At 41.9% G+C, this 284248-nt stretch overlaps 22 protein-coding genes and 1 pseudogene across 38 annotated transcripts in view; 11 read left to right on the top strand and 12 right to left on the bottom strand.

Moving 5' to 3' along the window:
* LOC106596852 (equistatin-like) overlaps positions 1–1957 on the bottom strand; it is a 2448-nt gene extending 491 nt beyond the window's left edge. The window contains exons 1-2 of the mRNA XM_014188106.2: positions 1862–1957; positions 498–561 (exon numbers count right to left, since the gene is read on the bottom strand). Of these exons, the coding sequence (XP_014043581.1) occupies positions 498–549 (52 nt within the window). The 5' untranslated portion in view covers positions 550–561; positions 1862–1957. The remainder of the gene's footprint in view (positions 1–497; positions 562–1861) is intronic.
* A 2939-nt stretch (positions 1958–4896) lies between these two features.
* LOC106591678 (ladderlectin) lies at positions 4897–8006 on the bottom strand. Of its 3 annotated transcripts, none has more exons than XM_045701685.1 (6): positions 7913–8006; positions 6833–6897; positions 6602–6702; positions 6022–6198; positions 5216–5324; positions 4897–5070 (listed from the first exon to the last, which is right to left on the bottom strand). In XM_045701685.1, the coding sequence occupies exons 2-6, from the start codon at positions 6888–6890 to the stop codon at positions 4979–4981; spliced, it is 537 nt and encodes a 178-aa protein (XP_045557641.1). In that variant the 5' UTR covers positions 6891–6897; positions 7913–8006; the 3' UTR covers positions 4897–4978. The 3 variants fall into 3 exon arrangements, with proteins under 3 accessions (XP_045557641.1, XP_045557643.1, XP_045557642.1); XM_045701687.1 differs by having other exon boundaries at positions 6833–6841; positions 7913–7961; XM_045701686.1 differs by lacking the exon at positions 6833–6897 and having other exon boundaries at positions 7913–7971.
* Positions 8007–12701: 4695 nt separating this feature from the next.
* On the top strand, positions 12702–14515 carry LOC123728774 (saxiphilin-like). The gene is made up of 5 exons (XM_045701696.1): positions 12702–12748; positions 13304–13368; positions 13969–14100; positions 14303–14390; positions 14466–14515. Exons 2-5 carry the CDS (start codon positions 13317–13319, stop codon positions 14476–14478), a joined length of 285 nt encoding a protein of 94 aa, XP_045557652.1. The 5' UTR covers positions 12702–12748; positions 13304–13316; the 3' UTR covers positions 14479–14515.
* An 11320-nt stretch (positions 14516–25835) lies between these two features.
* LOC106593834 (saxiphilin-like) lies at positions 25836–27793 on the top strand. 2 transcript variants are annotated; one of them, XM_014185224.2, is made up of 5 exons: positions 25836–25959; positions 26459–26523; positions 27155–27286; positions 27489–27576; positions 27652–27793. In XM_014185224.2, the coding sequence occupies exons 2-5, from the start codon at positions 26472–26474 to the stop codon at positions 27662–27664; spliced, it is 285 nt and encodes a 94-aa protein (XP_014040699.1). In that variant the 5' UTR covers positions 25836–25959; positions 26459–26471; the 3' UTR covers positions 27665–27793. The 2 variants fall into 2 exon arrangements, 1 of the variants encoding a protein (XP_014040699.1); XR_006760562.1 differs by lacking the exon at positions 27489–27576 and having other exon boundaries at positions 25845–25959.
* Positions 27794–37021: 9228 nt separating this feature from the next.
* Positions 37022–39013, top strand: LOC123723721 (saxiphilin-like). The gene is made up of 5 exons (XM_045701695.1): positions 37022–37119; positions 37683–37747; positions 38380–38511; positions 38714–38801; positions 38877–39013. The coding sequence occupies exons 2-5, from the start codon at positions 37696–37698 to the stop codon at positions 38887–38889; spliced, it is 285 nt and encodes a 94-aa protein (XP_045557651.1). The 5' UTR covers positions 37022–37119; positions 37683–37695; the 3' UTR covers positions 38890–39013.
* Positions 39014–44198: 5185 nt separating this feature from the next.
* Positions 44199–48865, top strand: LOC106595554 (equistatin-like). 3 transcript variants are annotated; one of them, XM_045701705.1, is made up of 5 exons: positions 44199–44287; positions 46864–46927; positions 47603–47725; positions 47817–47912; positions 48632–48865. In XM_045701705.1, exons 2-4 carry the CDS (start codon positions 46876–46878, stop codon positions 47894–47896), a joined length of 255 nt encoding a protein of 84 aa, XP_045557661.1. In that variant the 5' UTR covers positions 44199–44287; positions 46864–46875; the 3' UTR covers positions 47897–47912; positions 48632–48865. The 3 variants fall into 3 exon arrangements, with proteins under 3 accessions (XP_045557661.1, XP_045557659.1, XP_045557660.1); XM_045701703.1 differs by lacking the exon at positions 48632–48865 and adding an exon at positions 48040–48107; XM_045701704.1 differs by lacking the exons at positions 44199–44287; positions 48632–48865 and adding exons at positions 45504–45563; positions 48040–48107.
* A 3067-nt stretch (positions 48866–51932) lies between these two features.
* Positions 51933–54973, bottom strand: LOC123728773 (ladderlectin-like). The gene is made up of 6 exons (XM_045701681.1): positions 54921–54973; positions 53739–53806; positions 53520–53620; positions 52966–53148; positions 52454–52562; positions 51933–52315 (listed from the first exon to the last, which is right to left on the bottom strand). The coding sequence occupies exons 2-6, from the start codon at positions 53794–53796 to the stop codon at positions 52224–52226; spliced, it is 543 nt and encodes a 180-aa protein (XP_045557637.1). The 5' UTR covers positions 53797–53806; positions 54921–54973; the 3' UTR covers positions 51933–52223.
* A 22677-nt stretch (positions 54974–77650) lies between these two features.
* Positions 77651–117728, top strand: LOC106578179 (ladderlectin-like). The gene is made up of 6 exons (XM_045701691.1): positions 77651–77712; positions 78733–78797; positions 78928–79028; positions 116389–116565; positions 117247–117355; positions 117503–117728. Exons 2-6 carry the CDS (start codon positions 78740–78742, stop codon positions 117592–117594), a joined length of 537 nt encoding a protein of 178 aa, XP_045557647.1. The 5' UTR covers positions 77651–77712; positions 78733–78739; the 3' UTR covers positions 117595–117728.
* Positions 83533–86848, bottom strand: LOC106593335 (equistatin-like). 2 transcript variants are annotated; one of them, XM_045701699.1, is made up of 5 exons: positions 86753–86848; positions 85389–85452; positions 84591–84713; positions 84406–84501; positions 83533–83710 (listed from the first exon to the last, which is right to left on the bottom strand). In XM_045701699.1, exons 2-4 carry the CDS (start codon positions 85438–85440, stop codon positions 84422–84424), a joined length of 255 nt encoding a protein of 84 aa, XP_045557655.1. In that variant the 5' UTR covers positions 85441–85452; positions 86753–86848; the 3' UTR covers positions 83533–83710; positions 84406–84421. The 2 variants fall into 2 exon arrangements, with proteins under 2 accessions (XP_045557655.1, XP_014040141.1); XM_014184666.2 differs by having other exon boundaries at positions 83533–84279.
* Positions 89786–92896, bottom strand: LOC106593334 (ladderlectin-like). Of its 3 annotated transcripts, none has more exons than XM_045701688.1 (6): positions 92803–92896; positions 91721–91785; positions 91490–91590; positions 90910–91086; positions 90105–90213; positions 89786–89959 (listed from the first exon to the last, which is right to left on the bottom strand). In XM_045701688.1, the coding sequence occupies exons 2-6, from the start codon at positions 91776–91778 to the stop codon at positions 89868–89870; spliced, it is 537 nt and encodes a 178-aa protein (XP_045557644.1). In that variant the 5' UTR covers positions 91779–91785; positions 92803–92896; the 3' UTR covers positions 89786–89867. The 3 variants fall into 3 exon arrangements, with proteins under 3 accessions (XP_045557644.1, XP_045557646.1, XP_045557645.1); XM_045701690.1 differs by having other exon boundaries at positions 91721–91729; positions 92803–92851; XM_045701689.1 differs by lacking the exon at positions 91721–91785 and having other exon boundaries at positions 92803–92861.
* LOC123728775 (saxiphilin-like) lies at positions 97472–99405 on the top strand (annotated as a pseudogene).
* LOC106578176 (saxiphilin-like) lies at positions 110759–112685 on the top strand. Its single transcript, XM_045701697.1, has 5 exons — positions 110759–110896; positions 111398–111462; positions 112052–112183; positions 112386–112473; positions 112549–112685. Exons 2-5 carry the CDS (start codon positions 111411–111413, stop codon positions 112559–112561), a joined length of 285 nt encoding a protein of 94 aa, XP_045557653.1. The 5' UTR covers positions 110759–110896; positions 111398–111410; the 3' UTR covers positions 112562–112685.
* A 2759-nt stretch (positions 117729–120487) lies between the features above and the next one.
* On the bottom strand, positions 120488–125064 carry LOC123728776 (equistatin-like). Of its 3 annotated transcripts, none has more exons than XM_045701702.1 (5): positions 124972–125064; positions 122344–122407; positions 121546–121668; positions 121361–121456; positions 120488–120665 (listed from the first exon to the last, which is right to left on the bottom strand). In XM_045701702.1, the coding sequence occupies exons 2-4, from the start codon at positions 122393–122395 to the stop codon at positions 121377–121379; spliced, it is 255 nt and encodes an 84-aa protein (XP_045557658.1). In that variant the 5' UTR covers positions 122396–122407; positions 124972–125064; the 3' UTR covers positions 120488–120665; positions 121361–121376. The 3 variants fall into 3 exon arrangements, with proteins under 3 accessions (XP_045557658.1, XP_045557657.1, XP_045557656.1); XM_045701701.1 differs by lacking the exon at positions 120488–120665 and adding an exon at positions 121169–121234; XM_045701700.1 differs by lacking the exons at positions 120488–120665; positions 124972–125064 and adding exons at positions 121169–121234; positions 123704–123732.
* Positions 125065–134044: 8980 nt separating this feature from the next.
* On the bottom strand, positions 134045–136021 carry LOC106597483 (saxiphilin-like). The gene is made up of 5 exons (XM_045701698.1): positions 135922–136021; positions 135306–135370; positions 134547–134678; positions 134257–134344; positions 134045–134181 (listed from the first exon to the last, which is right to left on the bottom strand). The coding sequence occupies exons 2-5, from the start codon at positions 135355–135357 to the stop codon at positions 134169–134171; spliced, it is 285 nt and encodes a 94-aa protein (XP_045557654.1). The 5' UTR covers positions 135358–135370; positions 135922–136021; the 3' UTR covers positions 134045–134168.
* A 7492-nt stretch (positions 136022–143513) lies between these two features.
* Positions 143514–166181, top strand: LOC106578171 (equistatin). 3 transcript variants are annotated; one of them, XM_014156801.1, is made up of 5 exons: positions 143514–143641; positions 144153–144213; positions 144866–144997; positions 145250–145337; positions 145414–145559. In XM_014156801.1, the coding sequence occupies exons 2-5, from the start codon at positions 144162–144164 to the stop codon at positions 145427–145429; spliced, it is 288 nt and encodes a 95-aa protein (XP_014012276.1). In that variant the 5' UTR covers positions 143514–143641; positions 144153–144161; the 3' UTR covers positions 145430–145559. The 3 variants fall into 3 exon arrangements, with proteins under 3 accessions (XP_014012276.1, XP_045557649.1, XP_045557648.1); XM_045701693.1 differs by lacking the exons at positions 144153–144213; positions 144866–144997; positions 145250–145337; positions 145414–145559 and adding exons at positions 165136–165199; positions 165869–165991; positions 166081–166169 and having other exon boundaries at positions 143623–143641; XM_045701692.1 differs by lacking the exons at positions 143514–143641; positions 144153–144213; positions 144866–144997; positions 145250–145337; positions 145414–145559 and adding exons at positions 163740–163835; positions 165136–165199; positions 165869–165991; positions 166081–166181.
* On the bottom strand, positions 151080–153029 carry LOC106578172 (saxiphilin). The gene is made up of 5 exons (XM_045701694.1): positions 152941–153029; positions 152314–152378; positions 151582–151713; positions 151292–151379; positions 151080–151216 (listed from the first exon to the last, which is right to left on the bottom strand). The coding sequence occupies exons 2-5, from the start codon at positions 152363–152365 to the stop codon at positions 151204–151206; spliced, it is 285 nt and encodes a 94-aa protein (XP_045557650.1). The 5' UTR covers positions 152366–152378; positions 152941–153029; the 3' UTR covers positions 151080–151203.
* Positions 157683–160799, top strand: LOC106597551 (ladderlectin). Of its 3 annotated transcripts, none has more exons than XM_014188719.2 (6): positions 157683–157776; positions 158795–158859; positions 158990–159090; positions 159494–159670; positions 160367–160478; positions 160626–160799. In XM_014188719.2, the coding sequence occupies exons 2-6, from the start codon at positions 158802–158804 to the stop codon at positions 160715–160717; spliced, it is 540 nt and encodes a 179-aa protein (XP_014044194.1). In that variant the 5' UTR covers positions 157683–157776; positions 158795–158801; the 3' UTR covers positions 160718–160799. The 3 variants fall into 3 exon arrangements, with proteins under 3 accessions (XP_014044194.1, XP_045557639.1, XP_045557640.1); XM_045701684.1 differs by having other exon boundaries at positions 157723–157776; positions 158851–158859; XM_045701683.1 differs by lacking the exon at positions 158795–158859 and having other exon boundaries at positions 157715–157776.
* Positions 166182–169821: 3640 nt separating the features above from the next.
* On the bottom strand, positions 169822–174449 carry LOC106591012 (ladderlectin-like). The gene is made up of 4 exons (XM_045700618.1): positions 174427–174449; positions 170984–171158; positions 170195–170303; positions 169822–170047 (listed from the first exon to the last, which is right to left on the bottom strand). Exons 1-4 carry the CDS (start codon positions 174447–174449, stop codon positions 169956–169958), a joined length of 399 nt encoding a protein of 132 aa, XP_045556574.1. The 3' UTR covers positions 169822–169955.
* Positions 174450–174831: 382 nt separating this feature from the next.
* Positions 174832–176803, bottom strand: LOC106578175 (saxiphilin-like). Its single transcript, XM_014156808.2, has 5 exons — positions 176700–176803; positions 176083–176147; positions 175333–175464; positions 175043–175130; positions 174832–174967 (listed from the first exon to the last, which is right to left on the bottom strand). The coding sequence occupies exons 2-5, from the start codon at positions 176132–176134 to the stop codon at positions 174955–174957; spliced, it is 285 nt and encodes a 94-aa protein (XP_014012283.1). The 5' UTR covers positions 176135–176147; positions 176700–176803; the 3' UTR covers positions 174832–174954.
* Positions 176804–205465: 28662 nt separating this feature from the next.
* LOC106578174 (tripartite motif-containing protein 2) lies at positions 205466–232477 on the top strand. 2 transcript variants are annotated; one of them, XM_014156806.2, is made up of 15 exons: positions 205466–205653; positions 211902–212241; positions 212459–212610; positions 212924–213104; positions 213302–213458; positions 214578–214680; positions 215346–215484; positions 215747–215926; positions 216829–217027; positions 218003–218106; positions 218203–218370; positions 223108–223276; positions 223572–223642; positions 226452–226592; positions 229447–232475. In XM_014156806.2, exons 2-15 carry the CDS (start codon positions 212140–212142, stop codon positions 229597–229599), a joined length of 2019 nt encoding a protein of 672 aa, XP_014012281.1. In that variant the 5' UTR covers positions 205466–205653; positions 211902–212139; the 3' UTR covers positions 229600–232475. The 2 variants fall into 2 exon arrangements, with proteins under 2 accessions (XP_014012281.1, XP_014012282.1); XM_014156807.2 differs by lacking the exons at positions 205466–205653; positions 211902–212241 and having other exon boundaries at positions 212934–213104; positions 229447–232477.
* Positions 232478–243745: 11268 nt separating this feature from the next.
* Positions 243746–245617, bottom strand: LOC123728675 (saxiphilin-like). The gene is made up of 4 exons (XM_045700619.1): positions 245491–245617; positions 245187–245273; positions 243947–244078; positions 243746–243843 (listed from the first exon to the last, which is right to left on the bottom strand). Exons 1-4 carry the CDS (start codon positions 245615–245617, stop codon positions 243746–243748), a joined length of 444 nt encoding a protein of 147 aa, XP_045556575.1.
* Positions 245618–248027: 2410 nt separating this feature from the next.
* On the bottom strand, positions 248028–250479 carry LOC106578180 (saxiphilin-like). The gene is made up of 4 exons (XM_045700620.1): positions 250177–250479; positions 249848–249934; positions 248229–248360; positions 248028–248125 (listed from the first exon to the last, which is right to left on the bottom strand). Exons 1-4 carry the CDS (start codon positions 250364–250366, stop codon positions 248028–248030), a joined length of 507 nt encoding a protein of 168 aa, XP_045556576.1. The 5' UTR covers positions 250367–250479.
* A 25134-nt stretch (positions 250480–275613) lies between these two features.
* Positions 275614–278768, top strand: LOC106591423 (piggyBac transposable element-derived protein 4-like). Of its 2 annotated transcripts, none has more exons than XM_045701679.1 (2): positions 275614–275881; positions 276617–278768. In XM_045701679.1, exons 1-2 carry the CDS (start codon positions 275700–275702, stop codon positions 277677–277679), a joined length of 1245 nt encoding a protein of 414 aa, XP_045557635.1. In that variant the 5' UTR covers positions 275614–275699; the 3' UTR covers positions 277680–278768. Both variants share the same exon structure in this region, with proteins under 2 accessions (XP_045557635.1, XP_045557636.1).
* Positions 278769–284248: the final 5480 nt, after the last annotated feature.

Consider the following 284248-nt stretch of genomic DNA (forward strand, 5'->3'; position numbering starts at 1 on the left):
TAAAAGCCCTGTGCAGTCAATTCTGTTTCTGTGTTCCATATAACAGCTGATGATACTAAGACTGGAAATTGTATCAGTGTTATTTCCTGATAGTTGCTAAACAAACCTATCGTAAATCCAGTTGAATGATCAAACCATTCATATCAGTATACCTCAGTCCAGCATCTAGACGCCAATATACATCTCTGGAAGTAGAGGAGTGGCAGGTAGCCTAGCAGTTAGAGAGTTGGGCCAGTAGGTCAAGTCAGTGAGCTGACAAGTTCATATATCCGTCTATGTTCCCTTCAGCAAGGCACAACCTTCATTTCTCCAGTGTCAAGGTTGATAATGGCTGACCCCTCATAGGGTGTCCCATGGAGAACCGGTTATGAATATTAACGCATTTCCAATTCACACCTGCGTATTAATACCTACATGTGTGTGAAGTAGGACAGAGCAACACCAACTAATGTTTATATTAAAATGTGGTGAGTAGGTGTGAGCTACGTCACTCTTACCTCCCAGAGCAAAAGCTGTGCTGACAAGCACAATGATGGTCAATATCGCCATGGTGATAGTCTCCTGAGAGAGAGACCAAGAGCGAGATTAGTTGAGCATTTTAAATCTGGAATGGCTGTGGGTACTAGAGGAGAGGTTAAGGAAACCCACTGTTACTGTCAAAACTTAATCAACTGCCAAAGCAGAATTTTCTAAACCCAGTACTGAGGACCCCAAGAACCAAGTACGGGCAACACGGTGCTACTAGTCTTCTGCCAAAACGCATGTATCATTTCTTCAACCACACAATAGATTAGCCTGGCACACAGGAATATGCATCCTTCCCAAATGGCTCCTCACTCCTTATGTAGTGAACTACCTTTGATGAGGGCCTACAATGCACTACATAGGGAATGGGAAGCATTATAGATATTGTCAGAGACTACCCATTTACTGCAAAGGTACGGATAAGTCTATGCTCTTAAATTCAGGGGGCCGCTCCACAAAATGGCACAACTATATAGTGCACTACTTTTGACAAGGGCCACATAACATTAAGGTAGAATTTGAGATGCAGATCGTCTATTAAATAACGATGCACTCTCACAAAGGATTCACTGGGTGTCTCTGAGTTACGGTCTACTTCTTCCAACAGGACCTGTCACAGGTGTGACTAGTTGCCTCATTAACCCAATGAGCGGTCCCGTTGTCGGGCCGTTAGTTAGTGGTGTAAAGAACTTATTTAAAAATACTTTAAAGTAGTACTTAAGTCATTTTTTGGGTGTCTCTTTACTATTTATATTTTTGACAACTTTCACTTTACATTATTTTCAATGAGGTACCTGCTAGCAGCATGGGTCCCACCTCTGAAGAGCCATCCATAATGCACTAGATGGTTCTAGTAAGTCACCATTTACAGCACTGATCAATAACTAAATCTAGTTTATACACTACCCATCCAAATATGGCTGCCAATGTTTCGTTCTGGCTTTGCACATCCATGTTTCCTCTACTTCCGTTCTGGCCCAGCACGGTGCCCATATGGTGAGGTGGATTGGCTAGATAACTGAGTACAACATGGAATCCATTTTTGATTTGAAAGTAAAAATAGCATTTCATCGTTTCTAGTTCACTGAGACGCAGTGCAAATGGCAACCAATCAGAACAGTCTACAGGATTATAGATGTAAGACACATTCTGCTAGCAGGTAACATCATTGTATCTTGTCTCATCTCACAAGCTGTAACAATTTCCTTACACTTAAATTAAAGGTTTAATACTGGACTAGCAACACCATAACAATACACAAGTTAGGATGAACAGGATATTATGCCACAATGCAGGAAATGAAAATCATAGAGCCGTTTCAATAGCAGGAACTTACTTTAGCCAACCAACAAAAGGCCCAATAAAGCAACGGGGACACCACAAACTCTGAACAACCCCAGACAAAACAAGCTGCTTATATACCAAAGGAATGGAAGAGGAATTGGTGATTAGCAGAGTGAGTTCAGGTGTGGTGAGTTAGCAGGAGAGGGGCGTGTCCAGAGGGTAATTGGGAGTTTGTGGAATTAGCATTATCCTTCAAAACAAGTGCAGGGCCACATATTCACTATGGGCTCTGGTCAAAAGTAGTGCACTTCATAGGCAATTGAGGGCTATTCGAGATACGGTCACATACAGTATTAGATGAACAGATGTTGAAATCTCACTTTCTGAAATCCTGCCTGTGAGTTGAGTACTAAGTCTCCCTCCTCTCCTTTTTAAGGACCCGTCCAGTCAGACTCCTCCCTCTTTTTTTCTCAATCTATCTCTCATCCTTCAAACCTCTGCATACTTTCTGTCCAGCCCAACACCTGCTGGACCTGTCCAACATCTACCGGTTTGACAGGGTTGGGGTCAATTCAAAGTGAAGGTATTCAACTTTTGTAACACATTCATGTGTTGCATATTGGGTCACAATATGGTTATGAAGATACTTAATTCTACCTAATTGAAGCTGAGGAAGATGTAGTCTGAAGTTCATTATAATGTCTTGGAAACACAATGACATTTCAGAATGAGATAAATAATGAGCAGGAAAACCTTTTGTCATCATTGTGATGTCAGCAGATAGACTTTAGATGCAACTTTAACTATAAGCTCTGGAATGTTACATTCATTTTAATTAACTGCCAACCCTGCTGTCTGTCTTATTGACCTTTTGCCCCAGAATGTTGGGCATCTGATCGTAGAGCTCCAATGAATAGCACTGTCGTCAAGTGTCAACACCTTGGACAAGCTCATGTTTAAAACACATGAAATCCATTGAGATGATTACAAAAAGGTAGAGTTTTCATTGAAAAACAAATAGTTTAAAATGGCTAAATATTTCAACAGTGCACCAGGGATACTTGCTACTGTGATTCCTGAAATGCAGAGTCTGTTGGGTATTTTTTCAAATACGAAATTATTATTTTGTTTGCTGGCTCAGCTGGTTAGCGAGCTCTGTCTCATTGACAACCCAATGTTGCTGATGGCCAGCTATCTATCCTGTTAAAATAACTTGTTTTGTTAGCTAGGTCATGTTAGCTAGGTAAGTTAGCCATGTTATGAACACAAGTCTCATCTGCTGTCGACATAAGGATTCCATTTGAGAGCACTAGCTAGTTAGCTCCAAAAGTGGTTGGTAACTTTTGGCTGCATGCTGACAGTGCATTCAGAGCCATTCATTTATATAAATCGACTTGTATTTTTTTCCAGAGTTTCCTGCTCTTTGCATTAACAAGATATTAATTTCCAACATCTTTCAGACCCTTGAAAAAAAAAAAATAAGAAAAAAAAAGATGACCGGCACAGCCTGCCCCACCACTCCCAATGATTCTCAACTAGCGGTGGCTAATGTTAGCAGACGTTTGTAGTACGTTTTTACATAATCGTAGTGCAAAAGTATTGTGCAAGAAATACCACAATCTCAGTGTGATTTAATTTCAAACAGTCTGCAAGATGAGAGGTGATAGATCAATGTCTTAAGGCTAAAGTATTGGAAGAGAGATAGGACCAACAGCATTCCTTTGTGAGGAGGAGAGAAGGTGGGAGAAGGTGAATAGCTAGCGTGCCTCTCTTTCACCAAACCTTGTCATCAAGGTGACTTTTTGTATTTCTGGAAGAACAGGACAATGGAATAGATGGATGAGTTGTGTCCCAAATAGAACCCTGTTCCCTATATAGTGGACTAGTTGTGACCCTATAGGCCCTGGTTAAAAGCAGTGTACTATGTAGGGAATATCTTGCAATAGGATTATTGTGAAAGATGGTTCCTATTGTACCCCTGTAGCAAAATATGTTGTCTTAAAAGGTTAATTTAAAGGGATGTTCAGTATTTCACATCAGTCATGTGTTGCCGTTTAAGAAAGTATCACCTTTAAGGTAATGTAAAGGAGCTAATTTCAACTGCACTGTCCCTCCAAATTCACAGTAGATGGTAAGGGCGAAACCTCTGCTTCAGGCCAGCTCCTTGTAGTCTTTACAAACATTTAGCAGCTTGATCTATATTTGGTCCAACCGCAAGGACACAAGTCTTCTTCTAGAATTGAATCTGTAAGGAGAAGTTACATACGGCTTTAAAGGCCAGTGTACAAATCACAGCTACAATGTTATTTGAAGATCAGTCAGTCACCTATTCTACATTAAAAATACAGAATGAGTCAAGAAAAGTGGACTCTTTCTTGCATCTCCTAGAGCAAAGGCAGCACTGAGAATCAGAAGCCTAGTTCCCAAATGTAGAAATGCCCTGCAGCTTTGGCTATTGACAAATCTGTCAGAATGCAGGCATTATGGTTGAACCATATTCAATTCTGGGTCTTTTATTGTCCAACAAAAATAAAAGCACAATACAAAAGGCTGGCAGGTAAGGCTTAGTGGCTTGTAACACCAGTAGGTAAGGTGAAATGGCCATCAGGAAAGGCTGTGATAACATGTGGTGCTGGATGGAATACACCACATTAACATACGACTGACCAGTAAGTTACACCACAGCCCAATATTAGACCTATTAAATGGCTGTAAAATAGTCATGTTTGAGAAATTGAAGTAATAGGATTTTTAAGGTTTTGAAAATCGCGCCACAGGATAGCAGTGGCTGTTACGTAGGTGGGACGAATTCGTCCCGCCTAGCCTAGAGAGGTTAACACACAACTTAAGAAAAATTCATAATCAAAATAACTTCATGACAGGTTAAACATGTCTTTTCAACCGTCAGTATCCTAAACATATTGCGGCATTTTGCAGGTCTACATTAACATATAGTTAAGTCCTGGTGGCGCAGTCAAGCATGGCACTTGCAACATTGGGGTTGTGGGTTTGAGTCCCACAGGGGACCAGTAAGAGAAAGTACTAACTACAACGTATCATTCATGTTCAATAACTCATGAGACAAAATAGTGAACACGTTTTATTGGCTGTAAACAAATCCTCAACAAAGTATTGAGGATGCAGACACTACGGAATAGCATTGCTGCTTTTAATGTATAGTCTGGCGAAGCGGCAGGAGTCTCAGGGAGCACACCGAGGGCAAGCTCCTTCCACATAAAGCATTGTTCCAGCGCTTTTGACCTGAAGACGAAACACAGAACCAAAATATTCAGCTGTACACAGACACACAACAGTAGGAAAGTCTACATGAGTCAATTGTTAAATGAACTGGGAATAAAGTTTCTTTTGATGACTGGATCAATGAATGACACTGGGATTACTGTACCTCCAAAGTTGATATGAATACAGGCCTCTCTGGCACCAGCATCAGGCCTTCCTTTTGCCCAGTTCTGGTGATCAAAGTCGGAGCCATCGCTCCAGAACCACCGCCTGTCCTGAGGGGGGGAAAGTGGGATTTCAGAATACAAACTAAAATGTAGTCCTTCCTCTACCACCTGAAACAACAAAACAGTTAAAGCTACCACTACTTCAAAACCCTCCGACTGGGACTGTTGCTTGTGTAACGAACAACGTGGAGCCTAATCCTCACATCCGCAATCATCCCAATGCATTTCAAAGACCACACACGTTTACAAGAAGACTGTCTGGAATAGATCACATTTATACTTAACTAGAACCGTTTCACATGTGTATAAAAACCTCCTACTGAAGTTGACAGTTAAATGTAATTTAGTAGATTCTCTCATCTAGAAGGACTTACAGGATCAATTAGGTTAAGGGCGTTGCTCAAGGGCACGTCAGATTTCACGGAGTGAGCTCTGGGATTCAAACTAGCAGCCTTGCCTTTATTGGACCCATGGTCTTAACGGCTAGGCTACCTAAGTACTCTTGATATTTTATGTGGATCCCATTACAGTAGCTGTTAACAAGCAGCAGCTAGTCTTCCTGGAGTCCACACAAAATAGCATTACACAACTCAGATAGAACTACGAAAAATAATTATAGGTGCCTACATGCCACACCTCACGTTTATTTTTTTAATCCAGGTCTGCGCTTCACTTGAGCAATATGAGATGGAACGGAGTTCCTTGCAGTAATGGCTCTATATAACACTGTGCTTAATGGTCCCACCTTCACAGAATAAAATCCGCCAATCCAGGTAGGAGGGAAACCAACAGTCTTGACCAAGACCAACGCTTGTAGAAACTCATCCTCCTCGGAGCTGTGCACAGATGACAGGTTTGCTCCAAGGTACTTCACAACGTTGGGTACAGACACCAGTTTATCACCAAGGGACACACAGTTCCGCTAGAGAAGAAAGTATTTATTTAACTAGGCAAGTCAATTAAAAAATATTACCTACAGTAACAGCCAAGCAGTAGATGGGAACAAAGACATTTCATGTATTAGCCAGTGTTGCTGAGAATTTGTCTTCTGGACTTGACCATCACAACTAATTAACCTTTTAAAAACATTATCTTAAAGATATTAGTTCACCTCCGTCTTAAACCATGTCCTGTGGGTTCTAGTATACAGGAGGCACGACTCCACATTAAATATGTATAGAAAATTCCCATCTTAAAGGGAAGTTCAGTATTTCACATCAGTCATGTGTTGCCATTTAAGAAAGTATTACCGTTAAGGTAATGTCAAAGAGCTAATTTCAACTGCACTTCCACTTTAAATTCACACTAGATGGTAAGGGTTATACCTCTGCTTCAGGCCAGCTCCTTGTAGTCTTTACAAACATTAAGCAGCGTGATCCATATTTGGTCCAACCGGAAGGACACAAGTCTTCTTCTAGAATTGAATCTGTACGGAGAAGTTACATGTGGCTTTAAAGGCCAGTGTACAAATCACAGCTACAATATTATTTGTAGATCAGTCAGTCACCTATGCTACAAGAAAAATACAGAATGAGTCAAGAAGAGTGGACTCTTACTTGCATCTCCTAGAGCAAAGGCAGCACTGAGAATCAGAAGACTAGTCAACATGGTCATGGAGTCTCTTGAGCGAAACAAAGAGTGAAGCCATCAAAACCAGATTCAACTCCACATACAGTAGATTAGAACAGGAATATGTCTGCTTTTCTAAATGCCATCCTATTCCCTAAGCAGGGCTGAGGAGAATATCTGGGCAGGTATTTCTCTCCACTCATACAGGAGTAATAGAGGCCTAGATCCCAAATGTAGAAATGCCCTGCAGCTTTGGCTATTGAACCATATTCAATTCTGGTTCTTTTATTATCCAACAAAAAATAAAAGCATAATATTAAAGGCTGGCAGATAAGGCTTAGTGGCTTATAACACCAGTAGGTAAGGTGAAATGGCCATCAGGAAAGGCTGTGATAACATGTGGTGCTGGATCGAATACTCCACATTACCATACGACTGACCAGTAAGCTACACCACAGCCCAATATTATACCAATTAATGAATCAAGGTATAAGGTCATTCCATAGCAACAGCTTGCTAGACATGGTTCTATGAGGTACCTGCTAGCAGCATGGGTCCCACCTCTGAAGAGCCATCCATAATACATTACATGGTTCTGATAAGTCACCATTTACAGCACTGATCAATAACTAAATCAAATTTATACACTACCCATCCAAATTTGGCTGCCTATGTTGCGTTCTGGCTTTGCACATCCATGTTTCTTCTATTTCCAATATGGCCCTGCATGGTGCCCATATGGTGAGGTGGATTAGCTAGACAGCTGAGCACAACATGAAATCCATTTAAGGTTTTGATGGGGGGGGGTGAAAGTAAAAACAGCATTTCAGTTTGTTGTTCACTGAGACGCAGTGCAAAAGGCAACCGAGCAGAACAGTCTACAGGATTATAGATGTAAGACTCATTCTGCTAGCAGGTACCATCATTGGACCATGTCTCATCTCACAAGCTGTAACAAGTCCCTTACAGTTAAATTAAAGGTCTAATACTGGGCTAGGACGAACAGGACATTATGCCACAACGCAGGAAATTAAAACCCTATACATTTTTCAATAGCAGGAACTTACTTTAGCCAAACAACAACAGACCAATAAAGGAACTGGGACACCACAACTACTGAACAAACCCAGGTAGAACAAGCTGCTTTTATACCAAAGGAATGGAAGAGGAATTGGTGATTAGCAGAGAGAGTTCAGGTGTGGTGAGTTAGCAGGAGAGGGGCGTGTCCAGAGGGTAATTGGGAGTTTGTGGAATTAGCATTATCCTTCAAAACAAATGCAGGGCCACATATTCACTACGGGCTCTGGTCAAAAGTAGTGCACTTCATAGGCAATTGAGGGCTATTTGGGATACTGTCACATACAGTATTAGATGAACAGACGTTGAAATCTCACCTTCTGAAATCCTGCCTGTGAGTTGAGTTCTAACTCTTGTGGTGGATGAATCAGAATTAGTTGGGTAACAGATAATTAAGATGTTTCATTAGTATAATATGCTTATGTGAGATACTGTTGCACATTTCCCTTAGCTGGGGCTCAGTCACTTGGGGCCCAGAGAGGGGAGAGGTCAGACTTGTTTTTTACATGTCTCTGTTGCTATGCAGAATATCAGCAAGAGAGGAGGACAGAATGAAACATTGTCTTCATATGTGAATGTGTCTTTACCTATTCTTAAACCATGTGAAGGGATGGCGTGATTAATGGGGAACCAATTATTTGTCTCCACATTGTCTGGGCGCAAGTCACTCCCCTCAGTGAGCTTGTCCAGGAGTGGGAACAAGAGGTGTTTTACTGAGGATGGGCCTCTATGAGATAGCACTGACAGAGGAGATTTATGGTATATTTTGATAAGAATGCCTAGAAAGCATTCCAGACGACATGAGCTAATGGTTTTGTACTATACCGTACCAGGGAGGGACAGTTCTAGGAAGACCAGACACTCGTCTATATAATAAACACTGTTGAGATAGCAGTTGCTGTCTGCTGTGTTTTATAGATGTATTTTCATACAAAACTTAAACTTTGTGAACTGTTCCTAAGATTTGTGGTTCGTCAATGTACGTTGAAGAGGTGGTTCTTGGGTATAAAATATCTCAGTAGCCATTGTGTTGGGACCTTCCTGGTTCATTCGAGAGAGTGCATTATTGAAGGTGAAAGTACTTTTGCAAAAGTATCTTAATTATTAAATATGTAGTTTAACTGAGACTGGTGTGTTTGTACCTCCCCTCATTTGGTAATGCAGAAATTAGACACCACACTCTCCCTTTGGCTGAAATTGAGTTCTACCTCTACCTCCTCTCCTTTTTATGGACAGATCGAGTCAGACCCCTCCCTCTCGAGTTATGTGAGGAGTTTGGTGGAGATGGCGGAAGCAAAAGTGTCATTTGAAGTTGAAAGTATGTTGAGTACAGTTAGCGAGAAAGATGAGTGGACAACAGTAAAGTCCAAGAATGGAACAAAAAGGGGGTTCAAATTGTTGTGGAAAATGAGTCTGATTAATCGTTGTTTGTTGGGGTACGTGATGTTATCACGTAACTATAAATATTCAATCCTTTAATTATAAAAGCAAAGTGTTTTATTTTGACTTTTATTATGCCCACTGCATGCATTTTTTTATAATCAAATATAAAAATAGTTTTTTTTCAGGACAAGGATTATTGTGACTTTCAAGAATGCCTGAATTGCTTCACCTTGCTTTTCTGGTAGGCTCGATGCAAGTTTCACCATACAATTATTTCAGACATACAATGCAAGTTCCACCATGGCACGGACCATGATGATACATTGGCACAGACCATGGCGGTACGTTGGCACAGACCGCTTGTTTATTCCACACTCTAGGTATGTTTTTTTTTTTTGGGGGGGGGTGAAGTTATTACGTCCAGTTGTTTTTATCGACACAAGACAGTTCAACAGAATCTCACTGTAGCAGGCAATTGTCACATCTTTTTTCTATGCAAACTTTCTAAATGTCGACAAAATGTTTAAAGCTGAAGGTCTGGAGGAGGGAGAGTGAAAGTAGGACCAGGGTTTGTGTTGTTAGGAGAGGAGGAGGGGAGAGAGGTATGGGAGAGGGGAGGAGAGGAGTAGGGGAGAGAGGTATATGAGAGTGGAGAGGTTAGGGGAGGAGAGGAGGAGGGAAGAGAGGTATATGAGAGAGGAGAGGTTAGGTGAGAAGAAGAGAGGAGGAAAGATGACCGGTCAAGGTGTTATTAAAGGGATATTGTGAGATTTTGGTCTATTTAGCCCTCTTTCTTTAGTTTGAAGGACGTTTTTTAATTAACTACTGTAGCTTCAGCACAATTGCTAGCTATGAGAGCAGATCCCAAAGACTTCTAGTCATTGCGCTGACGCTAGTTAGTGATCACTGGAAAAACTACCTTCAAAGTCCTTCAAATTGCATGCAGAGACAAAATCTGACTGGGAAAGAAGAAAAAGGTTTTAATTGCCAAAATATTGCACTATCCCTTTAAGGAGGAAATAGCACCGGTTCCAATCCAAGTGCCATTTATCAAACTCCAGGCAGTGCTATGGTCAGATGACATGAAAATAGAGCTCTTTAGTTATGAACATCAGCGGTGGTTTCGGTGTGGAAAAACAGAAGCACGTGCAGTGAAGTACCTCATACCTACAGTAAAATATGGTTCTGCATCTTTAACGTTTATGAAGCTATTTTGCTTCCACTGGTTCTGTGGCCCTTTTTAAGCTCAATGGCATCATAAACTTTACCAAGTACCAGGACATTATAGCCCAAAAAACGAGTTCTCTCTGCCAGGATGCTGACGTTGACCGCAAGTGGATATTCTAGCAAGACAATAACCCCAAGCACACATCAAAATCCACAATTAAATGGATAATTGACCACATGTTGCAATGTCCTGCTTTTTAAATTTTTACCCACCTATCAATAGGTGCCCTTCGTTGCAAGGCATTGGAAAACTCCCTGGTCTTTGAGGTTGAATCAGTGTTTGAAATGCATTGCTCCACTGAGGGATCTTACAGATAATTATATGTGTGGGGTACAGAGATGAGGTAGTCATTCAAACATCATGTCAAACATTATTATTGAACTCAGAGTGAGTCCATGCAACTTATAATGTGACTTGATAAGAAAATCTTTACTCCTGAACTTGTTTAGGTTTGCCGTAACAAAGAGGTTGAATACTTATTGACTCAAGACTTTTCAGCATTTCATTTTTCTTTTATTATCAAGCTGCATTTTTTTGGTGAAAATTATTTTCCCCAAATGAGAAACTCAGTTGCGGCAAATGTATTCCAGTTGGGCTCTACACATTGTAAAGGGGATTAATGTGCTTAATTTTTAAGAAGTTATTTGGCCACTTTAGTTGTGACACAAACCTTATCAAAACATATGAGGAGGCAGGGTAGCCTAGTGGTTAGAGCGTTGGACTAGTAACTGAAAGGTTGCAAGATCGAATCCCCGAGCTGACAAGGTACAAATCTGTTGTTCTCCCCCTGAACAAGGCAGTTAACTTCTCTGGAGAACACACTATTCAACAGCCAGTGAAATGCAATAATCTCATAATTTCATTTTCTCAAACAATAAACTATTTTACACCATTTTAAAGGTAAACTTCTCGTTAATCTAACCACATTGTCCGATTTCAAAAAGTCTTTACGGCGAAAGCATAAAATTAGATTATGTTAGGACATAAACTTCACAAGAAAAACAACACAGCCATTTTGAAAGCAAGTATGCATCACAAATGTGATTTTGGATCACACTATTCCACTACATGAACCTTTCTGATCCTAGACCCATTAAAACCTCACGACAACTCCACTACTTGGCTCTATCTGATCCTAGATCAATTAAAACCTCACCACTATTCCACTACATTACCCTTTCTGATCCTAGACCCATTAAAACCTCACCACTATTCCACTACTTGGCCCTATCTTATCCTACAGCAGGCCGGCAGCCTGGGAGAACGGGACACTATCGTTCATCACACCTTATAACTGTTCTGCTGTAAAATCTCATAACCCAAGGAGTTCTCTGCAGCTGCCACCACAACATACATTTTCGGTGATTTATGTTCCATTTCTGTGGTACAGTTGATAACCATGGCTATGAATGCTAAGAAACCAACCTTACTGAAACACATGTTATTCCTATCACTCTCTATTGGCAACGGCATACTCACATCTCTGGATCCCTCGAAACTGGACCCATCTTCCTCTACAACTCTCTTCACTGCCTATGAAGACTCCTTCATTGAAAATGACTCAAGTAAAAGTGAAAGTCACCCCGTAAAATATTACTTGAGAAAAGGTCTAAAAGTATTAGGTTTTAAATATACTGAAGTATCAAAAATAAAAGTATAAATCATTTCAAATTCCTTATACTAAGCAAACCAGACGGCACCATTTTCTTGCTGTTTTTAATTTAATTACGGATAGCCAGTGGCACACTCCAACACTCAGACATCATTTACAAAGAAAGCATTTGTGTTTAGGGAGTTTGGCAGTATGGATGACCAGGGATGTTCTCTTGATAAGTGTGTGAATTGGACCATTTTTCTGTTCTGCTAATCATTCAAAATATAACGAGTACTTTTGGGTGTCAGGGAAAATGTACGGAGTAAAAAGTACATTATTTTCTTTAGGAATGTAGTGATGTGAAAGTTGTCAAAAACATAAATAGTACAGTAAAGATACCCCCAAAAAACGAATTATTAGTACTTTAAAGTATTTTTACTTAAGTACTTTATACCACTGGCTAATGGTGTACATCGGGATCTCTCGTTGGGTTAATGAGGCAACTAGTCACACCTGTGACTGGTCCTTTAAAATGAGAGGTGGAAGAGGTAGACCATAACTCACAGACAACAGAGAGAGAGAGCACACACACCCAGTGAATTCCTTGGAAGAGTGCAGAAGGTCAGATTGTGTCATTATTTAATAGAGTCTCTGCATCTCAAATGGCACCTTAATCTTATGTGTCCCTGGTCAAATGTAGTGCACTATATAGGGTGCCATTTTGTGGAGTGACCGCCCTGCATTTAAGAGCATAGACTAATAGTTACCTTTGCAGTAAATGGGTAGTCTATGACTAGATCTAGGCTGCTTCCCAATCCCTATGTAGTGCATTATGGGCCCTCGTCAAAGATGGTTCACTACATAAGAAATGAGGAGCCATCTGAAGGATACATATTCCTGTGTGCCAGGCTTATCTATTGTATGCGGTTGAAGAGATGATACCTGAGTTTTGGCAGGAGACTAGTAGCACCGTGTTGCCAATACTCGGTTCTTGGGGTCCTCAGGACTGGATTTAGGAAAGGCTGCCTTAGCAGTTGCTTAAGTGTTGTAATTAACACAGGGTTTCCTTAACCTCTCCTCTAGTTCCACCAGCCATTCCACTGACTTGGAATATTCCAGTACTATCACAGCTGATTAAAATTCTCAACTAATCCTCTCTCTCTCTCTCTCTCTCAGGAGACCTATCATCATGGCGACATTGACCATCATTCTGCTTGTCAGCACGGTTTTTGCTCTGGGAGGTAGGAGTTACATACCTCACACCTGCATTTTAATAAACATTAGTGGGTGTTGCTCTGTCCTATTTTACACATGCAGGTGTGACTTGGAAATGTTTTCATAACCGGTTCTCCATGGGACACCCTCTGACACTGGAATAATCAAGGTTGTGCCTTGCTGAAGGGAACATAGATGGATATATGAACTACTGGCCTAACGGCAAGGCTACCTGCCACTCCTCTAGTTCCAGAGATGTATATCGGTGTCTAGATGCTGGACTGAGGTGTTCTGATATGATTGGTTTAATCATTCAACTGTATGTATGACTGGCTTGTCTAGCAAGTATCAGTGTCACTTCTTGATAGAATTTACCCCCACTTTTACAGTCTTTTTTTTTTTCATCAGCAGTTATACAATATGATACAAACACAGGAACTGAATTGACTGTGGGCCCTTTAAACAAGTAGCAGAATTTCCATTTTTAGCCAGGAAGTCCCTAGGTTGCATCTGAAATGGAACTCTATTCCGTATAAACTACTTCTGAGTAGGGTCCCACACGGGAGGCAACCCAAGCTTACAGAATGTTATGTCTACGTTACAATGTATGTTACCTGTGTGTCCAGATGCTATGAAACGACCCAAGACCCCTTGTGAGCGTGTTAGAGATGCTGTGATAAATGGCCCGCCTGGAGTCTACGTCCCCACGTGTGACTGCCAGGGAGAATACACCCCTGAGCAACACTGGGGATCTACAGGTTAATGCTCACCCAGTCTTGTACAGCTAACCTTGTGGGGACACACAATTCAGTCCCATTTAAAATCCTATTTCCCCTACCCTTAACACAAAAACCGTACCTTAATTCTAACCTTAACCCCCTTGGAAATAGCATTTGACCTCATGGGGACTAACAAAATAAGACTTATGCAACAGCTTTTTAACATGTCCACTTCTGGTAGGTTCCTCTTGGTGTGTTACCAGAACTGGACAAAAGATCCCGGGTACTGAGACTCCACCAGGCACTGCTTCTGTCAAATGTGCATGCAGGTACACTCATTCACTAAATGTTCATTCTTTGCAGCTTGTTCTGAGTGTTAATATTTGTTTTTTGTTTAATTATAGTGGCGCTCGCTGATGAGAGGCATTGGAACCAAGACGTTGAGAAGACTTTGCAAAAACATTGGAATTACTTTGATGCTTGTCTTTACAGTACTATGGGCGTTGATTCACATTCTATATGAATAAATCCAGAGCTAAAATTGTTGCTTCACTTCCTTTATTGTTGGTGTTATATGCTGAACCAGTCCATTTCTGGGAAATGGAAGGAATAAGGCTATGGTGACCGTATTACCACCACACCTGTGGTCATGAAGGCAGTCAATTCCATGTGACTGGGCTTTTCCAAGCTATGCTGATGGTCATAAGTAGCCTACTATACTTGATAACTGCCTGGTACTCAGCACTTTATTGCCCTCTAATCACTGACATCAATGCAAATGTAATTGCAAATCAACTATTGGTCACATGCAGGTTATTAGCAGATGTTGTGGGTGTAGCAAAATGCTTGCGCTTCTAGCTCCGACAGCGCAGTAATATCTAACAAATTACACAACGTGTATACACTTAAGTAGGAATGAATTAAGACTATAAACCTATGGAAGAAGTTACAGTATATACATATGAGATGAGGAATGGCAGATATGTAAATACTTTTGACGTGGCCAGTGATTCCTAGCCGCTTCCTATAGGTAGCAGCCTCTAAAGTGCTAGTGATGGCCTTGCGAGAGTAGCTATTAAGTCTCTCGGTTCTGGCTTTGATGCACCTGTACTGACTGCCTTCTAGATGATAGCGGGGTGAACAGGCAGTGGCTCGGGAGGTTGTCCTTGATCTTTTGGCCTGCCGGTGACATTGGGTGTTGTAAGTTTCCTGGAGGGGGGATAATTTGTAATTCCTTGGCCAGACCGCACCACCCTCTGACGAGCGTTGGCGGCAATACAGCCTGACAGGATGCTTTCAACTGCATCTGCAATGTGTGGGTTTTAGGTGACAAGCCAAATTTCTTTATCCACAAGGTTGACGAGGCTCTGTTGTGCCTTCACCACACTGTGTGGGTGGTTCATTTGTCTGTCAGTGAGGTGTACGCCAAGGAACTTGAAGCTTTCCACCTTCTCCACTGTGGTCCCATCAATGTAGATAAGGGGGTGCACCCTCTGCTGTTTCCTGAAGTGCACGATCATCTCCTTTTGTTGACATTGAGTGAGAGGTTGTTTCCCAGGCACTACACTCCCAGAGCCGCCCTCCCTGTAGGCTGTCTCATCGTTGGTAATCAAGCCTTTTAGTGTTGTCTGCAAACTTGTGTTGGAGGCGTGCTTGGCCACGCGGTCATGGGTGAAAAGGGAGTACAGGAGGGGATGAGCACTCACCCTTGTGGGACCGCAGTGTTGAGAATCAGCGGAGTGGAGGTGATGTTTCCTACCTTCACCACCTGGGGGCGGCCTGTAAGTAAGTCCAAGACCCAGTTGCACAGGGTGAGGTTCAGGGCCTCGAGCGTAATGATTATTAAATGCGGTGGTTGGTGCGACTGCTACCATCTATCCACGGTTTCTGGTTAGGGTATTGAATAGTACGAAGCACAGGCACTTCCTGTTTGAGTTTTTGTCTATAGGACAGGAGGAGCAAGATGGAGTCGTGGTCAGATTTGCCGAAAGGAGGGCGGGGGAGGGCCTTGTAAGCATCCCGGAAGTTTAAATAGCAATGGTCGACTGTATTAGCAGCGCCAGTAGGACAGTCAATATGTTGATAGAATTTCGGCAGCGTAGTCTTCAGATTTGCTTTGTTAAAGTCCCCAGCTACAATAAATGCAGCCTCAGGATATGTGGTTTCCAGTTTACATAAAGTCCAATCAAGTTCTTTTGAGGGCCGTCGAGGTTTCGGCTTGAGGGGGGATGGAAACGGACGTGGCGATGACGGAGGAGAATTCTCTTGGGAGATAATATGGTTGGCAATTAATTGTGATGTATTCTAGGTCGGGTGAACAAAATGACTTGAGTTCCTGTATGTTCCTAGAATTACACCATGAGTCATTAATCATGAAACACGCCCTTCTGCTTCCCCGAGAGTTGTTTATTCCTGTCTGCGCGATGTACTGAGAATCCTGCTGGCTTTACTGACTCCGACAGAGTATCGCGAGAGAGCCATGTTTCCGTGAAACAAAGTATGTTACAGGCCCCGATGTTTCTCTGGAAAGAAATCCTTGCTCTAAGCTCATCAACTTTGTTAACCAAAGACTGAACATTAGCGAGTAATATACTCGGAAGCGGTGGGTGGTGTGCCCTCCTCCTAAGTCGAACCAGCAGGCCGCCTCGAGTGCCTCTCCTCCACCGGTGACGTTGTGGGTCGGCCTCTGGAATAAATTAAATTGCTCTGGGGAGAGTGAACAAAGGATCTGCTCCAGGGAAGTCGTATTCCTGGTCGTAATGTTGCTAGTTCTGCTGAGTTACCGCCGCTCTAATATCCTATAGTTCTTCCCGGCTGTACGTAATGACACAAAACATTTCCTGAACTAATAATGTCAAAAATAGTACACAAAGAAACAAAATACTGCAAAGTTTTCTAAGAGCTAGTTGTGAATCTGTCATCTGTCGGCATTTTATTTTTATTCGTTTTTTTATTGAATACTCAAAACATACAATATACTTGCAGTGAAGCCGCTCAACAACTACATCATACCAGTCATCCACAGATTCCCATTCAGAGCGACACACAGAAGCATCCAGGGTCAATGCTCTGCTCAAGGGCATGTTGGCCGATCTACCACCAGGCCAAAAAACGTGAACCCGACCCCTCCAAGATCCCCCCCACATTCCCCCAATAGCTGTCCCTCAACCATTGGAGACCCCTCCCACAGTACCCCCAGGATGAGAAAAATAAATAAAAAATACAATTAATTCCACTCACCACCCCCAAGAACCCCCCAATGCACCAACAACCAAGAGAATGAAAGAGAAAAAAGGAAAAGACAGAAGAAAACAGCAAACAACAATGCAAATATAAAACAAAGGGCATCAAGGACAACTAAAATTGTAACAGCAATTCCAACTATATATGTTTGTGTGCATGTCTGGCACTATTACATCTATGTGTGTGTTATTATATGTGTTTATTTGAATGAGAGTGTGTGTGTATGCATGTGTACAAACACCTGCACGGCATCAGCCTCAGCAAACCGGCATTAGTTGTAAAAACACTGCCACTTAGTGTCATTCAAATGTACTTTTTATTAAGTTTTATGCAGAATTTTTTTATTTTTTACTTGTTTCTTAGAATGATGGTCAATCTCTCACACAGCAACTCCACACCCACTTGTCTCCAATTCCACATACCAACCCTCAGCCCATCCCATCTATCTCTGTTGGCCACCCACTTCGGGTTTCTACGCAACACATATCTTTCAACTATGCTGTGATGTTTAACGTACAATTTCAATCTATTTAATCGAATAGATTCCACAGATTGCGAGTTGAAGATAAATACTTTTACTAAGAGTGTTAGCATGTTAGTAATTGACTGACCTGGTCTCTCCAGATCTCCTAACAGTACTATATCTAGGGTCAATTTTAGATCAATGCTATGCATTTTCAGCCATTCCTGAACCTGAACCCAGAAACAGGCTACCTGAGGGCAATACCAAAATAAATGGTCTATTGATGCTGTATCCTCACAACAAAATCTGCAGAGCTTCGATGATTTTATGCCCCAAATATTCAACATTTTGTTGGTAGCAAGACTTCTATATAATAATTTCTGCTGAAAAGCACATAGTCTTGAATCATGCGTTGTTTTATATATCAACTCATACGCCCTGTACCATGGAATAGGTACATCATAAATCTCTTCCCAACTATTTTGCAATCTGTATGGCACAGTTGTCAACATCCTGGTCCTCTAATGAAACTGGTATACTTTCCTATTTATGCTATTTTTATTCCTCCGCAAGTTTTGATCCTTTATGTTGGGCAGACAGACCAGTTCCCTACCTCCTCCTGCTGCCACCTGCCTCCTCCTTTTTTGGAGTAATGCTGTAATCAATTGGTTGTACTCTTGGATTGAGCAGACCTTTCCTTACAATTCTGATAACTCCATGAAGGACATAACTATACCATTCCAATTTACAATATCATTTAAGAACAAAATACCCTTTTCAAACATCTTTCCCATAAATACAGGTATTTTATCAACCAGCACAGTTGAGTTCAGCCATAATGTGTTGTAATATTTGTTGTATCTTTTCAGGGGATGAAATTGAAATTGTAGCCAGCTCTGCAATGCTTGTTTGAAAAAGAGAGCTACTTTGAAAAAGTATCATTTTCAATTCATATTTCGCTAATATGATTTCAAAAAATAATCATCAGGAGTGGGCAGCGCAATAAGTAAGTGAGTAAACTGACATATGACTAAGGAGTTAATCAGGGCCATTTTTTCATAAATAGACGTATTTACCTCTCCATGGTTGCAGGATCTTGTCTATTTTTACAAGTTTTCTATTGAAATTCATTGTGTAGAGCTTATTTTTATCTTTTGTGATATGAATACCGGAATACCGAGTACGTCTACTTCACCATCATCCCATTTTATAGGTAAACATGCAGGGTAATGTAAAAGTTGTATTTTTTAAGGATCCAATACGTAATATTGAACACTTATCATAATTAGGTTTTAGTCCAGAGAGTACAGAAAAGTTATCTAGATCTTCAATGAGACAATGCAGGGATCTAGCTTGCGGACTTAATTTAAAAGTTGAGTCATTGGCATACATTTTTTTTTATTTTACCTTTATTTAACTAGAACAAATTCTTATTTTCAATGATGGCCTAGGAACAGTGGGTTAACTGCCTGTTCAGAACAACAGATTTGTACCTCGTCAGCTCGGGGATTTGAACTTGCAACCTTTCGGTTACTAGTCCAATGCTCTAACCACTAGGCTACCCTTCCACCCCATACATGGACAGCATTTGTTTTAAACCTTGGATATCTAATCCTCTAATGCTGTTATTGGATCTGATTTTCATTGCTAGCATTTCGATGGCCATAACGAATAGATATGGTGACAGCAGACACCCTTGTTTAACTCTTCTTGACATTGCAAAACTCTCTGAGAAGTAGCTGTTATTTACTATTTTACACCTGGGGTTGCTATACATTATTTTCACCTATTTCATAAGAGAATTACCGAAATTAAAAAAAAAGCAGGCATTTATAAATGAAATCCAGTCTTACTTTATCAAATGCCTTTTCAAAATCCGCTATAAATACTATTCCTGGCTTCTTATATGTTTCATGATGTTCTATTATTTCTAGTAGTTGTCGTATATTATATCCAATGTATCGTCCATGTCAAAAACCTGTCATTAAACCCTTTTAATTTTGATTGCTTTGCATTTTGCTAGTATTTAAGCATCACAACATTGAAGTGTAAGGGGCCTCCAGTTTTTTAGATAGACTGGGTCTTTATATTTGCCATCTGGGTCTTGTTTTAATAATAGAGAAATCAGACCTTCCTGCTGAGTACCTGACAGACTACCATTTCTGTAGGAGAAGCTAAAACAATCTAACAATGGAGCTTTTAGTATATCAATGTAACGGCTGTCTACGGAAGAAGTGGACCAAAATGCGGCGGAGTTAGGGTTGTCATTTTTAATGTTACGAACACCATACAATTCACAAAACAACAAAACTGACAGCCAACACAGTCCTGTCAGGTGCAACAACAGTGACAAGAACAATTACCCACCCCACACAACGGAAACGTAGGCAACTTATGTGTGACTCCCAATCAACCACAACCCTCTACAGCTGTGCTTGATTGGAAGTCACACGGCCAAAATTAAATGAAACAATAAAACACTCACTCCCTTCTGCCACGTCCTGACCCAACTACACCCTCTACTGGTCAAGACGTGACAATCAAGAAATACCTGATATACCTCTACCGGTATGCCATCAAGCCCTGGGGTTTTTCCAGACTGAAAGGATTTAAGTCTCAAAAAGTTATTCCTCTGTAATTTGGCCTTCACACTGATCTTTCTGTACATTTGTTAATTTTCCATTTGTTATATTATTTGGAAAGAATTCCTTACCATAATCTTCATTCAGTGGGAAAGGATGAGACGGAAAAGTGAACATCTGCCTAAAATAATTACCTTCCTCTTTTAAAAGATAATTCGGAGAATCATAGACGACTCCGTCTTCAGTAACGAGTTTCTGCAAATTATTTTTGTTAGCGTTCCTGTATTGGAGATTCAGGAAGAACTTGGTGCATTTTTCTCCATATTCCATCCAGTTTGCTTTATTTTTGTAATAGATTACATTAGATCGTTCTTGAATAAGTTCCTCAAGTTCTTTTTGTTTTTCCTCTAACTTATTTTGTATCTCTGCAGTATCATTTTTATTGCTATCTACCTGTACTATTAGTTCATGGATTTCCCTTGTTAGTCTTGTCTCTTTAGCCAGAAACTGTTTTTTTAATGTGTTGTGGTCCCCAGCATCAAGATATGTGTCGTCCCAAGTCCTCCTGGCCGTGCTGAAGCTCCAGTTTCAACTGTTCTGCCTGCGGCTATGGAGCCTTGACCTGTTCACCGCACGTGCTACCTGTCCCAGACCTGCTGTTTTCAACTCTCTAGAGACAGCAGGAGCGATAGAGATACTCGGAATGATCGGCTATGAAAAGCCAACTGACATTTACTGACTTGTTGACCTGTTGCACCCTCGACAACCACTGGGATTATTATTATTTGACCCTGCTGGTCATCTATGAACATTTGAACATCTTTGCCATGTTCTGTTATAATCTCCACCCGGCACAGCCAGAAGAGGACTGGCCACCCCTCATAGCCTGGTTCCTCTCTAGGTTTCTTCCTTGGTTCTGGCCTTTCTAGGGAGTTGTTCCTATCCACCGTGCTTCTACACCTGCATTGCTTGCTGTTTGGGGTTTTAGACTGGGTTTCTGTACATCACTTTGTGGCATCAGCTGATGTAAGAAGGGTTTTAAAAATACATTTGATTGATTTGATTGATTGCAAGTGATGCACAATCCAGCTACGCTCTGAAGACGCAAGTCTACATGGGCTGAGATGCAAGTTTACGTGGACTGAGTTATAACGTGTGGGCTGTGTCCTGTTCTGGAGAGTGAATTCATGACATTTTGTGACACAAAATAGGGGAGGGTATAAAAGAATGGGGAAATGGATAGAAAAAAAACTGAAAACAAAAATTGCCCTACCAACTAACCATACACACATTAAAACATCACCACTATTCCACTACCTGACCCTGTCTGAACATAGACCCATTAAAACCTCACTACTATTCCACTACCTGAACCTATCTGACTATAGACCCATTAAAACCTCCCACTATTCCACTACTTGACCCTATCTGACCTTAGACCCGTTGTATATAATGCCATACAACTCTCCTTCCGTGGTCTCCAACTGCTCCTAAATACAAGTAAAACTAAATGCATGTTCTTCAACCGATCGCTGCCTGCACCTGCCCGCCTGTCCAGCATCACTTCTCTGGACGGTTCTGACTTAGAATTTGTGGACAACTACAAATACCTAGGTGTCTGGTTAGACTGTAAACTCTCCTTCCAGACTCACATCAATAATCTCCAATCCAAAGTTAAATCCAGAATTGGCTTCCTATTTCGCAACAAAGCATCCTTCACTCATGCTGCCAAACATACCCTCGTAAAACTGACCATCCTACCAATCCTCGACTTCGGCGATGTCATTTACAAAATAGCCTCCAATACCCTACTCAACAAGCTGGATGCAGTCTATCACAGTGCCATCCGTTTTGTCACCAAAGCCCCATATACTACCCACCACTGCGACCTGTACGCTCTCGTTGGCTGGCCTTCGCTTCATAATCGTCGCCAAACACATTGGCTCCAGGTCATCTACAAGACCCTGCTAGGTAAAGTCCCCCCTTATCTCCGCTCACTGGTCACCATAGCAGCACCCACCTGTAGCACGCGCTCCAGCAGGTATATCTCTCTGGTCACCCCTAAAGCCAACTCCTCCTTTGGTCGTCTCTCCTTCCAGTTCTCTGCTGCCAATGACTGGAACGAACTACAAAAATCTCTGAAACTGGAAACACTTATCTCCCTCACTAGCTTTAAGCACCAGCTATCAGAGCAGGTCCCAGGTCACTGCACCTGTACATAGCCCATCTATAATTTAGCCCAAACTACTACCTCTTCCCCTACTGTTTTTATTTATTTTATTTATTTTGCTCCTTTGCACCATATTATTTATATTTTAACTTTGAACTTTCTTCAAATAACAAATCTACCATTCCAGTGTTTTACTTGCTATACTTTATTTACTTTGCCACCATGGCCTTTTTTGCCCTTACCTCCCTTATCTCACATCATTTGCTCACATTGTATATAGTCTTATTTTTTTCTACTGTATCATTGATTGTATGTTGTTTTACTCCATGTGTAACTCTGTGTTTTTGTATGTTGTCGAACTGCTTTGCTTTATCTTGGCCAGGTCGCAATTGTAAATGAGAGCTTGTTCTCAACTTGCCTACCTGGTTAAATAAAGGTGAAATAAAATAAAAAATAAAAATAACCTCACCACTACTCCACTACTTGACCCTATCTGATACTAGACCCATTATAAACTCACCACTATTCCACTACATGACACTATCTGATACTAGACCCATTATACAGTGGGGGGAAAAAGTATTTGATCCCCTGCTGATTTTGTACGTTTGCCCACTGATGAAGAAAGGATCAGTCTATAATTTTAATGGTAGGTTTATTTGAACAGCGAGAGACAGAATAACAACAAAAATATCCAGAAAAACGCATGTCAAAAATGTTATAAATTGATTTGCATTTTAATGAGGGAAATAAGTATTTGACCACCCTCTCAATCAGAAAGATTTCTGAGCTTCCAGGTGTCTTTTATACAGGTAACGAGCTGAGATTAGGAGCACACTCTTAAATGGAGTGCTCCTAACCGCAGCTTGTTACCTGTAAAAAAGACACCTGTCCACAGAAGCAATCAATCAATCAGATTCCAAACTCTCCACCATGGCCAAGACCAAAGAGCTCTCCAAGGATGTCAGGGACAAGATTGTAGACCTACACAAGGCTGGAATGGGCTACAAGACCATCGCCAAGCAGCTTGGTGAGAAGGTGACAACATTTGTTGCGATTATTCGCAAATGGAAGAAACACAAAAGAACTGTCAATATCCCTATGCCTGGAGTTCCATGCAAGATCTCACCTCGTGGGGTTGCAATGATCATGAGAACGGTGAGGAATCAGCCCAGAACTACAAGGGAGGATCTTGTCAATGATCTCAAGGCAGCTGGGACCATAGTCACCAAGAAAACAATTGGTAACACACTACGCCGTGAAGGACTGAAATCCTGCAGCGCCCGCAAGGTCCCCCTGCTCAAGAATACATATACATGCCGGTCTGAAGTTTGCCAATGAACATCTGAATGATTCAGAGGACAACTGGTGAAAGTGTTGTGGTCAGATGAGACCAAAATGGAGCTCTTTGGCATCAACTCAACTCGCCGTGTTTGGAGGAGGAGGAATGCTGCCTATGACCCCAAGAACACCATCTCCACCGTCAAACATGGAGGTGGAAACATTATGCTTTGGGGGTGTTTTTCTGCTAAGGGGACAGGACAACTTCACCGCAACAAAGGGACGATGGACGGGGCCATGTACCATCAAATCTTGGGTGAGAACATCCTTCCCTCAGCCAGGGCATTGAAAATGGGTCGTGGATGGGTATTCCAGCATGACAATGACCCAAAACACACGGCCAAGGCAACAAAGGAGTGGCTCAAGAAGAAGCACATTAATGTCCTGAAGTGGCCTAGCCAGTCTCCAGACCTTAATCCCATAGAAAATCTGTGGAGGGAGCTGAAGGTTCGAGTTGCCAAACGTCAGCCTCGAAACCTTAATGACTTGGAGAAGATCTGCAAAGAGGAGTGGGACAAAATCCATCCTGAGATGTGTGCAAACCTGGTGGCCAACTACAAGAAACATCTGACCTCTGTGATTGCCAACAAGGGTTTTGCCACCAAGTACTAAGTCATGTTTTGCAGAGGGGTCAAATACTTATTTCCCTCATTAAAATACAAATAATTTTATAACATTTTTGACATGCGTTTTTCTGGATTTTTTTGTTGTTATTCTGTCTCTCACTGTTCAAATAAACCTACCATTAAAATTCTAGACTGGTCATTTCTTTGTAAGTGGGCAAACGTACAAAATCAGCAGGGGATCAAATACTTTTTTCCCCCACTGTAAACTCACCACTATTCCACGACATGACCCTATCTGATACTAGACCCATTATAACCTCACCACTATTCCACTACTTGGCCCTATCTGATTCTAGACCCATTAAAACCTCACCACTATTCCACTACTTGGCTCTATCTGATTCTAGACCCATTAAAACCTCACCACTATTCCACTACATGACCCTATCTGGTCCTAGACCCATTATAACCTCACCAGTATTCCACTACTTGGGTCTATCTTATCCTACAGCAGGCCGGCAGCCTGGGAGAACGGGACACTATCGTTCATCAAACCTTGTAACACTTCTGCTGTAAAATCTCATAACCCAACGAGTTCTCTGCAGCTACAACCACAACATCTATTTTCAGTGATTTATGTTCCATTTCTGTGGTACAGTTGATCACCATGGCTATGAATGCTAAGAAACCAACCTTACTGAAACACATGTTATTCCTATCACTCTCTATTGGCAATGGCATACTCACAGGGAGCCTCTCAGGATCCCTCGATACTGGAGCCATCTTCCTCTACTACTCTCTTCACTGCCTATGAAGATACCTTCAAAGAAAATGACTCAAGTAAAAGCGAAAGTCACCCAATAAAATATTACTTGAGTAAAGGTTTAAAATTATTCGGTTTTAAATATACTGAAGTATCAACATTAAATGTAATTCATCAATTATACTTAAGTATCAATGCAAAAGTATAAATCATTTCAAATTCCTTACATTAAGCAAACCAGACCGCACCATTTTCTTGTTTTTTTTTAAATATAATTACGGAAAGCCAGGGGCATACTCCAACACTCATTCACAATTTACAAACAAAGCATTTGTGTTTAGTGAGTCTGACAGGTCAGAGGCAGCAGGGATGACCATGGACATTCTATTGATAAGTGCGTGAATTGGACCATTTTTCTGTCCTGCTAATCATTCAAAATGTAACGAGTACTTTTGGCTGTCAGGGAAAATGTATGGAGTAAAAAGTACATTATTTTCTTTAGGAATGTAGTTAAGTGAAAGTTGTCAAAAATATAAATAGTAAGGTAAAGATACCCCCAAAAAACGACTTAAGTACTACTTTAAAGTATTTCTACTTAAGTTGTTTACACCACCGGCTAATGGCCCGACATCGGGATCTCTCGTTGGGTTAATGAGGCAACTAGTCACACCTGTGACAGGTCCTTTAAAATGAGAGGTAGAAGAGGTAGACCATAACTCACAGACAACAAAGAGAGAGACTCCCAGTGAATCCTTGGAAGAGTGTAGAAGGTGAGATTGTGTCATTATTTAATAGACTATCTGCATCTCAAATGGCACCTTAATCTTATGTGGCCCTGGTCAAATGTAGTGCACTATATAGGGTGCCATTTTGTGGAGTGACCCCCTGCATTTAAGAGCATAGCCTAATAGGTACCTTTGCAGTAAATGGGTTGTCAAAGATGGTTCACTACATAAGAAATGAGGGGCCATTTGTGAAGAATACATATTCCTGTGTGCCAGGCTTATCTATTGTATGTGGTTGAAGAGCTGATACCTGAGTTTTGGCAGAAGACTAGTAGCACCGTGTTGCCAATACTCGGTTCTTGGGGTCCTCAGGACTGGATTTAGGAAAGGCTGCCTTAGCAGTTGCTTAAGTGTTATAATTAACAGAGGGTTTCCTTAACCTCTCCTCTAGTTCCACCAGCCATTCCACTGACTTGGAATATTCCAGTACTATCACAGCTGATTAAAATTCTCAACTAATCCTCTCTCTCTCTCTCTCTCTCAGGAGACCTATCATCATGGCGACATTGACCATCATTCTGCTTGTCAGCACGGTTTTTGCTCTGGGAGGTAGGAGTTACATACCTCACACCTGCATTTTAATAAACATTAGTGGGTGTTGCTCTGCCCTATTTCACACATGCAGGTGTGACTTGGAAATGTTTTCATAACCGGTTCTCCATGGGACACCCTCTGACACTGGAATAATCAAGGTTGTGCCTTGCTGAAGGGAACATGGATGGATATATCAACTTGTCAGTACACTGATATGAACTACTGGCCCAACGCTCTAACGGCAAGGCTACCTGCCACTCCTCTAGTTCCAGAGATGTATATCGGTGTCTAGATGCTGGACTGAGGTGTTCTGATATGATTGGTTTAATCATTCAACTGTATGTATGACTGGCTTGTCTAGCAAGTATCCGTGTCACTTCTTGATAGAATTTCCCCCCACTTTTACAGTCTTTTTTTTTGTTCATCAGCAGTTATACAATATGATACAAACACAGGAACTGAATTGACTGTGGGCCCTTTAAACAAGTAGCAGAATTTCCATTTTTAGCCAGGAAGTCCCTAGGTTGCATCTGAAATGGAACTCTATTCCGTATAAACTACTTCTGAGTAGGGTCCCACACGGGAGGCAACCCAAGCTTCCAGAATGTTATGTCTACGTTACAATGTATGTTACCTGTGTGTCCAGATGCTATGAAACGACCCAAGACCCCTTGTGAGCGTGCTAGAGATGCTGTGATAAATGGCCCGCCTGGAGTCTACGTCCCCACGTGTGACTGCCAGGGAGAATACACCCCTGAGCAACACTGGGGATCTACAGGTTAATGCTCACCCAGTCTTGTACAGCTAACCTTGTGGGGACACACAATTCAGTCCCATTTAAAATCCTATTTCCCCTACCCTTAACACAAAAACCGTACTGTAATTCTAACCTTAACCCCCTTGGAAATAGCATTTGACCTCATGGGGACTAACAAAATAAGACTTATGCAACAGCTTTTTAACATGTCCACTTCTGGTAGGTTCCTCTTGGTGTGTTACCAGAACTGGACAAAAGATCCTGGGTACTGAGACTCCACCAGGCACTGCTTCTGTCAAATGTGCATGCAGGTACACTCATTCACTAAATGTTCATTCTTTGCAGCTTGTTCTGAGTGTTAATATTTGTTTTTTGTTTAATTATAGTGGCGCTCGCTGATGAGAGGCATTGGAACCAAGACGTTGAGAAGACTTTGCAAAAACATTGGAATTACTTTGATGCTTGTCTTTACAGTACTATGGGTGTTGATTCACATTCTATATGAATAAATCCAGAGCTAAAATTGTTGCTTCACTTGCTTTATTGTTGGTGTTATATGCTGAACCAGTCCATTTCTGGGAAATGGAAGGAATAAGGCTATGGTGACCGTATTATCACCACACCTGTGGTCATGAAGGCAGTCAATTCCATGTGACTGGGCTTTTCCAAGCTATGCTGATGGTCATAAGTAGCCTACTATACTTGATAACTGCCTGGTACTCAGCACTTTATTGCCCTCTAATCACTGACATCAATGCAAATGTAATTGCAAATCAACTATTGGTCACATGCAGGTTATTAGCAGATGTTGTGGGTGTAGCAAAATGCTTGCGCTTCTAGCTCCGACAGCGCAGTAATATCTAACAAATTACACAACGTGTATACACTTAAGTAGGAATGAATTAAGACTATAAACCTATGGAAGAAGTTACAGTATATACATATGAGATGAGGAATGGCAGATCTGTAAATACTTTTGACGTGGCCAGTGATTCCTAGCCGCTTCCTATAGGCAGCAGCCTCTAAAGTGCTAGTGATGGCCTTGCGAGAGTAGCTATTAAGTCTCTCGGTTCTGGCTTTGATGCACCTGTACTGACTGCCTTCTAGATGATAGCGGGGTGAACATGCAGTTGCTCGGGAGGTTGTCCTTGATCTTTTTGGCCTGCCGGTGACATTGGGTGCTGTAGGTTTCCTGGAGGGGGGATAATTTGCCCCCGGTAATTCCTTGGCCAGACCGCACCACCCTCTGACGAGCGTTGGCGGCAATACAGCCTGACAGGATGCTTTCAACTGCATCTGCAATGTGTGGGTTTTAGGTGACAAGCCAAATTTCTTTAGCCACAAGGTTGACGAGGCTCTGTTGTGCCTTACCACACTGTGTGGGTGGTTCATTTGTCTGTCAGTGACGTGTACGCCAAGGAACTTGAAGCTTTCCACCTTCCCCACTGTGGTCCCGTCAATGTAGATAAGGGGGTGCACCCTCTGCTGTTTCCTGAAGTGCACGATCATCTCCTTTTGTTGACATTGAGTGAGAGGTTGTTTCCCAGGCACTACACTCCCAGAGCCGCCCTCCCTGTAGGCTGTCTCATCATTGGTAATCAAGCCTTTTAGTGTTGTCTGCAAACTTGTGTTGGAGGCGTGCTTGGCCACGCGGTCATGGGTGAAAAGGGAGTACAGGAGGGGATGAGCACTCACCCTTGTGCGACCGCAGTGTTGAGAATCAGCGGAGTGGAGGTGATGTTTCCTACCTTCAGCACCTGGGGGCGGCCTGTAACTAAGTCCAAGACCCAGTTGCACAGGGCGTGGTTCAGGTCCTCGAGCTTAACCAACACAAAAATATCCTGTGGCGTTCTGCATTAGCATCGAACTGCCCCCGCGATGTGCAACTTTTCAGGGAAGTTAGAAACCAATACACACAGGCAGTTATAAACGCCAAGGCTAGCTTTTTCAAACAGAAATTTGCTTCCTGCAACTCAAACTCTAAAAAGTTCTGGGACATTGTAAAGTCCATGGAGAATAAGAACACCTCCTCTCAACTGCCCACTGCACTGAGGATAGGAAACTCTGTCACCACCGATAAGCCCACTATAATTGAGAATATCTATCATATCTTTCAACTATGCTGTGATGTTTAACGTACAATTTCAATCTATTTAATCGAATAGATTCCACAGATTGCGAGTTGAAGATAAATAATTTTACTAAGAGTATTAGTATGTTAGTAATTGACTGACCTGGTCTCTCCAGATCTCCTAACAGTACTATATCTAGGGTCAATTTTAGATCAATGCTATGCATTTTCAGCCATTCCTGAACCTGAACCCAGAAACAGGCTACCTGAGGGCAATACCAAAATAAATGGTCTATTGATTCTGTATCCTCACAACAAAATCTGCAGAGCTTCGATGATTTTATGCCCAAAATATTCAACATTTTGTTGGTAGCAAGACTTCTATATAATAATTTCTGCTGAAAAGCACAAAGTCTTGAATCATGCGTTGTTTTATATATCAACTCATACGCCCTGTACCATGGAATAGGTACATCATAAATCTCTTCCCAACTATTTTGCAATCTGTATGGCACAGTTGTCAACATCCTGGTCCTCTAATGAAACTGGTATACTTTCCTATTTATGCTATTTTTATTCCTCCGCAAGGTTTGATCCTTTATGTTGGGCAGACAGACCAGTTCCCTACCTCCTCCTGCTGCCACCTGCCTCCTCCTTTTTTGGAGTAATGCTGTAATCAATTGGTTGTACTCTTGGATTGAGCAGACCTTTCCTTACAATTCTGATAACTCCATGAAGGACATAACTATACCATTCCAATTTACAATATCATTTAAGAACAAAATACCCTTTTCAAACATCTTTCCCATAAATACAGGTATTTTATCAACCAGCACAGTTGAGTTCAGCCATAATGTGTTGTAATATTTGTTGTATCTTTTCAGGGGATGAAATTGAAATTGTAGCCAGCTCTGCAATGCTTGTTTGAAAAAGAGAGCTACTTTGAAAAAAATATCATTTTCAATTCATTGAAAATGAGACATGGCAATCTGCACAAAGGCAAAATGGCCATTTTTAAACAATGGATTTGCTTTTCTTAGTAATCTACTTGAGGACCATTTAGGGTTCAAATAAAACTTTTGAATGAGTGAAGCTTTTAGAGAGAGGTTTAGTGCTTTTATGTTCAATAATCGCAACCCACCCAATTCATATTCAATATATAGATATGCACGTTTTATTTTGTCTGGTTAATGCGTCCCAGATAAAGCAAAATATATTTTGCTAATATGATTTCAAAAAATAATCATCAGGAGTGGGCAGCGCAATAAGTGAGTAAACTGACATATGACTAAGGAGTTAATCAGGGCCATTTTTTCATAAATAGACGTATTTACCTCTCCATGGTTGCAGGATCTTGTCTATTTTTACAAGTTTTCTATTGAAATTCATTGTGTAGAGCTTATTTTTATCTTTTGTGATATGAATACCGGAATACCGAGTACGTCTACTTCACCATCAGCCCATTTTATAGGTAAACATGCAGGGTAATGTAAAAGTTGTATTTTTTAAGGATCCAATACGTAATATTGAACACTTATCATAATTAGGTTTTAGTCCAGAGAGTACAGAAAAGTTATCTAGATCTTCAATGAGACAATGCAGGGATCTAGCTTGCGGACTTAATTTAAAAGTTGAGTCATTGGCATACATTTTTTTTTATTTTACCTTTATTTAACTAGGCAAGTCAGTTAAGAACAAATTCTTATTTTCAATGACGGCCTAGGAACAGTGGGTTAACTGCCTGTTCAGAACAACAGATTTGTACCTCGTCAGCTCGGGGATTTGAACTTGCAACCTTTCGGTTACTAGTCCAATGCTCTAACCACTAGGCTACCCTTCCACCCCATACATGGACAGCCTTTGTTTTAAACCTTGGATATCTAATCCTCTAATGCTGTTATTGGATCTGATTTTCATTGCTAGCATTTCGATGGCCATAACGAATAGATATGGTGACAGCAGACACCCTTGTTTAACTCTTCTTGACATTGCAAAACTCTCTGAGAAGTAGCTGTTATTTACTATTTTACACCTGGGGTTGCTATACATTATTTTCACCTATTTCATAAGAGAATTACCGAAATTAAAAAAAACAGGCATTTATAAATGAAATCCAGTCTTACTTTATCAAATGCCTTTTCAAAATCCGCTATAAATACTATTCCTGGCTTCTTATATGTTTCATGATGTTCTATTATTTCTAGTAGTTGTCGTATATTATATCCAATGTATCGTCCATGTCAAAAACCTGTCATTAAACCCTTTTAATTTTGATTGCTTTGCATTTTGCTAGTATTTAAGCATCACAACATTGAAGTGTAAGGGGCCTCCAGTTTTTTAGATAGACTGGGTCTTTATATTTGCCATCTGGGTCTTGTTTTAATAATAGAGAAATCAGACCTTCCTGCTGAGTACCTGACAGACTACCATTTCTGTAGGAGAAGCTAAAACAATCTAACAATGGAGCTTTTAGTATATCAATGTAACGGCTGTCTACGGAAGAAGTGGACCAAAATGCGGCGGAGTTAGGGTTGTCATTTTTAATGTTACGAACACCATACAATTCACAAAACAACAAAACTGACAGCCAACACAGTCCTGTCAGGTGCAACAACAGTGACAAGAACAATTACCCACCCCACACAACGGAAACGTAGGCAACTTATGTGTGACTCCCAATCAACCACAACCCTCTACAGCTGTGCTTGATTGGAAGTCACACGGCCAAAATTAAATGAAACAATAAAACACTCACTCCCTTCTGCCACGTCCTGACCCAACTACACCCTCTACTGGTCAGGACGTGACAATCAAGAAATACCTGATATACCTCTACCGGTATGCCATCAAGCCCTGGGGTTTTTCCAGACTGAAAGGATTTAAGTCTCAAAAAGTTATTCCTCTGTAATTTGGCCTTCGCACTGATCTTTCTGTACATTTGTTAATTTTCCATTTGTTATATTATTTGGAAATAATTCCTTACCATAATCTTCATTCAGTGGGAAAGGATGAGACGGAAAAGTGAACATCTGCCTAAAATAATTACCTTCCTCTTTTAAAAGATAATTCGGAGAATCATAGATGACTCCGTCTTCAGTAACGAGTTTCTGCAAATTCTTTTTGTTAGCGTTCCTGTATTGGAGATTCAGGAAGAACTTGGTGCATTTTTCTCCATATTCCATCCAGTTTGCTTTATTTTTGTAATAGATTACATTAGATCGTTCTTGAATAAGTTCCTCAAGTTCTTTTTGTTTTTCCTCTAACTTATTTTGTATCTCTGCAGTATCATTTTTATTGCTATCTACCTGTACTATTAGTTCATGGATTTCCCTTGTTAGTCTTGTCTCTTTAGCCAGAAACTGTTTTTTTAATGTGTTGTGGTCCCCAGCATCAAGATATGTGTCGTCCCAAGTCCTCCTGGCCGTGCTGAAGCTCCAGTTTCAACTGTTCTGCCTGCGGCTATGGAGCCTTGACCTGTTCACCGCACGTGCTACCTGTCCCAGACCTGCTGTTTTCAACTCTCTAGAGACAGCAGGAGCGATAGAGATACTCGGAATGATCGGCTATGAAAAGCCAACTGACATTTACTGACTTGTTGACCTGTTGCACCCTCGACAACCACTGTGATTATTATTATTTGACCCTGCTGGTCATCTATGAACATTTGAACATCTTGGCCATGTTCTGTTATAATCTCCACCCGGCACAGCCAGAAGAGGACTGGCCACCCCTCATAGCCTGGTTCCTCTCTAGGTTTCTTCCTTGGTTCTGGCCTTTCTAGGGAGTTGTTCCTATCCACCGTGCTTCTACACCTGCATTGCTTGCTGTTTGGGGTTTTAGACTGGGTTTCTGTACATCACTTTGTGGCATCAGCTGATGTAAGAAGGGTTTTAAAAATACATTTGATTGATTTGATTGATTGCAAGTGATGCACAATCCAGCTACGCTCTGAAGACGCAAGTCTACATGGGCTGAGATGCAAGTTTACGTGGACTGAGTTATAACGTGTGGGCTGTGTCCTGTTCTGGAGAGTGAATTCATGACATTTTGTGACACAAAATAGGGGAGGGTATAAAAGAATGGGGAAATGGATAGAAAAAAAACTGAAAACAAAAATTGCCCTACCAAATAACCATACACACATTAAAACATCACCACTATTCCACTACCTGACCCTGTCTGAACATAGACCCATTAAAACCTCACTACTATTCCACTACCTGAACCTATCTGACTATAGACCCATTAAAACCTCCCACTATTCCACTACTTGACCCTATCTGACCTTAGACCCGTTATATATAATGCCATACAACTCTCCTTCCGTGGTCTCCAACTGCTCCTAAATACAAGTAAAACTAAATGCATGTTCTTCAACCGATCGCTGCCTGCACCTGCTCGCCTGTCCAGCATCACTTCTCTGGACGGTTCTGACTTAGAATTTGTGGACAACTACAAATACCTAGGTGTCTGGTTAGACTGTAAACTCTCCTTCCAGACTCACATCAATAATCTCCAATCCAAAGTTAAATCCAGAATTGGCTTCCTATTTCGCAACAAAGCATCCTTCACTCATGCTGCCAAACATACCCTCGTAAAACTGACCATCCTACCAATCCTCGACTTCGGCGATGTCATTTACAAAATAGCCTCCAATACCCTACTCAACAAGCTGGATGCAGTCTATCACAGTGCCATCCGTTTTGTCACCAAAGCCCCATATACTACCCACCACTGCGACCTGTACGCTATCGTTGGCAGGCCTTCGCTTCATAATCGTCGCCAAACACATTGGCTCCAGGTCATCTACAAGACCCTGCTAGGTAAAGTCCCCCCTTATCTCCGCTCACTGGTCACCATAGCAGCACCCACCTGTAGCACGCGCTCCAGCAGGTATATCTCTCTGGTCACCCCTAAAGCCAACTCCTCCTTTGGTCGTCTCTCCTTCCAGTTCTCTGCTGCCAATGACTGGAACGAACTACAAAAATCTCTGAAACTGGAAACACTTATCTCCCTCACTAGCTTTAAGCACCAGCTATCAGAGCAGGTCCCAGGTCACTGCACCTGTACATAGCCCATCTATAATTTAGCCCAAACTACTACCTCTTCCCCTACTGTTTTTATTTATTTTATTTATTTTGCTCGTTTGCACCATATTATTTATATTTTAACTTTGAACTTTCTTCAAATAACAAATCTACCATTCCAGTGTTTTACTTGCTATACTTTATTTACTTTGCCACCATGGCCTTTTTTGACCATGGCCAAGACCATGGCCAAGACCAAAGAGCTCTCCAAGGATGTCAGGGACAAGATTGTAGACCTACACAAGGCTGGAATGGGCTACAAGACCATCGCCAAGCAGCTTGGTGAGAAGGTGACAACATTTGTTGCGATTATTCGCAAATGGAAGAAACACAAAAGAACTGTCAATATCCCTATGCCTGGAGTTCCATGCAAGATCTCACCTCGTGGGGTTGCAATGATCATGAGAACGGTGAGGAATCAGCCCAGAACTACACGGGAGGATCTTGTCAATGATCTCAAGGCAGCTGGGACCATAGTCACCAAGAAAACAATTGGTAACACACTACGCCGTGAAGGACTGAAATCCTGCAGCGCCCGCAAGGTCCCCCTGCTCAAGAATACATATACATGCCGGTCTGAAGTTTGCCAATGAACATCTGAATGATTCAGAGGACAACTGGTGAAAGTGTTGTGGTCAGATGAGACCAAAATGGAGCTCTTTGGCATCAACTCAACTCGCCGTGTTTGGAGGAGGAGGAATGCTGCCTATGACCCCAAGAACACCATCTCCACCGTCAAACATGGAGGTGGAAACATTATGCTTTGGGGGTGTTTTTCTGCTAAGGGGACAGGACAACTTCACCACAACAAAGGGACGATGGACGGGGCCATGTACCATCAAATCTTGGGTGAGAACATCCTTCCCTCAGCCAGGGCATTGAAAATGGGTCGTGGATGGGTATTCCAGCATGACAATGACCCAAAACACACGGCCAAGGCAACAAAGGAGTGGCTCAAGAAGAAGCACATTAATGTCCTGAAGTGGCCTAGCCAGTCTCCAGACCTTAATCCCATAGAAAATCTGTGGAGGGAGCTGAAGGTTCGAGTTGCCAAACGTCAGCCTCGAAACCTTAATGACTTGGAGAAGATCTGCAAAGAGGAGTGGGACAAAATCCATCCTGAGATGTGTGCAAACCTGGTGGCCAACTACAAGAAACATCTGACCTCTGTGATTGCCAACAAGGGTTTTGCCACCAAGTACTAAGTCATGTTTTGCAGAGGGGTCAAATACTTATTTCCCTCATTAAAATACAAATAATTTTATAACATTTTTGACATGCGTTTTTCTGGATTTTTTGTTGTTATTCTGTCTCTCACTGTTCAAATAAACCTACCATTAAAATTCTAGACTGGTCATTTCTTTGTAAGTGGGCAAACGTACAAAATCAGCAGGGGATCAAATACTTTTTTCCCCCACTGTAAACTCACCACTATTCCACGACATGACCCTATCTGATACTAGACCCATTATAACCTCACCACTATTCCACTACTTGGCCCTATCTGATTCTAGACCCATTAAAACCTCACCACTATTCCACTACTTGGCTCTATCTGATTCTAGACCCATTAAAACCTCACCACTATTCCACTACATGACCCTATCTGGTCCTAGACCCATTATAACCTCACCAGTATTCCACTACTTGGGTCTATCTTATCCTACAGCAGGCCGGCAGCCTGGGAGAACGGGACACTATCGTTCATCAAACCTTGTAACACTTCTGCTGTAAAATCTCATAACCCAACGAGTTCTCTGCAGCTACAACCACAACATCTATTTTCAGTGATTTATGTTCCATTTCTGTGGTACAGTTGATCACCATGGCTATGAATGCTAAGAAACCAACCTTACTGAAACACATGTTATTCCTATCACTCTCTATTGGCAATGGCATACTCACAGGGGGCCTCTCAGGATCCCTCGATACTGGAGCCATCTTCCTCTACTACTCTCTTTACTGCCTATGAAGATACCTTCAAAGAAAATGACTCAAGTAAAAGCGAAAGTCACCCAGTAAAATATTACTTGAGTAAAGGTTTAAAATTATTCGGTTTTAAATATACTGAAGTATCAACATTAAATGTAATTCATCAATTATACTTAAGTATCAATGCAAAAGTATAAATCATTTCAAATTCCTTACATTAAGCAAACTAGACCGCACCATTTTCTTGTTTTTTTTTAAATATAATTACGGAAAGCCAGGGGCATACTCCAACACTCATTCACAATTTACAAACAAAGCATTTGTGTTTAGTGAGTCTGACAGGTCAGAGGCAGCAGGGATGACCATGGACATTCTATTGATAAGTGCGTGAATTGGACCATTTTTCTGTCCTGCTAATCATTCAAAATGTAACGAGTACTTTTGGCTGTCAGGGAAAATGTATGGAGTAAAAAGTACATTATTTTCTTTAGGAATGTAGTTAAGTGAAAGTTGTCAAAAATATAAATAGTAAGGTAAAGATACCCCCAAAAAATGACTTAAGTACTACTTTAAAGTATTTCTACTTAAGTTGTTTACACCACCGGCTAATGGCCCGACATCGGGATCTCTCGTTGGGTTAATGAGGCAACTAGTCACACCTGTGACAGGTCCTTTAAAATGAGAGGTAGAAGAGGTAGACCATAACTCACAGACAACAGAGAGAGAGAGACACACCCAGTGAATTCCTTGGAAGAGTGCAGAAGGTCAGATTGTGTCATTATTTAATAGAGTCTCTGCATCTCAAATGGCACCTTAATCTTATGTGTCCCTGGTCAAATGTAGTGCACTATATAGGGTGCCATTTTGTGGAGTGACCCCCCTGCATTTAAGAGCATAGACTAATAGTTACCTTTGCAGTAAATGGGTAGTCTATGACTAGATCTAGGCTGCTTCCCAATCACTATGTAGTGCATTATGGGCCCTCGTCAAAGATGGTTCACTACATAAGAAATGAGGAGCCATCTGTGAAGGATACATATTCCTGTGTGCCAGGCTTATCTATTGTATGCGGTTGAAGAGATGATACCTGAGTTTTGGCAGGAGACTAGTAGCACCGTGTTGCCAATACACGGTTCTTGGGGTCCTCAGGACTGGATTTAGGAAAGGCTGCCTTAGCAGTTGCTTAAGTGTTGTAATTAACAGAGTGTTTCCTTAACCTCTCCTCTAGTTCCACCAGCCATTCCACTGACTTGGAATATTCCAGTACTATCACAGCTGATTAAAATTCTCAACTAATCCTCTCTCTCTCTCTCTCTCTCTCTCTCAGGAGACCTATCATCATGGCGACATTGACCATCATTCTGCTTGTCAGCACGGTTTTTGCTCTGGGAGGTAGGAGTTACATACCTCACACCTGCATTTTAATAAACATTAGTGGGTGTTGCTCTGCCCTATTTCACACATGCAGGTGTGACTTGGAAATGTTTTCATAACCGGTTCTCCATGGGACACCCTCTGACACTGGAATAATCAAGGTTGTGCCTTGCTGAAGGGAACATGGATGGATATATCAACTTGTCAGTACACTGATATGAACTACTGGCCCAACGCTCTAACGGCAAGGCTACCTGCCACTCCTCTAGTTCCAGAGATGTATATCGGTGTCTAGATGCTGGACTGAGGTGTTCTGATATGATTGGTTTAATCATTCAACTGTATGTATGACTGGCTTGTCTAGCAAGTATCAGTGTCACTTCTTGATAGAATTTACCCCCACTTTTACAGTCTTTTTTTTTTTCATCAGCAGTTATACAATATGATACAAACACAGAAACTGAATTGACTGTGTGGGCCCTTCAAACAAGTAGCAGAATTTCCATTTTTAGCCAGGAAGTCCCTAGGTTGCATCTGAAATGGAACTCTATTCCGTATAAACTACTTCTGAGTAGGGTCCCACACGGGAGGCAACCCAAGCTTCCAGAATGTTATGTCTACGTTACAATGTATGTTACCTGTGTGTCCAGATGCTATGAAACGACCCAAGACCCCTTGTGAGCGTGCTAGAGATGCTGTGATAAATGGCCCGCCTGGAGTCTACGTCCCCACGTGTGACTGCCAGGGAGAATACACCCCTGAGCAACACTGGGGATCTACAGGTTAATGCTCACCCAGTCTTGTACAGCTAACCTTGTGGGGACACACAATTCAGTCCCATTTAAAATCCTATTTCCCCTACCCTTAACACAAAAACCGTACTGTAATTCTAACCTTAACCCCCTTGGAAATAGCAGTTGACCTCATGGGGACTAACAAAATAAGACTTATGCAACAGCTTTTTAACATGTCTACTTCTGGTAGGTTCCTCTTGGTGTGTTACCAGAACTGGACAAAAGATCCCGGGTACTGAGACTCCACCAGGCACTGCTTCTGTCAAATGTGCATGCAGGTACACTCATTCACTAAATGTTCATTCTTTGCAGCTTGTTCTGAGTGTTAATATTTGTTTTTTGTTTAATTATAGTGGAGCTCGCTGATGAGAGGCATTGGAACCAAGACGTTGAGAAGACTTTGCAAAAACATTGGAATTACTTTGATGCTTGTCTTTACAGTACTATGGGCGTTGATTCACATTCTATATGAATAAATCCAGAGCTAAAATTGTTGCTTCACTTCCTTTATTGTTGGTGTTATATGCTGAACCAGACCATTTCTGGGAAATGGAAGGAATAAGGCTATGGTGACCGTCTTACCACCACACCTGTGGTCATGAAGGCAGTCAATTCCATGTGACCACTTGGTCATGGTAATTAGGCTTTTCCAAGCTATGATGCTGCTGATGGTCATTAGTAGCCTACTATACTTAGCACTTTATTGCCCTCTAATCACTGACATCAATGTAATTGCAGATCAACTATTGGTCACATGCAGATGTTGTGGGTGTAGCAAAATGCTTGTGCTTCTAGCTCCGACAGCGCAGTAATATCTAACAAATTACACAACGTGTATACACTTAACCTGTTAGGGCTAGGGGGCTGTATTTTCACGGCTGGATAAAAAACGTACCCAATTTAATCTGGTTACTACTCCTGCCCAGTAACTAGAATATGCGTATAATTATTGGCTTTGGATAGAAAACACCCTAAAATTTCTAAAACTGTTTGAATGGTGTCTGAGTATAACAGAACTCAAATGGCAGGCCAAAACCTGAGAAGATTCCATGCAGGAAGTGGTGTGTCTGAGAAGTTGTGTTTCATCTTGGCTCTTTTATTGAAGACTGAGCATCTTTGCTCTAACGTGACACTTCCTACGGCTCCCATAGGCTCTCAGAGCCTGGGAAAAAGCTGAACGATATCGAGGCAGCCTCTGGCTGAAACACATTATCGCTTTTGGCAAGTGGCCGATCAGAGTACTATGGGCTTAGGCGCGTGCCCGAGTCGACCGAATGCTTTATTTTCTTTCGTCTGTTTACCTAAACGCAGATTCCCGGTCGGAATATTATCACTTTTTTATGAGAAAAATGGCATAAATTGATTTTAAACAGCGTTTGACATGCTTCGAAGTATGGTAATAAAATATTTAGAATTTTTTTGTCACGAAACGCGTTGGGCGCGTGACCCTTATTTACCCTTCGGATAGTGTCTTGAACGCACGAACAAAACGCCGCTATTTGGATATAACTATGGATTATTTGGGACCAAACCAACATTTGTTATTGAAGTAGAAGTCCTGGGAGTGCATTCTGACGAAGAACACCAAAGGTAATCAAACTTTCTAATAGTAAATCGGAGTTTGGTGAGGGCTAAACTTGGTTGGTGTCGAAATAGCTAGCCTGTGATGGCTGGGCTATCTACTTAGAATATTGCAAAATGTGCTTTCACCAAAAAGCTATTTTAAAATCGGACATAGCGAGTGCATAAAGGAGTTCTGTATCTATAATTCTTAAAATAATTTATGTTTTTTGTGAACGTTTATCGTGAGTAATTTAGTAAATTCACCAGAAGTGTTCGGTGGGAATGCTAGTCACATGCTAATGTAAAAAGCTGGTTTTTGATATAAATATGAACTTGATTGAACAAAACATGCATGTATTGTATAATAATGTCCGAAAGATTGTCATCTGATGAAGATCATCAAAGGTTATTGCTGCATTTAGCTGTGGTTTGGGTTTATGTGACATTATATGCTAGCTTGAAAAATGGGTGTCTGATTATTTCTGGCTGGGTACTCTGCTGACATAATCTAATGTTTTGCTTTCGTTGTAAAGCCTTTTTGAAATCGGACAGTGTGGTTAGATTAACGAGAGTCTTGTCTTTAAAATGCTGTAAAATAGTCATATGTTTGAGTAATTGAAGTAATAGCATTTCTAAGGTATTTGAATAACGCGCCACGGGATTCCACTGGCTGTTGAGTAGGTGGGACGCAAGCGTCCCACCTAGCCCATAGAGGTTAAATTTAAGGTCTAATACTGGGCTAGCAACACCATAATGCTACACAAGCCAGGATGAACAGGATATTATGCCACTATGCAGGAAATTAAAACCCTTTAAATGTTTCAATAGCAGGAACGTACTTTAGCCAACCAACAACAATACCAGTAAAGGAACTGGGACAGCACAAATGCAGAACAAACCCAGGTAGAACAAGCTGCTTTTATACCAGAAGAACGGAAGAGGAATTGGTGATTAGCAGAGTGAGTTCAGGTGTGGTGAGTTAGCAGGAGAGGGGCGTGTCCAGAGGGTAATTGGTAGTTTGTGGAATTAGCATTAGCCTTTAAAACAAGTGCACTACATTTGTCCAGGGCAACATATTCACTATGGGCTCTGGTCAAAAGTAGTGAATTTCATAGGGAATAGAGGGCTATTTGGGATACAATCACATGTCAGTATTCTGCCATGGCCAGCGAAGAGCCGGGTCTCAATCCTATTGAGCACGTCTGGGACCTGTTGGATCGGAGGGTGAGGGCTAGGGCCGTTCCCCCCAGAAATGTCCGGAATCTTGCAAGTGCTTTGGTGGAAGAGAGGGGTAACATCTCACAGCAAGAACGAGCAAATCTGGTGCAGTACATGAGGAGATGCACTGCATTTCTTAATGCAGCTGGTGGCCACACCAGATACTGACTGTTTCTTTTGATTTTGACCCCCCCCCCCCCCCCCTTTGTTCAGGGACACATTATTCCATTTCTGCTAGTCACATGTCTGTGGAACTTGTTCCGTTTATGTCTCTGTTGTTGAATCTTATGTTCATACAAATATTTACACATGTTGAGTTTGCTGAAAATAAACGCATTTGACAGTGAGAGGACGTTTCTTTTTTTTGCTGAGTTTATAAGTAACATGTTTTTAACATGTCCATTTCTGGTAGGTTACTGTTGGTGTGTGACCGCTACTGGACAGAAGATCCAGGGTACTAATACTCCACCAAGATCAACTGTTTCACCTAAGTACACACACACATTCACTAAATGTTAAATCATTACAGCAGATTCTGAATGCAGTTTCTGTCTGTAATTGTAGATGTGAGCGTAGATGAAAACCGTTGGAAAGAAGATGTTGAAAAGACTGACAGTTGTCTTTACTGTACTACAGGAACTGATTCACATTCCATTAAAATAAATGAAGAAATCCAGCGATTAAACTGTCCATTTTATCACGACCGTCGTAGATAGTGGACCAGCGGGTTGAGTGCTCATTTTTACGTTTTATTACAAAAAACCACAAACACTTTACAAAACAAGAAACTGTATGGACAAACAGGATTGCAGGCTAAACACAAAGCTATGCAACCACAACTACCCACAATACCCCATTCTAAATTACCCCTATACATAGGACCTTCAATCAGAGGCAATGAGGAACAGCTGCCTCTAATTGAAGGTCAAATCAAAACTGCACATAGAACTATATCACCTAGATCTAACCTACACACAACCCGACAACACCGAAACACTCTAAACCAATACCCTCTCTACTTAGACACATAAACCACCAAACCCCGAAACACTCTAAACAAATACCCTCTACATAAACACATAATCTAATAAACCCCTAAACACTCTAAACAAATACCCTCTGCCACGTCCTGACCAAACTACAATAACAAATAACCCCTTTACTGGTCAGGACGTGACATCTTTATTGTCGGTTTGATATGCTGAACAATTTATCTGAACCCATCCATTTCTGGGAAATGAAGGAAGGAGTAGGACTCTTTTAAATAAAAATTTTAAGACAACATATTTTGCCACAGGGGTACAATAAGAACCATCTTACACAAGAATCCTATTGCAAGATATACCCTACATAGTACACTTCTTTTGACCAGGGCCTATAGGGTCACAACTAGTCCACTATGTAGGGAACAGGGTTCTATTTGGGACATAACTCATCCATTGTCGTGTTCTTCCAGAAATACAGAAAGTCACCTTGATGACAAGGTTTGGTGAAAGAGAGGCTTGACCCTCACAAAGGAAAGGCACGCTAGCTATTCACCCTCTCCCACCTTCTCTCCTCCTCACAAAGGAATGCTGTTGGTCCTATCTCTCTTCCAATACTTTAGCCTTAAGACATTGATCTATCACCTCTCATCTTGCAGACTGTTTGAAATTAAATCACACTGAGATTGTGGTATTTCTTGCACAATACTTTTGCACTACGATTATGTAAAAACGTACTACAAACGTCTGCTAACATTAGCCACCGCTAGTTGAGAATCATTGGGAGTGGTGGGGCAGGCTGTGCCGGTCATCTTTTTTTTATTTTTATTTTTTTTTCAAGGGTCTGAAAGATGTTGGAAATTAATATCTTCTTAATGCAAAGAGCAGGAAACTCTGGAAAAAAATACAAGTCGATTTATATAAATTAATGGCTCTGAATGCACTGTCAGCATGCAGCCAAAATGTTACCAACCACTTTTGGAGCTAACTAGCTAGTGCTCTCAAATGGAATCCTTATGTCGACAGCAGATGAGACTTGTGTTCATAACATGGCTAACTTACCTAGCTAACATGACCTAGCTAACATTACCTAGCTAACAAAACAAGTTATTTTAACAGGATAGATAGCTGGCCATCAGCAACATTGGGTTGTCAATGAGACAGAGCTCGCTAACCAGCTGAGCCAGCAAACAAAATAATAATTTCGTATTTGAAAAAATACCCAACAGACTCTGCATTTCAGGAATCACAGTAGCAAGTATCCCTGGTGCACTGTTGAAATATTTAGCCATTTTAAACAATTTGTTTTTCAATGAGAACTCTACCTTTTTGTAATCATCTCAATGGATTTCATGTGTTTTAAACATGAGCTTGTCCAAGGTGTTGACACTTGACGACAGTGCTATTCATTGGAGCTCTACGATCAGATGCCCAACATTCTGGGGCAAAAGGTCAATAAGACAGACAGCAGGGTTGGCAGTTAATTAAAATGAATGTAACATTCCAGAGCTTATAGTTAAAGTTGCATCTAAAGTCTATCTGGTGACATCACAACGATGACAAAAGGTTTTCCTGCTCATTATTTATCTCATTCTGAAATGTCATTGTGTTTCCAAGACATTATAATGCACTTCAGACTACATCTTCCTCAGCTTCAATTAGGTAGAATTAAGTATCTTCATAACCATATTGTGACCCAATATGCAACACATGAATGTGTTACAAAAGTTGAATACCTTCACTTTGAATTGACCCCAACCCTGTCAAACCGGTAGATGTTGGACAGGTCCAGCAGGTGTTGGGCTGGACAGAAAGTATGCAGAGGTTTGAAGGATGAGAGAGAGATTGAGAAAAAAAGAGGGAGGAGTCTGACTGGACGGGTCCTTAAAAAGGAGAGGAGGGAGAGGTAGAACTCAACTCACAGGCAGGACAGAGAGAGACCCAGTGAAGACCTTTGAAGATCTCTGAAGAAGTGAAGCTACAACTGAAGACTTCAGAAGGTGAGATTTTTACATCTTTTCATCTAATACTGTCCCTGTCTGTGTCCCAACTGACCTCCTATTCCCTATGTAGTGAGCTACTTTAGACTAGGGTCCATATTACCTTTGTGGCCCTGAGCTATTCTCTATTTAGTTCACTGTGGGTCCTGGTCCAAAGTAGTGCACTACATGGGGGATAAGAAGCCATTTGGGAAGCATCCATGTTCCTGTGTGCTAGGAGAATCTATTGTCTGTGGTTGAAGAGATGATACCTGGGATGACCAGGACCGAGTTGAGAAAATGCTGCCTTAGCAGTTGCATCATTTTTGCAGCTAACACAGGGTTTCCTTAACCTCTCTGTCACGGATCCCTCCGGTACTGTTGCTCTTTCTGTGCACCAGTTTCGGAGTTCTACGTCACCGGCCTCTAGGAACTGAACTGTCATTACTCACACCTGGTCCCCATATTCTCCCCTGATTAGTAATTGTATAAGTTTGCCCTTTGTTCTCAATTGATTTATTGTTCCAATGTCCATTGGTAGTTGGTCGTGTGAGTACCTGTGCCTTGTTGTGTTAGCTTTGTGCATAGATGATTACGAGTCTCGTCCCGTGTATTTATTCGAGGTACTCAGGTTTCAGCCCTGTGTTTTGTATACGTGTTTGTTTGGATATAAAAAAATATTGCATGCAGTGGGCATAATAAAAGTTAAAATAAAACACTTTGCTTTTATAATTAAAGGGTTGAATCTTTATAGTTATGTGATGACATCACGTACCCCAACAAACAACGACTAATCAGACTCAATTCTCGCTAACTGTACTCAATCTGCTTTCAACTTCAAACGACACTTTTGTTACCGCCATCTCCACCATCCTCCGCACAAAAATTGAGAGGGAGGGGTCTGACTGGATGGGTCCTTAAAAAGGAGAGGAGGGAGACTTAGAACTCAACTCACAGGCAGGATTTCAGAAAGTGAGATTTCAACATCTGTTCATCTAATACTGTATGTGACCGTATCTCGAATAGCCCTCAATTGCCTATGAAGTGCACTACTTTTGACCAGAGCCCATAGTGAATATGTGGCCCTGCACTTGTTTTGAAGGATAATGCTAATTCCACAAACTCCCAATTACCCTCTGGACACGCCCCTCTCCTGCTAACTCACCACACCTGAACTCACTCTGCTAATCACCAATTCCTCTTCCATTCCTTTGGTATATAAGCAGCTTGTTTTGTCTGGGGTTGCTCAGAGTTTGTGGTGTCCCCGTTCCTTTATTGGGCCTGTTGGTTGGCTAAAGTAAGTTCCTGCTATTGAAACGGCTCTATGATTTTCATTTCCTGCATTGTGGCATAATATCCTGTTCATCCTAACTTGTGTATTGTTATGGTGTTGCTAGTCCAGTATTAAACCTTTAATTTAAGTGTAAGGAAATTGTTACAGCTTGTGAGATGAGACAAGATACAATGATGTTACCTGCTAGCAGAATGTGTCTTACATCTATAATCCTGTAGACTGTTCTGATTGGTTGCCATTTGCACTGCGTCTCAGTGAACTAGAAACGATGAAATGCTATTTTTACTTTCAAATCAAAAATGGATTCCATGTTGTACTCAGTTATCTAGCCAATCCACCTCACCATATGGGCACCGTGCTGGGCCAGAACGGAAGTAGAGGAAACATGGATGTGCAAAGCCAGAACAAAACATTGGCAGCCATATTTGGATGGGTAGTGTATAAACTAGATTTAGTTATTGATCAGTGCTGTAAATGGTGACTTACTAGAACCATCTAGTGCATTATGGATGGCTCTTCAGAGGTGGGACCCATGCTGCTAGCAGGTACCTCATTGAAAATAATGTAAAGTGAAAGTTGTCAAAAATATAAATAGTAAAGAGACACCCAAAAAATGACTTAAGTACTACTTTAAAGTATTTTTAAATAAGTTCTTTACACCACTAACTAACGGCCCGACAACGGGACCGCTCATTGGGTTAATGAGGCAACTAGTCACACCTGTGACAGGTCCTGTTGGAAGAAGTAGACCGTAACTCAGAGACACCCAGTGAATCCCTTGTGAGAGTGCATCGTTATTTAATAGACGATCTGCATCTCAAATTCTACCTTAATGTTATGTGGCCCTTGTCAAAAGTAGTGCACTATATAGTTGTGCCATTTTGTGGAGCGGCCCCCTGAATTTAAGAGCATAGACTTATCTGTACCTTTGCAGTAAATGGGTAGTCTCTGACAATATCTATAATGCTTCCCATTCCCTATGTAGTGCATTGTAGGCCCTCATCAAAGGTAGTTCACTACATAAGGAGTGAGGAGCCATTTGGGAAGGATGCATATTCCTGTGTGCCAGGCTAATCTATTGTGTGGTTGAAGAAATGATACATGTGTTTTGGCAGAAGACTAGTAGCACCGTGTTGCCCGTACTTGGTTCTTGGGGTCCTCAGTACTGGGTTTAGAAAATTCTGCTTTGGCAGTTGATTAAGTTTTGACAGTAACAGTGGGTTTCCTTAACCTCTCCTCTAGTACCCACAGCCATTCCAGATTTAAAATGCTCAACTAATCTCGCTCTTGGTCTCTCTCTCAGGAGACTATCACCATGGCGATATTGACCATCATTGTGCTTGTCAGCACAGCTTTTGCTCTGGGAGGTAAGAGTGACGTAGCTCACACCTACTCACCACATTTTAATATAAACATTAGTTGGTGTTGCTCTGTCCTACTTCACACACATGTAGGTATTAATACGCAGGTGTGAATTGGAAATGCGTTAATATTCATAACCGGTTCTCCATGGGACACCCTATGAGGGGTCAGCCATTATCAACCTTGACACTGGAGAAATGAAGGTTGTGCCTTGCTGAAGGGAACATAGACGGATATATGAACTTGTCAGCTCACTGACTTGACCTACTGGCCCAACTCTCTAACTGCTAGGCTACCTGCCACTCCTCTACTTCCAGAGATGTATATTGGCGTCTAGATGCTGGACTGAGGTATACTGATATGAATGGTTTGATCATTCAACTGGATTTACGATAGGTTTGTTTAGCAACTATCAGGAAATAACACTGATACAATTTCCAGTCTTAGTATCATCAGCTGTTATATGGAACACAGAAACAGAATTGACTGCACAGGGCTTTTAAACAAGTAGCAGAACTTCAATATTTAGGTTGCATCTGAAACGGAACCCTATTCCGTATGAACTTCTTCTGACCAGGGCCCATATGGGACGCAACCCGAGATTCCAGAAATGTATATTCTGTCCGTACATTTTCCTGTAATGTGATGTCCACATTACAATGTATGTTACCTGTGTCCAGATGCTATGATACGACCCTGTGAGGATGCTAGAGATGCCGCTAAACATGGCCCACCTGGAGCCTACGTCCCCACGTGTGACGACAATGGACAATACACCCCTGAGCAATGTTCGGGCTCTACAGGTTAACAGTGACGCACATGCACACGAAATTCACTTGAATGTGATAATTCAATGTGTATATATTGTATATGCAACATGTCTATTTCTGGTAGGTTACTGTTGGTGTGTGACCAGCTACGGACAGAAGATCCAGGGTACAGAGACCCCACCAGGCACTGCTAGCAACTGCTAGCAACTGTTCCACCAAGGTGTGTGTATATAATCATTCACTAAATGTTACTTCTTTGCAGCTGGTTCTTCATGTGTCTAATTGTAGATGAAAGGTGTTGGAACTAAAGATGTAGAAGACTGACAGTTGTCTTTACTGTTCTACAGGAACTGATTCACATTCCATACAAATAAATGCATGATGGAATCCAGAGATTAAACTGTTGATTTACTTACTTTATTGTTGGTGTGATATGCTGAACAATTTATCTGAACCAGTCCATTTCTGGGAAATAGAGGAAGGAGTAGGACTGTATTACCACCACACCGGCGGTTACAGGACATGAAGACAGTCAAATTCCACGTGACCATGTAGTAGTTAGGCTTCTCCAAGCTCTGATGCTGGTGATGGTCATTAGTAGCCTACCACACTTGCTAACTGCCTGGTACTCAGCACTCTACTGTCCCTCTAATCACTCTGACAAAAGTTGGACAGCCGTTAAGGGGGTTGTGAGGTTAGTCATGTACACAGGCAAGGCCTTTTTAATGCCTATGGCTCTTGGGTCCATGATATGGGGCATCAGCTTACTCAGTGACACCCACAACACAACTGAAAGAGTTTACAAATATTAGCATCCTAACTCTGATTGGAGGACTTGGACTGTGGAATCAAATCTGTCAGTATTTCCTTTGTGGATTTGTCTTTATATGGCAGCTTTCATTCTCTATAGACATCAACATGTCATTCCAATATATACAGGAGTTCAGCAGAGTCCACAATCAGAACCATGCTACTCTGAGGCTGAAGAATTGTTCCAGGCCACTGAGGGATGAAAGACCCCTTTACTGAATCTACATCTTCACATTTCACTAAATAATTCCATTGTTTGCTTCATGCATTCTATCCTGTAAAATGAAGTATATGTTCTTGGTCTTTACATGAGTGAATGTTGTATTTGCAATTGTAGGATGACTTGATGAATGATGATTCTTATCTCCTTGTTTTTTTACATTTGCTTCCTTCTGATCTTTTAGGGCCAGACTATAATCTATTCATGGTTAGGGTACTTGGCGGAAACTTGCCAGAAAATGAACATGGTTAGTACAGTATTAGCTAGCATGAAAGTATGGGTGATCCACATCATTGCCCTAGGTGAAGGGGAAATAATAACTTGAGAGGGGTAAGGAAATGTTCAGCCTATAATTTGCTAACTACGCAATTTTATAACTAAAACACACACCACATGACCAGAAGTTTGTGGACACCTGCTCGTCAAACATCTCATTCCAAAATCATGGAGTTGGTCTCCTTTTGTTATAACAGCCTCCACTCTTCTAGGAAGGCTTTGCACTAGATGTTGGAACATTGCTGTGGGGGACGTGCTTCAATTCTGCCACGCGCATTAGAGGTCGGGCACTGATTTTAGGTGATTAGGCCTGGCTCACAGTTGGAGTTACAATTCATCCCAAAAGTATTGAATGGGGTTGAGGTCAGGGCTCTGTGCAGGCCAGTCGAGTTCTTCCACACCAATCTCGATAAACATGCACGGGGGGATTGTCATGCTGAAACAGGAAAAGGCCTTCCCCAAACCTATTCCACAAGTTGGAAGCACAGAATCGTCTACAATGTCATTGTATGCAGCACCGGTAAGATTGTTCTTCACTGGAATTAACTTCTTTGGGCTAGTGGGCAGTATTTTCACATCCGGATAAAAAAACGTACCCGATTTAATCTGGTTACTACTCCTGCCCAGTAACTAGAATATGAATATAATTATTGGCTTTGGATAGAAAACACCCTAAAGTTTCTAAAACTGTTTGAATGGTGTCTGTGAGTATAACAGAACTCATTTGGCAGGCAAAAACCTGAGAAGGTTTCATGCAGGAAGTGGCCTGTCTGACAAGGTGTTGTTGTTCTTGCTTCTGTTTATTGAAGAGTCAGGATCTTAGCTGTAACGTGACATTTCCTTCGGCTCCAATAGGCTCTCAGAGCCCGGGAAAAACCTGAACGATGACGAGGCAGCCTCAGGCTGAAATACATTATCGCCTTTGCCAAGTGGCCCATCAGAGGACAATGGAATTAGGCGCGTGCCCGATTCGACCCAGTGATATATTTTCCTTCGGCTGTTTACCTAATTGCAGATTCCCGGTCGGAATATTATCGCTTTTTTACGAGAAAAATGGCATAAAAATTGATTTTAAACAGCGGTTGACATGCTTCGAAGTACGGTAATGAAATATTTAGAAATCTTTTGTCACGAAATGCGCCGTGCGCACGACCGTTATTTACCATTGGGATAATGTCTAGAACGCACGAACAAAATGACGCTGTTGGAACATAACTATGGATTATTTTGGACCAAACCTACATTTGTTATTGAGGTAGAAGTCCTGGGAGTGCATTCTGACGAAGAACAGGAAAGGTAATCAAACTTTTCTAATAGTAAATGTGATTTTGCTGAAGGCTAAACTTGGTGGGTGTCTAAATAGCTAGCCCTGTGATGCCGGGCTATCTACTCAGAATATTGCAAAATGTGCTTCATCTGAAAAGCTATTTTAAAATCGGACATATCGAGTGCATAGCGGAGTTCTGTATCTATAATTCTTAAAATAATTGTTATGCTTTTTGTGAATGTTTATCGTGAGTAATTTAGTAAATTGTTAGTAAATTCCCCGGAAGTTTGCGGGGGGGTATGCTAGTTCTGAACGTCACATGCTAATGTAAAAAGCTGGTTTTTGATATAAATATGAACTTGATTGAACAAAACATGCATGTATTGTATAACAATGTCCTAGGAGTGTCATCTGATGACGATCAAAGGTTAGTGCTGCATTTAGCTGTGGTTTGGGTTTTTGCTTGCTTGCTTTGAAAATGGCTGTGTGATTATTTTTGGCAGGGTACTATCCTGACAATCTTTTTTGCTTTCGCTGTAAAGCCTTTTTGAAATTGGACAATGTGGTTGGATTAACGAGTCTTCTTTCACATGGTGTAAAATAGTCATATGTTTGAGAAATTCAAGTTATAGCATTTGAGGTTTTTCTATTTCGCACCACGCGATTCCACTGGCTGTTGAATAGAGTGGGACGCTAACGTCCCACCTAGCCCATAGAGGTTAACTGAAAAATGGAAAGATCAAGTTGAGGTTTGTCCCTTATATGATACCATCTATTTTCAAATGTGTCAAACAGAAAATGGACCCAATACAACGGATAAGAGGCAAGGTAATGTTAGCTGTATTGCGTGCAGAAGACTGAACTGCTCCCTTGTCTGCAGCTATAGACGAGGCATGTTATGCAGATCACATTTACCATCCTGTAACTCAATGAATACCATGTAGGCCTCTACATTATGGACAAGGTATGAAAACTATTAGCAAATGATCTGTCACCAGAAAAACCAAGGTATGATTGTCGTGAGCTTGTTGTTAATCTGTATAATAAAAATGTTCAGTGTTCAACCTCCCTACACCGCTAATGAATATAACCGAAATCCTGTTTTGCAGTGCAGCAACACCCCAGATATTAAACACTGGACTTGAAGGGCTGCTGTCATTTCACCTCATGATTTTATTTTCTCTTCAAGGATACTTAAAAAGGGGTTCTTTGAACATAGGGGTTCCCCCTAGATACAATTTGAAGAAACACTAAAGGATACTGCAGGAACCTGCGCAGCACAGCAGTCAAAGGCACTGCATATCAATGCAAGAGGAGTCATTACAGTACCTGGTTCAGCGCCAGGCTGTAGCACATTCAGCCATGATTTGGAGTCCTATAGGACGGCGCACAGTTTGCCCAGAGCCGTCCGGAGTAGTTTGTCATGGTAAACAACAAAGTGGACTTGCTTAGGTGAATAAAACCACCTCTTTTTAGAGTGGTGACAAAGGACAGGCATAACACAGGCTTGACGCTTAATGACCTTCTCAGTTCTTTAACACACAACTTAAGAAGTATTTATAATCAAAAGCACATCATGACAGGTTAAACATGTCTTTTGAACCTTCAGTATCCTAAACATACTGCGTCATTTCAAGGTCTACATTTACATAAAATTAGGCACAATGACAGTTATATGTCTGCTAAATGACTTAAATGTAAATATGTCCGGTGGCACAGTCAAGCATGGCACTTGCAACATTGGGGTTGTGGGTTTGAGTCCCACAAGGGACCAGTAAGAAAAAGTACTAACTACAACGTATCATTCATGTTCAATAACTCATGAGACAAATAGTGTACACATTTTATTGGCTGCAAACAATTGTGTAGTAACTGTTGCTGCTAAATGAAGTTTCAAAGTATTTGACTTTACCATGAAGTATTGAGGGTGCAGACACTACGGAATAGCATTGCTGCTTTTAATGTATAGTCTGGCGAAGCGGCAGGAGTCTCAGGGAGCACACCGAGGGCAAGCTCCTTCCACATAAAGCATTGTTCCAGCGCTGTTGACCTGAAGACAAAACACAGAAATATTTCAGCTTTACAGACTCAACAGTAGGACAGTCTACGTGAGATTAAATAGTTAAATTAACTAGAATATGGTATAATTTGATGACTGGATCAGTGAATGATACTGGGCTTACCGTACCTCCAAAATTCATATGAATACATGTCTCTCTGGCACCAGCATCGGGCCGTCCTTTTGCCAAGTTCCGGTGATCAAAGTTAGAACCGTCGCTCCAGAGCCATAGCCTGTCCTGATGGGAAAAAAGGTGAGGTTTCAGAATAAAACCAAAGTATTGTATTTCTATCACCGGAAATACCAAACCAGTTTAAGCTACCATCAAAACCCTCAGACTGGAACTGTTGCTTGTAAAGAAAAATGTAGGCACCACCTCCTCACATTTGCAATCATTCCAATGAGCAACAAATGTGCTTCTACACCTGCATTGCTTGCTGTTTGGGGTTTTAAGCTGGGTTTCTTTACAGCACTTTGATATATCAACTGATGTAAGAAGGGCTTCATAAATAAATGTGATTGAATGACCATAACTAGTCTACAACTGTTGAAGCTAGAAACAACATGACAGAACAGAGTCCCATGAAAACAATCCCATAAAGGAACTGCTCTATATAGTAATGCAGGCTTCCTTGTCCCACCTTAGACTGAACTGCATCAAATCCACCAATCCAGGTAAGAGGGAAACCACCAGTGTTGACCAAGACCATCATCTGTAGAAATTGCTCCTCAGCGAAGCTGTGTACAGATGCCAGGTTTGCGCCAAGGTACTTCACAACGTTGGGTACAGACACCAGTTTATCACCAAGGGACACGCAGTGCCGCTAGAGGAAGCAGTAGACAGGTACAAAGACAATGTATTACTCAGTCTGCCAGCCTGTGTGACAGTTTATCTTCTGGATTCAACCAAATATTGACCGTCAACGAATTCCCTTTTTAAAATATGCTCTTAAAGCTATTTGTTTACCTCCGTCTTAAGCTATGCCCTGTGGTTTCCAATATAGAGGAGGCACAACTCAATATTAAATATTCAAAGCTTATAGAAAATGCCAATTAGACAATCTTAAGGGGAAGTTCAGTATTTTACATGAACCATGTGTTGCCGGTTTAAGTTATCACCTTTAAGGTAATGTAAAAAAAGTTGACTTCAAGTCAACTTCCCCTTTAGATTCACAGTAGATGGAAAGCGTGATACCTCTGCTTCAGGCCAGCTCCTTGTAGTCTTGACAAACATGAAGCAGCGTGGTCCATATTTGGTCCAACCGGAAGGACACAAGTCTTCCTCTAGCAATGAAGCTGTGAGAAGTTACATGTGGCTTTAAAGGCTATTGGAGACAGATCTATTATTTGTAGATCAGTCAGTCATCTCTGCTACAAGAAAATACAGAATGAGTCAAGAAAAGTGGACTCTTACTTGCATCTGCCAGAGCAAAGGCAGCACTAAGAAGCAGAAGACTAGTCAACATGGTCATGGAGAATCTCCTGAGAGAAACAGAGTGAAGCCATCCAAACCAATTCAGAGTACTTCAGTGTGTAGGAGAGTACCCCAGAATTCCACTTGTTAGATGCATTCCAGTACTAGTCACAGCCCTTCATTAATTTAATCTAAGGAATACCAGGTATCATCCACATGCAGTAGATTAGAACAGGAATATGTCTGCTTTTCTAAATGCCATCCTATTCCCTAAGCAGGGCTGAGGAGAATATCTGGGCAGGTATTTCTCTCCACTCATACAGGAGTAATAGAGGCCTAGATTCCAAATGTAGAAATGCCCTGCAGCTTTGGCTATTGAACCATATTCAATTCTGGTTCTTTTATTATCCAACAAAAAATAAAAGCATAATATTAAAGGCTGGCAGATAAGGCTTAGTGGCTTATAACACCAGTAGGTAAGGTGAAATGGCCATCAGGAAAGGCTGTGATAACATGTGGTGCTGGATCGAATACTCCACATTACCATACGACTGACCAGTAAGCTACACCACAGCCCAATATTATACCAATTAATGAATCAAGGTATAAGGTCATTCCATAGCAACAGCTTGCTAGACATGGTTCTATGAGGTACCTGCTAGCAGCATGGGTCCCACCTCTGAAGAGCCATCCATAATACATTACATGGTTCTGATAAGTCACCATTTACAGCACTGATCAATAACTAAATCAAATTTATACACTACCCATCCAAATTTGGCTGCCTATGTTGCGTTCTGGCTTTGCACATCCATGTTTCTTCTATTTCCAATATGGCCCTGCATGGTGCCCATATGGTGAGGTGGATTAGCTAGACAGCTGAGCACAACATGAAATCCATTTAAGGTTTTGATGGGGGGGGTGAAAGTAAAAACAGCATTTCAGTTTGTTGTTCACTGAGACGCAGTGCAAAAGGCAACCGAGCAGAACAGTCTACAGGATTATAGATGTAAGACTCATTCTGCTAGCAGGTACCATCATTGGACCATGTCTCATCTCACAAGCTGTAACAAGTCCCTTACAGTTAAATTAAAGGTCTAATACTGGGCTAGGACGAACAGGACATTATGCCACAACGCAGGAAATTAAAACCCTATACATTTTTCAATAGCAGGAACTTACTTTAGCCAAACAACAACAGACCAATAAAGGAACTGGGACACCACAACTACTGAACAAACCCAGGTAGAACAAGCTGCTTTTATACCAAAGGAATGGAATAGGAATTGGTGATTTGCAGAGAGAGTTCAGGTGTGGTGAGTTAGCAGGAGAGGGGCGTGTCCAGAGGGTAATTGGGAGTTTGTGGAATTAGCATTATCCTTCAAAACAAATGCAGGGCCACATATTCACTACGGGCTCTGGTCAAAAGTAGTGCACTTCATAGGCAATTGAGGGCTATTTGGGATACTGTCACATACAGTATTAGATGAACAGACGTTGAAATCTCACCTTCTGAAATCCTGCCTGTGAGTTGAGTTCTAACTCTTGTGGTGGATGAATCAGAATTAGTTGGGTAACAGATAATTAAGATGTTTCATTAGTATAATATGCTTATGTGAGATACTGTTGCACATTTCCCTTAGCTGGGGCTCAGTCACTTGGGGCCCAGAGAGGGGAGAGGTCAGACTTGTTTTTTACATGTCTCTGTTGCTATGCAGAATATCAGCAAGAGAGGAGGACAGAATGAAACATTGTCTTCATATGTGAATGTGTCTTTACCTATTCTTAAACCATGTGAAGGGATGGCGTGATTAATGGGGAACCAATTATTTGTCTCCACATTGTCTGGGCGCAAGTCACTCCCCTCAGTGAGCTTGTCCAGGAGTGGGAACAAGAGGTGTTTTACTGAGGATGGGCCTCTATGAGATAGCACTGACAGAGGAGATTTATGGTATATTTTGATAAGAATGCCTAGAAAGCATTCCAGACGACATGAGCTAATGGTTTTGTACTATACCGTACCAGGGAGGGACAGTTCTAGGAAGACCAGACACTCGTCTATATAATAAACACTGTTGAGATAGCAGTTGCTGTCTGCTGTGTTTTATAGATGTATTTTCATACAAAACTTAAACTTTGTGAACTGTTCCTAAGATTTGTGGTTCGTCAATGTACGTTGAAGAGGTGGTTCTTGGGTATAAAATATCTCAGTAGCCATTGTGTTGGGACCTTCCTGGTTCATTCGAGAGAGTGCATTATTGAAGGTGAAAGTACTTTTGCAAAAGTATCTTAATTATTAAATATGTAGTTTAACTGAGACTGGTGTGTTTGTACCTCCCCTCATTTGGTAATGCAGAAATTAGACACCACACTCTCCCTTTGGCTGAAATTGAGTTCTACCTCTACCTCCTCTCCTTTTTATGGACAGATCGAGTCAGACCCCTCCCTCTCGAGTTATGTGAGGAGTTTGGTGGAGATGGCGGAAGCAAAAGTGTCATTTGAAGTTGAAAGTATGTTGAGTACAGTTAGCGAGAAAGATGAGTGGACAACAGTAGAGTCCAAGAATGGAACAAAAAGGGGTTCAAATTGTTGTGGAAAATGAGTCTGATTAATCGTTGTTTGTTGGGGTACGGGATGTTATCACGTAACTATAAATATTCAATCCTTTAATTATAAAAGCAAAGTGTTTTATTTTGACTTTTATTATGCCCACTGCATGCATTTTTTTATTATCAAATATAAAAAAAAAAAAATTTCAGGACAAGGATTATTGTGACTTTCAAGAATGCCTGAATTGCTTCACCTTGCTTTTCTGGTAGGCTCGATGCAAGTTTCACCATACAATTATTTCAGACATACAATGCAAGTTCCACCATGGCACGGACCATGATGATACATTCGCACAGACCATGGCGGTACGTTGGCACAGACCGCTTGTTTATTCCACACTCTAGGTATGTTTCTTTTTGCGGGTGGGGGTGAAGTTATTACGTCCAGTTGTTTTTATCGACACAAGACAGTTCAACAGAATCTCACTGTAGCAGGCAATTGTCACATCTTTTTTCTATGCAAACTTTCTAAATGTCGACAAAATGTTTAAAGCTGAAGGTCTGGAGGAGGGAGAGTGAAAGTAGGACCAGGGTTTGTGTTGTTAGGAGAGGAGGAGGGGAGAGAGGTATGGGAGAGGGGAGGAGAGGAGTAGGGGAGAGAGGTATATGAGAGTGGAGAGGTTAGGGGAGGAGAGGAGGAGGGAAGAGAGGTATATGAGAGAGGAGAGGTTAGGTGAGAAGAAGAGAGGAGGAAAGATGACCGGTCAAGGTGTTATTAAAGGGATATTGTGAGATTTTGGTCTATTTAGCCCTCTTTCTTTAGTTTGAAGGACGTTTTTTCATTAACTACTGTAGCTTCAGCACAATTGCTAGCTATGAGAGCAGATCCCAAAGACTTCTAGTCATTGCGCTGACGCTAGTTAGTGATCACTGGAAAAACTACCTTCAAAGTCCTTCAAATTGCATGCAGAGACAAAATCTGACTGGGAAAGAAGAAAAAGGTTTTAATTGCCAAAATATTGCACTATCCCTTTAAGGAGGAAATAGCACCGGTTCCAATCCAAGTGCCATTTATCAAACTCCAGGCAGTGCTATGGTCAGATGACATGAAAATAGAGCTCTTTAGTTATGAACATCAGCGGTGGTTTCGGTGTGGAAAAACAGAAGCACGTGCAGTGAAGTACCTCATACCTACAGTAAAATATGGTTCTGCATCTTTAACGTTTATGAAGCTATTTTGCTTCCACTGGTTCTGTGGCCCTTTTTAAGCTCAATGGCATCATAAACTTTACCAAGTACCAGGACATTATAGCCCAAAAAAACGAGTTCTCTCTGCCAGGATGCTGACGTTGACCGCAAGTGGATATTCTAGCAAGACAATAACCCCAAGCACACATCAAAATCCACAATTAAATGGATAATTGACCACATGTTGCAATGTCCTGCTTTTTAAATTTTTACCCACCTATCAATAGGTGCCCTTCGTTGCAAGGCATTGGAAAACTCCCTGGTCTTTGAGGTTGAATCAGTGTTTGAAATGCATTGCTCCACTGAGGGATCTTACAGATAATTATATGTCTGGGGTACAGAGATGAGGTAGTCATTCAAACATCATGTCAAACATTATTATTGAACTCAGAGTGAGTCCATGCAACTTATAATGTGACTTGATAAGAAAATCTTTACTCCTGAACTTGTTTAGGTTTGCCGTAACAAAGAGGTTGAATACTTATTGACTCAAGACTTTTCAGCATTTCATTTTTCTTTTATTATCAAGCTGCATTTTTTTGGTGAAAATTATTTTCCCCAAATGAGAAACTCAGTTGCGGCAAATGTATTCCAGTTGGGCTCTACACATTGTAAAGGGGATTAATGTGCTTAATTTTTAAGAAGTTATTTGGCCACTTTAGTTGTGACACAAACCTTATCAAAACATGTGAGGAGGCAGGGTAGCCTAGTGGTTAGAGCGTTGGACTAGTAACTGAAAGGTTGCAAGATCGAATCCCCGAGCTGACAAGGTACAAATCTGTTGTTCTCCCCCTGAACAAGGCAGTTAACTTCTCTGGAGAACACACTATTCAACAGCCAGTGAAATACAAAACAGCAATAATCTCATAATTTCATTTTCTCAAACAATAACCTATTTTACACCATTTTAAAGGTAAACTTCTCGTTAATCTAACCACATTGTCCGATTTCAAAAAGTCTTTACGGCGAAAGCATAAAATTAGATTATGTTAGGACATAAACTTCACAAGAAAAACAACACAGCCATTTTGAAAGCAAGTACGCATCACAAATGTGATTTTGGATCACACTATTCCACTACATGAACCTTTCTGATCCTAGACCCATTAAAACCTCACGACAACTCCACTACTTGGCTCTATCTGATCCTAGATCCATTAAAACCTCACCACTATTCCACTACATTACCCTTTCTGATCCTAGACCCATTAAAACCTCACCACTATTCCACTACTTGGCCCTATCTTATCCTACAGCAGGCCGGCAGCCTGGGAGAACGGGACACTATCGTTCATCACACCTTGTAACTGTTCTGCTGTAAAATCTCATAACCCAAGGAGTTCTCTGCAGCTGCCACCACAACATACATTTTCGGTGATTTATGTTCCATTTCTGTGGTACAGTTGATAACCATGGCTATGAATGCTAAGAAACCAACCTTACTGAAACACATGTTATTCCTATCACTCTCTATTGGCAACGGCATACTCACAGGGAGCATCTCTGGATCCCTCGAAACTGGACCCATCTTCCTCTACAACTCTCTTCACTGCCTATGAAGACTCCTTCATTGAAAATGACTCAAGTAAAAGTGAAAGTCACCCCGTAAAATATTACTTGAGAAAAGGTCTAAAAGTATTAGGTTTTAAATATACTGAAGTATCAAAAATAAAAGTATAAATCATTTCAAATTCCTTATACTAAGCAAACCAGACGGCACCATTTTCTTGCTGTTTTTAATTTAATTACGGATAGCCAGTGGCACACTCCAACACTCAGACATCATTTACAAAGAAAGCATTTGTGTTTAGGGAGTTTGGCAGTATGGATGACCAGGGATGTTCTCTTGATAAGTGTGTGAATTGGACCATTTTTCTGTTCTGCTAATCATTCAAAATATAACGAGTACTTTTGGGTGTCAGGGAAAATGTACGGAGTAAAAAGTACATTATTTTCTTTAGGAATGTAGTGATGTGAAAGTTGTCAAAAACATAAATAGTACAGTAAAGATACCCCCAAAAAAACGAATTATTAGTACTTTAAAGTATTTTTACTTAAGTACTTTATACCACTGGCTAATGGTGTACATCGGGATCTCTCGTTGGGTTAATGAGGCAACTAGTCACACCTGTGACAGGTCCTTTAAAAGGAGAGGTGGAAGAGGTAGACCATAACTCACAGACAACAGAGAGAGAGACACACCCAGTGAATTCCTTGGAAGAGTGCAGAAGGTCAGATTGTGTCATTATTTAATAGAGTCTCTGCATCTCAAATGGCACCTTAATCTTATGTGTCCCTGGTCAAATGTAGTGCACTATATAGGGTGCCATTTTGTGGAGTGACCCCCCTGCATTTAAGAGCATAGACTAATAGTTACCTTTGCAGTAAATGGGTAGTCTATGACTAGATCTAGGCTGCTTCCCAATCCCTATGTAGTGCATTATGGGCCCTCGTCAAAGATGGTTCACTACATAAGAAATGAGGAGCCATCTGTGAAGGATACATATTCCTGTGTGCCAGGCTTATCTATTGTATGCGGTTGAAGAGATGATACCTGAGTTTTGGCAGGAGACTAGTAGCACCGTGTTGCCAATACTCGGTTCTTGGGGTCCTCAGGACTGGATTTAGGAAAGGGCTGCCTTAGCAGTTGCTTAAGTGTTGTAATTAACACAGGGTTTCCTTAACCTCTCCTCTAGTTCCACCAGCCATTCCACTGACTTGGAATATTCCAGTACTATCACAGCTGATTTAAAATTCTCAACTAATCCTCTCTCTCTCTCTCTCTCTCTCAGGAGACCTATCATCATGGCGACATTGACCATCATTTTGCTTGTCAGCACGGTTTTTGCTCTGGGAGGTAGGAGTTACATACCTCCCACCTGCATTTTAATAAACATTAGTGGGTGTTGCTCTGTCCTATTTCACACATGCAGGTGTGACTTGGAAATGTTTTCATAACCGGTTCTCCATGGGACACCCTCTGACACTGGAATAATCAAGGTTGTGCCTTGCTGAAGGGAACATAGATGGATATATGAACTACTGGCCTAACGGCAAGGCTACCTGCCACTCCTCTAGTTCCAGAGATGTATATCGGTGTCTAGATGCTGGACTGAGGTGTTCTGATATGATTGGTTTAATCATTCAACTGTATGTATGACTGGCTTGTCTAGCAACTATCAAGAAGTGACACTGATACAATTTACCCCCACTTTTACAGTCTTTTTTTTCATCAGCAGTTATACAATATGATACAAACACAGAAACTGAATTTTGACTGTGTGGGCCCTTTAAACAAGTACCAGAATTTCAATTTTTAGCCAGGAAGTCCCTAGGTTGCATCTGAAATGGAACTCTATTCCGTATAAACTACTTCTGTCTAGGGTCCCACACGGGAGGCAACCCAAGATTCCACATGCAGCCCAAGCTTCCAGAATGTTATGTCTACGTTACAATGTATGTTACCTGTGTGTCCAGATGCTATGAAACGACCCAAGACCTCTTGTGAGCGTGCTAGAGATGCTGTGATAAATGGCCCGCCTGGAGTCTACGTCCCCACGTGTGACTGCCAGGGAGAATACACCCCTGAGCAACACTGGGGATCTACAGGTTAATGCTCACCCAGTCTTGTACAGCTAACCTTGTGGGGACACACAATTCAGTCCCATTTAAAATCCTATTTCCCCTACCCTTAACACAAAAACCGTACCTTAATTCTAACCTTAACCCCCTTGGAAATAGCATTTGACCTCATGGGGACTAACAAAATAAGACTTATGCAACAGCTTTTTAACATGTCCACTTCTGGTAGGTTCCTCTTGGTGTGTTACCAGAACTGGACAAAAGATCCTGGGTACTGAGACTCCACCAGGCACTGCTTCTGTCAAATGTGCATGCAGGTACACTCATTCACTAAATGTTCATTCTTTGCAGCTTGTTCTGAGTGTTAATATTTGTTTTTGTTTAATTATAGTGGCGCTCGCTGATGAGAGGCATTGGAACCAAGACGTTGAGAAGACTTTGCAAAAACATTGGAATTACTTTGATGCTTGTCTTTACAGTACTATGGGCGTTGATTCACATTCTATATGAATAAATCCAGAGCTAAAATTGTTGCTTCACTTCCTTTATTGTTGGTGTTATATGCTGAACCAGTCCATTTCTGGGAAATGGAAGGAATAAGGCTATGGTGACCGTATTACCACCACACCTGTGGTCATGAAGGCAGTCAATTCCATGTGACCACTTAGTCATGGTAATTAGGCTTTTCCAAGCTATGATGCTGCTGATGGTCATTAGTAGCCTACTATACTTGATAACTGCCTGGTACTCAGCACTTTATTGCCCTCTAATCAATGTAATTGCAAATCAACTATTGGTCACATACACGTGATTAGCAGATGTGGGTGGGCTTCTAGCTAAGACAGCGCAGTAATATCGAAAAAGGAATAAATTATGAACCTATGGAAGAAGTCAGAGCGGAATGGCTTAAGATAGTATACATATGAGATGAGGAATGGCAGATATGTAAATTATATGGAAGTGGCCAGTGATTCCTAGTCGCTGCCTATAGGCAGCAGCCTCTAAAGTGCTAGTGATGGCTGTTTAACAGTGTGAAGGCCTTGAGAGGGTAGCTATTAAATCTCTCGGTCCTGGCTTTGATGCACCTGTACTGACTGCCTTCTAGATGATAACGGGGTGAACAGGCAGTGGCTCGGGTGGTTGTCCCTGATCTTTTTGGCCTGCCGGTGACATTGGGTGCTGTAGGTTTCCTGGAGGGGGGATAGTTTGCCCCCGGTAATTCCTGGGGCAGACCGCACCACCCTCTGACGAGTGTTGGCGGCAATACAGCCTGACAGGATGCTTTCAACTGCATCTGTAAAAAGCCACATTTCTTTAGCCAGAAGGTTGACGAAGCTCTGTTGTACCTTCACCACACTGTGTGGGTGGTCCATTTCAGTTTGTCAGTGACGTGTACGCCAAGGAACTTGAAGCTTTCAACCTTCTCCACTGCGTTCCCGTCAATGTAGATAAGGGGGTGTACCCTCTGCTGTTTCCAGTCCACGATCATGTCCTTTTGTTGACATTGAGTGAGAGGTTGTTTTCCAGGCACCACACTCCCAGAGCCCTCCTCCCTGTAGGCTGTCTCATCGTTGGCAATCAAGCCTTTTAGTGTTGTCTGCAAACTTGATTGTGTTGGAGGCGTGCTTGGTCATGGTTGTACAGGCTGGGGCCCCAGTGTTGAGAATCAGCAGAGTGGAGGTGATGTTTCCTACCTTCACCACCTGGGGGCGGCCCGTCAGGAAGTCCAGGACCCAGTTGCACAGGGCGGGGTTCAGACCCTGGGCCTCGAGCTTAATGATGAGCTTGGAGGGTACTATGGAGGTTGAATGATGAGCTATAGTCAATAAACAGCATTCTTACATAGGTATTCCACTTGTCCAGATGGGATAGTGCAGAGTGATGGCGATTGCATCGTATGTGGATCTATTGGGGCGATAAGCAAATTGAAGTGGGTGTAGGGTGGCAGGTAAGTTAGAGGTGACATGATCCTTGACTAGTCTCTCAAAGCTCTTCATGATGATCGAGGTGAGTGCTACGGGTCAGTAGTCATTAAGTTCAGTTACCTTTGCCTTCTTGGCTACAGGAACAATGGTAGCCATCTTGAAGCATGTGGGGACAGCAGACTGGGATAGGGAGAGATTGAATATGCCCGTAAATACACCAGCCAGCTGGTCTGCGCATGCTCTGAGTACGCGGCTTGGGATGTCATCTGGACCGGCAGCCTTGCGAGGGGTTAACACGTTTAAGTTTAAATGTTTTACTCACGTCGGGCATGGCGGAGATCCCACAGTCCTTGGTAGCGGGCCGCGTCGGTGGCACTGTTATCCTCAAAGCGTGCAAAGAATGTGTTTAGCCTGTCCGGAATCAAGATGTTGATCTCGGCAACTTGGCTGGTTTTCCTTTTGTAGTCCGTCATCGTCTGTAGTCCCCGCCACATGCGTCTCGTGTCTGAGCCGTTGAATTTCGATTCCACTTTATCTCTACTGAAGTTTAGCTTGTTTGATTGTCTTGAGGAGTGAATAACTATGCTGTTTATATTCTGCCATATTACCAGTTACCTTGCCATTGTTATATGAGGTGGTTCGTGCTTTCAGTTTCACACGAATGATACCATCTGTCCACGGTTTCTGGTCAGGGTAGGTTTTAATAGTCAGTGGGTACTACATCTCCTACACACTTCCTTATGAACTCAGTCACTGTATCTGTGTATGCATCTAGATGATGATTATTTTATTTTTTTTGGAACATGTCCACGTGATCAAAACAATACTGAAGCGTGGATTCCAATCGGTCAGACCAGCGATGAACAGTACGAAGCACGGGCACTTCCAGTTTGAGTTTCTACCTATAGGATGGCAGGATCAAGATGGATTGTGGTCAGAATTGCCGAAAGGAGGGCGGGGAGGGCCTTTTAAGCATCCCGGAAGTTTAAATAGCAATGGCCGACTGTCTTATTTGCGCGAGTTGGACAGTCAATATGTTGATAGAATTTTGGCAGCCTAGTCCTCAGATTTGCTTTGTTAAAGTCCCCAGCTACAATAAATACAGCCTCAGGATATGTGGTTTCCATTTCGCATAAAGTCCAATGGAGTTCTGAGGGCCGTTGAGGTTTCGGCTTGAGGTGGGATGGAATCGGCCGTGGCGATGATGGAGGAGAATTCTCTTGGGAGATAATATGGTTGGCAATTAATTGTGACGTATTCTAGGTCGGGTGAACAAAACGACTTGAGTTCCTGTATGTTCCTAGAATTACACCATGAGTCATTAATCATGAAACACCCCCTTCTGCTTCCCCGAGAGATATTTATTCCTGTCTGTGCAATGTACTGAGAATCCTGCTGGCTTTACTGACTCCGACAGAGTATCCCGAGAGGCATGTTTCCGTGAAACAAAGTATGTTACAGGCCCCGATTTCTCGCTGGAAAGAAATCCTTGCTCTAAGCTCATCAACTTTCTTAACCAAAGACTGAACATTGGCGAGTAATATACTCGGAAGCGGTGGGTGGTGTGTCCGCCTCCTAAGTCGAACCAGCAGGCCGCCTCGAGTGCCTCTCCTCCGCCGGTGACGTTTTGGGTCGGCCTCTGGAATAAATTAAATTGCTCTGGGGAGAGTGAACAAAGGATCTGCTCCAGGGAAGTCATTTTCCTGGTCGTAATGTTGCTAGTTCTGCTGAGTTACCGCCACTCTAATATGCAATAGTTCTTCCCGGCTGTATGTAATGACACAAAACATTTCCTGAACTAATAATGTAAAAAATAGTACACAAAGAAACAAAATACTGCAAAGTTTTCTAAGAGCTAGTTGTGATTCTGTCATCTGTCGTCATCATCTTCTTTTTTTATTAGATTTTTTTTATTGAATATTCGAAACATACAATATACTTGCAGTGAAGCCGCTCAACAACTACATCATACCAGTCATCCAACAGATTCCCATTCAGAGCGACACACAGAATCATCCAGGGTCAATTACCTGTTCAAGGGCATGTTGACCGATCTACCACCAGGCCAAAAAACGTGAACCCTGAACCCTCCAAGATCCCCCCACAGTCCCCCAATAGCTGTCCCTCAACCATTCGAGACCCCTCCCACAGTCCCCCCCAAGGATGAAAAATAAAAATACAATTAATTCCATTCACCAGCCCCAAGAACCCCCCAATGCACCAACAACCAAGAGAATGAAAGAGAAAAAAGGAAGACAGAAGAAAACAGCAAAAACAATGCAAATATAAAACAAAGGACATCAAGGACAACTAAAATTATAACAGCAATTCCAACTGTATATGTTTGTGTGCATGTCTGGCACTATTACATCTATGTGTGTGTTCTTATATGTGTTTATTTGAATGAGAGTGTGTGTATATGCATGTGTACAAACACCTGCACGGCGTCAGCCTCAGCAAACAGGCATTAGTTGGAAAAACACTGCCACTTAGTGTCATTCAAATGTACTTTTTATGATGTTTTATCTGGACTTTTTAAATATTTTTTTTTGTACTTGTTTCTTTGACCATCATTCTATCTCTCACACAGCAACTCCACTCCCACTTGTCTCCAGTTCCACATACCAACCCTCAGCTTCCCTCAGCGCATCCCATCTATCTCTGTTGGCCACCTACTTCGGGTGTATTTTATTTATATATTTATTTATTTTATTTCACCTTTATTTAACCAGGTAGGCAAGTTGAGAACAAGTTCTCATTTACAATTGCGACCTGGCCAAGATAAAGCAAAGCAGTTCGACAACATACAAAAACACAGAGTTACACATGTAGTAAAACAACATACAATCAATGATACAGTAGAAAAAATAAGACTATATACAATGTGAGCAAATGATGTGAGATAAGGGAGGTAAAGGCAAAAAATATATATAATAATAAAATAAAAAAGGCCATGGTGGCAGAGTAAATACAGTATAGCAAGTAAAACACTGGAATGGTAGATTTGTTATTTGAAGAAAGTTCAAAGTTAAAATATAAATAATATGGTGCAAAGGAGCAAAATAAATTAAATAAATAAATACAGTGGGGAAGAGGTAGTAGTTTGGGCTAAATTATAGATGGGCTATGTACAGGTGCAGTGATCTGTGAGCTGCTCTGACAGCTGGTGCTTAAAGCTAGTGAGGGAGATAAGTGTTTCCAGTTTCAGAGATTTTTGTAGTTCGTTCCAGTCATTGGCAGCAGAGAACTGGAAGGAGAGACGACCAAAGGAGGAGTTGGCTTTAGGGGTGACCAGAGAGATATACCTGCTGGAGCGCGTGCTACAGGTGGGTGCTGCTATGGTGACCAGTGAGCGGAGATAAAGGGGGACTTTACCTAGCAGGGTCTTGTAAATGACCTGGAGCCAATGTGTTTGGCGACGATTATGAAGCGAAGGCCAGCCAACGAGAGAGTACAGGTCGCAATGGTGGGTAGTATATGGGGCTTTGGTGACAAAACGGATGGCACTGTGATAGACTGCATCCAGCTTGTTGAGTAGGGTATTGGATGCTATTTTGTAAATGACATCGCCGAAGTCGAGGATTGGTAGGATGGTCAGTTTTACGAGGGTATGTTTGGCAGCATGAGTGAAGGATGCTTTGTTGCGAAATAGGAAGCCAATTCTAGATTTAACTTTGGATTGGAGATGTTTGATGTGAGTCTGGAAGGAGATTTTACAGTCTAACCAGACACCTAGGTATTTGTAGTTGTCCACAAATTCTAAGACAGAACCGTCCAGAGAAGTGATGCTGGACAGGCGGGCAGGTGCAGGCAGCGATCGGTTGAAGAGCATGCATTTAGTTTTACTTGTATTTAGGAGCAGTTGGAGACCACGGAAGGAGAGTTGTATGGCATTGAAGCTCGTCTGGAGGGTTGTTAACACAGTGTCCAAAGAAGGGCCAGAAGTATACAGAATGGTGTCGTCTGCGTAGAGGTGGATCAGAGATTCACCAGCAGCAAGAGCGACATCATTGATGTATACAGAGAAAAGAGTTGGCCCAAGAATTGAACCCTGTGGTACCCCCATAGAGACTGCCAGAGGTCCGGACAGCAGGCCCTCCGATTTGACACACTGAACTCTATCAGAGAAGTAGTTGGTGAACCAAGCGAAGCAATCGTTTGAGAAGCCAAGGCTACTAAGTCTGCCGATGAGGATGTGGTGATTAACCTCTCTAGGCTAGGCGGGACGAATTCGTCCCACCTACGTAACAGCCACTGCAAGCCTGTGGCGCGATTTTCAAAACGTTAAAAATCCTATTACTTCAATTTCTCAAACATATGACTATTTTACAGCCATTTAAAGACAAGACTCTCGTTAATCTAACCACACTGTCCGATTTCAAAAAGGCTTTACAACGAAAGCAAAACATTAGATTGTGTCAGCAGAGTACCAAGCCAGAAATAATCAGACACCCATTTTTCAAGCCAGCATATAATGTCACCAAAACCCAGAAGACAGCTAAATGCAGCACTCACCTTTGATGATCTTCATCAGATGACAACCCTAGGACATTATGTTATACAATACATGCATGTTTTGTTCAATCAAGTTCATATTTATATCAAAAACCAGCTTTTTACATTAGCATGTGACGTTCAGAACTAGCATACCCCCCGCAAACTCCCGGGGAATTCGCTAACATTTTACTAAATTACTCACGATAAACGTTCACAAAAAGCATAACAATTATTTTAAGAATTATAGATACAGACCTCCTCTATGCACTCGATATGTCCGATTTTAAAATAGCTTTTTGGTGAAAGCACATTTTGCAATATTCTAAGTACATAGCCCAGGCATCACGGGCTCGCTATTTAGACACCCGGCAAGTTTAGCACTCACCATAATCATATTTACTATTATAAAAGTTTGATTACCTTTTGTTGTCTTCGTCAGAATGCACACCCAGAACTGCTACTTCAATAACAAATGTTGGTTTGGTCCAAAATAATCCATCGTTATATCCGAATAGCGGCGTTTTGTTCGATGCGTTCCAGACACTATCCGAAATAGTAAAGAAGTGTCACGCGCATGGCGCAATTCGTGACAATAAAATTCTAAGTATTCCATTACCGTACTTCGAAGCATGTCAACCGCTGTTTAAAATCAATTTTTACGACATTTTTCTCGTAGAAAAGCGATAATATTCCGACAGGGAATCTCCTTTTCGGCAAACAGAGGAAAAAATCCCAAAGGCGGGGCGGTCGGGGTCACGAGCATAAGCCCAGTGTCCCTTGATCGGCCACTTGAGAAAGGCGATAATGTGTTTCAGCCTGGGGCTGGAATGACGACATTCTGTTTTTTCCCGGGCTCTGAGCGCCTATGGACGACGTGGGAAGTGTCACGTTAGAGCAGAGATCCTTAGTAAATGATAGAGATGGAAAAGAAGTTCAACAAATGGTCAGACAGGCCACTTCCTGTAAAGGAATCTCTCAGGTTTTGACCTGCCATTTGAGTTCTGTTATACTCACAGACACCATTCAAACAGTTTTAGAAAATTTAGGGTGTTTTCTATCCATATGTAATAAGTATATGCATATTCTAGTTACTGGGTAGGAGTGGTAACCAGATTAAATCGGGTATGTTTTTTATCCAGCCGTGTCAATACTGCCCCCTATCCTAAACAGGTTAACAGAGTCAAAAGCTTTGGCCAGGTCAATGAATACGGCAGCACAGTATTGTTTCTTATCGATGGCGGTTACGATGTCGTTTAGGACCTTGAGCGTGGCTGAGGTGCACCCATGACCAGCTCTGAAACCAGATTGCATAGCGGAGAGGGTGCGGTGGGATTCGAAATGGTCGGTAATCTGTTTGTTGACTTGGCTTTCGAAGATCTTAGAAAGGCAGGGTAGGATGGATATAGGTCTGTAGCAATTTGGGTCAAGAGTGTCACCTCCTTTGAAGAGGGGGATGACAGCAGCTGCTTTCCAATCTCTGTGAATCTCAGACGACACGAAAGAGAGGTTGAACAGGCTATTATTAGGGGTTGCAATAATTTTGGCAGATCATTTTAGAAAGAAAGGGTCCAGATTGTCAAGCCCAGCTTATTTGTAGGGGTCCAGATTTTGCAGCTCTTTCAGAACATCAGCTGAATGGATTTGGGAGAAGGAGAAATGGGGGAGGCTTGGGCGAGTAGCTGTGGGGGGTGCAGTGCTGTTACATTTTACATTTTACATTTTAGTCATTTAGCAGACGCTCTTATCCAGAGCGACTTACAGTACTGAATGCATACATTTCATATAATTATTTTCCTGTGCTGTTGAATGCAGTAGGGGTAGCCAGGTGGAAAGCATGGCAACCAGCCGTAGAAAAATGCTTATTGAAATTCTCAATTATAGTGGGCTTATCGGTGGTGACAGAGTTTCCTATCCTCAGTGCAGTGGGCAGTTGAGAGGAGGTGTTCTTATTCTCCATGGACTTTACAATGTCCCAGAACTTTTTAGAGTTTGAGTTGCAGGAAGCAAATTTCTGTTTGAAAAAGCTAGCCTTGGCGTTTCTAACTGCCTGTGTGTATTGGTTTCTAACTTCCCTGAAAAGTTGCATATCGCGGGGGCAGTTCGATGCTAATGCAGAACGCCACAGGATATTTTTGTGTTGGTTAAGCTCGAGGACCTGAACCACGCCCTGTGCAACTGGGTCTTGGACTTAGTTACAGGCCGCCCCCAGGTGCTGAAGGTAGGAAACGTCACCTCCACTCCGCTGATTCTCAACACTGCGGTCGCACAAGGGTGAGTGCTCAGCCCCCTCCTGTACTCCCTGTTCACCCATGACCGTGTGGCCAAGCACGCCTCCAACACAATCAAGTTTGCAGACAACCCTAAAAGGCTTGATTACCAATGATGAGACAGCCTACAGGGAGGGCGGCTCTGGGAGTGTAGTGCCTGGGAAACAACCTCTCACTCAATGTCAAGAAAAGGAGATGATCGTGCACTTCAGGAAACAGCAGAGGGTGCACCCCCTTATCTACATTGACGGGACCACAGTGGGGAAGGTGGAAAGCTTCAAGTTCCTTGGCGTACACGTCACTGACAGACAAATGAACCACCCACACAGTGTGGTAAGGCACAACAGAGCCTCGTCAACCTTGTGGCTAAAGAACTTTGGCTTGTCACCTAAAACCCACACATTTTTACAGATACACAGTTGAAAGCATCCTGTCATGCTGTATTGCCGCCAACGCTCGTCAGAGGGTGGTGCGGTCTGGCCAAGGAATTACCGGGGGCAAATTATCCCCCTCCAAGAAACCTACAGCACCCAATGTCACCGGCAGGCCAAAAAGATCAAGGACAACCACCCGAGCCACTGCCTGTTTACCCCGCTATCATCTAGAAGGAAAAGTCAGTACAGGTGCATCAAAGCCAGAACCGAGAGACTTAATAGCTACTCTCGCAAGGCCATCATTAGCACTTTAGAGGCTGCTACCTATAGGAAGCGGCTAGGAATCACTGGCCACGTCAATAATATTTACATATCTGCCATTCCTCATCTCATATGTATATACAGTATCTTAAGCCATTCCGCTCTGACTTCTTCCATAGGTTTATAGTCTTAATTCATTCCTACTTAAGTGTATACACGTTGTGTAATTTGTTAGATATTACTGTGCTCTCGGAGCTAGAAGCACAAGCATTTTGCTACACCCACAACATCTGCTAATAACCTGCATGTGACCAATAGTTGATTTGCATTGATGTCAGTGATTAGAGGGATATAAAGTGCTGAGTACCAGGCAGTTATCAAGTATAGTAGGCTACTAATGACCAGCAGCATCATAGCTTGGAAAATCCTAATTACCATGACTAAGTGGTCACATGGAATTGACTGCCTTCATGACCACAGGTGTGGTGGTAAGACGGTCACCATAGCCTTATTCCTTACATTTCCCAGAAATGGACTGGTTCAGCATATCACACCAACAATAAAGAAAGTAAAGCAACAATTTTAGCTCTGGATTTATTCATATAGAATAGTACTGTAAAGACAAGCGTCAAAGTAATTCCAATGTTTTTGCAAAGTCTTCTCAACGTCTTGGTTCCAATGCCTCTCATCAGCGAGCGCCACTATAATTAAACAAAAAACAAATATTAACACTCAGAACAAGCTGCAAAGAATGAACATTTAGTGAATGAGTGTACCTGCATGCGCATTTGACAGAAGCAGTGCCTGGTGGAGTCTCAGTACCCGGGATCTTTTGTCCAGTTCTGGTAACACACCAAGAGGAACCTACCAGAAGTGGACATGTTAAAAAGCTGTTGCATAAGTCTTATTTAGTTAGTCCCCATGAGGTCAACTGCTATTTCCAAGGGGGTTAAGGTTAGAATTAAGGTACGGTTTTTGTGTTAAGGGTAGGGGAAATAGGATTTTAAATGGGACTGAATTGTGTGTCCCCACAAGGTTAGCTGTACAAGACTGGGTGAGCATTAACCTGTAGATCCCCAGTGTTGCTCAGGGGTGTATTCTCCCTGGCAGTCACACGTGGGGACGTAGACTCCAGGCGGGCCATTTATCACAGCATCTCTAGCACGCTCACAAGGGGTCTTGGGTCGTTTCATAGCATCTGGACACACAGGTAACATACATTGTAACGTAGACATAACATTCTGGAAGCTTGGGCTGCATGTGGAATCTTGGGTTGCCTCCCATGTGGGACCCTACTCAGAAGTAGTTTATACGGAATAGAGTTCCATTTCAGATGCAACCTAGGGACTTCCTGGCTAAAAATGGAAATTCTGCTACTTGTTTAAAGGGCCCACACAGTCAATTCAGTTTCTGTGTTTGTATCATATTGTATAACTGCTGATGAAAAAAAAGACTAAAAGTGGGGGTAAATTCTATCAAGAAGTGACACTGATACTTGCTAGACAAGCCAGTCATACATACAGTTGAATGATTAAACCAATCATATCAGAACACCTCAGTCCAGCATCTAGACACCGATATACATCTCTGGAACTAGAGGAGTGGCATGTAGCCTTGCCGTTAGGCCAGTAGTTCATATATCCATCTATGTTCCCTTCAGCAAGGCACAACCTTGATTATTCCAGTGTCAGAGGGTGTCCCATGGAGAACCGGTTATGAAAACATTTCCAAGTCACACCTGCATGTGTGAAATAGGACAGAGCAACACCCACTAATGTTTATTAAAATGCAGGTGGGAGGTATGTAACTCCTACCTCCCAGAGCAAAAACCGTGCTGACAAGCAGAATGATGGTCAATGTCGCCATGATGATAGGTCTCCTGAGAGAGAGAGAGAGGATTAGTTGAGAATTTTAGTCAGCTGTGATAGTACTGGAATATTCCAAGTCAGTGGAATGGCTGGTGGAACTAGAGGAGAGGTTAAGGAAACCCTGTGTTAATTACAACACTTAAGCAACTGCTAAGGCAGCCTTTCCTAAATCCAGTCCTGAGGACCCCAAGAACCGAGTATTGACAACACGGTGCTACTAGTCTCCTGCCAAAACTCAGGTATCATCTCTTCAACCGCATACAATAGATAAGCCTGGCACACAGGAATATGTATCCTTCACAGATGGCTCCTCATTTCTTATGTAGTGAACCATCTTTGACGAGGGCCCATAATGCACTACATAGGGATTGGGAAGCAGCCTAGATCTAGTCATAGACTACCCATTTACTGCAAAGGTAACTATTAGTCTATGCTCTTAAATGCAGGGGGGTCACTCCACAAAATGGCACCCTATATAGTGCACTACATTTGACCAGGGACACATAAGATTAAGGTGCCATTTGAGATGCAGAGACTCTATTAAATAATGACACAATCTGACCTTCTGCACTCTTCCAAGGAATTCACTGGGTGTGTCTCTCTCTCTGTTGTCTGTGAGTTATGGTCTACCTCTTCCACCTCTCCTTTTAAAGGACCTGTCACAGGTGTGACTAGTTGCCTCATTAACCCAACGAGAGATCCCGATGTACACCATTAGCCAGTGGTATAAAGTACTTAAGTAAAAATACTTTAAAGTACTAATAATTCGTTTTTTGGGGGTATCTTTACTGTACTATTTATGTTTTTGACAACTTTCACATCACTACATTCCTAAAGAAAATAATGTACTTTTTACTCCGTACATTTTCCCTGACACCCAAAAGTACTCGTTATATTTTGAATGATTAGCAGAACAGAAAAATGGTCCAATTCACACACTTATCAAGAGAACATCCCTGGTCATCCATACTGCCAAACTCCCTAAACACAAATGCTTTCTTTGTAAATGATGTCTGAGTGTTGGAGTGTGCCACTGGCTATCCGTAATTAAATTAAAAACAGCAAGAAAATGGTGCCGTCTGGTTTGCTTAGTATAAGGAATTTGAAATGATTTATACTTTTATTTTTGATACTTCAGTATATTTAAAACCTAATACTTTTAGACCTTTTCTCAAGTAATATTTTACGGGGTGACTTTCACTTTTACTTGAGTCATTTTCAATGAAGGAGTCTTCATAGGCAGTGAAGAGAGTTGTAGAGGAAGATGGGTCCAGTTTCGAGGGATCCAGAGATGCTCCCTGTGAGTATGCCGTTGCCAATAGAGAGTGATAGGAATAACATGTGTTTCAGTAAGGTTGGTTTCTTAGCATTCATAGCCATGGTTATCAACTGTACCACAGAAATGGAACATAAATCACCGAAAATTGATGTTGTGGTGGCAGCTGCAGAGAACTCCTTGGGTTATGAGATTTTACAGCAGAACAGTTACAAGGTGTGATGAACGATAGTGTCCCGTTCTCCCAGGCTGCCGGCCTGCTGTAGGATAAGATAGGGCCAAGTAGTGGAATAGTGGTGAGGTTTTAATGGGTCTAGGATCAGAAAGGGTAATGTAGTGGAATAGTGGTGAGGTTTTAATGGATCTAGGATCAGATAGAGCCAAGTAGTGGAGTTGTCGTGAGGTTTTAATGGGTCTAGGATCAGAAAGGTTCATGTAGTGGAATAGTGTGATCCAAAATCACATTTGTGATGCATACTTGCTTTCAAAATGGCTGTGTTGTTTTTCTTGTGAAGTTTATGTCCTAACATAATCTAATTTTATGCTTTCGCCGTAAAGACTTTTTGAAATCGGACAATGTGGTTAGATTAACGAGAAGTTTACCTTTAAAATGGTGTAAAATAGGTTATTGTTTGAGAAAATGAAATTATGAGATTATTGCTGTTTTGTATTTCACTGGCTGTTGAATAGTGTGTTCTCCAGAGAAGTTAACTGCCTTGTTCAGGGGGAGAACAACAGATTTGTACCTTGTCAGCTCGGGGATTCGATCTTGCAACCTTTCAGTTACTAGTCCAACGCTCTAACCACTAGGCTACCCTGCCTCCTCATATGTTTTGATAAGGTTTGTGTCACAACTAAAGTGGCCAAATAACTTCTTAAAAAATTAAGCACATTAATCCCCTTTACAATGTGTAGAGCCCAACTGGAATACATTTGCCGCAACTGAGTTTCTCATTTGGGGAAAATAATTTTCACCAAAAAAATGCAGCTTGATAATGAAAGAAAAATGAAATGCTGAAAAGTCTTGAGTCAATAAGTATTCAACCTCTTTGTTACGGCAAACCTAAACAAGTTCAGGAGTAAAGATTTTCTTATCAAGTCACATTATAAGTTGCATGGACTCACTCTGAGTTCAATAATAATGTTTGACATGATGTTTGAATGACTACCTCATCTCTGTACCCCAGACATATAATTATCTGTAAGATCCCTCAGTGGAGCAATGCATTTCAAACACTGATTCAACCTCAAAGACCAGGGAGTTTTCCAATGCCTTGCAACGAAGGGCACCTATTGATAGGTGGGTAAAAATTTAAAAAGCAGGACATTGCAACATGTGGTCAATTATCCATTTAATTGTGGATTTTGATGTGTGCTTGGGGTTATTGTCTTGCTAGAATATCCACTTGCGGTCAACGTCAGCATCCTGGCAGAGAGAACTCGTTTTTTTGGGCTATAATGTCCTGGTACTTGGTAAAGTTTATGATGCCATTGAGCTTAAAAAGGGCCACAGAACCAGTGGAAGCAAAATAGCTTCATAAACGTTAAAGATGCAGAACCATATTTTACTGTAGGTATGAGGTACTTCACTGCACGTGCTTCTGTTTTTCCACACCGAAACCACCGCTGATGTTCATAACTAAAGAGCTCTATTTTCATGTCATCTGACCATAGCACTGCCTGGAGTTTGATAAATGGCACTTGGATTGGAACCGGTGCTATTTCCTCCTTAAAGGGATAGTGCAATATTTTGGCAATTAAAACCTTTTTCTTCTTTCCCAGTCAGATTTTGTCTCTGCATGCAATTTGAAGGACTTTGAAGGTAGTTTTTCCAGTGATCACTAACTAGCGTCAGCGCAATGACTAGAAGTCTTTGGGATCTGCTCTCATATCTAGCAATTGTGCTGAAGCTACAGTAGTTAATTAAAAAACGTCCTTCAAACTAAAGAAAGAGGGCTAAATAGACCAAAATCTCACAATATCCCTTTAATAACACCTTGACCGGTCATCTTTCCTCCTCTCTTCTTCTCACCTAACCTCTCCTCTCTCATATACCTCTCTTCCCTCCTCCTCTCCTCCCCTAACCTCTCCACTCTCATATACCTCTCTCCCCTACTCCTCTCCTCCCCTCTCCCATACCTCTCTCCCCTCCTCCTCTCCTAACAACACAAACCCTGGTCCTACTTTCACTCTCCCTCCTCCAGACCTTCAGCTTTAAACATTTTGTCGACATTTAGAAAGTTTGCATAGAAAAAGATGTGACAATTGCCTGCTACAGTGAGATTCTGTTGAACTGTCTTGTGTCGATAAAAACAACTGGACGTAATAACTTCACCCCCCCCAAAAAAAAACATACCTAGAGTGTGGAATAAACAAGCGGTCTGTGCCAACGTACCGCCATGGTCTGTGCGAATGTATCATCATGGTCCGTGCCATGGTGGAACTTGCATTGTATGTCTGAAATAATTGTATGGTGAAACTTGCATCGAGCCTACCAGAAAAGCAAGGTGAAGCAATTCAGGCATTCTTGAAAGTCACAATAATCCTTGTCCTGAAAAAAACTATTTTTATATTTGATTATAAAAAAATGCATGCAGTGGGCATAATAAAAGTCAAAATAAAACACTTTGCTTTTATAATTAAAGGATTGAATATTTATAGTTACGTGATAACATCACGTACCCCAACAAACAACGATTAATCAGACTCATTTTCCACAACAATTTGAACCCCTTTTTGTTCCATTCTTGGACTTTACTGTTGTCCACTCATCTTTCTCGCTAACTGTACTCAACATACTTTCAACTTCAAATGACACTTTTGCTTCCGCCATCTCCACCAAACTCCTCACATAACTCGAGAGGGAGGGGTCTGACTCGATCTGTCCATAAAAAGGAGAGGAGGGAGAGGTAGAACTCAATTTCAGCCAAAGGGAGAGTGTGGTGTCTAATTTCTGCATTACCAAATGAGGGGGGGTACAAACACACCAGTCTCAGTTAAACTACATATTTAATAATTAAGATACTTTTGCAAAAGTACTTTCACCTTCAATAATGCACTCTCTCGAATGAACCAGGAAGGTCCCAACACAATGGCTACTGAGATATTTTATACCCAAGAACCACCTCTTCAACGTACATTGACGAACCACAAATCTTAGGAACAGTTCACAAAGTTTAAGTTTTGTATGAAAATACATCTATAAAACACAGCAGACAGCAACTGCTATCTCAACAGTGTTTATTATATAGACGAGTGTCTGGTCTTCCTAGAACTGTCCCTCCCTGGTACGGTATAGTACAAAACCATTAGCTCATGTCGTCTGGAATGCTTTCTAGGCATTCTTATCAAAATATACCATAAATCTCCTCTGTCAGTGCTATCTCATAGAGGCCCATCCTCAGTAAAACACCTCTTGTTCCCACTCCTGGACAAGCTCACTGAGGGGAGTGACTTGCGCCCAGACAATGTGGAGACAAATAATTGGTTCCCCATTAATCACGCCATCCCTTCACATGGTTTAAGAATAGGTAAAGACACATTCACATATGAAGACAATGTTTCATTCTGTCCTCCTCTCTTGCTGATATTCTGCATAGCAACAGAGACATGTAAAAAACAAGTCTGACCTCTCCCCTCTCTGTGCCCCAAGTGACTGAGCCCCAGCTAAGGGAAATGTGCAACAGTATCTCACATAAGCATATTATACTAATGAAACATCTTAATTATCTGTTACCCAACTAATTCTGATTCATCCACCACAAGAGTTAGAACTCAACTCACAGGCAGGATTTCATTAGGTGAGATTTCAACGTCTGTTCATCTAATACTGTATGTGACAGTATCCCAAATAGCCCTCAATTGCCTATGAAGTGCACTACTTTTGACCAGAGCCCGTAGTGAATATGTGGCCCTGCATTTGTTTTGAAGGATAATGCTAATTCCACAAACTCCCAATTACCCTCTGGACACGCCCCTCTCCTGCTAACTCACCACACCTGAACTCTCTCTGCTAATCACCAATTCCTCTTCCATTCCTTTGGTATAAAAGCAGCTTGTTCTACCTGGGTTTGTTCAGTAGTTGTGGTGTCCCAGTTCCTTTATTGGTCTGTTGTTGTTTGGCTAAAGTAAGTTCCTGCTATTGAAAAATGTATAGGGTTTTAATTTCCTGCGTTGTGGCATAATATCCTGTTCGTCCTAGCCCAGTATTAGACCTTTAATTTAACTGTAAGGGACTTGTTACAGCTTGTGAGATGAGACATGGTCCAATGATGGTACCTGCTAGCAGAATGAGTCTTACATCTATAATCCTGTAGACTGTTCTGCTCGGTTGCCTTTTGCACTGCGTCTCAGTGAACAACAAACTGAAATGCTGTTTTTACTTTCACCCCCCCCCCCCCCATCAAAACCTTAAATGGATTTCATGTTGTGCTCAGCTGTCTAGCTAATCCACCTCACCATATGGGCACCATGCAGGGCCATATTGGAAATAGAAGAAACATGGATGTGCAAAGCCAGAACGCAACATAGGCAGCCAAATTTGGATGGGTAGTGTATAAATTTGATTTAGTTATTGATCAGTGCTGTAAATGGTGACTTATCAGAACCATGTAATGTATTATGGATGGCTCTTCAGAGGTGGGACCCATGCTGCTAGCAGGTACCTCATAGAACCATGTCTAGCAAGCTGTTGCTATGGAATGACCTTATACCTTGATTCATTAATTGGTATAATATTGGGCTGTGGTGTAGCTTACTGGTCAGTCGTATGGTAATGTGGAGTATTCGATCCAGCACCACATGTTATCACAGCCTTTCCTGATGGCCATTTCACCTTACCTACTGGTGTTATAAGCCACTAAGCCTTATCTGCCAGCCTTTAATATTATGCTTTTATTTTTTGTTGGATAATAAAAGAACCAGAATTGAATATGGTTCAATAGCCAAAACTGCAGGGCATTTCTACATTTGGAATCTAGGCCTCTATTACTCCTGAATGAGTGGAGAGAAATACCTGCCCAGATATTCTCCTCAGCCCTGCTTAGGGAATAGGATGGCATTTAGAAAAGCAGACATATTCCTGTTCTAATCTACTGTATGTGGAGTTGAACCTGGTTTTGATGGCTTCACTCTTTGTTTCGCTCAAGAGACTCCATGACCATGTTGACTAGTCTTCTGATTCTCAGTGCTGCCTTTGCTCTAGGAGATGCAAGTAAGAGTCCACTCTTCTTGACTCATTCTGTATTTTTCTTGTAGCATAGGTGACTGACTGATCTACAAATAACATTGTAGCTGTGATTTGTACACTGGCCTTTAAAGCCGTATGTAACTTCTCCTTACAGATTCAATTCTAGAAGAAGACTTGTGTCCTTCCGGTTGGACCAAATATGGATCACGCTGCTTAATGTTTGTAAAGACTACAAGGAGCTGGCCTGAAGCGGAGGTATAACCCTTACTATCTACTGTGAATTTGAAGGGGAAGTGTAGTTGAAATTAGCTCTTTGACATTACCTTAACGGTAATACTTTCTTAAATGGCAACACATGACTGATGTGAAATACTGAACTTCCCTTTAAGATGGGAATTTTCTATACATATTTAATGTGGAGTCGTGCCTCCTGTATACTAGAACCCACAGGACATGGTTTAAGACTGAGGTGAACTAATATCTTTAAGATAATGTTTTTAAAAGGTTAATTAGTTGTGATGGTCAAGTCCAGAAGACAAATTCTCAGCAACACTGGCTAATACATGAAATGTCTTTGTTCCCATTACTGTAGGTAATATTTTTTAATTGACTTGCCTAGTTAAATAAATACTTTCTTCTCTAGCGGAACTGTGTCCCTTGGTGATAAACTGGTGTCTGTACCCAACGTTGAAGTACCTTGGCGCAAACCTGTCATCTGTGCACAGCTCCGAGGAGGATGAGTTTCTACAGGCGTTGGTCTTGGTCAAGACTGTTGGTTTCCCTCCTACCTGGATTGGCGGATTTTATTCTGTTAAGGTGGGACCATTAAGCACAGTGTTATATAGAGCCATTACTGCAAGGAACTCCGTTCCATCTCATATTGCTCAAGTGAAGAGCAAACCTGGATTCAAAAAATAAACGTGAGGTGTGGCATGTAGGCACCTGTAATTATTTTTCGTAGTTCTGTGTTAGTTGTTTAATGCTATTTTGTGTGGACCCCAGGAAGAGGAGCTGCTGCTTGTTAACAGCTACTGTAATGGGTTCCATACAAAATATCAAGAGTAGCCCGTTAAGACCATGGGGCCAATAAAGGCAAGGCTGCTAGTTTGAATCCCAGAGCTCACTCCGTGAAATCTGATGTGCCCTTGAGCAACGCCCTTAACCTAATTGATCCTGTAAGTCCTTCTAGATGAGACTCTACTAAATTACATTTAACTGTCAACTTCAGTAGGAGGCTTTTATACACATGTGAAACGGTTCTAGTTAAGTATAAATGTGATCAATTCCAGACAGTCTTCTTGTAAACATGTGTGTGGTCTTTGAAATGCATTGGGATGATTGCGGATGTGAGGATTAGGCTCCACGTTGTTCGTTACACAAGCAACAGTCCCAGTCGGAGGGTTTTGAAGTAGTGGTAGCTTTAACTGTTTTGTTGTTTCAGGTGGTAGAGGAAGGACTACATTTAGTTTGTATTCTGAAATCCCACTTTCCCCCCTCAGGACAGGCGGTGGTTCTGGAGCGATGGCTCCGACTTTGATCACCAGAACTGGGCAAAAGGAAGGCCTGATGCTGGTGCCAGAGAGGCCTGTATTCATATCAACTTTGGAGGTACAGTAATCCCAGTATCATTCATTGATCCAGTCATCAAATTAAACTTTATTCCCAGTTCATTCAACAATTGAATCTCATGTATACTTTCCTACTGTTGTGTGTCTGTGTACAGCTGACTATTTTGGTTCTGTGTTTCATCTTCAGGTCAAAAGCGCTGGAACAATGCTTTATGTGGAAGGAGCTTGCCCTCGGTGTGCTCCCTGAGACTCCTGCCGCTTCGCCAGACTATACATTAAAAGCAGCAATGCTATTCCGTAGTGTCTGCATCCTTAATACTTCATGGTAAAGTCAAATATTGTTGCTGCTAAATGAAGTTTCAGTTACTACACAAATGTTGGAGTTGTCTGCAGCCAATAAAATGTGTACACTATTTTGTCTCATGAGTTATTGAACATGATTGATTCGTTGTAGTTAGTACCTTTTCTTACTGGTCACCTGTGGGACTCAACTCACAACCCTGGCAAGTGCCATGCTTGACTGCGCCAAGTTCTTTTGATTATAAATGTTTCTTAAGTTGTGTGTTAAAGAACTGAGAAGGTCATTAAGTGTTATGCCTGTCCTTTGTCACCACTCAGCAGTGCCTTTGACTGCTGTGCCACTCAGGTGCAGGTTCCTGGAGTATCGTTTAGGAGTTCCCCCTAGTTACAATTTGAAGAACCCCTTGTAAGTGATCCTTGGAGAGAAAATAAAATCATGAGGTGACATGCAAGTCCAAATTTTCAGTGCCAAGAACCGTAAGGTTGTTCAAAGAACTGCGGACCTTAGAACTCTAGTTAAACCCCACATTTTTATTGTACTCTGACTAGGATTCAAAAGGCACTCGCACATCTATTTGCAGGTGCATGGTTTTGAATAAGACGAGAAAGAACACCGAACACTATGCTAGTCTGACTGCTCTAAAGCTGTACGTATCGCCCTCGTCAGAGCTTTCCAGTGTTCACAACCTGCACCTCTATGTAGACATTGCTCCAACCACATCCGTTCAATGCATCCAATGGGGTTGGAGTATGAGAGAAAAATAAGTGTTACCCAAAAATAACTGTGCGTTTCATGAGTATTCTAATAAAGTGTGAACATAACGTGTCAAACAAGACTAAAATCACAGAGAGGACATAGACCTATCAAGTAAGTTTCCGTACAAGAATAAAACATGAGTAAACTAAAGTGGCAGCATTAATTCATGTTCACATTTAAAACATAAATAGGCATTTCATCATTAAGACCTTTTGGGAATAATGAGGGTGAAAATCCCTAAACATTCTTCAAAAGACACTATGACCCCACCATCAAAAGATAAAATGGCGGTTGTTTTGCTTTTCACACAAGCCTCACAAGACTCATCTGAAGGTAGACCAGTTTAAATAATGAAAAGACATGTACACCCATCTAATACTGGGTTGGATCCCCCCCATTGCCTCCAGAAAAGCTTGAGTTCTTCAGGGCTTGGAAACATTGCTCATTTGGTATCAAGGGACTTAACGTGTACCAGGGAAACATTACACCTCCGCCACCAGCCTGTACCGTTGACACCAGGCAGGATGTGGCCGTGGACTGATGCTGCTTAGAGATTCATCGGGCCAGGCGATGTTTTCCACTCAATTGTCCAGCTTGCATGATACCTGACATTTTCTTTCATCAACTTGCTGTTTTCGCCCTAAAGTACTGCCACTGATTGGATGTTTTTTGTTTGTCGCAACATTCCCCTTGCTGACAGGTGTATAAAATCGAGCACTCAGCCATGCAATCTCCATAGACAAACATTGGCAGTAGAATTGCCTTACAGAAGAGCTCAGTGACTTTCAATGTGGCACCGTCATAGGAAGCCACCTTTTCAACAAGTTAGTTTGTAAATGTAAGTGCTGTTATTGTGAAGTGGAAAAGTCTAGGACCAACAACGGCTCAGCCACGAAGTGGTAAGTCACACAAGCTCACAGAATTGGACCGTCGAGTGCTGAAGCGCGTAACGCCTAAGTAAAAATCGTCTGTCCTCGGTTGCAACGCTCACTACCGAGTTTAGAACAGCCCGCTAGAAGCAATGTCAGCGCAAGAACTGTTTGTCGGGAGCTTCACGAAATGGGTTTCCATGGCCGAGCAGCCGCACACAACCCTTAGATCACCATGCGCAATGGCAAGAGTCGACTGGAGCGGTGTGTATCTCACCGCAATTGGACTCTGGAGCAGTGGAAACGCGTTCTCTGGAGTGATGAGTCACGCGTCACCATCTGGCAGTCCGACGGACACATCTTGATTTGGCAGATGCCAGGAGAATGCTACCTGCCTGAATGCATAGTGCCAACTGTAAAGTTTGGTGGAGGAACAATGGTCTTCTGCTGCATACAATGACATTGTAGACGATTCTGTGCTTCCAACTTTGTGGCATCAGTTTTGGGAAGGCCCTTTCCTGTTTCAGCATGACAGTCCCCCCCCCCCCGTGCAGGTTTATACATAAATGGTTTGTCGAGATTAGTGTAGAAGAACTTGACTCAACCCCATCGAGTACTTTTGGGATGAATTGGAACGCCAACTACGAGCCATGCCTAATTGCCTAAAATCAGTGCCCGACCTCACTAATGCTCTTGTGGCTGAATGGAAGCACGTCCCCCACAGCAATGTTCCCGACATCTAGTGCAAAGCCTTCCCAGAAGAGTGGAGGCTGTTATAGCAAAAGGGGACCAACTCCATGATTTTGGAATGAGATGTTTGACGAGCAGTTGCCCACATTGTTCTGGTCATGTGTGTTTTAGTTATAAAATAAACTAGTTAGAAAATTATAGGCTGAACATTTACTTAACCCTCTGAAGTTATTCATTTCACTTCTTGGATGTCCTGTTCATATAGGGCAATGACGTGAATAACCGATACTTTAATGCTAGCTAATACTGTACATTTGTCATTTAGCAGACACTCTTATCCAGAGCGACTTACAGTAGTGAATGCATACATTTCTTCTCATACTGGCCCCCCCGTGGGAATCGAACCCACAACAACCCTGGCGTTGCAAACACCAAGCTGGTGTTGCAAACACCATCCTCTACCAACTGAGCCACAATTTTCATACAAGTTACTTCCCTGCCTCCAAATATTGGCATGACGTACCCTAACCATTAATAGATCATAGTCTGGCCCTAAAAGATCAGATGGCAGCAAATGACGAAGAGCATGTCATTTATTTTACAGGATGATAGAATGCATGAAGCAAACAACGCAATGATTTAGTGAAATGTGAAGATGTAGATTCAGTAAAGGGGTCTTTCATCCCTCAGTGGCCTGGAACAATTCTTCAGCCTCAGAGTAGCATGGTTCTGATTGTGGACTCTGCTGAACTCCTGTATATATTGGAATGACATGTTGATGTCTATAGAGAATGAAAGCTGCCATATAAAGACAAATCCACAAAGGAAATACTGACAGATTTGATTCCACAGTCCAAGTCCTCCAATCAGAGTTAGGATGCTAATATTTGTAAACTCTTTCAATTGTGTTCTGTGGGTGTCACTGAGTAAGCTGATGCCCCATATCATGGACCCAAGAGCCATAGGCATTAAAAAGGCCTTGCCTGTGTAAACTAACCCCACAACCCCCTTAACGGCTGTCCAACTTTTGTCAGAGTGATTAGAGGGACAATAGAGTGCTGAGTACCAGGCTACTAATGACCATCACCAGCATCAGAGCTTGGAGAAGCCTAACTACTACATGGTCACGTGGAATTTGACTGTCTTCATGTCCTGTAACCGCCGCTGTGGTGGTAATACAGTCCTACTCCTTCCTCTATTTCCCAGAAATGGACTGGTTCAGATAAATTGTTCAGCATATCACACCAACAATAAAGTAAGTAAATACAGTTTAATCTCTGGATTCCGTCATGTATTTATTTGTATGGAATGTGAATCAGTTCCTGTAGAACAGTAAAGACAACTGTCAGTCTTCTACATCTTTAGTTCCAACACCTTTCATCTACAATTAGACACATCAAGAACCAGCTGCAAGAAGTAACATTTAGTGAATGATTATATACACACACCTTGGGGGAACAGTTGCTAGCAGTTGATAGCAGTGCCTGGTGGGGTCTCTGTACCCTGGATCTTCTGTCCGTAGCTGGTCACACACCAACAGTAACCTACCAGAAAGACATGTTGCATATACAATATATACACATTGAATTATCACATTCAAGTGAATTTCGTGTGCATGTGCGTCACTGTTAACCTGTAGAGCCCGAACATTGCTCAGGGGTGTATTGTCCATTGTCGTCACACGTGGGGACGTAGGCTCCAGGTGGGCCATGTTTAGCGGCATCTCTAGCATCCTCACAGGGTCGTATCATAGCATCTGGACACAGGTAACATACATTGTAATGTAGACATCACATTACAGGAAAATGTACGGACAGAATATACATTTCTGGAATCTTGGGTTGCGTCCCATATGGGCCCTGGTCAGAAGAAGTTCATACGGAATAGGGTTCCGTTTCAGATGCAACCTAAATATTGAAGTTCTGCTACTTGTTTAAAAGCCCTGTGCAGTCAATTCTGTTTCTGTGTTCCATATAACAGCTGATGATACTAAGACTGGAAATTGTATCAGTGTTATTTCCTGATAGTTGCTAAACAAACCTATCGTAAATCCAGTTGAATGATCAAACCATTCATATCAGTATACCTCAGTCCAGCATCTAGACGCCAATATACATCTCTGGAAGTAGAGGAGTGGCAGGTAGCCTAGCAGTTAGAGAGTTGGGCCAGTAGGTCAAGTCAGTGAGCTGACAAGTTCATATATCCGTCTATGTTCCCTTCAGCAAGGCACAACCTTCATTTCTCCAGTGTCAAGGTTGATAATGGCTGACCCCTCATAGGGTGTCCCATGGAGAACCGGTTATGAATATTAACGCATTTCCAATTCACACCTGCGTATTAATACCTACATGTGTGTGAAGTAGGACAGAGCAACACCAACTAATGTTTATATTAAAATGTGGTGAGTAGGTGTGAGCTACGTCACTCTTACCTCCCAGAGCAAAAGCTGTGCTGACAAGCACAATGATGGTCAATATCGCCATGGTGATAGTCTCCTGAGAGAGAGACCAAGAGCGAGATTAGTTGAGCATTTTAAATCTGGAATGGCTGTGGGTACTAGAGGAGAGGTTAAGGAAACCCACTGTTACTGTCAAAACTTAATCAACTGCCAAAGCAGAATTTTCTAAACCCAGTACTGAGGACCCCAAGAACCAAGTACGGGCAACACGGTGCTACTAGTCTTCTGCCAAAACGCATGTATCATTTCTTCAACCACACAATAGATTAGCCTGGCACACAGGAATATGCATCCTTCCCAAATGGCTCCTCACTCCTTATGTAGTGAACTACCTTTGATGAGGGCCTACAATGCACTACATAGGGAATGGGAAGCATTATAGATATTGTCAGAGACTACCCATTTACTGCAAAGGTACGGATAAGTCTATGCTCTTAAATTCAGGGGGCCGCTCCACAAAATGGCACAACTATATAGTGCACTACTTTTGACAAGGGCCACATAACATTAAGGTAGAATTTGAGATGCAGATCGTCTATTAAATAACGATGCACTCTCACAAAGGATTCACTGGGTGTCTCTGAGTTACGGTCTACTTCTTCCAACAGGACCTGTCACAGGTGTGACTAGTTGCCTCATTAACCCAATGAGCGGTCCCGTTGTCGGGCCGTTAGTTAGTGGTGTAAAGAACTTATTTAAAAATACTTTAAAGTAGTACTTAAGTCATTTTTTGGGTGTCTCTTTACTATTTATATTTTTGACAACTTTCACTTTACATTATTTTCAATGAGGTACCTGCTAGCAGCATGGGTCCCACCTCTGAAGAGCCATCCATAATGCACTAGATGGTTCTAGTAAGTCACCATTTACAGCACTGATCAATAACTAAATCTAGTTTATACACTACCCATCCAAATATGGCTGCCAATGTTTCGTTCTGGCTTTGCACATCCATGTTTCCTCTACTTCCGTTCTGGCCCAGCACGGTGCCCATATGGTGAGGTGGATTGGCTAGATAACTGAGTACAACATGGAATCCATTTTTGATTTGAAAGTAAAAATAGCATTTCATCGTTTCTAGTTCACTGAGACGCAGTGCAAATGGCAACCAATCAGAACAGTCTACAGGATTATAGATGTAAGACACATTCTGCTAGCAGGTAACATCATTGTATCTTGTCTCATCTCACAAGCTGTAACAATTTCCTTACACTTAAATTAAAGGTTTAATACTGGACTAGCAACACCATAACAATACACAAGTTAGGATGAACAGGATATTATGCCACAATGCAGGAAATGAAAATCATAGAGCCGTTTCAATAGCAGGAACTTACTTTAGCCAACCAACAAAAGGCCCAATAAAGCAACGGGGACACCACAAACTCTGAACAACCCCAGACAAAACAAGCTGCTTATATACCAAAGGAATGGAAGAGGAATTGGTGATTAGCAGAGTGAGTTCAGGTGTGGTGAGTTAGCAGGAGAGGGGCGTGTCCAGAGGGTAATTGGGAGTTTGTGGAATTAGCATTATCCTTCAAAACAAGTGCAGGGCCACATATTCACTATGGGCTCTGGTCAAAAGTAGTGCACTTCATAGGCAATTGAGGGCTATTCGAGATACGGTCACATACAGTATTAGATGAACAGATGTTGAAATCTCACTTTCTGAAATCCTGCCTGTGAGTTGAGTACTAAGTCTCCCTCCTCTCCTTTTTAAGGACCCGTCCAGTCAGACTCCTCCCTCTTTTTTTCTCAATCTATCTCTCATCCTTCAAACCTCTGCATACTTTCTGTCCAGCCCAACACCTGCTGGACCTGTCCAACATCTACCGGTTTGACAGGGTTGGGGTCAATTCAAAGTGAAGGTATTCAACTTTTGTAACACATTCATGTGTTGCATATTGGGTCACAATATGGTTATGAAGATACTTAATTCTACCTAATTGAAGCTGAGGAAGATGTAGTCTGAAGTTCATTATAATGTCTTGGAAACACAATGACATTTCAGAATGAGATAAATAATGAGCAGGAAAACCTTTTGTCATCATTGTGATGTCAGCAGATAGACTTTAGATGCAACTTTAACTATAAGCTCTGGAATGTTACATTCATTTTAATTAACTGCCAACCCTGCTGTCTGTCTTATTGACCTTTTGCCCCAGAATGTTGGGCATCTGATCGTAGAGCTCCAATGAATAGCACTGTCGTCAAGTGTCAACACCTTGGACAAGCTCATGTTTAAAACACATGAAATCCATTGAGATGATTACAAAAAGGTAGAGTTTTCATTGAAAAACAAATAGTTTAAAATGGCTAAATATTTCAACAGTGCACCAGGGATACTTGCTACTGTGATTCCTGAAATGCAGAGTCTGTTGGGTATTTTTTCAAATACGAAATTATTATTTTGTTTGCTGGCTCAGCTGGTTAGCGAGCTCTGTCTCATTGACAACCCAATGTTGCTGATGGCCAGCTATCTATCCTGTTAAAATAACTTGTTTTGTTAGCTAGGTCATGTTAGCTAGGTAAGTTAGCCATGTTATGAACACAAGTCTCATCTGCTGTCGACATAAGGATTCCATTTGAGAGCACTAGCTAGTTAGCTCCAAAAGTGGTTGGTAACTTTTGGCTGCATGCTGACAGTGCATTCAGAGCCATTCATTTATATAAATCGACTTGTATTTTTTTCCAGAGTTTCCTGCTCTTTGCATTAACAAGATATTAATTTCCAACATCTTTCAGACCCTTGAAAAAAAAAATAAAAAAAAAAAGATGACCGGCACAGCCTGCCCCACCACTCCCAATGATTCTCAACTAGCGGTGGCTAATGTTAGCAGACGTTTGTAGTACGTTTTTACATAATCGTAGTGCAAAAGTATTGTGCAAGAAATACCACAATCTCAGTGTGATTTAATTTCAAACAGTCTGCAAGATGAGAGGTGATAGATCAATGTCTTAAGGCTAAAGTATTGGAAGAGAGATAGGACCAACAGCATTCCTTTGTGAGGAGGAGAGAAGGTGGGAGAAGGTGAATAGCTAGCGTGCCTCTCTTTCACCAAACCTTGTCATCAAGGTGACTTTTTGTATTTCTGGAAGAACAGGACAATGGAATAGATGGATGAGTTGTGTCCCAAATAGAACCCTGTTCCCTATATAGTGGACTAGTTGTGACCCTATAGGCCCTGGTTAAAAGCAGTGTACTATGTAGGGAATATCTTGCAATAGGATTATTGTGAAAGATGGTTCCTATTGTACCCCTGTAGCAAAATATGTTGTCTTAAAAGGTTAATTTAAAGGGATGTTCAGTATTTCACATCAGTCATGTGTTGCCGTTTAAGAAAGTATCACCTTTAAGGTAATGTAAAGGAGCTAATTTCAACTGCACTGTCCCTCCAAATTCACAGTAGATGGTAAGGGCGAAACCTCTGCTTCAGGCCAGCTCCTTGTAGTCTTTACAAACATTTAGCAGCTTGATCTATATTTGGTCCAACCGCAAGGACACAAGTCTTCTTCTAGAATTGAATCTGTAAGGAGAAGTTACATACGGCTTTAAAGGCCAGTGTACAAATCACAGCTACAATGTTATTTGAAGATCAGTCAGTCACCTATTCTACATTAAAAATACAGAATGAGTCAAGAAAAGTGGACTCTTTCTTGCATCTCCTAGAGCAAAGGCAGCACTGAGAATCAGAAGCCTAGTTCCCAAATGTAGAAATGCCCTGCAGCTTTGGCTATTGACAAATCTGTCAGAATGCAGGCATTATGGTTGAACCATATTCAATTCTGGGTCTTTTATTGTCCAACAAAAAATAAAAGCACAATACAAAAGGCTGGCAGGTAAGGCTTAGTGGCTTGTAACACCAGTAGGTAAGGTGAAATGGCCATCAGGAAAGGCTGTGATAACATGTGGTGCTGGATGGAATACACCACATTAACATACGACTGACCAGTAAGTTACACCACAGCCCAATATTAGACCTATTAAATGGCTGTAAAATAGTCATGTTTGAGAAATTGAAGTAATAGGATTTTTAAGGTTTTGAAAATCGCGCCACAGGATAGCAGTGGCTGTTACGTAGGTGGGACGAATTCGTCCCGCCTAGCCTAGAGAGGTTAACACACAACTTAAGAAAAATTCATAATCAAAATAACTTCATGACAGGTTAAACATGTCTTTTCAACCGTCAGTATCCTAAACATATTGCGGCATTTTGCAGGTCTACATTAACATATAGTTAAGTCCTGGTGGCGCAGTCAAGCATGGCACTTGCAACATTGGGGTTGTGGGTTTGAGTCCCACAGGGGACCAGTAAGAGAAAGTACTAACTACAACGTATCATTCATGTTCAATAACTCATGAGACAAAATAGTGAACACGTTTTATTGGCTGTAAACAAATCCTCAACAAAGTATTGAGGATGCAGACACTACGGAATAGCATTGCTGCTTTTAATGTATAGTCTGGCGAAGCGGCAGGAGTCTCAGGGAGCACACCGAGGGCAAGCTCCTTCCACATAAAGCATTGTTCCAGCGCTTTTGACCTGAAGACGAAACACAGAACCAAAATATTCAGCTGTACACAGACACACAACAGTAGGAAAGTCTACATGAGTCAATTGTTAAATGAACTGGGAATAAAGTTTCTTTTGATGACTGGATCAATGAATGACACTGGGATTACTGTACCTCCAAAGTTGATATGAATACAGGCCTCTCTGGCACCAGCATCAGGCCTTCCTTTTGCCCAGTTCTGGTGATCAAAGTCGGAGCCATCGCTCCAGAACCACCGCCTGTCCTGAGGGGGGAAAGTGGGATTTCAGAATACAAACTAAAATGTAGTCCTTCCTCTACCACCTGAAACAACAAAACAGTTAAAGCTACCACTACTTCAAAACCCTCCGACTGGGACTGTTGCTTGTGTAACGAACAACGTGGAGCCTAATCCTCACATCCGCAATCATCCCAATGCATTTCAAAGACCACACACGTTTACAAGAAGACTGTCTGGAATAGATCACATTTATACTTAACTAGAACCGTTTCACATGTGTATAAAAACCTCCTACTGAAGTTGACAGTTAAATGTAATTTAGTAGATTCTCTCATCTAGAAGGACTTACAGGATCAATTAGGTTAAGGGCGTTGCTCAAGGGCACGTCAGATTTCACGGAGTGAGCTCTGGGATTCAAACTAGCAGCCTTGCCTTTATTGGACCCATGGTCTTAACGGCTAGGCTACCTAAGTACTCTTGATATTTTATGTGGATCCCATTACAGTAGCTGTTAACAAGCAGCAGCTAGTCTTCCTGGAGTCCACACAAAATAGCATTACACAACTCAGATAGAACTACGAAAAATAATTATAGGTGCCTACATGCCACACCTCACGTTTATTTTTTTAATCCAGGTCTGCGCTTCACTTGAGCAATATGAGATGGAACGGAGTTCCTTGCAGTAATGGCTCTATATAACACTGTGCTTAATGGTCCCACCTTCACAGAATAAAATCCGCCAATCCAGGTAGGAGGGAAACCAACAGTCTTGACCAAGACCAACGCTTGTAGAAACTCATCCTCCTCGGAGCTGTGCACAGATGACAGGTTTGCTCCAAGGTACTTCACAACGTTGGGTACAGACACCAGTTTATCACCAAGGGACACACAGTTCCGCTAGAGAAGAAAGTATTTATTTAACTAGGCAAGTCAATTAAAAAATATTACCTACAGTAACAGCCAAGCAGTAGATGGGAACAAAGACATTTCATGTATTAGCCAGTGTTGCTGAGAATTTGTCTTCTGGACTTGACCATCACAACTAATTAACCTTTTAAAAACATTATCTTAAAGATATTAGTTCACCTCCGTCTTAAACCATGTCCTGTGGGTTCTAGTATACAGGAGGCACGACTCCACATTAAATATGTATAGAAAATTCCCATCTTAAAGGGAAGTTCAGTATTTCACATCAGTCATGTGTTGCCATTTAAGAAAGTATTACCGTTAAGGTAATGTCAAAGAGCTAATTTCAACTGCACTTCCACTTTAAATTCACACTAGATGGTAAGGGTTATACCTCTGCTTCAGGCCAGCTCCTTGTAGTCTTTACAAACATTAAGCAGCGTGATCCATATTTGGTCCAACCGGAAGGACACAAGTCTTCTTCTAGAATTGAATCTGTACGGAGAAGTTACATGTGGCTTTAAAGGCCAGTGTACAAATCACAGCTACAATATTATTTGTAGATCAGTCAGTCACCTATGCTACAAGAAAAATACAGAATGAGTCAAGAAGAGTGGACTCTTACTTGCATCTCCTAGAGCAAAGGCAGCACTGAGAATCAGAAGACTAGTCAACATGGTCATGGAGTCTCTTGAGCGAAACAAAGAGTGAAGCCATCAAAACCAGATTCAACTCCACATACAGTAGATTAGAACAGGAATATGTCTGCTTTTCTAAATGCCATCCTATTCCCTAAGCAGGGCTGAGGAGAATATCTGGGCAGGTATTTCTCTCCACTCATACAGGAGTAATAGAGGCCTAGATCCCAAATGTAGAAATGCCCTGCAGCTTTGGCTATTGAACCATATTCAATTCTGGTTCTTTTATTATCCAACAAAAATAAAAGCATAATATTAAAGGCTGGCAGATAAGGCTTAGTGGCTTATAACACCAGTAGGTAAGGTGAAATGGCCATCAGGAAAGGCTGTGATAACATGTGGTGCTGGATCGAATACTCCACATTACCATACGACTGACCAGTAAGCTACACCACAGCCCAATATTATACCAATTAATGAATCAAGGTATAAGGTCATTCCATAGCAACAGCTTGCTAGACATGGTTCTATGAGGTACCTGCTAGCAGCATGGGTCCCACCTCTGAAGAGCCATCCATAATACATTACATGGTTCTGATAAGTCACCATTTACAGCACTGATCAATAACTAAATCAAATTTATACACTACCCATCCAAATTTGGCTGCCTATGTTGCGTTCTGGCTTTGCACATCCATGTTTCTTCTATTTCCAATATGGCCCTGCATGGTGCCCATATGGTGAGGTGGATTAGCTAGACAGCTGAGCACAACATGAAATCCATTTAAGGTTTTGATGGGGGGGGGGGGTGAAAGTAAAAACAGCATTTCAGTTTGTTGTTCACTGAGACGCAGTGCAAAAGGCAACCGAGCAGAACAGTCTACAGGATTATAGATGTAAGACTCATTCTGCTAGCAGGTACCATCATTGGACCATGTCTCATCTCACAAGCTGTAACAAGTCCCTTACAGTTAAATTAAAGGTCTAATACTGGGCTAGGACGAACAGGACATTATGCCACAACGCAGGAAATTAAAACCCTATACATTTTTCAATAGCAGGAACTTACTTTAGCCAAACAACAACAGACCAATAAAGGAACTGGGACACCACAACTACTGAACAAACCCAGGTAGAACAAGCTGCTTTTATACCAAAGGAATGGAAGAGGAATTGGTGATTAGCAGAGAGAGTTCAGGTGTGGTGAGTTAGCAGGAGAGGGGCGTGTCCAGAGGGTAATTGGGAGTTTGTGGAATTAGCATTATCCTTCAAAACAAATGCAGGGCCACATATTCACTACGGGCTCTGGTCAAAAGTAGTGCACTTCATAGGCAATTGAGGGCTATTTGGGATACTGTCACATACAGTATTAGATGAACAGACGTTGAAATCTCACCTTCTGAAATCCTGCCTGTGAGTTGAGTTCTAACTCTTGTGGTGGATGAATCAGAATTAGTTGGGTAACAGATAATTAAGATGTTTCATTAGTATAATATGCTTATGTGAGATACTGTTGCACATTTCCCTTAGCTGGGGCTCAGTCACTTGGGGCCCAGAGAGGGGAGAGGTCAGACTTGTTTTTTACATGTCTCTGTTGCTATGCAGAATATCAGCAAGAGAGGAGGACAGAATGAAACATTGTCTTCATATGTGAATGTGTCTTTACCTATTCTTAAACCATGTGAAGGGATGGCGTGATTAATGGGGAACCAATTATTTGTCTCCACATTGTCTGGGCGCAAGTCACTCCCCTCAGTGAGCTTGTCCAGGAGTGGGAACAAGAGGTGTTTTACTGAGGATGGGCCTCTATGAGATAGCACTGACAGAGGAGATTTATGGTATATTTTGATAAGAATGCCTAGAAAGCATTCCAGACGACATGAGCTAATGGTTTTGTACTATACCGTACCAGGGAGGGACAGTTCTAGGAAGACCAGACACTCGTCTATATAATAAACACTGTTGAGATAGCAGTTGCTGTCTGCTGTGTTTTATAGATGTATTTTCATACAAAACTTAAACTTTGTGAACTGTTCCTAAGATTTGTGGTTCGTCAATGTACGTTGAAGAGGTGGTTCTTGGGTATAAAATATCTCAGTAGCCATTGTGTTGGGACCTTCCTGGTTCATTCGAGAGAGTGCATTATTGAAGGTGAAAGTACTTTTGCAAAAGTATCTTAATTATTAAATATGTAGTTTAACTGAGACTGGTGTGTTTGTACCTCCCCTCATTTGGTAATGCAGAAATTAGACACCACACTCTCCCTTTGGCTGAAATTGAGTTCTACCTCTACCTCCTCTCCTTTTTATGGACAGATCGAGTCAGACCCCTCCCTCTCGAGTTATGTGAGGAGTTTGGTGGAGATGGCGGAAGCAAAAGTGTCATTTGAAGTTGAAAGTATGTTGAGTACAGTTAGCGAGAAAGATGAGTGGACAACAGTAAAGTCCAAGAATGGAACAAAAGGGGGTTCAAATTGTTGTGGAAAATGAGTCTGATTAATCGTTGTTTGTTGGGGTGCGTGATGTTATCACGTAACTATAAATATTCAATCCTTTAATTATAAAAGCAAAGTGTTTTATTTTGACTTTTATTATGCCCACTGCATGCATTTTTTTATAATCAAATATAAAAATAGTTTTTTTTCAGGACAAGGATTATTGTGACTTTCAAGAATGCCTGAATTGCTTCACCTTGCTTTTCTGGTAGGCTCGATGCAAGTTTCACCATACAATTATTTCAGACATACAATGCAAGTTCCACCATGGCACGGACCATGATGATACATTGGCACAGACCATGGCGATGCGTTGGCACAGACCGCTTGTTTATTCCACACTCTAGGTATGTTTTTTTTTTGGGGGGGTGAAGTTATTACGTCCAGTTGTTTTTATCGACACAAGACAGTTCAACAGAATCTCACTGTAGCAGGCAATTGTCACATCTTTTTTCTATGCAAACTTTCTAAATGTCGACAAAATGTTTAAAGCTGAAGGTCTGGAGGAGGGAGAGTGAAAGTAGGACCAGGGTTTGTGTTGTTAGGAGAGGAGGAGGGGAGAGAGGTATGGGAGAGGGGAGGAGAGGAGTAGGGGAGAGAGGTATATGAGAGTGGAGAGGTTAGGGGAGGAGAGGAGGAGGGAAGAGAGGTATATGAGAGAGGAGAGGTTAGGTGAGAAGAAGAGAGGAGGAAAGATGACCGGTCAAGGTGTTATTAAAGGGATATTGTGAGATTTTGGTCTATTTAGCCCTCTTTCTTTAGTTTGAAGGACGTTTTTTAATTAACTACTGTAGCTTCAGCACAATTGCTAGCTATGAGAGCAGATCCCAAAGACTTCTAGTCATTGCGCTGACGCTAGTTAGTGATCACTGGAAAAACTACCTTCAAAGTCCTTCAAATTGCATGCAGAGACAAAATCTGACTGGGAAAGAAGAAAAAGGTTTTAATTGCCAAAATATTGCACTATCCCTTTAAGGAGGAAATAGCACCGGTTCCAATCCAAGTGCCATTTATCAAACTCCAGGCAGTGCTATGGTCAGATGACATGAAAATAGAGCTCTTTAGTTATGAACATCAGCGGTGGTTTCGGTGTGGAAAAACAGAAGCACGTGCAGTGAAGTACCTCATACCTACAGTAAAATATGGTTCTGCATCTTTAACGTTTATGAAGCTATTTTGCTTCCACTGGTTCTGTGGCCCTTTTTAAGCTCAATGGCATCATAAACTTTACCAAGTACCAGGACATTATAGCCCAAAAAAACGAGTTCTCTCTGCCAGGATGCTGACGTTGACCGCAAGTGGATATTCTAGCAAGACAATAACCCCAAGCACACATCAAAATCCACAATTAAATGGATAATTGACCACATGTTGCAATGTCCTGCTTTTTAAATTTTTACCCACCTATCAATAGGTGCCCTTCGTTGCAAGGCATTGGAAAACTCCCTGGTCTTTGAGGTTGAATCAGTGTTTGAAATGCATTGCTCCACTGAGGGATCTTACAGATAATTATATGTGTGGGGTACAGAGATGAGGTAGTCATTCAAACATCATGTCAAACATTATTATTGAACTCAGAGTGAGTCCATGCAACTTATAATGTGACTTGATAAGAAAATCTTTACTCCTGAACTTGTTTAGGTTTGCCGTAACAAAGAGGTTGAATACTTATTGACTCAAGACTTTTCAGCATTTCATTTTTCTTTTATTATCAAGCTGCATTTTTTTGGTGAAAATTATTTTCCCCAAATGAGAAACTCAGTTGCGGCAAATGTATTCCAGTTGGGCTCTACACATTGTAAAGGGGATTAATGTGCTTAATTTTTAAGAAGTTATTTGGCCACTTTAGTTGTGACACAAACCTTATCAAAACATATGAGGAGGCAGGGTAGCCTAGTGGTTAGAGCGTTGGACTAGTAACTGAAAGGTTGCAAGATCGAATCCCCGAGCTGACAAGGTACAAATCTGTTGTTCTCCCCCTGAACAAGGCAGTTAACTTCTCTGGAGAACACACTATTCAACAGCCAGTGAAATGCAATAATCTCATAATTTCATTTTCTCAAACAATAAACTATTTTACACCATTTTAAAGGTAAACTTCTCGTTAATCTAACCACATTGTCCGATTTCAAAAAAGTCTTTACGGCGAAAGCATAAAATTAGATTATGTTAGGACATAAACTTCACAAGAAAAACAACACAGCCATTTTGAAAGCAAGTATGCATCACAAATGTGATTTTGGATCACACTATTCCACTACATGAACCTTTCTGATCCTAGACCCATTAAAACCTCACGACAACTCCACTACTTGGCTCTATCTGATCCTAGATCAATTAAAACCTCACCACTATTCCACTACATTACCCTTTCTGATCCTAGACCCATTAAAACCTCACCACTATTCCACTACTTGGCCCTATCTTATCCTACAGCAGGCCGGCAGCCTGGGAGAACGGGACACTATCGTTCATCACACCTTATAACTGTTCTGCTGTAAAATCTCATAACCCAAGGAGTTCTCTGCAGCTGCCACCACAACATACATTTTCGGTGATTTATGTTCCATTTCTGTGGTACAGTTGATAACCATGGCTATGAATGCTAAGAAACCAACCTTACTGAAACACATGTTATTCCTATCACTCTCTATTGGCAACGGCATACTCACATCTCTGGATCCCTCGAAACTGGACCCATCTTCCTCTACAACTCTCTTCACTGCCTATGAAGACTCCTTCATTGAAAATGACTCAAGTAAAAGTGAAAGTCACCCCGTAAAATATTACTTGAGAAAAGGTCTAAAAGTATTAGGTTTTAAATATACTGAAGTATCAAAAATAAAAGTATAAATCATTTCAAATTCCTTATACTAAGCAAACCAGACGGCACCATTTTCTTGCTGTTTTTAATTTAATTACGGATAGCCAGTGGCACACTCCAACACTCAGACATCATTTACAAAGAAAGCATTTGTGTTTAGGGAGTTTGGCAGTATGGATGACCAGGGATGTTCTCTTGATAAGTGTGTGAATTGGACCATTTTTCTGTTCTGCTAATCATTCAAAATATAACGAGTACTTTTGGGTGTCAGGGAAAATGTACGGAGTAAAAAGTACATTATTTTCTTTAGGAATGTAGTGATGTGAAAGTTGTCAAAAACATAAATAGTACAGTAAAGATACCCCCAAAAAACGAATTATTAGTACTTTAAAGTATTTTTACTTAAGTACTTTATACCACTGGCTAATGGTGTACATCGGGATCTCTCGTTGGGTTAATGAGGCAACTAGTCACACCTGTGACTGGTCCTTTAAAATGAGAGGTGGAAGAGGTAGACCATAACTCACAGACAACAGAGAGAGAGAGACACACACACCCAGTGAATTCCTTGGAAGAGTGCAGAAGGTCAGATTGTGTCATTATTTAATAGAGTCTCTGCATCTCAAATGGCACCTTAATCTTATGTGTCCCTGGTCAAATGTAGTGCACTATATAGGGTGCCATTTTGTGGAGTGACCGCCCTGCATTTAAGAGCATAGACTAATAGTTACCTTTGCAGTAAATGGGTAGTCTATGACTAGATCTAGGCTGCTTCCCAATCCCTATGTAGTGCATTATGGGCCCTCGTCAAAGATGGTTCACTACATAAGAAATGAGGAGCCATCTGAAGGATACATATTCCTGTGTGCCAGGCTTATCTATTGTATGCGGTTGAAGAGATGATACCTGAGTTTTGGCAGGAGACTAGTAGCACCGTGTTGCCAATACTCGGTTCTTGGGGTCCTCAGGACTGGATTTAGGAAAGGCTGCCTTAGCAGTTGCTTAAGTGTTGTAATTAACACAGGGTTTCCTTAACCTCTCCTCTAGTTCCACCAGCCATTCCACTGACTTGGAATATTCCAGTACTATCACAGCTGATTAAAATTCTCAACTAATCCTCTCTCTCTCTCTCTCTCTCTCAGGAGACCTATCATCATGGCGACATTGACCATCATTCTGCTTGTCAGCACGGTTTTTGCTCTGGGAGGTAGGAGTTACATACCTCACACCTGCATTTTAATAAACATTAGTGGGTGTTGCTCTGTCCTATTTTACACATGCAGGTGTGACTTGGAAATGTTTTCATAACCGGTTCTCCATGGGACACCCTCTGACACTGGAATAATCAAGGTTGTGCCTTGCTGAAGGGAACATAGATGGATATATGAACTACTGGCCTAACGGCAAGGCTACCTGCCACTCCTCTAGTTCCAGAGATGTATATCGGTGTCTAGATGCTGGACTGAGGTGTTCTGATATGATTGGTTTAATCATTCAACTGTATGTATGACTGGCTTGTCTAGCAAGTATCAGTGTCACTTCTTGATAGAATTTACCCCCACTTTTACAGTCTTTTTTTTTTTCATCAGCAGTTATACAATATGATACAAACACAGGAACTGAATTGACTGTGGGCCCTTTAAACAAGTAGCAGAATTTCCATTTTTAGCCAGGAAGTCCCTAGGTTGCATCTGAAATGGAACTCTATTCCGTATAAACTACTTCTGAGTAGGGTCCCACACGGGAGGCAACCCAAGCTTACAGAATGTTATGTCTACGTTACAATGTATGTTACCTGTGTGTCCAGATGCTATGAAACGACCCAAGACCCCTTGTGAGCGTGTTAGAGATGCTGTGATAAATGGCCCGCCTGGAGTCTACGTCCCCACGTGTGACTGCCAGGGAGAATACACCCCTGAGCAACACTGGGGATCTACAGGTTAATGCTCACCCAGTCTTGTACAGCTAACCTTGTGGGGACACACAATTCAGTCCCATTTAAAATCCTATTTCCCCCTACCCTTAACACAAAAACCGTACCTTAATTCTAACCTTAACCCCCTTGGAAATAGCATTTGACCTCATGGGGACTAACAAAATAAGACTTATGCAACAGCTTTTTAACATGTCCACTTCTGGTAGGTTCCTCTTGGTGTGTTACCAGAACTGGACAAAAGATCCCGGTACTGAGACTCCACCAGGCACTGCTTCTGTCAAATGTGCATGCAGGTACACTCATTCACTAAATGTTCATTCTTTGCAGCTTGTTCTGAGTGTTAATATTTGTTTTTTGTTTAATTATAGTGGCGCTCGCTGATGAGAGGCATTGGAACCAAGACGTTGAGAAGACTTTGCAAAAACATTGGAATTACTTTGATGCTTGTCTTTACAGTACTATGGGCGTTGATTCACATTCTATATGAATAAATCCAGAGCTAAAATTGTTGCTTCACTTCCTTTATTGTTGGTGTTATATGCTGAACCAGTCCATTTCTGGGAAATGGAAGGAATAAGGCTATGGTGACCGTATTACCACCACACCTGTGGTCATGAAGGCAGTCAATTCCATGTGACTGGGCTTTTCCAAGCTATGCTGATGGTCATAAGTAGCCTACTATACTTGATAACTGCCTGGTACTCAGCACTTTATTGCCCTCTAATCACTGACATCAATGCAAATGTAATTGCAAATCAACTATTGGTCACATGCAGGTTATTAGCAGATGTTGTGGGTGTAGCAAAATGCTTGCGCTTCTAGCTCCGACAGCGCAGTAATATCTAACAAATTACACAACGTGTATACACTTAAGTAGGAATGAATTAAGACTATAAACCTATGGAAGAAGTTACAGTATATACATATGAGATGAGGAATGGCAGATATGTAAATACTTTTGACGTGGCCAGTGATTCCTAGCCGCTTCCTATAGGTAGCAGCCTCTAAAGTGCTAGTGATGGCCTTGCGAGAGTAGCTATTAAGTCTCTCGGTTCTGGCTTTGATGCACCTGTACTGACTGCCTTCTAGATGATAGCGGGGTGAACAGGCAGTGGCTCGGGAGGTTGTCCTTGATCTTTTTGGCCTGCCGGTGACATTGGGTGTTGTAAGTTTCCTGGAGGGGGGATAATTTGTAATTCCTTGGCCAGACCGCACCACCCTCTGACGAGCGTTGGCGGCAATACAGCCTGACAGGATGCTTTCAACTGCATCTGCAATGTGTGGGTTTTAGGTGACAAGCCAAATTTCTTTATCCACAAGGTTGACGAGGCTCTGTTGTGCCTTCACCACACTGTGTGGGTGGTTCATTTGTCTGTCAGTGAGGTGTACGCCAAGGAACTTGAAGCTTTCCACCTTCTCCACTGTGGTCCCATCAATGTAGATAAGGGGGTGCACCCTCTGCTGTTTCCTGAAGTGCACGATCATCTCCTTTTGTTGACATTGAGTGAGAGGTTGTTTCCCAGGCACTACACTCCCAGAGCCGCCCTCCCTGTAGGCTGTCTCATCGTTGGTAATCAAGCCTTTTAGTGTTGTCTGCAAACTTGTGTTGGAGGCGTGCTTGGCCACGCGGTCATGGGTGAAAAGGGAGTACAGGAGGGGATGAGCACTCACCCTTGTGGGACCGCAGTGTTGAGAATCAGCGGAGTGGAGGTGATGTTTCCTACCTTCACCACCTGGGGCGGCCTGTAAGTAAGTCCAAGACCCAGTTGCACAGGGTGAGGTTCAGGGCCTCGAGCGTAATGATTATTAAATGCGGTGGTTGGTGCGACTGCTACCATCTATCCACGGTTTCTGGTTAGGGTATTGAATAGTACGAAGCACAGGCACTTCCTGTTTGAGTTTTTGTCTATAGGACAGGAGGAGCAAGATGGAGTCGTGGTCAGATTTGCCGAAAGGAGGGCGGGGGAGGGCCTTGTAAGCATCCCGGAAGTTTAAATAGCAATGGTCGACTGTATTAGCAGCGCCAGTAGGACAGTCAATATGTTGATAGAATTTCGGCAGCGTAGTCTTCAGATTTGCTTTGTTAAAGTCCCCAGCTACAATAAATGCAGCCTCAGGATATGTGGTTTCCAGTTTACATAAAGTCCAATCAAGTTCTTTTGAGGGCCGTCGAGGTTTCGGCTTGAGGGGGATGGAAACGGACGTGGCGATGACGGAGGAGAATTCTCTTGGGAGATAATATGGTTGGCAATTAATTGTGATGTATTCTAGGTCGGGTGAACAAAATGACTTGAGTTCCTGTATGTTCCTAGAATTACACCATGAGTCATTAATCATGAAACACGCCCTTCTGCTTCCCCGAGAGTTGTTTATTCCTGTCTGCGCGATGTACTGAGAATCCTGCTGGCTTTACTGACTCCGACAGAGTATCGCGAGAGAGCCATGTTTCCGTGAAACAAAGTATGTTACAGGCCCCGATGTTTCTCTGGAAAGAAATCCTTGCTCTAAGCTCATCAACTTTGTTAACCAAAGACTGAACATTAGCGAGTAATATACTCGGAAGCGGTGGGTGGTGTGCCCTCCTCCTAAGTCGAACCAGCAGGCCGCCTCGAGTGCCTCTCCTCCACCGGTGACGTTGTGGGTCGGCCTCTGGAATAAATTAAATTGCTCTGGGGAGAGTGAACAAAGGATCTGCTCCAGGGAAGTCGTATTCCTGGTCGTAATGTTGCTAGTTCTGCTGAGTTACCGCCGCTCTAATATCCTATAGTTCTTCCCGGCTGTACGTAATGACACAAAACATTTCCTGAACTAATAATGTCAAAAATAGTACACAAAGAAACAAAATACTGCAAAGTTTTCTAAGAGCTAGTTGTGAATCTGTCATCTGTCGGCATTTTATTTTTATTCGTTTTTTTTATTGAATACTCAAAACATACAATATACTTGCAGTGAAGCCGCTCAACAACTACATCATACCAGTCATCCACAGATTCCCATTCAGAGCGACACACAGAAGCATCCAGGGTCAATGCTCTGCTCAAGGGCATGTTGGCCGATCTACCACCAGGCCAAAAAACGTGAACCCGACCCCTCCAAGATCCCCCCCACATTCCCCCAATAGCTGTCCCTCAACCATTGGAGACCCCTCCCACAGTACCCCCAGGATGAGAAAAATAAATAAAAAATACAATTAATTCCACTCACCACCCCCAAGAACCCCCCAATGCACCAACAACCAAGAGAATGAAAGAGAAAAAAGGAAAAGACAGAAGAAAACAGCAAACAACAATGCAAATATAAAACAAAGGGCATCAAGGACAACTAAAATTGTAACAGCAATTCCAACTATATATGTTTGTGTGCATGTCTGGCACTATTACATCTATGTGTGTGTTATTATATGTGTTTATTTGAATGAGAGTGTGTGTGTATGCATGTGTACAAACACCTGCACGGCATCAGCCTCAGCAAACCGGCATTAGTTGTAAAAACACTGCCACTTAGTGTCATTCAAATGTACTTTTTATTAAGTTTTATGCAGAATTTTTTATTTTTTACTTGTTTCTTAGAATGATGGTCAATCTCTCACACAGCAACTCCACACCCACTTGTCTCCAATTCCACATACCAACCCTCAGCCCATCCCATCTATCTCTGTTGGCCACCCACTTCGGGTTTCTACGCAACACATATCTTTCAACTATGCTGTGATGTTTAACGTACAATTTCAATCTATTTAATCGAATAGATTCCACAGATTGCGAGTTGAAGATAAATACTTTTACTAAGAGTGTTAGCATGTTAGTAATTGACTGACCTGGTCTCTCCAGATCTCCTAACAGTACTATATCTAGGGTCAATTTTAGATCAATGCTATGCATTTTCAGCCATTCCTGAACCTGAACCCAGAAACAGGCTACCTGAGGGCAATACCAAAATAAATGGTCTATTGATGCTGTATCCTCACAACAAAATCTGCAGAGCTTCGATGATTTTATGCCCCAAATATTCAACATTTTGTTGGTAGCAAGACTTCTATATAATAATTTCTGCTGAAAAGCACATAGTCTTGAATCATGCGTTGTTTTATATATCAACTCATACGCCCTGTACCATGGAATAGGTACATCATAAATCTCTTCCCAACTATTTTGCAATCTGTATGGCACAGTTGTCAACATCCTGGTCCTCTAATGAAACTGGTATACTTTCCTATTTATGCTATTTTTATTCCTCCGCAAGTTTTGATCCTTTATGTTGGGCAGACAGACCAGTTCCCTACCTCCTCCTGCTGCCACCTGCCTCCTCCTTTTTTGGAGTAATGCTGTAATCAATTGGTTGTACTCTTGGATTGAGCAGACCTTTCCTTACAATTCTGATAACTCCATGAAGGACATAACTATACCATTCCAATTTACAATATCATTTAAGAACAAAATACCCTTTTCAAACATCTTTCCCATAAATACAGGTATTTTATCAACCAGCACAGTTGAGTTCAGCCATAATGTGTTGTAATATTTGTTGTATCTTTTCAGGGGATGAAATTGAAATTGTAGCCAGCTCTGCAATGCTTGTTTGAAAAAGAGAGCTACTTTGAAAAAAGTATCATTTTCAATTCATATTTCGCTAATATGATTTCAAAAAATAATCATCAGGAGTGGGCAGCGCAATAAGTAAGTGAGTAAACTGACATATGACTAAGGAGTTAATCAGGGCCATTTTTTCATAAATAGACGTATTTACCTCTCCATGGTTGCAGGATCTTGTCTATTTTTACAAGTTTTCTATTGAAATTCATTGTGTAGAGCTTATTTTTATCTTTTGTGATATGAATACCGGAATACCGAGTACGTCTACTTCACCATCATCCCATTTTATAGGTAAACATGCAGGGTAATGTAAAAGTTGTATTTTTAAGGATCCAATACGTAATATTGAACACTTATCATAATTAGGTTTTAGTCCAGAGAGTACAGAAAAGTTATCTAGATCTTCAATGAGACAATGCAGGGATCTAGCTTGCGGACTTAATTTAAAAGTTGAGTCATTGGCATACATTTTTTTTTATTTTACCTTTATTTAACTAGAACAAATTCTTATTTTCAATGATGGCCTAGGAACAGTGGGTTAACTGCCTGTTCAGAACAACAGATTTGTACCTCGTCAGCTCGGGGATTTGAACTTGCAACCTTTCGGTTACTAGTCCAATGCTCTAACCACTAGGCTACCCTTCCACCCCATACATGGACAGCATTTGTTTTAAACCTTGGATATCTAATCCTCTAATGCTGTTATTGGATCTGATTTTCATTGCTAGCATTTCGATGGCCATAACGAATAGATATGGTGACAGCAGACACCCTTGTTTAACTCTTCTTGACATTGCAAAACTCTCTGAGAAGTAGCTGTTATTTACTATTTTACACCTGGGGTTGCTATACATTATTTTCACCTATTTCATAAGAGAATTACCGAAATTAAAAAAAAGCAGGCATTTATAAATGAAATCCAGTCTTACTTTATCAAATGCCTTTTCAAAATCCGCTATAAATACTATTCCTGGCTTCTTATATGTTTCATGATGTTCTATTATTTCTAGTAGTTGTCGTATATTATATCCAATGTATCGTCCATGTCAAAAACCTGTCATTAAACCCTTTTAATTTTGATTGCTTTGCATTTTGCTAGTATTTAAGCATCACAACATTGAAGTGTAAGGGGCCTCCAGTTTTTTAGATAGACTGGGTCTTTATATTTGCCATCTGGGTCTTGTTTTAATAATAGAGAAATCAGACCTTCCTGCTGAGTACCTGACAGACTACCATTTCTGTAGGAGAAGCTAAAACAATCTAACAATGGAGCTTTTAGTATATCAATGTAACGGCTGTCTACGGAAGAAGTGGACCAAAATGCGGCGGAGTTAGGGTTGTCATTTTTAATGTTACGAACACCATACAATTCACAAAACAACAAAACTGACAGCCAACACAGTCCTGTCAGGTGCAACAACAGTGACAAGAACAATTACCCACCCCACACAACGGAAACGTAGGCAACTTATGTGTGACTCCCAATCAACCACAACCCTCTACAGCTGTGCTTGATTGGAAGTCACACGGCCAAAATTAAATGAAACAATAAAACACTCACTCCCTTCTGCCACGTCCTGACCCAACTACACCCTCTACTGGTCAAGACGTGACAATCAAGAAATACCTGATATACCTCTACCGGTATGCCATCAAGCCCTGGGGTTTTTCCAGACTGAAAGGATTTAAGTCTCAAAAAGTTATTCCTCTGTAATTTGGCCTTCACACTGATCTTTCTGTACATTTGTTAATTTTCCATTTGTTATATTATTTGGAAAGAATTCCTTACCATAATCTTCATTCAGTGGGAAAGGATGAGACGGAAAAGTGAACATCTGCCTAAAATAATTACCTTCCTCTTTTAAAAGATAATTCGGAGAATCATAGACGACTCCGTCTTCAGTAACGAGTTTCTGCAAATTATTTTTGTTAGCGTTCCTGTATTGGAGATTCAGGAAGAACTTGGTGCATTTTTCTCCATATTCCATCCAGTTTGCTTTATTTTTGTAATAGATTACATTAGATCGTTCTTGAATAAGTTCCTCAAGTTCTTTTTGTTTTTCCTCTAACTTATTTTGTATCTCTGCAGTATCATTTTTATTGCTATCTACCTGTACTATTAGTTCATGGATTTCCCTTGTTAGTCTTGTCTCTTTAGCCAGAAACTGTTTTTTTAATGTGTTGTGGTCCCCAGCATCAAGATATGTGTCGTCCCAAGTCCTCCTGGCCGTGCTGAAGCTCCAGTTTCAACTGTTCTGCCTGCGGCTATGGAGCCTTGACCTGTTCACCGCACGTGCTACCTGTCCCAGACCTGCTGTTTTCAACTCTCTAGAGACAGCAGGAGCGATAGAGATACTCGGAATGATCGGCTATGAAAAGCCAACTGACATTTACTGACTTGTTGACCTGTTGCACCCTCGACAACCACTGGGATTATTATTATTTGACCCTGCTGGTCATCTATGAACATTTGAACATCTTTGCCATGTTCTGTTATAATCTCCACCCGGCACAGCCAGAAGAGGACTGGCCACCCCTCATAGCCTGGTTCCTCTCTAGGTTTCTTCCTTGGTTCTGGCCTTTCTAGGGAGTTGTTCCTATCCACCGTGCTTCTACACCTGCATTGCTTGCTGTTTGGGGTTTTAGACTGGGTTTCTGTACATCACTTTGTGGCATCAGCTGATGTAAGAAGGGTTTTAAAAATACATTTGATTGATTTGATTGATTGCAAGTGATGCACAATCCAGCTACGCTCTGAAGACGCAAGTCTACATGGGCTGAGATGCAAGTTTACGTGGACTGAGTTATAACGTGTGGGCTGTGTCCTGTTCTGGAGAGTGAATTCATGACATTTTGTGACACAAAATAGGGGAGGGTATAAAAGAATGGGGAAATGGATAGAAAAAAACTGAAAACAAAAATTGCCCTACCAACTAACCATACACACATTAAAACATCACCACTATTCCACTACCTGACCCTGTCTGAACATAGACCCATTAAAACCTCACTACTATTCCACTACCTGAACCTATCTGACTATAGACCCATTAAAACCTCCCACTATTCCACTACTTGACCCTATCTGACCTTAGACCCGTTGTATATAATGCCATACAACTCTCCTTCCGTGGTCTCCAACTGCTCCTAAATACAAGTAAAACTAAATGCATGTTCTTCAACCGATCGCTGCCTGCACCTGCCCGCCTGTCCAGCATCACTTCTCTGGACGGTTCTGACTTAGAATTTGTGGACAACTACAAATACCTAGGTGTCTGGTTAGACTGTAAACTCTCCTTCCAGACTCACATCAATAATCTCCAATCCAAAGTTAAATCCAGAATTGGCTTCCTATTTCGCAACAAAGCATCCTTCACTCATGCTGCCAAACATACCCTCGTAAAACTGACCATCCTACCAATCCTCGACTTCGGCGATGTCATTTACAAAATAGCCTCCAATACCCTACTCAACAAGCTGGATGCAGTCTATCACAGTGCCATCCGTTTTGTCACCAAAGCCCCATATACTACCCACCACTGCGACCTGTACGCTCTCGTTGGCTGGCCTTCGCTTCATAATCGTCGCCAAACACATTGGCTCCAGGTCATCTACAAGACCCTGCTAGGTAAAGTCCCCCCTTATCTCCGCTCACTGGTCACCATAGCAGCACCCACCTGTAGCACGCGCTCCAGCAGGTATATCTCTCTGGTCACCCCTAAAGCCAACTCCTCCTTTGGTCGTCTCTCCTTCCAGTTCTCTGCTGCCAATGACTGGAACGAACTACAAAAATCTCTGAAACTGGAAACACTTATCTCCCTCACTAGCTTTAAGCACCAGCTATCAGAGCAGGTCCCAGGTCACTGCACCTGTACATAGCCCATCTATAATTTAGCCCAAACTACTACCTCTTCCCCTACTGTTTTTATTTATTTTATTTATTTTGCTCCTTTGCACCATATTATTTATATTTTAACTTTGAACTTTCTTCAAATAACAAATCTACCATTCCAGTGTTTTACTTGCTATACTTTATTTACTTTGCCACCATGGCCTTTTTTGCCCTTACCTCCCTTATCTCACATCATTTGCTCACATTGTATATAGTCTTATTTTTTTCTACTGTATCATTGATTGTATGTTGTTTTACTCCATGTGTAACTCTGTGTTTTTGTATGTTGTCGAACTGCTTTGCTTTATCTTGGCCAGGTCGCAATTGTAAATGAGAGCTTGTTCTCAACTTGCCTACCTGGTTAAATAAAGGTGAAATAAAATACAAAATAAAAATAACCTCACCACTATTCCACTACTTGACCCTATCTGATACTAGACCCATTATAAACTCACCACTATTCCACTACATGACCCTATCTGATACTAGACCCATTAAAACCTCACCACTATTCCACTACATGACCCTATCTGATACTAGACCCATTATACAGTGGGGGGAAAAAGTATTTGATCCCCTGCTGATTTTGTACGTTTGCCCACTGATGAAGAAAGGATCAGTCTATAATTTTAATGGTAGGTTTATTTGAACAGCGAGAGACAGAATAACAACAAAAATATCCAGAAAAACGCATGTCAAAAATGTTATAAATTGATTTGCATTTTAATGAGGGAAATAAGTATTTGACCACCCTCTCAATCAGAAAGATTTCTGGCTTCCAGGTGTCTTTTATACAGGTAACGAGCTGAGATTAGGAGCACACTCTTAAATGGAGTGCTCCTAACCGCAGCTTGTTACCTGTAAAAAAGACACCTGTCCACAGAAGCAATCAATCAATCAGATTCCAAACTCTCCACCATGGCCAAGACCAAAGAGCTCTCCAAGGATGTCAGGGACAAGATTGTAGACCTACACAAGGCTGGAATGGGCTACAAGACCATCGCCAAGCAGCTTGGTGAGAAGGTGACAACATTTGTTGCGATTATTCGCAAATGGAAGAAACACAAAAGAACTGTCAATATCCCTATGCCTGGAGTTCCATGCAAGATCTCACCTCGTGGGGTTGCAATGATCATGAGAACGGTGAGGAATCAGCCCAGAACTACACGGGAGGATCTTGTCAATGATCTCAAGGCAGCTGGGACCATAGTCACCAAGAAAACAATTGGTAACACATTACGCCGTGAAGGACTGAAATCCTGCAGCGCCCGCAAGGTCCCCCCTGCTCAAGAATACATATACATGCCGGTCTGAAGTTTGCCAATGAACATCTGAATGATTCAGAGGACAACTGGTGAAAGTGTTGTGGTCAGATGAGACCAAAATGGAGCTCTTTGGCATCAACTCAACTCGCCGTGTTTGGAGGAGGAGGAATGCTGCCTATGACCCCAAGAACACCATCTCCACCGTCAAACATGGAGGTGGAAACATTATGCTTTGGGGGTGTTTTTCTGCTAAGGGGACAGGACAACTTCACCGCAACAAAGGGACGATGGACGGGGCCATGTACCATCAAATCTTGGGTGAGAACATCCTTCCCTCAGCCAGGGCATTGAAAATGGGTCGTGGATGGGTATTCCAGCATGACAATGACCCAAAACACACGGCCAAGGCAACAAAGGAGTGGCTCAAGAAGAAGCACATTAATGTCCTGAAGTGGCCTAGCCAGTCTCCAGACCTTAATCCCATAGAAAATCTGTGGAGGGAGCTGAAGGTTCGAGTTGCCAAACGTCAGCCTCGAAACCTTAATGACTTGGAGAAGATCTGCAAAGAGGAGTGGGACAAAATCCATCCTGAGATGTGTGCAAACCTGGTGGCCAACTACAAGAAACATCTGACCTCTGTGATTGCCAACAAGGGTTTTGCCACCAAGTACTAAGTCATGTTTTGCAGAGGGGTCAAATACTTATTTCCCTCATTAAAATACAAATCATTTTATAACATTTTTGACATGCGTTTTTCTGGATTTTTTTGTTGTTATTCTGTCTCTCACTGTTCAAATAAACCTACCATTAAAATTCTAGACTGGTCATTTCTTTGTAAGTGGGCAAACGTACAAAATCAGCAGGGGATCAAATACTTTTTTCCCCCACTGTAAACTCACCACTATTCCACGACATGACCCTATCTGATACTAGACCCATTATAACCTCACCACTATTCCACTACTTGGCCCTATCTGATTCTAGACCCATTAAAACCTCACCACTATTCCACTACTTGGCTCTATCTGATTCTAGACCCATTAAAACCTCACCACTATTCCACTACATGACCCTATCTGGTCCTAGACCCATTATAACCTCACCAGTATTCCACTACTTGGGTCTATCTTATCCTACAGCAGGCCGGCAGCCTGGGAGAACGGGACACTATCGTTCATCACACCTTGTAACACTTCTGCTGTAAAATCTCATAACCCAACGAGTTCTCTGCAGCTACAACCACAACATCTATTTTCAGTGATTTATGTTCCATTTCTGTGGTACAGTTGATCACCATGGCTATGAATGCTAAGAAACCAACCTTACTGAAACACATGTTATTCCTATCACTCTCTATTGGCAATGGCATACTCACAGGGAGCCTCTCAGGATCCCTCGATACTGGAGCCATCTTCCTCTACTACTCTCTTCACTGCCTATGAAGATACCTTCAAAGAAAATGACTCAAGTAAAAGCGAAAGTCACCCAGTAAAATATTACTTGAGTAAAGGTTTAAAATTATTCGGTTTTAAATATACTGAAGTATCAACATTAAATGTAATTGATCAATTATACTTAAGTATCAATGCAAAAGTATAAATCATTTCAAATTCCTTACATTAAGCAAACCAGACCGCACCATTTTCTTGTTTTTTTTAAATATAATTACGGAAAGCCAGGGGCATACTCCAACACTCATTCACAATTTACAAACAAAGCATTTGTGTTTAGTGAGTCTGACAGGTCAGAGGCAGCAGGGATGACCATGGACATTCTATTGATAAGTGCGTGAATTGGACCATTTTTCTGTCCTGCTAATCATTCAAAATGTAACGAGTACTTTTGGCTGTCAGGGAAAATGTATGGAGTAAAAAGTACATTATTTTCTTTAGGAATGTAGTTAAGTGAAAGTTGTCAAAAATATAAATATTAAGGTAAAGATACCCCCAAAAAACGACTTAAGTACTACTTTAAAGTATTTCTACTTAAGTTGTTTACACCACCAGCTAATGGCCCGACATCGGGATCTCTCGTTGGGTTAATGAGGCAACTAGTCACACCTGTGACAGGTCCTTTAAAATGAGAGGTAGAAGAGGTAGACCATAACTCACAGACAACAAAGAGAGAGACTCCCAGTGAATCCTTGGAAGAGTGTAGAAGGTGAGATTGTGTCATTATTTAATAGACTATCTGCATCTCAAATGGCACCTTAATCTTATGTGGCCCTGGTCAAATGTAGTGCACTATATAGGGTGCCATTTTGTGGAGTGACCCCCTGCATTTAAGAGCATAGCCTAATAGGTACCTTTGCAGTAAATGGGTTGTCAAAGATGGTTCACTACATAAGAAATGAGGAGCCATTTGTGAAGAATACATATTCCTGTGTGCCAGGCTTATCTATTGTATATGGTTGAAGAGCTGATACCTGAGTTTTGGCAGAAGACAATTAGCACCGTGTTGCCAATACTCGGTTCTTGGGGTCCTCAGGACTGGATTTAGGAAAGGCTGCCTTAGCAGTTGCTTAAGTGTTGTAATTAACACAGGGTTTCCTTAACCTCTCCTCTAGTTCCAACAGCCATTCCACTGACTTGGAATATTCCAGTACTATCACAGCTGATTAAAATTCTCAACTAATCCTCTCTCTCTCTCTCTCTCTCTCAGGAGACCTATCATCATGGCGACATTGACCATCATTCTGCTTGTCAGCACGGTTTTTGCTCTGGGAGGTAGGAGTTACATACCTCACGCCTGCATTTTAATAAACATTAGTGGGTGTTGCTCTGTCCTATTTCACACATGCAGGTGTGACTTGGAAATGTTTTCATAACCGGTTCTCCATGGGACACCCTCTGACACTGGAATAATCAAGGTTGTGCCTTGCTGAAGGGAACATAGATGGATATATGAACTACTGGCCTAACGGCAAGGCTACCTGCCACTCCTCTAGTTCCAGAGATGTATATCGGTGTCTAGATGCTGGACTGAGTTGTTCTGATATGATTGGTTTAATCATTCAACTGTATGTATGACTGGCTTGTCTAGCAACTATCAAGAAGTGACACTGATACAATTTACCCCCACTTTTACAGTTATACAATCACAGAAACTGAATTTTGACTGTGGGCCCTTTAAACAAGTAGCAGAATTTCCATTTTTAGCCAGGTATTCCCTAGGTTGCATCTGAAATGGAACTCTATTCCGTATAAACTACTTCTGAGTAGGGTCCCACACGGGAGGCAACCCAAGATTCCACATGCAGCCCAAGCTTCCAGAATGTTATGTCTACGTTACAATGTATGTTACCTGTGTGTCCAGATGCTATGAAACGACCCAAGACCCCTTGTGAGCGTGTTAGAGATGCTGTGATAAATGGCCCGCCTGGAGTCTACGTCCCCACGTGTGACTGCCAGGGAGAATACACCCCTGAGCAACACTGGGGATCTACAGGTTAATGCTCACCCAGTCTTGTACAGCTAACCTTGTGGGGACACACAATTCAGTCCCATTTAAAATCCTATTTCCCCTACCCTTAACACAAAAACCGTACCTTAATTCTAACCTTAACCCCCTTGGAAATAGCATTTGACCTCATGGGGACTAACAAAATAAGACTTATGCAACAGCTTTTTAACATGTCCACTTCTGGTAGGTTCCTCTTGGTGTGTTACCAGAACTGGACAAAAGATCCCGGGTACTGAGACTCCACCAGGCACTGCTTCTGTCAAATGTGCATGCAGGTACACTCATTCACTAAATGTTCATTCTTTGCAGCTTGTTCTGAGTGTTAATATTTGTTTTTTGTTTAATTATAGTGGCGCTCGCTGATGAGAGGCATTGGAACCAAGACGTTGAGAAGACTTTGCAAAAACATTGGAATTACTTTGATGCTTGTCTTTACAGTACTATGGGCGTTGATTCACATTCTATATGAATAAATCCAGAGCTAAAATTGTTGCTTCACTTTCGTTATTGTTGGTGTGATATGCTGAACCAGTCCATTTCTGGGAAATGGAAGGAATAAGGCTATGGTGACAGTATTACCACCACACCTGTGGTCATGAAGGCAGTCAATTCCATGTGACCACTTAGCTTGGAAAAGCCTAATTACCATGACTATGATGCTGCTGATGGTCATTAGTAGCCTACTATACTTGATAACTGCCTGGTACTCAGCACTTTATTGCCCTCTAATCAATGTAATTGCAAATCAACTATTGGTCACATACACGTGATTAGCAGATGTGGGTGGGCTTATAGCTAAGACGGCGCAGTAATATCTCAAAAGGAATAAATTAAGACTATGAACCTATGGAAGAGAAGTCAGAGCGGAATGGCTCAAGATACAGTGTACATGTGAGATGAGGAATGGCAGATATGTACATTTTATGGAAGTGGCCAGTGATTCCTAGTCGCTGCCTATAGGCAGCAGCCTCTAAAGTGCTAGTGATGGCTGTTTAACAGTGTGAAGGCCTTGAGAGGGTAGCTATTAAATCTCTCGGTCCTGGCTTTGATGCACCTTTACTGACTTTGCCTTCTAGATGATAGCGGGGTGAACAGGCAGTGGCTCGGGTGGTTGTCCTTGATCTTTTTGGCCTGCCGGTGACATTGGGTGCTGTAGGTTTCCTGGAGGGGGGATAGTTTGCCCCCGGTAATGCCTTGGGCAGACCGCACCACCCTCTGACGAGCGTTGGTGGCAATACAGTATGCTTTCAACTGCATCTGTAAAAAGCCACATTTCTTTAGCCACAAGGTTGACAAAGCTCTGTTGTACCTTAAACACACTGTGTGGGTGGTCCATTTCAGTTTGTCAGTGACGTGTACGCCAAGGAACTTAAAGATATCAACCTTCTCCCCTGCGTTCCATTCAATGTAGATAAGGGGGTGTACCCTCTGTTTCCAGTCCACGATCATCTCCTTTTGTTGACATTGAGTGAGAGGTTGTTTCCCAGGCACCACACTCCCAGAGCCCTCCTCCCTGTAGGCTGTCTCATTGTTGGCAATCAAGCCTTTTAGTGTTGTCTGCAAACTTGATTGTGTTGGAGGCGTGCTTGGTCATGGGTGAACAGGGAGTACAGAGTGGGGCCCCAGTGTTGAGAATCAGCAGAGTGGAGGTGATGTTTCCTACCTTCACCACCTGGGGGCGGCTAGTCAGGAAGTCCAGGACCCAGTTGCACAGGGCGGGGTTCAGACCCTGGGCCTCGAGCTTACTGATGAGCTTGGAGGGTACTATGGTGTTGAATGATGAGCTATAGTCAATAAACAGCGATTAATCAGACTCATTTTCCACAACAATTTGAACCCCTTTTTGTTCCATTCTTGGACTTCACTGTTGTCCACTCATCTTTCTCGCTAACTGTACACAACATACTTTCAACTTCAAACGACACTTTTGCTTCCGCAATCTCCACCAACCTCCTCACAAAACTCGAAAGGGAGGGGTCTGACTGGATCTGTCCATAAAATAGAGAGGTGGGAGAGATAGAACTCAGTTTCAGCCAAAGGGCGAGTTAGAACTCAACTCACAGTCAGGATTTCAGAAAGTGAGATTTCAACATCTGTTCATCTAATACTGTATGTGAATGTATCCCAAATAACCCTCTATTCCCTATGAAGTGCACTACTTTTGACCAGAGCCCATAGTGAATATGTGGCCCTGCAATTGTTTTGAAGGATAATGCTAATTCCACAAACTCCCAATTACCCTCTGGACACGCCCCTCTCCTGCTAACTCACAACACCTGAACTCACTCTGCTAATCACCAATTGCTCTTCCATTCCTTTGGTATAAGCAGCTTGTTTTGTTTGGGGTTGTTCAGCATTTGTGGTGTCCCAATTCCTTTACAGGTTGGCTAAAGTAAGTTCTTGCTATTGAAACATTTATAGGGTTTTAATTTCCTGCATTGTGGCATAATACCCTGTTCATCCTAGCTTGTGTATTGTTATGGTGTAGCCCAGTATTATACCTTTAATTTAACTATACGGGACTTGTTACAGTTTGTGAGATGAGACATGGTCCAATGATGGTACCTGCTAGCAGAATGTGTCTTACATCTATAATCTGGTAGACTGTTCTGATTGGTTGCCATTTGCACTGTTTCTCAGTGAACAAGAAACTATGAAATCCTAATTTACTTTCACCCCCCCCCCCCCGCCCAAAAAAAATAAAAATAAAATGGATTCCATGTTGTGCTCAGCTGTCTAGCTAATCCACCTCACCATATGGGCACCATGCTGGGCTAGACCTTAAGTAGAAGAAACATAGATGTGCAAAGCCAGTACAAAACATTGGCAGCCATATTTGGATGGGTAGTGTCTAAACTAGACTTAGGTATTGATCAGTGCTGTAAATGGTGACTTATCACCATTTACACCATAAAATTTACAGGTTGACTTATTAGGGCTGGCTCTTCAGAGTTGGGACCCATGCTGCTAGCAGGTACCTCATTGAACCATATCTAGCAAGCTGTTGCTATGGAATGTCCTTAGACCTTGCTTCATTAACTAATAGGTCTAATATTGGGCTGTGATGTATGTTAATGTGGAGTATTCCATCCAGCACCACGTGTTATCACAGCCTTTCCTGATGGCCATTTGACCCTACCTACTGGTGTTACAAGCCACTAAGCCTTAGCTGCCAGCCTTTTGTATTGTGCTTTTACTTTTTTGTTGAAAAATAAAAGAACCAGAACCATAATGCCTGCATTCTGACAGATTTGGCAATGGCCAAAGCTGCAGGGCATTTCTACATTTGGGGTCTAGGCCTCTTACTCCTGTATGAGTGGAGAGAAATACCTGCCCAGAAATTCTCCTCAGCCCTGCTTAGGGAGTAGGTTGGCATTTAGGAAAGCAGACATATTCCTGTTCTAATCAACTGTATGTGGAAGTGAATCTGTGGTTTTGATGGCTTCAGTCTTTGTTTCTCTCAGGAGACTCCATGACCATGTTGACTAGTCTTCTGATTCTCAGTGCTGCCTTTGCTCTAGGAGATGCAAGTAAGAGTCCACTCTTCTTGACTCATTCTGTATTATTCTTGTAGCATAGGTGACTGATCTACAAATAATATTGTAGCTGTGACTTGTACATGTGTGTCCACTGGCCTTTAAAGCCACATGTAACTTCTCCTAACAGATTCATTTATTGAAGAAGACTTGTGTCCTTCTGGTTGGACCAAATATGGATCAAGCTGCTTAATGTTTGTAAAGACTACACGGAGCTGGCCTGAAGCAGAGGTATAACCCTTAGCATCTACTGTGAATTTGAATGGGAAGTGTAGTTGAAATTAGCTCTTTGACATTACCTTAATGGTAATACTTCCTTAAATGGCAACACATGACTGATGTGAAATACTGAACATCCCTTTAAGATGGGTGTTTTCTATACATTTTAAATATTTTAATGTGGAGTCGTGCCTCCTTTATTTTGGAACCCACAGGACATGGCCTGAGGCGGCGATAAACTGTTATCTTTAAGAATGTTTTAAAAGGGAATTAGTTTTGGTTATCAATATTTGGTTGAGAGTCCAGAGGACAAATTGTCAGCAATGCCCACTGACTGATGCATGAAATGTCTTTCTTCCCATCTACTGCTTGGCTGTCATTGTAGATCATTTTCTTAATTGACTTGCCTCGTTAAATAAATACTTTCTTCTCTAGCGGCACTGTGTGTCCCTTGGTGATAAACTGGTGTCTGTACCCAATGTTGTGAAGTACCTTGGCGCAAACCTGGCATCTGTGCACAGCTCCGAGGAGGATGAGTTTCTACAGGCGTTGGTCTTGGTCAAGACTGTTGGTTTCCCTCCTACCTGGATTGGCGGATTTTATTCTGTTAAGGTGGGACCATTAAGCACAGTGTTATATAGAGCCATTACTGCAAGGAACTCCGTTCCATCTCATATTGCTCAAGTGAAGAGCAAACCTGGATTCAAAAAATAAACGTGAGGTGTGGCATGTAGGCACCTGTAATTATTTTTCGTAGTTCTGTGTTAGTTGTTTAATGCTATTTTGTGTGGACCCCAGGAAGAGGAGCTGCTGCTTGTTAACAGCTACTGTAATGGGTTCCATACAAAATATCAAGAGTAGCCGTTAAGACCATGGGGCCAATAAAGGCAAGGCTGCTAGTTTGAATCCCAGAGCTCACTCCGTGAAATCTGATGTGCCCTTGAGCAACGCCCTTAACCTAATTGATCCTGTAAGTCCTTCTAGATGAGACTCTACTAAATTACATTTAACTGTCAACTTCAGTAGGAGGCTTTTATACACATGTGAAACGGTTCTAGTTAAGTATAAATGTGATCAATTCCAGACAGTCTTCTTGTAAACGTGTGTGGTCTTTGAAATGCATTGGGATGATTGCGGATGTGAGGATTAGGCTCCACGTTGTTCGTTACACAAGCAACAGTCCCAGTCGGAGGGTTTTGAAGTAGTGGTAGCTTTAACTGTTTTGTTGTTTCAGGTGGTAGAGGAAGGACTACATTTAGTTTGTATTCTGAAATCCCACTTTCCCCCCCTCAGGACAGGCGGTGGTTCTGGAGCGATGGCTCCGACTTTGATCACCAGAACTGGGCAAAAGGAAGGCCTGATGCTGGTGCCAGAGAGGCCTGTATTCATATCAACTTTGGAGGTACAGTAATCCCAGTATCATTCATTGATCCAGTCATCAAATTAAACTTTATTCCCAGTTCATTCAACAATTGAATCTCATGTATACTTTCCTACTGTTGTGTGTCTGTGTACAGCTGACTATTTTGGTTCTGTGTTTCATCTTCAGGTCAAAAGCGCTGGAACAATGCTTTATGTGGAAGGAGCTTGCCCTCGGTGTGCTCCCTGAGACTCCTGCCGCTTCGCCAGACTATACATTAAAAGCAGCAATGCTATTCCGTAGTGTCTGCATCCTTAATACTTCATGGTAAAGTCAAATATTGTTGCTGCTAAATGAAGTTTCAGTTACTACACAAATGTTGGAGTTGTCTGCAGCCAATAAAATGTGTACACTATTTTGTCTCATGAGTTATTGAACATGATTGATTCGTTGTAGTTAGTACCTTTTCTTACTGGTCACCTGTGGGACTCAACTCACAACCCTGGCAAGTGCCATGCTTGACTGCGCCAAGTTCTTTTGATTATAAATGTTTCTTAAGTTGTGTGTTAAAGAACTGAGAAGGTCATTAAGTGTTATGCCTGTCCTTTGTCACCACTCAGCAGTGCCTTTGACTGCTGTGCCACTCAGGTGCAGGTTCCTGGAGTATCGTTTAGGAGTTCCCCCTAGTTACAATTTGAAGAACCCCTTGTAAGTGATCCTTGGAGAGAAAATAAAATCATGAGGTGACATGCAAGTCCAAATTTTCAGTGCCAAGAACCGTAAGGTTGTTCAAAGAACTGCGGACCTTAGAACTCTAGTTAAACCCCACATTTTTATTGTACTCTGACTAGGATTCAAAAGGCACTCGCACATCTATTTGCAGGTGCATGGTTTTGAATAAGACGAGAAAGAACACCGAACACTATGCTAGTCTGACTGCTCTAAAGCTGTACGTATCGCCCTCGTCAGAGCTTTCAGTGTTCACAACCTGCACCTCTATGTAGACATTGCTCCAACCACATCCGTTCAATGCATCCAATGGGGTTGGAGTATGAGAGAAAATAAGTGTTACCCAAAAATAACTGTGCGTTTCATGAGTATTCTAATAAAGTGTGAACATAACGTGTCAAACAAGACTAAAATCACAGAGAGGACATAGACCTATCAAGTAAGTTTCCGGACAAGAATAAAACATGAGTAAACTAAAGTGGCAGCATTAATTCATGTTCACATTTAAAACATAAATAGGCATTTCATCATTAAGACCTTTTGGGAATAATGAGGGTGAAAATCCCTAAACATTCTTCAAAAGACACGGATATGACCCCACCATCAAAAGATAAAATGGCGGTTGTTTTGCTTTTCACACAAGCCTCACAAGACTCATCTGAAGGTAGACCAGTTTAAATAATGAAAAGACATGTACACCCATCTAATACTGGGTTGGATCCCCCCCATTGCCTCCAGAAAAGCTTGAGTTCTTCAGGGCTTGGAAACATTGCTCATTTGGTATCAAGGGACTTAACGTGTACCAGGGAAACATTACACCTCCGCCACCAGCCTGTACCGTTGACACCAGGCAGGATGTGGCCGTGGACTGATGCTGCTTAGAGATTCATCGGGCCAGGCGATGTTTTCCACTCAATTGTCCAGCTTGCATGATACCTGACATTTTCTTTCATCAACTTGCTGTTTTCGCCCTAAAGTACTGCCACTGATTGGATGTTTTTTGTTTGTCGCAACATTCCCCTTGCTGACAGGTGTATAAAATCGAGCACTCAGCCATGCAATCTCCATAGACAAACATTGGCAGTAGAATTGCCTTACAGAAGAGCTCAGTGACTTTCAATGTGGCACCGTCATAGGAAGCCACCTTTTCAACAAGTTAGTTTGTAAATGTAAGTGCTGTTATTGTGAAGTGGAAAAGTCTAGGACCAACAACGGCTCAGCCACGAAGTGGTAAGTCACACAAGCTCACAGAATTGGACCGTCGAGTGCTGAAGCGCGTAACGCCTAAGTAAAAATCGTCTGTCCTCGGTTGCAACGCTCACTACCGAGTTTAGAACAGCCCGCTAGAAGCAATGTCAGCACAAGAACTGTTTGTCGGGAGCTTCACGAAATGGGTTTCCATGGCCGAGCAGCCGCACACAACCCTAAGATCACCATGCGCAACGGCAAGAGTCGACTGGAGCGGTGTGTATCTCACCGCAATTGAACTCTGGAGCAGTGGAAACGCGTTCTCTGGAGTGATGAGTCACGCGTCACCATCTGGCAGTCCGACGGACACATCTTGATTTGGCAGATGCCAGGAGAATGCTACCTGCCTGAATGCATAGTGCCAACTGTAAAGTTTGGTGGAGGAATAATGGTCTTCTGCTGCATACAATGACATTGTAGACGATTCTGTGCTTCCAACTTTGTGGCATCAGTTTGGGGAAGGCCCTTTCCTGTTTCAGCATGACAGTCCCCCCCCCCCCGTGCAGGTTTATACATAAATGGTTTGTCGAGATTAGTGTAGAAGAACTTGACTCAACCCCATCGAGTACTTTTGGGATGAATTGGAACGCCAACTACGAGCCAGGCCTAATTGCCTAAAATCAGTGCCCGACCTCACTAATGCTCTTGTGGCTGAATGGAAGCACGTCCCCCACAGCAATGTTCCCGACATCTAGTGCAAAGCCTTCCCAGAAGAGTGGAGGCTGTTATAGCAAAAGGGGACCAACTCCATGATTTTGGAATGAGATGTTTGACGAGCAGTTGCCCACATTGTTCTGGTCATGTGTGTTTTAGTTATAAAATAAACTAGTTAGAAAATTATAGGCTGAACATTTACTTAACCCTCTGAAGTTATTCATTTCACTTCTTGGATGTCCTGTTCATATAGGGCAATGACGTGAATAACCGATACTTTAATGCTAGCTAATACTGTACATTTGTCATTTAGCAGACACTCTTATCCAGAGCGACTTACAGTAGTGAATGCATACATTTCTTCTCATACTGGCCCCCCCGTGGGAATCGAACCCACAACAACCCTGGCGTTGCAAACACCATCCTCTACCAACTGAGCCACCATTTTCATACAAGTTACTTCCCTGCCTCCAAATATTGGCATGACGTACCCTAACCATTAATAGATCATAGTCTGGCCCTAAAAGATCAGATGGCAGCAAATGACGAAGAGCATGTCATTTATTTTACAGGATGATAGAATGCATGAAGCAAACAACGCAATGATTTAGTGAAATGTGAAGATGTAGATTCAGTAAAGGGGTCTTTCATCCCTCAGTGGCCTGGAACAATTCTTCAGCCTCAGAGTAGCATGGTTCTGATTGTGGACTCTGCTGAACTCCTGTATATATTGGAATGACATGTTGATGTCTATAGAGAATGAAAGCTGCCATATAAAGACAAATCCACAAAGGAAATACTGACAGATTTGATTCCACAGTCCAAGTCCTCCAATCAGAGTTAGGATGCTAATATTTGTAAACTCTTTCAATTGTGTTCTGTGGGTGTCACTGAGTAAGCTGATGCCCCATATCATGGACCCAAGAGCCATAGGCATTAAAAAGGCCTTGCCTGTGTAAACTAACCCCACAACCCCCTTAACGGCTGTCCAACTTTTGTCAGAGTGATTAGAGGGACAATAGAGTGCTGAGTACCAGGCTACTAATGACCATCACCAGCATCAGAGCTTGGAGAAGCCTAACTACTACATGGTCACGTGGAATTTGACTGTCTTCATGTCCTGTAACCGCCGCTGTGGTGGTAATACAGTCCTACTCCTTCCTCTATTTCCCAGAAATGGACTGGTTCAGATAAATTGTTCAGCATATCACACCAACAATAAAGTAAGTAAATACAGTTTAATCTCTGGATTCCGTCATGTATTTATTTGTATGGAATGTGAATCAGTTCCTGTAGAACAGTAAAGACAACTGTCAGTCTTCTACATCTTTAGTTCCAACACCTTTCATCTACAATTAGACACATCAAGAACCAGCTGCAAGAAGTAACATTTAGTGAATGATTATATACACACACCTTGGGGGAACAGTTGCTAGCAGTTGATAGCAGTGCCTGGTGGGGTCTCTGTACCCTGGATCTTCTGTCCGTAGCTGGTCACACACCAACAGTAACCTACCAGAAAGACATGTTGCATATACAATATATACACATTGAATTATCACATTCAAGTGAATTTCGTGTGCATGTGCGTCACTGTTAACCTGTAGAGCCCGAACATTGCTCAGGGGTGTATTGTCCATTGTCGTCACACGTGGGGACGTAGGCTCCAGGTGGGCCATGTTTAGCGGCATCTCTAGCATCCTCACAGGGTCGTATCATAGCATCTGGACACAGGTAACATACATTGTAATGTAGACATCACATTACAGGAAAATGTACGGACAGAATATACATTTCTGGAATCTTGGGTTGCGTCCCATATGGGCCCTGGTCAGAAGAAGTTCATACGGAATAGGGTTCCGTTTCAGATGCAACCTAAATATTGAAGTTCTGCTACTTGTTTAAAAGCCCTGTGCAGTCAATTCTGTTTCTGTGTTCCATATAACAGCTGATGATACTAAGACTGGAAATTGTATCAGTGTTATTTCCTGATAGTTGCTAAACAAACCTATCGTAAATCCAGTTGAATGATCAAACCATTCATATCAGTATACCTCAGTCCAGCATCTAGACGCCAATATACATCTCTGGAAGTAGAGGAGTGGCAGGTAGCCTAGCAGTTAGAGAGTTGGGCCAGTAGGTCAAGTCAGTGAGCTGACAAGTTCATATATCCGTCTATGTTCCCTTCAGCAAGGCACAACCTTCATTTCTCCAGTGTCAAGGTTGATAATGGCTGACCCCTCATAGGGTGTCCCATGGAGAACCGGTTATGAATATTAACGCATTTCCAATTCACACCTGCGTATTAATACCTACATGTGTGTGAAGTAGGACAGAGCAACACCAACTAATGTTTATATTAAAATGTGGTGAGTAGGTGTGAGCTACGTCACTCTTACCTCCCAGAGCAAAAGCTGTGCTGACAAGCAGAATGATGGTCAATATCGCCATGGTGATAGTCTCCTGAGAGAGAGACCAAGAGCGAGATTAGTTGAGCATTTTAAATCTGGAATGGCTGTGGGTACTAGAGGAGAGGTTAAGGAAACCCACTGTTACTGTCAAAACTTAATCAACTGCCAAAGCAGAATTTTCTAAACCCAGTACTGAGGACCCCAAGAACCAAGTATGGGCAACACGGTGCTACTAGTCTTCTGCCAAAACGCATGTATCATTTCTTCAACCACACAATAGATTAGCCTGGCACACAGGAATATGCATCCTTCCCAAATGGCTCCTCACTCCTTATGTAGTGAACTACCTTTGATGAGGGCCTACAATGCACTACATAGGGAATGGGAAGCATTATAGATATTGTCAGAGACTACCCATTTACTGCAAAGGTACGGATAAGTCTATGCTCTTAAATTCAGGGGGCCGCTCCACAAAATGGCACAACTATATAGTGCACTACTTTTGACAAGGGCCACATAACATTAAGGTAGAATTTGAGATGCAGATCGTCTATTAAATAACGATGCACTCTCACAAGGGATTCACTGGGTGTCTCTGAGTTACGGTCTACTTCTTCCAACAGGACCTGTCACAGGTGTGACTAGTTGCCTCATTAACCCAATGAGCGGTCCCGTTGTCGGGCCGTTAGTTAGTGGTGTAAAGAACTTATTTAAAAATACTTTAAAGTAGTACTTAAGTCATTTTTTGGGTGTCTCTTTACTATTTATATTTTTGACAACTTTCACTTTACATTATTTTCAATGAGGTACCTGCTAGCAGCATGGGTCCCACCTCTGAAGAGCCATCCATAATGCACTAGATGGTTCTAGTAAGTCACCATTTACAGCACTGATCAATAACTAAATCTAGTTTATACACTACCCATCCAAATATGGCTGCCAATGTTTTGTTCTGGCTTTGCACATCCATGTTTCCTCTACTTCCGTTCTGGCCCAGCACAGTGCCCATATGGTGAGGTGGATTGGCTAGATAACTGAGTACAACATGGAATCCATTTTTGATTTGAAAGTAAAAATAGCATTTCATCGTTTCTAGTTCACTGAGACGCAGTGCAAATGGCAACCAATCAGAACAGTCTACAGGATTATAGATGTAAGACATTCTGCTAGCAGGTAACATCATTGGATCTTGTCTCATCTCACAAGCTGTAACAATTTCCTTACACTTAAATTAAAGGTTTAATACTGGACTAGCAACACCATAACAATACACAAGTTAGGATGAACAGGATATTATGCCACAATGCAGGAAATGAAAATCAGAGCCGTTTCAATAGCAGGAACTTACTTTAGCCAACCAACAGGCCCAATAAAGGAACGGGGACACCACAAACTCTGAGCAACCCCAGACAAAACAAGCTGCTTATATACCAAAGGAATGGAAGAGGAATTGGTGATTAGCAGAGTGAGTTCAGGTGTGGTGAGTTAGCAGGAGAGGGGCGTGTCCAGAGGGTAATTGGGAGTTTGTGGAATTAGCATTATCCTTCAAAACAAGTGCAGGGCCACATATTCACTATTGGCTCTGGTCAAAAGTAGTGCACTTCATAGGCAATTGAGGGCTATTCGAGATACGGTCACATACAGTATTAGATGAACAGATGTAGAAATCTCACTTTCTGAAATCCTGCCTGTGAGTTGAGTTCTAAGTCTCCCTCCTCTCCTTTTTAAGGACCCATCCAGTCAGACCCCTCCCTCGAGTTATGTGAGGAGGTTGGTGGAGATGGCGGAAACAAAAGTGTCGTTTGAAGTTGAAAGCAGATTGAGTACAGTTAGCGAGAATTGAGTCTGATTAGTCGTTGTTTGTTGGGGTACGTGATGTCATCACATAACTATAAAAGCAAAGTGTTTTATTTTTACTTTTATTATGCCCACTGCATGCAATATTTTTTTTATATCCAAAAAAACACGTATACAAAACACAGGGCTGAAACCTGAGTACCTCGAATAAATACACGGGACAAGACTCGTAATCATCTATGCACAATACAAGCGACACAAAAGCTAACACAACAAGGCACAGGTACTCACACGACCAACTACCAATGGACATTGGAACAATAAATCAATTGAGAACAAAGGGCAAACTTATACAATTACTAATCAGGGGAGAATATGGGGACCAGGTGTGAGTAATGACAGTTCAGTTCCTAGAGGCCGGTGACGTAGAACTCCGAAACTGGTGCACAGAAAGAGCAACAGTACCGGAGGGATCCGTGACAGAGAGGTTAAGGAAACCCTGTGTTAGCTGCAAAAATGATGCAACTGGTAAGGCAGCATTTTCTCAACTCGGTCCTGGTCATCCCAGGTATCATCTCTTCAACCACAGACAATAGATTCTCCTAGCACACAGGAACATGGATGCTTCCCAAATGGCTTCTTATCCCCTATGTAGTGCACTACTTTGGACCAGGACCCACAGTGAACTAAATAGAGAATAGCTCAGGGCCACAAAGCTAATATGGACCCTTGTCTAAAGTAGCTCACTACATAGGGAATAGGAGGTCAGTTGGGACGCAGACAGGGACAGTATTAGATGAAGAGATGTAAAAATCTCACCTTCTGAAGTCTTCAGTTGTAGCTTCACTTCTTCAGAGGTCTTCACTGGGTCTCTCTCTGTCCTGCCTGTGAGTTGAGTTCTACCTCTCCCCCCTCTCCTTTTTAAGGACCCGTCCAGTCAGACTCCTCCCTCTTTTTTTCTCAATCTATCTCTCATCCTTCAAACCTCTGCATACTTTCTGTCCAGCCCAACACCTGCTGGACCTGTCCAACATCTACCGGTTTGACAGGGTTGGGGTCAATTCAAAGTGAAGGTATTCAACTTTTGTAACACATTCATGTGTTGCATATTGGGTCACAATATGGTTATGAAGATACTTAATTCTACCTAATTGAAGCTGAGGAAGATGTAGTCTGAAGTGCATTATAATGTCTTGGAAACACAATGACATTTCAGAATGAGATAAATAATGAGCAGGAAAACCTTTTGTCATCATTGTGATGTCACCAGATAGACTTTAGATGCAACTTTAACTATAAGCTCTGGAATGTTACATTCATTTTAATTAACTGCCAACCCTGCTGTCTGTCTTATTGACCTTTTGCCCCAGAATGTTGGGCATCTGATCGTAGAGCTCCAATGAATAGCAACTGTCGTCAAGTCCAACACCTTGGACAAGCTCATGTTTAAAACACATGAAATTCATTGAGATGATTACAAAAAGGTAGAGTTTTCATTGAAAAACAAATAGTTCAAAATGGCTAAATACTTACTTCTGTGATTCCTGAAATGACGTAGGACCAGCAGCATTCCTTTGTGAGGAGGAGAGAAGGTGGGAGAGGGTGAATAGCTAGCGTGCCTTTCCTTTGTGAGGGTCAAGCCTCTCTTTCACCAAACCTTGTCATCAAGGTGACTTTCTGTATTTCTGGAAGAACACGACAATGGATGAGTTATGTCCCAAATAGAACCCTGTTCCCTACATAGTGGACGAGTTGTGACCCTATTGGCCCTGGTCAAAAGAAGTGTACTATGTAGGGTATATCTTGCAATAGGATTATTGTGTAAGATGGTTCTTATTGTACCCCTGTGGCAAAATATGTTGTCTTAAAAATTTAATTTAAAAGAGTCCTACACCTTCCTTAATTTCCCAGAAATGGATGGGTTCAGATAAATTGTTCAGCATATCAAACCGACAATAAAGATGTCACGTCCTGACCAGTAAAGGGGTTATTTGTTATTGTAGTTTGGTCAGGACGTGGCAGAGGGTATTTGTTTAGAGTGTTTAGGGGTTTATTAGATTATGTGTTTATGTAGAGGGTATTGGTTTAGAGTGTTTCGGTGTTGTCGGATTGTGTGTAGGTTAGATCTAGGTGATATAGTTCTATCTGCAGTTTTGATTTGACCTTCAATTAGAGGCAGCTGTTCCTCATTGCCTCTGATTGAAGGTCCTATGTATAGGGGTAATTTAGAATGGGGTATTGTGGGTGCATAGCTTTGTGTTTAGCCTGCAATCCTGTTTGTCCATACGTTTTTTTTGTAAAAATGAGCACTCAACCCACTGGTCCACTATCTACGACGGTCGTGATAAAATGGACAGTTTAATCTCTGGATTTCTTCATTTATTTTTATGGAATGTGAATCAGTTCCTGTAGTACAATAAAGACAACTGTCAGTCTTTTCAACATCTTCTTTCCAACGGTTTTCATCTACGCTCACATCTACAATTACAGACAGAAACAGCATTCAGAATCTGCTGTAAAGAATTAACATTTAGTGAATGAGTGAATGTGTGTGTGTACTTAGGTGAAACAGTTGATCTTGGTGGAGTATTAGTACCCTGGATCTTCTGTCCAGTAGCGGTCACACACCAACAGTAACCTACCAGAAATGGACATGTTAAAAACATGTTACATATAAACTCAGCAAAAAAAGAAACGTCCTCTCACTGTCAAATGCGTTTATTTTCAGCAAACTCAACATGTGTAAATATTTGTATGAACATAAGATTCAACAACAGAGACATAAACGGAACAAGTTCCACAGACATGTGATTAGCAGAAATGGAATAATGTGTCCCTGAACAAAGGGGGGGGGGGGTCAAAATCAAAAGAAACAGTCAGTATCTGGTGTGGCCACCAGCTGCATTAAGAAATGCAGTGCATCTCCTCCTCATGGACTGCACCAGATTTGCTCGTTCTTGCTGTGAGATGTTACCCCACTCTTCCACCAAAGCACTCGCAAGATTCCGGACATTTCTGGGGGGAATGGCCCTAGCCCTCACCCTCCGATCCAACAGGTCCCAGACGTGCTCAATAGGATTGAGACCCGGCTCTTCGCTGGCCATGGCAGAATACTGACATGTGATTGTATCCCAAATAGCCCTCTATTCCCTATGAAATTCACTACTTTTGACCAGAGCCCATAGTGAATATGTTGCCCTGGACAAATGTAGTGCACTTGTTTTAAAGGCTAATGCTAATTCCACAAACTCCCAATTACCCTCTGGACACGCCCCTCTCCTGCTAACTCACCACACCTGAACTCACTCTGCTAATCACCAATTCCTCTTCCGTTCTTCTGGTATAAAAGCAGCTTGTTCTACCTGGGTTTGTTCTGCATTTGTGCTGTCCCAGTTCCTTTACTGGTATTGTTGTTGGTTGGCTAAAGTACGTTCCTGCTATTGAAACATTTAAAGGGTTTTAATTTCCTGCATAGTGGCATAATATCCTGTTCATCCTAGCTTGTGTAGCGTTATGGTGTTGCTAGCCCAGTATTAGACCTTAAATTTAACCCCTACTCAACAGCCAGTGGAATCCCGTGGCGCGTTATTCAAATACCTTAGAAATGCTATTACTTCAATTACTCAAACATATGACTATTTTACAGCATTTTAAAGACAAGACTCTCGTTAATCTAACCACACTGTCCGATTTCAAAAAGGCTTTACGACAAAAGCTAAACATTAGATTATGTCAGCAGAGTACCCAGCCAGAAATAATCAGACACCCATTTTTCAAGCTAGCATATCAAATCAAATGTATTTATATAGCCCTTCGTACATCAGCTGATATCTCAAAGTGCTGTACAGAAACCCAGCCTAAAACCCCAAACAGCAAGCAAAGCATGTGAAAGAAGCACGGTGGCTAGGAAAAACTCCCTAGGAAAACCTCCCTAGAAAGGCCAAAAACCTAGGAAGAAACCTAGAGAGGAACCAGGCTATGAGGGGTGGCCAGTCCTCTTCTGGCTGTGCAGGGTGGATATTATAACAGAACATGGTCAAGATGTTAAAATGTTAAAATGTTCATAAATGACCAGCATGGTCAAATAATAATAATCATAGTAGTTGTCGAGGGTGCAACAAGCACGTCCGGTGAACAGGTCAGGGTTCCATAGCATATTTAAATTCACACAGGACACCGGATAAGACAAGAGAAATACTCCAGATGTAACAGACTGACCCTAGCCCCCCCGACACATAAACTACTGCAGCATAAATACTGGAGGCTGAGACAGGAGGGATCAGAAGACACTGTGGCCCCATCCGATTATACCCCAGGACAGGGCCAAACAGGCAGGATATAACCCCACCCACTTTGCCAAAGCACAGCCCCCCACACCACTAGAGGGATGTCTCCAACCACCAACTTACCGTCCTAAGACAAGGCCGAGTATAGCCCACAACAATCACCGCCATGGCACAACCCAAGGGGGGGCGCCAACCCAGACAGGAAGACCACGTCAGTGACTCAACCCACTCAAGTGACGCACCCCTCCCATGGACGGCATGGAAGAACACCAGTAAGCCAGTGACTCAGCCCCTGTAAAAGGGTTAGAGGCAGAGAATCCCAGTGGAAAGAGGGGAACCGGCAAGGCAGAGACAGCAAGGGCGGTTCGTTGCTCCAGCCTTTCCGTTCACCTTCACACCCCTGGGCCAGACTATACTTAATTAATCATAGGACCTACTGAAGAGATAAGTCTTCAGTAAAGACTTAAAGGTTGAGACTGAGTCTGCGTCTCTCACATTAGGCAGACCATTCCATAAAAATGGAGCTCTATAGGAGAAAGCCCTACCTCCAGCCGTTTGCTTAGAAATTCTAGGGACAATTAGGAGGCCTGCGTCTTGTGACCGTAGCGTACGTGTAGGTATGTACGGCAGGACCAAATCGGAAAGATAGGTAGGAGCAAGCCCATGTAATGCTTTGTAGGTTAGCAGTAAAACCTTGAAATCAGCCCTTGCCTTAACAGGAAGGGAGGCTAGCACTGGAGTAATATGATCACATTTTTGGGTTCTAGTCAGGATTCTAGCAGCCGTATTTAGCACTAACTGAAGTTTGTTTAGTGCTTTATCCGGGTAGCCGGAAAGTAGAGCATTGCAGTAGCCCAGCCTAGAAGTAACAAAAGCATGGATCAATTTTTCTGCGTCATTTTTGGACAGAAAGTTTCTGATTTTTGCAATATTACGTAGATGGAAAAAAGCTGTCCTTGAAACAGTCTTGATATGTTCTTCAAAAGAGAGATCAGGGTCCAGAGTAACGCCGAGGTCCTTCACAGTTTTATTTGAGATGACTGTACAACCATCCAGATTAATTGTCAGATTCAACAGAAGATCTCTTTGTTTCTTGGGACCTAGAACAAGCATCTCTGTTTTGTCCGAGTTTAAAAGTAGAAAGTTTGCAGCCATCCACTTCTTTATGTCTGAAACACAGGCTTCTAGCGAGGGCAATTTTGGGGCTTCACCATGTTTCATTGAAATGTACAGCTGTGTGTCGTCCGCATAGCAGTGAAATTTAACATTATGTTTTCGAATGACATCCCCTAGAGGTAAAATATATAGTGAAAACAATAGTGGTCCTAAAACGGAACCTTGAGGAACACCGAAATTTACAATTGATTTGTCAGAGGACAAACCATTCACAGAGACAAACTGATATCTTTCCGACAGATAAGATCTAAACCAGGCCAGAACTTGTCCATGTAGACCAATTTGGGTTTCCAATCTCTCCAAAAGAATGTGGTGATCGATGGTATCAAAAGCGGCACTAAGATCTAGGAGCACGAGGACAGATGCAGAGCCTCGGTCTGACGTCATTAAAAAGTCATTTACCACCTTCACAAGTGCAGCCTCAGTGCTATGATGGGGCCTAAAACCAGACTGAAGCGTTTCATATACATTGTTTGTCTTCACGAAGGCATTGAGTTGCTGTGCAACAGCTTTTTCTAAAATTTTTGAGAGGAATGGAAGATTCGATATAGGCCGATAGTTTTTTATAATTTCTGGATCAAGATTCGGCTTTTTCAAGAGAGGCTTTATTACTGCCACTTTTAGTGAGCTTGGTACACATCCGGTGGATAGAGAGCCGTTTATTATGTTCAACATAGGGGGCCAAGCACAGGAAGCAGCTCTTTCAGTAGTTTAGTTGGAATAGGGTCCAGTATGCAGCTTGAGGGTTTGGAGGCCATGATTATTTTCATCATTGTGTCAAGAGATATAGTACTAAAACACTTTAGTATCTCCCTTGATCCTAGGTCCTGGCAGAGTTGTGTAGACTCAGGACAATGGAGCTTTGGAGTAATACCCAGATTTAAAGAGGAGTCTGTAATTTGCTTTCTAATGATTATGATCTTTTCCTCAAAGAAGTTCATACATTTATTACTGCTGAAGTGAAAGCCATCCTCCATTTGCGAAGGCTGCTTTTTAGTTAGCTTTGCGACAGTATCAAAAAGAAATTTCGAATTGTTCTTATTTTCCTCAATTAAGTTGGAAAAATAGGATGATCGAGCAGCAGTGAGGGCTCTTCGATACTGCACGGTACTGTCTTTCCAAGCTAGTCGGAAGACTTCCAGTTTGGTGTGGCGCCATTTCCGTTCCAATTTTCTGGAAGCTTGTTTCAGACCTCGTGTATTTTCTGTATACCAGGGAGCTAGTTTCTTATGACAGATGTTTCTAGTTTTTAGGGGTGCAACTGCATCTAGGGTATTGCGCAAGGTTAAATTGAGTTCCTCGGTTAGGTGGTTAACTGATTTTTGTCCTCTGACGTCCTTGGGTAGGCAGAGGCAGTCTGGAAGGGCATCAAGGAATCTTTGGGTTGTCTGAGAATTTATAGCACGACTTTTAATGCTCCTTGGTTGGGGTCTGAGCAGATTATTTGTTGCGATTGCAAGCGTAATAAAATGGTGGTCCGATAGTCCAGGATTATGAGGAAAAACATTAAGATCCACAACATTTATTCCATGGGACAAAACTAGGTCCAGAGTATGACTGTGGCAGTGAGTAGGTCCAGAGACATGTTGGACAAAACCCACTGAGTCGATGATGGCTCCGAAAGCCTTTTGGAGTGGGTCTGTGGACTTTTCCATGTGAATGTTAAAGTCACCAAAAATTTGAATATTATCTGCTATGACTACAAGATCCGATAGGAATTCAGGGAACTCAGTGAGGAACACTGCATATGGCCCAGGAGGCCTGTAAACAGTAGCTATAAAAAGTGAGTGAGTAGGCTGCATAGATTTCATGACTAGAAGCTCAAAAGACGAAAACGTCATAGTTTTTTTTTTTGTAAATTGAAATTTGCTATCGTAAATGTTAGCAACACCTCCGCCTTTGCCGGATGCACGGGGGTATGGTCACTAGTGTAACCAGGGGTGAGGCCTCATTTAACACAATAAATTCATCAGGCTTAAGCCATGTTTCAGTCAGGCCAATCACATCAAGATTATGATCAGTGATTAGTTCATTGACTATAACTGCCTTGGAAGTGAGGGATCTAACATTAAGTAACCCAATTTTGAGATGTGAGGTATCACAATCTCTTTCAATAATGGCAGGAATGGAGGAGGTCTTTATACTAGTGAGATTGCTAAAGCGAACACCGCCATTTTTAATTTTGCCCAACCTAGATCGAGGCACAGACACGGTCTCAATGGGGAAAGCTGAGCTGACTACGCTGACTGTGCTAGTGGCAGACTCCACTAAGCTGGCAGGCTGGCTAACAGCCTGCTGCCTGGCCTGCACCCTATTTCATTGTGGAGCTAGAGGAGTTAGTGCCCTGTCTATGTTCGTAGATAAGATGAGAGCACCCCTCCAGCTAGGATGGAGTCCGTCACTCCTCAACAGGCCAGGCTTGGTCCTGTTTGTGGGTGAGTCCCAGAAAGAGGGCCAATTATCTACAAATTCTATCTTTTGGGAGGGGCAGAAAACAGTTTTCAACCAGCGATTGAGTTGTGAGACTCTGCTGTAGAGCTCATCACTCCCCCTAACTGGGAGGGGGGCCAGAGACAATTAATCGATGCCGACACATCTTTCTAGCTGATTTACACGCTGAAGCTATGTTGCGCTTGGTGACCTCTGACTGTTTCATCCTAACATCGTTGGTGCCGACGTGGATAACAATATCTCTATACTCTCTACACTCGCCAGTTTTAGCTTTAGCCAGCACCATCTTTAGATTAGCCTTAACGTCGGTAGCCCTGCCCCCTGGTAAACAGTGTATGATCGCTGGATGATTAGTTTTAAGTCTAATACTGCAGGTAATGGAGTCGCCAATGACTAGGGTTTTCAATTTGTCAGAGATAATGGTGGGAGCCGTCGGCGTCTCATATAATGTCACATAAACCCAAACCACAGCTAAATGCAGCACTAACCTTTGATGATCTTCATCAGATGACAATCTTAGGACATTGTTATACAATACATGCATGTTTTGTTCAATCAAGTTCATATTTATATCAAAAACCAGCTTTTTACATTAGCATGTGACTAGCATGTGACTAGCATTCCCACCGAACACTTCCGGTGAATTTACTAAATTACTCACGATAAACGTTCACAAAAAACATAATTATTATAAGAATTATAGATACAGAACTCCTTTATGCACTCGCTATGTCCGATTTTAAAATAGCTTTTCGGTGAAAGCACATTTTGCAATATTCTAAGTAGATAGCCCAGCCATCACAGGCTAGCTATTTTGACACCAACCAAGTGTGGTACTCACCAAACAACGATTTACTATTAGAAAAGTTTGATTACCTTTGGTGTTCTTCGTCAGAATGCACTCCCAGGACTTCTACTTCAATAACAAATGTTGGTTTGGTCCCAAATAATCCATAGTTATATCCAAATAGCGGCGTTTTGTTCGTGCGTTCAAGACACTATCCGAAGGTTAAATAAGGGTCACGCGCCCGACGCGTTTCGTGACAAAAAAATTCTAAATATTCCATTACCGTACTTCGAAGCATGTCAACCGCTGTTTAAAATCAATTTTTATGCAATTTTTCTCGTAAAAAAAGCGATAATATTCCGACCGGGAATCTGCGTTTAGGTAAACAGACGAAAGAAAAATAAAGCATTCGGTCGACTCGGGCACGCGCCTAAGCCCATAGTACTCTGATCGGCCACTTCCCAAAAGCGATAAAGTGTTAAAGCCAGAGGCTGCCTCGATATCGTTCAGCTTTTTCCCGGGCTCTGAGAGCCTATGGGAGCCGTAGGAAGTGTCACGTTAGAGCAAAGATGCTCAGTCTTCAATAAAAAGAGCCAAGATGAAACACAACTTCTCAGACAGGCCACTTCCTGCATGGAATCTTCTCAGGTTTTGGCCTGCCATTTGAGTTCTGTTATACACCATTCAAACAGTTTTAGAAACTTGAGTGTTTTCTATCCAAAGCCAATAATTAGACGCATATTCTAGATACTGGGCAGGAGTAGTAACCAGATTAAATCGGGTACGTTTTTTATCCGGCCGTGTCAATACTGCCCCCTAGCCCTAACAGGTTAAGTGTATACACGTTGTGTAATTTGTTAGATATTACTGCGCTGTCGGAGCTAGAAGCACAAGCATTTTGCTACACCCACAACATCTGCATGTGACCAATAGTTAATCTGCAATTACATTTGCATTGATGTCAGTGATTAGAGGGCAATAAAGTGCTAAGTATAGTAGGCTACTAATGACCATCAGCAGCATCATAGCTTGGAAAAGCCTAATTACCATGACTAAGTGGTCACATGGAATTGACTGCCTTCATGACCACAGGTGTGGTGGTAATACGGTCACCATAGCCTTATTCCTTCCATTTCCCAGAAATGGACTGGTTCAGCATATAACACCAACAATAAAGGAAGTGAAGCAACAATTTTAGCTCTGGATTTATTCATATAGAATGTGAATCAACGCCCATAGTACTGTAAAGACAAGCATCAAAGTAATTCCAATGTTTTTGCAAAGTCTTCTCAACGTCTTGGTTCCAATGCCTCTCATCAGCGAGCGCCACTATAATTAAACAAAAAACAAATATTAACACTCAGAACAAGCTGCAAAGAATGAACATTTAGTGAATGAGTGTACCTGCATGCACATTTGACAGAAGCAGTGCCTGGTGGAGTCTCAGTACCCGGGATCTTTTGTCCAGTTCTGGTAACACACCAAGAGGAACCTACCAGAAGTGGACATGTTAAAAAGCTGTTGCATAAGTCTTATTTTGTTAGTCCCCATGAGGTCAAATGCTATTTCCAAGGGGGTTAAGGTTAGAATTAAGGTACGGTTTTTGTGTTAAGGGTAGGGGAAATAGGATTTTAAATGGGACTGAATTGTGTGTCCCCAAAAGGTTAGCTGTACAAGACTGGGTGAGCATTAACCTGTAGATCCCCAGTGTTGCTCAGGGGTGTATTCTCCCTGGCAGTCACACGTGGGGACGTAGACTCCAGGCGGGCCATTTATCACAGCATCTCTAGCACGCTCACAAGGGGTCTTGGGTCGTTTCATAGCATCTGGACACACAGGTAACATACATTGTAACGTAGACATAACATTCTGGAAGCTTGGGCTGCATGTGGAATCTTGGGTTGCCTCGCGTGTGGGACCCTTCTCAGTAGTTGATACGGAATAGAGTTCCATTTCAGATGCAACCTAGTGACTTCCTGGCTAAAAATTGAAATTCTGCTACTTGTTTAAAGGGCCCACACAGTCAAAATTCAGTTTCTGTGATTGTATCATATTGTGTAACTGTAAAAGTGGGGGTAAATTGTATCAGTGTCACTTCTTGATAGTTGCTAGACAAGCCAGTCATACATAAAGTTGAATGATTAAACCAATCATATTAGAACACCTCAGTCCAGCATCTAGACACCGATATACATCTCTGGAACTAGAGGAGTGGCAGGTAGCCTTGCCGTTAGAGCGTTGGGCCAGTAGTTCATATCAGTGTACTGACAAGTTGATATATCCAGCTATGTTCCCTTCAGCAATGCACAACCTTGATTATTCCAGTGTCAGAGGGTGTCCCATGGAGAACCGTTATGAAAACATTTCCAAGTCACACCTGCATGTGTGAAATAGGGCAGAGCAACACCCACTAATGTTTATTAAAATGCAGGTGTGAGGTATGTAACTCCTACCTCCCAGAGCAAAAACCGTGCTGACAAGCAGAATGATGGTCAATGTCGCCATGATGAGAGGTCTCCTGAGAGAGAGAGAGAGGATTAGTTGAGAATTTTAATCAGCTGTGATAGTACTGGAATATTCCAAGTCAGTGGAATGGCTGTTGGAACTAGAGGAGAGGTTAAGGAAACCCTGTGTTAATTACAACACTTAAGCAACTGCTAAGGCAGCCTTTCCTAAATCCAGTCCTGAGGACCCCAAGAACCCAGTATTGGCAACACGGTGCTACTAGTCTTCTGCCAAAACTCAGGTATCAGCTCTTCAACCACATACAATAGATAAGCCTGGCACACAGGAATATGTATTCTTCACAAATGGCTCCTCATTTCTTATGTAGTGAACCATCTTTGACGAGGGCCCATAATGCACTACATAGGGATTGGGAAGCAGCCTAGATCTAGTCAGAGACTACCCATTTACAACAAAGGTAACCATTAGTCTATGCTCTTAAATGCAGGGGGGTCACTCCACAAAATGGCACCCTATATAGTGCACTACATTTGACCAGGGCCACATAAGATTAAGGTGCCATTTGAGATGCAGATAGTCTATTAAATAATGACACAATCTCACCTTCTGCACTCTTCCAAGGGATTCACTGGGAGTCTCTCTCTTTGATGTCTGTGAGTTATGGTCTACCTCTTCTACCTCTCATTTTAAAGGACCTGTCACAGGTGTGACTAGTTGCCTCATTAACCCAACGAGAGATCCCGATGTCGGGCCATTAGCCGGTGGTGTAAACAACTTAAGTAGAAATACTTTAAAGTAGTACTTAAGTCATTTTTTGGGGGTATCTTTACTTTACTATTTATATTTTTGACAACTTTCACTTAACTACATTCCTAAAGAAAATAATGTACTTTTTACTCCATACATTTTCCCTGACAGCCAAAAGTACTCATTACATTTTGAATGATTAGCAGGACAGAAAAATGGTCCTTTTCACGCACTTATCAAGAGAATGTCCATGGTCATCCCTGCTGCCTCTTACCTGTCAGACTCACTAAACACAAATGCTTTGTTTGTAAATTGTGACTGAGTGTTGGAGTATGCCCCTGGCTATCCGTAATTACATTTAAAAAAACAAGAAAAGGAATTTGAAATGATGTATACTTTTGCTTTGATACTCAAGTATATTTGATCAAATATATTTAATGTTGATACTTCAGTATATTTAAAACTGAATAATTTTAAACCTTTGCTCAAGTAATATTTTACTGGGTGACTTATACTTTTACTTGAGTAATTTTCTCTGAAGGTATCTTCATAGGCAGTAAAGAGAGTAGTAGAGGAAGATGACTCCAGTATCGAGGGATCCTGAGAGGCTCCCTGTGAGTATGCCGTTGCCAATAGAGAGTGATAGGAATAAAATGTGTTTCAGTAAGGTTGGTTTATTAGCATTCATAGCCATGGTTATCAACTGAACCACAGAAATGGAACATAAATCACAGAAAATAGATGTTGTGGTGGCAGCTGCAGAAAACTCGTTGGGTTATGAGATTTTACAGCTGAAGTGTTACAAGGTGTGATGAACGATAGTGTCCCGTTCTCCCAGGCTGCCGGCCTGCTGTAGGATCAGATTGGGCCAAGTAGTGAAATAGTGGTGAGGTTTTGATGGGTCTAGGATCACACACAAGCACGAGTGCACGCACACACACACACACACATACTAAAATTGGAGAATTTAGTTAACCTCGGGATCGGTGTCCCCCATGCGGGACGGTTGAGCTCATGTAGGCTTATGTGATTAGCATGAGGTTGTAAGTAACAAGAACATTTCCCAGGACATAGACATGTCTTATTCGGTCAGAAAGCTTAACTTCTTGTTAATCAAACTGCACTGTCCAATTTACAGTAGCTATTACAGTGAAAAAATGCCATGCTATTGTTTGAGGAGAGTGTACAGTTATCTACTTGAAAATGTATATATTGATCAATTAGGCAGACTTGATACAACATTTTGAATAGAAATGCAAAACTTGCCATCTAGTAGCCAAAATACTAATTGCGCCTAGAGTCCTAAGTCAGATAATGTTCATTAACCTGTTAGGTCTAGGGGGCAGTATTGACACGGCTGGATAAAAAACATACCCGATTTAATCTGGTTACCACTCCTACCCAGTAACTAGCATATGCATATACTTATTACATATGGATAGAAAACACCCTAAATTTTCTAAAACTGTTTGAATGGTGTCTGTGAGTATAACAGAACTCAAATGGCAGGTCAAAACCTGAGAGATTCCTTTACAGGAAGTGGCCTGTCTGAGCATTTCTTGAACTTCTTTTCCATCTCTATCATTTACTAAGGATCTCTGCTCTAACGTGACACTTCCCACGTCGTCCATAGGCGCTCAGAGCCCGGGAAAAAACAGAATGTCGTCATTCCAGCCCCAGGCTGAAACACATTATCGCCTTTCTCAAGTGGCCGATCAAGGGACACTAGCTTATGCGCGTGACCCCGACCGCCCCCGCCTTTGGGATTTTTTTCCTCTGTTTGCCGAAAAGGAGATTCCCTGTCGGAATATTATCGCTTTTCTACGAGAAAAGTGTCGTAAAAATTGATTTTAAACAGCGGTTGACATGCTTCGAAGTACGGTAATGGAATATTTAGAATTTTATTGTCACGAATTGCGCCATGCGCGTGACACTTCTTTACTATTTCGGATAGTGTCTGGAACGCACGAACAAAACGCCGCTATTCGGATATAACGATGGATTATTTTGGACCAAACCAACATTTGTTATTGAAGTAGCAGTCCTGGGTGTGTATTCTGACGAAGACAACAAAAGGTAATCAAACTTTTATAATAGTAAATATGATTATGGTGAGTGCTAAACTTGCCGGGTGTCTAAATAGCGAGCCCGTGAAGCCTGGGCTATGTACTTAGAATATTGCAAAATGTGCTTTCACCAAAAAGCTATTTTAAAATCGGACATATCGAGTGCATAGAGGAGGTCTGTATCTATAATTCTTAAAATAATTGTTATGCTTTTTGTGAACGTTTACCATGAGTAATTTAGTAAAATGTTAGCGAATTCCCCGGAAGTTTGCGGGGGGTATGCTAGTTCTGAACGTCACATGCTAATGTAAAAAGCTGGTTTTTGATATAAATATGAACTTGATTGAACAAAACATGCATGTATTGTATAACATAATGTCCTAGGGTTGTCATCTGATGAAGATCATCAAAGGTGAGTGCTGCATTTAGCTGTCTTCTGGGTTTTGGTGACATTATATGCTGGCTTGAAAAATGGGTGTCTGATTATTTCTGGCTTGGTACTCTGCTGACATAATCTAATGTTTTGCTTTCGTTGTAAAGCCTTTTTGAAATCGGACAGTGTGGTTAGATTAACGAGAGTCTTGTCTTTAAATAGCTGTAAAATAGTCATATGTTTGAGAAATTGAAGTAATAGGATTTTTAAGGTTTTGAAAATCGCGCCACAGGCTTCAAGTGGCTGTTACGTAGGTGGGACGAATTCGTCCCGCCTAGCCCAGAGAGGTTAACCTCTTGGGGCTAGGTGGGACGCTAGCGTGCCACCTGTGGTGCACTCCATCAACAGCAGGTGCATTTCAAGAGCGGCAAATTTGAATCCAAATAAATGTCAAAATTCAAATTTTTCAAAAATACAACTATGTTACACCATTTGAAAGATAAACATCTCCTTAATCTAACCACGTTTTACGATTTCAAAAAGGTTTTACGGCGAAAGCATAAATTTAGAGTATGTTAGGACAGTACATTTACAAGAGTTGTGTGTAATGTTTTGTCAAGTCAAAGACAGGGTCACCAAAACCATAAAACCAGCTAAAATGATACACTAACCTTTTACAATCTCCATCAGATGACACTCCTAGGACATTATGTTAGACAATGCATGCATTTTTAGTTCTATCAAGTTCATATTTATATACAAAAACAGCGTTTTACTATGGCATTGATGTTGAGGAAATCGTTTCCCTCCAATAACCGGCAGTCAAGTCAGCGTCAGAAATTAAATAATTAAAATTAGAAAACATTGGTAAAATATTATATTGTCATTTAAAGAATTATAGATTTACATCTTTTGAACGCAATCAACTTGCCAGATTTAAAAATAACCTTACTGGGAAATCACACTTTGCAATAATCTGAGCACTGTGCCCAGAAAAATACGCGTTGCGATACAGACTAGACGTCATGTTGGGGAGATCTAAAATCGAAAATACTATGTAAATAATCCATTACCTTTGATTCTCTTCATCAGATGTCACTTCCAGGTATCACAGGTCCATAACGAATGTAGTTTTGTTCAAAAAAGCTCATCATTTATGTCCAAAAATCTCCGTCTCGTTAGCACATGATGTAAGCCAGCCGGACTTCTCGTCATGAACGAGGGGAAAAAATATATTTCCGTTCGTTCAAACATGTCAAACGTTGTATAGCATAAATCATTAGGGCCTTTTTTAACCAGAACATGAATAATATTCAAGGTGGACGAATGCATAGCCTTTTATAACGTATTGGAACGAGGGTACCCAACATGAAGTAGCGCCAGGTGTCTAATGGGACATCACCGTTCCATGGCTCTTGTTCGGTCAGATCTCCCTCCAGAAGACTCAAAACACTTTGTAAAGGCTGGTGACATCTAGTGGAAGCAATAGGAAGTGCCAAAATATTCCTAAACCCCTGTGTTTTTCAATGGGAGAGGTTTAAAGTCAATACAACACATCAGGTATCCACTTCCTGTCAGAAAATGTCTCAGGGTTTTGCCTGCCAAATGAGTTCTGTTATACTCACAGACACCATTCAAACAGTTTTGGAAACTTTAGAGTGTTTTCTATCCATATATAATAAGTATATGCATATTCTAGTTACTGGGTAGGATTAGTAACCAGATTAAATCGGGTACATTTTTTTTATCCAGACGTGCAAATGCTGCCCCCTAGACCCAACAGGTTAAACAATGGATGAGCTTTTCTTAGTAATCTACTTGAGAACCATATAGGGTTCAAGTAAAACCTTTGAATGAGTGAAGCTTTTAGAGAGAGGTTTAGTGCTTTTATGTTTAATAATCTCAACCCACCCAATTCATATTCATTATATAGATGGGCACATTCTATTTTGAAATTCATTGTGTAGAGCTTATTTATATCTCTTGTGATATGAATACTGAGTATGTCTACTTCACCATCAGCCCATTTTATGGGTAAACTGCAGGATAATGTAAAAGTCGAATTTTTGAAGGATTCAATACATAATATTGAACACTTATCATAATTAGGTTTATGTCCAGAGAGTACAGAAAAGTTATCTAGATCTTCAATGACACATTGCAGAGATCTAGCTTGCGGACTTAATTTAAAACTTGAGCCATCGAAATACATGGACACCTTTGTTTTAAACCTTGGATATCTAATCCTCTAATGTTGTTATTAATGGATCTGATTTTCATAGCTAACATTTCGATGGCCATAACGAATAGATATGGTGACCACGGACACCCTTGTTTAATTCCTCTTGACAATTCGAAACTCTCTGAGAAGTAGCCGTTATTTTACTATTTTACACCTGGGGTTGCTATACATAATTTTTACCCATTTTATAAGAGAATTGCCGAAATTGAAAAAATCCAGGCATTTATAAATAAAATACAGTTTTACTTTATCAAATGCCTTTTCAAAATCCGCTATAAATACCATTCCTGGCTTGTTATACGTTTCATGATGTTCTATTATGTCTAGTAGTTGTCGTATATAATCTCCAATGTATCGTCCATGTAAAAAAAAACTGTCTGATCATGATGAACAATACCAGGTAAAACCCTTTAAATTCTGAGTGCTATGCATTTTGCTAGTATTTTTACATCACAACATTGAAGTGTAAGGGGCCTCCAGTTTTTTAGATAGACTGGGTCTTTATATTTGCCATCTGGGTAGTGTTTTAATAATAGAGAAATCAGACCTTCCTGCTGAATACCTGACAAACTACCATTTCTATAGGAGTAGTTAAAACAAATCTAACAATGGAGCTTTTAGTATATAACAAAAAAAACTTGATATACCTCTACCGGTATGCCATCAAGCCCTGGGATTTTCCCAGACTGAAAGGATTTAATAGTTTCAAAACGTTTTTCTTCTGTAATTTGGTCTTCGCACTGATCTTTCTGTACATTTGTTAATTTTCCAGTTTTTATATTATTTGGAAAGAATTGCTTACCATAATACGGAATTTTTTTTAAATTAAATGTACGAAATTCACTACTGTAAGTGGCTCTGGATAAGAGCATCTGCTAAATGTTCAAATTTAAATGTAAATGTATAATCTTCATTCAGTGGGAAAGGATGAGACGGAAAAGTGAACATCTGCCTAAAATAATTAGCTTCCTCTTCTAAAATATCATTGGGAGAATCATAGATGACTCCGTCTTCAGTAACGATTTTATGCAAATCATTTTTGTTAGCGTTCCTGTATGGGAGATTCAGGAATAATTGCTGCATTTTTCTCCATATTCCATACAGTTTGCTTTATTTTTGTAATAGATTACATTAGATTGTTCTTGAATAAGTTCCACATGTTCGATTTGTTTTTTCTCTAACTTATTTTGTATCTCTGTAGTATATTTTTTTATTGCTATCTACCTGTACTATTAGTTCATGGATTTCCCTTGTTAGTCTTGTCTCTTTAGCCAGAAACTGTTTTTTATGGGTGGTGGTCCCCAACAACAAGATATGGGTGGTCCCCAGTCCACCTGGCCATGCTGCTGCTCCAGTTTCAACTGTTCTGCTGCGGCTATCGAGCCCTGACCTGTTCACCGGACGTGCTACCTGTCCCAGACCTGCTGTTTTCAACTCTCTAGAGACAGCAGGAGCGATAGAGATACTCTGAATGATCGACAACAACTGTGATTATTATTATTTGACCCTGCTGGTCATCTATGAACATTTGAACATCTTAGCCATGTTCTGTTATAATCTCCACCTGGCACAGCCAGAAGAGGACTGGCCACCCCTCATAGCCTGGTTCCTCTCTAGGTTTCTTCCTAGGTTCTGGCCTTTCTAGGGAGTTTTTCCTATCCAACGTGCTTCTACACCTGCAATGCTTGCTGTTTGGGGTTTTAGGCTGGGTTTCTGTATAGCACTTTGTGACATCAGCTGACGTAAGATGGGCTTTATCAATCAATTTGATTGATTTGATTGATTGCATGTGACGCACAATCCAGCTACGCTCTGAAGATGCAAGTCTACATGGGCTAGGATGCAAGTCTACGTGAGCTGAGTTCTACCGCATGGGCTTTGTCCTACAGCAGGCCGGCAGCCTGGGAAAACGGGACACTATCGTTCATCACACCTTATAACTCTTCTGCGGTAAAATCTCATAACCCAACGAGTTATCTGCAGCTACCGCCACAACATATATTTTCAGTGATTTATGTTCCATTTCTGCGGTACAGTTGATAACCATGGCTATGAATGCTAAGAAACCAACCTTACTGAAACACATGTTATTCCTATCACTCTCTATTGGCCTCGGCATACTCACAGGGAGCCTCTCAGGATCCCTTGAAACTGGACCCATCTTCCTCTACTACTCTCTTCACTGCCTATGAAGATTCCTTCAGAGAAAATGACTCAAGTAAAAGTGTAAATCACCCAGTAAATATTACTTGAGTAAAGTTTTAAAAGTTTCAGCAAATATACTGAAGTATCAACATGAAATGTAATTGATAAAATATACTTAAGTTCAAAAGTAAAAGTATAAATCATTTCAAATTCATTATATTAAGCAAACCAGACGGCACCATTTTCTTGTTTTTTTATTTGATTACGGATAGCCAGTGTCACACCAACTCTCAGACATAATTTGCAAAGGAAGCATTTGTGTTTAGTGAGTCTGTTAGATCAGAGGCAGTAGGGATGACCAGGGATGTTCTCTTGATAAGTGTGTGAATTAGACCATTTTTTCTGTCCTGCTAATCATTCAAAATCTAACGAGTACTTTTGGGTGTCGGGGAATATGTATGGAGTAAAAAGTACATTATTTTCTTTAGGAATGTAGTGAAGTGAAAGTTGAAATAAATAGAAGTAGTAAAGTAAAGATACCCCAAAATACTACTTAAGTAGTACTTTAAAGAATTTTTACATAAGTACTTTACACCACCAGCTAATGGCCGACATCGGATCTCTTGTTGGGTTAATGAGGCAACTAGTCACACCTGTGACAGATCCTTTAAAAGGAGAGGTGGAAGAGGTAGACCATAACTCACAGACAACAGAGAGACAACCAGTGAATCCCTTGGAAGAGTGCAGAAGGTGAGCTTGTGATATTATTTAGTAGACTAGCTGCCTCTCAAATGGCACGTTAATCTTATGTGGCCGTGGTTAAGTGTAGTGCACTATATATGACCCCTTTTTGTGGGTCGACCCCCTGAATTTAAGAGCATAGACTAATAGTTACCTTTGTAGTGAATAGAAGTCTCTGTCAAGATCTAGTCTGCTTCCCCTTCCCTGCGTAGTGCTCTGTGGGCCCTAGTCAAAGATGGTGCACTAGATAATAAATGAGGAACCATTTGTGAAGAATACATATTCCTGTGTGCCAGGCTTATCTATTGTATGTGGTTGAAGAGATGATACCTGAGTTTTAGCAGGAGACTAGTAGCACCGTGTTGCCAATACTCAGGACTGGGTTTAGAAAATGCTGCCTTAGCAGTTGCTTAAGTTTGGTATCCAACACAGGGTTTAAACTCTCTAGGAACACTTCATTCAACTGATCCAGTACAATCACAGCTGATTTGAAATGCTTAACTAATCTATTTCTCTGTAGACCATTATCATGGCGATACTGACCATCATTCTGCTTGTCAGCACGGTTTTTGCTCTGGGAGGTAAGAGTGATTTTCCTCCCATTTACTCACCAACATTTTATGAAAATATTAGTGGGTGTTGCTCTGTCCTATTTCATGCACGTAGGTATTAATACGCAAGTGTGAATTGTAAAGGGTATCTTTTCATAACCGGTTCTCCATGGGACACCTGAGGCCAGCCATTATCAACTGTGACACAGGAGAAATTAAGATTGTGCCTTGCTCAAGGGAACATGGATGGATATATCAACTTGTCATTTCACTGATTTGAACTTCTGGCCCAAAGCTGTAACCACTAAGCTACATGCCACTCCCATAGTTCCAGAGATGTATATTGTTGTCTAGATGCTGACTGAGGTATTCTGATATGAGTGGTTTCATCATTCAACTGGGTTGTCTAACTATCAGGAAATAACACTGATACAATTTAGTCTTAGTTTCATCAGCAGATATATAAAAAACAAACTGAATTGACTGCATGGGCCCATTAAACAAGTAGCAGAATTTCATTATTTAGCCAGGAATTACCTAGGTTACATCTGAAATGGTACCCTATTCCATATACATTACTTCTGACGAGAGCCCATATGGGATGCAACCTAAGATTCCAGATGCAGCCCAAGCTTGCATAATTTTATGTCTCCGTTACAATATATGTTACCTGTGTGTCCAGATGCTACGAAACAACCCAGGAACCGCTGTGAACTTTCTAGAGATACTGTGAAAAATGGCCCGCCTGGAGACTACGTCCCCATGTGTGACTGCAAGGGAGAATACACTCCTGAGCAACACTGGGGCTTTACAGGTTACCACTCACACATAAACGCAGTCTTGTACAGTTAACCGTTTCGGGACATATTTCAGTTATATTTAAAATCCTATTTTCGCTAACCTGTACTCTTACCCTAAACCTAACCCTTAATTCTAATCTTAACCCTTAACCCCCTGGAATTAGCTATTGACCTCATGGGGACTAACAAAATGTCACTTGTTATTTGTGGTGTTTACTTTTGTGTGGACTTGTGCAATATGTTTTAAACATGTCCACTGCTGGTAGGTTCCTCTTCATGTCTTACCAGAACTGGACAGAAGATCCCGGGTACTGAGACTCATCCTGGCACTGCTCCAATAAAATGTGCTTGCAGGTACACTTTCTCATTCACTAAATGTTAAATATTTGTAGCTGGTTCAGAATGTAATTATTTTTTTGTGTAATTGTAGTGGTGCTCGCAGATGAAAGGTGCTGGAGAGAAGACTGCGAAAACATTGGAAATACTTTGATGGTTGTCTTTACTGTACTATGGGAGCATATTCACATTCCATATAAATGAAGAAATCCTGAGATAAAATTGTTGCATTACATTCTTTATTGGTGTGATTTGCTGAATCTGTCCAATTCTGGGAAACGGAAGGAATAAGGCTATTATGGTGACCGTATTACCACCACACCTGTGGTCATGAAGGCAGTCAATTCCATGTGACCACTTAGTCATGGTAATTAGGCTTTTCCAAGCTATGATGCTGCTGATGGTCATTAGTAGCCTACTATACTTGATAACTGCATGGTATTAAGCACTTTATTGCCCTCTAATCACTATCAATGTAATTGCAAATCAAGTATTGGTCACATACTTGATTAGCAGATTATATTGCGGGTGTAGTGATATGCTTGTGCATCTGACTCTGACAGCCCAATAGTATCTAACAAATTACACGTATACACACCGGTAGTAATGAATTAAGACTGTATACTTAACTCGACTAGGGTTGGTGGGCAGCATTCAGCATTTTGGATGAAAAGCGTGCCCAAATTAAACTGCCTGCTACTCGGGCCCAGAAGGTAGGATATGCATATTAGTAGATTTGGATAAAACACTCTGAAGATTCTAAAACTGTTTGAATGATGTCTGTGTATAACAGAACTCATATGGCAGGCAAAAACCTGAGAAATCCAACCAGGAAATGGGTAATCTGAGGCTTGTTGTTTTTTCAAGTAATTGCCTATCTAACATACATAGGGTTCATTTTGCACTTCCTATGGCTGCCACTAGATGTCAACAGTCTTTAGAATGTTTCAGGCTTCTACTGTGTATATTGAGAGAATAAGAGACCTAGGAGTCAGGTATCCAAAAATAAGGCATGAGTTCAGTCACGCATGGCTGAGAGGGACATGAGTTCCTTTTCATTTATGAAGTCATTGGAATTGTCCGGTTGGAAGATTTGTTTAAAACATCCTAAAGATTGACGCAATACATCGTTTGACATGTTTCTACAAACGTAAATATAACTTTATTTGACATGTCGTCGTGTCATTTTCCACGCTCTTCCATCATTTGGAGTAGTGGACAGACCGCGTGAAGATGAGGGAGGTATTTGGACAAATTTATCAAACAAAACATCCTTTATTGTGGAACTGGGAGTGCATTCTGATGAAGCTCATCAAAGGTAAGGGAATATTTATAATACTATTTCTGAGGTTTGTTTACTCCACAAAATGGCGTGTTTGGTGTCTGAGCGCTGTACTCAGATTATTGCAAAGTGCTTGCGCTGTAAAGTTTCTTTGACATCTGACGCAGAGGTTGCACTAAGGAGAAGTTTATCTGTTATTCTTTAAATAACAGTATTTTATCAACGTTTGAGTATTTCTGTAAATTGCTCTGCTCATTCACCAGACGTTTTTGGATGCAAAACATTTCTGAACATTACACGCCAATGTAAAATGGGGTTTTTGGATATGAACTTGATCGAGCAAAACATGTATTGAGTAACATGAATTTCTGAGTGCCATCTGATCATCAAAGGGTAGTACTTAATTTTATCTGTGTTTCTGGTTTTTGTGACGCCTCTCCTTGCTTGGAAAATGGCCTTTTTTTGTGTAGGTGCTATTCTAACATAATCTAATGTTTTGCTTTTGCCATAAAGCCTTTTTGAAATCAGACAATGTGGTTGGAATATCGAAGTTTGTGATGTTTTGAATTTGCAGCCCTGCTATTTCACTGGCTGTTGGGAGTGTCCCGCACTCCCAACGCTAGCGTCCCACATACCCCAGAGAGGATATGGAACGGCGCCTTCCGAACGGACTAAGATGCATACGAGTAATGCCAGATTTGTAAACATTAAAGTGACAAATGTTCAATTCCAGTGATTCCTAGTCTATGCCTCTAGTTAGCACCCTCTGTGCTAGTGATGGCCGAGAGAGGCTGTTTTTCGGTCTCTATCCCAGCTTTGATGCACCTGTACTGACTTCGCCTTCTGGATGATAGCGGGGTGAACAGGCAGTGGCTCGGGTGGTTGTTCTTGATCTTTTTGGCCTGCCTATGACATCGGGTGCTGTAAGTGCCCTGGAAGATGGGATGATTGACCCCGGTGATGCGTTGGGCAGACCGCACCACCCTCTGGAGTGTTGCAGGCAGCTTTCAAATGTGCATCTGTAGAAATTAGGGTTTTGGGTGAAAAGCGAATTTTGGTGCAAGAGGCTCTGAGCCTTCACCACACTGTCTCTGTGGGTGGTGCATTTCAGTTTGTCATTGATGTGTACGCCAAGGAACTTGAAGATTTCCACTGTGGTCCTTTCTCCACGATCATTTTGTTTTGAGTGAGGTTTTCCAGATACCACACTCCCAGAGCCCTCAGCACCTCACTGTAGGATGTCTCATCATTGGAAATCAAGCATTCTACTGTGGTCTGCAAACTTCATGATTGAGCTGGAGGTGTGCTTGGCCACACAGTCACAGGGAGTACTGGAGGGGGCTGAGCACAAACCCTTGTGGGGCTCCAGTGTTGAGAATCAGTGGATTGGACATTATGTTGCTTACCTTCACCACCTGGGGGCTGCCCGTCAGGAAGTAAAAGCGTGCAAAGAATGTGTTTAGCCTGTCCGGAATCAAGACGTCGATCTCGGCGACGTGGCTGGTTTTCCTTTTGTAGTCCATGATTGTCTGTCTCCGCCGCATGTCTCGTGTCTGAGCCGTTGAATTGTGACTCCACTTTATCTCTATACTGACGTTTAGCTTGTTTGATTGCCTTGAGGAGTGAATAACTACACTATTTACTTTCTGCCCTATTAGCAGTCGCATTGCCATTGTTAAATGAGGTGGTTCACGCTTTTCAGTTTCACGCAAATGTTACCATCTATCCAGATTCTGTTTAGGGTAGGTTTTAATAGTCAGTGGATACTACATCTATACAGTGACTGAGTTCATAAGGAAGTTTCTGTGTATGCGTCTAGATTACTTTTGTACGCTACCCGGAACATATCCCAGTCCACGTGATCAAAACAATCCTGAAGCGTGTAATCCGATCGGTCAGACCAGCAATTAATAGTATGAAGCACGGGCACTTCCTGTTGAGTTTCTGCCTATAGGGCGGCAGGAGCATGATGGAATTGTGGTCAGATCTGCCGAAAAGGAGGGAAGGGGAGAGTCTTGTAAGCATCCTGCAAGTTTGACTAGCAATGGTTGAGTCGTAGTAGCGTGAGTTGGACAGTCAGTATGTTAGAATTTCTGCAGCCTAGTCCTCAGATTTGCTTTGAAGTCCCCGATAAGGGCTCTCACCTGGGCTACTGCCGTGTGGGAACAGCTGGACATATGCACTAGTTTGTGGGAGATGTGAGGAAGTGTTTTGATGCCCCAAGAGGCCGCCCGGAAGCTAATCCAGCTTCGGCAGGACTCCCACAGTTGATTTATGCGGTGGATTTCTGCACGTTGGAGAGTGCTTGGAACGAAGAGACGCCGTGCAGGAACATATCGAACAGTGCTTCAGAGGTGATCAAGGACGAGCTTGCAGCCTAGGAGTTAACTATGGAGCACTTTTTTATTGTATTAATTTTTTCCCTCATCACTGACCATCCATATCAATGGGCGATTACGGGAACGAAGGAGGGAGAGGAAATTGGGTTTAGCTCGCATGCCCTGGGATCCGACCTTGCCTCCGATGGTCTCATTAACGAAAGAGCCCGAGGCTTACCGACCTGCCCCGAGGGCTGCCGAAGATGGCCGCATCACCGATCCATGAGCCTATGCTACTTGGCGGGGCTGGGCTGTCGCCAGCGGAATGGCAATACAGGATCGACACGTAGAGTTGTCTGTATTGTGGGAGTCTTGGTCAGTTCGTGTCCCTTAACCTCACTAGGGTAGGGGGCACTAGTTTCACTTCCGGATGAAAAGCATGCCCAAAGTAAACTGCCTGTTATTCAGGACCAGAAGCTGGGATATGCATATAACTGGTAGATTTGGATAGGAAACACTAAAGTTTCCACAACTGTTAAAATAATGTGAGTATAACAGAACTGATATGGCAGGCGAAAACCTGAAAAAAATCCAGCCAGGAAGTGGGATTTGTGTTTGTAGTTTTACATTGACTGCCGACACAGATTCCATTATAATGACTACCGACCCGTAGCACTCACCTCGATCATCATGAAGAGCTTTGAGAGACTAGTCAAGGATCATGTCACCTCTAACTTACCTGCCACCCTACACCCACTTCAATTTGCTTATCGCCCCAATAGATCCACATACGATGCAATCGCCATCACTCTGCACTATCCCATCTGGACAAGTGGAATACCTATGTAAGAATGCTGTTTATTGACTATAGCTCATCATTCAACCTCCATAGTACCCTCCAAGCTCATCATTAAGCTCGAGGCCCAGGGTCTGAACCCCGCCCTGTGCAACTGGGTCCTGGACTTCCTGACGGGCCGCCCCCAGGTGGTGAAGGTAGGAAACATCACCTCCACTCTGCTGATTCTCAACACTGGGGCCCCAGCCTGTACAACCATGACCAAGCACGCCTCCAACACAATCAAGTTTGCAGACAACACTAAAAGGCTTGATTGCCAACGATGAGACAGCCTACAGGGAGGAGGGCTCTGGGAGTGTGGTGCCTGGAAAACAACCTCTCACTCAATGTCAACAAAAGGACATGATCGTGGACTGGAAACAGCAGAGGGTACACCCCCTTATCTACATTGACGGGAACGCAGTGGAGAAGGTTGAAAGCTTCAAGTTCCTTGGCGTACACGTCACTGACAAACTGAAATGGACCACCCACACAGTGTGGTGAAGGTACAACAGAGCTTCGTCAACCTTCTGGCTAAAGAAATGTGGCTTTTTACAGATGCAGTTGAAAGCATCCTGTCAGGCTGTATTGCCGCCAACACTCGTCAGAGGGTGGTGCGGTCTGCCCCAGGAATTACCGGGGGCAAACTATCCCCCCCTCCAGGAAACCTACAGCACCCAATGTCACCGGCAGGCCAAAAAGATCAGGGACAACCACCCGAGCCACTGCCTGTTCACCCCGTTATCATCTAGAAGGCAGTCAGTACAGGTGCATCAAAGCCAGGACCGAGAGATTTAATAGCTACCCTCTCAAGGCCTTCACACTGTTAAACAGCCATCACTAGCACTTTAGAGGCTGCTGCCTATAGGCAGCGACTAGGAATCACTGGCCACTTCCATATAATTTACATATCTGCCATTCCTCATCTCATATGTATACTATCTTAAGCCATTCCGCTCTGACTTCTTCCATAGGTTCATAATTTATTCCTTTTTCGATATTACTGCGCTGTCTTAGCTAGAAGCCCACCCACATCTGCTAATCACGTGTATGTGACCAATAGTTGATTTGCAATTACATTGATTAGAGGGCAATAAAGTGCTGAGTACCAGGCAGTTATCAAGTATAGTAGGCTACTAATGACCATCAGCAGCATCATAGCTTGGAAAAGCCTAATTACCATGACTAAGTGGTCACATGGAATTGACTGCCTTCATGACCACAGGTGTGGTGGTAATACGGTCACCATAGCCTTATTCCTTCCATTTCCCAGAAATGGACTGGTTCAGCATATAACACCAACAATAAAGGAAGTGAAGCAACAATTTTAGCTCTGGATTTATTCATATAGAATGTGAATCAACGCCCATAGTACTGTAAAGACAAGCATCAAAGTAATTCCAATGTTTTTGCAAAGTCTTCTCAACGTCTTGGTTCCAATGCCTCTCATCAGCGAGCGCCACTATAATTAAACAAAAAACAAATATTAACACTCAGAACAAGCTGCAAAGAATGAACATTTAGTGAATGAGTGTACCTGCATGCACATTTGACAGAAGCAGTGCCTGGTGGAGTCTCAGTACCCGGGATCTTTTGTCCAGTTCTGGTAACACACCAAGAGGAACCTACCAGAAGTGGACATGTTAAAAAGCTGTTGCATAAGTCTTATTTTGTTAGTCCCCATGAGGTCAACTGCTATTTCCAAGGGGGTTAAGGTTAGAATTAAGGTACGGTTTTTGTGTTAAGGGTAGGGGAAATAGGATTTTAAATGGGACTGAATTGTGTGTCCCCACAAGGTTAGCTGTACAAGACTGGGTGAGCATTAACCTGTAGATCCCCAGTGTTGCTCAGGGGTGTATTCTCCCTGGCAGTCACACGTGGGGACGTAGACTCCAGGCGGGCCATTTATCACAGCATCTCTAGCACGCTCACAAGGGGTCTTGGGTCGTTTCATAGCATCTGGACACACAGGTAACATACATTGTAACGTAGACATAACATTCTGGAAGCTTGGGTTGCCTCCCGTGTGGGACCCTACTCAGAAGTAGTTTATACGGAATAGAGTTCCATTTCAGATGCAACCTAGGGACTTCCTGGCTAAAAATGGAAATTCTGCTACTTGTTTAAAGGGCCCACAGTCAATTCAGTTCCTGTGTTTTTATCATATTGTATAACTGCTGATGAAAAAAAAAAAGACTGTAAAAGTGGGGGTAAATTCTATCAAGAAGTGACACTGATACTTGCTAGACAAGCCAGTCATACATACAGTTGAATGATTAAACCAATCATATCAGAACACCTCAGTCCAGCATCTAGACACCGATATACATCTCTGGAACTAGAGGAGTGGCAGGTAGCCTTGCCGTTAGGCCAGTAGTTCATATATCCATCTATGTTCCCTTCAGCAAGGCACAACCTTGATTATTCCAGTGTCAGAGGGTGTCCCATGGAGAACCGGTTATGAAAACATTTCCAAGTCACACCTGCATGTGTAAAATAGGACAGAGCAACACCCACTAATGTTTATTAAAATGCAGGTGTGAGGTATGTAACTCCTACCTCCCAGAGCAAAAACCGTGCTGACAAGCAGAATGATGGTCAATGTCGCCATGATGATAGGTCTCCTGAGAGAGAGAGAGAGAGAGAGAGAGAGGATTAGTTGAGAATTTTAATCAGCTGTGATAGTACTGGAATATTCCAAGTCAGTGGAATGGCTGGTGGAACTAGAGGAGAGGTTAAGGAAACCCTGTGTTAATTACAACACTTAAGCAACTGCTAAGGCAGCCTTTCCTAAATCCAGTCCTGAGGACCCCAAGAACCGAGTATTGGCAACACGGTGCTACTAGTCTCCTGCCAAAACTCAGGTATCATCTCTTCAACCGCATACAATAGATAAGCCTGGCACACAGGAATATGTATCCTTCACAGATGGCTCCTCATTTCTTGTGTAGTGAACCATCTTTGACGAGGGCCCATAATACACTACATAGGGATTGGGAAGCAGCCTAGATCTAGTCAGACTACCCATTTACTGCAAAGGTAACTATTAGTCTATGCTCTTAAATGCAGGGGGGGTCACTCCACAAAATGGCACCCTATATAGTGCACTACATTTGACCAGGGACACATAAGATTAAGGTGCCATTTGAGATGCAGAGACTCTATTAAATAATGACACAATCTGACCTTCTGCACTCTTCCAAGGAATTCACTGGGTGTGTCTCTCTCTCTCTGTTGTCTGTGAGTTATGGTCTACCTCTTCCACCTCTCCTTTTAAAGGACCTGTCACAGGTGTGACTAGTTGCCTCATTAACCCAACGAGAGATCCCGATGTACACCATTAGCCAGTGGTATAAAGTACTTAAGTAAAAATACTTTAAAGTACTAATAATTCGTTTTTTGGGGGTATCTTTACTGTACTATTTATGTTTTTGACAACTTTCACATCACTACATTCCTAAAGAAAATAATGTACTTTTTACTCCGTACATTTTCCCTGACACCCAAAAGTACTCGTTATATTTTGAATGATTAGCAGAACAGAAAAATGGTCCAATTCACACACTTATCAAGAGAACATCCCTGGTCATCCATACTGCCAAACTCCCTAAACACAAATGCTTTCTTTGTAAATGATGTCTGAGTGTTGGAGTGTGCCACTGGCTATCCGTAATTAAATTAAAAACAGCAAGAAAATGGTGCCGTCTGGTTTGCTTAGTATAAGGAATTTGAAATGATTTATACTTTTATTTTTGATACTTCAGTATATTTAAAACCTAATACTTTTAGACCTTTTCTCAAGTAATATTTTACGGGGTGACTTTCACTTTTACTTGAGTCATTTTCAATGAAGGAGTCTTCATAGGCAGTGAAGAGAGTTGTAGAGGAAGATGGGTCCAGTTTCGAGGGATCCAGAGATGTGAGTGTGCCGTTGCCAATAGAGAGTGATAGGAATAACATGTGTTTCAGTAAGGTTGGTTTCTTAGCATTCATAGCCATGGTTATCAACTGTACCACAGAAATGGAACATAAATCACCGAAAATGTATGTTGTGGTGGCAGCTGCAGAGAACTCCTTGGGTTATGAGATTTTACAGCAGAACAGTTATAAGGTGTGATGAACGATAGTGTCCCGTTCTCCCAGGCTGCCGGCCTGCTGTAGGATAAGATAGGGCCAAGTAGTGGAATAGTGGTGAGGTTTTAATGGGTCTAGGATCAGAAAGGGTAATGTAGTGGAATAGTGGTGAGGTTTTAATTGATCTAGGATCAGATAGAGCCAAGTAGTGGAGTTGTCGTGAGGTTTTAATGGGTCTAGGATCAGAAAGGTTCATGTAGTGGAATAGTGTGATCCAAAATCACATTTGTGATGCATACTTGCTTTCAAAATGGCTGTGTTGTTTTTCTTGTGAAGTTTATGTCCTAACATAATCTAATTTTATGCTTTCGCCGTAAAGACTTTTTGAAATCGGACAATGTGGTTAGATTAACGAGAAGTTTACCTTTAAAATGGTGTAAAATAGGTTATTGTTTGAGAAAATGTAATTATGAGATTATTGCTGTTTTGTATTTCACTGGCTGTTGAATAGTGTGTTCTCCAGAGAAGTTAACTGCCTTGTTCAGGGGGAGAACAACAGATTTGTACCTTGTCAGCTCGGGGATTCGATCTTGCAACCTTTCAGTTACTAGTCCAACGCTCTAACCACTAGGCTACCCTGCCTCCTCATATGTTTTGATAAGGTTTGTGTCACAACTAAAGTGGCCAAATAACTTCTTAAAAATTAAGCACATTAATCCCCTTTACAATGTGTAGAGCCCAACTGGAATACATTTGCCGCAACTGAGTTTCTCATTTGGGGAAAATAATTTTCACCAAAAAAATGCAGCTTGATAATAAAAGAGAAATGAAATGCTGAAAAGTCTTGAGTCAGTAAGTATTCAACCTCTTTGTTACGGCAAACCTAAACAAGTTCAGGAGTAAAGATTTTCTTATCAAGTCACATTATAAGTTGCATGGACTCACTCTGAGTTCAATAATAATGTTTGACATGATGTTTGAATGACTACCTCATCTCTGTACCCCAGACATATAATTATCTGTAAGATCCCTCAGTGGAGCAATGCATTTCAAACACTGATTCAACCTCAAAGACCAGGGAGTTTTCCAATGCCTTGCAACGAAGGGCACCTATTGATAGGTGGGTAAAAATTTAAAAAGCAGGACATTGCAACATGTGGTCAATTATCCATTTAATTGTGGATTTTGATGTGTGCTTGGGGTTATTGTCTTGCTAGAATATCCACTTGCGGTCAACGTCAGCATCCTGGCAGAGAGAACTCGTTTTTTTGGGCTACAATGTCCTGGTACTTGGTAAAGTTTATGATGCCATTGAGCTTAAAAAGGGCCACAGAACCAGTGGAAGCAAAATAGCTTCATAAACGTTAAAGATGCAGAACCATATTTTACTGTAGGTATGAGGTACTTCACTGCACGTGCTTCTGTTTTTCCACACCGAAACCACCGCTGATGTTCATAACTAAAGAGCTCTATTTTCATGTCATCTGACCATAGCACTGCCTGGAGTTTGATAAATGGCACTTGGATTGGAACCGGTGCTATTTCCTCCTTAAAGGGATAGTGCAATATTTTGGCAATTAAAACCTTTTTCTTCTTTCCCAGTCAGATTTTGTCTCTGCATGCAATTTGAAGGACTTTGAAGGTAGTTTTTCCAGTGATCACTAACTAGCGTCAGCGCAATGACTAGAAGTCTTTGGGATCTGCTCTCATAGCTAGCAATTGTGCTGAAGCTACAGTAGTTAATTAAAAACGTCCTTCAAACTAAAGAAAGAGGGCTAAATAGACCAAAATCTCACAATATCCCTTTAATAACACCTTGACCGGTCATCTTTCCTCCTCTCTTCTTCTCACCTAACCTCTCCTCTCTCATATACCTCTCTTCCCTCCTCCTCTCCTCCCCTAACCTCTCCACTCTCATATACCTCTCTCCCCTACTCCTCTCCTCCCCTCTCCCATACCTCTCTCCCCTCCTCCTCTCCTAACAACACAAACCCTGGTCCTACTTTCACTCTCCCTCCTCCAGACCTTCAGCTTTAAACATTTTGTCGACATTTAGAAAGTTTGCATAGAAAAAAGATGTGACAATTGCCTGCTACAGTGAGATTCTGTTGAACTGTCTTGTGTCGATAAAAACAACTGGACGTAATAACTTCACCCCCCCCAAAAAAAAACATACCTAGAGTGTGGAATAAACAAGCGGTCTGTGCCAACGTACCGCCATGGTCTGTGCGAATGTATCATCATGATCCGTGCCATGGTGGAACTTGCATTGTATGTCTGAAATAATTGTATGGTGAAACTTGCATCGAGCCTACCAGAAAAGCAAGGTGAAGCAATTCAGGCATTCTTGAAAGTCACAATAATCCTTGTCCTGAAAAAAAACTATTTTTATATTTGATTATAAAAAAATGCATGCAGTGGGCATAATAAAAGTCAAAATAAAACACTTTGCTTTTATAATTAAAGGATTGAATATTTATAGTTACGTGATAACATCACGTACCCCAACAAACAACGATTAATCAGACTCATTTTCCACAACAATTTGAACCCCTTTTTGTTCCATTCTTGGACTTTACTGTTGTCCACTCATCTTTCTCGCTAACTGTACTCAACATACTTTCAACTTCAAATGACACTTTTGCTTCCGCCATCTCCACCAAACTCCTCACATAACTCGAGAGGGAGGGGTCTGACTCGATCTGTCCATAAAAAGGAGAGGAGGGAGAGGTAGAACTCAATTTCAGCCAAAGGGAGAGTGTGGTGTCTAATTTCTGCATTACCAAATGAGGGGAGGTACAAACACACCAGTCTCAGTTAAACTACATATTTAATAATTAAGATACTTTTGCAAAAGTACTTTCACCTTCAATAATGCACTCTCTCGAATGAACCAGGAAGGTCCCAACACAATGGCTACTGAGATATTTTATACCCAAGAACCACCTCTTCAACGTACATTGACGAACCACAAATCTTAGGAACAGTTCACAAAGTTTAAGTTTTGTATGAAAATACATCTATAAAACACAGCAGACAGCAACTGCTATCTCAACAGTGTTTATTATATAGACGAGTGTCTGGTCTTCCTAGAACTGTCCCTCCCTGGTACGGTATAGTACAAAACCATTAGCTCATGTCGTCTGGAATGCTTTCTAGGCATTCTTATCAAAATATACCATAAATCTCCTCTGTCAGTGCTATCTCATAGAGGCCCATCCTCAGTAAAACACCTCTTGTTCCCACTCCTGGACAAGCTCACTGAGGGGAGTGACTTGCGCCCAGACAATGTGGAGACAAATAATTGGTTCCTCATTAATCACGCCATCCCTTCACATGGTTTAAGAATAGGTAAAGACACATTCACATATGAAGACAATGTTTCATTCTGTCCTCCTCTCTTGCTGATATTCTGCATAGCAACAGAGACATGTAAAAAACAAGTCTGACCTCTCCCCTCTCTGGGCCCCAAGTGACTGAGCCCCAGCTAAGGGAAATGTGCAACAGTATCTCACATAAGCATATTATACTAATGAAACATCTTAATTATCTGTTACCCAACTAATTCTGATTCATCCACCACAAGAGTTAGAACTCAACTCACAGGCAGGATTTCATTAGGTGAGATTTCAACGTCTGTTCATCTAATACTGTATGTGACAGTATCCCAAATAGCCCTCAATTGCCTATGAAGTGCACTACTTTTGACCAGAGCCCGTAGTGAATATGTGGCCCTGCATTTGTTTTGAAGGATAATGCTAATTCCACAAACTCCCAATTACCCTCTGGACACGCCCCTCTCCTGCTAACTCACCACACCTGAACTCTCTCTGCTAATCACCAATTCCTCTTCCATTCCTTTGGTATAAAAGCAGCTTGTTCTACCTGGGTTTGTTCAGTAGTTGTGGTGTCCCAGTTCCTTTATTGGTCTGTTGTTGTTTGGCTAAAGTAAGTTCCTGCTATTGAAAAATGTATAGGGTTTTAATTTCCTGCGTTGTGGCATAATATCCTGTTCGTCCCTAGCCCAGTATTAGACCTTTAATTTAACTGTAAGGGACTTGTTACAGCTTGTGAGATGAGACATGGTCCAATGATGGTACCTGCTAGCAGAATGAGTCTTACATCTATAATCCTGTAGACTGTTCTGCTCGGTTGCCTTTTGCACTGCGTCTCAGTGAACAACAAACTGAAATGCTGTTTTTACTTTCACCCCCCCCCCCATCAAAACCTTAAATGGATTTCATGTTGTGCTCAGCTGTCTAGCTAATCCACCTCACCATATGGGCACCATGCAGGGCCATATTGGAAATAGAAGAAACATGGATGTGCAAAGCCAGAACGCAACATAGGCAGCCAAATTTGGATGGGTAGTGTATAAATTTGATTTAGTTATTGATCAGTGCTGTAAATGGTGACTTATCAGAACCATGTAATGTATTATGGATGGCTCTTCAGAGGTGGGACCCATGCTGTTAGCAGGTACCTCATAGAACCATGTCTAGCAAGCTGTTGCTATGGAATGACCTTATACCTTGATTCATTAATTGGTATAATATTGGGCTGTGGTGTAGCTTACTGGTCAGTCGTATGGTAATGTGGAGTATTCGATCCAGCACCACATGTTATCACAGCCTTTCCTGATGGCCATTTCACCTTACCTACTGGTGTTATAAGCCACTAAGCCTTATCTGCCAGCCTTTAATATTATGCTTTTATTTTTTGTTGGATAATAAAAGAACCAGAATTGAATATGGTTCAATAGCCAAAGCTGCAGGGCATTTCTACATTTGGGATCTAGGCCTCTATTACTCCTGTATGAGTGGAGAGAAATACCTGCCCAGATATTCTCCTCAGCCCTGCTTAGGGAATAGGATGGCATTTAGAAAAGCAGACATATTCCTGTTCTAATCTACTGTATGTGGAGTTGAATCTGGTTTTGATGGCTTCACTCTTTGTTTCGCTCAAGAGACTCCATGACCATGTTGACTAGTCTTCTGATTCTCAGTGCTGCCTTTGCTCTAGGAGATGCAAGTAAGAGTCCACTCTTCTTGACTCATTCTGTATTTTTCTTGTAGCATAGGTGACTGACTGATCTACAAATAATATTGTAGCTGTGATTTGTACACTGGCCTTTAAAGCCACATGTAACTTCTCCGTACAGATTCAATTCTAGAAGAAGACTTGTGTCCTTCCGGTTGGACCAAATATGGATCACGCTGCTTAATGTTTGTAAAGACTACAAGGAGCTGGCCTGAAGCAGAGGTATAACCCTTACCATCTAGTGTGAATTTAAAGTGGAAGTGCAGTTGAAATTAGCTCTTTGACATTACCTTAACGGTAATACTTTCTTAAATGGCAACACATGACTGATGTGAAATACTGAACTTCCCTTTAAGATGGGAATTTTCTATACATATTTAATGTGGAGTCGTGCCTCCTGTATACTAGAACCCACAGGACATGGTTTAAGACGGAGGTGAACTAATATCTTTAAGATAATGTTTTTAAAAGGTTAATTAGTTGTGATGGTCAAGTCCAGAAGACAAATTCTCAGCAACACTGGCTAATACATGAAATGTCTTTGTTCCCATCTACTGCTTGGCTGTTACTGTAGGTAATATTTTTTAATTGACTTGCCTAGTTAAATAAATACTTTCTTCTCTAGCGGAACTGTGTGTCCCTTGGTGATAAACTGGTGTCTGTACCCAACGTTGTGAAGTACCTTGGCGCAAACCTGTCATCTGTGCACAGCTCCGAGGAGGATGAGTTTCTACAGGCGTTGGTCTTGGTCAAGACTGTTGGTTTCCCTCCTACCTGGATTGGCGGATTTTATTCTGTTAAGGTGAGACCATTAAGCACAGTGTTATATAGAGCCATTACTGCAAGGAACTCCGTTCCATCTCGTATTGCTCAAGTGAAGCGCAGACCTGGATTAAAAAAATAAACGTGAGGTGTGGCATGTAGGCACCTATAATTAATTTTTGTAGTTCTATCTGAGTTGTGTAATGCTATTTTGTGTGGACTCCAGGAAGACTAGCTGCTGCTTGTTAACAGCTACTGTAATGGGATCCACATAAAATATCAAGAGTACTTAGGTAGCCTAGCCGTTAAGACCATGGGTCCAATAAAGGCAAGGCTGCTAGTTTGAATCCCAGAGCTCACTCCGTGAAATCTGACGTGCCCTTGAGCAACGCCCTTAACCTAATTGATCCTGTAAGTCCTTCTAGATGAGCGAATCTACTAAATTACATTTAACTGTCAACTTCAGTAGGAGGCTTTTATACACATGTGAAACGGTTCTAGTTAAGTATAAATGTGATCAATTCCAGACAGTCTTCTCGTAAACATGTGTATGGTCTTTGAAATGCATTTGGATGATTGCAGATGTGAGGATTAGGCTCCACGTTGTTCGTTACACAAGCAACAGTCCCAGTCGGAGGGTTTTGAAGTAGTGGTAGCTTTAACTGTTTTGTTGTTTCAGGTGGTAGAGGAAGGACTACATTTTAGTTTGTATTCTGAATCTACTTTCCCCCCTCAGGACAGGCGGTGGTTCTGGAGCGATGGCTCAGACTTTGATCACCAGAACTGGGCAAAAGGAAGGCCCGGCAATGTTGGTGCCGGAGAGACTTGTATTCATATCAACTTTGGAGGTACAGTAATCCCAGTGTCATTCATTGATCCAGTCATCAAATTAAACTTTATTCCCAGTTCATTTAACAATTGACTCTCATGTAGACTTTCCTACTGTTGTGTGTCTGTGTACAGCTGAATATTTTGGTTCTGTGTTTCGTCTTCAGGTCAAAAGCGCTGGAACAATGCTTTATGTGGAAGGAGCTTGCCCTCGGTGTGCTCCCTGAGACTCCTGCCGCTTCGCCAGACTATACATTAAAAGCAGCAATGCTATTCCGTAGTGTCTGCATCCTCAATACTTTGTTGAGGATTTGTTTACAGCCAATAAAACGTGTTCACTATTTTGTCTCATGAGTTATTGAACATGAATGATACGTTGTAGTTAGTACTTTCTCTTACTGGTCCCCTGTGGGACTCAAACCCACAACCCCAATGTTGCAAGTGCCATGCTTGACTGCGCCACCAGGACTTAACTATATGTTAATGTAGACCTGCAAAATGCCGCAATATGTTTAGGATACTGACGGTTGAAAAGACATGTTTAACCTGTCATGAAGTTATTTTGATTATGAATTTTTCTTAAGTTGTGTGTTAACCTCTCTAGGCTAGGCGGGACGAATTCGTCCCACCTACGTAACAGCCACTGCTATCCTGTGGCGCGATTTTCAAAACCTTAAAAATCCTATTACTTCAATTTCTCAAACATGACTATTTTACAGCCATTTAATAGGTCTAATATTGGGCTGTGGTGTAACTTACTGGTCAGTCGTATGTTAATGTGGTGTATTCCATCCAGCACCACATGTTATCACAGCCTTTCCTGATGGCCATTTCACCTTACCTACTGGTGTTACAAGCCACTAAGCCTTACCTGCCAGCCTTTTGTATTGTGCTTTTATTTTTTGTTGGACAATAAAAGACCCAGAATTGAATATGGTTCAACCATAATGCCTGCATTCTGACAGATTTGTCAATAGCCAAAGCTGCAGGGCATTTCTACATTTGGGAACTAGGCTTCTGATTCTCAGTGCTGCCTTTGCTCTAGGAGATGCAAGAAAGAGTCCACTTTTCTTGACTCATTCTGTATTTTTAATGTAGAATAGGTGACTGACTGATCTTCAAATAACATTGTAGCTGTGATTTGTACACTGGCCTTTAAAGCCGTATGTAACTTCTCCTTACAGATTCAATTCTAGAAGAAGACTTGTGTCCTTGCGGTTGGACCAAATATAGATCAAGCTGCTAAATGTTTGTAAAGACTACAAGGAGCTGGCCTGAAGCAGAGGTTTCGCCCTTACCATCTACTGTGAATTTGGAGGGACAGTGCAGTTGAAATTAGCTCCTTTACATTACCTTAAAGGTGATACTTTCTTAAACGGCAACACATGACTGATGTGAAATACTGAACATCCCTTTAAATTAACCTTTTAAGACAACATATTTTGCTACAGGGGTACAATAGGAACCATCTTTCACAATAATCCTATTGCAAGATATTCCCTACATAGTACACTGCTTTTAACCAGGGCCTATAGGGTCACAACTAGTCCACTATATAGGGAACAGGGTTCTATTTGGGACACAACTCATCCATCTATTCCATTGTCCTGTTCTTCCAGAAATACAAAAAGTCACCTTGATGACAAGGTTTGGTGAAAGAGAGGCACGCTAGCTATTCACCTTCTCCCACCTTCTCTCCTCCTCACAAAGGAATGCTGTTGGTCCTATCTCTCTTCCAATACTTTAGCCTTAAGACATTGATCTATCACCTCTCATCTTGCAGACTGTTTGAAATTAAATCACACTGAGATTGTGGTATTTCTTGCACAATACTTTTGCACTACGATTATGTAAAAACGTACTACAAACGTCTGCTAACATTAGCCACCGCTAGTTGAGAATCATTGGGAGTGGTGGGGCAGGCTGTGCCGGTCATCTTTTTTTTTCTTATTTTTTTTTTTTCAAGGGTCTGAAAGATGTTGGAAATTAATATCTTGTTAATGCAAAGAGCAGGAAACTCTGGAAAAAAATACAAGTCGATTTATATAAATGAATGGCTCTGAATGCACTGTCAGCATGCAGCCAAAAGTTACCAACCACTTTTGGAGCTAACTAGCTAGTGCTCTCAAATGGAATCCTTATGTCGACAGCAGATGAGACTTGTGTTCATAACATGGCTAACTTACCTAGCTAACATGACCTAGCTAACAAAACAAGTTATTTTAACAGGATAGATAGCTGGCCATCAGCAACATTGGGTTGTCAATGAGACAGAGCTCGCTAACCAGCTGAGCCAGCAAACAAAATAATAATTTCGTATTTGAAAAAATACCCAACAGACTCTGCATTTCAGGAATCACAGTAGCAAGTATCCCTGGTGCACTGTTGAAATATTTAGCCATTTTAAACTATTTGTTTTTCAATGAAAACTCTACCTTTTTGTAATCATCTCAATGGATTTCATGTGTTTTAAACATGAGCTTGTCCAAGGTGTTGACACTTGACGACAGTGCTATTCATTGGAGCTCTACGATCAGATGCCCAACATTCTGGGGCAAAAGGTCAATAAGACAGACAGCAGGGTTGGCAGTTAATTAAAATGAATGTAACATTCCAGAGCGTATAGTTAAAGTTGCATCTAAAGTCTATCTGCTGACATCACAATGATGACAAAAGGTTTTCCTGCTCATTATTTATCTCATTCTGAAATGTCATTGTGTTTCCAAGACATTATAATGAACTTCAGACTACATCTTCCTCAGCTTCAATTAGGTAGAATTAAGTATCTTCATAACCATATTGTGACCCAATATGCAACACATGAATGTGTTACAAAAGTTGAATACCTTCACTTTGAATTGACCCCAACCCTGTCAAACCGGTAGATGTTGGACAGGTCCAGCAGGTGTTGGGCTGGACAGAAAGTATGCAGAGGTTTGAAGGATGAGAGATAGATTGAGAAAAAAAGAGGGAGGAGTCTGACTGGACGGGTCCTTAAAAAGGAGAGGAGGGAGACTTAGTACTCAACTCACAGGCAGGATTTCAGAAAGTGAGATTTCAACATCTGTTCATCTAATACTGTATGTGACCGTATCTCGAATAGCCCTCAATTGCCTATGAAGTGCACTACTTTTGACCAGAGCCCATAGTGAATATGTGGCCCTGCACTTGTTTTGAAGGATAATGCTAATTCCACAAACTCCCAATTACCCTCTGGACACGCCCCTCTCCTGCTAACTCACCACACCTGAACTCACTCTGCTAATCACCAATTCCTCTTCCATTCCTTTGGTATATAAGCAGCTTGTTTTGTCTGGGGTTGTTCAGAGTTTGTGGTGTCCCCGTTGCTTTATTGGGCCTTTTGTTGGTTGGCTAAAGTAAGTTCCTGCTATTGAAACGGCTCTATGATTTTCATTTCCTGCATTGTGGCATAATATCCTGTTCATCCTAACTTGTGTATTGTTATGGTGTTGCTAGTCCAGTATTAAACCTTTAATTTAAGTGTAAGGAAATTGTTACAGCTTGTGAGATGAGACAAGATACAATGATGTTACCTGCTAGCAGAATGTGTCTTACATCTATAATCCTGTAGACTGTTCTGATTGGTTGCCATTTGCACTGCGTCTCAGTGAACTAGAAACGATGAAATGCTATTTTTACTTTCAAATCAAAAATGGATTCCATGTTGTACTCAGTTATCTAGCCAATCCACCTCACCATATGGGCACCGTGCTGGGCCAGAACGGAAGTAGAGGAAACATGGATGTGCAAAGCCAGAACAAAACATTGGCAGCCATATTTGGATGGGTAGTGTATAAACTAGATTTAGTTATTGATCAGTGCTGTAAATGGTGACTTACTAGAACCATCTAGTGCATTATGGATGGCTCTTCAGAGGTGGGACCCATGCTGCTAGCAGGTACCTCATTGAAAATAATGTAAAGTGAAAGTTGTCAAAAATATAAATAGTAAAGAGACACCCAAAAAATGACTTAAGTACTACTTTAAAGTATTTTTAAATAAGTTCTTTACACCACTAACTAACGGCCCGACAACGGGACCGCTCATTGGGTTAATGAGGCAACTAGTCACACCTGTGACAGGTCCTGTTGGAAGAAGTAGACCGTAACTCAGAGACACCCAGTGAATCCTTTGTGAGAGTGCATCGTTATTTAATAGACGATCTGCATCTCAAATTCTACCTTAATGTTATGTGGCCCTTGTCAAAAGTAGTGCACTATATAGTTGTGCCATTTTGTGGAGCGGCCCCCTGAATTTAAGAGCATAGACTTATCCGTACCTTTGCAGTAAATGGGTAGTCTCTGACAATATCTATAATGCTTCCCATTCCCTATGTAGTGCATTGTAGGCCCTCATCAAAGGTAGTTCACTACATAAGGAGTGAGGAGCCATTTGGGAAGGATGCATATTCCTGTGTGCCAGGCTAATCTATTGTGTGGTTGAAGAAATGATACATGCGTTTTGGCAGAAGACTAGTAGCACCGTGTTGCCCGTACTTGGTTCTTGGGGTCCTCAGTACTGGGTTTAGAAAATTCTGCTTTGGCAGTTGATTAAGTTTTGACAGTAACAGTGGGTTTCCTTAACCTCTCCTCTAGTACCCACAGCCATTCCAGATTTAAAATGCTCAACTAATCTCGCTCTTGGTCTCTCTCTCAGGAGACTATCACCATGGCGATATTGACCATCATTGTGCTTGTCAGCACAGCTTTTGCTCTGGGAGGTAAGAGTGACGTAGCTCACACCTACTCACCACATTTTAATATAAACATTAGTTGGTGTTGCTCTGTCCTACTTCACACACATGTAGGTATTAATACGCAGGTGTGAATTGGAAATGCGTTAATATTCATAACCGGTTCTCCATGGGACACCCTATGAGGGGTCAGCCATTATCAACCTTGACACTGGAGAAATGAAGGTTGTGCCTTGCTGAAGGGAACATAGACGGATATATGAACTTGTCAGCTCACTGACTTGACCTACTGGCCCAACTCTCTAACTGCTAGGCTACCTGCCACTCCTCTACTTCCAGAGATGTATATTGGCGTCTAGATGCTGGACTGAGGTATACTGATATGAATGGTTTGATCATTCAACTGGATTTACGATAGGTTTGTTTAGCAACTATCAGGAAATAACACTGATACAATTTCCAGTCTTAGTATCATCAGCTGTTATATGGAAAACAGAATTGACTGCACAGGGCTTTTAAACAAGTAGCAGAACTTCAATATTTAGGTTGCATCTGAAACGGAACCCTATTCCGTATGAACTTCTTCTGACCAGGGCCCATATGGGACGCAACCCAAGATTCCAGAAATGTATATTCTGTCCGTACATTTTCCTGTAATGTGATGTCTACATTACAATGTATGTTACCTGTGTCCAGATGCTATGATACGACCCTGTGAGGATGCTAGAGATGCCGCTAAACATGGCCCACCTGGAGCCTACGTCCCCACGTGTGACGACAATGGACAATACACCCCTGAGCAATGTTCGGGCTCTACAGGTTAACAGTGACGCACATGCACACGAAATTCACTTGAATGTGATAATTCAATTTGTATATATTGTATATGCAACATGTCTTTCTGGTAGGTTACTGTTGGTGTGTGACCAGCTACGGACAGAAGATCCAGGGTACAGAGACCCCACCAGGCACTGCTATCAACTGCTAGCAACTGTTCCCCCCAAGGTGTGTGTATATAATCATTCACTAAATGTTACTTCTTGCAGCTGGTTCTTGATGTGTCTAATTGTAGATGAAAGGTGTTGGAACTAAAGATGTAGAAGACTGACAGTTGTCTTTACTGTTCTACAGGAACTGATTCACATTCCATACAAATAAATACATGACGGAATCCAGAGATTAAACTGTATTTACTTACTTTATTGTTGGTGTGATATGCTGAACAATTTATCTGAACCAGTCCATTTCTGGGAAATAGAGGAAGGAGTAGGACTGTATTACCACCACAGCGGCGGTTACAGGACATGAAGACAGTCAAATTCCACGTGACCATGTAGTAGTTAGGCTTCTCCAAGCTCTGATGCTGGTGATGGTCATTAGTAGCCTGGTACTCAGCACTCTATTGTCCCTCTAATCACTCTGACAAAAGTTGGACAGCCGTTAAGGGGGTTGTGGGGTTAGTTTACACAGGCAAGGCCTTTTTAATGCCTATGGCTCTTGGGTCCATGATATGGGGCATCAGCTTACTCAGTGACACCCACAGAACACAATTGAAAGAGTTTACAAATATTAGCATCCTAACTCTGATTGGAGGACTTGGACTGTGGAATCAAATCTGTCAGTATTTCCTTTGTGGATTTGTCTTTATATGGCAGCTTTCATTCTCTATAGACATCAACATGTCATTCCAATATATACAGGAGTTCAGCAGAGTCCACAATCAGAACCATGCTACTCTGAGGCTGAAGAATTGTTCCAGGCCACTGAGGGATGAAAGACCCCTTTACTGAATCTACATCTTCACATTTCACTAAATCATTGCGTTGTTTGCTTCATGCATTCTATCATCCTGTAAAATAAATGACATGCTCTTCGTCATTTGCTGCCATCTGATCTTTTAGGGCCAGACTATGATCTATTAATGGTTAGGGTACGTCATGCCAATATTTGGAGGCAGGGAAGTAACTTGTATGAAAATGGTGGCTCAGTTGGTAGAGGATGGTGTTTGCAACACCAGCTTGGTGTTTGCAACGCCAGGGTTGTTGTGGGTTCGATTCCCACGGGGGGCCAGTATGAGAAGAAATGTATGCATTCACTACTGTAAGTCGCTCTGGATAAGAGTGTCTGCTAAATGACAAATGTACAGTATTAGCTAGCATTAAAGTATCGGTTATTCACGTCATTGCCCTATATGAACAGGACATCCAAGAAGTGAAATGAATAACTTCAGAGGGTTAAGTAAATGTTCAGCCTATAATTTTCTAACTAGTTTATTTTATAACTAAAACACACATGACCAGAACAATGTGGGCAACTGCTCGTCAAACATCTCATTCCAAAATCATGGAGTTGGTCCCCTTTTGCTATAACAGCCTCCACTCTTCTGGGAAGGCTTTGCACTAGATGTCGGGAACATTGCTGTGGGGACGTGCTTCCATTCAGCCACAAGAGCATTAGTGAGGTCGGGCACTGATTTTAGGCAATTAGGCCTGGCTCGTAGTTGGCGTTCCAATTCATCCCAAAAGTACTCGATGGGGTTGAGTCAAGTTCTTCTACACTAATCTCGACAAACCATTTATGTATAAACCTGCACGGGGGGGACTGTCATGCTGAAACAGGAAAGGGCCTTCCCAAAACTGATGCCACAAAGTTGGAAGCACAGAATCGTCTACAATGTCATTGTATGCAGCAGAAGACCATTGTTCCTCCACCAAACTTTACAGTTGGCACTATGCATTCAGGCAGGTAGCATTCTCCTGGCATCTGCCAAATCAAGATGTGTCCGTCGGACTGCCAGATGGTGACGCGTGACTCATCACTCCAGAGAACGCGTTTCCACTGCTCCAGAGTCCAATTGCGGTGAGATACACACCGCTCCAGTCGACTCTTGCCATTGCGCATGGTGATCTAAGGGTTGTGTGCGGCTGCTCGGCCATGGAAACCCATTTCGTGAAGCTCCCGACAAACAGTTCTTGCGCTGACATTGCTTCTAGCGGGCTGTTCTAAACTCGGTAGTGAGCGTTGCAACCGAGGACAGACGATTTTTACTTAGGCGTTACGCGCTTCAGCACTCGACGGTCCAATTCTGTGAGCTTGTGTGACTTACCACTTCGTGGCTGAGCCGTTGTTGGTCCTAGACTTTTCCACTTCACAATAACAGCACTTACATTTACAAACTAACTTGTTGAAAAGGTGGCTTCCTATGACGGTGCCACATTGAAAGTCACTGAGCTCTTCTGTAAGGCAATTCTACTGCCAATGTTTGTCTATGGAGATTGCATGGCTGGGTGCTCGATTTTATACACCTGTCAGGAAGGGGAATGTTGCGACAAACAAAAAACATCCAATCAGTGGCAGTACTTTAGGGTGAAAACAGCAAGTTGATGAAAGAGAATGTCAGGTATCTTGCAAGCTGGACAATTGAGTGGAAAACATCGCCTGGCCCGATGAATCTCTAAGCAGCATCAGTCCACGGCCACATCCTGCCTGGTGTCAACGGTACAGGCTGGTGGCGGAGGTGTAATGTTTCCCTGGTACACGTTAAGTCCCTTGATACCAAATGAGCAATGTTTCCAAGCCCTGAAGAACTCAAGCTTTTCTGGAGGCAATGGGGGGGATCCAACCCAGTATTAGATGGGTGTACATGTCTTTTCATTATTTAAACTGGTCTACCTTCAGATGAGTCTTGTGAGGCTTGTGTGAAAAGCAAAACAACCGCCATTTTATCTTTTGATGGTGGGGTCATAGTGTCTTTTGAAGAATGTTTAGGGATTTTCACCCTCATTATTCCCAAAAGGTCTTAATGATGAAATGCCTATTTATGTTTTAAATGTGAACATGAATTAATGCTGCCACTTTAGTTTACTCATGTTTTATTCTTGTACGGAAACTTACTTGATAGGTCTATGTCCTCTCTGTGATTTTAGTCTTGTTTGACACGTTATGTTCACACTTTATTAGAATACTCATGAAACGCACAGTTATTTTTGGGTAACACTTATTTTTCTCTCATACTCCAACCCCATTGGATGCATTGAACGGATGTGGTTGGAGCAATGTCTACATAGAGGTGCAGGTTGTGAACACTGAAAGCTCTGACGAGGGCGATACGTACAGCTTTAGAGCAGTCAGACTAGCATAGTGTTCGGTGTTCTTTCTCGTCTTATTCAAAACCATGCACCTGCAAATAGATGTGCGAGTGCCTTTTGAATCCTAGTCAGAGTACAATAAAAATGTGGGGTTTAACTAGAGTTCTAAGGTCCGCAGTTCTTTGAACAACCTTACGGTTCTTGGCACTGAAAATTTGGACTTGCATGTCACCTCATGATTTTATTTTCTCTCCAAGGATCACTTACAAGGGGTTCTTCAAATTGTAACTAGGGGGGAACTCCTAAACGATACTCCAGGAACCTGCACCTGAGTGGCACAGCAGTCAAAGGCACTGCTGAGTGGTGACAAAGGACAGGCATAACACTTAATGACCTTCTCAGTTCTTTAACACACAACTTAAGAAACATTTATAATCAAAAGAACTTGGCGCAGTCAAGCATGGCACTTGCCAGGGTTGTGAGTTGAGTCCCACAGGTGACCAGTAAGAAAAGGTACTAACTACAACGAATCAATCATGTTCAATAACTCATGAGACAAAATAGTGTACACATTTTATTGGCTGCAGACAACTCCAACATTTGTGTAGTAACTGAAACTTCATTTAGCAGCAACAATATTTGACTTTACCATGAAGTATTAAGGATGCAGACACTACGGAATAGCATTGCTGCTTTTAATGTATAGTCTGGCGAAGCGGCAGGAGTCTCAGGGAGCACACCGAGGGCAAGCTCCTTCCACATAAAGCATTGTTCCAGCGCTTTTGACCTGAAGATGAAACACAGAACCAAAATAGTCAGCTGTACACAGACACACAACAGTAGGAAAGTCTACATGAGATTCAATTGTTGAATGAACTGGGAATAAAGTTTAATTTGATGACTGGATCAATGAATGATACTGGGATTACTGTACCTCCAAAGTTGATATGAATACAGGCCTCTCTGGCACCAGCATCAGGCCTTCCTTTTGCCCAGTTCTGGTGATCAAAGTCGGAGCCATCGCTCCAGAACCACCGCCTGTCCTGAGGGGGGAAAGTGGGATTTCAGAATACAAACTAAATGTAGTCCTTCCTCTACCACCTGAAACAACAAAACAGTTAAAGCTACCACTACTTCAAAACCCTCCGACTGGGACTGTTGCTTGTGTAACGAACAACGTGGAGCCTAATCCTCACATCCGCAATCATCCCAATGCATTTCAAAGACCACACACGTTTACAAGAAGACTGTCTGGAATTGATCACATTTATACTTAACTAGAACCGTTTCACATGTGTATAAAAGCCTCCTACTGAAGTTGACAGTTAAATGTAATTTAGTAGAGTCTCATCTAGAAGGACTTACAGGATCAATTAGGTTAAGGGCGTTGCTCAAGGGCACATCAGATTTCACGGAGTGAGCTCTGGGATTCAAACTAGCAGCCTTGCCTTTATTGGCCCCATGGTCTTAACGGCTACTCTTGATATTTTGTATGGAACCCATTACAGTAGCTGTTAACAAGCAGCAGCTCCTCTTCCTGGGGTCCACACAAAATAGCATTAAACAACTAACACAGAACTACGAAAAATAATTACAGGTGCCTACATGCCACACCTCACGTTTATTTTTTGAATCCAGGTTTGCTCTTCACTTGAGCAATATGAGATGGAACGGAGTTCCTTGCAGTAATGGCTCTATATAACACTGTGCTTAATGGTCCCACCTTAACAGAATAAAATCCGCCAATCCAGGTAGGAGGGAAACCAACAGTCTTGACCAAGACCAACGCCTGTAGAAACTCATCCTCCTCGGAGCTGTGCACAGATGCCAGGTTTGCGCCAAGGTACTTCACAACATTGGGTACAGACACCAGTTTATCACCAAGGGACACAGTGCCGCTAGAGAAGAAAGTATTTATTTAACGAGGCAAGTCAATTAAGAAAATTATCTACAATGACAGCCAAGCAGTAGATGGGAAGAAAGACATTTCATGCATCAGTCAGTGGGCATTGCTGACAATTTGTCCTCTGGACTCTCAACCAAATATTGATCACCAAAACTAATTCCCTTTTAAAACATTCTTAAAGATAACAGTTTATCGCCGCCTCAGGCCATGTCCTGTGGGTTCCAAAATAAAGGAGGCACGACTCCACATTAAAATATTTAAAATGTATAGAAACCACCCATCTTAAAGGGATGTTCATTATTTCACATCAGTCATGTGTTGCCATTTAAGGAAGTATTACCATTAAGGTAATGTCAAAGAGCTAATTTCAACTACACTTCCCATTCAAATTCACAGTAGATGCTAAGGGTTATACCTCTGCTTCAGGCCAGCTCCGTGTAGTCTTTACAAACATTAAGCAGCTTGATCCATATTTGGTCCAACCAGAAGGACACAAGTCTTCTTCAATAAATGAATCTGTAAGGAGAAGTTACATGTGGCTTTAAAGGCCAGTGGAGACACATGTACAAGTCACAGCTACAATATTATTTGTAGATCAGTCACCTATGCTACAAGAATAATACAGAATGAGTCAAGAAGAGTGGACTCTTACTTGCATCTCCTAGAGCAAAGGCAGCACTGAGAATCAGAAGACTAGTCAACATGGTCATGGAGTCTCCTGAGAGAAACAAAGACTGAAGCCATCAAAACCACAGATTCACTTCCACATACAGTTGATTAGAACAGGAATATGTCTGCTTTCCTAAATGCCAACCTACTCCCTAAGCAGGGCTGAGGAGAATTTCTGGGCAGGTATTTCTCTCCACTCATACAGGAGTAAGAGGCCTAGACCCCAAATGTAGAAATGCCCTGCAGCTTTGGCCATTGCCAAATCTGTCAGAATGCAGGCATTATGGTTCTGGTTCTTTTATTTTTCAACAAAAAAGTAAAAGCACAATACAAAAGGCTGGCAGCTAAGGCTTAGTGGCTTGTAACACCAGTAGGTAGGGTCAAATGGCCATCAGGAAAGGCTGTGATAACACGTGGTGCTGGATGGAATACTCCACATTAACATACATCACAGCCCAATATTAGACCTATTAGTTAATGAAGCAAGGTCTAAGGACATTCCATAGCAACAGCTTGCTAGATATGGTTCAATGAGGTACCTGCTAGCAGCATGGGTCCCAACTCTGAAGAGCCAGCCCTAATAAGTCAACCTGTAAATTTTATGGTGTAAATGGTGATAAGTCACCATTTACAGCACTGATCAATACCTAAGTCTAGTTTAGACACTACCCATCCAAATATGTCTGCCAATGTTTTGTACTGGCTTTGCACATCCATGTTTCCTCTACTTCCAGTCTAGCCCAGCATGGTGCCCATATGGTGAGGTGGATTAGGTAGCTTTTTTTTATTTTTTTTGGGGGGGGGGGGGTGAAACTAAATTAGGATTTCATAGTTTCTTGTTCACTGAGAAACAGTGCAAATGGCAACCAATCAGAACAGTCTACCAGATTATAGATGTAAGACACATTCTGCTAGTAGGTACCATCATTGGACCATGTCTCATCTCACAAACTGTAACAAGTCCCGTATAGTTAAATTAAAGGTCTAATACTGGGCTACACCATAACAATACACAAGCTACGATGAACAGGATATTATGCCACAATGCAGGAAATTAAAACCCTATAAATGTTTCAATAGCAAGAACTTACTTTAGCCAACCTGTAAAGGAATTGGGACACCACAAATGCTGAACAACCCCAAACAAAACAAGCTGCTTATACCAAAGGAATGGAAGAGCAATTGGTGATTAGCAGAGTGAGTTCAGGTGTTGTGAGTTAGCAGGAGAGGGGCGTGTCCAGAGGGTAATTGGGAGTTTGTGGAATTAGCATTATCCTTCAAAACAATTGCAGGGCCACATATTCACTATGGGCTCTGGTCAAAAGTAGTGCACTTCATAGGGAATAGAGGGTTATTTGGGATACATTCACATACAGTATTAGATGAACAGATGTTGAAATCTCACTTTCTGAAATCCTGACTGTGAGTTGAGTTCTAACTCGCCCTTTGGCTGAAACTGAGTTCTATCTCTCCCACCTCTCTATTTTATGGACAGATCCAGTCAGACCCCTCCCTTTCGAGTTTTGTGAGGAGGTTGGTGGAGATTGCGGAAGCAAAAGTGTCGTTTGAAGTTGAAAGTATGTTGTGTACAGTTAGCGAGAAAGATGAGTGGACAACAGTGAAGTCCAAGAATGGAACAAAAAGGGGGTTCAAATTGTTGTGGAAAATGAGTCTGATTAATCGCTGTTTATTGACTATAGCTCATCATTCAACACCATAGTACCCTCCAAGCTCATCAGTAAGCTCGAGGCCCAGGGTCTGAACCCCGCCCTGTGCAACTGGGTCCTGGACTTCCTGACTAGCCGCCCCCAGGTGGTGAAGGTAGGAAACATCACCTCCACTCTGCTGATTCTCAACACTGGGGCCCCACTCTGTACTCCCTGTTCACCCATGACCAAGCACGCCTCCAACACAATCAAGTTTGCAGACAACACTAAAAGGCTTGATTGCCAACAATGAGACAGCCTACAGGGAGGAGGGCTCTGGGAGTGTGGTGCCTGGAAAACAACCTCTCACTCAATGTCAACAAAAGGACATGATCGTGGACTGGAAACAGAGGGTACACCCCCTTATCTACATTGAAGGGAACGCAGGGGAGAAGGTGGAAAGCTTCAAGTTCCTTGGTGTACACGTCACTGACAGACAAATGGACCACCCACACAGTGTGTTTAAGGTACAACAGAGCTATGTCAACCTTGTGCCTAAAGAAATGTGGCTTTTTACAGATGCAGTTGAAAGCATACTGTATTGCCACCAACGCTCGTCAGAGGGTGGTGCGGTCTGCCCAAGGCATTACCGGGGGCAAACTATCCCCCCTCCAGGAAACCTACAGCACCCAATGTCACCGGCAGGCCAAAAAGATCAAGGACAACCACCCGAGCCACTGCCTGTTCACCCCGCTATCATCTAGAAGGCAAAGTCAGTACAGGTGCATCAAAGCCAGGACCGAGAGATTTAATAGCTACCCTCTCAAGGCCTTCACACTGTTAAACAGCCATCACTAGCACTTTAGAGGCTGCTGCCTATAGGCAGCGACTAGGAATCACTGGCCACTTCCATAAAATTTACATATCTGCCATTCCTCATCTCACATGTACACTGTATCTTGAGCCATTCCGCTCTGACTTCTCTTCCATAGGTTCATAGTCTTAATTTATTCCTTTTTCGATATTACTGCGCTGTCTTAGCTATAAGCCCACCCACATCTGCTAATCACGTGTATGTGACCAATAGTTGATTTGCAATTACATTGATTAGAGGGCAATAAAGTGCTGAGTACCAGGCAGTTATCAAGTATAGTAGGCTACTAATGACCATCAGCAGCATCATAGTCATGGTAATTAGGCTTTTCCAAGCTAAGTGGTCACATGGAATTGACTGCCTTCATGACCACAGGTGTGGTGGTAATACAGTCACCATAGCCTTATTCCTTCCATTTCCCAGAAATGGACTGGTTCAGCATATCACACCAACAATAAAGAAAGTGAAGCAACAATTTTAGCTCTGGATTTATTCATATAGAATGTGAATCAACGCCCATAGTACTGTAAAGACAAGCATCAAAGTAATTCCAATGTTTTTGCAAAGTCTTCTCAACGTCTTGGTTCCAATGCCTCGCATCAGCGAGCGCCACTATAATTAAACAAAAAACAAACATTAACACTCAGAACAAGCTGCAAAGAATGAACATTTAGTGAATGAGTGTACCTGCATGCACATTTGACAGAAGCAGTGCCTGGTGGAGTCTCAGTACCCGGGATCTTTTGTCCAGTTCTGGTAACACACCAAGAGGAACCTACCAGAAGTGGACATGTTAAAAAGCTGTTGCATAAGTCTTATTTTGTTAGTCCCCATGAGGTCAACTGCTATTTCCAAGGGGGTTAAGGTTAGAATTAAGGTACGGTTTTTGTGTTAAGGGTAGGGGAAATAGGATTTTAAATGGGACTGTATTGTGTGTCCCCACAAGGTTAGCTGTACAAGACTGGGTGAGCATTAACCTGTAGATCCCCAGTGTTGCTCAGGGGTGTATTCTCCCTGGCAGTCACACGTGGGGACGTAGACTCCAGGCGGGCCATTTATCACAGCATCTCTAGCACGCTCACAAGGGGTCTTGGGTCGTTTCATAGCATCTGGACACACAGGTAACATACATTGTAACGTAGACATAACATTCTGGAAGCTTGGGCTGCATGTGGAATCTTGGGTTGCCTCCCGTGTGGGACCCTACTCAGAAGTAGTTTATACGGAATAGAGTTCCATTTCAGATGCAACCTAGGGAATACCTGGCTAAAAATGGAAATTCTGCTACTTGTTTAAAGGGCCCACAGTCAAAATTCAGTTTCTGTGATTGTATAACTGTAAAAGTGGGGGTAAATTGTATCAGTGTCACTTCTTGATAGTTGCTAGACAAGCCAGTCATACATAAAGTTGAATGATTAAACCAATCATATCAGAACACCTCAGTCCAGCATCTAGACACCAATATACATCTCTGGAACTAGAGGAGTGGCAGGTAGCCTTGCCGTTAGAGCGTTGGGCCAGTAGTTCATATCAGTGTACTGACAAGTTGATATATCCAGCTATGTTCCCTTCAGCAATGCACAACCTTGATTATTCCAGTGTCAGAGGGTGTCCCATGGAGAACCGTTATGAAAACATTTCCAAGTCACACCTGCATGTGTGAAATAGGGCAGAGCAACACCCACTAATGTTTATTAAAATGCAGGTGTGAGGTATGTAACTCCTACCTCCCAGAGCAAAAACCGTGCTGACAAGCAGAATGATGGTCAATGTCGCCATGATGATAGGTCTCCTGAGAGAGAGAGAGAGGATTAGTTGAGAATTTTAATCAGCTGTGATAGTACTGGAATATTCCAAGTCAGTGGAATGGCTGGTGGAACTAGAGGAGAGGTTAAGGAAACCCTCTGTTAATTATAACACTTAAGCAACTGCTAAGGCAGCCTTTCCTAAATCCAGTCCTGAGGACCCCAAGAACCCAGTATTGGCAACACGGTGCTACTAGTCTTCTGCCAAAACTCAGGTATCAGCTCTTCAACCACATACAATAGATAAGCCTGGCACACAGGAATATGTATTCTTCACAAATGGCTCCTCATTTCTTATGTAGTGAACCATCTTTGACGAGGGCCCATAATGCACTACATAGGGATTGGGAAGCAGCCTAGATCTAGTCAGAGACTACCCATTTACAACAAAGGTAACCATTAGTCTATGCTCTTAAATGCAGGGGGGGTCACTCCACAAAATGGCACCCTATATAGTGCACTACATTTGACCAGGGCCACATAAGATTAAGGTGCCATTTGAGATGCAGATAGTCTATTAAATAATGACACAATCTCACCTTCTGCACTCTTCCAAGGGATTCACTGGGAGTCTCTCTCTTTGATGTCTGTGAGTTATGGTCTACCTCTTCTACCTCTCATTTTAAAGGACCTGTCACAGGTGTGACTAGTTGCCTCATTAACCCAACGAGAGATCCCGATATCGGCCATTAGCTGGTGGTGTAAACAACTTAAGTAGAAATACTTTAAAGTAGTACTTAAGTCATTTTTTGGGGGTATCTTTACTTTACTATTTATATTTTTGACAACTTTCACTTAACTACATTCCTAAAGAAAATAATGTACTTTTTACTCCGTACATTTTCCCTGACACCCAAAAGTACTCATTACATTTTGAATGATTAGCAGGACAGAAAAATGGTCCTTTTCACGCACTTATCAAGAGAATGTCCATGGTCATCCCTGCTGCCTCTTACCTGTCAGACTCACTAAACACAAATGCTTTGTTTGTAAATTGTGACTGAGTGTTGGAGTATGCCCCTGGCTATCCGTAATTACATTTAAAAAAACAAGAAAAGGAATTTGAAATGATGTATACTTTTGCTTTGATACTCAAGTATATTTGATCAAATATATTTAATGTTGATACTTCAGTATATTTAAAACTGAATAATTTTAAACCTTTGCTCAAGTAATATTTTACTGGGTGACTTATACTTTTACTTGAGTAATTTTCTCTGAAGGTATCTTCATAGGCAGTAAAGAGAGTAGTAGAGGAAGATGACTCCAGTATCGAGGGATCCTGAGAGGCTCCCTGTGAGTATGCCGTTGCCAATAGAGAGTGATAGGAATAAAATGTGTTTCAGTAAGGTTGGTTTATTAGCATTCATAGCCATGGTTATCAACTGAACCACAGAAATGGAACATAAATCACAGAAAATAGATGTTGTGGTGGCAGCTGCAGAAAACTCGTTGGGTTATGAGATTTTACAGCTGAAGTGTTACAAGGTGTGATGAACGATAGTGTCCCGTTCTCCCAGGCTGCCGGCCTGCTGTAGGATCAGATTGGGCCAAGTAGTGAAATAGTGGTGAGGTTTTGATGGGTCTAGGATCACACACAAGCACGAGTGCACGCACACACACACACACACATACTAAAATTGGAGAATTTAGTTAACCTCTTGGGGCTAGGTGGGACGCTAGCGTGCCACCCGTGGTGCACTCCATCAACAGCAGGTGCATTTCAAGAGCGGCAAATTTGAATCCAAATAAATGTCAAAATTCAAATTTTTCAAAAATACAACTATGTTACACCATTTGAAAGATAAACATCTCCTTAATCTAACCACGTTTTACGATTTCAAAAAGGTTTTACGGCGAAAGCATAAATTTAGAGTATGTTAGGACAGTACATTTACAAGAGTTGTGTGTAATGTTTTGTCAAGTCAAAGACAGGGTCACCAAAACCATAAAACCAGCTAAAATGATGCACTAACCTTTTACAATCTCCATCAGATGACACTCCTAGGACATTATGTTAGACAATGCATGCATTTTTAGTTCTATCAAGTTCAAATTTATATCCAAAAACAGCGTTTTACTATGGCATTGATGTTGAGGAAATCGTTTCCCTCCAATAACCGGCAGTCAAGTCAGCGTCACAAATTAAATAATTAAAATTAGAAAACATTGGTAAAATATTATATTGTCATTTAAAGAATTATAGATTTACATCTCTTGAACTCAATCAACTTGCCAGATTTAAAAATAACCTTACTGGGAAATCACACTTTGCAATAATCTGAGCACTGCGCCCAGAAAAATACGCGTTGCGATACAGACTAGACGTCATGTTGGGGAGATCTAAAATCGAAAATACTATGTAAATAATCCATTACCTTTGATTCTCTTCATCAGATGTCACTTCCAGGTATCACAGGTCCATAACGAATGTAGTTTTGTTCAAAAAAGCTCATCATTTATGTCCAAAAATCTCCGTCTCGTTAGCACATGATGTAAGCCAGCCGGACTTCTCGTCATGAACGAGGGGAAAAAATATATTTCCGTTCGTTCAAACATGTCAAACGTTGTATAGCATAAATCATTAGGGCCTTTTTAACCAGAACATGAATAATATTCAAGGTGGACGAATGCATACTCTTTTATAACGTATTGGAACGAGGGTACCCAACATGAACTAGCGCGCCAGGTGTCTAATGGGACATCACCGTTCCATGGCTCTTGTTCGGTCAGATCTCCCTCCAGAAGACTCAAAACACTTTGTAAAGGCTGGTGACATCTAGTGGAAGCAATAGGAAGTGCCAAAATATTCCTAAACCCCTGTGTTTTTCAATGGGATAGGTTTAAAGTCAATACAACACATCAGGTATCCACTTCCTGTCAGAAAATGTCTCAGGGTTTTGCCTGCCAAATGAGTTCTGTTATACTCACAGACACCATTCAAACAGTTTTGGAAACTTTAGAGTGTTTTCTATCCATATATAATAAGTATATGCATATTCTAGTTACTGGGTAGGATTAGTAACCAGATTAAATCGGGTACATTTTTTTTATCCAGACGTGCAAATGCTGCCCCCTAGACCCAACAGGTTAAGACTCAAATTGCACTTCCTATGGTTTCCACTAGATGTCAGTCTTTAGAAATTGTTTCAGGCTTGTATTCTGAAAAATGAGGGAGTAAGACCACTTTGAATGAGTGGACCATTCAGTGTCCCACAGGTTTTTCGTGCGCATGACCGAGAGCATGACTTTCTTGTTTTCCTTTTATATTGACAAAGCTATTGTCCGGTTGAAATGTTATTGATTTATTATGACTAAAAACAACCTGAGGGTTGATTTATAAATATCGTTTGACATGTTTCTACGAACTTTACTGATACTTTTCAGATTTTTTTTGCCTGTCTGTTGTGACTGCCTTTGAGCCTGTGGATTACTGAACAAAATGGAGGTTTTCGAATATAAAGAGGGACTTTATTGAGTAAATGGGAGTCTTGTGAGTGCAACCATATGAAGATCATCAAAGGTAAGTGATTAATTTTATTGCCATTTCTTACTTGTGTAACTCCTCTACTTGGCTGGTAACTGTTTGTAATGATTTGTCTGCTGTTCTCAGATAATCGCATGGTATGCTTTTGCCATAAAGCTTTTGAAATCTCGCACCGTGGTTGGATTAACAAGAAGTTAATCTTAACTGATGTATAACACTTTTTAATAATTATTTCTATTTTTGAATTTGGCGCTCTGCAATTTCCCTGGATGTTGGCCAGGTGGGACGCTACTGTCCCACATCCCCTAGAGAGGTTAAAGAAAACGGGCTCACCGGTAGGAGCAAGTACTCTGGTGGGCCATATGGAGAATGTTCCTGCTTCCCCTGCTTGCACCCCTTTTCATGCCATTCTGCAGTGGGGAGACCAGTCCAAATCTCTCCGGTTCTCATTGACTGGGGCCGACATGCTTTTTGAACGCTAACCTGGCATCCGAGCTGAACCTCCCCACTCAGCCCCCCAATTCCTATGGACGTTAGAGCTCTGTAGGCCGACCACCCCCCTTTCTGGGTTACACCATCTCTGCTGGGAGTGTCTAGATGATCCCGGGAAGGGGAGTGAAGTGATGGATTGGCTTCAGCCTACTTCCAGGGTGCAGCTGCAACGTTTCATGGGGTTTGCCAACTTCTATCACCTCTTATCTGGGTTTACAGCACCCTGCCCCCCCCCCCCCCCGTCAGCACACCTCGCTCAAGGTTCCGTTCACGTAGTCTCCTGCTGCTGACTGGGCATTCCAGGACCTCAAACATCACTTCACCACAGCTCCCATCCTGGTTCATCCTGACCTGTCCCGTCAGTTCATGGTGGAGGCCGATGCTTCAGATGTCGGAGTGGGGGCTGTCCTGTCCTGCTTTTGGTGGCCTAGTATGGTCCCTGACGTGTCCGAATTCATCGCCGCTTGCTCGGCGTGTGCACAGAACAAGACTCCTCGGCAAGCTCCGGCTGGTCTCCTCCAACCTCTGCCTGTCCCCCCCACTGTCCCTGGTCTCATATCTCCATGGACTTTTAAGGGTTTTCCCCTGTCTGATGGCAACACCACCATCCTGACTGTGGCGAATCGGTTTTCCAAAGCCGCCCACTTCATTCCTCTCCCCAAACTGTCCTTTGCCAAAGAGACGGCCCAGCTCATGGTGCAGCATGTCTTCTGGATCCGTGGACATGGTCTCCGATCGGGGTTCTCGTCCCAGTTCTAGAAGGCGTTCTGCCCCATTGGGTCGTCAGCCTGTCTTCCGGGTTCCACCCCCAGTCCAACGGCCAGTCAGAGCAAGCCAACCAGGACCTCGACCACCCTGCACTGCCTGGTCTCTGCCAACCCCACCACCTGTAGCCAGCAGCTTGTGTTGGTCGAATATGCCCGCAACACTCTTCCTTTTGACTGCTCCCTGCTATCGTCTCCGGCAGAAGGTATGGCTGTCCACCTGGGACCCTGGTTTATTGACCCCCTTTCCCCATCTCAGGATCAATAGCCCCTATGCTGTCTGCCTTCTGTTGCCCTGTACCATTCATATTCATCCAACATTTCATGTGTCACAGCCCTTTGTCTACTATTTTCCAGGCCCACCCCTCTCCATGTCATCGATGGCCATCCGGCGAACATGGTGAGACGCCGCCTGAGGATTTGACCACGGGGCAGAGGTTTCCAGTACCTGGTTGACTGGGAGGGTTATGGCCCGGAGGAGAGGTTCTGGGTCCCCTCTGGAGACATCCTGGACCCAGCCGGCACCCCAGTCAACCAGGTATGCACATAGGTAGGACGCCAGGTGGTGCCCCTGGGGGGGGGTACTGTTCCACCCTGATCTGTTTCACCTGTCTTGTGATTGTCTCCACCCCACTCCAGATGTCACCCATCTTCCCCATTATCCCATGTATTTATACCTGTTCTCTCTTTGTCTGTCAGTTCGTCTTGTTTAATGAAGTCAACTAGTTTTTTTAATTTTTTTTTTAATTCAGCTCCTGCTTTCCCAGACTCTCTTTTCTCATCCTCCTGTTTTTTTTTGTTTTTTTTTACTCTTGTCTGTCCTTACCCTGTATGCGCCTGCCTGCCGTCCTGTACCTTTGCCCCACCTCTGGATTATCGACCTCTGCCTGGCCTGAGCATGTCTGCCGTCCTGTACCTTTACCCCCTGTTGCTGTAATAAACATTGTTACTTTGACATGGTCTGGGTCTAACTGAGCTCTATCTCGAGCAAAATCCAGGTAGAATCAGGAATTCTCCAGGGCAGCTGTGTAAGCCCATTACTCTTTTCAATCTTTACTAACGACATACCACTGGCTCTGAGTAAAGCCAGTGTGTCGATTTATGCGGTTGACTTAACCCCTGGTTGGGCTCCGTCCCGTATGTGGGACGGACATCCAGCGAAAAATCCTATCGCCATTAGCATAACAAAATGTAATATATTTTTTCAAATATAGGACTGTTATATCGTTTTATAGATGCACCTCTCCTGAATCGAACCACGTTGTCCGATTTTTCAAAAAGGCTTTACAGCAAAAGCAAAACATTAGATTATGTTAGAGGAGTATATCGTAAAAGTAGCCATTTTCCGACCAACCACATGCATCACAAATAACCAAAAAACAGCTAAATGCAGCACTAACCTTTTACAAACGTCATCAGATGACACACCTAGGACATGTTACACAATACATGCTTTCTTTTGTTTGCTAAAGTTCATATTTATATATAAAAACAGCATTTTACATCGGCGTGTAACGTTGACTATTTTCCCTCATGCGTCCGGTGAAACCGCTCTACGATTTACTAAATTACTATTCGATTTTTTTTTTTTTAAATGTAATATTGTCATTCTAAGATTTATAGATGAATATCTCTTGAAAGCACCTGTAATACAAGATTTAAAAATAACTTTACTGGGTAATCACACTTTGTGATAAAAGGGGATGCGATACTCAGAAAAATAGGCTACCGTTACAGGTCAGCGCCATCTTGGAACAATCGCATATCAAGTCTACTCTTGTATACTATTGTCAATAATCCCTTACCTTTTATCTTCATCAGAAAGGAATCCCAGGTCCACAACTGTATTTTCGTTCGAAAAAGTTCATCCTTTACGTCCCAATAGCTTGTTCTTGATAGTGCGTTCTGAAGGCTGCTCTGTCGGACGCGGGACTCCTCTTTAACCTCTATGGGCTAGGCGGGACGAATTCGTCCCACCTACCTAACAGCCAGTCAAATCCAGTGGCGCGATTTTTGAATTGTTTGAAATACTATTACTTCAATTTCTCAAACATATGACTATTTTACAGCTATTTAAAGACAAGACTTTCGTTAATCTAACCACACTGTCCGATTTCAAAAAGGCTTTACAACGAAAGCAAAACATTAGATTATGTCAGGAGAGTGCCCAGCCAGAAATAATCAGACACCCATTTTTCAAGCTAGCATACGTCACATAAACCCAAAGCCACAGCTAAATGCAGCACTAACCGTTTATGATCTTCATCAGATGACACACCTAGGACATTATGTTATACAATACATGCATGTCTGTTCAATCAAGTTCATATTTATATCAAAAAACAGCTTTTTACATTAGCATGTGACGTTCAGAACTAGCATACCCCCCCCGCAAACTTCCGGTGAATTTACTAACAATTTTACTAAATTACTCACGATAAACGTTCACAAAAAGCATAACAATTATTTTAAGAATTATAGATACATTACTCCTCTATGCACTCGATGTCCGATTTTAAAATAGCTTTTCGGATTAAGCACATTTTGCAATATTCTAAGTACATAGCCCAGCCATCAAGGGCTAGCTATTTAGACACCCAGCACGTTTAGCCTTCACCAATATCAGATTTACTATTATAAAAGTTTGATTACCTTTTGTTGTCTTCGTCAGAATGCACTCCCAGGACTTCTACTTCAATAACAAATGTAGGTTTGGTCCCAAATAATCCATCTTTATATCCAAATAGCGTCGTTTTGTTCGTGCGTTCTAGACACTATCAGAATGGTAATCCACGGTCGCCCGCATGGCGCAGAACGTGACAAAAATTCTAAATATTCCACTACCGTACTTCGAAGCATGTCAACCGCTGTTTAAAATACATTTTTATGCAATTTATCTCGTAGAAAAGCGATAATATTCCGACCGGGAATCTGCAATAAGCTAAACAGCCTAATGAATATACTCCACGGGGGCTAATCGCGCACGCGCCTCATTCAATGGTCCTCTGATCGGCCACTTGGATAAAGTGATAATCTGTTTCAGCCTGAGGCTGCCTCGTCATCCTTCAGGATTTTCCCGGCTTCTGAGAGCCTATTGGAGCCCTGGGAATTGTCACGTTACAGCCAAGATCCTTACTCTTCAATAAACAGATGCAAGACGCACGACTCCTTGTCAGACAGGCCACTTCCTGCATGAAACCTTGTCAGGTTTTTGACTGCCATATGAGTTCTGTTATACTCAGACACCATTCAAACAGTTTTAGAAACTTTAGGGTGTTTTCTATCCACAAGTATTAATTATATGCATTTCCTAGCTTCTGAGTTTGAGTAGGAGGCCGTTAAAATGGGCACGATTTTTTTTCAAAAATCGCTGTAGCGGTTCTATCCTAGGCGACCGTCAAGAGGTTAACACAATACGTCAGCTACACCTCAACTAAATATTGTAATGTGGAAATTGAGCAAGTTGAGGAGACTAAACTGGTTGTAGAAACCCTGGATTGTAACTGTCATGGTGAAAACACTGATACAACAGGAGCTAGGATGGGGAGAAGTCTGTCAATAATAAAGAGCTGATTTTGCATTCCTAACAGTGCTATCAACAAAGCAAGTCATACAGGCCTTAGTTTTGTCGCACCTGGACTACTGTTCAGTCTTGTGGTCAGGACTTAGGAAAATTGCATGTGGCTCATAACAGGGCAGCACGGCTGGCCGTTGGATGTCTACAGAGAGCTAACATTAATAAAATGTATGTCAATCTCTCCTGGCTCAAAGTGGAGGAGAGTGACTTCATCACTACTTGTATTTGTGAGAGGTACTGACATGTTGAATGCATAACCCACAAGACAAGCTACAAGATGTCTCTTCACATTCCTGAAGTTCAGAACAGACTATGGGAGGCACACAGTACTATAGAGCTACGACTACATGGAATTCTATTCCACATCAAGAAATTCACAATTCTTTGACATTTAATCATAGTAAAACATCCCTCTCTTAGGTCAGTTAGGATCAACACTTTATTTTAAGAATGTGAAATGTCAGAATAATAGTAGAGAGAATGATTTATTTCAGCTTTTATTTCTTTTATAACATTCCCAGTGGGTCAGTTTACATGCACTCAATTAGTATTTGGTAGCATTGCCTTTAAATTGTTTAACTTGGGTCAAATGTTTTGGGTAGCCTTCCACAAGCTTCCCAGAATAAGTTGGGTGAATTTTGGCCCATTCCTCCTGACAGAGCTTGTCTATCTGAGTCAGCTTTGTAGGCCTCCTTGCTCGCACACGCTTCTTCAGTTCTGCCCACAAATCTTCTATGGGATTGAGGTCAGGGCTTTGTGATGGCCACTCCAATACCTTGACTTTGTCCTTAACCTCTCTGGGGTATGTGGGACGTTAGCGTGGGACACACTATTCAACAGCCAGTGAAATAGCAGGGCGGCAAATTCAAAACAGCAAAAATCTCATTAAATTTCTCAAACACACAACTATTATATCCCATTTTTAAAGATCCACTACTCGTTAATCCAACCACATTGTCCGATTTCATAAAGTTAGATTATGTTAGGACAGCGCTGAGACAAGGAAAACCACACAGCCGTTTTCCAAGCAAGGAGAGGCGTCACAAAAAAACAGAAATACAGCTAAAATGAATCACTACCCTTTGATCTTCATCAGATGGCACTCATAGGACTTCATGTTACACATGTATGTTTTGCTCGGTAAAGTTCATATTTATATCCAAAAACCCTATTTTACATTGGCGTGTAATGTTAAATGTTTTGCATCCAGAAACTTCTGGTGAATGAGCACATCAATTTACAAAAATACTCAAACGTTGCTAAAATATTCAACAGTTATTCAAAGAATAATAGATACACTTCTCCTTAATGCAACCGCTGTGTCAGATTTCAAAAAAAGCTTTATGGCGATAGCAGATTTTGCAATCTGAGTACAGCGCTCCGATATGAAAACAAGCCATACCCGCCATTTTGGAGTCAAAAGAAATTACTTAAATATTCACTTACCTTTGATCTTCATCAGAATGCACTCGCAGGATTCCCAGTACCACAAATGTTTGTTGTTCGATAACGTCCATCACTTATGTCCAAATGCCTCCTTTTTGTTCGTGTGCTTAGTACACTACTCAAAATGTCACGACAAAGTCAAAGTTAAATTTACGTTCGTGGAAACATGTCAAACGATGTATAGCATCAGTCTATAGGGTATTTTTATCAGAAATCTTCAGTAATATTCCAACCGGACAATTCCAATGTCTTCAAAAATGAAATGGAACAGCGCTAACTCTCACGTGAGTGTGTGCCACTGAACTCATGTCATTCTGTCATCTGACTCCAGGACCTCTTGTTCTCTCAATATTCACAGTAGAAGCATGAAACAACATTTTAAAGACTGTTGACATCTAGTGGAAGCCATAGGAAGTGCAAAATGAAACCTAAGTCACTGGATAGGGAATCACTTGAAAAAGATTTCCACACTTCCTGGTTGTATTTTTCTCAGGTTTTTGCCTGCAATATGAGTTCTGTTGTACTCACAAACATCATTCAAACAGTCTTAGAAACTTTGGAATGTCTTCTATCCAAATCTACTAATAGTATGCATATCCTACCTTCTGAGCCTGAGTAGCAGGCAGTTTACTACGGGCACGCCTTTCATCCGGACGTCAAAATACTGCCCCCTACCCTAGAGAAGTTAAACGTGGTACCTTCAGCCATTTGGAAATTGCTCCCAAGGATGAACCAGACTTGTGGAGGTCTTGGCTGATTTCTTTTGATTTTCCCATAATGTCAAACAAAGAGACAATGAGTTTGAAGGTAGGCCTTGAAATACATCCACAGGTACACCTCCAATTGACTCAAATGATGTCAATTAGCCCATCAGAAGCTTCTAAAGCCATGACATAATTTTCTGGAATTTTTCAAGCTGTTTAAAGGCACAGTCAAGGCACACTAAATACTTAGTGTATTTAACCTCTATGGGCTAGGTGGGACGCTTGCGTCCCACCTAAGTAACAGCCACTGGCAGCCTGTGGCGCGATTTTCAAAACCTTAAAAATCCTATTACTTCAATTTCTTAAATGGCTGTAAAATAGTCATATGTTTAAAGACAAGACTCTCGTTAATCTAACCACACTGTCCGATTTCAAAAAGGCTTTACAGCGAAAGCAAAACAATAGATTATGTCAGCAGAGTACCAACTAAGAAATAATCAGACACCCATTTTTCAAGCTAGCATATAATGTCACCAAAACCCAGAAGACAGCTAAATGCAGCACTCACCTTTGATGATCTTCATCAGATGACAACCCTAGGACATTATGTTATACAATACATGCATGTTTTGTTCAATCAAGTTCATATTTATATCAAAAACCAGCTTTTTACATTAGCATGAGACGTTCAGAACTAGCATACCCCCCGCAAACTTCCGGGGAATTCGCTAACATTTTACTAAATTACTCACGATAAACGTTCACAAAAAGCATAACAATTATTTTAAGAATTGTAGATACAGACCTCCTCTATGCACTCGATATGTCCGATTTTAAAATAGCTTTTTGGTGAAAGCACATTTTGCAAAATGTGCTAAGTACATAGCCCAGGCATCACGGGCTCGCTATTTAGACACCCGGCAAGTTTAGCACTCACCATAATCATATTTACTATTATAAAAGTTTGATTACCTTTTGTTGTCTTCGTCAGAATGCACACCCAGGACTGCTACTTCAATAACAAATGTTGGTTTGGTCCAAAATAATCCATCGTTATATCCGAATAGCGGCGTTTTGTTCGTGCGTTCCAGACACTATCCGAAATAGTAAAGAAGTGTCGCGCGCATGGCGCAATTCGTGACAATAAAATTCTAAATATTACAAATTCGAATTACAAATTCCTATCATTGGATATTGGAGCAGGTGTTCCGCTAGCGGAACGTCTACAGGTGCTCCTCACTTTTGATTCTCATCAACATTTTCAGCACTACCACTTTGAGGTCAATGAGGAGCTGAAAAAGGATCAATGAAAATTGTACAACCTGTCTACTCAGCAGGCTAGGCTAGGGTATCCATAGAAAATCGACTGAGAATGGAATGTATTCGCTGTGTTTTTACCAAAGAACCAAACTTTTTTATTTTTCATTTTTGTTTTCTGTTTCACAAATCCTTGCACAACTTTGAGGAGTTTAATGGGCAGTGAACACAGACACATCTGCATCTCATCCTCACAATGCAACAACTGGGTGACGCAAAGGCCATACTGGGGGCATTTGCAAATTACGTCAAACCAGCCAGGAATGTCATTTACAAGCGGTTCATTTTTGAAAGCTGTAAACTAGATGAGGTTGAGTCGGTGCACAATTTTGTAACCGGATTGAGAGAAAGATCCACAACTTGTGAATGAGGGGATTGAAAAGTGAACTATTTGTGACAAAATAGTACTGGGAATTGCAAATGAGGACATGCACCAGATTGGCTTAACATGAACTACAATTGAAATGTGCCACACTGCCGAAGTCACTGACATGAGCATTGGAAACCCCAGGCCCTGACACTGTTGCCCAGCAACCATTCAAAACAAGCAAACTAGGCAGAGTAATTCACCATGAATAGTGTCTTCTGATCCCTCCTGTCTCATCCTCCAGTATTTATGCTGCAGTAGTTTGTGTCGGGGGGCTAGGGTCAGTCTGTTACATCTGGAGTATTTTTCTTGTCTTATCCGGTGTCCTGTGTGAATTTAAATATGCTCTCTCTAATTCTCTCTTTCTCTTTCTTTCTCTCGGAGGACCTGAGCCCTAGGACCATGCCTCAGGACTACCTGGTATGATGACTCCTTGCTGTCCCCAGTCCACCTGGCCGTGCTGCTGCTCCAGTTTCAACTGTTCTGCCTGCGGCTATGGAACCCTGACCTGTTCACCGGACGTGCTTGTTGCACCCTCGACAACTACTATGATTATTATTATTTGACCATGCTGGTCATTTATGAACATTTTAACATCTTGACCATGTTCTGTTATAATATCCACCCTGCACAGCCAGAAGAGGACTGGCCACCCCTCATAGCCTGGTTCCTCTCTAGGTTTCTTCCTAGGTTTTTGGCCTTTCTAGGGAGTTTTTCCTAGGGAGTTTTTCCTAGCCACCGTGCTTCTTTCACATGCTTTGCTTGCTGTTTTGGGTTTTAGGCTGGGTTTCTGTACAGCACTTTGAGATATCAGCTGATGTACGAAGGGCTATATAAAAATAAATTTGATTGAAATTTGATTGATTGTTACAGTCAACAATGGTATAGGCCCTCATGTGAACCATTTTAACGTTGAGCCTGTTTCTTATACTGAGGTCTATAAAGCACTAAAAGGCTATAGACACTAAACAGGCTGCAGGTCCAGACAACCTGGACCCCCTACTTCTTAAAGATAGCACCCAGTCAAAAGCATAGACACTAAAAAGGCTGCAGGTCCAGACAACCTGGACCCCCTACCTCTTAAAGATAGCACCCAGTCAAAAGAATAGACACTATAAAGGCTGCAGGTCTAGACAACCTGGACCCTCTACCTCTTAAAGATAGCAGCTGATATTATTACTGAACCTGTGGTTCACATTTTCAACTTGTGTCTCTTGACCAATTCCATAACCAGCATTTTGGAAATCAGCTTATGTCCTCCCACTGCTAAAGGGTTGAGATCCCTCAGATGCTAATAACTATCCTCCTATCTCCAAACTCCCTATCCTGGCCAAAGTCTATGAACCCCTAGTGAACTCCCTATCTTGGACAAAGTCTATGAATCCCTAGTGAACTCCCTATCCTGGCCAAAGTCTATGAACCCCTAGTGAACTCCCTATCCTAGCCAAAGTCTATGAACCCCTAGTTAACTCCCTATCCTGGCCAAAGTCTATGAATCCCTAGTAAACTCCCTATCCTGGCCAAAGTCTATGAACCCCTAGTAAACTCCCTATCCTGGCCAAAGTCTATGAATCCCTGGTGAACTCCCTATCCTGGCCAAAGTCTATGAACCCCTCGTGAAAACATAGTTAAATATGTTAATTGAAAATAACATACTGAGCGGGGTTCAGTCTGGCTTTAGATTGGGGCACAGCACCACAACTAGAGCCATGGCAGTGGCAAACAACATCATCAATGCACTTGTTAAAAAGCAACATTGTGCTGCTCTGTTTGTTGATTTATCAAAGACATTTGATTCAGTTGACCATGAATTGTTTCTAGCTAGACTCAGTAACATTTGGTCTCAGTGAAGGGGGCAGTAAATTGGTTTAGGAACTATCTTTCTGACAGAACACAGTGTGTACATACTGACAGTCACAAGTCTAGCTTTCTAGAGATTAATAGAGGTGTCCCCCAGGGTTCCATTTTATCTCCAGTGTTGTTCTCCATTTTTGTTAATGATTTGGGAAAGGGGATGCAACCAGCAAAGCTACATCGAAACTCAGCAAAAAAAGAAATAACTTCACAGATCTTCATTGTAAAGGGTTTAACCTGTTAGGGCTAGGGGGCAGTATTTACACGGCCGGATAAAAAACGTACCCGATTTAATCTGGTTACTACTCCTACCCAGTAACTAGAATATGCATATAATTATTGGCTTTGGATAGAAAACACCCTAAAGTTTCTAAAACTGTTTGAATGGTGTCTGTGAGTATAACAGAACTCATATGGCAGGCAAAAACCTGAGAAGATTCCATACAGGAAGTGACCTGTCTGACAATTTCTTGTTGTTCTTGTTTATTGAAGACTGAGGATCTTTGCTGTAACGTGACACTTCCTACGGCTCCCATAGGCTCTCAGAGCCCGGGAAAAAGCTGAATGATGTCATTCCAGCCCCAGGCTGAAACACATTTGCGCTTTTGGCAAGTGGCCGATAAGAGGATAATGGGCTTAGGCGCGTGCACGAGTCGATCCCGTGTTTTATTTTCTGTCGTCTATTTACCTAAACGCAGATTCCCGGTCGGAATATTATCGCTTTTTTACGAGAAAAATTGCATAAAAATTGATTTTAAACAGCGGTTGACATGCTTCGAAGTACGGTAATGGAATATTTAGAATTTTTTTGTCACGAAATGCGCCGTGCTCGTAACCCTTATTTACCATTCGGATAGTGTCTTGAACGCACAAACAAAACGCCGCTGTTTGAACATAACTATGGATTATTTGGGACCAAACCAACATTTGCTATTGAAGTAGAAGTCCTGGGAGTGCATTCTGACGAAGAACACCAAAGGTAATCAAACTTTTCTAATAGTAAATCGGAGTTTGGTGAAGGCTAAACTTGCTGGGTGTCTAAATAGCTAGCCGTGATGGCCGGGCTATCTACTTAGAATATTGCAAAATGTGCTTTCACCAAAAAGCTATTTTAAAATCGGACATATCGAGTGCATAGAGGAGTTCTGTATCTATAATTCTTAAAATAATTGTTATGGTTTTTGTGAACGTTTATCGTGAGTAATTTAGTAAATTGTTAGTAAATTCGCCGGAAGTTTGCGGGGGGTATGCTAGTTCTGAACGTCACATGCTAATGTAAAAAGCTGGTTTTTGATATAAATATGAACTTGATTGAACAAAACATGCATGTATTGTATAACATAATGTCCTAGGTGTGTCATCTGATGAAGATCATCAAAGGTTAGTGCTGCATTTAGCTGTCTTCTGGGTTTTTGTGACATTATATGCTAGCTTGAAGAATGGGTGTCTGATTATTTCTGGTTGGGTACTCTGCTGACATAATCTAATGTTTTGCTTTCGTTGTAAAGCCTTTTTGAAATCGGACAGTGTGGTTAGATTAACGAGAGTCTTGTCTTTAAAATGCTGTAAAATAGTCATATGTTTGAGAAATTGAAGTAATAGCATTTCTAAGGTATTTGAATAACGCGCCATAGGATTACGCTGCAAAGAGGCAGATGTGGCCAGGGCAATAAATTGCCATGTCCGTACTGTGAGACACCTAAGACAGGGCTACAGGGAGACAGGACGGACAGCTGATCGTCCTCACAGTGTCAGACCACGTGTAACAACACCTGCACAGGATTGGTACATCTGAACATCACACCTGCGGGACAGGTACAGGATGGCAACAACAACTGCCCGAGTTACACCAAGAACGCACAATCCCTCCATCAGTGCTCAGACTGTCCGCAATAGGCTGAGAGAGGCTGGACTGAGGGCTTGTAGGCCTGTTGTAAGGCAGGTCCTCACCAGACATAACCGGCAACAACGTCGCCTATGGGCACAAACCCACCATCGCTGGACCAGACAGGACTGGCAAAAAGTGCTCTTCACTGACGAGTCGCAGTTTTGTCTCACCAGGGGTGATGGTCGGATTCGCTTTTATTGTCGAAGGAATGAGCGTTTCACCGAGGCCTGTACTCTGGAGCAGGATTGATTTGGAGGTGGAGGGTTACAGGGAAGACATCTTCCTCCCACATGTGGTACCCTTCCTGCAGGCTTATCCTGACATGACCCTCCAGAAGGACAATGCCACCAGCCATACTCCCCGTTCTGTGCGTGATTTTCTGCAAAACAGGAATGTCAGTGTTCTGCCATGGCCAGCGAAGAGCCCGTATCTCAATCCCATTGAGCACGTCTGGGACCTGTTGGAACGGAGGGTGAGGGCTAGAGCCATTCCCCCCTGAAATGTCCGGGAACTTGCAGGTGCCTTGGTGGAAGAGTGGGGTAACATCTCCCAGCAAGAACTGGCAAATCTGGTGCAGTCCATGAGGAGGAGATGCACTGCAGTACTTAATGCAGCTGGTGGCCACACCAAATACTGACTGTTACTTTTGACCCCCCCCTTTGTTCAGGTACACATTATTCAATTTCTGTTAGTCACATGTCTGTGGAACTTGTTCAGTTTATGTCTTAGTTGTTGAATCTTGTTATGTTCATACCAATATTTACACATGTTTAGTTTGCTGAAAATAAACGCAGTTGACAGTGAGAGGACGTTTATTTTTTTGCTGAGTTTATATGCAGACGATACAGTCATATATTCATATGCTCCTTCTCTGGTTCAGGCTGCTGAAGAAGCTTTTCAGTCACTGCAGACCTCCCTTTATGGTCTCAAACTGGTCTTGAATGTACAAAAAACAAAATGAATGACCTTTACCAGAGCTCAAACTCTGCCAGAAAAGGTTAGCATTGTCATATCTGGTGGCTTATCCATTGAAAAGTGTCATCCTACAATTAGTGTACCTAGGTATATGTTTGGATGACAAGTTGTCCTTTAAAGTTCATGTGGATAATCTTGTGAGGAAGCTTACATTTTAAATTTGGTTTTTATTTTCGTAATATGGCTTGCTTATGCTTATGGCTAGAAAGAAGCTTGTTCAGGCAAATTTTCTCTCTGTAATTGATTACGGTGACTTGTTGAATATTCATGCAGCCTCCTCCATCTTACAGAGACTGGACTCTGTTTATCATGCATCCTTGGGCTTTATTACAAATGCCAAGTCACTCACCCACCATTGCACATTGTACCAAATGGTAGATTGGACCTCACTTTATATGTGTTCTTCTACATAGCCCTTTTGGGTAAACTCCCTCTTTACCGCTGTAGTCTGGTCTCCTTCACCACCAGCAGTTCCCATAACCGGTCTGCTAGGTGGTTGCTACTTAAAGTCCCCAGGACATACACAGTATTAGGCAAGACTGCCTTCTCTTCTTGTGCACCAGAGGCATGGAATAGTCTATAACCCATGCTTCATCTAGATATGTTAGTGCCACTGAATGAATTTAAAATATTGATGGGAGACTCTGTTACAGAGGAGTGTAAATGCTTTTTTAAATCTGGATCATGTTGTATTGTATTGTTGTATGTATTAAATCTGTAATGTATTGATTGTTGCTACCTTCTTGGCCAGGTCTCCCTTGAAAAAGAGGCTCTGGGTCTCAATGGTTAAATAAAGGATAAATAAATAAACATTCCATAACATCAACATGATAGGGTTTAACATGTTTAGAGACGATACAGTGTTTGTTTACATGTTTTGTTTTATACGTTGGTTTCCGTGGGGTACGACAGTTGAACTAGCCTACTCTTCAAGAACCAATGGGTTTATATCATTCATTTATAAATCCAAAAATGTATGTAGTAACTGCAGATTTCCCCTTTAATGAGAACACTTGTTCAGGAGCACCAGAAACACGTGTACTTGTGCTTGTATTTCTAAGGTTGAGATACAGCCTACATTTATGAATCCTTACTTCATTTACAGCTCATAAAGAAGCTCTCTATATTCCTTTCTCTCTTTCTTTCTCTGTCTATTTCTTTCTCTCTCTTTCTTTCTTTCTCTCTTTCTCTCTTTCTCTCTTTCTTTCTTTCCCTCTTTCTTTCTCTCTTTCTCTCTTGCTGTCACGTCCTGACCAGTAAAGAGGTTATTTGTTATTGTAGTTTGGTCAGGACGTGGCAGGGGGTGTTTGTTTAATGTGTTTCGGGGTTTGTTGGGCAATGTTCTATGTTAGTCTATTTATATGTCTGTGTCTAGTTTATCTATTTCTATGCTTAGTTTATTGGTTTGACCTTCAATTGGAGGCAGCTGTTTCTCGTTGCCTGTAATTGAAGGTCCTATTTAGTAGGGGTGTTTTTTTCATGGGTTTTTGTGGGTAGTTGTTCCTTGTGTAGTTGTGTTCCTTACAGGACTGTTTCTCGTCGTCGTTTTGATTAAGTGTTTTGTTTCGTTTTCGTCTCATTAAATAAAGAAGATGAGCAGACACATTCCCGCTGCGCCTTGGTCTCATCTTTACGACGAGCATGACACTTTCTTTCTCTCCTTCTTTCTCGTTTTATTTCTCTCTTTCTTTCTTTCTTTCTTTCTTTCTCTCTCTCTGTCTTTCTTTCTCTCTGTGCCACCACATGCATACTGCTGAGGCTGCGGGACAGCAAAGAAATCATTACAACCACTATTACCTGGGGGATTACTTTTCTAGGGGCGCTGGTGCTCCTAAATTAGAAGTCCAGGCAGCACAGCAAAATATTTTAGGAGAATATTCCCCCCGAAAACGGTAGCATTGTAGAGACATGTCGGTCTGTGTGTGTATGTGAACAGTTCTCTGTTGAAACACATATCGCCTGCTGAGAAGTTCTCATCAGGATCATCGAAGAACCTCGACTGTTCAACTTCCCATGTCACACACACACACACACACACACACACACACACACACACACACACACACACACACACACACACACACACACACACACACACACACACACACACACACACACACACCAGTGGCGGTCGGTGCAGTTTCAGATGAGGAATGAGGATTGGCCTTATTTCTATTACAGCATAATGGATGACTGTCATTCATATTCCATTCACCCAGTTCAATGTAACGGTGATGGGTTTAGGATACTGTCATTCATATTCACCCAGTTCAATGTAACAGTGATGGGTTTATGATACTGTCATTTATATTCACCCAGTTCAATGTAACAGTGATGGGTTTAGGATACTGTCCTTCATATTCACCCAGTTCAATGTAACAGTGATGGGTTTAGGATACTGTCATTCATATTCACCCAGTTCAATGTAACAGTGATGGGTTTAGGATACTGTCATTTATATTCACCCAGTTCAATGTAACAGTGATGGGTTCAGGTTACTGTCATTCATATTCACCCAGTTCAATGTAACAGTGATGGGTTTAGGATACTGTCATTCATATTCACCCAGTTCAATGTAACAGTGATGGGTTTAGGATACTGTCCTTCATATTCACCCAGTTCAATGTAACAGTGATGGGTTTAGGTTACTACATGATACTAGAATGTTCCCTGTACCCATCGTGAGGTTGCTACAGCCTGGCCTATGAATGAAAGGTTACAACGTAGGTGTTAGTAATCAAGCGTTGTGTGGTACAGAGGGGAGACGGCTCCCCCTTCTGGATAGAACATGCAACTACAGCAAGGTGAGACCAGTTGTTCTCCAGTTGATCAAAACCTGACTGTCTTCGATGTTTGACGGGTTTTTTAATCCTCTTTGGTACATTTTCACAACTCATAACTGGTCACGCTTGTAGAACAGCCAGTCTTTCATTCAAAACCTGTCATTCTGCATCATTTGGATTGTAAACATCTCTCACCACATAACCATTGATTCAATATATAAGTTTATTGTGAAATGTAATGAGAACATTGATTTAATCACCAAAACACAGCATAATAATATATTTTTTCTTTTGTCGTTTTAACTACCAGTTTAATCAAATAGCAAACAATACAAGATACGTGTTTCAAATCGTGTACTGTCTGTAATCAAATGTAAGAAAGTAAATGAAACAAACGAAATGAATGAAATGACAGAAACATAATGTTTAGTAGGCATTCATTAGCATCAAGCCTGTCTTGAGCATTTAGCTGTAAATTCTCATCCACATCACAGTGAATGTCCTCATTGTTCATGAATCCAAGCTTGACATTAGTCTGCATTGATGTTGTCGCATGCCTCATCCATGGCCAGAAGGTGGTCGACACGCCGATCGTACACCTTCCACCTCCATGCTGAAAAACAAATCCTCAATAGTGTGGAGGGGAAGGAGAGTATGGGGGCAGGTGTAGAGTCACGAATCAGGGCTGGTCCCGAAAACTATGCCTGAACCACCTCTGCAGGGTGGAAAATGACATTGTCCCACACAATGACATATGTGACCCCTTGACCTTGACAGGCCTGCTCAATTTCACTGAGAAACACAATGAGGTGTGTGACCCCTTGACCTTGACAGGCCTGCTCAAATTCACTGAGAAACACAATGAGGTGTGTGACCCCTTGACCTTGACAGGCCTGCTCAATTTCACTGAGAAACACAATGAGGTGTGTGACCCCTTTCACCTTGACAGGCCTGCTCAATTTCACTGAGAAACACAATGAGGTGTGTGACCCCTTTCACCTTGACAGGCCTGCTCAATTTCACTGAGAAACACAATGATGTGTGCAGCGTTGTAGGATCCAAGTAATGGTCTACGTCCTACCACACCATCTTCATCTTCAGAGATAGCAGCGCACATGGAGATGTTTCCTCTCCGTTGTCCAGGCACCTGGACGGACGCCCGTTGGCCGATGAGGTTCTGACCCACGGCGCTGAGTTTTGGCCAGATTGAAGAACCACTTCATCAACAAAGATATAGTTGTGATGGTTCACAGCAGCATCAAGCACCATCACTCTATAACAATATATTGTGGCTAGTTATTTTTACAGTATAGTTCCAGTATGATATTGTGAAGTATCATGTGCATTAATAGTAACAGTAAAACAGTATATAGTATCGTACAGTAAAACAGTATATAGTACTGTACAGTTAAACAGTATATAGTACTGTACAGTAAAACAGTATATTAGTGCTGTACAGTAAAACAGTATATAGTACTGTACAGTAAAACAGTATATTAGTGCTGTACAGTAAAACAGTATATTAGTGCTGTACAGTAAAACAGTATATAGTACTGTACAGTTAAACAGTATATAGTACTGTACAGTAAAACAGTATATTAGTACTGTACAGTAAAACAGTATATAGTACTGTACAGTAAAACAGTATATAGTACTGTACAGTAAAACAGTATATTAGTACTGTACAGTAAAACAGTATATAGTACTGTACAGTAAAACAGTATATAGTACTGTACAGTAAAACAGTATATAGTGCTGTACAGTAAAACATTATATAGTACTGTACAGTAAAACAGTATATTAGTACTGTACAGTAAAACAGTATATAGTACTGTACAGTAAAACAGTATATAGTACTGTACAGTAAAACAGTATATAGTACTGTACAGTAAAACAGTATATTAGTACTGTACAGTAAAACAGTATATAGTGCTGTACAGTAAAACAGTATATTAGTACTGTACAGTAAAACAGTATATTAGTGCTGTACAGTAAAACAGTATATTAGTGAAGTACAGTAAAACAGTATATAGTACTGTACAGTTAAACAGTATATAGTACTGTACAGTAAAACAGTATATTAGTACTGTACAGTAAAACAGTATATAGTACTGTACAGTAAAACAGTATATAGTACTGTACAGTAAAACAGTATATTAGTACTGTACAGTAAAACAGTATATAGTACTGTACAGTAAAACAGTATATAGTACTGTACAGTAAAACAGTATATAGTACTGTACAGTAAAACAGTATATAGTACTGTACAGTAAAACAGTATATTAGTGCTGTACAGTAAAACAGTATATTAGTACTGTACAGTAAAACAGTATATAGTGCTGTACAGTAAAACAGTATATTAGTACTGTACAGTAAAACAGTATATAGTACTGTACAGTAAAACAGTATATAGTACTGTACAGTAAAACAGTATATTAGTACTGTACAGTAAAACAGTATATAGTGCTGTACAGTAAAACAGTATATTAGTACTGTACAGTAAAACAGTATATAGTACTGTACAGTAAAACAGTATATTAGTACTGTACAGTAAAACAGTATATAGTGCTGTACAGTAAAACAGTATATAGTACTGTACAGTAAAACAGTATATAGTACTGTACAGTAAAACAGTATATAGTGCTGTACAGTAAAACAGTATATAGTACTGTACAGTAAAACAGTATATAGTACTGTACAGTAAAACAGTATATAGTTCTGTACCTGAACAAAACTCAGCCTGTAGTTGTTTCACCTGGTCGTTGTTTCTCTCAAAAGGCACCAGGTAAATGTGTTTCATAAACACCTGGTGACTCTTCTAAAAGCAGGGTGATTGATGGTAGGCTGATGGATATCACATTGGCAAAGGCGTCATCGTTCTCCTCAATGGCCTGCTTTATTTCAGACAGCCGTATGTCATTCCCTGGCCCTCACCATTTCCTCCACGGCCCACTCCTACTGGTCGGTCAGCACACGACCACGCCCACCACCATGGGGTCTTCTGTCTATTCTGAGGGTAGAACAGAGTCCACTGTCAATAGATCAAACTGTAAGAATACTGTAACGTTTTGTGAATTTACATGCATTACAATATGTAATTTACTGTAAATGTAATGGTAAGGCATAGTGCATATCCTGCAGACTTGCCGCTTTTCTTGCCAAAATATTCTAATGATGGAATTTTTCAGATCGGACTGAACTAATGTGTCAGCCTCTGCCATGCTAAGGCAGTTTACAGTAGTGATGTTCTGGTGCCGCTCAGGCAGTTTACAGTAGTGATGTTCTGGTGCCGCTCAGGCAGTTTACAGTAGTGATGTTCTGGTGCCGCTCAGGCAGTTTACAGCAGTGATGTTCTGGTGCCGCTCAGGCAGTTTACAGTAGTGATGTTCTGGTGCCGCTCAGGCAGTTTACAGTAGTGATGTTCTGGTGCTGCTCAGACAGTTTACAGTAGTGATGTTCTGGTGCCGCTCAGGTAGTTTACAGTAGTGATGTTCTGGTGCTGCTCAGGCAGTTTACAGTAGTGATGTTCTGGTGCCGCTCAGGCAGTTTACAGTAGTGATGTTCTGGTACCCCTCAGGCAGTTTACAGTAGTGATGTTCTGGTACCGCTCAGGCAGTTTACAGTAGTGATTTTCTGGTGCCGCTCAGGCAGTTTACAGTAGTGATGTTCTGGTGCCGCTCAGGCAGTTTACAGTAGTGATGTTCTGGTACCCCTCAGGCAGTTTACAGTAGTGATGTTCTGGTGCCGCTCAGGCAGTTTACAGTATTGATGTTCTGGTACCGCTCAGGCAGTTTACAGTAGTGATTTTCTGGTGCCGCTCAGGCAGTTTACAGTAGTGCAGTTCTGGTACCGCTCAGGCAGTTTACAGTTTACAGTCTCCTGACCCCTCCTGTCTCAGCCTCCAGTATTTATGCTGCAGTAGTTTATGTGTCGGGGGGCTAGGGTCAGTCTGTTACATCTGGAGTATTTCTCTTGTCTTATCCGGTGTCCTGTGTGAATTTAAATATGCTCTCTCTAATTCTCTCTTTCTCTCTTTCTTTCTTTCTTTCTCTCGGAGGACCTGAGAGAAAGAAAGTACAACAGTAGTGATGTTCTGGTCTCTGCACCACGTGCTCTCACCACTGCTGTCCCCCAGGGCTCTGTTCTAGGCCCTCTCCTATTCTCGCTATACACCAAGTCACTTGGCTCTGTCATATCCTCACATGGTCTCTCATATCATTGCTACGCAGATGACACACAATTAATCTTCTCCTTTCCCCCTTCTGACAACCAGGTGGCGAATCGCATCTCTGCATGTCTGGCAGACATATCAGTTTGGATGACGGATCACCACCTCAAGCTGAACCTCGGCAAGACGGAGCTGCTCTTCCTCCCGGGGAAGGACTGCCCGTTCCATGATCTCGCCATCACGGTTGACAACTCCCTTGTGTCCTCCTCCCAGAGTGCTAAGAGCCTCGGCGTGACCCTGGACAACACCCTGTCGTTCTCCGCTAACATCAAGGCGGTGACCCGATCCTGTAGGTTCATGCTCTACAACATTCGCAGAGTACGACCCTGCCTCACACAGGAAGCGGCGCAGGTCCTAATCCAGGCACTTGTCATCTCCCGTCTGGATTACTGCAACTCGTTGTTGGCTGGGCTCCCTGCCTGTGCCATTAAACCCCTACAACTCATCCAGAACGCCGCAGCCCGTCTGGTGTTCAACCTTCCCAAGTTCTCTCACGTCACCCCGCTCCTCCGCTCTCTCCACTGGCTTCCAGTCGAAGCTCGCATCCGCTACAAGACCATGGTGCTTGCCTATGGAGCTGTGAGGGGAACGGCACCTCCGTACCTTCAGGCTCTGATCAGGCCCTACACCCAAACAAGGGCACTGCGTTCATCCACCTCTGGCCTGCTCGCCTCCCTACCTCTGAGGAAGCACAGTTCCCGCTCAGCCCAGTCAAAACTGTTCGCTGCTCTGGCACCCCAATGGTGGAACAAGCTCCCTCACGACGCCAGGACAGCGGAGTCAATCACCACCTTCCGGAGACACCTGAAACCCCACCTCTTTAAGGAATACCTGGGATAGGATAAAGTAATCCTTCTAACCCCCCCTTAAAAGATTTAGATGCACTATTGTAAAGTGGTTGTTCCACTGGATATTATAAGGTGAATGCACCAATTTGTAAGTCGCTCTGGATAAGAGCGTCTGCTAAATGACTTAAATGTAAAATGTAAATGTCTAGGACCATGCCTCAGGACTACCTGGCATGATGACTCCTTGCTGTCCCCAGTCCACCTGGCCGTGCTGCTGCTCCAGTTTCAACTGTTCTGCCTGCGGCTATGGAACCCTGACCTGTTCACCGGACGTGCTTGTTGCACCCTCGACAACTACTATGATTATTATTATTTGACCACGCTGGTCATTTATGAACATTTTAACATCTTGACCATGTTCTGTTATAATATCCACCCGGCACAGCCAGAAGAGGACTGGCCACCCCTCATAGCCTGGTTCCTCTCTAGGTTTCTTCCTAGGTTTTTGGCCTTTCTAGGGAGTTTTTCCTAGCCACCGTGCTTCTTTCACATGAATTGCTTGCTGTTTGGGGTTTTAGGCTGGGTTTCTGTACAGCACTTTGAGATATCAGCTGATGTACGAAGGGCTATATAAATACATTTGATTTGAACAAACAGCCCCCATAGCATGCAAATACTGTGGAAATGCACGAGCAAAGGGCACTGCCCTGATTACGGCAAAGCTTGTGGAACTACACTGAACAAAAAAATGTGAATGCAACATGTAAAGTGTTGGTCCCATGTTTCCATGAGCTGAAGTAAAATATCCCAGAAATGTTCCATACGCACAATAAGCCTTTGTTATTTTGTGCACAAATTAGTTTACATCCCTTTTAGTAAGCCTTTCTCCATTGCCAAGATGATATGCCACACCTGTCAGGTGGATGGATTAAGAAGCTGATTAAACATTATGATCATTACACAGGTGCACCTTGTGCTGCAGACAATAAAAGGTCACTCTAAAATGTGCAGTTTTGCCACGCAACACAGTACACACAGAGGCCTAAAGTTTTGAGGGAGCATTTAATTAGCATGCTGAATGCAGGACTGTCCACCCGAGCTGTTGCCAGAGAATTTAATGTTAAGTTCTCTACCATAAACTGCCGCCAATTTTGTTTTAGAGAATTCGAGCTGAGCAAATTTCAGGTCTGCTGAGCGCAAACTTGAATGCTGTGAAAATGATGTGCAACTTCCAGAGCGCGTTTACTGTGAACACAGGCTGTACCCGCTTTAAGTTAGTTTTAACGGTGGCAAGTAGGCTACAGTGGCTATTTGATCATAATGTAGGCCTATCAGTGGGCTACCATCAAAAACAATGGAGAAAATGCATCCCATAACATTTTAACATGGAAATAGCTTTTTTATCATTCAACCTACAGTAGAAGCCAATGTGTGGTGTTCAATGTAGGCCTACATTCCATCAGACTTTGGGGAAAAAAAACATGCAGGTCTTGACATTAACCTGTTGATCCACTTGTTCTTGAGACAAGGTGGTGACTGAAAATGTTGTTTGATGCAAGAAACCAATTTACAAAATAAAATGCATTATTATTCCAATACTATTATTACAGAGAATCAGACAAATTATACTACCCTCTGCCTACCTAGCTTATTCAAGCCTGCCTCAAAATACAACACTGCCCCTTTAAAGACAAAAGCTCTTTACCTGACTCGCTTTTCAAAGATGTCTAGAAATATACACGTTTTGTGCTCTTAACTCCAGGTGGTGTTGCTCCAGAGCTCTGTCCCTCCGCTAGCCAACTCCCAGCGGTGTTGCTCCAGAGCTCTGTCCCTTCGCTAGTCGACTCCAGGTGGTGTTGCTCCAGTGCTCTGCCCCTCCGCTAGTCGACTCCCGGTGGTGTTGCTCCAGCGCTCTGTCCCTCCGCTAGTCGGCTCCCGGCGGTGTTGCTCCCTGTGGAGTATACCACCATCTTTTTCTATTCCTCTACTTCTCATCTATGCTTCGTCGCTGGTTCTGTTAGATTAGCAACTAGCTGGCCATGGCTGTTGTGGTATCGAATGGTTTCGGTGTGGCTGTGCCAGAGCGTGGAGCTGGAGCGCTGGGCTAGGTTTCCCAAAAGCATCGTAGCACTGATCATCTTTAGTCCATTTAGTTTCAATGGAATTAAAATTATCTCAGTGCTCCGATGCTTTTGGGAAACCCAGCCCTGGTAGTGAATGTGGGAAGAGAGAGAAAGGTGCATTCATCCCTCATTATGAGGAGAGAGAGAGAGAAAGGTGCATTAATCCCTCATTATAAGGAGGAGAGAGAGAGAAAGGTGCATTCATCCTTCATTATGAGGAGAAGAGAAAGGTGCATTAATCCCTCATTATAAGGAGAGCCAAGCACGTGCGCCCCTTCAGGTAATTGGAGTCAACCTAACATGATTTTTGCTCACACACATAAAGGGGTGGGTTAATAACATGATTGACACATCGTATACATTTTAGTCATTTAGCAGACACCTTTATCCAGAGCGACTTACAGGAGCAATTAGGGTTAAGTGCCTTGCTCAAGGGCACATCAACAGATTCTTCACCAAGTCGGCTCTGGGATTCGAACAAGCAACCTTTTGTTAACCTCTCTGGGACAGTGGGACGCTTGCGTCCCACCTACTCAACAGCCAGTGTAATCCCGTGGCGCGATTTTCAAATACCTTAGAAATGCTATTACTTCAATTTCTCAAACATATGACTATTTTACACCATTTTAAAGCTAGCATATAATGTCACAAAAACCCAGAAGACAGCTAAATGCAGCACTCACCTTTGATGATCTTCATCAGATGACAATCCTAGGATATTATGTTATACAATACATGCATGTTTTGTTCAATCAAGTTCATATTTATATCAAAAACCAGCTTTTTACATTAGCATGTGACTAGCATTCCCACCGAACACTTCCGGTGAATTTACTAAATTACTCACGATAAACGTTCACAAAAAACATAATTATTTTAAGAATTATAGATACAGAACTCCTTTATGCACTCTCTATGTCCGATTTTAAAATAGCTTTTCGGTGAAAGCACATTTTGCAATATTCTGAGTAGATAGCCCGTTATCACAGGGCTAGCTATTTTGACACCCACCTAGTGTGGTACTCACCAAACTCCGATTTACTATTAGAAAAGTTTGATTACCTTTGCTGTTCTTCGTCAGAATGCACTCCCAGGACTTCTATTTCAATAACAAATGTTGGTTTGGTTCCAAATAATCCATAGTTATATCCAAATAGCGGCGTTTGGTTCATGCGTTCAAGACACTATCCGAAGGGTAAAGAAGGGTGACGCGCCCGACGCGTTTCGTGACAAAAAAATTCAAAATATTCCATTACCGTACTTCGAAGCATGTCAAACGCTGTTTAAAATCAATTTTTATGCTTTTTTTTCTCGTAAAAAAGCGATAATATTCCGACCGGGAGTCGTTGTTTTCGTTCAAAGAGAGAGAAAGTAAACATGGTGTCGGCTCGTGCACGCGCCTCCAGTCTCATTGTCCTCAGATCGACCATTATCCAAATGCGCTAATGTTTTTCAGCCAGGGCCTGCAAAGCCACCATTCATCGTTCTGGCGCATTCTGAGAGCCTATGGGAGTGTTAGAAAATGTCACGTTATGCCAGAGATCCGCTGTTTTGGTTAGAGATGATCAAGAAGGCCAAGATATAGTCAGAGAGAGCGCTTCCTGTTTGGAATCTTCTCAGGTTTTGGCCTGCCAAATGAGTTCTGTTATACTCACAGACACCATTCAAACAGTTTTAGAAACTTTAGGGTGTTTTCTATCCAAATCAAACAATTATATGCATATTCTAGTTACTGGGCAGGAGTAGTAACCAGATTAAATCGGGTACGTTTTTTATCCGGCCGTGCAAATACTGCCCCCTATCCCCAACAGGTTAACTGGCCCAATGCTGTTAACCACTAGGCTACCTGTACACAAATTACAGTAACTATTATTGCCACATATGACAGAGAGAAAGAGAGGGAGATGGAAGACAGACAGAGAAAGAAACTGTGGTGATTGCCTACGGAGCTGTGAAGGGAACGGCACCTCCATACCTTCAGGCTCTGATCAGGCCCTACACCCAAACAAGGGCACTGCGTTCATCCACCTCTGGCCTGCTGGCCCCCCTACCTCTGAGGAAGCACAGTTCCCGCTCAGCCCAGTCAAAACTGTTCGCTGCTCTGGCACCCCAATGGTGGAACAAGCTCCCTCACGACGCCAGGACAGCGGAGTCAATCACCACCTTCCGGAGACACCTGAAACCCCACCTCTTTAAGGAATACCTAGGATAGGATAAAGTAATCCTTCTAACCCCCCCCCCCCCTTAAAAGATTTAGATGCACTATTGTAAAGTGGTTGTTCCACTGGATATCATAAGGTGAATGCACCAATTTGTAAGTCGCTCTGGATAAGAGCGTCTGCTAAATGACTTAAATGTAATGTAAATGAAACAGAGAGAGAGGGAGAGAGAGAGCACTTGAGAGAGACTAAGTGAGCTCATTAACCAACCAATGAGCTGCCTCTGTCCTCTCTTTTATTTCTGAATGGCTGCTGCCCCTGTAGCCAGCCCCTAGTCCCATCCCCCTCTGTTTTCTACTGCAGCTCAGTTTCATCTCTCCGTCTCTGTTGCCGTAGCAATCTCCTCTCTCTCCCTCAGACCGAGCAGCATAACCCCCTGGATAACACACGGACGGATAGACCTGGCCTTTATCGCTATAAAGATGGATCCACCGTGGAATATCCAGAGGTACTGCTGTCACTACAACAACCAGGCAACACAGTAAGTCTACAGGAGATGGAGAGGAGAGGGGGATGGAAAGAGAGTAGAGAGAGAGAGGAGGGATGATGACAGCAGCATCTGTGTCACAGTGTGTTTTCCTGAGAAAGGGGGGGATGGGGAAGTGGAGAGAGCGATGGAGAAGGGTATGAGGGAAGAAGGGAGGGAGAGAGGGATGTGATGGGAAAAGGAGAGAAGAGGGGAGGGAGAGAAGGAGGGAAGGAGGGAAGGAGAAAGAGGGATGTGATGGGAAAAGGAGGGAGAGAGGGACGGAGAAGGGTAGGAGGGAAGAAGCGATGGAGAGAGGGATGTGATGGGAAAAGGAGAGAAGGGTTGATGGGGAAGTGGAGATGGGGATGGAGAAGGGTAGGAGGGAAGAAGCGATGGAGAGAGGGATGTGATGGGAAAAGGAGAGAAGGGTTGATGGGGAAGTGGAGATGGGGATGGAGAAGGGTAGGAGGGAAGAAGGGAGGGAGAGAGGGATGTGATGGGAAAAGGAGAGAAGGGTTGATGGGGAAGTGGAGATGGGGATGGAGAAGGGTAGGAGGGAAGAAGGGAGGGAGAGAGGGATGTGATGGGAAAAGGAGAGAAGAGGGGAATGAGAGAAGGAGGGAAGAAGGGAAGGAGAAAGAGGGATGTGATGGGAAAAGGAGGGAGAGAGGGACGGAGAAGGGTAGGAGGGAAGAAGCGATGGAGAGAGGGATGTGATGGGAAAAGGAGAGAAGGGTTGATGGGGAAGTGGAGATGGGGATGGAGAAGGGTAGGAGGGAAGAAGGGAGGGAGAGAGGGATGTGATGGGAAAAGGAGAGAAGAGGGGAATGAGAGAAGGAGGGAAGAAGGGAAGGAGAAAGAGGGATGTGATGGGAAAAGGAGAGAAGAGGGGAAGAGGGGAGGGAGGGTAGGAAGGGAGGGGAGAGGGAAGTGATGTGAAAAGGAGAGAAGAGGGGAGGGAGGGAAGAAGGCAAGGAGAAAAGAGGGGAGGAAGAGAGGGATGGAGAAGGGTAGGAGGGAAGAAGGGATGGAGAGAGGGATGTGAGGGGAAGAGGGGAGGGAGGGGAGGGATGGAGAAGGGTAGGAGGGAAGAAGGGAGGGGAGAGGGATGTGATGGGAAAAGGAGAGAAGAGGGGAGGGAGAGAAGAAGGGAAGGAGAAAGAGAGGGATGTGATGGGAAAAGGAGGGAGAGAGGGATGGAGAAGGGTAGGAGGGAAGAAGTGAGGGAGAGAGGGATGTGATGGGAAAAGGAGAGAAGAGGGGAGGGAGGGAAGAAGGCAAGGAGAAAAGAGGGGAGGAAGAGAGGGATGGAGAAGGGTAGGAGGGAAGAAGGCAGGGAGAGAGGGATGTGATGGGAAAAGGAGAGAAGATGGGAAGAGGGGAGGGAGAGAAGGAGGGAAGAGGGGAAGGAGAAAGAGAGGGATGTGATGGGAAAAGGAGAGAAGAGGGGAAGAGGGGAGGGAGAGAAGGAGGGAAGAGGGGAAGGAGAAAGAGAGGGATGTGATGGGAAAAGGAGAGAAGAGGGGAAGAGGGGAGGGAGAGAAGGAGGGAAGAAGGGAAGGAGAAAGAGAGGGATGTGAATAGCGAGGGAGGGACGGATGGAGTTCTGTTCTGGCTCAGGCCTTACAGAGCGGTCTGTGATTCTCTCTGTGTGCGTGGCAGGCCTGTGCCAGCGATCTTTACAAGGCGGTGACTGCAGCTCGGAGGTGGAATGTGCGTCATTTTCTTAGATAGTAATCAGCGATGTGTCACAAGTGCAGCAGGTCTCTGGTCAAAATGGTGCGCTATAAAGGGAATATAATGCCATTTGGCCCTGGTCAAAGTAGTGCACTATATAGGGAATAGGGTGCCATTTGGGATGTAGATAAGTTTACTGTCCAGGCCCTGAATATTTGTGGGTCACAAGTGGCATCCTATTCCCTATATAAGGCACTATTTTGACCAGGACCAAATGGCATCATATTCCCTACATAGTGCACTACTTTGACCAAGCCCAAATGGCATTATATTCCCTTTATAGTGCACTACTTTTGACCGGGGCCAAATGTCATTATATTCCCTTTATAGTGCACTACTTTTGACCAGGACCCATAAGGAATAGAGTACCATTCCAGTGTTTTGCTGTAGACAGTGTTAGAGAGATGTGCACTACATTGGTCAACAGGTTATTTAGAGCAGGGTTTTCTCAAACTCGATCCTGGGGCCCCCCGTTTTTATTTTTTTGCCCCCTCATCATCAAGCTTGGATTATTTTAATCAGCTGTGTAGTGCTAGTGCAAATAACACACCATATAACACACACACTCACATGCACACACATATGTACACACACACACAAATTACCTCAATAGAAGTCTTGGCCTCTAGTCTAAGAGAGAGAGATGGAGAGAGAGATTGTCCATCTGTCAGTGATAGACACAGACACACTCAGCCAAGTCATTGCTCGACAATAACAAGACAGCCTCACTGCTACCCAGAATGCACTGCACGATTTACTGCAGAGAATGCAGGGAGAGGGCTTGAGAAAAATAGAGGGAGGGAGGGAGGGGAAAAAAGAGACAGAGAAAGAGAAGCAGAAAGAAACATTACATTACCATAATCTCCCCTCTTTAGGAAATGTGTTTTACCCTATTTCACTCATATTCACTCATATTCACTGGAATTGGGGCAGAGAGTAGAAAGCACGTGATTGGAAGACTTTAGATTTGTGTGGGCGTTTCCCTTTCCTTTCCTCCCTGTGTTACCATAGGAACCAGAGCCACTCTATTGACAGACATTTTGGGACCTATATATTATTTTTCCTATATGTGTACATGGAAAGACCGCTTAATTTTCCTCATTTTGTTACATTACAGCCTTATTCTAAAATGTATTAAATTGCCCCCCCCCCCCCCTCAATCTACACACAATACCCCATAATGACAAAGCAAAAACAGGTTTTTTGAAATTGTTGCAAATGTATTAATAAAAAAAAGAAAAAGAAATATCACATTTGCATAAGTATTCAGACCCTTTACTCAGTACTTTGTTGAAGCACTTTTGGCAGCGATTACAGCCTCGAGTCTTCATGGGTATGATGCTATAAGCTTGGCACACCTACAGTGAGGGAAAAAAGTTTTTGATCCCCTGCTGATTTTGTACGTTTGCCCACTGACAAAGAAATGATCAGTCTATAATTTTAATGGTAGGTTTATTTGAACAGTGAGAGACAGAATAACAACAACAAAAAATCCAGAAAAACGCATGTCAAAAATGTTAATAATTTATTTGTATTTTAATGAGGGAAATAAGTATTTGACCCCCTCTCAATCAGAAAGATATCTGGCTCCCAGGTGTCTTTTATACAGGTAACGAGCTGAGATTAGGAGCACACTCTTAAACGGAGTGCTCCTAATCTCAGTTTTTTACCTGTATAAAAGACACCTGTCCACAGAAGCAATCAATCAATCAGATTCCAAACTCTCCACCATGGCCAAGACCAAAGAGCTCTCCAAGGATGTCAGGGACAAGATTGTAGACCTACACAAGGCTGGAATGGGCTACAAGACCATCGCCATGCAGCTTGGTGAGAAGGTGACAACAGTTGGTGCGATTATTCGCAAATGGAAGAAACACAAAAGAACTGTCAATCTCCCTCGGCATGGAGCTCCATACAAGATCTCACCTCGTGGAGATGCAATGATCATGAGAACGGTGAGAAATCAGCCCAGAACTACACGGGAGGATCTTGTCAATGATTTCAAGGCAGCTGGGACCATAGTCACCAAGAAAACAATTGGTAACACACTACGCCATGAATGACTGAAATCCTGCAGCGCCCACAAGGTCCCCCTGCTCAAGAAAGCACATATACATGCCCGTCTGAAGTTTGCCAATGAACATCTGAATGATTCAGAGGACAACTGGGTGAAAGTGTTGTGGTCAGATGAGACCAAAATGGAGCTCTTTGGCATCAACTCAACTCGCCGTGTTTGGAGGAGGAGGAATGCTGCCTATGACCCCAAGAACACCATCCCCACCGTCAAACATGGAGGTGGAAACATTATGCTTTGGGGGTGTTTTTCTGCTAAGCGGACAGGACAACTTCACCGCATCAAAGGGACGATGGACGGGGCCATGTACCGTCAAATCTTGGGTGAGAACCTCCTTCCCTCAGCCAGGGCATTGAAAATGGGTCGTGGATGGGTATTCCAGTATGACAATGACCCAAAACACACGGCCAAGGCAACAAAGGAGTGGCTCAAGAAGAAGCACATTAAGGTCCTGGAGTGGCCTAGCCAGTCTCCAGACCTTAATCCCATAGACAATCTGTGGAGGGAGCTGAAGGTTCGAGTTGCCAAACATCAGCCTCGAAACCTTAACCTCTCTGGGCTAGGTGGGACGCTTGCGCTTGCGTCCCACCTACTCAACAGCCAGTGTAATCCCGTGGCGCGATATTCAAATACCTCAAAAATGCAAAAACTGAAATTTTTCAAACATATGACTATTTTACACCATTTAAAAAAAAATCTAAATATTCCATTACCGTACTTCGAAGCATGTCAACCGCTGTTTAAAATCAATTTTTATGCCATTTTTCGTAAAAAAGCGATAATATTCCGACCGGGAAAGCGTGTATACGTACAAAGAGAGAGAAAATAAAAACATCTTGTGCCCTCGTGCACGAGCCTGAGTCTCAGAGTACTCTGACCGGCCACTATCCAAACGCGATAATGTGTTTCAGCCTGGGGCTGCCTCGACATCATTCAGCTTTTTCCCGGGTTCTGAGAGCCAATGGGAGCCGTAGGAAGTGTCACGTTACAGCAAAGATCCTGAGTCTTCAATAAAAAGAGCCAAGATGAACAACAACTTGTCAGACAGGCCACTTCCTGGTCAGAATCTTCTCAGGTTTTTGCCTGCCATATGAGTTCTGTTATACTCACAGACACCATTCAAACAGTTTTAGAAACTTTAGGGTGTTTTCTATCCAAAGCCAATAATTATATGCATATTCTAGTTACTGGGCAGGAGTAGTAACCAGATTAAATCGGGTACGTTTTTTATCCGGCCGTGTAAATACTGCCTCCTATCCCCAACAGGTTAATGACTTGGAGAAGAACTGCAAAGAGGAGTGGGACAAAATCCCTCCTGAGATGTGTGCAAACCTGGTGGCCAACTGCAAGAAACATCTGACCTCTGTGATTGCCAACAAGTGTTTTGCCACCAAGTACTAAGTCGTGTTTTGCAGAGGGGTCAAATACTTATTTCCCTCATTAAATATCAAATCAATTATTAACATTTTTGACATGCGTTTTTCTGGATTTTTTGATGTTGTTATTCTGTCTCTCACTGTTCAAATAAACCTACCATTAAAATTATAGACTGATCGTTTCTTTGTCAGTGAGCAAACGTACAAAATCAGCAGGGGATCAAATACTTTTTTCCCTCACTGTATATTTGGGGAGTTCCTCCCATTCTTCTCTGCAGATCCTCTCAAGCTCTGTCAGGTTGGATGGGGAGCGTTGCTGCACAGCTATTTTCAGGTCTCTCCAGAGATGTTCGATCGGGTTCAAGTCCTGGCTCTGGCTGGGACACTCAAGGATATTCAGAGACTTGTCTCAAAGCCACTCCTGTTGTCTTAGCTGTGTGCTTAGGGTCGATGTCACCATAGGGATTGTGCCATGTTTCCTCCAGACGTGACACTTGGCAAAAAATGGGAGAATGGGAGAACCTCCCAAATACAGATGTGCCAAACTTGTAGTGTCATACCCAAGAAGACTCGAGGCTGTAATCGCTGTCAAAGGTGCTTCAACAAAGTACTGAGTAAAGGTGATATAAAAAAATGAAATAAGTTTAACAATTTCAAAAAACTTGTTTTTGCTTTGTCATTATGGGATATAGTGTATATATATTGTTGAGGGGAAAAACAATTGAATCCAATTTTAGAATAAGGCTGTAACATAACAAAATGTGAAAAATTCAAGGGGTCTGAATACTTTCCAAATAGCTATGTGTATAGCTATGTGATTTTCTCTCATACCAGTCAAGTGGAGGGGGGATTATAATCAGTAGAAGAGACTGGAGAACCCCTTCAACATAAATAATGAATCATGTTTGTCTGTTTTTGTCTCATGGTTAATCATATTTGGTTAACTTGGCCATAAGATATAAAGCTTCTTAATAGAAAGACATTTTAAAACTGCGTCTCCGCTCCTCGTCAGCTGTTTATCGGGACCTCAGAAGTATCTCTCTAACCCATGTCTCCCATTTCTCTCCTTGTAGGACAATGAGTTACCATTCCTGAGGTGAATCCGTGCAGAGTTACTGCGGTACTGAGGTGAACCCGTCCAGATTTACTGCGGTCCTGAGAAAGGAAGAAAGGGTTTGTCCATCTGCCCAGTCCCCCCCCTTCCCCTAGCTGCAGTAAAAGGGGTGTGTCTGTTTGTCTGGCCCCTCCCCCTGGTTGCAGAAAGGGGTGTGTCTGTGCATCGGTGTACAGAAAGGGGTGTGGACTGGCCTGATGGAGGCGGGACATCCATCACCTGACAGCAGTAGTGAGGAGTGTACAGTACTGGAGGCTCTATCGGGCAAGGGACTGGACTGTCACACACACACTGGCAAGGTAGGACACACACACACTCATCCTCCTTCCCTCCCCCAACCCTCCACCCCCCCCCCACACTCCTCCACACACACACAACCCTTCACACCCTCCCTCCACACACACCCTCCTCCACAGACACGTTAACGATGTGTGTGTGTGTGTGTGTGTGTGTGTGTGTGTGTGTGTGTGTGTGTGTGTGTGTGTGTGTGTGTGTGTGTGTGTGTGTTGCCTCCAGGTGACCGCGCTGTACTGTTCAGGGTGTGAGGTGTGTGTGTGTGAGGAGTGTGCGTCGGGGGAGCATGCAGACCACCCCACGGGACCGTTATTAGCAGCTCTGGAGACACACAGAGACGGCCTGCAGGAGAGACTGACTGCTGCACAGAACAGGTACACACACACACACAGAGACAGGCACAGGAGAGACTGATTGCTGCACAGAACAGGTACACACACAGAGACAGGCACAGGAGAGACTGACTGCTGCACAGAACAGGTACACACACACAGAGACAGGCACAGGAGAGACTGATTGCTGCACAGAACAGGTATTGTTCAGTTTTATTGTCAAGTTTCATTCCCCCACCCCATCGTTCTCTCTCTTCTCTCTCTCTTCTCTCTCTTCCTCTCTGTCTCTCCCCCCCCACCCTCTCTGATCTGTGTGTGTGTGTGTCCTCTGATCTGTGTGTGTGCTTACGTCAAGACTGCCTCAGATCTCGGAGGCCCTGGTGTCTCTGAGAGAGATCCTACAGCAGCTGACCAATCAGAGAGCTTTGATCGAGGAGGACATCCACGTCAGCTTCGAAGAGCTCCACAAGACCCTGGACGTCAGGAAGAGTGTTCTACTGATGGAGCTAGAGGTCACCTATGGACTGAAACAGAAGGTAGGGAGGAGAGAGAGAGAGTGGGGAGGGAGGGAGGGAGAAAAAAAGAGTCCTACATCTGTGTCTCTGTGTCTCTGTCTGTCTGTCTGTCTGTCTGTCTGTCTGTCTGTCTGTCTGTCTGTCTGTCTGTCTGTCTGTCTGTCTGTCTGTCTGTCTGTCTGTCTGTCTGTCTCTCCCTCTCTCCCCCCTCCCCCCAGGTCTTGCAGGCCCAGCTGGACACCCTACTCCATGGCCAGAGGGGTATCGTTGACACATGTACCCAGACAGAGAAGGCCCTGAGCGGGGAGGCCAGTGCCGCGAGCCTGCAGGCTGAGAGAGGCCTTGGAGAGAGGCTGGGGGAGCTGGCCAGCCAAGGTCTGTAAATTCTAACATGTTCCATTCCATGGCATGTGAAATTAGGCTAACACTTTTAAAGTCCTCCTGTCTTCAGAGTCTGGAAAGGACGTTTGATGTTGTTGGCACAATGTGCTGATAATGAAGGGAGCTGTGTTTTTACTGGTTGGCTCTCCTCTGTGTCTTTCTCACTCAAACACCCACAGCCTCTGAGCCCCGCCCACTTCTATTACAATGGCTGTATTTTCAAATCCAAACAACGAGAGAACCAATCAAACCTGTCACGCAATCTCTGAGCGAATATTGCATTAGCAAATGGTCTCCTTTCCAGACCAGTATGGTCAAAGCTCTCCCTGCGCTGTGATTCACATGGGTTGCGTCAGCCAGGCTAATGTGAAATAACTTGATAACCTGGGCTACTGTTTTTAAACATGTTTATTTCCTGTATGGCTACTGTTTTTAAACATATTTATTTCCTGTATGGCTTCTGTTTTTAAACATGTTTATTTCCTGTATGGCTTCTGTTTTTAAACATGTTTATTTCCTGTATGGCTTCTGTTTTTAAACATGTTTATTTCCTGTATGGCTACTGTTTTTAAACATGTTTATTTCCTGTATGGCTACTGTTTTTAAACATGTTTATTTCCTGTATGGCTTCTGTTTTTAAACATGTTTATTTCCTGTTTGCCTACTGTTTTAAACATGATTACTGAATAAAAATATAAACAAAACATGCAACAACTTCAAATATTTTACTGAGTTACAGTTCATATAAGGAATTCCCTCAATTGCATTACGTTCATTATACCCTTATCTATGGATTTCACGACTGGGCAGTGGTGCAGCCATGGGTGGTCATTAGAGGGAAAAGGTCCAGCCAACCAGAATGAGTTCCCCCCCCATTATATTGACAAAGGAGAACTGCTCACTAACAAGGATGTAAACACATTTCTCCACAAAATTTGAGAGAATAAGATTTTTGTGCATATGGAAAATTTCTGAGATTTATTTTCTTTGCTCTTGAAACAAACAACACTTTACATGTTACGTTTATATTTTTGTTCAGTCTGGTAGGGCTACCGTTTTTAACATGTACATTTCCGGTAGGGCTACCGTTTTTAACGTATATATTTCCGGTAGGGCTACCGTTCCAGGCTGAGGAGAATGATCAACTGGATTTACTGATGGAGGCAGAGGGGTTGAGAAAGTCTATCCACAAACTGGGAACTATCATCACTACCAGGTCAGTCTATATCAGCTGGGGACTTTCATCACGACCAGGTCAGTCTATATCAGCTGGGGACTTTCATCACGACCAGGTCAGTCTATATCAGCTGGGGACTTTCATCACGACCAGGTCAGTCTATATCAGCTGGGGACTTTCATCACTACCAGATCAGTCTATATCAGCTGGGGACTTTCATCACGACCAGGTCAGTCTATATCAGCTGGGGACTTTCATCACGACCAGGTCAGTCTATATCAGCTGGGGACTTTCCTCACGACCAGGTCAGTCTATATCAGCTGGGGACTTTCCTCACGACCAGGTCAGTCTATATCAGCTGGGGACTTTCATCACGACCAGGTCAGTCTATATCAGCTGGGGACTTTCATCACGACCAGGTCAGTCTATATCAGCTGGGGACTTTCATCACTACCAGGTCAATGTAGTCAGGTGGACCAGTATCCGAAAGGTTGCTGATTCAAGTCCCGGGATGTGCGATGGAAGGGTGGGACGTGAACTGGCTGCTGGTATCAGAGATAAAATATGTTAGTTAGATAAAAATATGAATAAACAAATAAATAAAAGATGAATAAACTAAATAATATTTTTTTACCAAAATGAAATGAAACAATTAATATAAATGAAATAAAAATAATGACATCATGATTGATTGTCGTCCCAAGCGCGGTGGCGAGCCAGAGTGAGGCGTCGGGTGTGGGACTGGAGCAGTGCATTGTGGGTCTCCCAGCCTGCGTAACCATAACGACCAGAGACAAGGCCGGCGGACCCTGCCGGAGCGGCAATGCCATCCTGTCTGCTGAGGTGGGGGACGGACACGCACAAGCACGTTAAGCTAAACTAAGATAAAATAAACTAAGCTAATGCATGCTACGCTATGCTATGTTACGCTAAACTAAGATAAAATAAATTAATGTATGCTATGCTATGCTAAGCTATGCTACGTTACGCTAAGATAAAATAAATTAATGTATGCTACGCTATGCTAAGCTATGCTACGCTATGCTACGTTACACTAAACTAATTGCCATACATGGATAAATAGTGTTGTTATATTTCCTTATAGGTGTGTACTCCAGATGGTAGCGTGGCGGACGGGGAGATACTCGACTACAAGAACGGAACATATGATTTTGTTTACACCGTAAACAAGGAAGGAGAGTTTTCATTAGCTCTCCGGCTCTATGACCAACACATCAAAGGAAGTCCCTTCAGACTCAGAGTTACCAGATCCCCTGACCCTGAGGTAATGAGAGAGAGAGAGAGAGAGAGAGAGAGACCCCACAGAGCCCCAGGACAGCAACACAATTAGACCCAACCAAATCATGAGAAAACAAAAAGATAACTACTTGACACATTGGAGAGACTCAACAAAAAAAACTGAGCAAACTAGAAATACTATTTGGCCCTAAACAGAAAGTACACAGTGGCAGAATACCTGATCACTGTGACTGATCCAAACTTAAGGAAAGCTTTGACAATGTACAGACTCAGTGAGCATTGCCTTGCTATTGAGAAAGGTCGCTGTAGGCAGAACGGGCTCTCAAGAGAAGACAGGCTATGTGCAACACTGCCCACAAAATGAGGTGGAAACTGAGCTGCACTTCCTAACCTCCTGCCAAATGTATGACCATATTAGAGACACATATTTCCCTCAGATTACACAGATCCACAAAGAACTCGAAAACAAATCCAATTTTGATAAACTCCCATATCTACTGGGTGAAATACCACAGTGTGCCATCACAGCAGCAATATTTGTGACATGTTGCTACAAGAAAAGGGCAACCAGTGAAGAACAAACACCATTGTAAATACAAACAATATTTATGTTTAGTTGTTTTCCATTTACAATTTGCACATCGTTACAACACTGTATATAGACATAATGACATTTGAAATGTCTCTATTCTTTTGGAACTTTTGTGAGTGTAATGTTTACTGTTGACTTTTTTATTGTTTATTTCACTTTTGTTTATTATCTATTTCACTTGCTTTGGCAATGTTAACATATGTTTCCCATGCCAATAAAGCCCTTTTGAATTGAGAGAGAGAGAGAGAGAGAGAGAGGTAAGGAGAGTAGGGTTTTTTGGAGGACTGTCTACCGTCCCTCCCTCCCTCTAACTCCATGTTAAATGTATTTTCCAGGAGTCTCCTCCCACCACCACAGCCACCTCTCTGACGGCCACCGCCACCACGTCTACAGGCTCCTCTGAGGGGGCTAAGCGGAGAGGAAAGTCCCCTGGGTCTGGGAGTAAGAAGAAGGGGTCCAGGAGGACAGGCAGTGCCCTGGGGACACCCAGACGCAAAGAGAACCCCATCGAAGATGATCTTATCTTCAGGATCGGTGAGAGAGGGAGCTCTGTCCATTTTTATCTATTTCTTTCTCTCTATTTGTTTCTCTTTCTGCCTGTTTCTCTTTCTGTCTGTTTCTCTTTCTGCCTGTTTCTCTTTCTGTCTGTTTCTCTTTCTGCCTGTTTCTCTTTCTGCCTGTTTCTCTTTCTGCCTGTTTCTCTTTCTGCCTGTTTCTCTTTCTGCCTGTTTCTCTTTCTGTCTGTTTCTCTTTCTGCCTGTTTCTCTTTCTGCCTGTTTCTCTTTCTGCCTGTTTCTCTTTCTGCCTGTTTCTCTTTCTGCCTGTTTCTCTTTCTGTCTGTTTCTCTTTCTGCCTGTTTCTCTTTCTGTCTGTTTCTCTTTCTGTCTGTTTCTCTTTCTGCCTGTTTCTCTTTCTGCCTGTTTCTCTTTCTGCCTGTTTCTCTTTCTGCCTGTTTCTCTTTCTGTCTGTTTCTCTTTCTGCCTGTTTCTCTTTCTGTCTGTTTCTCTTTCTGCCTGTTTCTCTTTCTGCCTGTTTCTCTTTCTGTCTGTTTCTCTTTCTGTCTGTTTCTCTTTCTGCCTGTTTCTCTATCTGTCTGTTTCTCTTTCTGCCTGTTTCTCTTTCTGCCTGTTTCTCTTTCTGCCTGTTTCTCTTTCTGCCTGTTTCTCTTTCTGTCTGTTTCTCTTTCTGTCTGTTTCTCTTTCTGCCTGTTTCTCTTTCTGCCTGTTTCTCTTTCTGCCTGTTTCTCTTTCTGTCTGTTTCTCTTTCTGCCTGTTTCTCTTTCTGCCTGTTTCTCTTTCTGTCTGTTTCTCTTTCTGTCTGTTTCTCTTTCTGCCTGTTTCTCTTTCTGCCTGTTTCTCTTTCTGTCTGTTTCTCTCTCTCTCTCTCTTTATTTCTCTCTTTATTTCTCTCTCTCTCTCTCTTTATTTCTCTCTCTCTCTTTATTTCTCTCTCTACCTCTAGTTTCTCCATTAATAATGTTTTCACTCTGTGTGCGTGCGCGCACTGCAGGTACTAAGGGGAGAAATAAAGGAGAGTTTACTAACCTGCAGGGTGTGTCAGCGTCCTCTAGTGGCAGGATTCTAATAGCAGACAGCAATAACCAGTGTGTCCAGGTAAATACACACACAGACACACGCACGCACACACGCACACCGTGGCAGAATTTTGATCGTATGTGGTTTGTGTGTCCGTCCCCCCCCCCCGGACAGATCTTCTCTAATGAGGGGGAGTTTAACAGTCGTTTTGGGGTGAGGGGTCGGTCACCAGGTCAACTCCAACGACCAACGGGTGTGGCTGTTCACCCCAACGGTGACATCATCATCGCCGACTACGACAACAAGTGGGTCAGCATCTTCTCCAGCGAGGGCAAATACAAGGTGAACATACAGGAGACATACAGGTGAACATACAGGAGACATACAGGTGACATACAGGAGACATACAGTTGACATACAGGAGACATATAGGCAGGCACGTGCACAGATAGAGGTCTATGGGTACCTGAGCACCTGCCCTACAGAAAGAAAAGCAAACTTTCAGATTGGTGTTGTTTTTTTATTTTAACATTTTAATTTCACTTTAAGTCTATTTTCTCGTGTTTTTGGCCGCCCCATAACATCACATGGCGATCTTATTATAATGGACAAATGATCGTTTATTCATCTAGTACGTCCATATGTAACCTCCTACTTTAGAACAACAGAGGGGCTTCTTCTGTCAAACACATACGTTAGCTAGCTAATGTTCCGTGTGGACACTTGAATATTGACAAGTCTTTGGATTAAACACATTTTCAACATTTTAATGCAACGCTACACAGCTTTCAATAATGTGTTACCATGAACTAATCTGGTACCATCGACGACACAGCGCTCAGTGAAGAAAGTCAGAAAGAAAGTTAATGCCCGAGTGAGAATGATGTTTAATTTTCAGTCTTCTGCCGTGAATCATTCATCCATACACAGGTAAGAGACTAATGTTATGTCACAGTGGCTAGCTACGTGTGCATACACCAGAGGCGGACAGTGCCTTTCAAGATGAGGGAGGACCATAATTATTTTCATGAGCATGACCTTATTTCTATTACAGCATATTGGATGACCGTCATTCATATTCCATTCACCCAGTTCAATGTAACAGTGATGGGTTTAGGTTACTGTCATTCATATTCACCCAGTTCAATGTAACAGTGATGGGTTTAGGTTACTGTCATTCATATTCCATTCACCCAGTTCAATGTAACATCGATAGGTTTAGGCTACTACAAATGTTCCCTATCATGAGGTTGCTACAATCTAGCTTAGGAATGAAAGTTTACAACATAGGTGCACAGGTAGAGAGAATTGAGTAATAGGTGCACAGGTAGAGAGAATTGAATAATCAAGGTGACAGAAAGTGACACATTCAATACTGCCTTGAACACTATTGCCTGTATCTACCTGATATAGATTATAATCATTAGTCCAACAGTTTCAAGCGAGAGTTTCTATTGGACAAATTCAGGTATGTTTATCCTTTGCTTCCATTTAAGAAATATTTTTAAACAGAATTGGCGGAATGAATACACCCCTGTTCACACGCAAACACAGTTCACTTTAAAAGCAGCCTCATACAAACAGCATGATCCCTTTCATAGCAGCCACATACAAACAGCATGATCCCTTTGATAGTTTTATAATTCCTTCTCCCATCTACGCGCTCTCCTCCACTCAACTTTTCCCTTTGCTTGTGGACTTCACTGCACAACACATCAGCTCTCTGTGACCAGGTGAAAAAACACATTTCCAAGCCAAACCTTCATACCATAACCGCTATCCGCTACACACAGCCTACATCGTTGTCACCATTATTAGCTAACGCCATAGTCAAAATATCTACTAAAGCATTAGTAAACCCGCTACGATCATGCAGTACAGTGTACAGTCAGCAAACAGTTTAGCAGTTACACCGGCAGGACCCGGTGGCAATACATTCATAAAACCAAAACCTTACCTTGACTTAGAAGAGTTCCAGTGTTGGATAGCCATAGTCAGCTTGCTAACATAGCATCCCTCTCTGTTTGAGCCGGGTGTTTGAGCAGGCTAAACTAGCTAGCTGCATTCGCTAGCTAAGTAAGTGAAGGTGAAAAAGAAATACACTACCGTTCAAGAATTTGGGGTCACTTAGAAATGTCCTTGTTTTTGAAAGAAAAGCAAATTTTTTTGGCCCGTTAACATAACATAACAAAATGATCAGAAATAAAGTGTAGACATTGTAAATGTCTATTGAAGCTGGAAACGTCAGATGTTTTTTTAATGGAATATTTACACAGGCGTACAGAGGCCCATTATCAGCAACCATCACTCCTGTGTTCCAATGGCACGTTGTGTTAGCTAATCCAAGAGTATCATTTTAAAAGGCTAATTGATCATTAGAAAACCCTTTGGCAATTATGTTAGCACAGCTGAAAACTGTTGTTCTGATTAAAGAAGCATTACAACTGGCCTTCTTTAGACTACTTGAGTATCTGGAGCATCAGTATTTGTGGGTTTGATTACAGGCTCAAAATGGCCAGAAACAAATAACTTTCTTCAGAAACTCGTCAGTATATTCTTGTTCTGAGAAATGAAGGCTATTCCATGCGAGGAATTGCCAAGAAACTGAAGATCTCGTACAACGCTGTGTACTACTCCCTTCACAGAACAGAGCAAACTGGCTCTAACCAGAATAGAAAGAGGAGTGGGAGGCCCCAGTGCACATCTGAGCAAGAGGACAAGTACACTAGAGTGTCTAGTTTTAGAAACAGACACCTCACAAGTCCTCAGTTGGCAGCTTCATTAAATAGTATCCGCAAAACACCAGTCTCAACGTCAACAGTGAAGAGGCGACTCCGGGATGCTGGCCTTTTAGGCAGAGTTCTTCTGTACAGTGTCTGTTTCTTTTGCCTATCTTAATTTAAAAAAATGATTGGCCAGTCTGAGATATGGCTTTCTTTGCAACTCTGCCTAGAAGGCCAGCATCCCAGAGTCACCTTTTCACTGTTGAAGTTAACCTAAAAAAAAAATGAAATTCACTGAGGAGGATGGTGCTCCCCTTCCTCCTCCACGGGCATACATTTTTAGTTAAAATGTATTAAGTTGTTTCCTTTGTTAGCTATATTATTAACTAGCTAGCTAGCCAGCTGCATATTACTGGTTAGCTAGATAGCTGACCGGAAGCTGCATAATATTACTAGCTAGCCAGCTCCACATTATTGGTTTGCCAGATAGCTGACCGGCAGCTGCATAACGTTTCTAGCTAGCAAGCTGACCGGCAGCTGCATAACGTTTCTAGCTAGCAAGCTGACCGGCAGCTGCATAACGTTTCTAGCTAGCTAGCTGACCGGAAGCTGCATAATGTTACTAGCTAGCTAGCTGACCAGAAGCTGCATAACGTTACTAGCTAGCTGACCGGCAGCTGCATAATGCTATTAGCTAGCTAGCTGACTGGAAGCTGCATAACGTTATTAGCTGCTACTGCCCTGTAGAGAATAATGGTATTCTGCCTGTAGTCTGTCCTGTACAGAATAATGGTATCCAGACCCCTTGACTTTTACCACATTTTGTTACTTTACAGCCTTATCCCAAAATGAATTAAATATTTTTTTCCCCTCATCAATCTACACACAATATCCCATAATGACAAGCAAAAACAGTACATTTTTTATAAATGTGCAAAAACATAAAAATTAACAACTGAAATATCACATTTACGTAACTATTCAGACCCTTTACTCAGTACTTTGTTGAAGCACCTTTGGCAGCGATTACAGCCTCGAGTCTTCTTGGGTATGACGCTACAAACTTGGCACACTTTTATTTGGGGAGTTTCTCCCATTCTTCTCGGCAGATCCTCTCAAGCTCTGTCTGGTTGGATGGGAAGAGTCGCTGCACAGCTATTTTCAGGTCTTTCCAAATGTTTGATCGGGTTCAAGTCCAGGCTCTGGCTAGGCCACTTAAGGACATTCAGAGAATTGTCCCGAAGCCACTCCTGCATTGTCTTGGCTGTGTGCTTAGGGTTGTTGTTCTAATGGAAGGTGAACCTTCACCCCAGTCTTGAGGTCCTGAGCGCTCTGGAGCAGGTTTTCATTAAGGATCTCTCTGTACTTTGCTCTGTTCATCTTTCCCTTGATCTTGACTAGTCTCTCAGTCCCTGCCACTGAAAAACATCCCCCTCGCATGATGCTGCCACCACCATGCTTCACCTTAGGGATGGTGCCAGGTTTCTCCAGATGTTCAATCTTGGTTGTCCTTCTGGAAGGTTCTCCCATCTCCACAGAGGATCTCTAGAGCTCTGTCACAGGGTTTCTTGGTCACCTCCCTGACCAAGGCCCTTCTCCCCCGATTGCTCAGTTTTGCAGGCAGCCAGCTCTAGGAAGAGTCTTGGTAGTTCCAAACTTCTTCCATTTAAGAATGATGGAGGCCACTGTGTTCTTAGAGACTTTCAATGCTTCATAAATGTTGTGGTACATTTCCCCAGATCTGTGCCTCGACACAATCCTGTCTCGGGGCTCTAAGGACATGCACTTTCAACTGTGGGACCTTATATTGACAGGTGTGTGCCTTTCTAAATCATGTCCAATCAATTGAATTTACCACAGGTGGACTCCAATCAAGTTGATCAATGGAAACCGGTTGCACCTGCGCACATTTACGAGTTTCATAGCAAAGGGTCTGAAAACTTACGCAAATAAGTTATTTCTGGTTTCTATTTTTTATAAATTCACAATCTTCGGAAAACCTGTTTCCGCTTTGTCATTATAGGATACTGTGTTTAGATTGCTGAGGACATTCTTTTATTTAATCCATTTTAGAATAAGGCTATAACGTAACAAAATGGCGCTGTTGTTAATTAAGGTGATTTTGTTTTTTGGGGGGGTACTTTGAGCATCTGCCCCTTCAAATGTCTGAGCACAACGATCTACAGGTGACATAAAAGTGACATACAGGTAACCTTATTCTATTTTTAGGCCAAGCTGTCCTCTGATTGGTTGTGTTAGCTTTATGTCAGGCTAACCTCTCCTCTGATTGGTTATGCTGTCTGTCTGTCAGGCTTACCTGTCCTCTGATTGGTTGTGTCATCTGTCTGTCTGTCAGGCCAAGCTGGGCTCTGGTAGGCTAATGGGACCGAAGGGCGTGTCAGTGGATCAGAACGGTCATGTGATCGTCGTTGACAACAAGGCATGCACCGTCTTCATCTTCCAGCCAACCGGCAAGCTCGTTTCTAAATTTGGTAGCCGCGGCAATGGAGACAAACAGTTTGCAGGTGTGTTGATGATGATGGTGAGGGTCATGATGGTGATGATGATGGGAATGATAATGATGGTGATGATCATGATCCATCTTTCCACCTCCTCTCCTCCTCTCTCCACCTCATCTCTCAACCTCTCCTCCTCTCTCCACCTCCTCTCCTCCTCTCCACCACCTCTTCATTTCTCCTCTCTCCACTTCCTCTCCTCCTCTCTCCACCTCCTGTTCATTTCTCCTCTCTCCACCTCCTTCTCTCTCCACCTCTTCCTCTTCTCCACCTCTTTTCCTCCTCTCTCCTCTCTTCTGACCAGGTCCTCATTTTGCAGCCATCAACAACAACAATGAGATCATAGTGACAGACTTTCACAACCACTCAGTCAAGGTAAGCAACTAACTTATCAGGACACTTCCACCCAATGTTCACTAGGTCTGGTGGATCAACTAAACATGACCTTCGTTACAGTTTTTCTCAATTGCTAAAACACAATTTCTGAAACCTTGCTCCATTTCCTGAAAATATTAAACACAAAATCTTCAAGCACTATTTACATAACCTCTGACTCCTCTCGCAAAATGAAACATTCGCCTCAAAACAGTTTGACCTGTGTTCAAAATCAAACACTGCTCTCAAATCATAAACAAAGTGATCAAAATGATATGCACTCTCAAGCAGTCAGTAAACAATACACTGAAAAATAGAAAACACATTGTTAAAAACATACAATTCTCAGGGAGAAGTACATTTTTAATAAAAAAAAAAATATTCATATTTTTCCGTCCTTGTCTTTTGATGAACAAAAACATGTTCTATCATAGTAGCTCAAAATTGATCAGAAATTACTACTCTGCTTTGCTCTTTGCAATTTTGTTTTTTGTTCTTCCTCCTCCTTGTACCCCTATTTTTACAGTACTGTACCCTGCATCTCACAAACTTGTCCTTTATCTCTGTGATACTGTAATTCTTGTTCTTTGTTGATATGAACCTGCAACCAGTCAAAATCTATTGAGCAGTCAGTACTGTTAATAAATGGAAAGCACAATGTTCAGGGCCATACAATTTGTCCATTGTACAGTATACAACCTACAATGCACTGTACTACAGTATACAATACTAAAAGGGACAAAAATCAAAGGAGTAAACGTGATCAATGTGCTTCTTCTTGTCTTTGGGCTGGGTCAGGCCAGAGCACTTCGTCGATATCACAAGCAATATTGTCCCTCCTGAGGCAACGGGGGAAGAAGCCTCTTGTGTGCCGTATCCAGCCCTGACATGATTCCTCCCCTATATCACCACAGGCTAAATCCATGACTTGCAGCAGATTTACTCTGGTGTAAGGTTGTCTATCATACACTTTCCATCTCCAGGAGGAGAAAAACTCCGCAATCGGATTCAGGAAAGGCGAGTATGGAGGGAGGTACACGTTCATAAACTGCCCATTGATGTTAAACCATTCCCTTACCTGAGCAGCTCGGTGGAAACTGACATTGTCCCACATTATCACATAGGTGGGAATGGGATTCTCATTTAGCTCTTGAACCTGCTGCTCAAATAAAATATCTCTTAGTTTGGCAATAAATGTTAGAAGGTGCTGGGTGTTATATGGCCCGAGTGTAACATGGTGATGTAGAACACCATGGTTGCTGATAGCAGCACAGATTGTGACATTGCCACCTCGTCGACCAGGGACTTCAACAATGGCCCGCTGTCCAATCATGTTTCGGCCTCTCCTTCTCCTCTTTGTTAGATTGAAGCCTGCTTCATCGACAAAGATGAACTCATGGGGTCTGTCCAAGGATTCCAAGTCAAATATTGTCTGTGTAGAAATACAATATACTGTATGTAGGATTTAGTAAGTCGTACAGAGACAGTGCTATACTGTAGAGTACAATTAGGCCTACTGTATGCACTTCTGATTCACATTCATTGTATGTACTGAAGAGTAATGTCATTCACATAGTATGTGTTAGTACTGTAGACAATCTGGATTACAGTAAATGTTTCTGAATGTACACTTACTTGCACATACTGAGCTCGCAGTTCTTTCACCCTTGGTGAGTTGCGCTCAAAAGGTACTCTGTATACTTGTTTCATTCGCATCCTGTTACGATGGAGGATACGGTCAATTGTGGAAATGCTCACACTCTCGATTCCCTGGAAGTGTGTGTTGTCTTGTATCACTCGTTCCTGGATTTTTCTGAGTCGTATTGCATTATCTTGAAGGACCATGCCAACTATACCGGCCTCTTGCTCCTGAGTGAATATAGCTGTCCTTCCACCTGAATGTGGCAGCCTTGCAATTCTACAAAAAGTAGTTGTGCAGTTACAAAACATATTCATGCAGTACAATACATACAGTGATTAACTTTACACATGTCTATTGAAACAGCTGCATATAGTGTAGTACAGTAAATTGGTAATTACAAAAATACAGTAGTATACTGTACCTGTTCTCTTCTCTGAATGTCCTTACTATGGCGGACACAGAAAATCAGCTCAAATTGGGTTGCACTCTAAGTCCTGCTTCCCTTATTGTCAGTCCATGGACAAGAACATGGTCTATAACTGTTGCTCGAATTTCATCAGATATTTCCACTCTTTGTCTTCCTCTTCCTCCTCCTCTTCTTCTTCTTTCTTGCCCTCCTCCCCCTCGTCGCCCACCTCGCATACGCACTCGTCCTTGTCCTCGTCCTCTCACATTGTTTCTTCTATCCATTCTCAGATTTTCTCCTTCCCACCTTCAACAACCTGTTTGCTCTCTGAACTGGCTTATATTGGTTGTGTCGCATCATTTGAAAACAGGTTAAATCAATTTTGAGTGGTTGTGTTCAATCAATGACACGTGTTCTCTATTTGTATTTGATTGTTGCCACTTGTGTTTACCAGTATGGATGACATGTGCATTAGAGTGCAGAATGTGTTTTGAGAATGAGAATGTGTTTAGAGTTTTGCTGAAAAGTCTAAGTGAGATCTGCAAATTGTGTTTTACCATGTGAAATGGTTTAAGGTATTGACAACAGACTGCATAATTAGCTAAATGAGTCCAGGCAACTGAGAACTTTGTTCAGCCAATGGGTTTTAGTGTTTTAGCAATTGAGAAAAACTCTAATTAAACCAATAGAATGAATGGGAAAAAGTCCTGGTTCAATTTAAAAGTCCCCATTTCCCTTTCTCCCTCCATTCCTCCCTCCAGGTGTTCACCCCAGAGGGAGAGCTGCTGTTGAAGTTTGGATCTAACGGAGAGGGCAATGGTCAATTTAACGCTCCTACAGGCGTGGCCGTCGATGTGAACGGGAACATCATTGTAGCCGACTGGGGCAACAGCCGCATACAGGTATAGTTTTATATAAAGATGTACAGTACCAGTGAAAAGTTTGGACACACCCACTCATTCAATGGTTTTTCTTTTTACTCGTTTCTACATTGTAGAATAATAGCAAAGACATCAAAACTATGCAAAAACACATACCGAATAATGTAGTAATCAAAAAAGTGTTTAACAAATCAGTATATAGTTTAGATTTTAGATTCTTCAAAGTAGCCACCCTTTGCCTTGATGACAGCTTTGCACACTCTTGGCATTCTCTCAACCAGCTTCATGAGGTAAACACCTGGAATGCATTTAAATTAACAGGTGTGCCTTTGCTGCAAAGGAACCATTACTAAAGGACACCAATAAGAAGAAGAGACTTGCTTGGGCCAAGAAACACGAGCAATGGACATTAGACCGGTGAAATTCTGTCCTTTGGTCTGATGAGTCCAAATTTGAGATTTTTGATTCCAAACCCGCTGTGTCTGTGAGACGCAGAGTAGTTGAACGGATGATCTCCGCATGTGTGGTGTTCCCACCGTGAAGCATGGAGGAGGAGGTGTGATGGTGTGGGGGTGTTTGCTGGTGACACTGTCAGTGATATTTTTTTTTAATTCAAGGCACACTTGGCTACCACAGCATTCTGGACTGATACGCCCTTCCATCTGGATTGTGCTTAGTGGAACTATCATTTGTTTTTCAACAGGACAATAACCCAACACACCTCCAGGCTGTGTAAGGGCTATTTGCCCAAAAAGGAGAGTGATGGAGTGCTGCAACAGATGACCTGGCCTCCACAATCACCAAACCTCAACACTCAACCCAATTGAGATGGTTTGGGATGAGTTAGACCACAGAGTGATGGAAAAGCAGCCAACAAGTGCTCAGAATATGTGGGAACTCCTTCAATACTGTTGGAAAAGCATTCCAGGTGAAGCTGGTTGAGAGAATGGCACATCAACAACAGCCACATATATAAAATAGGTAATGTATTTAACCAGGCAAGTCAGTTAAGAACAAATTCTTATTTACAATGATGGCCTACCCCGGACAATTGTGCGCCTCCCTATTGGACTCCAAATCACGGCTGGATGTGATACAGCCTGGATTCGAACCAGGGACTGTAGTGACTTCTCTTGCATTGAGATGCAGTGCCTTAGACCGCAGCACCACTCGGGGCATTCAGAAAGTGTTCATATCCTTTGAATTATTCCATAAATATATGTTTTTCCTCACCCATCTAAACACAATACCCCATAATGACAAAGTGAAAACAGTTTTAGAAATGTTTGCAAATTTACTGAAAATGAAGTACAGAAATACTTTATTTACATAAGTATTCACACCCCTGAGTCAATACTTTGTAGAATAACTTTTGGCAGCGGTTACAGCTGTGAGTCTTTCTGGGTAAGTCTCTAAGAGCTTTCCACACCTGGATTATTTTTAAAGTTCTTCAAACTTTGTCAAAGTGGTTGTTGATCATTGCTAGACAACCATTTAAGTCTTGCCATAGATTTTCACTCAGATTTAAGTCAAAGCTGTAACTCGGAACATTCACTGTCCTCTTGGTAAGCAACTCCATTGTAGATGTGGCCTTGTGTTTTAGGTTATGGTCCTGCTGGAAGGTGATTTAGTCTCCCAGTGTCTGATGGAAAGCAGACTGAACCAGGTTTTCCTCTAGGATTTTGCCTCTGCTTATCTCCATTTTGTAAAAAAAATCCCCAAAACTCCACAGTCCTAAATGAATACAAGCATACCCATAACATGATGCAGCCACCACCATGCTTGTACATATGGAGAGTCGTACTAAGTGATGTGTTGTGTTAGATTTGCTCCAAACATAACACTGTATTCAGAACAAAAAGTTAATTTCTTTACCACATTTTTTGCCGTATTACTTTAGTGCCTTATTGCAAACAGGATGCATGTTTTGGAATATTTGTATTCTATACAGGCTTCTTTCTGTTCACTCTGTCATTTAGGTTAGTATTGTGGAGAAACTACAATGTTGTTGATCCATCCTAAATTTTCTCATATCACAGCCATGAAACTCTGTAAGTGTTTTAAAGTCACCATAGACCTCATGGTGAAATCCCTGAACAGTTTCCTTCCTCTTCGCCAACTGAGTTAGGAAGGACACCTGTATCTTTGTAGTGACTGGGTGTACTGATACACCATCCAAAGTGTAATTAATAACTTCACCATGCTCAAAGGGATATTCAATTTCTGCTTTTTATATTTTTACCTATCTACCAATTGGTGCCCTTCTTTGCGAGGCATTGGAAAACCTCCATGTTTTTTTGTGGTTTAATCTGTGTTTGAAATGCACTTCTCGACTGAGGGACCTTACAATTAGCTGTATGTGTGGGATACAGAGATGACATAGTCATTCAAAAATCTTGTTAAATATGATTATTGCACACAGAGTGAGTCCATATAACATATGATGTTACTCCTGAACTTATTTATGCTTGCCATAAAAAAAGGGGTTGAATACTTATTGACTCATTTAAGCTTTTCATTGTTAATGAATTTGTGAAAAACATCCACTTTGAAATTATGGGGTATTGTGTGTAGGCCAGTGACAAAAATGTAATCCATTTTAAATTCAGGCTGAAACACAACAAAATGTGGGAAAAGTCAAATGTGTGAATACTTTCTGAAGACACTGTATACAGGTACAAAAGTATTCAAATACAGGTACAAAAGTATTCAAATACAGGTACAAACTATTGTTTTCAGTTACTTTAGAAAAAATATAATTCATTCAGAATACTTTAAAAAAAATACTTTGAGAATACTTTATCTTCATCATTCTTACACAGGTACCGACATTCAAAAAGTAATTTCATCATCCTATCCCCCCCCTCCTCTCCAGGTGTTTGACAGTAGTGGCTCCTTCCTGTCCTATATCAACACATCAGCTGACCCTCTCTACGGACCTCAGGGTCTGGCTCTCACCTCTGATGGACACGTGGTGGTGGCCGACTCTGGGAACCACTGTTTCAAGGTCTACAGATACCTACAGTAATAGAGGGAGGGAGGTATGGAAGAATGAATGGAGGGAGAAGAGAGATGGAGAGATGGACAGACAGAATCACTGTTTCAAGGTCTACAGATACCTACAGTAATAGAGGAGGGAGGTATGGGAGAATGAATGGAGGGAGAAGAGAGATGGAGAGATGGATGGACAGAATCATTGTTTCAAGGTCTACAGATACCTACAGTAATAGAGGGAGGGAGGTATGGGAGAATGAATGGAGGGAGAAGAGAGATGGAGAGATGGATGGACAGAATCACTGTTTCAAGATCTACCACTTCCTGGTGTGAACTTAAATAACGACCAGTCAAATCAGCACCTCTCTTTGCACTGACGACACGTCACTCATTTGCCTTACTATTAGCCAGAGCTGCAGAGTGAGAGCATTGGTCCTGGGACCCAACAGACCTGAGACCTAGCTCTCGGCTTGCCAAAATGATGTCACAGCTCCCCATCCCACCGTGGAAACCTGCTTATCCGACTCAATATCAAACCAATCTCAACCTGTTTATCCGACTCAATATCAAACCAATCTCAACCTGTTTATCCGACTCAATATCAAACCAATCTCAACCTGTTTATCTGCTCTTAAACCTATGGAGTCTACAGAACAATATATAGATTGTTCGTATGGGTTCTAGAGAACGATACAGATTGTTCATATGGGATATAGATAAATGTACGTTCTATAGAATAATAATATTGATGGTTCGTTTGAGGATTGTTGTCTGCAAAATCAATAAGGAATGCTCAGTACTGTTCAACAACGTGGCTATGTGTCACGGTTGTGTGGAGAGATGGACCAAGGCGCAGCGTGCTCTGAGTTCCACATCTTTATTTTTGTGAAACTTCGAAAAACAAACAACGAACCGTAACAGAAGAGGTGCAGCATGCACTAACTCAAAATAAGATCCCACAAAACACAGTGGGGAAATGGCTGACTAAATATGATCCCCAATCAGAGACAATGATGTACAGCTGTCTCTGATTGGGAACCATACCAGGCCAACATAGAAATAGAACAACCTAGATAACCCACCCTAGTCACACCCCAACCTAACCAACATAGAGAATAAAAGGCTCTCTATGGTCAGGGTGTGACACTATGGTTATTCTAATACTCCACAGATATATCAATAAATCAATCAATCCATTCATTATTGATGATTGGTTGATTTGATTGATTGAGCTAAAAGGCAACTTGAGACTTTACACTTGGATGAGGTATTTATTCAACCATCCAATTTTTCTGAAGAAAAATAATACTGGGTGCTTTCCAAATTGCTCCCTATGCGCCCAGGGCAATAGTAGTGCACTACGTAGGGAACAGAGTGCTATTTCGGAGACGACCACAGTTGCAAGATAACATGGAAGAGTATATATATTTGGGAATTCACTTTATTATTAATACTGATCAATAACCTTTTGCAAACTAACTAATCGGTGCTGTTTTCACACCCTCATTCGAAAAAAACTAAAAAATATGACATTTTAGAAGTAGGGCTCAGCACGATTTAAATTCAAAGGTAATTTCCGATTGAGAACGTTTACCGTGAAGGCAGCGTTTACCGTGAATGCAGCGTTTACCGTGAATGCAGCGTTTACCGTGAATGCAGCGTTTACCGTGAAGGCAGCGTTTACCGTGAAGGCAGCGTTTACCGTGAAGGCAGCGTTTACCGTGAAGACAGTCTTCAGGAACGCGGGAACATTGCCTTTAAATTTCTATTATTACGCTGTAGCGTAGGTCTTCATGAATCGAGCCTTTAATATTTGATTAATAATTTTCTTGTTAAGGATTCCAAATGAGTTTCTTTATTATTAAGTTTGCTGTTGCTTGTCACTACAATGACATATCACTCATAATGGAATACCAGAGTATTCTAGAACAATTCCAGTGTTTTCTAGAAGAAAAAGAAAAAGAAGAAGAAAAAACATAGGATTCTAGAAGATCTCAACGGAACTCAACCAAAACAATGGAATTGCCATGGAAATGCTTGGGGGAAACGGCCATGGGGGAAAGATCCCGAATCTCTTCATTTCCCCCCAGCAAAATTAGTTTACATTTAGGCTATTGTTAATATTTGCATTTCACACTATGTTGAGGTAAAAATCAGAGAATAATGCTTGTATGGATGTCAACCCCAACACGTCATCATTACCAATCAACTGCATTACAGTTAAAAAACTTCCACCACCAATTTCTGTATGCTAATGATGCTAACCAGTTATACGAATGGGAGTTCGTTTAGCAGTCATTTAGCAGTCATTTCTTAAATCTGAAAAGGGACAACTTCTACATGTCATGCAGCGAAAACAGCCAAATATATCCAAATCGGACTTAAGTAACCACATTGTGGGCCTCTTACAATACATAAATCATGACGGATTTGATGAATATCCACTCTGTTACATCAGATTTGTTGAATGTGAGCCAATCTGGTCAACGGAACATATGTGTTCCATTGACTCCTTTACCGCATCTGTCTGTTAGGATCCAACAAACAGGGTTCTGTTAGAATCATATTTAGAGTTCCAAAATTACGGGAAGTTCCCTAAAAAATCAACACAGGTTTTCCAGAAATCCTGGTTGTAAGATTCCCGGAATCAGGAGTGAATATGCAGGAAATCCTAGAATTTTATAACTTGGATTTCTGGAAAGTCTGCATGGAAATATGGGAAAATTAAAAGCACTTTTCAAACCTGTATCCATACCATGTGGCGGCGGGTAGCCTAGTGGTTAGAGCGTTGGACAAGTAACCGAAAGGTTGCAAGATTGAATCCCTGAGCTGACAAGGTAAAAATCTGTCATTCTGCCCTGAACAAGGCAGTTCCTAGGCCGTCATTGAAAATAAGAATTTGTTCTTAACCTCTTGGGGCTAGGTGGGACGCTAGCGTGCCACCTGTGGTGCACTCCATCAACAGCAGGTGCATTTCAAGAGCGGCAAATTTGAATCCAAATAAATGTCAAAATTCAAATTTTTCAAAAATACAACTATGTTACACCATTTGAAAGATAAACATCTCCTTAATCTAACCACGTTTTACGATTTCAAAAAGGTTTTACGGCGAAAGCATAAATTTAGAGTATGTTAGGACAGTACATTTACAAGAGTTGTGTGTAATGTTTTGTCAAGTCAAAGACAGGGTCACCAAAACCATAAAACCAGCTAAAATGATACACTAACCTTTTACAATCTCCATCAGATGACACTCCTAGGACATTATGTTAGACAATGCATGCATTTTTAGTTCTATCAAGTTCATATTTATATACAAAAACAGCGTTTTACTATGGCATTGATGTTGAGGAAATCGTTTCCCTCCAATAACCGGCAGTCAAGTCAGCGTCACAAATTAAATAATTAAAATTAGAAAACATTGGTAAAATATTATATTGTCATTTAAAGAATTATAGATTTACATCTTTTGAACGCAATCAACTTGCCAGATTTAAAAATAACCTTACTGGGAAATCACACTTTGCAATAATCTGAGCACTGTGCCCAGAAAAATACGCGTTGCGATACAGACTAGACGTCATGTTGGGGAGATCTAAAATCGAAAATACTATGTAAATAATCCATTACCTTTGATTCTCTTCATCAGATCTCACTTCCAGGTATCACAGGTCCATAACGAATGTAGTTTTGTTCAAAAAAGCTCATCATTTATGTCCAAAAATCTCCGTCTCGTTAGCACATGATGTAAGCCAGCCGGACTTCTCGTCATGAACGAGGGGAAAAAATATATTTCCGTTCGTTCAAACATGTCAAACGTTGTATAGCATAAATCATTAGGGCCTTTTTTAACCAGAACATGAATAATATTCAAGGTGGACGAATGCATAGCCTTTTATAACGTATTGGAACGAGGGTACCCAACATGAAGTAGCGCGCCAGGTGTCTAATGGGACATCACCGTTCCATGGCTCTTGTTCGGTCAGATCTCCCTCCAGAAGACTCAAAACACTTTGTAAAGGCTGGTGACATCTAGTGGAAGCAATAGGAAGTGCCAAAATATTCCTAAACCCCTGTGTTTTTCAATGGGATAGGTTTAAAGTCAATACAACACATCAGGTATCCACTTCCTGTCAGAAAATGTCTCAGGGTTTTGCCTGCCAAATGAGTTCTGTTATACTCACAGACACCATTCAAACAGTTTTGGAAACTTTAGAGTGTTTTCTATCCATATATAATAAGTATATGCATATTCTAGTTACTGGGTAGGATTAGTAACCAGATTAAATCGGGTACATTTTTTTTATCCAGACGTGCAAATGCTGCCCCCTAGACCCAACAGGTTAACTGACTTGCCTAGTTAAATAACGGTAAAAAAATATAAACTGCTCAAAAAAATAAAGGGAACACTTAAACAACACATCCTAGATCTGAATGAAAGAAATAAGCTTATTAAATAGTTTTTTCTTTACATAGTTGAATGTGCTGACAACAAAATCACACAAAAATAATCAATGGAAATCCAATTTATCAACCCATGGAGGTTTGGATTTGGAGTCACACTCAAAACTAAAGTGGAAAACCACACTACAGGCTGATCCAACTTTGATGTAATGTCCTTAAAACAAGTCAAAATGAGGCTCAGTAGCTCCTGATGAGGTGGCGGATGGTCTCCTGAGGGATCTCCTCCCAGACCTGGACTAAAGCATCCGCCAACTCCTGGACAGTCTGTGGTGCAACGTGGCGGTTGGTGGATGGAGCAAGACATGATGTCCCAGATGTGCTCAATTGGATTCAGGTCTGGGGAACGGGTGGGCTAGTCCATAGCATCAATGCCTTCCTCTTGCAGGAACTGCTGACACACTCCAGCCGCATGAGGTCTAGCATTGTCTTGCATTAGGAGGAACCCAGGGCCAACCGCACCAGCATATGGTCTCACAAGGGGTCTAAGGATCTCATCTCGGTACCTAATGGCAGTCAGGCTACCTCTGGCGAGAACATGGAGGGCTGTGCGGCCCCCCAAAGAAATGCCACCCCACACCATGACTGACCCACCGCCAAACCGGTCATGCTGGAGGATGTTGCAGGCAGCAGAACGTTCTCCACGGCGTCTCCAGGCTCTGTCACGTCTGTCACGTGCTCAGTGTGAACCTGCTTTCATCTGTGAAGAGCACAGGGCGCCAGTGGCGAATTTGCCAATCTTGGTGTTCTCTGGCAAATGCCAAACGTCCTGCACGGTGTTGGGCTGTAAGCACAACCCCCACCTGTGGACGTCGGGCCCTCATACCACCCTCATGGAGTCTGTTTCTGACCGTTTGAGCAGACACATGCACATTTGTGGCCTGCTGGAGGTCATTTTGCAGGGCTCTGGCAGTGCTTCTCCTGCTCCTCCTTGCACAAAGGCGGAGGTAGAGGTCCTGCTGCTGGGTTGTTGCCCTCCTACGGCCTCCTCCACGTCTCCTGATGTACTGGCCTGTCTCCTGGTAGCGCCTCCATGCTCTGGACACTACGCTGACAGACACAGCAAACCTTCTTGCCACAGCTCGCAATTGATGTGCCATCCTGGATGAGCTGCACTACCTGAGCTACTTGTGTGGGTTGTAGACTCCGTCTCATGCTACCACTAGAGTGAAAGCACCGCCAGCATTCAAAAGTGACCAAAACATCAGCCAGGAAGCATAGGAACTGAGAAGTGGTCTGTGGTTACCACCTGCAGAACCACTCCTTTATTGGGGGTGTCTTTCTTATTGCCTATAATTTCCACCTGTTGTCTATTCCAATTGCACAACAGCATGTGAAATTTATTGTCAATCAGTGTTGCTTCCTAAGTGGACAGTTTGATTTCACAGAAGTGTGATTGACTTGGAGTTACATTGTGTTGTTTAAGTGTTCCCTTTATTTTTTTGAGCAGTGTATAATACTGTAACATCTGTAGGCTAATGGGAAGGCTTGGATGAGGAATCAGGGGTTGTTTACCAAATGGAACCCTGTTTCCCAGAGCCCTATGGACCTTGGTTGAAGATATGCACTACATTGGGAAAAGGGTGCTATGTAGGATGCTGACTTTCAAACAAATGTCTACCCCATATTTCCAACACTGTAGGAAGTGATCCCAACAATACTGAAGAACATTTCGCTTCACCTTCTGAATGTATTTCTGTTATTATTTATTATTTGGGGTTATTTATCCCAGGGGCGGACCCTGTAAAACAACACCTATCTTACTGCTACGGCTGACCCTGTAAAACAACACCTATCGTGCTGCTATGGGCTGACCCTGTAAAACAACACCTATCGTACTGCTATGGCTGACCCTGTAAAACAACACCTATCGTACTGCTATGGCTGACCCTGTAAAACAACACATTACACTGCACCTATCATCCTGCTATGGCTGACCCTGTAAAACAACACCTATCATACTACTATGGCTGACCCTGTAAAACAACACATTACACTGCACCTATCGTACTGCTATGGTGTATGTAACAATAAAACATAAATTAAAAATAATAATTTGGGGGTGTTCAGAATGCTAATTTTTTATTTAAGGAATAATGTATGTATATATGTATTTATGTTTTTATGTAAATCATCTGAATACTACTATAGTACATGTTGTTTTCATTTAAATCATCTGAATACTACTATGGTACTCATTGTACATGTTGTTCTATTTATAGCCTAAATTCATTATCAAGTTTTTTTATATTTATATTCATTATCAGTTCATGTTCAAATCAAAGTTGCTCATCTGCGATGGACGACGTTTGTACAGATTGTTTTTCGATTGTCTTTCGTGATGATAATTTGTTTAGAGAACAGAATGCACAGACGAACGAATGAACCAACTTCTTCATCTCATTATTTGACACACACAGCCTTTCATTCATTCATTCATTCATTCATTCATTCATTCATTCATTCATTCAACAGGAATGTTATTTTCCCATAGTTGTCATGTTATTTCCAATTGTTTTAATGATATAGTAGGTCACTTTCTCAGTTTAGGTCTTTAGGTTCTACTCTGTATCTCACTCTGTCTGCCCCTTAGATAGCCTCCCTATCACCTACGTAGTGCGCTAGTGTTGACCTATCCCATCCATAGTGCACTAGTGTTGACCAAAGCCCTATGTAGTGCACTACTGTTGACCTATCCCCTACGTAGTGCACTAGTGTTGACCTATCCCCTATGTAGTGCATTAGTGTTGACCTATCCCCTCCATAGTGCACTAGTGTTGACCAAAGCCCTATGTAGTGCACTACTGTTGACCTATCCCCTCCGTAGTGCACTACTGTTGACCAGAACCCTATGTCAAAAGTTGTGCACTATATAGGGAATAGGGTGCCATTTGGGAGACAAGCCTATGTTATTTATTTATTTATACACACACACACACACACACACACACACAATGGTTACGATCACTGTTCTTAATCCTGGTCCATGGAACCCACAGGGGGTGCAGGGATTAGTTCCAACCCAGCACTAACACACCCGTTAACATCTATAGTAAAGGTTTGATGATTAGTTGATCAGCTGTAGCCAGTCTGCTGGGATTGCACTAGACTCTGCACAGGACCAGGGTCGTCCAACACTAATGACATCACTTCCTTGTGGACCTTCAACCCTTGTTTTCCTGGTACTAACATGGCACAGAAATAAAGCATTGATTCAAGACTTTGTGTGTATGAGTGTCTGTGTGTGTGATTTGATTGTTTTTTCACAAACCACGCTGTTCACAACAACCACTAGATGGAAGCAGAGAAAAGGTAAAGAACCCTGAAACCTTGACATGACTGGGAAAGGGAAAGGGGGATACCTAGTCAGTTGAACAACCTAGTCATTCAACTGAAATGTGTCTTCCTGCATCAGAGAGGTGCGGGGGGGGACTGCCATAATCGATATCCACGTCTCCACTTCTTCGGAGCGCAGGGAAGAGTGAAAAGACAGGCGGTATATAGTGACGTTACGCATAGACGCTGATCTGGGGTCAGTTTTGCATTTCCCCCACTAATGGTTAAGGTTAGGATTGGGGGAGAGGAAGCTGATTCTAGATCTGTACGTTGGGGGGGGGGGGGGAACTTCACCATGGAAAAGATGTATAGTATAAGAATTTAATCAGATTTCTGTATGTTCTACCTAGAACTTGTCAAATACAAATGGCAGCAAATACACTATCAAGAATCATACAAGATTCTTTTAATATCTGACTTATATGAGTGGGTCACATTTAGACTTAACAGAAGTGTTGCATGTATTGTATAAAAATAAAAAAAACACATGAGACTTATCAGCTCAGCCTTCCAAGGTGTCAGGTACAGACCGTGCTCAGACCTTTTCAGGTGGTAGGTGCTCTGATTTTTACCCCTCGTATTACATCACAAATTGTCAGTAAGCCTTCTAAAGACGTGATTGACACGGGGAAAAGAGGGTGAGCTATCAAATCAAATTTGGTCACATACATGTGTTTAGCAGATGGAGTGAAATGCTTTTGTTTCTTGCTCCGACATCACAGTAATACCTATATCAGCTGATCATTGATAACATTCGTTTTACTAGGCAAGTCAGTAAAAACTTCTTTGGGATAGGGGGCGGTATTTTGACGTCCGGATGAAAAGCATGCCCAAAGTAAACTGCCTGCTACTCAGGCCCAGAAGCTAGGATATCCATATAATTGGGAGAGTTGGATAGAAAACACTCTAAAGTTTCTAAAACTGTTACAATAATGTCTGTGAGTATAACAGAATTGAAATGGCAGGCAAAACCCTGAGGACAAACCATCCCCCCCAAAAAAAATCATCCTACCACTGATTTCAATGGCTGGCACTTTTATAATAGGGCGAAATCATGCCCGATTGCAGTTCCTAGGGCTTCCACTAGATGTCAACAGTCTTTAGAAAGAGTATTTGTATTGAATGTGAGTCAGCTCCCACAATAAAGACAACTGTCAAAGTATTACCAATGTTTTTTCAAAGTATTTTCATCGCCTTTCATCTGCGAGCACCACTACAATCAGAGAAAGACTTTAACCTGTTGGGTCTAGGGGGCAGCATTTGCACGTCTGGATAAAAAAAATGTACCCGATTTAATCTGGTTACTAATCCTACCCAGTAACTAGAATATGCATATACTTATTATATATGGATAGAAAACACTCTAAAGTTTCCAAAACTGTTTGAATGGTGTCTGTGAGTATAACAGAACTCATTTGGCAGGCAAAACCCTGAGACATTTTCTGACAGGAAGTGGATACCTGATGTGTTGTATTGACTTTAAACCTATCCCATTGAAAAACACAGGGGTTTAGGAATATTTTGGCACTTCCTATTGCTTCCACTAGATGTCACCAGCCTTTACAAAGTGTTTTGAGTCTTCTGGAGGGAGATCTGACCGAACAAGAGCCATGGAACGGTGATGTCCCATTAGACACCTGGCGCGCTACTTCATGTTGGGTACCCTCGTTCCAATACGTTATAAAAGGCTATGCATTCGTCCACCTTGAATATTATTCATGTTCTGGTTAAAAAAGGCCCTAATGATTTATGCTATACAACGTTTGACATGTTTGAACGAACGGAAATATATTTTTTCCCCTCGTTCATGACGAGAAGTCCGGCTGGCTTACATCATGTGCTAACGAGACGGAGATTTTTGGACATAAATGATGAGCTTTTTTGAACAAAACTACATTCGTTATGGACCTGTGATACCTGGAAGTGACATCTGATGAAGAGAATCAAAGGTAATGGATTATTTACATAGTATTTTCGATTTTAGATCTCCCCAACATGACGTCTAGTCTGTATCGCAACGCGTATTTTTCTGGGCACAGTGCTCAGATTATTGCAAAGTGTGATTTCCCAGTAAGGTTATTTTTAAATCTGGCAAGTTGATTGCGTTCAAAAGATGTAAATCTATAATTCTTTAAATGACAATATAATATTTTACCAATGTTTTCTAATTTTAATTATTTAATTTGTGACGCTGACTTGACTGCCGGTTATTGGAGGGAAACGATTTCCTCAACATCAATGCCATAGTAAAACGCTGTTTTTGTATATAAATATGAACTTGATAGAACTAAAAATGCATGCATTGTCTAACATAATGTCCTAGGAGTGTCATCTGATGGAGATTGTAAAAGGTTAGTGTATCATTTTAGCTGGTTTTATGGTTTTGGTGACCCTGTCTTTGACTTGACAAAACATTACACACAACTCTTGTAAATGTACTGTCCTAACATACTCTAAATTTATGCTTTCGCCGTAAAACCTTTTTGAAATCGTAAAACGTGGTTAGATTAAGGAGATGTTTATCTTTCAAATGGTGTAACATAGTTGTATTTTTGAAAAATTTGAATTTTGACATTTATTTGGATTCAAATTTGCCGCTCTTGAAATGCACCTGCTGTTGATGGAGTGCACCACAGGTGGCACGCTAGCGTCCCACCTAGCCCCAAGAGGTTAACAACATGCAGAACAAGCTGCAAAGACTTTAAGTTGAGTGAATAAGAGTGTGTTCCTGCTTGCACATCTGATTTCATGGATCTTCTTTCCATTTCTGCGACACCAAGTGGAACCTACCGGAAGTGAATATGTTAACCTGTTAGGGCTAGGGGGCAGTATTGACACGGCTGGATAAAAAACGTACCCGATTTAATCTGGTTACTACTCCTGCCTATTAACTACAATATGCATATAATTATTGGCTTTTGGATAGAAAACACCCTAAAGTTTCTAAAACTGTTTGAATGGTGTCTGTGAGTATAACAGAACTCATATGGCAGGCCAAAACCTGAGAAGATTCCATGCAGGAAGTGGCCTGTCTGACAATTTCTTGCCCTTCTTGATTATCTCTATCCATTACAAAGGATCTCTGCTGTTACTTGACACTTCCTACGGCTCCCATGGGCTCTCAGAAGGCGGCAAAAAGCTGAATCGTGGCTTTGCAGGCTCTGGCTGAAAAAAAGTACCGCGTTTGGGTAGTGGCTGGTTACAGTACTGTGAGACTCAGGCGCGTGCCCGCGACGACCGAATGCTTTGTTTTCTTTCCTCTGTTTACCTAAACGCAGATTCCCGGTCGGAATATTATCGCTTTTTTACGAGAAAAATGGCCTAAAAATGGATTTTAAACAGCGGTTGACATGCTTCGAAGTACGGTAATGGAATATTTAGACATTTTTTGTCACGAATTGCGCCATGCTCGTGACCCTTATTTACACTTCGGATAGTGTCTTGAACGCACGAACAAAACACCGCTATTTGGATATAACAATGGATTATTTTGGACCAAACCAACATTTGTTATTGAAGTAGCAGTCCTGGGAGTGGATTCTGATGAAGACAACAAAGGTAATCAAACTTTTGTAATAGTAAATCGGAGTTTGGTCAGGGCTAAACTTGGTGGGTGTCTAAATAGCTAGCCGTGATGGCTGGGCTATGTACTCCAAATATTGCAAAATGTGCTTTCACCGAAAAGCTATTTTAAAATCGGACACCTCGATTGCACAAAGGAGTTCTGTATCTATAATTCTTAAAATAATTGTTATGTTTTTTGTGAACGTTTATCGTGAGTAATTTAGTAAATTCACCGGAGGTTTGCGGGGGGTATGCTAGTTCTGAACGTCACATGCTAATGTAAAAAGCTGGTTTTTGATATAAATATGAACTTGATTGAACAAAACATGCATGTATTGTATAACATAATGTCCTAGGGTTGTCATCTGATGAAGATCATCAAAGGTTAGTGCTGCATTTAGCTGTGGTTTTGTTTTTTGTGACATTATATGCTAGCTTGAAAAATGGGTGTCTGATTATTTCTGGCTGGGTACTCTGCTGACATAATCTAATGTTTTGCTTTCGTTGTAAAGCCTTTTTGAAATCGGACAGTGTGGTTAGATTAACGAGAGTCTTGTTTTTAAAATGGTGTAAAATAGCCATATGTTTGAGAAATTGTAGTAATAGCATTTCTAAGGTATTTGAAAATCGCGCCACGGGATTACACTGGCTGTTGCGTAGGTGGGACGATTTCGTCCCGCCTAGCCCAGAGAGGTTAAAAACCTGCTTCAAATACAATATTGACATAAATACAAAATTTACTGTAATACAAAATGAATTGTCACATTCAATTTGGTGATGCAACAGCTGTGCTGGAATGAGAACAATATGGCTGTCAGTTCTGACGGTATGGAGCGGAAAGATGAGGGTTAACCTCTATGGGCTAGGTGGGACGCAAGCGTCCCACCCGTGGTGCACTCCATCAACAGCAGGTGCATTTCAAGAGCGGCAAATTTGAATCCAAATAAATGTCAAAATTCAAATTTTTCAAACATACAACTATTTTACACCCTTTGAAAGATAAACATCTCCTTAATCTAACCACGTTTTATGATTTCAAAAAGGTTTTACGGCGAAAGCATAAATTTAGAGTATGTTAGGACAGTACATTTACAAGAGTTGTGTGTAATGTTTTGTCAATTCAAAGACAGGGTCACCAAAACCATAAAACCAGCTAAAATGATGCACTAACCTTTTACAATCTCCATCAGATGACACTCCTAGGACATTATGTTAGACAATGCATGCATTTTTAGTTCTATCAAGTTCATATTTATATCCAAAAACAGCGTTTTACTATGGCATTGATGTTGAGGAAATCATTTCCCTCCAATAACCGGCAGTCAAGTCAGCACCACAAATTAAATAATTAAAATTAGAAAACATCGGTAAAATATTATATTGTCATTTAAAGAATTATAGATTTACATCTCTTGAACGCAATCAACTTGCCAGATTTAAAAATAACCTTACTGGGAAATCACACTTTGCAATAATCTGAGCACTGCGCCCAGAAAAATACGCGTTGCGATACAGACTAGCCGTCATGTTGGGGAGATCTAAAATCGAAAATACTATGTAAATAATCCATTACCTTTGATTCTCTTCATCAGATGTCACTTCCAGGTATCACAGGTCCATAACGAATGTAGTTTTGTTCAAAAAAGCTCATAATTTATGTCCAAAAATTTCCGTCTTGTTAGCACATGATCTAAGCCCGCCGGACTTCACTTCATGAACGAGGGGAAAAAAATATATTTCCGTTTGTTCAAACATGTCAAACGTTGTATAGCATAAATCATTAGGGCCTTTTTTAACCAGAACATGAATAATATTCAAGGTGGACGAATGCATACTCTTTTATAACGTATTGGAACGAGGGTACCCAACATGAACTAGCGCACCAGGTGTCTAATGGGACATCACCGTTCCATGGCTCTTGTTCGGTCAGATCTCCCTCCAGAAGACTCAAAACACTTTGTAAAGGCTGGTGACATCTAGTGGAAGCAATAGGAAGTGCCAAAATATTCCTAAACCCCTGTGTTTTTCAATGGGATAGGTTTAAAGTCAATACAACACATCAGGTATCCACTTCCTGTCAGAAAATGTCTCAGGGTTTTGCCTGCCAAATGAGTTCTGTTATACTCACAGACACCATTCAAACAGTTTTGGAAACTTTAGAGTGTTTTCTATCCATATATAATAAGTATATGCATATTCTAGTTACTGGGTAGGATTAGTAACCAGATTAAATCGGGTACATTTTTTTATCCAGACGTGCAAATGCTGCCCCCTAGCCCCAACAGGTTAATGGAGCTTTTTTGACTTTTCGTCTGGACTTTGTTCCTGCGCTTTGTGCATTTGGATTACTGGACTAAAACGCGCAAACAAAAAAGGAGGTATTTGGACATAAAGATTAACTCTATCAAACAAAATGTACATTTATTGTATAAGATGGAGACTTGGGAGTGCCATCAGATGAAGATCATCGAAGGTAAGTGATTAATTTTAACGCTATTTCTGACTTTTGTGACTCCACTCCTTGGTGGAAAATGGCTGAATGGTTGTCTGTGACTAGGTGCTGACCTAACATAATTGCGTGGTGTGCTTTTGCCGTAAAGCCTTTTTGAAATCGGACACTGTGGCTGGATTAACAAGAAGTTTATCTTTAAAATAGTACATAATACTTGTATGTTTGAGGAATTTTAATTATGAGATTTCTGTTGGTTTGAATTTGGCGCCCTGCAATTTCACTGGCTGTTGTAGAGGTAGGACGCTAACGTCCCGAACGATTCCAGAGAGGTTAAAGTGGTGATGGTATTGGATGAGACCACAGAGCCTCACTTACACTGGGTGGCACAGTTGATACTAGGCGTTCCTGGTGGAGTCTCAGTATCCGGGATCTCCTGTCCAGTACTGTTCACACACCAACAGTAACCTACCAGAATTGGACATGTGAAAAACCTGTTAAATATATAATATTTACACATTTTACTGTAACACATTGAATTGGAGCATTTATTGTGTGTGTGAGTGTTAACCTGTAGAGCCCCAACATTGTTCAGGGGTGTATTGTCCATCTTTGTCACACTTGGAGATGTAGCCTCCAATTGGGCCATTTATCGAGGCATCTCTAGCAATCTCACAGGGGGTCATGGGTCGTATCATAGCATCTGGACACACAGGTACCATGCATTGTAATGTGGACAAAACATAACAATGATGGACATACATTCTGGAATCGTGAACTGCATCCTATATGGGACCCTGTTCCCCTATGAGCCCTGGTCAGGAGACTGCATCCTATATGGGACCCTGCTCCCCTATTGGCCCTGGTCAGGAGACTGCATCCTATATGGGACCCTGTTCCCCTATGAGCCCTGGTCAGAAGACTGCATCCTATATGGGACCCTGCTCCCCTATTGGCCCTGGTCAGGAGACTGCATCCTATATGGGACCCTGCTCCCCTATGGGCCCTGGTCAGGAGACTGCATCCTATATGGGACCCTGTTCCCCTATGGGCCCTGGTTAGGAGACTGCATCCTATTGGACCCTGCCCCTATGAGCCCTGGTCAGAAGTAGTGCCCCATACGGAATAGAAAGCCATTTCAGATGTATATTTCTGAAATCTTCAGATGTTGCTTCACTGGGTCTCTCTTACTCTCTCGCTCTCTTACTCTCTCGCTCTCTCTGTCCTGCCTGTGAGTTGAGTTCTACCTCTTCCTCCTCTCCTTTTTAAGGACCCATCCTGTCAGAACCCTCCCTCTGGAACCCTGCCCGGAGGGTTGGAGGTGAGAAATGGCGGCGAGTAGTGCAGACAAAATTTAGGAAATGAAAGAGTTGGTGAAGCAACAGCTGTGCTGGAATGAGAACAACATGGCTGTCAGTTCTGATGGTTTGTAGCGGGTGGATGAACGTTAATGACCTGAATGGTCAGTAGTGGAAAGACACAAGAAGAAGAGAGATCATGGTGAAAGACACAGGAAGAAGAGAGATCATGATACAGAAAGACACATGAAGAAGAGTGATCATGATACTGAAAGACACAGGAAGAAGAGAGATCATGATACAGAAAGACACAGGAAGAAGAGAGATCATGATACAGAAAGAAGAGAGATCATGATACAGAAAGACACAGGAAGAAGAGAGATCATGATACTGAAATCAGCGGAGTGTCTCGTAAAGAAAGCATAAAGAGGTCCAAGGTAGGAAGCAAGAGAAGTGATGTGTTGGAGTTTATAGTGGTGATGGTGTTGGATGAGACCACAGGACCTCACTTACACTGGCTGGAACAGTTGAGAGCAGTTCCTAGTGAAGTCTCAGTACCCTGGATCTTCTTTCCAGTACTGGTCACACACCAACAATAACCTACCAGAAATAGACCTGTTAAAAACCTGTTACATAGACAATATTTACACATTTTGCTGTAACACATTGAATGGTCACCTTCAACTGAATTGGAGCATTTATTGTGTGTGTGTGTGTGTGTGTGTGTGTGTGTGTGTGTGTGTGTGTGTGTGTGTGTGTGTGTGTGTGTGTGTGTGTGTGTGTGTGTGTGTGTGTGTGTGTGTGTGTGTGTGTTAACCTGCAGAGCCCCAACATTGCTCAGGGGTGTATCGTCCAGCATCGTCACACGTGGTGATGTAGGCTCCAATTGTGCCATTTATAGCGGCATCTCTAGCATCCTCACAGCGGGTCATGGGTCGTATCATAGCATCTGGACACAGGTAACACAAATTGTAACGTGGACAAAACATAACAATATGGACATACATTCTGGAATCGTGGACTGCATCCTATATGGGACCCTGTTCCCCTATGAGCCCTGGTCAGGAGACTGCATCCTATATGGGACCCTGCTCCCCTATGGGCCCTGGTCAGAAGACTGCATCCTATATGGGACCCTGTTCCCCTATGAGCCCTGGTCAGGAGACTGCATCCTATATGGGACCCTGTTCCCCTATTGGCCCTGGTCAGGAGACTGCATCCTATATGGGACCCTGCTCCCCTATGGGCCCTGGTTAGGAGACTGCATCCTATATGGGACCCTGCTCCCCTATGGGCCCTGGTCAGAAGACTGCATCCTATATGGGACCCTGCTCCCCAATGGGCCCTGGTCAGGAGACTGCATCCTATATGGGACCCTGATCCCCTATGAGCCCTGGTCAGGAGACTGCATCCTATATGGGACCCTGTTCCCCTATTGGCCCTGGTCAGGAGACTGCATCCTATATGGGACCCTGCTCCCCTATGGGCCCTGGTTAGGAGACTGCATCCTATATGGGACCCTGTTCCCCTATGGGCCCTGGTTAGGAGACTGCATCCTATATGGGACCCTGCTCCCCGAAGGGCCCTGGTCAGAAGTAGTGCCCTATACGGAATAGGAAGCCATTTCTGAAATCTTTAGATGGTCTCTCACTGGGTGTCTCTCACTGTCTCTTACTGGGTGTCTCTCTCTGTCTCTCTCTCTGACTCTCACTGGGTGTCTCTCTCTCTCTCTCTCTCTCTGACTCTCACTGGGTGTCTCTCTCTCTCTCTCTCTCTCTCTGTCTCTCACTGGGTGTCTCTCTCTCTCTCTCTCTCTCTGTCTCTCACTGGGTGTCTCTCTCTCTCTCTCTCTCTCTGTGAGTTGAGTTCTACCTCTCCCTCCTCTCCTGTTTAAGGACCCGTCCAGTCAGAACCCTCCCTCTGGAACCCTGCCCAGAGGGTTGGAGGTATGAAATGGCGGCGAGTAGTGCGGACAAAATATAGGAAATGAAAGAGTTGGTGAAGCAACAGCTGTGCTGGAATGAGAACAACATGGCTGTCAGTTCTGATGGTTTGTAGCGGGAGGATGAGGGTTAATGACCTGAATGGTCAGTATTGGAAAGACACAGGAAGAAGAGAGATCATGATACAGAAAGACACAGGAAGAAGAGAGACCATGATACAGAAAGAAGAGAGATCATGATACTGAAATCAGCGGAGCGTCTTGTAAAGAAAGCATAAAGAGGTCCAAGGTAGGAAGCAAGAGTGGTGGTGTGTTGGAGTTTAACTTCATTGGGATAGGGGCCAGCTTTGGGAAGTTTGGATGAAAAGCGTGCCCAGAGTAAATTGCCTGTTACTCAGGCCCAGAAGCTGGGATATGCATATACTTGGTAGATTTGGATAGACAACCCTCCAAAGTTTCCAAAACTGTTCAAATAATGTCTGTGAATATAACGGAACTCATATAGCAGGCAGAAACCTGAGAAGAATCCAACCGGGAAGTGAGAAATCTGAGGTTTGTAGTTTTTTTTAAGTGATTGCCTATCCAATATCCTGTGTCTGTGGGGTCAGATTGCACTTCCTAAGGCGTCCAGTAGATGGCAACAGTCTTTAGAAGTTGTTTCAGGCTTGTATTGTGAAAGGGGATTGAATAAGAGCTGTTTCAACAAGTGGTCAAGCTGAAAGACATTAGTTTAGTCTCGCACGTGGCTGTGTGCGCGACTCTCATTTTCTTTCCTTTCCAATGACAACGGAATTGTCCTGTTGGAATATTATTGAAGATGTATGATAAAAACATCTTAAAGATTGATTATATACATTATTTGACATGTTTCTACGAACTTTAATGGAGCTTTTTTGACTTTTCGTCTGGACTTTGTTCCTGCGCTTTGTGCATTTGGATTACTGGACTAAAACGCGCAAACAAAAAAGGAGGTATTTGGACATAAAGATTAACTCTATCAAACAAAATGTACATTTATTGTATAAGATGGAGACTTGGGAGTGCCATCAGATGAAGATCATCGAAGGTAAGTGATTAATTTTAACGCTATTTCTGACTTTTGTGACTCCACTAATTGGTGGAAAATGGCTGAATGGTTGTCTGTGACTAGGTGCTGACCTAACATAATTGCGTGGTGTGCTTTTGCCGTAAAGCCTTTTTGAAATCGGACACTGTGGCTGGATTAACAAGAAGTTTATCTTTAAAATAGTACATAATACTTGTATGTTTGAGGAATTTTAATTATGAGATTTCTGTTGGTTTGAATTTGGCGCCCTGCAATTTCACTGGCTGTTGTAGAGGTAGGACGCTAACGTCCCGAACGATTCCAGAGAGGTTAAAGTGGTGATGGTATTGGATGAGACCACAGAGCCTCACTTACACTGGGTGGCACAGTTGATACTAGGCGTTCCTGGTGGAGTCTCAGTATCCGGGATCTCCTGTCCAGTACTGTTCACACACCAACAGTAACCTACCAGAATTGGACATGTGAAAAACCTGTTAAATATATAATATTTACACATTTTACTGTAACACATTGAATTGGAGCATTTATTGTGTGTGTGAGTGTTAACCTGTAGAGCCCCAACATTGTTCAGGGGTGTATTGTCCATCTTTGTCACACTTGGAGATGTAGCCTCCAATTGGGCCATTTATCGAGGCATCTCTAGCAATCTCACAGGGGGTCATGGGTCGTATCATAGCATCTGGTACCATGCATTGTAATGTGGACAAAACATAACAATGATGGACATACATTCTGGAATCGTGAACTGCATCCTATATGGGACCCTGTTCCCCTATGAGCCCTGGTCAGGAGACTGCATCCTATATGGGACCCTGCTCCCCTATTGGCCCTGGTCAGGAGACTGCATCCTATATGGGACCCTGTTCCCCTATGAGCCCTGGTCAGAAGACTGCATCCTATATGGGACCCTGCTCCCCTATTGGCCCTGGTCAGGAGACTGCATCCTATATGGGACCCTGTTCCACTATGGGCCCTGGTCAGGAGACTGCATCCTATATGGGACCCTGTTCCCCTATTGGCCCTGGTCAGGAGACTGCATCCTATATGGGACCCTGCTCCCCTATTGGCCCTGGTCAGGAGACTGCATCCTATATGGGACCCTGCTCCCCTATGAGCCCTGGTCAGGAGACTGCATCCTATATGGGACCCTGTTCCCCTATGGGCCCTGGTTAGGAGACTGCATCCTATATGGGACCCTGTTCCCCTATGAGCCCTGGTCAGGAGACTGCATCCTATATGGGACCCTGCTCCCCTATGGGCCCTGGTCAGGAGACTGCATCCTATATGGGACCCTGCTCCCCTATTGGCCCTGGTCAGGAGACTGCATCCTATATGGGACCCTGTTCCACTATGGGCCCTGGTCAGGAGACTGCATCCTATATGGGACCCTGTTCCCCTATGGGCCCTGGTTAGGAGACTGCATCCTATATGGGACCCTGCTCCCCTATGGGCCCTGGTCAGAAGTAGTGCCCCATACGGAATAGAAAGCCATTTCAGATGTATATTTCTGAAATCTTCAGATGTTGCTTCACTGGGTCTCTCTTACTCTCTCGCTCTCTTACTCTCTCGCTCTCTCTGTCCTGCCTGTGAGTTGAGTTCTACCTCTCCCTCCTCTCCTTTTTAAGGACCCATCCTGTCAGACCCCTCCCTCTGGAACCCTGCCCAGAGGGTTGGAGGTATGAAATGGCGGCGAGTAGTGCAGACAAAATGCAGGAAATGAAAGAGTTGGTGAAGCAACAGCTGTGCTGGAATGAGAACAACATGGCTGTCAGTTCTGATGGTTTGTAGCGGGTGGATGAAGGTTAATGACCTGAATGGTCAGTATTGGAAAGACACAGGAAGAAGAGAGATCATGGTGAAAGACACAGGAAGAAGAGAGATCATGATACAGAAAGACACATGAAGAAGAGTGATCATGATACTGAAAGACACAGGAAGAAGAGAGATCATGATACAGAAAGACACAGGAAGAAGAGAGATCATGATACAGAAAGAAGAGAGATCATGATACAGAAAGACACAGGAAGAAGAGAGATCATGATACTGAAATCAGCGGAGTGTCTCGTAAAGAAAGCATAAAGAGGTCCAAGGTAGGAAGCAAGAGAAGTGATGTGTTGGAGTTTATAGTGGTGATGGTGTTGGATGAGACCACAGGACCTCACTTACACTGGCTGGAACAGTTGAGAGCAGTTCCTAGTGAAGTCTCAGTACCCTGGATCTTCTTTCCAGTACTGGTCACACACCAACAATAACCTACCAGAAATAGACCTGTTAAAAACCTGTTACATAGACAATATTTACACATTTTGCTGTAACACATTGAATGGTCACCTTCAACTGAATTGGAGCATTTATTGTGTTGTGTGTGTGTGTGTGTGTGTGTGTGTGTGTGTGTGTGTGTGTGTGTGTGTGTGTGTGTGTGTGTGTGTGTGTGTGTGTGTGTGTGTGTGTGTGTGTGTGTGTGTGTGTGTGTGTGTGTGTGTGTGTGTGTTAACCTGCAGAGCCCCAACATTGCTCAGGGGTGTATCGTCCAGCATCGTCACACGTGGTGATGTAGGCTCCAATTGTGCCATTTATAGCGGCATCTCTAGCATCCTCACAGCGGGTCATGGGTCGTATCATAGCATCTGGACACAGGTAACACAAATTGTAACGTGGACAAAACATAACAATATGGACATACATTCTGGAATCGTGGACTGCATCCTATATGGGACCCTGTTCCCCTATGAGCCCTGGTCAGGAGACTGCATCCTATATGGGACCCTGTTCCCCTATGGGCCCTGGTCAGGAGACTGCATCCTATATGGGACCCTGTTCCCCTATTGGCCCTGGTTAGGAGACTGCATCCTATATGGGACCCTGATCCCCTATTGGCCCTGGTCAGGAGACTGCATCCTATATGGGACCCTGTTCCCCTATGGGCCCTGGTTAGGAGACTGCATCCTATATGGGACCCTGTTCCCCTATGGGCCCTGGTCAGGAGACTGCATCCTATATGGGACCCTGTTCCCCTATTGGCCCTGGTTAGGAGACTGCATCCTATATGGGACCCTGTTCCCCTATGGGCCCTGGTTAGGAGACTGCATCCTATATGGGACCCTGCTCCCCTATGAGCCCTGGTCAGGAGACTGCATCCTATATGGGACCCTGTTCCCCTATGGGCCCTGGTCAGGAGACTGCATCCTATATGGGACCCTGCTCCCCTATGGGCCCTGGTCAGAAGACTGCATCCTATATGGGACCCTGCTCCCCTATGGGCCCTGGTCAGGAGACTGCATCCTATATGGGACCCTGTTCCCCTATGGGCCCTGGTTAGGAGACTGCATCCTATATGGGACCCTGATCCCCTACGGGCCATGGTCAGGAGACTGCATCCTATATGGGACCCTGCTCCCCTATGAGCCCTGGTCAGGAGACTGCATCCTATATGGGACCCTGTTCCACTATGGGCCCTGGTCAGGAGACTGCATCCTATATGGGACCCTGCTCCCCTATGAGCCCTGGTCAGGAGACTGCATCCTATATGGGACCCTGTTCCCCTATGGGCCCTGGTCAGGAGACTGCATCCTATATGGGACCCTGCTCCCCTATTGGCCCTGGTCAGGAGACTGCATCCTATATGGGACCCCTGCTCCCCTATGAGCCCTGGTCAGGAGACTGCATCCTATATGGGACCCTGATCCCCCACGGGCCCTGGTCAGGAGACTACATCCTATATGGGACCCTGCTCCCCTATGAGCCCTGGTCAGGAGACTGCATCCTATATGGGACCCTGATCCCCTACGGGCCCTGGTCAGGAGACTACATCCTATATGGGACCCTGCTCCCCTATGAGCCCTGGTCAGGAGACTGCATCCTATATGGGACCCTGATCCCCTATGAGCCCTGGTCAGGAGACTGCATCCTATATGGGACCCTGTTCCCCTATGGGCTCTGGTCAGAAGTAGTGCCCTATACGGAATAGGAAGCCATTTCAGATCTATATTTCTGAAATCTTCAGTTGTTGCTTCACTCCTTCAGAGATCTTCAAAGGTCTTCACTCTCTCTTTCTCTCACTGTCCTGAATGTGAGTTCAATGTGAGTTTTTAAGGACCCATCCAGTCAGACCCCTCCCTCTGGAACCCCACCCAGAGGGTTGGAGGTATGAAATGGCGGCGAGTAGTGCAGACAAAATGCAGGAAATGAAGATGGAGTTGGTGAAGCAACAGCTGTCCTGGAATGAGAACAATATGGCTGTCAGTTCCGATGGTATGTAGCGGGAACGGGGGCAGTATTGAGTAGCTCGGATGAATAAGGTGCCCTATGTAAACTGCCTGTTACTCAGGCCCAGAAGCTAGGGTATGCATATCCATGGTAGTATTGGATAGAAAACACACACGTTTCCAAAAACTGTTAACCTGTTATGGCTAGGGGGTAGAATTTTCACGGCTGGATATAAAACGTACCCGATTTAATCTGGTTACTACTCCTGCCCAGTAACTAGAATATGCATATAATTATTGGCTTTGGATAGAAAACACTCCAAGGTTTCTAAAACTGTTTGAATGGTGTCTGTGAGTATAACAGAACTCAAATGGCAGGTCAAAACCTGAGAGATTCCTTTACAGGAAGTGGCCTGTCTGACCATTTCTGGAACTTCTTTGCCATCTCTATCTTTTACAAAGGATCTCTGCTCTAACGTGACACTTCCTACGTCTTCCATGGGCGCTCAGAGCCCGGGAAAAACCTGAATGTCGTCATCCCAGCCCCAGGCTGAAACACATTATCGCCTTTCTCAATTGGCCGATCAAGGGACTGTGGGCTTAGGCGCGTGCCCTGGCCGCCCCCGTCTTTGTGATTTTTCCTCTGTTTGCCGAAAAGGAGATTCCCGGTCGGAATATTATCGCTTTTTTACGAGATAAATTGCATAAAAATTGATTTTAAACAGCGGTTGACATGCTTCGAAGTACGGTAATGGAATATTTAGATTTTTTTTGTCACGAATTGCGCCATGCGGGCGACCCTGATCTACCATTTCGGATAGTGTCTGGGACGCACGAACAAAACGCCGCTATTCGGATATAACGATGGATTATTTTGGACCAAACCAACATTTGTTATTGAAGTAGCAGTCCTGGGAGTGCATTCTGACGAAGACAACAAAAGGTAATCAAACTTTTATAATAGTAAATCTGTTTTTGGTGAAGGCTAAACTTGCCGGGTGTCTAAATAGCTAGCCCGTGATGGCTGGGCTATGTACTTAGAATATTGCAAAATGTGCTTTCACCAAAAAGCTATTTTAAAATCGGACATATCGAGTGCATAGAGGAGTTCTGTATCTATAATTCTTAAAATAATTGTTATGCTTTTTGTGAACGCTTATCGTGAGTAATTTAGTAAATTGGTAGCGAATTCCCCGGAAGTTTGCGGGGGGTATGCTAGTTGTGAACGTCACATGCTAATGTAAAAAGCTGTTTTTTGATATAAATATGACCTTGATTGATCAAAACATGCATGTATTGTATAACATAATGTCCTAGGGTTGTCATCTGATGAAGATCATCAAAGGTTAGTGCTGCATTTAGCTGTCTTCTGGGTTTTTGTGACATTATATGCTAGCTTGAAAAATGGGTGTCTGATTATTTCTGGCTTGGTACTCTGCTGACATAATCTAATGTTTTGCTTTCGCTGTAAAGCCTTTTTGAAATCGGACAGTGTGGTTAGATAAAGGAGAGTCTTGCCTTTAAAATGCTGTGAAATAGTCATATGTTTGAAAAATGGAAGTTTTTGTATTTTTGAGGAATTTGTAATTCGCGCCACGCCCTATCATTGGATATTGGAGCAGGTGTTCCGCTAGCGGAAAGTCTAGATGTAAGAGGTTAAATAAAGGTGAAATAAAATAAATAAATAAATAAAATACACCCGAAGTAGGTGGCCAACAGAGATAGATGGGATGGGCTGAGGGAAGCTGAGGGTTGGTATGTGGAACTGGAGACAAGTGGGAGTAGAGTTGCTGTGTGAGAGATAGAATGATGGTCAATGAAACAAGTAAAACATTTTTTTTTTTTAAAGTCCAGATAAAACATCATAAAAGTACATTTGAATGACACTAAGTGGCAGTGTTTTTACAACTAATGCCTGTTTGCTGAGGCTGACGCCGTGCAGGTGTTTGTACACATGCATATACACACACTCTCATTCAAATAAACACATATAAGAACACACACATAGATGTAATAGTGCCAGACATGCACACAAACATATACAGTTGGAATTGCTGTTATAATTTTAGTTGTCCTTGATGTCCTTTGTTTTATATTTGCATTGTTTTTTGCTGTTTTCTTCTGTCTTCCTTTTTTCTCTTTCATTCTCTTGGTTGTTGGTGCATTGGGGGGTTCTTGGGGATGGTGAATGGAATTAATTGTATTTTTTATTTTTCATCCTTGGGGGGACTGTGGGAGGGGTCTCGAATGGTTGAGGGACAGCTATTGGGGACTGTGGGGGGATCTTGGAGGGTTCGGGTTCACGTTTTTTGGCCTGGTGGTAGATCGGTCAACATGCCCTTGAACAGGTAATTGACCCTGGATGCTTCTGTGTGTCGCTCTGAATGGGAATCTGTTGGATGACTGGTATGATGTAGTTGTTGAGCGGCTTCACTGCAAGTATATTGTATGTTTCGAATATTCAATAAAAAAAATCTAATAAAAAAAGAAGATGATGACGACAGATGACAGAATCACAACTAGCTCTTAGAAAACTTTGCAGTATTTTGTTTCTTTGTGTACTATTTTTTACATTATTAGTTCAGGAAATGTTTTGTGTCATTACATACAGCCGGGAAGAACTATTGGATATTAGAGTGGCGGTAACTCAGCAGAACTAGCAACATTACGACCAGGAAAATGACTTCCCTGGAGCAGATCCTTTGTTCACTCTCCCCAGAGCAATTTAATTTATTCCAGAGGCCGACCCGAAAACGTCACCGGCGGAGGAGAGGCACTCGAGGCGGCCTGCTGGTTCGACTTAGGAGGCGGACACACCACCCACCACTTCCGAGTATATTACTCGCCAATGTTCAGTCTTTGGTTAAGAAAGTTGATGAGCTTAGAGCAAGGATTTCTTTACAGCGAAATCGGGGCCTGTAACATACTTTGTTTCACGGAAACATGCCTCTCGGGATACTCTGTCGGAGTCAGTAAAGCCAGCAGGATTCTCAGTACATTGCACAGACAGGAATAAATATCTCTCGGGGAAGCAGAAGGGGGGTGTTTCATGATTAACCTGTTAGGGCTAGGGGGCAGCATTTGCACAGTCTGGATAAAAAAATGTACCCGATTTAATCTGGTTACTAATCCTACCCAGTAACTAGAATATGCATATACTTATTATATATGGATAGAAAACACTCTAAAGTTTCTAAAACTGTTTGAATGGTGTCTGTGAGTATAACAGAACTCATTTGGCAGGCAAAACCCTGAGACATTTTCTGACAGGAAGTGGATACCTGATGTGTTGTATTACCTTTAAACCTATCCCATTGAAAACACAGGGGCTGAGGAATATTTTGGCACTTCCTATTGCTTCCACTAAATGTCACCAGCCTTTACAAAGTGTTTTGAGTCTTCTGGAGGGGAGATCTGACCGAACAAGAGCCATGGAACGATGATGTCCCATTAGACACCTGGCGCGAGTTCATGTTGGGTACCCTCGTTCCAATACGTTATAAAAGAGTATGCATTCGTCCACCTTGAATATTATTCATGTTCTGGTTAAAAAAGGCCCTAATGATTTATGCTATACAACGTTTGACATGTTTGAACGAACGTAAATATATTTTTTCCCCCTCGTTCATGACGAAGTCCGGCTGGCTTAGATCATGTGCTAACAAGACGGAGATTTTTGGACATAAATGATGAGCTTTTTTGAACAAAACTACATTCGTTATGGACCTGTGATACCTGGAAGTGACATCTGATGAAGAGAATCAAAGGTAATGGATTATTTACATAGTATTTTCGATTTTAGATCTCCCCAACATGACGTCTAGTCTGTATCGCAACGCGTATTTTTCTGGGCGCAGTGCTCAGATTATTGCAAAGTGTGATTTCCCAGTAAGGTTATTTTTAAATCTGGCAAGTTGATTGCGTTCAAGAGATGTAAATCTATAATTCTTTAAATGACAATATAATATTTTACCAATGTTTTCTAATTTTAATTATTTAATTTGTGACGCTGACTTGACTGCCGGTTATTGGAGGGAAACGATTTCCTCAACATCAATGCCATAGTAAAACGCTGTTTTTGGATATAAATATGAACTTGATAGAACTAAAAATGCATGCATTGTCTAACATAATGTCCTAGGAGTGTCATCTGATGGAGATTGTAAAAGGTTAGTGCATCATTTTAGCTGGTTTTATGGTTTTGGTGACCCTGTCTTTGACTTGACAAAACATTACACACAACTCTTGTAAATGTACTGTCCTAACATACTCTAAATTTATGCTTTCGCCGTAAAACCTTTTTGAAATCGTAAAACGTGGTTAGATTAAGGAGATGTTTATCTTTCAAAGGGTGTAAAATAGTTGTATGTTTGAAAAATTTGAATTTTGACATTTATTTGGATTCAAATTTGCCGCTCTTGAAATGCACCTGCTGTTGATGGAGTGCACCACGGGTGGCACGTTAGCGTCCCACCTAGCCCATAGAGGTTAAGTAGGAATGAATTAAGACTATAAACCTATGGAAGAAGTTACAGTATATACATATGAGATGAGGAATGGCAGATCTGTAAATACTTTTGACGTGGCCAGTGATTCCTAGCCGCTTCCTATAGGCAGCAGCCTCTAAAGTGCTAGTGATGGCCTTGCGAGAGTAGCTATTAAGTCTCTCGGTTCTGGCTTTGATGCACCTGTACTGACTGCCTTCTAGATGATAGCGGGGTGAACAGGCAGTGGCTCGGGAGGTTGTCCTTGATCTTTTTGGCCTGCCGGTGACATTGGGTGTTGTAAGTTTCCTGGAGGGGGGATAATTTGTAATTCCTTGGCCAGACCGCACCACCCTCTGACGAGCGTTGGCGGCAATACAGCCTGACAGGATGCTTTCAACTGCATCTGCAATGTGTGGGTTTTAGGTGACAAGCCAAATTTCTTTAGCCACAAGGTTGACGAGGCTCCGTTGTGCATTCACCACACTGTGTGGGTGGTTCATTTGTCTGTCAGTGAGGTGTACGCCAAGGAACTTGAAGCTTTCCACCTTCTCCACTGTGGTCCCATCAATGTAGATAAGGTGGTGCACCCTCTGCTGTTTCCTGAAGTGCACGATCATCTCCTTTTGTTGACATTGAGTGAGAGGTTGTTTCCCAGGCACTACACTCCCAGAGCCGCCCTCCCTGTAGGCTGTCTCATCGTTGGTAATCAAGCCTTTTAGTGTTGTCTGCAAACTTGTGTTGGAGGCGTGCTTGGCCACGCGGTCATGGGTGAAAAGGGAGTACAGGAGGGGATGAGCACTCACCCTTGTGGGACCGCAGTGTTGAGAATCAGCGGAGTGGAGGTGATGTTTCATACCTTCACCACCTGGGGCGGCCTGTAAGTAAGTCCAAGACCCAGTTGCACAGGGTGAGGTTCAGGGCCTCGAGCTTAATGATTATTAAATGCGGTGGTTGGTGCGACTGCTACCATCTATCCACGGTTTCTGGTTAGGGTATTGAATAGTACGAAGCACAGGCACTTCCTGTTTGAGTTTCTGTCTATAGGACAGGAGGAGCAAGATGGAGTCGTGGTCAGATTTGCCGAAAGGAGGGCGGGGGAGGGCCTTGTAAGCATCCCGGAAGTTTAAATAGCAATGGTCGACTGTATTAGCAGCGCCAGTAGGACAGTCAATATGTTGATAGAATTTCGGCAGCGTAGTCTCTAGATTTGCTTTGTTAAAGTCCCCACCTACAATAAATGCAGCCTCAGGATATGTGGTTTCCAGTTTGCATAAAGTCCAATCAAGTTCTTTTGAGGGCCGTCGAGGTTTCGGCTTGAGGGGGGATGGAAACGGCCGTGGCGATGACGGAGGAGAATTCTCTTGGGAGATAATATGGTTGGCAATTAATTGTGATGTATTCTAGGTCGGGTGAACAAAATGACTTGAGTTCCTGTATGTTCTTAGAATTACACCATGAGTCATTAATCATCAAACACGCCCTTCTGCTTCCCCGAGAGTTGTTTATTCCTGTCTGCGCGATGTACTGAGAATCCTGCTGGCTTTACTGACTCCGACAGAGTATCGCGAGAGAGCCATGTTTCCGTGAAACAAAGTATGTTACAGGCCCCGATGTTTCTCTGGAAAGAAATCCTTGCTCTAAGCTCATCAACTTTGTTAAAATATTTTATTAATTAATTTTTTTTACTTTATTGAATAATCGAAACATACAATATACTTGCAGTGAAGCCGCTCAATAACTACATCATCCCAGTCGTCCAACAGATTCCCATTCAGAGCGACACACAGAAGCATCCAGGGTCAATTCTCTGCTCAAGGGCATGTTGAGCCCTCCCTGTGGCTCAGTTGGTAGAGCATGGTGTGTGCAACGCCAGGGTTGTGGGTTCGATTCCCAGTACAAAAAAAAAATGCATGAAATGAAATGTATGTATTCACTACTGTAAGTCGCTCTGGATAAGAGTGTCTGCTAAATGACTCAAATGTAAATGTAATGTTGGCCGATCTACCACCAGGCCAAAAACTTGATCCTGAACCCTCCAAGATCCCCCCCACAGTTCCCCAATAGCTGTCCCTCAACCATTCGAGACCCCTCCCACAGCCCCCCCAGGAAAAAAATAATAAAAAATAAAAAATGCAATTAATTCCATTCCCCACCCCAAGAACCCCCCAATGCACCAACAACCATGAGAATGAACTAAAGAGAGAAAAAAGGAAAAGACAGAAGAAAACAGCAAACAACAACGCAATTTAAAACAAAGGATATCAAGGACAATTAAATCATAACAGCAACGCCTAACTGTAAATGTTTGTGTGCATGTCTGGCACTATTACATGTATGTGTTTATTTGAATGAGAGTGTGTGTATATGCATGTTCACAAACACTTGCACGGCATCAGCCTCAGGCAAACCGGCATTTGTTGTAAAAACACTGCCACTTAGTGTCATTCAAATGTACTTTTTTAAATGTTTTATTTGGACTTTTATCTTTGACCATCATTCTATCTCCCACACAGCAACTCCACTCCCACTTGTCTCCAATTCCACATACCAACCCTCAGCTTCCCTCAGCCCATCCCATGTATCTCTGCTGGCCACCCACTTCGGGTTTCCACGCAACACATATCTTTCAACTATGCTGTGATGTTTAACGTACAATATCAATCTATGTAATCGAATAGAATCCACAGATTGCGAGTTGAAGATAAATACTTTTACTAAGAGTTTTAGTATATTAGTAATTGACTGCATTTTCAGCCATTCCTGAACCTGAGACCAGAAACAGGCTACCTGAGGGCAATACCAAAACAAATGGTCTATTGATTCTGTATCCTCACAACAAAATCTGCAGAGCTTCGATGATTCTATTACCCAAATATTCAGCATTTTGTTGGTAGCAAGAATTCTATATAATCATTTTAGCGGAAAAGCACGAAGTCTTGAATCTTGCGTTTTATATATCAACTCAAATCTCGTCCCAACTATTTTGCAATCTGTATGGCGCAGTTGTCAACATCCTGGTCCTCAAATGAAACTGGTATACTTTCCTATTTATGCTATTTTTATTCCTCCGCAAGTTTTGATCCTTTATGTTGGGCAGACAGACCAGTTCCCTACCTCCTCCCGCTGCCACTTGCCTCCTCCATTTTTGGGGTAATGCTGTAATCAATTGGTTGTACTCTTGGATTGAGCAGACCTTTCCTTACAATTCTGATAACTCCATGAAGTCCATAATTCTACCATTCCAATTTACAATATCATTTATGAACAAAATACCCTGTTCAAACATATTTCCCATAAATACAGGTATTTTATCAACCAGCACATTTGACTTCAGCCATAATATGTGTTGTAATATTTGTTTTATCTTTTCAGGGGGGTGACATAGAAATTGTAGCCAGCTCTGCAATGCTTGTTTGAAAGAGAGATACTTTGAAAAAGTATCATTTTCAATTAACCTCTTGGGGCTAGGTGGGACGCTAGCGTGCACACCTGTGGTGCACTCCATCAACAGCAGGTGCATTTCAAGAGCGGCAAATTTGAATCCAAATAAATGTCAAAATTCAAATTTTTCAAAAATACAACTATGTTACACCATTTGAAAGATAAACATCTCCTTAATCTAACCACGTTTTACGATTTCAAAAAGGTTTTACGGCGAAAGCATAAATTTAGAGTATGTTAGGACAGTACATTTACAAGAGTTGTGTGTAATGTTTTGTCAAGTCAAAGACAGGGTCACCAAAACCATAAAACCAGCTAAAATGATACACTAACCTTTTACAATCTCCATCAGATGACACTCCTAGGACATTATGTTAGACAATGCATGCATTTTTAGTTCTATCAAGTTCATATTTATATACAAAAACAGCGTTTTACTATGGCATTGATGTTGAGGAAATCGTTTCCCTCCAATAACGGCAGTCAAGTCAGCGTCACAAATTAAATAATTAAAATTAGAAAACATTGGTAAAATATTATATTGTCATTTAAAGAATTATAGATTTACATCTTTTGAACGCAATCAACTTGCCAGATTTAAAAATAACCTTACTGGGAAATCACACTTTGCAATAATCTGAGCACTGTGCCCAGAAAAATACGTTGCATACAGACTAGACGTCATGTTGGGGAGATCTAAAATCGAAAATACTATGTAAATAATCCATTACCTTTGATTCTCTTCATCAGATGTCACTTCCAGGTATCACAGGTCCATAACGAATGTAGTTTTGTTCAAAAAAGCTCATCATTTATGTCCAAAAATCTCCGTCCCGTTAGCACATGATGTAAGCCAGCCGGACTTCCGTCATGAACGAGGGGAAAAAATATATTTCCGTTCGTTCAAACATGTCAAACGTTGTATAGCATAAATCATTAGGGCCTTTTTTAACCAGAACATGAATAATATTCAAGGTGGACGAATGCATAGCCTTTTATAACGTATTGGAACGAGGGTACCCAACATGAAGTAGCGCGCCAGGTGTCTAATGGGACATCACCGTTCCATGGCTCTTGTTCGGTCAGATCTCCCTCCAGAAGACTCAAAACACTTTGTAAAGGCTGGTGACATCTAGTGGAAGCAATAGGAAGTGCCAAAATATTCCTAAACCCCTGTGTTTTTCAATGGGATAGGTTTAAAATCAATACAACACATCAGGTATCCACTTCCTGTCAGAAAATGTCTCAGGGTTTTGCCTGCCAAATGAGTTCTGTTATACTCACAGACACCATTCAAACAGTTTTGGAAACTTTAGAGTGTTTTCTATCCATATATAATAAGTATATGCATATTCTAGTTACTGGGTAGGATTAGTAACCAGATTAAATCGGGTACATTTTTTTATCCAGACGTGCAAAATGCTGCCCCCTAGACCCAACAGGTTAATCGAAAATGAGACATGGCAATCTGCACAAAGGCAAAATGGCCATTTTTAACCTCTATGGGCTAGGTGGGACGCTAGCGTGCCACCCGTGGTGCACTCCTTCAACAGCAGGTGCATTTCAAGAGCGGCAAATTTGAATCCAAATAAATGTAAAAATTCAAATTTTTCAAACATACAACTATTTTACACCCTTTGAAAGATAAACATCTCCCTTAATCTAACCACGTTTTACGATTTCAAAAAGGTTTTACGGCGAAAGCATAAATTTAGAGTATGTTAGGACAGTACATTTACAAGAGTTGTGTGTAATGTTTTGTCAATTCAAAGACAGGGTAACCAAAACCATAAAACCAGCTAAAATGATGCACTAACCTTTTACAATCTCCATCAGATGACACTCCTAGGACATTATGTTAGACAATGCATGCATTTTTAGTTCTATCAAGTTCATATTTATATCCAAAAACAGCGTTTTACTATGGCATTGATGTTGAGGAAATCGTTTCCCTCCAATAACCGGCAGTCAAGTCAGCGTCACAAATTAAATAATTAAAATTAGAAAACATTGGTAAAATATTATATTGTCATTTAAAGAATTATAGATTTACATCTCTTGAACGCAATCAACTTGCCAGATTTAAAAATAACCTTACTGGGAAATCACACTTTGCAATAATCTGAGCACTGCGCCCAGAAAAATACGCGATGCGATACAGACTAGACGTCATGTTGGGGAGATCTAAAATCGAAAATACTATGTAAATAATCCATTACCTTTGATTCTCTTCATCAGATGTCACTTCCAGGTATCACAGGTCCATAACGAATGTAGTTTTGTTCAAAAAAAGCTCATCATTTATGTCCAAAAATCTCCGTCTTGTTAGCACATGATCTAAGCACGCCGGACTTCACTTCATGAACGAGGGGAAAAAATATATTTACGTTCGTAATCAAACATGTCAAACGTTGCACAAAGGCAAAATCTGGCCTTTTTTAACCTGTTAGGGCTAGGGGGCAGCATTTGCACGTCTGGATAAAAAAAATGTACCCGATTTAATCTGGTTACTAATCCTACCCAGTAACTAGAATATGCATATACTTATTATATATGGATAGAAATCACCATAAAGTTTCTAAAACTGTTTGAATGGTGTCTGTGAGTATAACAGAACTCATTTGGCAGGCAAAACCCTGAGACATTTTCTGACAGGAAGTGGATACCTGATGTGTTGTATTACCTTTAAACCTATCCCATTGAAAAACACAGGGGCTGAGGAATATTTTGGCACTTCCTATTGCTTCCACTAGATGTCACCAGCCTTTACAAAGTGTTTTGAGTCTTCTGGAGGGAGATCTAACCGAACAAGAGCCATGGAACGATGATGGCCCATTAGACACCTGGCGCGCGAGTTCATGTTGGGTACCCTCGTTCCAATACGTTATAAAAGAGAATGCATTCGTCCACCTTGAATATTATTCATGTTCTGGTTCAAAATGGCCCTAATGATTCATGCTATACAACGTTTGACATGTTTGAACGAACGTAAATATATTTTTTCCCCTCGTTCATGACGAGAAGTCCGGCTGGCTTAGATCATGTGCTAACAAGACGGAGATTTTTGGACATAAATGATGAGCTTTTTTGAACAAAACTACATTCGTTATGGACCTGTGATACCTGGAAGTGACATCTGATGAGGAGAATCAAAGGTAATGGATTATTTACATAGTATTTACGATTTTAGATCTCCCCAACATGACGGCTAGTCTGTATCGCAACGCGTATTTTTCTGGGCGCAGTGCTCAGATTATTGCAAAGTGTGATTTCCCAGTAAGGTTATTTTTAAATCTGCCAAGTTGATTGCGTTCAAGAGATGTAAATCTATAATTCTTTAAATGACAATATAATATTTTACCAATGTTTTCTAATTTTAATTATTTAATTTGTGGTGCTGACTTGACTGCCGGTTATTGGAGGGAAACGATTTCCTCAACATCAATGCCATAGTAAAACGCTGTTTTTGGATATAAATATGAACTTGATAGAACTAAAAATGCATGCATTGTCTAACATAATGTCCTAGGAGTGTCATCTGATGGAGATTGTAAAAGGTTAGTGCATCATTTTAGCTGGTTTTATGGTTTTGGTGACCCTGTCTTTGAATTGACAAAACATTACACACAACTCTTGTAAATGTACTGTCCTAACATACTCTAAATTTATGCTTTCGCCGTAAAACCTTTTTGAAACCGTAAAACGTGGTTAGATTAAGGAGATGTTTATCCTCTCTGGGCTAGGCGGGACGAATTCGTCCCACCTACGTAACAGCCACTTGCAGCCTGTGGCGCGAATTTCAAACCCTTAAAAATCCTATTACTTCAATTTCTCAAACATATGACTATTTTACAGCTATTTAAAGACAAGACTCTCGTTAATCTAACCACACTGTCCGATTTCAAAAAGGCTTTACAACGAAAGCAAAACATTAGATTATGTCAGCAGAGTACCAAGCCAGAAATAATCAGACACCCATTTTTCAAGCCAGCATATAATGTCACCAAAACCCAGAAGACAGCTAAATGCAGCACTCACCTTTGATGATCTTCATCAGATGACAACCCTAGGACATTATGTTATACAATACATGCATGTTTTGTTCAATCAAGTTCATATTTATATCAAAAACCAGCTTAAAGCATGTGACGTTCAGAACTAGCATACCCCCCGCAAACTTCCGGGGAATTCGCTAACATTTTACTAAATTACTCACGATAAACGTTCACAAAAAGCATAACAATTATTTTAAGAATTTTAGATACAGACCTCCTCTATGCACTCGATATGTCCGATTTTAAAATAGCTTTTGGTGAAAGCACATTTTGCAATATTCTAAGTACATAGCCCAGGCATCACGGGCTCGCTATTTAGACACCCGGCAAGTTTAGCACTCACCATAATCATATTTACTATTATAAAAGTTTGATTACCTTTTGTTGTCTTCGTCAGAATGCACTCCCAGGTCTGCTACTTCAATAACAAATGTTGGTTTGGTCCAAAATAATCCATCGTTATATCCGAATAGCGGCGTTTTGTTCGTGCGTTCCAGACACTATCCGAAATGGTAAAGAAGTGTCGCGCGCATGGCGCAATTCGTGACAATAAAATTCTAAATATTCCATTACCGTACTTCGAAGCATGTCAACCGCTGTTTAAAATCAATTTTTACGCCATTTTTCTCGTAGAAAAGCGATAATATTCCGACAGGGAATCTCCTTTTCGGCAAATCGAGGAAAAAATCACAAAGGCGGGGGCGGTTGGGTCACGCGCATAAGCCCAGAGTCCCTTGATCGGCCACTTGAGAAAGGCGATAATGTGTTTCAGCCTGGGGCTGGAATGACGACATTCTGTTTTTTCCCGGGCTCTGAGCGCCTATGGAAGACGTGGGAAGTGTCACGTTAGAGCAGAGATCCTTAGTAAAAGATAGAGATGGAAAAGAAGTTCAAGAAATGGTCAGACAGGCCACTTCCTGTAAAGGAATCTCTCAGGTTTTGACCTGCCATTTGAGTTCTGTTATACTCACAGACACCATTCAAACAGTTTTAGAAACTTTAGGGTGTTTTCTATCCATATGTAATAAGTATATGCATATTCTAGTTACTGGGTAGGAGTGGTAACCAGATTAAATCGGGTATGTTTTTTATCCAGCCGTGTCAATACTGCCCCCTAGCCCTAACAGGTTAAAACAAATCTAACAATGGAGCTTTTAGTATATAAAAAAAACACTTGATATACCTCTACCGGTATGCCATCAAGCCCTGGGATTTTCCCAGACTGAAAGGATTTAATAGTTTCAAAACGTTTTTCTTCTGTAATTTGGTCTTCGCACTGATCTTTCTGTACATTTGTTAATTTTCCAGTTTTTATATTATTTGGAAAGAATTGCTTACCATAATACGGAAAAAAAATGTATGAAATGTACGAAATGCATGCATTCACTACTGTAAGTCGCTCTGGATAAGAGCATCTGCTAAATGTTCAAATTTAAATGTAAATGTACAATCTTCATTCAGTGGGAAAGGATGAGACGGAAAAGTGAACATCTGCCTAAAATAATTAGCTTCCTCTTCTAAAATATCATTGGGAGAATCATAGATGACTCCGTCTTCAGTAACGATTTTATGCAAATCATTTTTGTTAGCGTTCCTGTATGGGAGATTCAGGAATAATTGCTGCATTTTTCTCCATATTCCATACACTTTGCTTTATTTTTGTAATAGATTACATTAGATTGTTCTTGAATAAGTTCCACATGTTCGATTTGTTTTTTCTCTAACTTATTTTGTACCTCTGTAGTATATTTTTTATTGCTATCTACCTGTACTATTAGTTCATGGATTTCCCTTGTTAGTCTTGTCTCTTTAGCCAGAAACTGTTTTTTTATGGGTGGTGGTCCCCAACAACAAGATATGGGTGGTCCCCAGTCCACCTGGCCATGCTGATGCTCCAGTTTCAACTGTTCTGCTGCGGCTATCGAGCCCTGACCTGTTCACCGGACGTGCTACCTGTCCCAGACCTGCTGTTTTCAACTCTCTAGAGACAGCAGGAGCGATAGAGATACTCTGAATGATCGACAACAACTGTGATTATTATTATTTGACCCTGCTGGTCATCTATGAACATTTGAACATCTTAGCCATGTTCTGTTATAATCTCCACCTGGCACAGCCAGAAGAGGACTGGCCACCCCTCATAGCCTGGTTCCTCTCTAGGTTTCTTCCTAGGTTCTGGCATTTCTAGGGAGTTTTTCCTATCCACCGTGCTTCTACACCTGCAATGCTTGCTGTTTGGGGTTTTAGGCTGGGTTTCTGTACAGCACTTTGTGACATCAGCTGACGTAAGATGGGCTTTATCAATCAATTTGATTGATTCGATTGATTGCATGTGACGCACAATCCAGCTACGCTCTGAAGATGCAAGTCTACTGGCTGGAACCGTGAGCTGAGTTCTACCGCATGGGCTTTGTCCTACAGCAGGCCGGCAGCCTGGGAAAACGGGACACTATCGTTCATCACACCTTATAACTCTTCTGCGGTAAAATCTCATAACCCAACGAGTTATCTGCAGCTACCGCCACAACATATATTTTCAGTGATTTATGTTCCATTTCTGCGGTACAGTTGATAACCATGGCTATGAATGCTAAGAAACCAACCTTACTGAAACACATGTTATTCCTATCACTCTCTATTGGCCTCGGCATACTCACAGGGAGCCTCTCAGGATCCCTTGAAACTGGACCCATCTTCCTCTACTACTCTCTTCACTGCCTATGAAGATTCCTTCAGAGAAAATGACTCAAGTAAAAGTGTAAATCACCCAGTAAATATTACTTGAGTAAAGTTTTAAAAGTTTCAGCAAATATACTGAAGTATCAACATGAAATGTAATTGATAAAATATACTTAAGTTCAAAAGTAAAAGTATAAATCATTTCAAATTCATTATATTAAGCAAACCAGACGGCACCATTTTCTTGTTTTTTTATTTGATTACGGATAGCCAGTGTCACACCAACTCTCAGACATAATTTGCAAAGGAAGCATTTGTGTTTAGTGAGTCTGTTAGATCAGAGGCAGTAGGGATGACCAGGGATGTTCTCTTGATAAGTGTGTGAATTAGACCATTTTTTCTGTCCTGCTAATCATTCAAAATCTAACGAGTACTTTTGGGTGTCGGGGAAAATGTATGGAGTAAAAAGTACATTATTTTCTTTAGGAATGTAGTGAAGTGAAAGTTGAAATAAATAGAAGTAGTAAAGTAAAGATACCCCAAAATACTACTTAAGTAGTACTTTAAAGAATTTTTACATAAGTACTTTACACCACCAGCTAATGGCCGACATCGGGATCTCTTGTTGGGTTAATGAGGCAACTAGTCACACCTGTGACAGATCCTTTAAAAGGAGAGGTGGAAGAGGTAGACCATAACTCACAGACAACAGAGAGACAACCAGTGAATCCCTTGGAAGAGTGCAGAAGGTGAGCTTGTGATATTATTTAGTAGACTTGCTGCCTCTCAAATGGCACGTTAATCTTATGTGGCCCTGGTCAAGTGTAGTGCACTATATATGACCCCCCCTGAATTTAAGAGCATAGACTAATAGTTACCTTTGTAGTGAATAGAAGTCTCTGTCAAGATCTAGTCTGCTTCCCCTTCCCTGCGTAGTGCACTGTGGGCCCTCGTCAAAGGTGGTTCACTACATAAGGAATGAGGAGCCATTTGGGAAGGATTCATATTCCTGTGTGCCAGGCTCTTCAACCACATACAATAGATTAGATGATACCTGAATTTTAGTGGAAGAATCGTAGCGCGCCGTGTTGCCGATACTCGCTTGTTGGGGTCCTCAGGACTGGGTTTAGCAATTGTTGCATAAGTTTTGTACTTAACACAGGGTTTCCTCAACCTCTCCTCTAGTACCCACAGCCATTCCAGATGATTTAAAATGCTCAACTAATCTCGCTCTTGTTCGCTCTCTCTCTCTCTCTCAGGAGACTATCACCATGGCGATATTGACCATCATTCTGCTTGTTAGCACAGCTTTTGCTCTGGGAGGTAAGAGTGATGTACCTCACACTTACTCACCAACATTTGAATAAAAACGTTAGTGGGTGTTGATCTGTCCTATTCACACACGTACGTATTAATGTTTTGTTTCATAACCGGTTGTCCCTTGGGCAGCCATTATCAACCGTGACACTGGAGAGAAGGTTGTCTTGCTCAAGGGCACATAGACAGATATTTTAACTTGACATTCAGGGATTAAAACTAGGAACCTTTGTGTTACTGGCCCAACTCTCTAACCGCTAGGCTACCTGCCACTCCTCTTGTTCCAGAGATGTATATTGGTGTCTAGATGCTGGACTGAGGTATTCTGATATGAATGGTTTGATCATTCAACTGGATGTATGATTGGATTGTCAGGAAGTAACACTGACACAACTTACCCCCACTTTCAGTCTTAGTTTCATCAGCTGTTATACGAAAGACAGAAACTGAATTGACTGCACAGGGCTTTTAAACAAGTAGCGCAATTTCAGTATTTAGCCAGGAAGTACCTAGGTTACATCTGAAATGGAACATATTCCGTATAAAATACTTCTGACCAGGGCCCATATGGGACGCAACCCAAGATTCCGGCATGCATGTGCTGCAATGTTATGTCCACATTACAATCAATCTATGTTACCTGTGTCCAGATGCTACGTTACGACCCATGACCCCCTGTGAGCGTGCTAGATATGCCGCGACACATGGCCCAATTGGAGCCTACATCCCCACGTGTGACGCCGCTGGACGATACACCCCTAAGCAATGTTCGGGCTCTACAGGTTAACACGGACGCACATATACACACACTAAATTCTCCAATTCAGTTGAATGTTACAGTAAATATTGTATGTGCAACATGTCTATTTCTGGTAGGTTACTGTTGGTGTGTGACCACTACTGGACAGAAGATTCAGGGTACGGAGACTCCACCAGGCACTGCTATCAACTGCTAGCAACTGTTCCACCAAGGTGTGTGTATATACATACTCATTCACTAAATGTTATTTCTTTGCAGCTGATTCTGGATGTTAATGTTTTTTGTCTAATTGTAGATGAAAGGCGTTGGAATGAAGTCTTTGAAAAGACGGACAGTTGTCTTTACTGTACGACAGGAACTGATTCACGCCCCATATAAATGCATGAAGAAATCCAGAGATTAAACTGTTGATTTACTTACTTTATTGTTGGTGTGATTATCTGAACCAGTCCATTTCTGGGAAATGGAGGAAGGAGTAGGACTGTATTACCGGCAGTTACAAGAAATGAAGGCAGTCAAATTCCACGTGACCATTTAGTAATTAGGCTTCTCCAAGCTCTGATGCTGGTGATGGTCATTAGTTGCCTGGTACTCAGCACTCTATTGTCCCTCTAATCACTCTGACATCAATGCAAATGTAAAACATTTCATGAGCTCATGTTGCGCAACATTTCTATAACCTATGCAATTGTCTGAGAACTGCCTCATGGCTTCTATTAGAAAGAGGATCCCATCAGCTTTCTATAGGTTAGATCTACTATATTTGCAGTACCAGTCAAAAGTTTGAACACACCTACTCATTCCAGGGTTTTCATCTAATATTTTCAACTATGACATAACACATGGAATCACATCTTAAACCAAAATATATTGAGATTCTTCAAAGTAGCCACCCTTTGCCTTGACAGCTTTGTACACTCTTGGCATTCTCTCAACCAGATTCATGGAATGCATTTCAATTAACGGGTGTGACTTAATTTGTGGAATTTCTTTCCTCAATGCGTAAGAGCCGATCAGTTGTGACAAGGTAGGGGTGGTATACAGAAAATAGCCCTATTTGTTATTTTAAGCCCAAGAACAGCTCAATGCAAAGAGAAACAGCCCATTACTTTAAGACAGGAAGGTCAGTCAATGCGGAACATTGCACTTAAAGAAACGTTCAAAGTTCTTAGTCTCAAAAACCAAGAGCTACGATGACTCATGAGGCTCACCACAGGAAAGGAAGACCCAGAGTTACCTCTCTTGCAGAGGATATGTTCAATAGAGATACCAGTCTTAGAATATGTGTTTCACAGAGTTCAAGTAAGACACCTCAACATCAACTGTTCGGAGGAGACTGCGTGAATCAGGCCTTCATGTTCGAATTGCTGCCAAGATACTACTTTCCGGAACAGACTATGGGAGGTGCACAGTACTACATGGAACTCTATTCCACATCAAGAAACTCATGCCAGCAGTAAGATTAGATTTAAAAAAAACGGATAAAAATACACTGAAGCAACACATGCATACAAACACACGATAACATACACCCATGTACGCTTGGATTTTGTGTTATAGATATGTGGTAGAGGCCTGAGGGCACACACTTAATATGTTGTGAAATCTGTTATGAATGTATGGTAATGTCTTTAAAATGTATAACTGCCTTGATTTTGCTGAACCCCAGGATGAGTAGCTTCTGCCTTGGCAGCAGCTAATGGGGATCCATAATAAATACTGCATTGGCTGAGTCCTTTTTTATTAAAATATTTTATTAATTATTATTTTTTTTTACTTTATTGAATATTCGAAACATACAATATACTTGCAGTGAAGCCGCTCAATAACTACATCATCCCAGTCGTCCAACAGATTCCCATTCAGAGCGACACACAGAAGCATCCAGGGTCAATTCTCTGCTCAAGGGCATGTTGAGCCCTCCCTGTGGCTCAGTTGGTAGAGCTTGGTGTGTGCATCGGGTTGTGGGTTCGATTCCCAGTACAAAAAAAAAATGCATGAAATGAAATGTATGTATTCACTACTGTAAGTCGCTCTGGATAAGAGTGTCTGCTAAATGACTAAAATGTAAATGTAATGTTGGCCGATCTACCACCAGGCCAAAAACTTGATCCCGAACCCTCCAATATCCCCCCCACAGTTCCCCAATAGCTGTCCCTCAACCATTCGAGACCCCTCCCACAGCCCCCCCAGGAAGAAAATAATAAAAAATACAATTAATTCCATTCCCCACCCCCAAGAACCCCCCAATGCACCAACAACCATGAGAATGAACTAAAGAGAGAAAAAAGGAAAAGACAGAAGAAAACAGCAAACAACAACGCAATTTAAAACAAAGGATATCAAGGACAATTAAATCATAACAGCAACGCCAACTGTAAATGTTTGTGTGCATGTCTGGCACTATTACATGTATGTGTTTATTTGAATGAGAGTGTGTGTATATGCATGTTCACAAACACTTGCACGGCATCAGCCTCAGGCAAACCGGCATTTGTTGTAAAAACACTGCCACTTAGTGTCATTCAAATGTACTTTTTTAAATGTTTTATTTGGACTTTTATCTTTGACCATCATTCTATCTCCCACACAGCAACTCCACTCCCACTTGTCTCCAATTCCACATACCAACCCTCAGCTTCCCTCAGCCCATCCCATGTATCTCTGCTGGCCACCCACTTCGGGTTTCCACGCAACACATATCTTTCAACTATGCTGTGATGTTTAACGTACAATATCAATCTATGTAATCGAATAGAATCCACAGATTGCGAGTTGAAGATAAATACTTTTACTAAGAGTTTTAGTATATTAGTAATTGACTGCATTTTCAGCCATTCCTGAACCTGAGACCAGAAACAGGCTACCTGAGGGCAATACCAAAACAAATGGTCTATTGATTCTGTATCCTCACAACAAAATCTGCAGAGCTTCGATGATTCTATTACCCAAATATTCAGCATTTTGTTGGTAGCAAGAATTCTATATAATCATTTTAGCTGAAAAGCACGAAGTCTTGAATCTTGCGTTTCATATATCAACTCAAATCTCTTCCCAACTATTTTGCAATCTGTATGGCGCAGTTGTCAACATCCTGGTCCTCAAATGAAACTGGTATACTTTCCTATTTATGCTATTTTTATTCCTCCGCAAGTTTTGATCCTTTATGTTGGGCAGACAGACCAGTTCCCTACCTCCTCCCGCTGCCACTTGCCTCCTCCATTTTTGGGGTAATGCTGTAATCAATTGGTTGTACTCTTGGATTGAGCAGACCTTTCCTTACAATTCTGATAACTCCATGAAGGCCATAATTCTACCATTCCAATTTACAATATCATTTATGAACAAAATACCCTGTTCAAACATATTTCCCATAAATACAGGTATTTTATCAACCAGCACATTTGACTTCAGCCATAATATGTGTTGTAATATTTGTTTTATCTTTTCAGGGGGGTGACATAGAACTTGTAGCCAGCTCTGCAATGCTTGTTTGAAAAAGAGAGATACTTTGAAAAAAGTATCATTTTCAATTAATCGAAAATGAGACATGGCAATCTGCACAAAGGCAAAATGGCCATTTTTAAACAATGGATGAGCTTTTCTTAGTAATCTACTTGAGAACCATATAGGGTTCAAGTAAAACCTTTGAATGAGTGAAGCTTTTAGAGAGAGGTTTAGTGCTTTTATGTTGAATAATCTCAACCCACCCAATTCATATTCATTATATAGATGGGCACATTCTATTTTGAAATTCATTGTGTAGAGCTTATTTATATCTTTTGTGATATGAATACTGAGTATGTCCACTTCACCATCAGCCCATTTTATGGGTAAACTGCAGGATAATGTAAAAGTCGAATTTTTGAAGGATTCAATACATAATATTGAACACTTATCATAATTAGGTTTATGTCCAGAGAGTACAGAAAAGTTATCTAGATCTTGAAAAAAGCGGCGGCGGCTTCCTCCATTGGCCAAGCAGAACAATGACACATTGCAGAGATCTAGCTTGCGGACTTAATTTAAAACTTGAGCCATCGAAATACATGGACACCTTTGTTTTAAACCTTGGATATCTAATCCTCTAATGTTGTTATTGGATCTGATTTTCATAGCTAACATTTCGATGGCCATAACGAATAGATATGGTGACCACGGACACCCTTGTTTATTCCTCTTGACAATTCAAAACTCTCTGAGAAGTAGCCGTTATTTTACACCTGGGGTTGCTATACATTATTTTTACCCATTTTATAAGAGAATTGCCGAAATTGAAAAAATCCAGGCATTTATAAATAAAATCCAGTTTTACTTTATCAAATGCCTTTTCAAAATCCGCTATAAATACCATTCCTGGCTTATTATACGTTTCATGTTCTATTATGTCTAGTAGTTGTCGTATATAATCTCCAATGTATCGTCCATGTAAAAAAAAATGTCTGATCATGATGAACAATACCAGGTAAAACCCTTTAAATTCTGAGTGCTATGCATTTTGCTAGTATTTTTACATCACAACATTGAAGTGTAAGGGGCCTCCAGTTTTTTAGATAGACTGGGTCTTTATATTTGCCATCTGGGTAGTGTTTTAATAATAGAGAAATCAGACCTTCCTGCTGAATACCTGACAAACTACCATTTCTATAGGAGTAGTTAAAACAAATCTAACAATGGAGCTTTTAGTATATAACAAAAAAACTTGATATACCTCTACCGGTATGCCATCAAGCCCTGGGATTTTCCCAGACTGAAAGGATTTAACCTCTATGGGCTATGTGGGACGCAAGCGTCCCACCCGTGGTGCACTCCATCAACAGCAGGTGCATTTCAAGAGCGGCAAATTTGAATCCAAATAAATGTCAAAATTCAAATTTTTCAAACATACAACTATTTTACACCCTTTGAAAGATAAACATCTCCTTAATCTAACCACGTTTTACGATTTCAAAAAGGTTTTACGGCGAAAGCATAAATTTAGAGTATGTTAGGACAGTACATTTACAAGAGTTGTGTGTAATGTTGTGCCAATTCAAAGACAGGCGTCACCAAAACCATAAAATCAGCTAAAATTATGCACTAACCTTTTACAATCTCCAACAGATGACACTCCTAGGACATTGTGTTAGACAATGCATGCATTTTTAGTTCTATCAAGTTCATATTTATATCCAAAAACAGCGTTTTACTGTGGCGTTGATGTTCAGGAAATCGTTTCCCTCCAATAACCGGCATTCAAGTCAGCACCACAAATTAAATAATTAAAATGAGAAAACATTGGTAAAATATTATATTGTCATTTAAAGAATTATAGATTTACATCTCTTGAACGCAATCAACTTGCCAGATTTAAAAATAACCTTACTGGGAAATCACACTTTGCAATAATCTGAGCACTGCGCCCAGAAAAATACGCGTTGCGATACAGACTAGCCGCCATGTTGGGGAGATCTAAAATCGAAAATACTATGTAAATAATCCATTACCTTTGATTCTCTTCATCAGATGTCACTTCCAGGTATCACAGGTCCATAACGAATGTAGTTTTGTTCAAAAAAGCTCATCATTTATGTCCAAAAATCTCCGTCTTGTTAGCACATGATCTAAGCCCGCCGGACTTCACTTCATGAACGAGGGGAAAAAATATATTTACGTTCGTTCAAACATGTCAAACGTTGTATAGCATAAATCATTAGGGCCTTTTTTAACCAGAACATGAATAATATTCAAGGTGGACGAATGCATTCTCTTTTATAACGTATTGGAACGAGGGTACCCAACATGAACTCGCGCGCCAGGTGTCTAATGGGCCATCATCGTTCCATGGCTCTTGTTCGGTCAGATCTCCCTCCAGAAGACTCAAAACACTTTGTAAAGGCTGGTGACATCTAGTGGAAGCAATAGGAAGTGCCAAAATATTCCTCAGCCCCTGTGTTTTTCAATGGCATAGGTTTAAAGGTAATACAACACATCAGGTATCCACTTCCTGTCAGAAAATGTCTCAGGGTTTTGCCTGCCAAATGAGTTCTGTTATACTCACAGACACCATTCAAACAGTTTTAGAAAATTTAGGGTGTTTTCTATCCATATATAATAAGTATATGCATATTCTAGTTACTGGGTAGGATTAGTAACCAGATTAAATCGGGTACATTTTTTTATCCAGCCGTGCAAATACTGCCCCCTAGCCCTAACAGGTTAACCTGTTGAGGATCCCTTGCTCTATTAAGCCCGGTATCGGGATTGTTTGACAACATCCGGCGAAATATGACATTAACCATTCTTGAAAATACATGTGTCTTACACCCTTCAAAAGATTAGAATGTTGGTAATCAAACTCCGTTGTCCGATTTAAAATAGCTAATACAGAGATAAAATTGCATGCTTTTCTTTGAGAAGAGCGAAAAACAACAACAAACTTTTTCTGCCATGACAGGTATGACACATTCACATCCGACGGTAAAAATATGACATACATTTTGATATCTTGCTCTTATTTCTCATCCTGGCGGTCCCAGTGATCAAATGAAGTGCCGTTTTCTTTGATAAAATCCATTTCTATAGCCTAACACGAAACATTTTGTAAACCGCTTGTGTCGTGAATTCTGTGTCTATCAACTTTTGACGATGCGTTTGGTCTAATTACACACACTAAGCAGACGTGTATCTAGTCATGGTTGGTTTCGTTGCAATCCTCTGGATGTTTGTAACACAGCCAAACTTGCTGTTTTTTTTTTGTGGGGCATATTGACCGAGATAATCTGATTTGAAGACAACGAGCAATGACGTCATTACGCACCAATAATATTCGCGATGTTTTGTTGATTGACAGTATTTTTGTCCAATGGTCATAGATTTTTTTGAAATCTTGCTTGGTAGATAGCCAATGAGCTGAGGGTAAAGCCAGTATGGGATGGTTATGGGTTGGAACACCAGCCCTTATCAGTAAATGCACGCGTAACGAACTTCATTCGTTCTTGAAGATCCGACTTGTTGCAGGCTTACACCGTTACGCACAGTTGTATTTTGTGAAGAGTAGTTTCAGCGATTTTTAGCGATTCCAAAGAAAATATCATGGCGATGAAATCTGGAAAAGCGAAGTCTAAGGTTAACTTTACTGATTTGCAAATTTTAGAAGAAATGGATAGAGAAAGTGAGACCGAATATTTGCTTGACGATGACTCGTCATCCAGCCATAGCTTTGATTCGGAAGCTGAAGAACTGTTTCTACAGGGAGAGGACATTCTTCTGGATCGGTGAGTACGAATGCCATTGTTTGTAATATAAATAAGTTGTAATTTTTTGGCAAAATAGTTTTTTTGTGTAATTTGTTGGGGGAGAACAGCAAAAAAACACATGGCCACTGTTGGGGGAGGGCAGGCAGGCAGGCCCACAACGGTCATAGTTGAATGAAACAGCACTTGACCATAGTGACTGCTCTATATATTACATATGACCCATAACCTATGTGTTTGTTTTTGGTGAATGTGTGTGTGTATGTATGCATTACATTTTTTATAAAAATATAATGGGGTCGTAGAACAGCAAAAAAGCACATGGCCACTGTTGGGGGAGGGCAGGCAGGCAGGCCCACAACGGTCATAGTTGAATGAAACAGCACTTGACCATAGTGACTGCTCTATATGACCCATAACCTATGTGTTTGTTTGGGTGAGTGTGTGTGTGTGTATGTATGCATTACATATTTTATAAAAATAGAATGGGGTCGTAGAACAGCAAAAAAGCACATGGCCACTGTTGGGGGAGGGCAGGCAGGCAGGCCCACAACGGTCATAGTTGAATGAAACAGCACTTGACCATAGTGACTGCTCTATATGACCCATAACCTATGTGTTTGTTTGGGTGAATGTGTGTGTGTATGTATGCATTACATTTTTTATAAAAATAGAATGGGGTAGAACATGTGTTTATTTTACGTGATGATACAAGGCTCATATATAACAAATATTTTTTGAAATGTTTTCTTTCAGTGGTAGCGACTCTGACTGGGAGCCCCCGGTGTCAAGGTGCCCATCCCCCGATGAAGCTGGTTCGTCCAGCCAGAGACCTGCTGTCTCTGGCGCCACACCTACCCCCGCCCGGCCATCTCGAGGTGGGAAGAAGTCAAATAAGCGGAGGAAGGGAACCGTGGAACCTGCTGGCAGAGAGGTAGATGAGCGTTGGCACACTGTGCTGGTGGAGGATGAAGATCAAGTTCCACCAGTATTTTGGCCGAAAAGGCAGCCTGGGCCACAACTGGACATGACAGCGAAGTACAGCCCCCTTCAACTATTTCAGCTGTTTTTCACCCCGTCAGTTATTGATTCACTTGTGTGCAACACCAACAAGTATGGAGCAAAAAAGCTAGCAGGCAAGAAAGATGCATGGAAGCCCATTTTCATGCAAGAGCTTTTCTGCTTCCTTTCAATTGTAATTTACATGGGGCTGGTGAAGCTGAAATCCCTCAAGGCTTACTGGAAAACATCCCCGCTCTATCAACTGCCTTTCCCACCCACTGTGATGTCCTGTAAAAGGTTTTTATATATCTTACGGGCGCTTCACATCAGTGACCCTAAAGTTGATGAGGCCAATGACAAGAGGAGAGGCACCGCAAAGTTTGATAAGCTATGTAAAATCAAACCTCTCTACCCCAGCATGGTTGAGGCCTGCAAGACTTATTTTCAGCCCGCCCAGAACTTGTCAATTGATGAGAGGATGGTAGCCTCAAAGGCCCGAATCAGTCTAAAGCAATACATGCGGAACAAACCAACAAAATGGGGATACAAGCTGTTTGTTTTGGCGGATTCTGTGTGTGCGTACACCTGCAATTTTTTTGTTTATGAGGGGAAAAGCTCTTTTGCAACCGGTAAGGGACTGAGTTATGACTCTGTGATGGATCTGTTGGATTTTAAACTTCTGGGGAGTGGCTACAAACTCTGTGGACAATTTTTACACAAGCCCTGCCCTTTTCACAGACCTCAGGAAGCTGAATGTGTGGGCTTGTGGCACCATTCGGTCCAACAGAGTGGGTTTTCCGAAGACGAAGGTGAATGACATGCCTAAGCGGGCTGAGCGGGGAGCGATACGATGGATTCGCCAAGATGGCCTGCTCTTCGTGAAGTGGATGGATACCAGAGAGGTGGTGATGTGCAGTACTATCCACAAGTCCTTCAGTGGCGATCACGTCGTTAGGCGTGTGAAGGGCGCTACTGGGGAATGGGCCACAAAACATGTCCCCATTCCTGCGGCTATCAAGGATTACAACAAGGGCATGGGAGGTGTGGACCTTTCAGACGCACTGATCGGATATTACAATGTTCTCCACAAGACCATGAAATGGTACAAGACATTGTTTTATCACTTCATCGACATTGCTGTCGTCAATTCCTTCATACTCCAGAAGGAAATGGCTAAGAGCTGTGGACAGCCCCCCATCTCCCAGCTAGCCTTCAGGGAGCAGCTCATCCAGGAGCTTGCAGACTACAGCACAAAGTCAACTGCATCACCTTCTGCCCCCTCTACCCCTGCCCCCTATACTCCGGCCGCCAGTAGTGTTCACATGCCGAAGTTTATAACAGCAGGGATGAATGTGCCTCCGGGCCAAAAGGCCACAGCATGGAGGCGGCGTTGTGTTCTTTGCCGCATGAAGTCCCCCATCACCTGCAACACATGTTCGGTTTGCCTGTGCTTTACATCAGAAAGGGACTGCTATGGGACATGGCACGAGCAGCGGAATATTGTGTAGAGGACTGAGGGTCTTCCAAGGGTCTACCTACCACTGTTATTTTTTTGTAAATATTTTTTTATTTTTTGGGGGGCATTTTGTGTAGGTATTTGCATAAAAATGTACCTTTTTTTTGTAAATATTGTTTTATTTTTGGGGGGGCATTTTGTGTAGGTATTTGCATAAAAATGTACCTTTTGGCAGCTTTTCTGACCAATGTTTTTTGCACATTTGCATTTTCCTACTTTGTATATAGTTATTTGCACAAAAAATGTACCTTTTGGCAGCTTTTCTGACCAATGTTTTTTGCACACTTTCATTCCAAAAATTGTTGGATTAGCATTTTCTTACTTTGTATATAGTTATTTGCACTAAAAATGTACCTTCTTTTGACAACTCTTTTCTGACCAATAACCTCTGCACATTTTTACAAAAAAATATTTTATAGGTATTTGCATAAAAATTTATAAAAAATAAAAAAGTGCCACATTTTTATAAAAAGTGTTTTTTTTTATGATACAATTGCATATTGTTATGTTGTATATAGTTAGTGGCATAAAAATATCACTTCACCAATTCGGCCACTTGGACACATTAGGGAAACTTGTGTGGGACACCTGGGTGACTTCATGCTAAATGTCATGTAGCTCACTCATTTTTTAAGTTATCAATCTGAAACTTTGCACAACTACAGTTGCCCTCATGTGTTCTCCAACTAAATTGTCCCCAGCATCCTATCTGACTGTTTGGCATTTCTTTTACATTGAAAGATGATGCTACAACAATAACAAAACAGAAAATGTATGCTCTTTCTCTTTTCTTCTACCAGATCTATTGTGTTACATTCTCCTACATTCAAATTTACATTGCCACAAACTTCAGAATGTTTCCTTTCAAATGATACCAAGAATATGCATATCCTTGCTTCTGGGCCTGAGCTGCAGGCAGTTAGATTTGGGTATGTCTTCAGGCAGAAATTGAGACGAAGGGGGGGGATCCCCAACAGGTTAACGGGTGTGACTTAATTTGTGGAATTTCTTTCCTCAATGCGTAAGAGCCGATCAGTTGTGACAAGGTAGGGGTGGTATACAGAAAATAGCCCTATTTGTTATTTTAAGCCCAAGTCCATATTATGGCAAGAACAGCTCAATGCAAAGAGAAACAGCCCATTACTTTAAGACAGGAAGGTCAGTCAATGCGGAACATTGCACTTAAAGAAACGTTCAAAGTTCTTAGTCTCAAAAACCAAGAGCTACGATGACTCATGAGGCTCACCACAGGAAAGGAAGACCCAGAGTTACCTCTCTTGCAGAGGATATGTTCAATAGAGATACCAGTCTTAGAATATGTGTTTCACAGAGTTCAAGTAAGACACCTCAACATCAACTGTTCGGAGGAGACTGCGTGAATCAGGCCTTCATGTTCGAATTGCTGCCAAGATACTACTTTCCGGAACAGACTATGGGAGGTGCACAGTACTACATGGAACTCTATTCCACATCAAGAAACTCATGCCAGCAGTAAGATTAGATTTTAAAAAACGGATAAAAATACACTGAAGCAACACATGCATACAAACACACGATAACATACACCCATGTACGCTTGGATTTTGTGTTATAGATATGTGGTAGAGGCCTGAGGGCACACACTTAATATGTTGTGAAATCTGTTATGAATGTATGGTAATGTCTTTAAAATGTATAACTGCCTTGATTTTGCTGAACCCCAGGATGAGTAGCTTCTGCCTTGGCAGCAGCTAATGGGGATCCATAATAAATACTGCGTGGGCTGAGTCCTTTTTTATTAAAATATTTTATTAATTATTTTTTTTTACTTTATTGAATATTCGAAACATACAATATACTTGCAGTGAAGCCGCTCAATACTACATCATCCCAGTCGTCCAACAGATTCCCATTCAGGCAGCGGCTGTTGAGCCCTCCCTTCTCAGTTGTAACTTTTGTCAATGCCAGTTGTGGTACAAAAAAAAATGCATGAAATGAAATGTATGTATTCACTACTGTAAGTCGCTCTGGATAAGAGTGTCTGCTAAATGACTAAAATGTAAATGTAATGTTGGCCGATCTACCACCAGGCCAAAAACTTGATCCCGAACCCTCCAATATCCCCCCCACAGTTCCCCAATAGCTGTCCCTCAACCATTCGAGACCCCTCCCACAGCCCCCCCAGGAAGAAAAATAATAAAAAATACAATTAATTCCATTCCCCACCCCCAAGAACCCCCCAATGCACCAACAACCATGAGAATGAACTAAAGAGAGAAAAAAGGAAAAGACAGAAGAAAACAGCAAACAACAACGCAATTTAAAACAAAGGATATCAAGGACAATTAAATCATAACAGCAACGCCAACTGTAAATGTTTGTGTGCATGTCTGGCACTATTACATGTATGTGTTTATTTGAATGAGAGTGTGTGTATATGCATGTTCACAAACACTTGCACGGCATCAGCCTCAGGCAAACCGGCATTTGTTGTAAAAACACTGCCACTTAGTGTCATTCAAATGTACTTTTTAAATGTTTTATTTGGACTTTTATCTTTGACCATCATTCTATCTCCCACACAGCAACTCCACTCCCACTTGTCTCCAATTCCACATACCAACCCTCAGCTTCCCTCAGCCCATCCCATGTATCTCTGCTGGCCACCCACTTCGGGTTTCCACGCAACACATATCTTTCAACTATGCTGTGATGTTTAACGTACAATATCAATCTATGTAATCGAATAGAATCCACAGATTGCGAGTTGAAGATAAATACTTTTACTAAGAGTTTTAGTATATTAGTAATTGACTGCATTTTCAGCCATTCCTGAACCCGAGACCAGAAACAGGCTACCTGAGGGCAATACCAAAACAAATGGTCTATTGATTCTGTATCCTCACAACAAAATCTGCAGAGCTTCGATGATTCTATTACCCAAATATTCAGCATTTTGTTGGTAGCAAGAATTCTATATAATCATTTTAGCTGAAAAGCACGAAGTCTTGAATCTTGCGTTTTATATATCAACTCAAATCTCTTCCCAACTACTTTGCAATCTGTATGGCGCAGTTGTCAACATCCTGGTCCTCAAATGAAACTGGTATACTTTCCTATTTATGCTATTTTTATTCCTCCGCAAGTTTTGATCCTTTATGTTGGGCAGACAGACCAGTTCCCTACCTCCTCCCGCTGCCACTTGCCTCCTCCATTTTTGGGGTAATGCTGTAATCAATTGGTTGTACTCTTGGATTGAGCAGACCTTTCCTTACAATTCTGATAACTCCATGAAGGCCATAATTCTACCATTCCAATTTACAATATCATTTATGAACAAAATACCCTGTTCAAACATATTTCCCATAAATACAGGTATTTTATCAACCAGCACATTTGACTTCAGCCATAATATGTGTTGTAATATTTGTTTTATCTTTTCAGGGGGGTGACATAGAAATTGTAGCCAGCTCTGCAATGCTTGTTTGAAAAAGAGAGATACTTTGAAAAAAGTATCATTTTCAATTAATCGAAAATGAGACATGGCAATCTGCACAAAGGCAAAATGGCCATTTTTAAACAATGGATGAGCTTTTCTTAGTAATCTACTTGAGAACCATATAGGGTTCAAGTAAAACCTTTGAATGAGTGAAGCTTTTAGAGAGAGGTTTAGTGCTTTTATGTTTAATAATCTCAACCCACCCAATTCATATTCATTATATAGATGGGCACATTCTATTTTGAAATTCATTGTGTAGAGCTTATTTATATCTTTTGTGATATGAATACTGAGTATGTCTACTTCACCATCAGCCCATTTTATGGGTAAACTGCAGGATAATGTAAAAGTCGAATTTTTGAAGGATTCAATACATAATATTGAACACTTATCATAATTAGGTTTATGTCCAGAGAGTACAGAAAAGTTATCTAGATCTTCAATGACACATTGCAGAGATCTAGCTTGCGGACTTAATTTAAAACTTGAGCCATCGAAATACATGGACACCTTTGTTTTAAACCTTGGATATCTAATCCTCTAATGTTGTTATTGGATCTGATTTTCATAGCTAACATTTCGATGGCCATAACGAATAGATATGGTGACCACGGACACCCTTGTTTAATTCCTCTTGACAATTCAAAACTCTCTGAGAAGTAGCCGTTATTTTACTATTTTACACCTGGGGTTGCTATACATTATTTTTACCCATTTTATAAGAGAATTGCCGAAATTGAAAAAATCCAGGCATTTATAAATAAAATCCAGTTTTACTTTATCAAATGCCTTTTCAAAATCCGCTATAAATACCATTCCTGGCTTATTATACGTTTCATGATGTTCTATTATGTCTAGTAGTTGTCGTATATAGTCTCCAATGTATCGTCCATGTAAAAAAAACTGTCTGATCATGATGAACAATACCAGGTAAAACCCTTTAAATTCTGAGTGCTATGCATTTTGCTAGTATTTTTACATCACAACATTGAAGTGTAAGGGGCCTCCAGTTTTTTAGATAGACTGGGTCTTTATATTTGCCATCTGGGTAGTGTTTTAATAATAGAGAAATCAGACCTTCCTGCTGAATACCTGACAAACTACCATTTCTATAGGAGTAGTTAAAACAAATCTAACAATGGAGCTTTTAGTATATAACAAAAAAACTTGATATACCTCTACCGGTATGCCATCAAGCCCTGGGATTTTCCCAGACTGAAAGGATTTAATAGTTTCAAAACGTTTTTCTTCTGTAATTTGGTCTTCGCACTGATCTTTCTGTACATTTGTTAATTTTCCAGTTTTTATATTATTTGGAAAGAATTGCTTACCATAATACGGAAAAAAAAATGTATGAAATGTACAATTGCATTCACTACTGTAAGTCGCTCTGGATAAGAGCATCTGCTAAATGTTCAAATTTAAATGTAAATGTACAATCTTCATTCAGTGGGAAAGGATGAGACGGAAAAGTGAACATCTGCCTAAAATAATTAGCTTCCTCTTCTAAAATATCATTGGGAGAATCATAGATGACTCCGTCTTCAGTAACGATTTTATGCAAATCATTTTTGTTAGCGTTCCTGTATGGGAGATTCAGGAATAATTGCTGCATTTTTCTCCATATTCCATACACTTTGCTTTATTTTTGTAATAGATTACATTAGATTGTTCTTGAATAAGTTCCACATGTTCGATTTGTTTTTTCTCTAACTTATTTTGTACCTCTGTAGTATATTTTTTATTGCTATCTACCTGTACTATTAGTTCATGGATTTCCCTTGTTAGTCTTGTCTCTTTAGCCAGAAACTGTTTTTTTATGGGTGGTGGTCCCCAACAACAAGATATGGGTGGTCCCCAGTCCACCTGGCCATGCTGATGCTCCAGTTTCAACTGTTCTGCTGCGGCTATCGAGCCCTGACCTGTTCACCGGACGTGCTACCTGTCCCAGACCTGCTGTTTTCAACTCTCTAGAGACAGCAGGAGCGATAGAGATACTCTGAATGATCGACGACAACTGTGATTATTATTATTTGACCCTGCTGGTCATCTATGAACATTTGAACATCTTAGCCATGTTCTGTTATAATCTCCACCTGGCACAGCCAGAAGAGGACTGGCCACCCCTCATAGCCTGGTTCCTCTCTAGGTTTCTTCCTAGGTTCTGGCCTTTCTAGGGAGTTTTTCCTATCCACCGTGCTTCTACACCTGCAATGCTTGCTGTTTGGGGTTTTAGGCTGGGTTTCTGTACAGCACTTTGTGACATCAGCTGACGTAAGATGGGCTTTATCAATCAATTTGATTGATTCGATTGATTGCATGTGACGCACAATCCAGCTACGCTCTGAAGATGCAAGTCTACATGGGCTAGGATGCAAGTCTACGTGAGCTG

This window comes from Salmo salar, chromosome ssa18 (assembly GCF_905237065.1).
Source record: "Salmo salar chromosome ssa18, Ssal_v3.1, whole genome shotgun sequence".
NCBI classification, from domain to species: domain Eukaryota; kingdom Metazoa; phylum Chordata; class Actinopteri; order Salmoniformes; family Salmonidae; genus Salmo; species Salmo salar.

Bases quoted from the DNA above. Each gene is read 5' to 3' on its own strand.
- LOC106591678 (XM_045701685.1), bottom strand. From the start codon at position 6,890: ATGACCATGTTGACTAGTCTTCTGATTCTCAGTGCTGCCTTTGCTCTA. The intron at 6,703-6,832 runs GTAAGAGTCCAC...TTCTCCGTACAG, and splicing joins CTTTGCTCTAGGAGATGCAA to ATTCAATTCTAGAAGAAGAC. The intron at 5,325-6,021 runs GTGGGACCATTA...TCCCCCCCTCAG, and splicing joins GCGGATTTTATTCTGTGAAG to GACAGGCGGTGGTTCTGGAG.
- LOC123728774 (XM_045701696.1), top strand. From the start codon at position 13,317: ATGGCGACATTGACCATCATTCTGCTTGTCAGCACGGTTTTTGCTCTG. The intron at 13,369-13,968 runs GTAGGAGTTACA...CTGTGTGTCCAG, and splicing joins CACGGTTTTTGCTCTGGGAG to ATGCTATGAAACGACCCAAG. The intron at 14,101-14,302 runs GTTAATGCTCAC...CACTTCTGGTAG, and splicing joins GCAACACTGGGGATCTACAG to GTTCCTCTTGGTGTGTTACC.
- LOC106593834 (XM_014185224.2), top strand. From the start codon at position 26,472: ATGGCGACATTGACCATCATTCTGCTTGTCAGCACGGTTTTTGCTCTG. The intron at 26,524-27,154 runs GTAGGAGTTACA...CTGTGTGTCCAG, and splicing joins CACGGTTTTTGCTCTGGGAG to ATGCTATGAAACGACCCAAG. The intron at 27,287-27,488 runs GTTAATGCTCAC...CACTTCTGGTAG, and splicing joins GCAACACTGGGGATCTACAG to GTTCCTCTTGGTGTGTTACC.
- LOC123723721 (XM_045701695.1), top strand. From the start codon at position 37,696: ATGGCGACATTGACCATCATTCTGCTTGTCAGCACGGTTTTTGCTCTG. The intron at 37,748-38,379 runs GTAGGAGTTACA...CTGTGTGTCCAG, and splicing joins CACGGTTTTTGCTCTGGGAG to ATGCTATGAAACGACCCAAG. The intron at 38,512-38,713 runs GTTAATGCTCAC...TACTTCTGGTAG, and splicing joins GCAACACTGGGGATCTACAG to GTTCCTCTTGGTGTGTTACC.
- LOC106595554 (XM_045701705.1), top strand. From the start codon at position 46,876: ATGGCGATATTGACCATCATTGTGCTTGTCAGCACAGCTTTTGCTCTG. The intron at 46,928-47,602 runs GTAAGAGTGACG...ACCTGTGTCCAG, and splicing joins CACAGCTTTTGCTCTGGGAG to ATGCTATGATACGACCCTGT. The intron at 47,726-47,816 runs GTTAACAGTGAC...TATTTCTGGTAG, and splicing joins GCAATGTTCGGGCTCTACAG to GTTACTGTTGGTGTGTGACC.
- LOC123728773 (XM_045701681.1), bottom strand. From the start codon at position 53,796: ATGACCATGTTGACTAGTCTTCTGCTTCTTAGTGCTGCCTTTGCTCTG. The intron at 53,621-53,738 runs GTAAGAGTCCAC...AACTTCTCACAG, and splicing joins CTTTGCTCTGGCAGATGCAA to CTTCATTGCTAGAGGAAGAC. The intron at 52,316-52,453 runs GTACGGTAAGCC...TTTTGTCTTCAG, and splicing joins TATTCATATGAATTTTGGAG to GTCAACAGCGCTGGAACAAT.
- LOC106578179 (XM_045701691.1), top strand. From the start codon at position 78,740: ATGACCATGTTGACTAGTCTTCTGATTCTCAGTGCTGCCTTTGCTCTA. The intron at 79,029-116,388 runs GTATAACCCTTA...TTTCTTCTCTAG, and splicing joins GGAGCTGGCCTGAAGCGGAG to CGGCACTGTGTGTCCCTTGG. The intron at 117,356-117,502 runs GTACAGTAATCC...TTTCATCTTCAG, and splicing joins TATTCATATCAACTTTGGAG to GTCAAAAGCGCTGGAACAAT.
- LOC106593335 (XM_045701699.1), bottom strand. From the start codon at position 85,440: ATGGCGATATTGACCATCATTGTGCTTGTCAGCACAGCTTTTGCTCTG. The intron at 84,714-85,388 runs GTAAGAGTGACG...ACCTGTGTCCAG, and splicing joins CACAGCTTTTGCTCTGGGAG to ATGCTATGATACGACCCTGT. The intron at 84,502-84,590 runs GTTAACAGTGAC...TCTTTCTGGTAG, and splicing joins GCAATGTTCGGGCTCTACAG to GTTACTGTTGGTGTGTGACC.
- LOC106593334 (XM_045701688.1), bottom strand. From the start codon at position 91,778: ATGACCATGTTGACTAGTCTTCTGATTCTCAGTGCTGCCTTTGCTCTA. The intron at 91,591-91,720 runs GTAAGAGTCCAC...TTCTCCGTACAG, and splicing joins CTTTGCTCTAGGAGATGCAA to ATTCAATTCTAGAAGAAGAC. The intron at 90,214-90,909 runs GTGGGACCATTA...TTCCCCCCTCAG, and splicing joins GCGGATTTTATTCTGTGAAG to GACAGGCGGTGGTTCTGGAG.
- LOC106578176 (XM_045701697.1), top strand. From the start codon at position 111,411: ATGGCGACATTGACCATCATTCTGCTTGTCAGCACGGTTTTTGCTCTG. The intron at 111,463-112,051 runs GTAGGAGTTACA...CTGTGTGTCCAG, and splicing joins CACGGTTTTTGCTCTGGGAG to ATGCTATGAAACGACCCAAG. The intron at 112,184-112,385 runs GTTAATGCTCAC...CACTTCTGGTAG, and splicing joins GCAACACTGGGGATCTACAG to GTTCCTCTTGGTGTGTTACC.
- LOC123728776 (XM_045701702.1), bottom strand. From the start codon at position 122,395: ATGGCGATATTGACCATCATTCTGCTTGTCAGCACAGCTTTTGCTCTG. The intron at 121,669-122,343 runs GTAAGAGTGACG...ACCTGTGTCCAG, and splicing joins CACAGCTTTTGCTCTGGGAG to ATGCTATGATACGACCCTGT. The intron at 121,457-121,545 runs GTTAACAGTGAC...TCTTTCTGGTAG, and splicing joins GCAATGTTCGGGCTCTACAG to GTTACTGTTGGTGTGTGACC.
- LOC106597483 (XM_045701698.1), bottom strand. From the start codon at position 135,357: ATGGCGACATTGACCATCATTCTGCTTGTCAGCACGGTTTTTGCTCTG. The intron at 134,679-135,305 runs GTAGGAGTTACA...CTGTGTGTCCAG, and splicing joins CACGGTTTTTGCTCTGGGAG to ATGCTATGAAACGACCCAAG. The intron at 134,345-134,546 runs GTTAATGCTCAC...CACTTCTGGTAG, and splicing joins GCAACACTGGGGATCTACAG to GTTCCTCTTGGTGTGTTACC.
- LOC106578171 (XM_014156801.1), top strand. From the start codon at position 144,162: ATGGCGATACTGACCATCATTCTGCTTGTCAGCACGGTTTTTGCTCTG. The intron at 144,214-144,865 runs GTAAGAGTGATT...CTGTGTGTCCAG, and splicing joins CACGGTTTTTGCTCTGGGAG to ATGCTACGAAACAACCCAGG. The intron at 144,998-145,249 runs GTTACCACTCAC...CACTGCTGGTAG, and splicing joins GCAACACTGGGGCTTTACAG to GTTCCTCTTCATGTCTTACC.
- LOC106578172 (XM_045701694.1), bottom strand. From the start codon at position 152,365: ATGGCGACATTGACCATCATTCTGCTTGTCAGCACGGTTTTTGCTCTG. The intron at 151,714-152,313 runs GTAGGAGTTACA...CTGTGTGTCCAG, and splicing joins CACGGTTTTTGCTCTGGGAG to ATGCTATGAAACGACCCAAG. The intron at 151,380-151,581 runs GTTAATGCTCAC...CACTTCTGGTAG, and splicing joins GCAACACTGGGGATCTACAG to GTTCCTCTTGGTGTGTTACC.
- LOC106597551 (XM_014188719.2), top strand. From the start codon at position 158,802: ATGACCATGTTGACTAGTCTTCTGATTCTCAGTGCTGCCTTTGCTCTA. The intron at 159,671-160,366 runs GTGAGACCATTA...TTCCCCCCTCAG, and splicing joins GCGGATTTTATTCTGTTAAG to GACAGGCGGTGGTTCTGGAG. The intron at 160,479-160,625 runs GTACAGTAATCC...TTTCGTCTTCAG, and splicing joins TATTCATATCAACTTTGGAG to GTCAAAAGCGCTGGAACAAT.
- LOC106591012 (XM_045700618.1), bottom strand. From the start codon at position 174,449: ATGGCTCAAGATACAGTGTACAT. The intron at 171,159-174,426 runs GTGAGATGAGGA...TTTCTTCTCTAG, and splicing joins GCTCAAGATACAGTGTACAT to CGGCACTGTGTCCCTTGGTG. The intron at 170,048-170,194 runs GTACAGTAATCC...TTTCATCTTCAG, and splicing joins TATTCATATCAACTTTGGAG to GTCAAAAGCGCTGGAACAAT.
- LOC106578175 (XM_014156808.2), bottom strand. From the start codon at position 176,134: ATGGCGACATTGACCATCATTCTGCTTGTCAGCACGGTTTTTGCTCTG. The intron at 175,465-176,082 runs GTAGGAGTTACA...CTGTGTGTCCAG, and splicing joins CACGGTTTTTGCTCTGGGAG to ATGCTATGAAACGACCCAAG. The intron at 175,131-175,332 runs GTTAATGCTCAC...CACTTCTGGTAG, and splicing joins GCAACACTGGGGATCTACAG to GTTCCTCTTGGTGTGTTACC.
- LOC106578174 (XM_014156806.2), top strand. From the start codon at position 212,140: ATGGAGGCGGGACATCCATCACCTGACAGCAGTAGTGAGGAGTGTACA. The intron at 212,242-212,458 runs GTAGGACACACA...TGTTGCCTCCAG, and splicing joins GTCACACACACACTGGCAAG to GTGACCGCGCTGTACTGTTC. The intron at 214,681-215,345 runs GTCAGTCTATAT...TGTCGTCCCAAG, and splicing joins GGAACTATCATCACTACCAG to CGCGGTGGCGAGCCAGAGTG.
- LOC123728675 (XM_045700619.1), bottom strand. From the start codon at position 245,617: ATGATACGACCCATGACCCGCTGTGAGGATGCTAGAGATGCCGCTATA. The intron at 245,274-245,490 runs GTTAACACACAC...TATTTCTGGTAG, and splicing joins GCAATGTTGGGGCTCTGCAG to GTTATTGTTGGTGTGTGACC. The intron at 243,844-243,946 runs GTTAACACTCAC...CAATTCTGGTAG, and splicing joins ACAATGTTGGGGCTCTACAG to GTTACTGTTGGTGTGTGAAC.
- LOC106578180 (XM_045700620.1), bottom strand. From the start codon at position 250,366: ATGTATGTCCATATTGTTATGTTTTGTCCACGTTACAATTTGTGTTAC. The intron at 249,935-250,176 runs GTTAACACACAC...TATTTCTGGTAG, and splicing joins GCAATGTTGGGGCTCTGCAG to GTTATTGTTGGTGTGTGACC. The intron at 248,361-249,847 runs GTAAGTGAGGTC...GCATGGTACCAG, and splicing joins TCTCAACTGTTCCAGCCAGT to ATGCTATGATACGACCCATG.
- LOC106591423 (XM_045701679.1), top strand. From the start codon at position 275,700: ATGGCGATGAAATCTGGAAAAGCGAAGTCTAAGGTTAACTTTACTGAT. The intron at 275,882-276,616 runs GTGAGTACGAAT...GTTTTCTTTCAG, and splicing joins GAGGACATTCTTCTGGATCG to TGGTAGCGACTCTGACTGGG.